This window comes from Phocoena phocoena, chromosome 6 (assembly GCF_963924675.1).
Source record: "Phocoena phocoena chromosome 6, mPhoPho1.1, whole genome shotgun sequence".
NCBI lineage: Eukaryota > Metazoa > Chordata > Mammalia > Artiodactyla > Phocoenidae > Phocoena > Phocoena phocoena.
In genome coordinates, this window is record NC_089224.1 from 65,401,730 (window position 1) to 65,690,087 (window position 288,358).

A 288,358-nucleotide genomic window follows, 5' to 3' on the forward strand; every position below is an offset into this window, starting at 1 on the left:
GAGGCACCTGCTTGCCAGTTGCACGCTTGGGTACTAGGAGGATTCTGCCCTCCCAGCGGAGCAGAGATTCCCGTGGTGACTAAGCCAGCCCTCGGGTTAACGCTCCCGCCTTCACCTATTGTCCCAGCGGGAGGAACCGGTATTTCCGGATTGGGGCCTCAGACCCTGTGATCCGGCTAAGGGCGAGGTTGGTGGAGGAGGGGAACGGAAGCTGATCTTATAAGTTAACTTTCCACCAAAATAATTAACTTGCCTTCCCATCCCACCCTCCCCACCCCCCCCCCCCGCCAATACCACCAAACACCCACAATGGTCCACAACGATCCTCCCGTAGTTTTTGAAAGGGGAACGACGCTCACCCCTTCCTTGCTCACACCCCTGGAAGGGATCGAAAAGCCGACCAGGTCACGAAGAAAGAAGGCAGCACAGCGAATTCCGCTTGCCCTTCGGGGGACAGAAAGCTCAGCGGCAGTTTTGCAGAGAAGAGGCAGGGGAGTGGGCGCGCGGGCTGGAGTGACCAAGTGGTCCCTGCGGCCGCAGCCCCTACCCCAACGCTGGGTGGCGTGTGTGAGCCACCCTCTGTCCTTCCCAGTACCCCAAAGTAGCACTGCAATAAACTACATTTCTCCTCCGGCTCGCGCGCTAGGCACCCTCGGGGGCTCGAAGTAAGCAGGTGACAGCCGCTGCCCACCCTCGTCTCCTCCAGGCCGCCGCTCTCTGGCTCACCGCCGCCCCGATCCCCCTGCCCCCACCCTGGATTTTTTTTTTTCTTTCTCCCAAACCTCCAAACAGGAAATAGCTTGAGTCACAATAAGACACAGGAGCAGCGGCCGAGGGCACTCGCGCCCGCCCATTCGCTGGGCCGCCTCCAGCACTCCGGCTCCGCGAGGCGCCGCCGGCGACGCGCGCGGGGAGCGCAGTGAACACCGGCCCAGCAGCCGGCGCCGCGTCGGAGGCTCCCAGGCGCCCGTCAGAGCCGCCTTCGCCCTGCCCCCGACTCCGCCGACTGCGGCCGCCACCCGCCTCCAGGCGAGTACCCTCCTCCCGGTCCTTCGCTGGCCACTGAGCGCCCGCAGGCGTCCCGGCGCTGCCCTCCGCGAGGCCGGAGAAAAGCCTCCACGCTCCGGCAGCCTCCACGCTCCGGCAGCGCCCGGCATATCTCCCTCCGGTCCCGACTCTGGCGGGGGAGGGCTTTGCGGGCTGCGGCGGGGCGCTTGCCCCCTGGTCCTTCATGGGGGCGGAGGTGGGGGGCAGCGTGAGTAAATGCTCTGTCACCCCATGCCCCTGTGGATTCGGGCTGGACTTTATTGGGCATTGATTATTTTCCCTTTCTGGGGATGCTTAACTGACTTTTGCCTCCCCATACCCCCCTCCGGGATGACAGTCACGGGGTTTCTCTTGGGGACCATTCTGGAAGTGGGTTTGGGCGCGCAGCTGGGGCAGCTACAGGTGACTGGGAGCCACCTTCTTTTTCCTACCTGGTCTGGAGCCTTCTCCCCCAAGGAATGGGAGCTGTTTCACTTTCTGTTGAGCTTCTCTTGAACCAGATTCAAAGGGCCTCTGAGTTTCTGTCGGCGCAGTAAGCGTTTGCAGTAGCTGGAGGGGGCAGGATCTGGTGGCTTGGATTTACGCGGGCCGAGGGAGGCGCTGGCTAGTTGAGAGCAGGTGGGCGCCACCTGGGCTGCCGGCGGAGTCTCAGCCGCGGAGCCTGGAAAGTGCGCACACCTGAGAACTCCGGAGATGCTTGTCAGCCCACGCAGCCCGGGAGCCGAGATCTGTGCTCCCAGCTCGACAGAGTTTGAGGGAACTTTTTTTTTTTTTTTTTTGCACTTTCTGACCCATTTGTAAGGAAGGGGCCGAGCTTCTCAACATGCTGGGTGTTGTCAGTCTTCAAGGGCTACATTGTGAGGTTCTTCTATAGGGAACTCAGTCAAAACTGAGTTGGACATCTTTATGTTGGATAAAGGCCACTGAATTCCAGGCATTCTTCGAGCTTGAGAAGGGTGTTTTCAAGACTGTTTTGAAGTCGTCTTGAGGGCTTTCTGCGAAACTGCCGCTGTCAATTATCCTTATCAGCTGCGGCTGCTTGCTAGTCCCGGGGTGAGTGGGTTCTCTTAGAAGGCTCCATTCAGTCAGGCCTTCGATCCAAGTTTCTCAGCGCACTTTTACAAACTGTGGTTGGGAGGTAAGTTAAGACCTTAGCCAATTCTTCTGAAACACATGATCAACCCTCCACGTTTCCCGGTGAGGGGACCGTGGTTCTAAAGGGTTAGATTGATAGGGTGACTGTCTTTACGTCAAACGCGCTGGGGCCTTGCGGCTTTGAGTGAGGTTCAAGGTCCAGCAACAGCGGTATCACCTGGGGGCCTGTTAAAAATACAGGACTTCACGCCTGACGAGGCAGGGGAAGCGGGTTCGTGCCCCGGTCCGGGAAGATCCCACATGCCGCGGAGCGGCTGGGCCCGTGAGCCATGGCCGCTGAGCCTGCGCGTCCGGAGCCTGTGCTCCGCAACGGGAGAGGCCACAACAGTGAGAGGCCCGCGTACCGCAAAAAAATAATAATAATAATTTAAAAAAATACAGGACTTCAGACCTACCCAGAACTGCTCAATCAAGGTCCCCAGGGGACCCTTTGCATATTAAGGCTTGAGACTGGCAGAGGGTTACGTTGGGGTGAAGTTTTTTGTCCAGTTTGAAGAAGTGATTTACATTTCCCTACATGTCCATCCAGTCCTACATTTGAACCTTCGTTTTGCCAGACCAGGACAAACACACTACAGCTTTATGGGTCACAGCACCTCCACCCCAGGTGACAGGCTCCTTAAGCCTTTGGGTTTTTTGTTTCTAGGTACTTTGATTCTTTCATCGTTATTATTGTGATAAAATACACACAACATAAAATTTGTCATTTTAACCATTTTTCTTCTTTTTTTTCTTTTTTTCCTGCCCCTCTAGGCGTCTTGTGGGATCTTATTTTCCCCACCAGGGATTGAACCCAGGCCCTCAGTAATAAAAGTGCAGAGTCCTAACCACCATTTTTTTTTTTTTTTTTTGTGGTATGCGCGCTTCTCACTGTTGTGGCCTCTCCCATTGCGGAGCACAGGCTCCAGATGCGCAGGCTCAGCGGCCATGGCTCACGGGCCCAGCCGCTCCGCGGCATGTGGGATCTTCCCAGACCAGGGCAGGAACCCGTGTCCCCTGCATCGGCAGGCGGACTCTCAACCACTGCGCCACCAGGGAAGCCCCCTAACCACCATTTTTAAGAGTACAATTCAGTGGCGTTAAGTACAGTCACAATGTTGTGCAACCATCACCACTATCCTTTTCCAGAACTTTTTCATCGTCCCAAACAGAAACTCTGTACCCATTAAAGAATACCCTATTCCCCGCTCTTCCCAACCCCTGAGCTTCCGGATACTGTTAATGACATTTTCTGTAGGGTACAGAAAAGGTTGAACAGGAATGTAAAGTAAAATTAAAATCATCTTCTCAGAATATGAATAAACGTTTGGAAATTCCTGGGTCACTGGCCTGGTGGACTTGGCATTTTAACTGCAGATTCTTGAAGTGCGTGTGCTTTCTTTTAATGGAGACAACCTGAAACCATGAGGGCTTCCTCTTTGGTCTGGTTGGAAAGGAATGGAACTACCCAGGGCTCAATCTGCACTGATTAACTAGGTGCACATGACTGGTAAGATCTCTGTGCTTCTTTTAACTGGCTTTATTTTAGGGGTCATGTTTACATTGAGTTTAGCATTTTGTTTTTGTTTTTTAATACTGATCCAAACTCATTGTTGAAAGTAGTTGAAAGAAAGCTTAAGAAAAAGTGTTGTTGCTGGCGTATATATAGGAGGGAGAAAGATTTGAAATAATTTTCTAAAAGACCCCAATCTATTTTGTTACTGCTTTAATGTTAAGTGAGTCTAATGGTCCAAGAACATTATTTCTGGTTGTAAAACTGTTTGTATAATTTAGAAAAGCTTTGTTGTTGTTGTTTCAGTTGAAGTATAGTTGATTTACAATGATTAATTTCAGGTGTACAGCAAAGTGATTCACTTACACACATATGTATATCCTTAAGATTCTTTCCCATTATAGGTTATTACAAGACATTGAATACAGTTCACTGTGCCATACAGTAGGTCTTTGTTGTTTATTTATTTTGTAGATAGTAGTGTGTATCTGTTAATCCCAAACTCCTAATTTATAGAAAGCTTTGCAATACTGAAAGTAATCTGCTTGCATCTGCTCAAAATTATCCAGGTTGTGGTTTGAGGACATGCTTTTCAGTGAGAACAGAAATGTGAATTGGCAAGCTAATAAAAATGGTTTCATTCATGATCTAACAAAGGCATTGTTATAGATCAAGAATGTGGTTCAGAATACATAAGTCATCAGAGATATTGGGAAGATTTCATAAGTAGCTGAATAGTGCCAGATCCTTAAAATTCTTCCCAAATTCTTTTTTCTCTAAGACCCTTGACTTTTCTTGTCTTATGACTTTCATCAGAATGAGGCTGTCACCTTGTAGGAAGGAACTTAGAGCTCCCTTTGATTGAAAAGTCCCTTTGAAATGATGAATGAAGATGATTCAGATAGGCAAGATTTGGCAGAAAATTCTCCTTTTTTCACGAGATTCTTGCATTCACAAAATTTCAGAATTTTTTTTTTTTAATTATGCTAAGGCAAAGAGAAAATGTTTCCCCTCCTCCACTGTGTTCTCTTCGAAATAGCAATATAGTTCAGTGTTTTGTTTGGTGAAAAAATGCTATTTTGTAGTCCACACAGGAGAAAACATTCCTAGAAAGTGTTCGGTGAATGGATTTATCAGTAATTCAGTGATGCCTGGAGAATCACTTGGGGAGTTTAGTAAAAATGGAACCTCTCTAACTACGCCAGACCTTCTCTGAGTGAGACTCCGTGCATTGGAATCTGTAGGTTTAATAACACCTTGGGTGATTCCGATATATAATTAGGTTTGGGAGTCACACACACACATGCAAACTGAGATATTGAGAAATTAATCTGAAAGTGCAAGAGAACACAATTTTATATTAAACATGAAATAAAATTAATGATGAATTCTTCCTTAAAATTAGGTAGTCATTGTTTCAGTTTGGCAAATCGGATAAACACTTTTTGATGTTGGTCTTCATTCTTGAGATCTGAGGTTCAGAATCCTGAATGTGCAGAAAAACCCACTGGTCTCCCTAAGGTATCAAGGTATTAGACTATTTGATCCGTCAATGAACTTTTGTCGAGTGCCCGTTTTGAATTGGGCATTTTCATATATATTCTCAATAAATCTTTACAATGACTTTGAGAGAGGTGTTTCTTTTTTTATAATATTACAGATGAGAAGACTGAAGCCAACCTGGGCCTTCCTACTGTAGAATATGGTCTTTTCCATGGTCCTTCCATGTAGAATAATAAATCCCTGCCTACTAACTCCCTTTCACCTCCAAGAAACTATGTATTCATTAATTCTTTTTTTTAAATTAATTAATTAATTTATTTATGGCTGTGTTGGGTCCTCAGTGTTGTGCGCGGGCTTTCTCTAGATACGGTGAGTGGGCTCTGCTCTTCATTGCGGTGCGCTGGCTTCTCATTGTGGCTTCTCTTGTTGCGGAGCCCCGGGCTCTAGGCGCGCAGACTTCAGTAGTTGTGGCACGTGGGCTCAGTAGTTGTGGCTTGCGGGCTCTAGAGTGCAGGCTCAGTAGTTGTGGTACATGGGCTTAATTGCCCCGCAGCATGTGGGAATCTTCCCAGACCAGGGATTGAACCCGTGTCACCTACATTGGCATGCGGATTCTTAACCACTGCGCCACCAGGGAAGCCCTCATTAATTCTTCATTCAAATATTTTGGAACATCAGGTACTAGCTGCTCTAGGCTTTGAAGCAAATAAAAAATGAGCCCAAACTGAAATAAATTCCAAAAGAGCAAAGGAGTCAACAGCAAAGTGTTCTTTCCGTGGTACCACAAGACCTCTGATGAGTGATCAATTAGACTATACGTGGCTTGAATGTAGCATTAGAATAGCTAGTCCAGCTCCCAGAAAAAGCAAGTCATGGGCATTCTCCTTACTGAGTCCGGTCAGCAGTACCGTCTCTGCATATCAACCTGATGGTATTTACGAGGCACCCCAAGATGCTACACAGTGCGGAAGAAAGGGCACAGAATTCAGGTGCAAAAGAACTGATACTTACCCTGACCCGCTGACTGAGCGGGAATAAACCTCATAAACTTGGAGCCACCGTGTTCCTAAATGTAAAATTAGGGAAATAATTATCTCCCCCTAAGATTATAGTAAGGACTCAGAAAGACCTTTTTTATAAAAATGCTTGTAAACTGTAAAATGATAATAAAAATGTCTTACCTTCATTTGGGAGAAATTTATAATGCAAAGGAGACAGAAGAAGCCACATATCTGAGGTACCTCACACATTTTGCTTAACTGAGTTTGTTTGTAATTCTCTTCTAGCTTCTAGGTCATTCTTTAAAAAACAGTTTTATTGAGATGTAATTCACGTGCTACACAATTCACCTATAAAGTGTGGAATTCATTGATTTTGAGTATATTCACAGAGTTGTGCAACCATCACCAGACTCAATTTCAGGACCTTTTTGTTGCCCTAAAAAGAACACCACCCCTTCGTGAAGCCCTTCCACCCCTTAGCTGGCACCTTCTAATGCCCTATTTCCCCCACCTTAAGCAACCACTAATCTACTTTCTGTCTATAGATTTGCCTATTCTGGACATTTGATATAAATGGAATTATACAATATGTGGTCCTATATTTCTGGCTTCTTTCATTTAGCATAATGTTTTCAAGGTTTATCTACATTGCAGCATGTATCAGAGCTTTCTTCTTTTTATTGCCAAATAATGTTCCATTGTGTTTATCACATTTTGTTTATCCATTCATCTGTTGATGGACATTTGGGTTGTTTCTACTTTTTGCCTATTAGGAATAATACTGCTGTGAACATTCATGTTTTTATGTGGGCATATTTTTTCATGTCTTTGGGGTACATACCTACAAGTGAAAAACATATCTAACTCTATATTTAACATTTTCAGGAACTGCCAGACTTTTCCAGAGTAGGTGCACTAGTTTACTATCTCATCAGCAATGTGTGAGAGTTTCAATTTCTACACATCCAAATCAGTCTTTTTTATTTTAGCCATCCTAGTTGGTGGGAAGTAGGGTTTTTTTTGTTGTTTTTTTTTTTTTTGCGTTACGTGGGCCTCTCACCGCTGTGGCCTCCCCCGTTGCGGAGCACAGGCTCCGGACGCACAGGCTCAGCAGCCATGGCTCACGGACCTAGCCGCTCCGCGGCATGTGGGATCTTCCCGGACCGGGGCATGAACCCGTGTCCCCTGCATCGGCAGGCGGACTCTCAACCACTGCGCCACCAGGGAAGCCCGTGAAGTAATTTTAATTCACACTCCTCTGTTGCCTTATGATGTTAAACATTTTTTCAGGAGCTTATTTATTAAGCCATTCTTTCCTGACCTTTTTATAAATCCTCTTCTAGGGGAACACTAGGTAGAGGAAGAGGAAAATCAATTTTGAATAAATTCCCTAGTTTCAATGGTTTAGAAAAATACTAAAAATGTAAATTGAGCCCTTTGCTCTTTTAAAATTTATTTTGGTTTTGGCTCATCTTTTTATTTGCCTTGGGGACTAGTACATGTAGTACCTGATGTTCCAAAGGGTTTGAGTGAAGAATTAATACATAGATTCTTGGAGGTGAAGGGGAGTAAGTAGGCAGGGACTTTTCTTCTATATGCTAATTTAATGCACACCAAAAAATCGTGCACCTCTCAAATGTTGATACACCAAAAAATATGCTTATGCTGATGGTGGACATTTTATTATTTATTTAGGGGACCCTGCACAGGGTCTTAGTTGCGGCACACAGGATCTTCATTGCTTCGTGCGGGATCTTTTAGTTGTGGCATGCGAACACTTAGTTGCGGCATGTGGGACCTAGTTCCCTGACCAGGGATCGAACCCGGGTCCCCTGCATTGGGAACGCAGAGTCTTAGCCACCTGACCACCAGGGAAGTTCCGATGATGGATATTTTAAACACTTGAACGAAAATATCGTTTGATATTTTGTTGGTTAACATCTGTCCATTCTACTTATTAAAATATGTAAGAATATACTTTACAAATCATATTAATAAATTGTTGATATCTTTTATTAGGGTACTCTTTTTTTTATTTTTTTTTTTGCGGTACGCGAGCCTCTCACTGTTGTTGCCTCTCCCGTTGTGGAGCACAGGCTCCGGACGCGCAGGCTCAGCAGCCATGGCTCACGGGCCCAGCCGCTCCGTGGCATGTGGGATCCTCCCAGACCGGGGCACGAACCCATGTCCCCTGCATTGGCAGGCGGACTGTCAACCACTGCGCCACCAGGGAAGCCCTATTAGGGCACTCTTGATTTTATTTTCAAGTACCCCCAACAGGAGGGTAGGCTGATGGACATTTTGATGTGAGTTGGTACATTTTTGTTCTTCCCCAAGCTGCATGGGAGTGTTTTTTCTCTATAGCCGTATGGAGAATCACCTTCATGTTCTACAGTTACAAATCAGTCCTGAATTTTTAAAATACCTATTGGCATTTTTAGAGGCCCACTCTATTGAACTTGGGTTGTGCTGTTTGGCTCTTGTATTACTGGCAACTGTAGGGAGCAGTAAGAGAAACAGGGAAATCATCTGGATTTAGAAAACGAAAATCACTTCCATTTGAAAATTAAGACAGCCTTAGAATAAGCAAATGGAAATGTGTGGTTCAGTGGTCCTAACACACTGGGCTGTGTCTGAATCACCTAGAAGCTTGTTAAGACACACATTACTGACCCCCTGCGTTTGGTTTCTGAGTCAGTCAGTCTGTGGTGGGGGCCCGAGAATCTGCATCTCTAGCAAGTACCCAGGTGATGCTGATGCTGCTGGTCTGGGGGCCTCACTTAGAGAACCAGTGGATTGGAGGCATTTGGAAGTGTAGGACCGGAGCAAGAGTGAGGGAGGGGATGAGGCTCACGCATCCTGTGTGTACAGGAGCTAAGTAGAGCTGAGGAAGTAGATATGACCCAGGCTGGGCTGGGAACTGGGACATAGGGATTCTGTGGGGAGGGGTGGCTGGAAGAGAAGCCTCTGAGATGGGGGAGAGGTGGGAAGAGAATTCTGAGGAGACAAAGGCCAGTGAGGCCCCCCAGCTCCATGTAAACAGGGGACTGAGGACACGCCTCTTCACCACTTCTAGGAAGGCCAGCGTTACCAGGTAGTGGGATAGGCTGCTTGGGGACAGGGCCAAGTGTGGACTTACTTTCATAAGATAAGGCGTTCTTAGGCCACAGTCCTGGAGTCGTGACTGGCCCTCTCCCTCTTGCCTGTTACCATGAATCATAGTCAACCTAGAACCCGAGGAGCTTTGTAAGCCAGAGCAGGAGTCCTTTGTGCAAGTAGTGGCCATCGAGTTTTAGTTTTCTTCCTTTCACACCTTTGCCTGCTCAGCTTAATGGCTTAAAAAATCTGTGCTACCAGGTGTCTAGTCTCCTTAGCATAACTTGGCATAAGCCTATTCTGAGGGTGGGTGCTGACAGTCAATGCTGTGAAGGTCAGAAGGTTTGCTACAGAAAAGAAATCCAGGAAGGGCGGCGGCCCACTGCTATTGGGTCCTGTGAGGTTGAGCTGTGTCCCACCCTCCCTGCAGTTTCACAGACGTGAGACAAACATCTCCTAATTTTATTTCATATTTTTCTGAAAGGAATCCTCATTGTACCTGAGGATATAAAGCACTTCTCTTGGGTTTCGGAACAAGGCCAAAACCTGCCCCACAGTGTTCTGTGTTACCATCGGGGGGCACCTGCCGTCAGCAGAGGGAGAGGGCTTAGCATCAGTGGGTGTTATCCCTGCCCAGCTCTGCCTGTGACTTGCTGCTGAGCTCAGGAGCTGAGTAACCACCGCCTACTTTAGACTCACCTTTGTTTCCTCCATCCCACTCAGCCAGTTGCACAATTTTACATGCCTGGGGGCCCAGGGTGTGCAATTCCTCTGGTAATGGTCAGAACTGGACAGGAGGTATTTCTCAGTCCTGCTTCTGGGAGAGATTGTATCTTGGGATACTTAAGGTCACCTCCAGTTTCAGTGATTCACTAGGAAGACTCACAGGCTTAGCATATAGTCATAGCCACCTCTATGATTATTACAGGGAAATAGCACAAAGGAAAATCAGCAAATGGCAAAAGTACACGATCACAATCTGAGAACACCGGGCGCAAGCTTCCAAGTATCTTCTCCCAGTAGAGCTACGCAGGACATGCTTAATTCCACTAGACCACATGTGTGAAATGTTGCCAGCCAGGGAAGTTCATTAAAGACTCAGTACCCAGGGTATTTTTTCTGGGGACTTACTATGTTGGCATCCTCTGCAGAGCATGTACCAAAAGTTCAGACGCCCAGAAGGAAAGCAGATGTTTAGCCTAAACCGCATTATTTATGTACAGAGTTTAGGGACAGTGGACAACTCTAATCAGTCCTGAGAATGGTGGGAGATGCCTCAGACCCAAGTTCCCTGACACCGTTCAAGGGCCAGTCTTGGAAGCAGGCCTCTCAAAGGATGTTAAGGCTTTTGTGCTCAGATGGGGACGAGGATGGAAAGCAAGGACGGTGGCAGAAGCCCTTGCACTTGGAGGAGGGGTCCGTCCATGCAGCTTCAGAGGCTGGTTCTGTAGGAGTTTTTCTCCCTTTGACCAAAGCGGCAGAGGGTAGAAGTGAACTTGGGTTTTGCACTTAGATCTTGGCTTTAGGAGGGTAATAGGGACTCCTTCACTTCAGGGACAGAGAAGGGTGAGAGGGCACATTGGCAAAGAGTTCAAAGCCCTGTTCATTCATGTGTTCATTCATTCTCAGCATGCCCCATTGGTGCCATACCCTGCCAGGCCCTGTGGCAGCTGCTAAGGGTACAGTGGTCAACAAAGCAAAGTCTCTGCTGTCATGGGATCCTAGAGGGAGACAAATCAGTAAAGAGGCAATTCCATTTCATTATGATGGGGACATACCAAGGGCCCCAGGGCACCTACCCAGGCTTAGTGGGTGTCAGAAAGTATGAATTTTGTCATCAGACCAACCTGGGTAGGAATCCCACCTCCACTACTTCTTACCAGTGTGGCCCCGGGAAAGTTAACCTAGGCATTTGGTGCCTGAGTTTCTTCATCTGAAAACAGGGAGAATTTCCATCCACCTCTTAAGGACCTTGTGAGAATTAAACAAGGTAATGCCTGTGGGGAGCCCTTATCTCGGTGGCTGGTACAGAGGACATGTTCACTATGTAATGGTTCAGCTACATTTAGGCAAGGGGAAGGGTGTGTTAGCAGGAGGGGGTGGCATCTGCCATACCTGCTGTGTGCAGAGCCTAAGGTCAGAAGGCATCTCTAGCCCTGAGTTCACAGGTGCACCTCAGGCTTCCTTCCTGCCAGCTCATCCTACTAACCGATCTGAGAACATTCTTCGCTGTTTTGCTTTTCTGACTCTTGGGGATATTTTTTCCTCTGCCTGGGATGCCTCAGCTCCTTTTGTCCGCCTCGGGAATGCCTACTCATATTATTAAGACCTAACTCAAGTACATTTTCTGTGAAGACTTTCCCAAGCCAAGCCCCTTGGGCAGGATGGTCCCCTCTCTCCTTTGTCCCACCCCTGTTCCATGGTCGCTCGCCTCCCTACTGCAGTGTGCTGGGTTGCAGTTACTTGTTGCTCCATTCGACTGGATGGCTCTGGAGGGCGGGGACAGTTTCGTATTTTTCGTAGGTACAACATCCATGAGAGTGTTGGATAGGGAGCAGTTCAGTGGTTGTCCCAGGAGTGAATGAATGAATGGAGTATCGGGTTGGACTTAGAAAACCCAACAGGAGATGGATGCAATGTCAGCCAAATAGGTATCTGCCTTCAGAGCAGAGCTTACAGTCTAGTGAGGGAGATAGATAGTACACAGGTATAATGAGAGAAGCGACACAAGGGAAACAGAGTCTGGCCCAGCAGCAGGTGCAAGGGGAGCGGGAACAGAGAGAAAGGGGCGGTCCAAATGTTGATGCCCTGGGCAGTGTGAGGTTATCTTCTGGATATCTTCTGGAGCGTGGGTGGCGTTGGAGGCTGGAAGGACTGCTCAGCAGGGAGCCACTCCAGGAGAGCCAAGAGTCCTCCCGTTGGGGATGGAGAGGTGGATCAAAGGATACCAGCACCTCAGCTGCCACAGGGCAGGAGATCTAAGTGGACACTTGGAAGGTTGAAGTGGTCCACTTGGGAGCATGGAAAACTGGGGTTGAGGAACACAGGGTTGATTGAGGAAGCGGCACCCGGTGAGCTGAATACCCTGTGGGCTGGCTCTCCAGCCTTATTCTGCTCAGGCTTCCATAACAAATTACTGCAGCCTGGCGGCCTTAAACAACAGACATTTGTTTCTCACATTTCTGGCGGCTGGAAGTCCAAGATCGGGGTGCCGGCATGGTCCGGTTCTGGGTGAGGGTTGTCTTCCTAGCTTGAAAAAGGCAACCTTGTCACTGTGTGCTCACACGGCCTTTCTTAAGTGCATGCGTGTGGAGAGAGAGCCATCTCTCTCCATCTTCTTATGAGGGCGCTTATCCCATCATGAGGATCCTACCTTCACGACATAACCTAAACCTAATTTACCTCCCAACACCCCAGCTCCGATTACCGTCATGCTACAGGTTAGGGCTTCGATTGATGCATTTTGAGAGGACACAGACATTTAGTCCATAATAACCTGGGCCAATAATATTTGCTGAGTAAATAATAATCATGGCTAGCACTTAGATAGCACCTCAGATGGTTAAGGCCCTAAGTGTTTTGCATATACTTATTCAATTTAACTTTCACACAACTTTAATAGGTAGGTGCCATTTTTATCCCCTATATACAGATGAGGAAACTGAGGCCCTGGAGAGGTATAGAGGCTTGACCAGGTCACACAGCTAATTAAATGTGAAACTGGTATTCAAACCCAGGCAGTCTGGTTCTAGAGAGCAGGGTTTTAACCATTACACCCTATTGCCTCTTAGGAAGTAAACCCTAATATTATTGGGTATCTATCATACGCTGATCCCTGAGAGAGGAGAGATGCTGCAGATACAAGGTTGAGTACGACTTCATATCTACCTTCTAGGCCATCATAGAATGCTGAGAGAGACAGAGCTGTGATTTTTGAAGACAACTGAAATATATTGAGGCCAACAAGGAACTTCGTTTCACCTTTCTTTTGTAACTGTAGTACATAGCACCATTGGCAGAGGCAAGTGTTTTGCTATTTCAGATGTATCTGGTGGCTGAAGTGCTCACAAAATTATATATATATTGTTTAGGGAATAGTGGGCTGACTCATCAAATTAAAACTGAGTATTTTTACTAGAGTTTCTAAAGTAGTGATAATAATTAAATGATGGTAACACATATCCTAAAATTTATAACACTATCAAGATACAATTTGAGAAAAAGTAGAACCACTTATATGAAAAAGTTTTTTTAACTAAAAATAAATATAGATAATTTAGAAATATTTTACAGGAAAATTTAAAACAAAATGACTTTAAAAACCTTGTAGTGTTTCAGCATCTTGACTATTAGGGAAGCTCATGTATATGTGGAAGCTCAGTAAACCCAGGAGGTAACTAACTCACTTTTATTGTCTGGATAGGGGTGTCCAGGGGAAAGCCCAGTCCATGAGGAGGAGAAGGACAGTGACCCCCTAGGTGGGAAGCCAGCTTGGTGATGGTTGTGGAGAGGCAGAGCTTCCTGGAGAACGAGAAGGAAGAGGATGTCTACTTGCCACAAACTCCACATTCGGATCCACTGGAAATAGCAGATTTGGGAAAGAGGAGGTGAGGGAAGAGGAAAGCCTGCAGTCAAGAGGGGGTTAGAGGGTAGCGGTGAGATATCCTTCTGTCTCAGAGGAAGCAGCACTTCTAGGGATCAGGAAGCAGATGTTCTGTCTGAATCCTCAGCTGCGTGGAGGTCCACTCAAGAAGGCACTAGAACAGAGTAGGAAAGGGTCAGACCTGGGCTTGAATATCGGCTCTGCCACTTAGGAGCCGTGTGATCTAGGGCAGGTTTCTCAACTCTAAGCCTTAGTTTTCTCTTTGTAAAAGGGAGTTAATAATATTGCCTTCTCCCTGAATTGCTGTGGTTCAAGTTTCATTGCTCTTACGGTTATTTTTTTGTCTCAAGTCTGCACCCTTCTGTCTTGAGGGGAGGGGGTTTTGTCTAGCCTCCCACACTCAGCCAATGATCATAAGCTCCTTTTGAAGGAATAGAATTTGGCTTGAGAAGAACACGGGGTCACTGCAGCTTTTCTTCCAGGTCTCCAGCTACTCACCGTCACAGCTCAGCCTGTTGTTTGCTTCAGACCTTTCCTCCTCTGGCTCTGCCTCAACAGGCAATATCCCAGCAGGCTGCATTTCTTTCTTGTGAAGGAGTCACATCATCTCATTTCCTCTCTCCTGAAGGTTTGGGGCTGCACTTTCACTCGAGGCTTGTTCAATCTGACATCACTAAGATGACCTGTTGAGTCTGCTTTTCTGTTCTCTTCTTCTGCGACATTGGTGTAAATTGATTTTTCTCTCCATCTTGGGTGGTGAGATGCATGCTTGGTTTTGGAACATTAGTCAGTTTCCTCCTGGATCTTCATGCCCAGTCATCAACATTATTGCCATCCCCTGATTCCAATTTATTACCCCGTTTTCTTCTCCAAGAGAAGCTAATTTTTTTTTGAAAAATTTATTGAGATATAGTTGATTTACAATGTTGTGTTATTTATATATACATGTATGTATGTATGTATACTTTTATTTTTTTTATTTTATTTTTTATTTTTTTTATTTTTTTTCGACAATTTAATTCCACTGCTGCTTTCGAATTTTTTTTTTTTTTTTTTTAAACATCTTTATTGGGGTATAATTGCTTTACAATGGTGTGTTAGTTTCTGCTTTATAACAAAGTGAATCAGCTATACATATACATATGTTCCCATATGTCTTCCCTCTTGCGTCTCCCTCCCTCCCACTCTCCCCATCCCACCCTTCCAGGCTGTATATGTATACTTTTAAAGATTCTTTTCCATTATAGGTTATTATAAGATACTGAGTATAGTTCCCTGTGCTATACAGTAGGTCCTTGTTTTTTATCTATTTTATATACTTTATAGTAGTGTAAATATGTTAATCCCAAACTCCTAACTTATCCCTCTCCTCCCCCCACTCCCAATTCCCCTTTGGTAACCATAAGTTTGTTTTCTGTGTCTGTGAGGGGAAGCTGATCTTCAGTCGTCAGTCTCACCAGACACTTGATCTAAATCCCCACACAAGCCCTAGAGTGCCGTCTGGAGATCCCAAGTCTTTCTCAGTTGCTCGTAATAGTTTTATATGGGATTTAACTTCTTCCTCTTTTATTTTATTGGATTCAGCTTCCAGAGAACAGATCCTTCTCACAGTATCAGACATTGGCTCATCTTGAACATGATGCACTTTCTTTTCCCAGTTGATTTGCTATAAAGCACATAGGCTGGACCAAATCACAGGCTGGACATGTCCAGGCAACTAGCTTCTTCTGGGCTTTTATCTTTTTCATCTCAGTTGATGAGGACTTTCCTTTTTTTTTTTTTTCCAAGTTTAGGTAGCATTATGGATTGAATTGTATCCCCCCCCACCCAAATTCACATGGTGAGGTCCTAACCCCAGTACTTTAGAATGTGACCTTATTTGGAGATGAGGTCTTAACAGAAGTAATCAAGTAAAACTGAGTTCATTAGGGTGGGCCCTAATCTAGTATCACTTGTGTCCTTATAAGAAGAGGAAATTTGGACACAGACACGTACAGTGTGAAGATGATGTAAAGACATAGGGAGAAGGTGGCCATCTATAAGCCAAGTAGAGAGCCCTGCCTCATGGGCCTCAGAACTTTGATCTTGGACTTCCAGCCTCCAGAACTGTGAGATAATAGATTTCTGTTATCTATGGTACCAGTCTGTGGTACTTTGTTACGTCAGCCCTCTCAAACTAATATAGTCAGAATAAGAAATTCTGCCTGGAACCAAGAGAGATGTTAACACAGCAGCTGTCATGCACACTCCACCATCTCCCACTGATGTCCCAGGAGAGCGAGACAGGGGCTCACATCATCAGGTTCTTCTGCCTTGAACTCTGAAGTGTCTCCTGGGTTTGCCAAAAGTACAGCTTTGGGGCAGGTTGAGGCTCCTCCAGGGGGGCCCCGCGCTGAGGCTCTGTGGTCAGCTCGGCCACAACACTGTGATCACTAAACAGGCTCTGCCTGGAACCAAACCTGTGTCTAACACCCAGGCAGACCACCGCTGAGGTGGATTGGGGTGGAAGCCAAACCCACCAACACTGCCCCAGACTCCTTCTTAACCTTTAATCAATCTTCTCTTTCCATGGCCCAGAGGACCCACGCTATCCTCTGCACATGCCTAAACACATAATTTAAATTCATTGTGCTTCTACTTTTTTTTCCTTTTTTTAAAATTAATTAATTTATTTATTTTTGGCTGTGTTGGGTCTTCGTTGCAGCGCACGGGCTTTCTCTAGTTGCAGCGAGTGGGGGTTACTCTTCATTGCGGTGCGTGGGCTTCTCACTGCGGTGGCTGCAGAGCATGGGCTCTAGGCGTGCGGGCTTCAGTAGTTGTGGCTTGCAGGCTCTAGAGCTCAGCCTCAGTAGTTGTGGTGCACGGGCTTAGTTGCTCTGCGGTGGCATGTGGGATCTTCCCGGACCAGGGCTCGAACCCGCGTCTCCTGCATTGGCAGGCAGATTCGTAACCACTGCACCACCAGGGAAGCCCTGTGGTTCCACTGTTGAGAGATTAAACAGAAAGTATTTGAGAGAGAGCAGAAGTAACCTAGCCAGGTCTAGGTGGTTCAACCAAGAAGAGCTTTCTGGAAAAAATGAAGACGTAACTAATTAGCAAGTAAAAGAAAATAACACACACACATGACATATATTTTATGCTGGACATTACATGTGCTAAGTGCTTTACTAGTAAAAATTGATTTCCTTTTTTTTTAAATTTTCCCTGTTTATTTCTTTTTTTTCCCCTCCAGTTTTATTGAGGTATAATTGACATACAGCACTGTATAAGTTTAATGTATACAGCATAATGATTTGACTTACATACATCATGAAATGATTATCACAAGTTTAATGAACATCTGTCATTTCATATAGATACAAAATTAAAGAAATAGAAAAAAAATCTTTTGTGATGAGCGCTTTTAGAATATACTCTCTTAATGACTTTCATATGTAACATACAGCAGTGTTAATTATATTTATCATGTTGTACATTACATCCCTAGTACTTATTTATCTTATAACTGGAAGTTTGACCTTTTGACCACCTTCATCCATTTCCCCCTCCCTCTACCCCCACCTCTGGTAACCACATATCTGATTTCTTTTCCTATGAGTTTGTTTGTTTGTTTGTTTTTGAAGTATAACTGACCTACAGTGCTATGCTAGCTCCTGGTATACAACATAGTGATTTGGTATTTCTGTACATTTCAAACTGAACACCACAATATGTCTAATTATGATATGTCACCATACAAAGATATTACACAGTTATTAACTATATTCCCCATACTGTACATTTCATACCCATGACTCATTTATTTTGCAACCTAAAGTGTGTGCGCCTGATTTAGTTTTTAAAGCAGCCCTGTGAGGTCAGTGTTATTATTAGCCCCACTTTACAGATGATGAAATTGAGGCAAAGAAACATTAAGTGACTTGTCCAAGGTCACACAGCTAGTTAGTGGTAGAGCTGGACTTCAGTCCTGGGCAGTGTCATGCCACAGTTCATGCTAAGGAGGTTGGGGGTGGGTGTCGGCAGGTGGGATGTGGGGCAGGTGGGATGTGGGATTATGTGAACTACTTCTCTCTAGCCACTGGCCACAGACTGCTGGATCTCAACACTTCACACCTTGTGTAGTCCCTACCAAGTTCCAGAGACTCTGTCCCTTTCCCAAAGTTGCAGAGCAGAGGTGACTGATATCCCCTAACCCAATGAATGGCCAAGCCCTTTGTGACTTAAACCAGCTCCTGTCAGTGTTCTAAATTCTGTGCAATGCCACTGCTCCCAGGCAAGAGACCTGCCAGAATCCTACAACTCTACATTCAGAGTAGTAATGTAACATGAACACAGTTTCTACCAACAGTAATAAGGAGTGAATTTCCCTCACATAAGGAGTTGAAAGTTTTTTATTTCTTAGGAATGAGGGTACTTATAGAATTACTATGTATTCAAGTTATTTGGGAGGTACAGTCAAGTGATTTTAATTTTGGCTTTTAATTATTCAGTAGCAGAGATTAAAAATTTGTGAAATATGGTAAGGGAGAACTTCCCCAGTTGGTGAGTACCACCTGAGCTGGGCCCCTTTCCTCTGCTCCCTATAGCAGGCCCTTTTTGATGGTTTCCATCATTCACTTCAGCCCTTAGGTTCCTGTACCCTTCAGTCAGTCTCCCTATTTTCCCCACAAAATCACTCATCCTTGGGCTTTTCTGTAGCTGCAGGGGAGGGTCAGAAGTTTGTAAGTACTCCTTGTGCTTGCCTGCAAAGAAATGAGGAGTAAGGAAGGTTTCTTACAGAGGTATTAGGAATGGAAAAAGGAGGACAGACGGGAGAGATGGAAGGAAGGGAGGGAGATGATATCCACTGACTACAAATACATCATCTCATTTATTATTTAAAGCCACCTCTGCACTGTGGTCTTCTTGCAGCTTTACAGATAGAGAAATAGGTTCAGAAGGGTCAAGTAACTTGTTCAAGGTCACATGGTGTTAAACAGCAGAGGTGGGATTCAAATCAAGTCTTCCCATTTAAACTCAGCTCTCTTTCCCTGTGTCACGGGTTTGGTATGACTGGGCACCCCAGGAATGGGTGAGGATGGCTTCAAGGTCTCATGCCAGGAGAGCCAGGAAAAGGCAAGAAGCAACTGCTGCTGGGGGCTGGGCAGTGGGTTCCTTCAGGTAGATATTGGGTTGGATGGGAGGACAGGGTTGAAAGGACAGATTTGGTGACATCCAGTTGAAGGTAATAGTATAAACCCAGTAGTGAGTGCATTTTGAGACTGGCGATGAAGAGAGAAAACTAGTATGAGGTGACCGGGGGTTGGCGGGGGTGGGGGGGAGAAATCGGGGGGTGTTAAATCTAGGAGATCCGCAACTAATCTTGAACTCTTTGTAATTCTCTTACACCACGTAGTCTGTTTTTCTTACAGTGTTCTAGTGGCTCATCTGAGTAGCAAACATGTAAAGATGTATTCTATATGAAGCTACTGGGGACGGGGTGTGGGGATGAAATTATGCCTAAAGTCATATAATTTATCTTATGTGCAGTCGAGTTAAAAAAAAAAGGACTGTGTCCCCGACTCTTGTACTTTTAGTTAAGGCTTTTTTCAGCTCTCTGAAAAGCAGACCACACCCTGTATAACAGCCTGTTTGGGACATTAGTTCATTTCCATTTTTATACTTCTAAACACAGGAACAGTTAGAATACCCCGTGAAGAAGGATGTCCACTGTTTTCCTCCCGCAGAAATAAGTAGAAATAATCAGTTCAAAGGGAAGGTCAGTCTTATCTGTGAATTTTTATATTCAATTTTGATTATTCAGAAAGAGAACTTGAGCATCCTGACTTAAAAGTTTTTTGGATCGTGTATGTTTAACAATTTGTAAAAAATAAATAAGTGATTTTTAAATCAGTTGTAGTTACAAAGAATTTCTAGAACTCTAGAAATTGGAATTAACCAAGTAAATGAATATTTCCGAAGACGTTATAGAATTACAAAGAAAATAGCCTTATAATTACATATCTGGATGGAGTGTTTTGGTTAGATTTATTTTTTTCTGTATTATTGTCCTCATGTACTAGTATGAGGGAGTTCATACAAAGATGACAGTTTTTAAAAATGAATAAATAAATTAGAAAACTGAACAATCTTATTTGTGGAAGAAAAGCAAATTCTTTCTAATTACTTGCTAAAGCAGAATTTTTTTCCTAGTGAAAGACCCAATTTTAATCTTGTGTGACATCATCATAGATAAGAATCACTTTGTAAGAGTTATTACGTTAAATGCGTCAGAAATTCCTACAGAAAATGAAACTCTAATATATGACGTTTATAAAGTATTGTCACTTTCACACAGCTTCCAACGGATAACAAGTTTGGCTTGATTTTTGTTGTTGGTAACTCAGACTTCATTTCTTGTGTGAGAGGGTTGTGTCATTTCTTGTTTGAGAGGGTTGTGTAGTAATTTTTATCACACGTCATTAGAAATACTATTTGTTAGAACAAAGACTGTTGTGTAAGTATAATCACATCGTCCTGTATGATTAAATGAGGGCTGTATTGGAGCTTTTTTTGGCTGTGGCAGCTGTAGCCAACCAAGTTCAGCCTATAAAAGAATTCCTGTGACTAACTGGTACTAATTGTTTGTAGAACAACCAGTGGGAGTAGTATCACGAATGCTATGGAAATGGAATATTCCAAGATCAAATGGTTTGTCCCTTGTTTTCACCACTTACTTGTGGTCAGATTATATTACAGTATCCATGGGAGATTCATTCCAGGACCCCCAAGGATACCAAAACCCAGAGATGCTCAAGTCCCTTATATAAAATGGATAGTATTTGCTTACAACCTACACACATTCTCCTGTATACTTTAAATCATCTCTAAATTACTTATAATATCTAATATAGTGTAAATGCTACATAAATAGCTGTAAATACAATGTAGTTGCTATGTAACTAGTTGTGAGTACTATGTAAATAAACAGTTGCCATAGCTAGGCAAACTCAAGTTTTGCTTTTTGAAACTTTCTGGAATCCTCCCCCCCAACGCTGGTTTTATCTGTAGATAGTAATCCTCAAACGTGGAGGGCCGACTGTAATTATATAATCGGGCCAAGTGAAGCGGGGGCTTTAGTCTGTTGCTGGTTTTGGAAGATAGCTTGGTGGTCATCTGTTCAGGCCTCTAATAAAGAGGGAAATTGAGGCTTAGAGAGCAGTTGAAGTGTTAAGTTACCGACCTTGAAACTTTTTTTGCTCACACACACACACACACACACACACACACACCATCAGATTTTTAAGCATACTCTATAATATATATGAGTATATTACTTTATAAATTATATACTTTGGGGACTTCAGGAACTAAGATCCTGCATACCTCGAGGCGCAACCAAAAAAAAAAGATATACTTTTATGTAATTTAAAATATACAGGGCTTCCCTGGTGGCACAGTGGTTGAGAGTCCGCCTGCCGATGCAGGGGATGGGGGCTCGTGCCCCGGTCCGGGAAGATCCCACATGCCGCGGAGCGGCTGGGCCCGTGAACCATGGCCGCTGAGCCTGCGCGTCCGGAGCCTGTGCTCCGCAACGGGAGAGGCCACAACAGTGAGAGGCCCGCGTACCGAAAAATTAAAAAAAAAAATTAAAAAAAAAAAAAAAAAAAAAAAAATATACAGTAAGTTCCCTACATATGAACCTTCACATTGTGAACTTTCAAAGATGCGAATGTTCATTCCCATGCCCAGTCAGGTAAGTTCGTTCCCATGTCTAGTGTACATTGTCACATGCAGCTTGCCCTCCGCCTCCTATCGCTGACGATCCCTCAGCTCTACCATCTCCCACCTCCTCTCCCTCCTCCTGTCAGTAACTCTTCTTGCCTGTTCACTTGATGCCAGCTCCTGTATGCCAGCTGTTGTGTTGTACTGCTGTACTTTTCAAGGTACTGTACTGTAAGATTAAAAATGTTTTCTTTATTTTTGTTTGTTTTTTATGTATTAGTTGTGTGAAAAATATTATAAACCTATTACAGTACAGTACTATATAGTCGATTATGTTAGTTGGGTACCTAGGCTAACTCTGCTGGACTTATGAAGAAATTGGACTTACAAATGCGCTCTTGGAACGGAACTCGTTCATATGTAGGGGACTTAACTGTATTAGTCCCTAAAGTAAACATTACAAATATTTAATAACATAAATGCTTAAACTAAAATTTTAATAGACAAGAGACAAAAAAGAAATAGATGGTTTAATATTTTCTTCCCAAACCCCAAAGATTGTTGGTATATGCACCCTACTTTGGAGACCACTGATTTAGGTCCCTTACGTTAAAAAAAAAAGAAAAAAGAAACTTACTGTTAAGGAAAGAGAGAGACTGTGGAAGAAGAGTTCAAGATTTGGGGGGATGTGGAAGGGTTTGCGACACTTATTCACTGTGAATATCTAGGTTAGTCAGAAGTATTACAGGACGACTCTCTTTGATTTTACTTCCCTTCTGTATATGAGTTTGTTTAGACAAGGAGCACTACAACTCGTATTGCAGTAAAAAGAAAAGAAGAGAAAATAGCTTGAAGAAGTGGTCAGGGAGGCGTATAAATCAGAACCCTTTCAGAGTGACAAAAACTCAACTAAAACTAAATTTCACAAAAATCAATTTATTATCTTAATAAAAGTGTACCTAGGATCTCCTAGGATGACAGTTATCTTAGGCATAGCTGGATCGAGAAACTCAAATGATGTCATCACATTTCCCCGGTACTGTTTCTCAGCAGCTAGTGGAGAGCCCTTTCCACCTGGTGGGCAACATGATTGCTAGCAGCCCTAACCTCCTATCAGCCCTGGTTACCAACTCCAGTGGAGAGAGGGCATTTCTCTCTGAATGTCTTGTTTTCAGCCCAAGGAGGGCTACCCAGGCTGGGTCATGTGGACTCTGACCCATTAGGTGGGCCATATGATGGACCATCCACCTTTACCCCATGAAAAGAGGGTAAGAAAAGTCCTTACAGCTGAGAGGAGACATTTATAAAAAAGGGAGAGGGGTTTGATTCTGAATATCTCCAAATAGTTATTATTTCCATGCTAGCAGAGCTCACCTCTGTTGGGTTTTAGAGGTATTTAAAAAGATATTTAAAAAAAACACAGAATTGTTTCTCTATTAATTAATCTTTGCTTTGCAATTGACTCAAGCAAAAAGTTTATAGCATTTAGAAATGCATTGCCGGGCTTCCCTGGTGCCGCAGCGGTTGAGAGTCCGCCTGCCGATGCAGGGGAGACGGGTTCGTGCCCCGGTCCGGGAGGATCCCACATGCTGCGGAGCGGCTGGGCCCGTGAGCCATGGCCGCTGAGCCTGCGCATCCGGAGCCCACTTAGCTTCATGACTGATTTGCAAGAGGTGACAGAAAGGAAAATGTGCTCCACAGGTCCCCTTGTTTCTGCTCTTGCCACTTTCAAATCTGCTTATTCCTCACCTGGCAGCCTTTGCAAAACGGAGCTTTGCAAAAAAAAAAAAAAAAAAAAAAAAGAAATGCATTGCCATAAATGACAACTGGAACTCCTTTTTCAGTGTCAAGAGCAGCCTTGAGAGAGGTATTTATAGAAGGAGCAGATCTGCTTCTGATTTTAGTTCACCCAGAGGCATGCAGGCTTTTTGGACCAATTATTATTTTATTACTAGACCTTGAGATAAATCACGTCCTGTGCCGTTAGTACTTGAAGGATTAGTGGCTTCAAGGATTTATGTGTGGATTAATTGGGGATTGTACGTTAGATTGCCGTGTTTAAAACCACCGTCATCCTGCAAATCATTTTCATTAGTGCTTTATTCAAAATTGTCTAGCCTTATATAATACTGACGTTGCAGGGAAGTTTATTTATTCGTGGTTTGGCCACGGCCTCTCCCCCACGCCTTACCCCCTACAGTGGAGTGTAATAGCTCTGCCTAGGGGTATGCTGAGCATCTAAAAGCAGAGCAGCTTCTGGTATTGCAAAGATTACTTCATCTGCCTCAGCGGAACAGTGCCCAAAATTTACTTGACCCTGTACTGAAAGAGACAAGATGAGGTACAAGAAATATATGGCTATTCTGGAAGCAGCAGTTGGTATCACCCCACTTAACAAAAGAGAACTTCTACCTGAGAGCAGAAGACACGTGAACCTTTGGCAGCACCCCGGGTAAGCAGTGGAGACCGGAAGATGCTTTGTGTGTTTCCGGGGCCTAGATGGAAGAAAGTGTCATCCCTGTCATAAGGGTAATAGATGTTGAGTTCTTCGTTGAGAACTTGTTTCTTTCTTTGCTTTTCTTTTTGTGTAGTTAGCCTCCCATTTATTTGTTTAGTTCTTATCAGCATTTTAAATAACATTGCTCCCCAAAGCAATTTATACACTTTATCTCATTTATCATATTCATTTTCTAAGCACACTACCTTTTTATGGCTAAAGTTAAATTCCATTTCAAGTTCCATCTGAGCTGATTGCAAATTTGTGTCATCTCAGCAAATGAGAACTTGTTTCTTCCTGGTAGATATGGCCTTCCCAGACTGAATTAAAATAGTCAGTAATGAAATTCATGGAAATAATACTCTAAGAAAATTCCTGGTGTAGCAGTCAAGAAGATGAAGTAATGGGTGTGTCTAGAGCCCATTTTTACATTCAGATATTTTAATTTCATGATTTTGAAAATTTTTTTACACGGTCTATAAATGTAGAAGTTCTTAAAGATGCAGTAAATTGTGACTTATTTTTTTTTTTCCTACAATGCAAGTATTTTTCTGACTGAAATGTACATGCAGACTATGTTTCAGGTAAACACTTCTCTTGAAACAGCAGTCTTTGCTTCACATCTCTTTTTACAGCCCCACTGATTTACCATGTTGAAGAAGCGTTTCTGAATGGTTAAGAGGCCTCAATCCTGACTTTATTCTCTGAAGTCCTTCATCCATGTCTTTTATATGTTGAGAAGTGTAACTGAAGGTGTCTGTATGGTACACAGTATTTTTTTTTTTTAAGAAGATGTTGGGGGTAGGAGTTTATTACTTAGTTTATTTTTGCTGTGTTGCGGCTTCGTTTCTGTGCGAGGGCTTTCTCTAGTTGTGGCAAGCAGGGGCCACTCTTCATCGAGGTGCGCGTGCCTCTCACTATGGCGGCCTCTCTTGTTGCGGAGCACAGGCTCCAGACGCACAGGCTCAGTAGTTGTGGCTCACGGGCCTAGTTGCTCCGCAGCATGTGGGATCCTTCCAGACCAGGGCTCGAACCCATGTCCCCTGCATTAGCAGGCAGACTCCCAACCACTGCTCCACCAGGGAAGCCCCGGTACACAGTATTTTTAAAGACCAAATTCAATTTTTAAACTGAACAAGCCACACATTGGCACTCAAGGACCAGCTTGAGGTATCTGTATAGCTAATGATATTTCTTTTAAAAAATAGAAAGTCACTAGCTCATTTTATCATATAAACAACAGATATTCAGAAAAATAAGGAGGAAAAAAATCATCCATAGTCCCATCTTCCTGAAAGGATTACTCTAATCATTTAGGTCAGTAGTTCTCAAGGGAGGGGGTGCAGTGGCAGGAATTGTCCCCTAAAGGATATTTGGCAATGTCTGGTCACAGTTCTGGTTGTTCCAGCCCTTGGGGGTTGGGTGTGGAATTGGTATCTAGTGGGTAGAGGCCAGGGATGCTGCCCAACATCTTATAATGGGCAGGACGGCCCCCGCCCCCCACAATAAAGAATTATCCAGTAAAAAATGTCCATGCTACTGCTGTTGAGACACTTGATTTAGGTAGATTCTCTTCGAATCTAAAAGGTAGTTTTTATTGGAAATAAATTAGGTATTTCTTTGGGAAGTTTCAGAGATGCTTTAGAATGGAATCCCGAGGCAGCATGATGACAAGGATGACTTTGCTGTTGTCTTGAAAGTCAAAGGAAGTGAGTATATGTGTAGAGGGTGCAAGAGGTATAGAGTGACCCTAGGAGAGGCATTGTGGGTCAGTGTTTAGTGATGACTATGGAAAACATGTTGTAATGACCAAATTGTGATTCCTCAAGTAGCCCCTAGAGATTGGGCATACCTTAGCCCAGCCCTTTGTCCCAGAATGACAGAAATTTAGAGCTGGGAGGACCTTTTGTAAGGGGTGGCAAACAAGTTTCATTAAGTCAGGCCAAAGCCTGCTGATGGGTGGACGACTTAGAGGGTCAAGTCGGGGAGGATCCCCAGGCCAAGTATGGAATATTGTGAATAATGAGTGATGTTTGTTCTGGACATATAATTTGGAGAATTGGGAAGCTGCAATACACATGGCTTATATCCTTACCATTCCTTAATTCTAATTTGGTCTTCGAATTTTACAAGTGTGAAACAGCCTCATTTGAAGTCATCATGATCAAGGGCTTGGCCCTCACAGACAGCAGCTGGATGTTCTTAGTTTCTGGCTCAGGACCATTCATTAAGGGATTAACCCTAAACAAACACACATGATTCAGATGTGTAAATTGATTGCCACATTCTTTATTTCTTTTTGGAGATAACCTTTTCCAGCCCTCAGGATGAGTAAGTACCCTAGGTAGAACCACCTCTGGTTCTCCTCAATTCCCAAGTCTAGCCAAACAGAAGTCAAATTATTCATTCCAAAGTGATCCTTAATAAGGAAGTTGAGTGTTCCTTTTATTTTTTTTCTTAAGAGAACATTCCTTTAAGCCTGATGAAACAGCACTGCATCACAGGTCAAGATCTTCCCTATATCTGTAAAACTTTGAGTTCCTTGAATATATACATGGACAAAACAGTATTTTGCTGACCCTCATGTTTTGTTTGCTGACTCTTATCACCTCACACAGCCTTCCTGTGGACATATAAATATCCCTTGCTGACCTTGTAGTAAACTCTCCTTTCCTGGTATCCTAGGACGGATTATCTCCTACTGATTAATTTACTTAATGAGTTCTAAATCCTTCAGAGGCACCTTGATATCTCATTTCTCACCCTTTAGTGTGCATATGAATCACTCTGTTAAACGCAGATTCTAATTCTGCAGATGTGTTGGGGCCTGAGAGTCTGCATTTTAATATGCTTCCAGGTGATACTGTCAGTTCAGGTGATGCCCACCCAGTGGATGGTCCAGAGGATGCTGATGCTTCAGTCATGAACCACACTTGGAGGAACAAGCATCTAGAGAGGCACTTTCCATGATATCCTACTTGTTCTCTCTTGACCTCAGAGTTCTCTGATCTTCCTGAAAACTTTTTGTCCCAATACCTTCCCTCCCTGCTGCTGTTAGACATCTCAGTGGTAAGAAGGTAGGTGGTTGGCTGTGCTTCTACAGAGGGAAATCTGCCCACCAGCATTCATACTGGAGATTTCTGTTGAGCTGGTTGACTGAATAGTGGGGCCAGTATTTCTTCCAAGAATTCTATCCCTTTCACTCTTTTCAAGAAATATTCCAATAGCTTCAACTTACATATAATACTGCATAGTATTTAAGAGCAGCTCCTTTTGTGTTTTAAAACATAACTGGAAGTCAGGTCACGATTGAGTTTTCAAAACCTCGAGGAATTCTTTCATCACCAACCCCCTCCTCCTTTTCGTACTTTGTCTTGCTGTCTGTAAGCAGGCCTGTGCTGGGCCTTCTACTCTGCAAATGTAATCACATGATAGGCCAAAACTGGCTGAACCAACCAATTGACTGTATGTTGCAAGTTTATTGAAGCACAGATTGGATGTCTTACACATGTGTCTATTGACCCTAATGCCCGGCAAATGACAGGTGCACAGCAAATATTTTGCCAGTGCTTGGTTTTAGCATAGCCACAAATGAAAAAAGATTTTTGTTTTAAAGAATTGACATCCATTTACAAAAATACTGAGCCACTTATGGATTTCCCTTTTATTTTTTTATTTTTTTTACTTTTTTTTTTGTGGTACTCGGGCCTCTCAGTGTTGTGGCCTCTCCCGTTGCGGAGCACAGGCTCCGGACGCGCAGGCTCCAGACGCGCAGGCCCAGCGGCCATGGCTCACGGACCTAGCCGCTCCGCGGCATGTGGGATCCTCCCAGACCGGGTCACGAACCCGTGTCCCCTGCATCGGCAGGCGGACTCTCAACCACTGCGCCACCAGGGAAGCCCTGGATTTCCCTTTTAAATTTTTGTAAAGTTTTCCAGCACTAGCTCCTGTTACCTGACAAAAAATTTGCATATTGAACACCAAGAGTATTATTTAGGTTTTTCTTCCAAGCTTATTATTGACAAGGTAGCCCTAGTCAATAATAGTGTATTTCAGAAATGGCTGATTGTTATTGGTGGTTCCTGTACATGTCAAAAACCTCAGGCAATATCATAAAAGAAAGTTAAAATCAGGATGTTATCAAAATTCAGAAAACTGATTTAATTCAAAAGCAAGCCATTTCAATAAAAGCAGCAAACTCTCTTTGGAACTGACACCTGTAGGAAAATTTCATATTAAGGCCAAAAGCATAACCAAGCCCATCTTGATCTGCTGGGCATTTATTTATCGTGGGAAGTAATAATAGAAACCATATATGGGCTGGGCTGTAATCCTGTTGCCTGCTTTGTAGGATATCCAGATGGCTCTGCTTTAGCCTGTGCCCACATTTCCTGCTGATCCTTGGAGAAGGGAAATGTGTCCCCTGCCTGTACAAATAGAATGGACACTATCTCTTATTTCTGTTTCATTGTGTAGGGAGTGTTTTGCACAGATGCCACAATATCACTTTGTCTAGCAAACAGAAGAGTATGTCCAGAACTGGTGAGAAGCCACATTCCTCCTCCCACTGTTAGGGCTCTCTGCGATGCCCCACGTGAGGCTGCCGGGGCCCAGGCCCAGCCCAGGAATGAACTTGCCTCCTTGTGTTGTGTGAAAGGCACATGCAGGATTCAGAAAAATGTCCAGAAAGGGTTTTCTTGGGTTTCCCTGGGATGAAGGGTAAAAAGAAAAATGTATTTGCCATCTTTTCTGATTCGTGGCAACCCACACATAAATATATAGAGATGAGCCGGTATTGTAATTATCTTTTAGTTGAAAATGTTTTTTCTATTGTATATTTTAAAATGGTAAATTTTATATTAAGTGTATTTTAACACAATTTAAAAAACGTTTTCTCTAGATGTTTTCTCACCTGCTAAGTACTTTTTTTTTAACCTGAAAAGTAAATTCTTATAAGAGCTTGGTCCTCAGGTGGATTCATGGTGCCAAACTTCACATGATTACTCATTTTTTTTCCATTTTTTGAAGACTGGAAACATTAGGGGCAGCAATTTCACTCAGATATATTTCCAAGAGAAATAAAAACTAGGTCCATATACACATTTGTGCATAATAGCTAAAAAGTAGAAACAACAAGCCAAATGTCCATCAGCTGTAAAGTAGATAAGTATGATATATCCATACAGTGGAGTGAAGCTCCGACACAGGCTACAATGCAGATGCAACTTGGAAGCATGAATGCTAAGTGAAAGAAGCCAGTCACAAAAGGTCACGTATTGTATGAGTTCATTTGTATGGAATCTCCAGAAGGTGTAACTATATAGAAACCCAAATTAGATTGGTGGTTGCCTAGGGCTAGGGTGGGGGGTGGGGGAGGGGAGGGAATTGGAGGATTAGGGAGTGATATCTAAGGGGTCCTGGGTTTCTTTCTTGAAGTAATGAAAATATTCTAACATGGATTGTGGTTATGGTTGCACAAGTCTGGGAATATATTAAAAGCCATACTATAAATGGGTAAGTTGTACAGAATGTGAACTTCAGTGCATTTCGAAGATCTTGCCAAGCTGGGCATGACTCTGCCGGATTTTTAACAGCACTGTCTTTTTCAGGGTGCGAAGTACCGCATTATTATCATCTCCCTGTGAGTGGGACTGGCACCCCAGCTGCACCTCCGGGCACAAGTGCTCCAGGAAACACAGACTAGTGCCGGTTGAGAGCCTGCTTTACCAGGTACTTGCTTTTTTTGTCTCTCATCAGCCTAGTTACTGGCTTTCCTCCACCAAAAGTGTGATGTAAACTATGTCACATCCTGGAAGTCAAGGCCACCATTTTCGATGTTGCTGATAGTGAAACTGTTTAATATCCAGGAAAATTTAATTGTAATGGCCTATTTCCCAAAGAACAGAAAGATCTTACCCGCATTTATGATCTGAATTGATAGGTAATTTTGGGCGAATGCCAACTGAGGGGCTTCCTGCTAAAGCATGTAAGTCCAAGCCCCATAGTTCAGAATAAATGCCTAGCAAGGTATTTTGATGTCTAGGGTTATAGGTCATTTTGGTAGGTCACGTTTGTTCTATTAGCTTTGAGGTAGCAGAATTATATAACAGTGGTAAGCACTTTGCTGAAAATAAAAAAGACATCAGTCACACTGGCTTCTGAAGATTAATTATGTACAGGCTTTTAGCAAAATAGGTGAGTATTACCTATTTACTGATTCAATTTTAAGTACGAATTAAATGGGATTTACAAGGTATTAAGTTTTATTTTGACAGATGCTGGGATGTATTTGTTCTTAGTTACACTTACCACTGATTATAGGCCTGACCATGGATGGCTGGAATGGGGTTAGAATTTTTTCCGTGTGCTTGTTTCATAATTCCTGTCTGTTTAAGCTCGAGGACCCTGCTGGGGTGGATTCCAACTGCATGTCAGCATTGGAGTTTAGTGGAGTGTGAATAGCAGCTGTTCAAATCCTAGGGTTCCTGCCTTCCGACTCTGTGATCTTGGCACATCTTAATGTCTGAGAGCCCCAGATCTGTAAAAAGGGAGTGTTAGGGAATTCCCTGGTGGTCCAGTGGGTAGGACGCTGCGCTTTCACTGCTGAGGGCATGGGTTCAATCCCTGGTCAGGGAACTAAGATCCCCCAAGCCGTGCAGAGCAGCCAAAAAAAAAAGGGAGCGTTAACATGAAGCTGAATGAGTTAACATACAGCAAGCACTGGGCACAAACCGAGGCCTTTCTTGGAGTCTAGTTGTCCAAATGGGGACACTTGCGTGGGGAAGTCCTTAGTGTCCACTGAACTGACAGGGCTGGGAGTGGATTTTGTTTACTGAGATGTTCTCTATGGAGCTCGTAAAGGTTCCAAACATAAGACAGATGCTTGGGCTTCCCTGGTGGCGCAGTGGTTGAGAGTCTGCCTGCTGATGCAGGGGACGCGGGTTCGTGCCCCGGCCCGGGAGGATCCCACATGCCACGGAGCGGCTGGGCCCGTGAGCCATGGCCGCTGAGCCTATGTGTCCGGAGCCTGTGCTCCGCAACGGGAGAGGCCACAACAGTGAGAGACCCATGTACCGCAAAAAAAAAAAAAAAAAAAAAAAAAAGACAGATGCTTGCCCAGACCCCGGAAGTGGTTTTCCTGAAAGTAGATTTCTTGGTAGGATCTGTTGCTTTAGTCAAATGACTTAGAGGGGCGGCATGGAGTATGGCAAAGGAGGGGTTGGAGCCGGCATTGTCTTTGGAGGGAAGGATCTTTCTGACTCAGGCAAGCCCTTTCTGATAAATATCTCCCTGGTCTGATTCCCCTACACTAGTGACCACATTCCCTTCAACATCAGTTTGGTTTCCCAAGTCAGCGTCTTATTCCAAAGCTCTTCCATGTGTAAACACTGAAGCTTGGGTTTCTGGGTAAATTAGCCTCAGGTGACCTTGGGTGGTGAGGTTTTTCCCCACATGGCTATAGTTTCAAATCCAGCAAACATTTATTTTATTTGCCAGGCACTGGGCAAGGTGTTTTCACCCATCTTGTTTATCCTCAGAACATTCCTGAGGAGCTATTGCCAGCTCCCTCTTGCAATAAGGAAACTGAGATTCAAAGATTTTAAATGGTTTCCCCAAGATTGCATAGCCTCTGATTCCTAAGTTCAGTGAGATTCCTATAGTAGCAGCTGTTTTCTATACTAACTTTACAGAGCTTGAAGACTTAACTCCTAAACTAGGATAGTAACAGGTTTTTCTCAAGGGCCAACAGTTCCGATCGATTGATAGTGGCTGCCTGGAGCTAAGGATTCCTAGATGCTGTCCATGTTTGTTGAGTAAAAATGTTGTGATCCATAAGCCATGTCTGGTATGGGTGGAGGAGGGTCCCTATAGAGCACACTCTTGACCTGAGGTTTCTGATCATCAGCTTCTACCTGCGGCTGTCCTCCTTTACAATCTTGGAGTCGCTGGAGAGCACTATTTGCCTGGCACTTGTTTGTTGCTACTTTAAGGGGCTTTGGTGTTCACTTTTCTGAAGTGGCAAAATCACCTTTGCGTCTTTGCTCTCAGGAAGGATGCTAAGAGTCTGGGCAGAGACTCACTTCCTAGATATGGATTCTCACTGTTAGGTAATTTAGATACTTTAGAGTTATTACCAGCTCATCCCATAATATGGGCATAGAAAAGTGAGTTGAAGGTAAAAATTAAAAACTTCTGTGCCCCTGGGAGCCCCTCTGCAGTGCCCTCTCCCCTGGGGGCACCTCATCAGTAGGGGTACCTGGGGAGCTCACACCAGCAGCCCAAGCTCTTCATATGGAATTGGAGACACTCATCACAGTAGCTCTCAAACTTTAACTGCATCAAAATCACCTGGAGGGCTTGTTAAACCACAGATTCCGGGGTCCACCACCCAGAATTGCAGCTTCAGTCAGTCTGGGGTGAGGCTCAGGAATCTGCATTTCTAACAAGTTCCCATTCAGGCTCATACTTCTGGTTTCCCAACCATGCTTTAAGAACCACTAACTTGGACAGTACTTTTTTTTTTTTTTAATTAATTTTATGGCTGCATTGGGTCTTCATTGCTACGCACGGGCTTTCTCCGGTTGCGGCAAGCGGGGGCTACTCTTTGTTGCGGTGCGCAGGCTTCTCATTGTGGTGGCTTCTCTTGCTACGGAGCATGGGCTCTAGGCATGTGGGCTTCAGTTGTGGCTCACGGGCTGTAGAGCACAGGCTCAGTAGTTGTGGTGCACGGGCTTAGCTGCTCCACGGCATGTAGGATCTTCCCAGACCAGGGATCGAACCCGCGTCCCCTGCATTGGCAGGTGGATTCTTAACCACTGCACCACCAGGAAAGTCCCTGGACTGTACTTTCAACAGCTGCTGTAGAGCATGGTTTGTTTATAGGTGGTGTGTGGCCAGTTTCCCTACCTGTGGTGAAGGGTTTCTTTCCACAAACATTTAATGAGCACCTCACACAGCACTGCCTGAGGAAGATTTAGAGGAATGTAAAGGCTTGTCCATCTGGGACTCTAATTTGGGATCATTAATTACATTGCTGTGTGAAAAGGGCTGCTCTCACCCTGTACTGTAAGCAGAAGGCCTGAGGCAGTGATTATGTGACAGGAGGCCTCCTGGGGGAGGTGATATTGGAGAGGAACCTGAGGAGGGAAAGTCGTTGGCCAGGTAGGCAAAGAGGGGAAAAGAAACGCGGGGAGCGGGACTGTGCATCAGAGGCCTGGAGGTGCTGCACTGAGTGAGAAGAAAAGTTGTTTGTGGTGAGAATTCCATTGTAATTCTGATAGGAAGTGAAGTATCAACCTACAGTCATAAAGGTGGAAGCTTTTTGTTTATTGGGGTGCTTGTTACAGTGTACTTGGTACTGCGCTGAGTGTTTTACCTGCATGTCTTCATTTAATTCTCATACCCACCCTATGAGGTGTAGGTCCAACTGTAATCTTGATTTGTATTAGTTTCCTAGGACTGCAGTAAAAATAAAATACCGCAGACTGGGTGGTGTAAACAACAGAAAGTATTGTTTCGCAGTTTGGGAGGCTAGAGGTCTGAAATCAAGTTGTTGGCAGGGTTGGTTCCTTCTGAGAGTTATGAGGGAAGGATCTGTTCCAGGCCTCTCTCCTTAGCTTGTCGGAGGTCGTCTTCCCTCTCTGTGTGTCTGTCTCTGTGTCCAAATTTAACCTTTTTATAAGGATACCAGTCATACTTGATTAGGGCCCACCGTAAAGACCTCACTTCAACTTGATCACCTCTGTACAGACCCTGTCTCCAAATAATATCATATTCTGAGGTAATGAGGGCTAGAAGTTCAACATGTGAATTTGAGGAAACACAATACAACTCATTACACCGTTTTACAGATGCAGAAATGGAAGCTTAGAGGGTTTAGATAAGCTGACCAAATCACACAACCATTGGGTCCAACCATGTAAACTTGCCATTTTTATAGCTCAGAAACAGTTGAATAGTGGCAATGTCATACTTTAAACCTAAGAAGTAGCAGAACTGGGGCTTGTCGAAACCCAGGTCTGATTCACCTGGTGCTCTTTCACCCAGTGCTTCAATTTGTTTACTAGCTTTTCCTTTTTTTCTGCTGTTTCCTCATGGTTCACTGGGAAAAACAGTGGTGTGGAGATTAGGATACCAAGCCGCTAGGCTATTTGTTTCTGGTTCTTGAGTTTCTGGATGAGATACTCTTATATTACAGTTTCCTATATTGCCTGTTTAAGGAGAGTGGTCGGAAATTGAGTATGTGAAATTTAAAATTCATTGCTAGTAAAATGTTAAATACCTATACATACACAGGTTATCTGAGTATAGATGTTCTATTCTTTTTTTCTGTAAGAAGGTAATTACACCCCACCTTTTTTTTTTTTAACATCTTTCTTGGTGTAAAATTGCTTTACAATGGTGTGTTAGTTTCTGCTGTATAACAAAGTGAATCACCTATACATAAACATATATCCCCATATCTCATCCCTCTTGCGTCTGCCTCCCACCTTCCCTATCCCACCCCTCTAGGTGGTAAAAAAGCACTGAGCTGATCTCCCTGTGCTATGTGGCTGCTTCCCACTAGCTATCTGTTTTACATTTGGTAGTGTATATATGTCCACGCCACTCTCTCACTTTGGCTCAGCTTACCCTTCCCCCTCCCCGTGTCCTCAAATCCATTCTCTACGTCTGCGTCTTTATTCCTGTGCTGCCCCTAGGTTGATTAGAACCACCTTTTTTTTAGATTCCATATATGTGTGTTAGCATACGGTATTTGTTTTTCTCTTTCTGACTTACTTCACTCTGTATGACAGTCCCTAGGTCCATCCACCTCACTACAAATAACTCAATTTCGTTTCTTTTTATGGCTGAGTAATATTCCGTTGTATATATGTGCCACATCTTCTTTATCCATTCATCTGTCAATGGAAATTTAGGTTGCTTCCATGGCCTGGCTATTGTAAATAGAGCTGCAATGAACATTTTGGTACATGACTCCTTTTGAATTATGGTTTTCTCAGGGTATATGCCCAGTAGTGGCATTGCTGGGTCGTATGGTAGTTCTATTTTTAGTTTTTTAAGGAACCTCCAAACTGTTCTCCATAGTGGTTGTATCAATTTACATTCCCATCAACAGTGCAAGAGGGTTCCCTTTTCTCCACACGCTCTCCAGCATTTATTGTTTGTAGATTTTTTGATGATGGCCATTCTGACCAGTGTGACGTGATACCTCATTGTAGTTTTGATTTGCATTTCTCTAATGATTAGTGATGTTGAGCATCCTTTCATGTGTTTGTTGGCAATCTGTATATCTTCTTTGGAGAAATGTCTATTAGGTCTTCTGCCCATTTTTGGATTGGGTTGTTTGTTTTTTTTGATATTGAGCTGCATGAGCTGCCTGTATATTTTGGAGATTAATCCTTTGTCAGTTGCTTCGTTTGCAAAAATTTTCTCCCATTCTGAGGGTTGTCTTTTCGTCTTGTTTATTGTTTCCTTTGCCATGCAAAATCTTTTAAGCTTCATTAGGTCCCATTTGTTTATTTTTATTTTCACTACTCTAAGCGGTAGGTCAAAAAGGATGTTGCTGTGATTTATGTCATAGAGTGTTCTGCCTTTGTTTTTCTCTAAGAGTTTTATAGTGTCTGGCCTTACATTTTGAGTTTATTTTTGTGTATAGTGTTAACAAGTGTTCTAATTTCATTCTTTTACATATAGCTGTCCAGTTTTCCCAGCATCACTTATTGAAGAGGCTGTCTTTTCTCCATTGTATATTCTTGCCTCCTTTATCAAAGATAAGGTGACCATATGTGTGTGAGTTTATCTCTGGGCTTTCTATCCTGTTCCAATGATCTATATTTCTGTTTCTTTGCCAGTACCATACTGTCTTGATTACTGTAGCTTTGTAGTATAGTCTGAAGTCATTGAAACCGATCCCTCCAGCTCTGTTTTTCTTTCTCAAGATTGCTTTGGCTATTCAGGGTCGTTTGTGTTTCCATACAAATTGTGAAATTTTTTGTTCTAGTTCTGTGAAAAATGCCAGTGGTAGTTTGATAGGGATTGCATTGAATCTGTAGATTGCTTTGGGTAGTATAGTCATTTTCATGATGTTGATTCTTCCAATCCAAGAACATGGTATATCTCTCCATCTGTTGATATCATCTTTAATTTCTTTCAGCAGTGTCTTATAGTTTTCTGCATACAGGTCTTTTGTCTCCTTAGGTAGGTTTATTCCTAGGTATTTTATTCTTTTTGTTGCAATGGTAAATGGCAGTGTTTCCTTAATTTCTCTTTCAGATTTTTCATCATTAGTGTATAGGAATGCAAGAGATTTCTGTGCATTAATTTTGTATCCTGCTACTTTACGAAATCCATTGATTAGCTCTAGTAGTTTTCCAGTGGCATCTTTAGGATTCTCTATGTATAGTGTCATGTCATCTGCAAACAGTGACAGCTTTACTTCTTCTTTTCCAATTTGGATTCCTTTTATTTCTTTTTCTTCTCTGATTGCTGTGGCTAAAACTTCCAAAACTGGGCTTCCCTGGTGGCGCAGTGGTTGAGAGTCCACCTGCCGATGCAGGGGACACGGGTTCGTGCCCCGGTCCGGGAAGATCCCACATGCCGCGGAGCGGCTGGGCCCGTGAGCCATGGCTGCTGAGCCTGCGCATCCGGAGCCTGTGCTCCGCAACGGGAGAGGCCACACCAGTCAGAGGCCCACGTACCACAAAAAAAAAAAAAAACTTCCAAAACTATGTTGAATAATAGTGGTGAGAGTGGACAACCTTTTCTTGTTCCTGATCTTAGTGGAAATGGTCAGTTTTTCACCACTGAGAACAATGTTGGCTGTGGGTTTGTCATATATGGCCTTTATTATGTTGAGGTAAGTTCCCTTTATGCCTACTTTCTGGAGAGTTTTTATCATAAATTTGTCAAAAGCTTTTTCTGCATGTATTGAGTTGATCATATGGTTTTTCTTCTTCAATTTGTTAATATGGTGTATCACATTGATTGGTTTGCGTATATTGAAGAATCCTTGCATTCCTGGGATAAACCCCACTTGATCATGGTGTATGATCCTTTTAATGTGCTGTTGGATTTTTTTTGTTAATGTTTTGTTGAGGATTTTTGCATCTGTGTTCATCTGTGATATTGGTCTGTAGTTTTTTCGTGACATCTTTGTCTGGTTTTGGTATCAGGGTGATGATGGCCTCATAGAATAAGTTTGGGAGTGTTCCTCCCTCTGCTATATTTTGGAAGAGTTTGAGAAGGATAGGTGTTAGCTCCTCTCTAAATGTTTGATAGAATTCGCCTGTGAAGCCATCTGGTCCTGGGCTTTTGTTTGTTGGAAGATTTTTAATCACAGTTTCAACTTCAGTGCTTGTGATTGGTCTGTTTATATTTTCTATTTCTTCCTGGTTCAGTCTCTGGAGGTTGTGCTTTTCTAAGAATTTGTCCATTTCTTCCAGATTGTCCATTTTATTGGCCCTTAGTTGCTTGTAGTAATCTCTTACGATCCTTTGTATTTCTGCAGTGTCAGTTGTTACTTCTCCTTTTTCATTTCTAATTCTATTGATTTGAGTCTTCTCCCTTTTTTTCTTGATGATTCTGGCTAGTGGTTTATCAATTTTATCTTCTCAAAGAACCAGCTTTTAGTTTTATTGATCTTAGGTATTGTTTCCTTCATTTCTTTTTCATTTATTTCTGATCTGATATTTATGATTTCTTTCCTTCTACTAACTTTGTGGGGTTTTTTTGTCCTTCTTTCTCTAATTGCTTTAGGTATATGGTTAGGTTGTTTATTTGAGATGTTTCTTGTTTCTTGAGGTAGGATTATATTGCTTTAAACTTCCCTCTTAGAACTGCTTTTGCTGCATCCCATAGGTTTTGGGTTGTCATTGTCATTTGTTTCTAGGTATTTTTTGATTTCCTCTTTGATTTCTTCAGTGATCTCTTGGTTATTTAGTATTGTATTGTTTAGCCTCCATGTGTTTTTATTTTTCACAGATTTTTTCCTGTAATTGATATCTAGTCTGATAGCATTGCAGTCAGAAAAGATACTTGATATGATTTCAGTTTTCTTAAATTTACCAAGGCTTGATTTGTGACCCAAGATATGATCTTTCCTGGAGAATGTTCCATGAGCACTTGAGAAGAACGTGTATTCTGTTGTTTTTGGATGGAACGTCCTATAAATATCAATTAAGTCCATCTTGTTTAATGTATCATTTATAGCTTGTGCTTCCTTATTTATTTTCATTTTGGATGATCTGTCCATTGGTGAAAGTGGGGTGTTAAAGTCCTTCACTATGATTGTGTTACTGTCCATTTCCCCTTTTATGGCTGTTAGTATTTGCTTTATGTATTGAGGTGCTCCTATGTTGGGTGCATAAATATTTACAATTGTTATATCTTCTTCTTGGATTGATCCCTTGATCATTATGTAGTGTCCTTCTTTGTCTCTTGTAATAGTCTTTGTTTTAAAGTCTCTTTTGTCTGATATGAGAATTGCTACTCCAGCTTTCTTTTGATTTCCATTTCCATGGAATATCTTTTTCCATCCCCTCACTTTCAGTCTGTACGTGTCCCTAGATCTGAAGTGGGTTTCTTGTAGAGAGCATATATACAAGTCTTGTTTTTGTATCCATTCAGCCAGTCTGTGTTTTGGTTGAAGCATTTAATTCATTTCCATTTAAGGTAGTTATTGATATGTGTGTTCCTATTACCTTTTTCTTAATTGTTTTGGGTTTGTTATTGTAGGTCTTTTCCTCCTCTTGTGCTTCCTGCCTAGAGAAGTTCCTTAATCATTTGTTGTAGAGCTGGTTTGGTGGTGCTGAATTCTCTCAGCTTTTGCTTGCCTGTAAATGTTTTAATTTCTCTGTCGAATCTGAATGAGATCCTTGCTGGGTAGAGTAATCTTAGTTGTAGGTTTTTCTCTTTCATCACTTTAAATATGTCCTTTCACTCCCTTCTGGCTTGCAGAGTTTCTGCTGAAAGATCAGCTGTTAACCTTATGGGGATTCCCTTGTATGTTATTTGTTGTTTTTCCCTTGCTGCTTTTAATATGTTTTCCTTGTATTTAATTTTTGATAGTTTGATTAATATGTGTCTTGGTGTGTTTCTCCTTGGATTTATCCTCTATGGGACTTTCTGTGCTTCCTGGACTTGATTGACTATTTCCTTAACCATATTAGGGAAGTTTTCAACTATAATCTCTTCAAATATTTTTTCAGTCCCTTTCTTTTTCTCTTCTTCTTCTGGGACCACTATAATTCTAATGTTGGTGCCTTTAACGTTGTCCCGGAGGTCTGTGAGACTGTCCTAAATTCTTTTCATTCTTTTTTCTTTATTCTGCTCTGTGCTAGTTATTTCCACTATTTTATCTTCCAGGTCACTTATCCGTTCTTCTGCCTCAGTTATTCTGCTATTGATTCCTTCTAGAGAATTTTTAATTTCCTTTATTGTGTTGTTCATCACTGTTTGTTTCCTCTTTAGTTCTTCTAAGTCCTTGTTAAACATTTCTTATATTTTCTCCATTCTGTTTCCAAGATTTTGGATATCTTTACTATCATTGCTCTGAATTCATTTTCAGGTAGACTGCCTATTTCTTCTTCATTTGTTTGGTCTGGTGGGTTTTTACCTTGCTCCTGCATATGCTGTGTATTTCTCTGTCTTCTCACTTTGCTTTACTTACTGTGTTTGGGGTCTCCTTTTCACAGGCTGCAGTTTCGTAGTTCCTGTTGTTTTTGGTGTCTGCCCTCAGTGAGTAGGATTGGTTCAGTGGGTTGTGTAGGCTTCCTGGTAGAGGGTACTGATGCCTGTGTTCTGGTGGATGAGGTTGGATCTTGTCTTTCTGGTGGGCAGGACCACACCCGGTGGTGTGTTTTGGGGTGTCTGTGAACTTATTATGATTTTAGGCAGCCTCTCTGCTAATGAGTGGGGTTGTGTTCCTGTCTTGCTAGTTGTTTGGCATAGGGTGTCCAGCACTGTAGCTTGCTGGTCATTGAGTGGAGCTGGGTCTTAGCGTTGAGATGGAGATCTCTGGGAGAGCTTTCACCACTTGATATTACATGGGGTCGGGAGGTCTCTGGTGGACCAATGTCCTGAACTGGGCTCTCCCACTTCAGAGGCTCAGGCCTGACACCTGGCTCAAGCACAAAAACTGTCAGCCACCCGCCTGGTTGATGGGAGGAGTCTTGGTCAAAAGCAGATTCTGGGGAATTCCCTGGTCCAGTGGTTAAGACTCTGTGCTTTCACTGCAGGGGACATGAGTTCAATACCTGATTGAGCAACTGTGGCAGGCACCTGACACTTGAGAGAGCAAAATGGTTTAAAGTCAGAAGAAGTCGATGAAGTGATGTCTCAGTCACGCTCTGGTTGTGGAACCCAGGCACAGCCCAAATCTCCCTCAGCCTGTTTCTCGCATTAATGGAAGTTTGGAAGAAGTTGATTCCTGTCCTCTTGGATGAGTTTGAGGGGTTCAGGACTTCAGTGGAGGAAGTACCTCCACTCAGCCCAAGGGCTCTTCCAACGTTGTCAGGCTCCGCCTGTCATTTGTGGCTGGTGCACCTCCTTCCTGGCCCTCAGCTGAGCTGGAAACAAACATGAGATGTTCTATTCTTAATTTCCAACTCAAACCAGCCTAAATGTTTTAAGCAACGTGCACTTGTATTATAAATACATTTTCTTGGAATTATTTCAGCATTCAGGGATTGAAGCAACTTAATTGTCTAGCTACAGAGATTTCAGACAAATAGTTTTGTCAGTACCCAAAGAATAATTCCGTATTTTCTTCTCTAAGTGTTTAAAATGAAAGAGCATTGCTCCAAATATGTAGATAGAAAGACTTTGTCATTTTTGGAATTTAAGCAAACTTTCATTGTGAGAAACTGGTGTACCATTGAAGTGGAAGAAAAATAAAAATATGAAGTGTTTAATTTTGAATGTGTTAGTTATATTCTACCATGTTTTCCACACAAAAATTCGAGTGCATGGTTCACTTATGAAATCAGCAAGACAGAGAGGTGGCCATTGGCCTATCACTGGAATCTGAGATGTCTGGACCTTTTAAGTATAGCACACAGATGAGTAATAGTCCATCTAGGTTCTGAAACATAAATTTAATTATACTCCTGCATGTTTTAGAGAGCCCAGAACCCAAGAATTCAAAGATGACTAGAGGCTTGTGAACCCAGAGCCCCACCTCTCTCTTACTTTTCACAGCCACATTTCTTAAAAGGAATCTCTGTACTTATCAGCCTTTTTCCTCCCCACCACCTGCCTCTCTCTTCAGCACTTCATCCTCCACCTATTCCAGACACTCAGGGATCCAGTAACTGGCTTCAGGTACCCTCTAGGCTAAGCACAGCACTGCCTAAGAAAATTTTCATGGACAAGGGCTCTTCCGTGGCTGAGATATGCACTTGAATTTTCAATCAGCAGTTACATTGTGTGTGTGTGTGCTGCCTTTATTGGGCTCCTGGTGCTGTGGCTGTGTGGGGAAGGCTGGAGTAAGCTTATTTTATGATTCCCATTATAATAAAATAATGCAATTAGCTTCTGGTTGGGAGGAGTGTCATCACTGGAGCCCTGATTTTGGTACTTCACGTTTTCATTAGTTCAGTGGTTGGTGACAGTGATTTTCAGTTCAGCCAAAAGTTTGATTCATTTAGAGGTAATGTGATTGTAGGGCGAGATTAGACAAAATACCCTGGACAGGAATTCCCTGTTGCTTGTTTCTCTCCATTACTCTAAGAATGTGGGAAATTACCTTGATGCAGTCTTAGCCTCCAAGGACACTGCCAGGCAAGCTCTCCCAGAGATTATGAGACAGAAAGGCTCAGACACCAAAGTGGGGTGTTGCAGTCACACGATTTATTCAATTTGAAAACATGCAGTGAGAAGCAAGGGGAAAAGATTCAAACACTTTAACATAGTTAGGTTAGGATATTAATAGGGTGAAAGATCCATACCCTGGAACCTGTGCTTGCAATCTTTATATGTCCTGTCTCTGTGCGGTGTCAGCTTTCCCCAGTGATGGTGTGGTCACAAAGACCAGACCTGTGGTTGAACAAGGGGTCTTAGCAGATAAAAGGTGTCTGAAGCCAGCATAGGCTTGCTCCATCAGAGGGACGCAGGGCAAGTATACCTGGCCAATAGCTATAGCTCACTAGTAATTTGTCTGCATTTTGGGACAGAGTATACATGGGGCCAGAATTGGACATAATGGGTGTCACCAATGGGTGATCAATTTGGGATGATTTAGCTGTCAATATGGAGGCAACATGAGCTGGGCTTTATTATGTATCATTAATATTTTATTAGATAGGGAATATTTATTATTAACAATAATATAGTTATAAAAATGTATTATTACATTATATTATATCTAAATAAATACAACTGTAAATTAGATATTATTACGTTTATTAATATTTTATTCAATATGAATATTTACGATTTACTTTGTCCTTCCATCAGAACCCTTCTATTTATAAGTAACATTCTTATTTGTTTCATTCTTTTCATCTATATTTAACATAGAAAACACTCCATTTATTTTGTTTTTTAACATATCTTACACGTTACTAACATACTATGTACACTATAAACATCTTTTTTTTAAAAAAAATATTTATTTATTTAGGCTGCACCATGTCTTAGTTGCACGCGGACTTCTTAGTTGTAGCATGCGAACTCTTAGTTGTGGCATGCATGTGGGATCTACTTCCCTGACCAGGGATCAAACCTGGGCCCCCTGCATTGGGAGCGCAGAGTCTTACCCACTGGACCAGCAGGGAAGTCCTGTACACTATACACATCTTATGAATTGTGCCTGAGTCTTACAAACTACTTGTTTTCTCATTGTCTATGGAAAATCTTAAGAGTTTCATCCATCTGATTTTTACTTTGTCCTCTATACCAGTTTTTAAAAGAACTTTTAAGTATTTATTCAGCAAATTATGGTATATTCATACAAATGGAATATTATGCAGCTAGAAAAATGATAATATAGATCTATATTGCCATGAAAAAATTAGTCAAACGATATTCCTATGTAGAAATAACGGGTAGCAAAAGAGCTTGTCTAGTATAGTCCCAGGTATATAACGTTATGTATGATATCTACATGCTTACCTGTGCATGGAGGTACCTGGAAGGACGCTCATCGAATTATTAACAGTAGTTTGCTCTGGATGATGACACTTTAGTTGCATTTTACTGTTTTTTGTGTGATCTGCTGTATGGCTTGTGTAAATAAACAAGTATCATTTATTTAAAAATAACTGAAATCCAAACATATGTGTATATGTAAATACGTATGCAAATCAGCATACCAAGGGGATTATAAGATCAGACCCTTTCGTTTGTAAACCAAAGACGTTTTGCAAGTAGAGAATTATTTTCTGACCTTGGAAATGTTTTACCTCCCTTCAAAATGGTAACCTTCCTGTCTTGGGTCAGAGAATTGTAACCAAGTCCCTTTAGCAGAATGTCCTAAACCTCCCTGATGATAAGACTCACCCTGGTGGGTACCTGCTAAAAATGTAAATTTCCCCAGGGCCCTTCTCAGATCCACTGAATCAGTATCTCAGGGGGGGACCTGGGATGCCTCAGCTGATTCTTATCATCAGGAAAATTTAGGAAGCTGTTCTTATAGAAACAAATGCTACGAGCCATGTTTCAAGCTTTAGAGCCATGTTTCACGCTTTATCGAATGCCTCTTGGAAGTGCCTTTCCCAGGCCCAGCTTCCTTTGTTTTAAGAGGCCTGCACTGTTTTGCGTGGCTGCCCTGGAAAACTGTCTGTTTGCAGCTTTTTTCTAAAGCCACTTTCAGGTCTTAGGATCCTTTGACAGTCAAGGAGACACTTCAACAATTTCAATCTGTGTCTATCAGGGTACTGAGATCTTAGGGCTAGAGGATTCTGTTGATAATATTTTTAAAAGAAATTCAGGTGTTGCCAGGGACCCCTCCGGTCTTCCTGGAGGACTTGTGTATCACGTGGACAGTCCCCTGGGCCTCTCTCACCTTGGATTCCCTCCCTTGCATGGGAGATGAGGGCATTTTTCCTTAAAAAGGAAAATGATTACCTTATTAAAGTGTTTTTCTTAAGGAACTTATTCTAGGAGAGGGACCGCTGGAATTCTTAGCACCAGAATCATATTTGAATTGAGAATTCTAATTCCTGGCTCACTAGCTGGAGTCAAATGACATTTGCGGCATTTACCTTTCTAATATTGTAGAGGAAGATTTTCACAAATATTCCTCAGCATTGTTTGTTCGGTTGTTGTGTCAGCCAAAAGGAAAACAACAATAATAACAACCAAAGACTTACCTCTACCCCAACTGTGTGCAATTGTTTTATTGCTGTAGAGGCGAGGGGCCAGAGAGCAGTGATGAGAATGGGCTTTGAGTCCAGTAGGTCTGGAGTCTTACCCACCATCTACTCCGTGATGACCTTGGGCAAGCTGTTTTCCTCCGGGAAGTTTGGTTTCCTCATCTTAAAGTAGGGCAATAATGCCAAATATACAGGGGCGATGCGAGGATTTACATTAAATCAGTTAAAGTAGTGTTTGAAAGATTTTGCGGCACACAATGTGCATTTAATCAATTACTTTCTATCCAGGTTTTTTTTGGTTTTTTTGTTTTTAATGGAGGGTTAACAAGCGGCACCTGTCCCTGAAGAGTGTGGATTTTATATACTCTGCAATGTAAATAGTAGTGAAATAATAAAATAATATATCAAAACGCAGAGCACAGTGCCTCTAGGACCCAGGGCACCTTGCCAGGAGGGGAGGGTTCCCCCACAGGCAGAGTGCTCTCTCTAGCAGGGTCTGTCCAGATGAGACCATACCCCAGAAAGTGCTTTTAGGATCTCCAGGTTTGGAGTTGGCTTATGCTTTATCTCAACTCCCTGTTAATCAGGCTGAGTACAGACCAGCCCCATAAGTCTCCTAGAAGCCTGCCCATTGACAGCCTTGCACCCCTAGGTCAGCCCAGACCACAGCCACCTCCTTCCAGCCAGAACTGCCCCCCGTAACGCCAGTCTGGGGCCTCCTCAGACGTATAATCCATGCAGCTGACTCTGAGTTGCACAGCTAATTCTTTTGACAACTTTGTGGCCAGGTGAACCCATTGCTGAGTTCTTACACAGGGCGGGGCGGGTATGGGGGATGCTGGGGTTTGGAGTTTGTGCCACTGGCAGGGAGAGGAGAGGCGAATAGAAGGCAGCATCCATTTAGAACTGAGAACTTTCTCTCCCCGTTAAGTCTGATTCCTGATGTGTTCATCCTTTTTGCACTTACTCTAACCCTTTTCATTGTAGTGATGATAGCAGCAATGCCAACATGTTACCAATGGTGGTAATAATGATGATGATGTTTAAAAAGAGGGGGCCCTTTCTTGGGCTGTTCTCCCTTCCTGCTGTTGTTCCTCTCTGGTCTTCACTTCCCCTAAACAAACCTGCTACCGCCCCCCCACCCCTTTCATACCCCTGCACTGGGCTCTATGAAACCCTTGATTCACAGTAAATGAAACACTCAGCTGGACTCCACCTCCTTGCTTTAATTTAGACTTGGCTTTCTCCTGAGGGCATTGCTTCCTGATAACTACCTCAAGGGATGCTTCCTACTTTAGATGGAAAGAGAAATCTAAGCAGGAGCTGGGTCTGTGGTCCAGGCAGAGAAGCTCCAACAAAGGCTCTGGGGCAGAAATGAGCTTGGCAGGGTCTCAAGAGCAACAACTACAAAGAAAGGCCAGTGTAGCTCCAGGAAGTGAGGTTGGGAGTCTGCAGCCTGAGCTGTGCTTGGAGAACGCAGCAGGGTCCACTCATATAGGACGTGGAGGCTGCCTTAGCTCAGGCTGCTATAACAGAACACCACGGAAAGGGTGACTTAAACAACAGACATTTACTTCTCACAGTTCTGGTGGCTGAGAAGTCCAAGATCAAGGTGCTGGCAGACTTGGTTCTCAGCGAGGACCTTCTTGCTGGCTTGTGGACGGCCACCTTGTCGCTGTGTGCTTACAGGGCCATTCCTAGGTGCACGCACGTGGAGTTAGCAAACTTTGAAAGTGAGCAAGGATAACATTAAATAACGAAAGGTGAAGGCATGAGGGGCAGAGCAAAACTTTGAATGCCTCTCTCCTGGATGTTCTTTTAGGGGCTGTGGGTGGCTGCTTGTGGAAGAAGGAGTCCTTTAAGTGAATATGCACAGTTACTGGTATGGTCCTTTGATTTGGAAAGTTAAGGGGATGCCGGGCCTTGTCTCCTGAAAAGTGCCCTTTCCTCAGGCAGAGTTTTAACTGTCAGCACTTCAGTCGTACATGTACTTGAGCACTTCTTGTGCCTTGTCATCGTTTGTTTACATGTCTTTCTCTTCATGCTGTGAGCAAGCCCCCTGTTTTATATTGCCTTTATCTTCTGTATACCTACCCCAGGGTACATGCTAGGCATTCAAGAAACACTTATTCACCAGCTCGGTGCTTTGTGATCGCCTGGAGGGGTGGGATAGGGAGGGTGGGAGGGAGGGAGACGCAAGAGGGAAGAGATATGGGAACATATGTAAAAAATAAAAAATTTAAAAAAAAAGAAACACTTATTGAAGAAGAGTGTCTTTATAATTCTAATCTGCCATCCAGTGTGCAGGCCAGTTAAATTGCTCAGTTAGCCTGGAACTTTTCATGTCAGGTTCCTTTGCTCCCATTTAATCATACTTTATAATCATGTTGCAAATGTGTATGTAAGCGCGCGCGCGCGTGTGTGTGTGTGTGTGTGTGTGTGTATCCCCAAATCTTAACATTCTTGAGGAAATCTAATTAAAAGTGTTTAGTTTATTACATTTATTTGAGGTCTTCTGACTATAATTTAAGGATCTTACACTGTAATACATAATGACAAGTGTTGAAAAATTATCTATTGCACAAACAATAAGTAAAATTTAAAAAGAAAAATACACACAATCCTATCCATTCATCAAACCATGTTCTCATATAGTTTCCAATTCTTTTCTTTTGTAATTTCTTGGTTATTGCCATCAGGATAGATACTTTTTTTTTTTTTTTTTTGGCTACACTGCATGGCTTGTGGGATCTTAGTTCCCCAACCAAGGATCAAACCCGTGCCCCTTGTAATGAAAGCGTGGAGTCTTAACCACTGGACTGCCAGGAAAGTCCCAGACTTCTTTATATAATTTTAAATGATGGCTTGCTATGCCAATTAAGTTGATTTGCTGTAATTTAATAGCCCTCCATCCTTGGACATTGATGGTTTCCACCTTGTGTTATTATAAATAGGCATACAATGAAGTGCTGTCCCACCTCCCATCTAACTTCCAGTCCCATCTTGCCATTGAAACAGCGCTGGCCAGGATGAGCAGTGGTCCTCTTCCTGGTGAATGTCTTCTGTTGTTATCTTAGTTGAACTCCTCGAAGTTCCACGTTGGCTATTCTTCCCTTCTTGAAATTCATTTTTCTCTTGACTTTTTGGACACCTTGCACCAGAGGATTTTTTCCTTCCCCTTCTGGCAGTTCCTCTTTTATCTCTACTCTGAGGACTTAAGCTTGCCGCTTCAATATTGGCATTCCCAGGGATGGGTTCTATCCTTATTCTTCTTCTGCCTCAGTCTTCATCACTTCTCTGAAAAGTCTCTTTATGTCCCATGACTTCAGCTTTCTTGATACACTGGCGATTTCCAAATCTCTTCCTCCACCTCAAATCTCTCTACGCAAACACTCATCAATACCTGGCATATAGTAGATACTTGAGCATCTCCACCTGGAGAACGCGTAGTCCTCAAAACCCAATCAGTCCTTGATCGAATTCACCATCCTTCCTCAAGCCCCTCTCAACATCTGCTCCCACTCCTGTGTTTCCTATTTTGGCAAAAGGCACCGTCATCGACTTAGTTAAGCCAGAAACCTAAGAGTCACCGTAGACTTACTTCCCTCTTCCTTACCTCGCATCTGGTCAGGCAGGCACTCAGTCTGCTGATTATACTTCCTTAATTTCTCTTGAAGTGGCTCCTTTTGTCTAACTTCATAGCTGCATCATCTCTCACCTGCATTGCCACAAAAATCCTTTTTTTTTTGCTGGTCTTGTCATTCTTACTGATGCCCCTCCCCACAACTGCCACCCAACTCATCAATCTTCCAAGAAGCTGACAGAGTGATCTTCATAAAATGCCAGTCTAATCCCTCTTCTATTGTGTCACAGTAGAACACTGCCCCTGCTTGTCTGGACAGCCTTACTTCCTGGCACCTCAAGAGCAAGCCCATGGTCTTCCTTCCTTGTTTCTCTACTTGTTATTTATTGCCTTCGTCTGGAAAGTTCTTGCCCCTCTTTTTGTCTCACAAACTCATTCCTACCTGTCCTTTAGAATGTGTAAGCTACCTCATTTCTGGAAAGCCTTCCCTAAACTCCATACCCCTAGTCTGGTGAGGAACACCTCTCCTGAAAGCCCCCAGACTACCCTGAGTCTGCCAGGAATGTCAACACTCACGTGGTTTCTTATAATTTACTGATTGTCTACTACAATAAACTGACTCTGAGGATAGAGCCTAAGTCTTTTATGAGGGGGTTCAGACTTGACAGAAGGTGTTTGGTAATTACTTGTTGGATAGAAGGTCTTCAGAGAAAAAAATTCTAGGAGTGGGGTTCACATGTGCACGCCCACATGTGAAAAATATGTACTACTATAACTTGTTTTTCCAAAGAGTTGTATTGATTTATACTGCCACCAGCAATGCTACTGTATCAATTGAATCACTTTTTTCAACATCTGAGTCAGAACTATGTATTGTGCCAAAATATTTGTATTTCTACTGTAAAAGTATGTCATCATTTGGAGTAGTGTGGTGCAATAGAACTGCCTGCAATGATGGAAATATTCTATATCTACACTGTCCAATGTAACCACTAGCCACATGTGGCTACTGACTGAGCACTGGAAATGTGACTAATGTGACTAAGAAACTGAATTTTTTGTTTCCTTTAATTTCAGTTAATTTTTAAAAATAAATTTATCTATTTTATTTATTTATTTTTGGTTGCATTGGGTCTTCGTTGCTGTGCGCGGGCTTTCTCTACTTGCGGCGAGTGGGGGCTACTCTTTCTTGCGGTGCACGGGCTTCTCATTGCAGTAGCTTCTCTAGTTGTGTAGCTCAGGCTCTAGGCGGTGGGCCTCAGCATTTGTGGCACACGGGTTCAGTAGTTGTGGCTCACGGGCTCTAGAGCGCAGGCTCAGTAGCTATGGCGCACGGGGCTTAGTTGCTCTGCGGCACGTGGGATCTTCCCAGACCAGGGCTCAAACCCATGTCCCCTGCGTTGGCAGGCGGATTCTTAACCCCTGCACCACCAGGGAAGCCCTAATTTTAGTTAATTTAAATTTAAATGTATTCAATACTCACATGTGGCAAGTGGTTATCATATTGGACTGTAGAACTCTAGAGAGAAAAAGGAAATCATTCAGCAGATATAATTGCTACATTCTGGGTTCCTTTGTTCCTCTTTAAATGCTTAGTGGTGTAAGCTCATGTCACTAAGGTGTGACCAGTTCACAAATGCTGCCATTGTTATTATTTGTCCGAACCGCCTAATTTGGGAAACATTTTTTTTAAATGGCTCTTTCATCAGGAGAGTAACACCTTACATCAGGAATACAGCCAAAACGTCTAATTCTGGAGACTTGAAGGAAAATGGGAAATGTTACTCACAGTGCTTTTTATTCAGAGGCAGGCACTTAGCCATTCCAGAGGAGGCCAGAAGCCTCACACTTTCAGAGAGGCATCTGCTGTACTTGTTTTTCCACATACACTGCCAAACTTGTTTTGATTAGGCAGGAAGTGAAGCAACTTTTCAGGGAGAGAGCCCGGCATCTGTATCTTGTCAGCTGGTCAGATCAGACCTTTTACCTTTTACCTTCTTGTGAGTGTAGGCCGAGTTTCGCTTTTCAACTTAAGAGCAGGATGGGCCATACTTTTTTCTCTTACAACATGGTTTCCTTAAGATTTCAAATCCACCATTATATTTTTAATCAGTGTACCTGTTTTGATTCTCCAAATAATTTACATGCTCTTAAAATAAGGAAACATTTATCGTGCACAATTCTTTATACATAGAGGACTCTAAAACGAATAAATGTACTGAGTTGAATTCGATGAATCCTGCCTGATAAGCATTTGTGACCTACTTTTTTAAAGAAAGCCTTTGAAAAGCTGGTGATGGGAGAGGAGTTTTAATCGCTTTACTGGAGTTATTGGAAATGTGCCAAAGAGATAACCTGGAGTGTATTTTTCTCAAAAGTCGTGTTTTAAACGTAGGGGTACAGTGTGTGTGTGTGTGTGTGTGTGTGTGTGTGTGTGTGTGTGTGTGTGTGTCTCCTCTAGGCAGGACAGAAAAAACTTTTCGGTTTCTGCAAACCTCTCCAGAAAGGGTTCGTACAGGATGCGCACGCGACTTTGAGGGAAGAACCCGTGGACAAACAGGCCGCCCAGGGCTCGCTACTACACGCAAACTTGCAGCGCTCCCCCGGCGGGCGCCCGGAGCCGGACCTGCTGCTCGCAGAGCTCGCCCCGGAGCGAACCATCAGGTCCGCCGGTGGGGGGGGTTGGGTGTCGGGGCCGCGGGACGCTCTGTCCTCAGGATCCCCCTGCTGCTGCCGCCCTCCTTCGTCCCCGGCCGGGAGTCGCGCGTGACACGGCCCTCTGCGGGCCCCTCGAGGGTGCGGCGCCGGCGAACCCTCCCCCGGGTCGCGCGGGGGTGGTAGCGGCCCGTTTGAGAGTTTCCCGGGCCAGGCGGCGGGCACTGAGGCGCTGCCTCGGGCCGGGGGCGGGCCGACGCCGCGCCGAGGGGGGAGGGACAAAGGGGTGGGTTCCCGCGGGCCGGCACCTGGCTAAAACCCGGCTGCGGGTCGGAGGACCGACCTGCCGCCCAAGAGGAGAAGAAGGAGGAGGTGGAGCCGGGTCCTGGACCTGCGCGCCTACGCGGAACCCGCGCCTGAAGATGCCGGTGCGAGGAGATCGCGGGTTTCCACCCCGGCGGGAGATGTCAGGTTGGCTCCAAGTAAGTGCCCTCTTGCATCCCGCTTGGTTGGGAGAAGGGTCGCGAGGACGGGGCATGGGAGCGCGTGGTGGGCTTCCCAGATGCGCATTAGGTGGCTGGGATTCTCCCATCCGGAGGTGGGGTTGAGGGCAGGGACTAGGTTTCACCGGACAGGGGTGGTGGCTCGTGGCCTCCAGGGCTCCTGGACCCTTTTCTCTGTTCTCTAAAGTCACTTGGATTTCAGGTTAAGTCGGAAGTAGGGAAGACTGTCTTGAACGCTGTCTTGGATCGGTGCTACTTCGGAGGCATCTCGTTGTTCCTGTTGTGTCGCCTGCCCTATGCCTTTGTGTTTTCCTTCTCGGTTTCAAACCGCACTCTCTACTTGATGCAAAATTACAGGCGTGTGTGCGTGAGACAAACTGACAACTCTCTGGAGACCAGAATCCTCTCTTTCCCTTTTAATCAGTTGCCTCTGCAATATAAGTAAAAGTTATTTGCAATAGGGAATAGATATGTACTCTGGTATTATCTTACCTGTCACCAGTTCCTTTTCTTTTGTGTCTTCATTTGTAAAGTTTCTCCTTTACACAGTAGTTTATTTTAAGTTATAAATAATCAGCGTTTTGACTGCAGGGTTTTAACATTCTTGAAATGTGGATGAACTTGGGAGTGAATACTCCAGGGCTTAGTAATGGAAAGGAATACAGCCTCCCACCTCTATTTTAGCTTCAGTTCTTAGGCAGCGCTGCTTCCTTGGCAGCTGTCTGGCCTGAGTAATGGTTGTGGTTTCCCTGCAGTTCCCAGTGTAGACTCATCCCATCCTAGAAATTGCCCTCCCTCCCTCCCTCCTCCCTCCCTCCCTCCCTCCCTCCCTCAGCTAGGGGAATCGCAGCAGAGAAGAGGCCCTTTTCCTCAGATCTTTAGGTGGTCTGTGCTGGGTGCGCTGACAGTCACCTTGGGAGAACAGGTCCACCTGTGTCAGGATTATTCCTGGGAGAGACAGTCTACATGCAAACCTTGGAAGTGGACCATTTTCATTTTAAGTGAGGAGTTACTAGTAGTGATTGCATTTGTGGCAAAGTGCCATTTAATATCTTGCCTGAGAGAATGAAATATGGTTATTCAATAAATTTTCATGAACAACTTCACTTCAGTGTGGGGAATACAAATGTTAAGAGTGTGCCTCTACCACACTGTCTTGTTGGGGAAGAATGCAAATAATTAAGACTGATGCATTCCAATTAGAAGCATGAACAGGATGCTGTAGTTTCCCCTCTCTAGGGAGACTAGAGAAGGAGGGTGCTTTAGTAAGGCAACAGTGGCTTTTGAGGTGTTTCTTGAGCTTTTTCAGAGCTGCTGCCAGAGATTGATGAAGGGAGATTGTTTTCCCCCTGAGTTGCTGCTGCAGCTTTTTCAGGACCACGCAGCTGATAACTTAATGAGCACCCACTTGTGCCGGTCCGCTGTGAGCAGGTGGGGTACAAGATAAGCAGGACTCAACTTCTGCTGTCAAGAGTCTGTTCGATCTGAAAAGTTTAGATGTTTTTTAAGACTCTGCAAACTCTCTCTGCTGGGATACCTGCGGCTTACGGAGGGAGTATGCGATACAGATACACACGCTGCAATACAGAAATGCAACAAAGCGTGGGTTTGTTCCGTGCACACTCCGTTCAGGGTTTCTTTTTGGGACGAAAGTTTGCCTTTGAACAGATACCTTACAGGGTAAGCCAGTCTAGAAAATGGGGCTAATAACACGTCTCATAAGACGAGGACTGAGTGAAATGACATAGGGTGCCTGGCTAGTGGATGCTAAGTAGACAGTAGCTAGTAGTCATCCCTCAGTCTCCTGGGATGGGGGAGAGAATGGTTCTGGGACCCCCCCTCGGATACCAAAATCCAAGGATGCTCAAAACCCTTTATATAAAATGGTGTAGTATTTTCCTATAACCTAAGGGCATCCTCCTGTACACTTTAAATCCTCTCTAGGTTACTTACAGTACCGGATACAATGGAAATATTATAGAAATAGTTGTAAATACAATGTAAATGCTGTGTAAATAGTTGCCGGTGTGTGGCAAATTCAAGTTTTGCTTTTTGGAACCTTCTGGAATTTTTTTCCCCCGCTGTATATTTTTGATCCACAGTTGGTTGAATCCTTGCATATGGAGGGCCAACTGTAATAAGAACCAAAACAGGTGCTGAAAACTCTTAAGTGCTGGGCTCTGGGTTACTAAGCACAAAAAGGAGGTACCAGGTATGTTAGGGCAGTTGCTGAAGGAAAGAGCAAGAGATGTGCACACTCTCTTGGAAGGCTTTAAATGCCAGGAAGAGAACTCTGAGAAAAAGAAAAAGTCCCAGAAATCCCTAATGTATTAATGACTTGACTTTTCCTATAAAGAAGTGAACCAGTTTCCCAGTAAACAGGGCTACCCCCCACACCCTACACAGGGAATATTTCATATGCATAAGACCCAAAATTTTTTAGCATCACTCCCTGGGGAATTCCATTTGCAAGGGTTTCTGCCTACATTTGTTTAACTTTTAATCTGATTCTTTGTACATTGACAAAAGGTCACAGCCAGACATTGCTCTTATGCTGGAGAAGTGCCTGGGAATTTGAGGTAAATGATAAAATCCCTACGGTGACTTTTTTTTTTTTTTTGCGGTACGTGGGCCTCTCACTGTTGTGGCCTCTCCCATTGCGGAGCACAGGCTCCGGATGCTCAGGCCCAGTGGCCATGGCTCACGGGCCCAGCCACTCCGCGGCATGTGGGATCCTCCCGGACCAGGGCATGAACCCGTGTCCTCTGCATCGGCTGGCAGACTCCCAACCACTGCACCACCAGGGAATCCCCCTACAGTGACTTTTGAGCTTAGCAAGGTTTTCTCTTCTGAAGGCTTTCTTTTTAGGAGACAGAAAAGTTTTTGAAACTAGGCGAGGCCACTGTAGTCCTGTGTACTGTCATATGTTCCGTAGTTAAAAGTTATGCAGATTTGGCTGGGGTGTGGCATGAGGTGTGGGAGGGGCTGGTGGGGTGAAGATTCAGGAAGGGTTAGTAATCACGCTGAAACTTTTAACATACCTCTACCAAGAATATGAGCCATCCGGGAATTCCTTGCCTAATCCCTAAAACAAACCCCATTGAGCAGCTGTGGCTGCAGATTAGTTTATCGAGGTTGAGAGCTGACACCCTATCAAATGCCTCATTGGTCAGACTCTAAGCAGTAATGGGGGCCAACAAGTGCTGGCTGGAATGGCCTTGGACCAGCCAGCCTTGGTATTGAGAGGCATTTTCCATTGAAAATTGGGTGGGTGCGGCAGAATGATTATCTCATGTGTTTTACTGAGTTGTTTCTTCATCCTAAATCCAAGGGGCAGGGTCAGAAACATACAGTCAGACAGAAGTTAGATTCAACACCTATTTAGTGGGTTAAAAACTTCGATGTTTTACATGGGCTTTTTTTTTTTTTATTATTCATTTATTTATTTTTGGCTGTGTTGGATCTTTGTTGCTACGTATGGGCTTTCTCTAGTTGTAGTGAGCGGGGGCTATTCTTCACTGGGCTGCATGGACTTCTCATTGCGGTGGCTTCTCTTGTTGCAGAGCACAGGCTCTAGGCGCGTGGACTTCAGTAGTTGTGGTGCGCAGGCTCAGTAGTTGCGGCATGTGGGCTCTAGAGCAGAGGCTCAATAGTTGTGGTGCACGGGCTTACTTGCTTCGCGGCATGTGGGATCCTCCCGGACAAAGGCTCGAACCTGGGTCCCCTGCATTGGCAGGTGGATTCTTAACCACTGTGCCACCAGGGAAGTCCCTACATGGGCTTTTTTAAGGTTAAAAAAGAAATGTTCCCTAAAACGATTTAGAACCTACTTCGTCCCCACAAGAATTTTTATGACGACCCTTGTAAGAGAAAGCTCATATAGCTGGCAAATTTATGAGGGTCTGAGGTGGCATTCCCATTAAAAATTTTGCAAAACCTGTATAACAGTAATGGAGAAAAGTTATCAGGCACTCAGTCCTAACATCCGGTATTGGCAGTAGCTAGTTCCAGGTTTGAAGGTTACCTAGGAAAGCAGTCGATTAACTTTGTACGCTGCCTATGGCACCGTGTGAGGAAGAGAGTTCTGAGTTGGAAAGTACCTGCTTCCGCTTTTGCAGCTTGATTAGAAAATGCCCTTCTTGGAACTTAGCATCTGACTGCTAGAGCCTGGGCAGGCCTGCATGGGCCTTCCCATGACGGTGACTGTTTCATTCGGGTTTTTTAAGGGGGCTCGCGCCTCCATCACCCAAAGCTGTGTCAGTCTCGATAACCTGTGAACTCAAAAGGGAGACTCAGGACTGTCATATTGAAAAAATGGCTATTAAATTAAACATTTTCTCTGCCTTTTTTTGCTGTCTTCAAAACAGTGTTGTTTCCAAAGTGTGCTGTGCAGACAGATTTACAGGTGGCACAGGGAGGGACATAGCCCATTCTTTAATTACTGTGCATGACCCTTGTAGTTCAGGACTAAAAAACATAAAGCCGGTCACCAAACTCATTTATTTCATGGATAGATTGCTTAGAATGAGGCAAAAATAAGTATGAAATAAAACGGTGAGTTCGACTTAAGAAAAATAGTAAATTATCAGGATGAGTGGTATGAGAATAAGGCCAAAACTGTGAAGACAGCCCTTGAAATCTGAGATTTGGAAAATACTCTTAAAATACGAGTGTGACGCTTAGGTATGGAGAGCTAGGTGTACCTCAACCACACCTTAAGGAAAGTCGGACACAGAATGGCCCAGAAAAGCCAGGAAAGTTGAATTTGACGGACTTTGTGTCTTAATATGCGCATCTTGCTCTTGTCCACCCAGTTCTCTTTTCTGTTGCTGCAGACAGTGTATTCGTGAAGCTATTTAATGTCTTCCCTAAGTCTCATTCCTTTCTTTGCTTCCCGCAAGCCATTCTGCAATTTTAAGGTCTGTTGGTGTGACATTTGTGGTAGGATAGAGTGAAAAGGGGGAAATGCTTTGGCACTCCTGGGGGACATCACTCTGTTACCAAGTGTATCTCAGTCACCATCCATCAGCGCCTAAGAATACAGAGACCCAGGCAGCCTCACATGTAATGCATCTAACTCTTTAAAAATGGAGCTTTTATTGGGTCTGCAGAATAGGCTTTAACAAGGATTGTTGTAGGAATTGGAAGTCTTGAGGTAGGAAAAAAGAAACCCTGCCGTGACCTGGAGAAATGAGCAATTGAAGTTCATGTTCATAATAGGTGAATAAAACCACAATAGAAAACACTTCGCTTCAGTCAGCAGAATCCCTAATTGTATGTCTGTGCATACTCTTTATGAGAAGTCCTAGGCTTTCAATTAGTAACTTTAGTCATTTAAAATCAGTACAGATTTGTTTAGTGCCTCTGCCAGATGGTTAAAGTTAAATCAGGTCTTTAACCTTAAAAACATAATGCAGCTTTTCTTAGTCACTTATACACCATTGTGTGTTGCAAACCATAGCAGTATAAATTTCTGTAATAATGAATGTTTATTTTTACTTTCAAACTAAATATTTAGCCTGATTAGAATATTCATAGATTATAGGTTCTATTTGTGTTTCTCTTTCCCCATCATTGTGTGTGAATGTTGAGGGGTTGGAGAGTTTGGAGGGTGGCAGGAACGGTAGTAGTGGTGAAAGACTCTTGATAGATCCTTTGAGAGTAAAATATTTGTTGGGTGTTACATAGGAAGCTCTACTGACCCCAGAATTTCAAATTATACCATTAATTATGGCAAAGACTTCATGTCACATCCTTGAATACAAATGTTTACTGAATTTTACCCATATGCATATGTAAACATGGATTTCAGAGTTAATATGATAATTATTATTTGTATTGTAGACTTTACTCAGCCATATGAAATATATACATTATGTTCACAAGAGAAAATGACATCATCTTTGAAAACTAATTATAGTATGCTTCATCTGACACCCTATATAAGCAAGGAACTAAATGTATAGCTATATATTTATAGTTAGTGACAATATAGTTAGTGACAAGTCAGAGGCATTTAGAGAGAATATATGTAATACATTGTGAGAGAGAATTATTGGGATAGTTTGCTGGTCGGTAAGAGTTATTAGGCTGTAATTAATAGATAATGATTAGAATCCAGTTGTATCTTTTTTTTTTTCTTTTTTTGGGGGGAGAGCGGTGCCATGCCACGCAGCTTGCGGGATCTTTGGACCCTGGCCCCCCTGCATTGGAAGCCTGGAGTCCTAACCACTGGACAGCCAGGGAATCCCAGAATCCAGTTGTATCTTTGCCATTGTATGTGTTAGAAAAACCTTTGATAGAGATGAGAGGACACTGCAGATACTCTAGACTTTGTCGCTTAGTTGAAGGTGAACCGGGGAAATAATGCATTCTAGTCATCAGTAGGACTTACTGACCTTCTCTTCTAAGACTTGTAGCTTCTTGGAGCTTTGTTCTTCGGAGGAGGAAATAATGTTCCAAGTGTAGCTGTTTGTTTCCATCCGCTGAGAGCCATTTCTTATAAGGGAAGTTTCCAAGTCCTAGGCTGTGGGGTTCCTTCTCTGCCTCCTCTTGCCCGGAGCACCTGAGAGCCTGGGTGGCGGGGAGAAGGGGTGATGTACCTGTGTGAGGCAAGTAGCCCGTTCTCAATCCTAGGAAGGCTGTTGCCAAACATATCTAGCAAAGCAGAATGAAATTCTTTGAAGGAGTTAGTATTAGCAAAGCTCGTCCGGACTTCCCTGGTGGCGCAGTGGTTAAGAATCCACCCGCCAATGCAGGGGACACGGGTTCAAGCCCTGATCCGGGAAGATCCCACATGCCGTGGAGCAACTAGGCATGTGCGCCGTAACTACTGAGCCTGCACTGTAGAGCCCACGAGCCATAACTACTGAAGCCCACACGTCTAGAGCCCGTGCTCCGCAACAAGAGAAGCCACCGCAATGAGAAGCTCACGCACTGCAATGAAGAGTAGCCCCCGCTCCCCGCAGCTAGAGAAAGCCCGCGCACAGCAATGAAGACCCAACGCAGCCAGAAATAAATAAAAGTAACAATTTAAAAAACCCGATCTTTAAAAAAAACAAAAAACTCATCATTTCTGCTTTTGAAAAGAATGAATAGTTTAGAAGAAACTTCCTGGTGAGCTCATTTTTAGAAGTCCAGTTTCTCCCTTACCCTTCTTCACTCGGGCTGAATCATTTGCCTCCTGGCCTGTGACAGGTTAGCGTGCACATGCCAGTGTTTATTCGAGCCCTTATCACATCTGCCACCTGCCAGTCATTTCCCGTCAGCGTCAGCCGTGAGCCCCTCCCTGGTCTGAGTCATCTTGGTCACCCCAGAAGCTGACAGGGCACCAAGCACATGCACTAAGTGTTGACCACATTGTACTGACTTGATCAGAAGGCTTGTTGCATAAACTAGTAAGAATTGAAGACATCGAGAACTTAGAAAAGTGGATTCCTGACATTGATATAGTGAGTGGATGATAGTTTGTCCATAAGAAAAAAAAAGGTGTAGAATTTTATACAGACCGTTTCTTTAATGGTGTATAAGCTATTCTACGAATTAGCTTGGTGACTTGAGCTAAGGCGTGTAATTCTAGTTCTGTTTCTTTATAGGGAAATCAATAATTATATTTGATCAACTCTGAAGTCTTTTACAGTGCTTAAGATTCTGAGTGTTTGGTATAAAGCCTAGAGAATATTCTAGGTAATTTCTGTTGGTTCGTGCCATCTTTAAGTGTTTCCACACTCCTTAAACAACTTGTGTGTGTGTTTTCTTTCTCTCTGTTTTCTCTTTTAAGAAGAGAGCCAATGCATTCTCTCTGCAAAGCAACTTCCAAAGAGTGGCTGTCTTGTTTAGCTCATGAAGTGATGGAAAGATCTATTATTCAGTTGCAGCTTAAATAATGTACCAGCTCAGTGGGTGCTGAATTCTCTTCCTCACTCTGCAGCCCCAAGCCAGCAACTGCAGCCATCTCCCAGGGCTTCCTGAGAATCGTTCTTTCTCCTTCCTCTTTCCCTCCATCCTTCCTAGTAAAAGCTGCATCCTGGGAGCCTCCAGCACCCCTCCTTTCCCCATGGACTTCTCTCCCAGGGACCGCATTGCCTGTAACACGAGCATGGAAGGTAAGGCAGGCCTGCCACTGGGAAGCCTTTCTGATTTGTTCTTCACAAATGCGCTGAAGACGGGCCTCCTGGTGACTGTCGCAAGACCTCATTCACTGTTACTGACTGATGTGAAGTCACTCGCCAGCAGCCATGTTTCAGGGTTACCTCAGGCACATCAAAGTTTTTCTGCCTAAGTTCAGGGAGAGCACTTCGCCTGCCTTGGCCCGGTCTGTTTAGTGTCTGGGTGAGTTTTGAGACGGGAGAGAGATTTGTGGCATCTCAGACACCCATTGAAATTTTCCAGAAATGGAACTGGAAACATTCGTGCTTTTCCTTCTGGCGTTATTGTTAAGTGTCTAAAAACAGTCAGGTGGCGACACATTGCAATGAAGAGGCAACGAGTTCATTTTGAACATCGGTGGCCTTCTTTCTAGCAGAACCTAATTTGGATTTTAATCAAAGGTCTGGGGGAAGTATTTGGTCTGCTTATACTGCTTAAGCACACAGTTTGCAGATGTCTTTACTCAAGAGTCAGGAAGAGGCAGGAAAGGTAGACTCAATTTACCAAAGAACTGAGGTGAAAAACATTTACCTGAAACTGAGAAAAATTTTCCTGTGGGAACAGTGGTATCTTGGGTCTGTCCTCCAAAGCCTGCTTACTCACAATGGAGCTTTTTCTATATTATTAGTTTTAATTTTTAAATTGAAGTATAATTTACAGACAGTAAAATGTACAACTCTCAAGTGGAGAGCTTGATTTTTTTTATTGTAGTAAAACACAATAAGATCCACTATTTTAACCATTTTTTTTTCTTTTAACGTCTTTATTGGAGTATAATTGCTTTACAATGGTGTGTTGGTTTCTGCTGTATAACAAAGTGAATCAGCTATACGCGGACGTATATCCCCCATCCCCTCCCTCCCAACCTTATTGCAGCCACCACCACTATCCAGTTGCAGAGCCAGATGAACTTTTACGTGAATGTATTCACCTGTGTGATTACCACCTGGATCAAAAAATAGCACTTTCCATCACTCCAGAAGGTTCTCTCGTCACTTTTCCGACTGTTTACCACCCCACCCACAAGAGAACCTCTCTCCTGACATCTCTCACCATCCTATAGTCTTGCTTCACCTTGAGAGGATCTGTATAAATGCAATCAGCATTTGGGGTCTGGTTTCTTTCCTCAGAGTAACCTTTGTGTTGTTATACAATTCAGTAGTTCTTTTCTTTTATTGCTGAGTAGTAAATACTCCATTTGTATGAATTTACCAGTTTGTTTATCCATTCTTTTGTTGACGGATATTCGGGTTGTTGTCAGGTTTTTGTTTTGTTTCTATTATGGATGAAGCTGCTATGAAAATCACCTATAGCTTGTTCTGTGGGCTTACGCACCCATTTCTTTTGTGTAAATTCCTAGGAGTAGAATTGCTGGATCATGGGTTGGAGATAGGCTTACCTTTCACTCTGTGTGTTTAACTTTCATTTTGTGATGTTGAAGTCAGGCAGACCTGGGTGTGAATTCTTCTTGTCCTGCCACTTACTTGCTTGCCCTTAGGTAATTTACTTTTCTCAGGTTCGGTTTTCTCAGCTGTGAAATGGACATTACAGACCCTCTGGGTCAGGGTTCAGTGAAGAAAACAGACATCATTCTAGCTAGTTCAAGGAGAATGAAATTTAATGGAGAGAATTAGGTGCCTACAGAGCAGGAGGGCCCATTGCTAGTCTCTGATTTGCCCCCTAGAAAGTTAGAAAGCTGCTGCTGCCCTGAGCCACGACCTCCAAAAAACCCTTTTACCGTCTCAGCCTCTGTAGCCCAGAGGAGGCTGATATGATAGGGAGCTTGGAGGTAGCTGCAAAGCTCAGGTCTGGGAAATCAGTTTTTGCCTATGACTGCTGCTACAGGAAAATGAAAACAAATGGCATCTGCTTCCCTTCATCCTTTTAGATCTTAAATAAATACTTGCACCTCATTGGTACCCTGTTGGCAAGGGGATTGAGGGCTTCTGGTCTCTGGGACTAGAGGAAGCTGAGTGCCAGCAAACAAAAGGCATAGATGCCTCCTGGGGTTGCAGTGGCAATCTAATGGCAGTGGTTATAATTTACTTGTATCATCATTATTACTGAGGACTGCTTTCTATAATTCGTGTTCAGAATTATAGAAATCAGTCCTTTGACTTTATAATCACCTGCTGGAGTGTGGATGCTACCATAAGTCCTACCTGTCACATAAGGTATTGTTTCTCTGAAGGGCTTCAGATTCTCAACTGCTCTGTGATTCTTGGTACTTTTCTATATGAGTAAGCTTGAGAAATTATAGTTTGCTAGCCTACAAGTTAATACAGACTGAGAAGTGACTTGATTCTAAGAGCTGCTGCTTTTACGTATAACTTTATGAAACGTAATGAGTATTTTCTTTTTGAAGTCATTTTGATTTATTTGTTTTAATTTTTTTAAAATTTTATTGAGGGCTTCCCTGGTGGCGCAGTGGTTGAGAGTCCGCCTGATGATGCAGGGGACACGGGTTCGTGCCCCGGTCCGGGAGGGTCCCACATGCCACAGAGCGTCTGGGCCCGTGAGCCATGGCCGCTGAGCCTGCGCGTCAAGAGCCTGTGCTCCGCAACGGGAGAGGCCACAACAGTGAGAGGCCCGTGTACCGCCAAAAAAAAAAAAAAAGTTGATTTATAATGTTGTGTGAGTTTCAGGTGTACAGCAAGGTGATTCTGTTATACATATATATAAATATATATACTCTTTTTTAATATTCTCTTCCTTATAGGTTATTACAAGATATTGACTATCCCTGTGCTATACAGTAGGTCCTTGTTGGTTATCTGTTTTATATATAGTAGTGTGTATGTTTTAATCCCAAACTCCTAATTTATCCCTCCCCTGATTTGTTAGTTTTTAATAAAGTAAAAGGTGATATATAAATCTGGTTTATAGATGGGCTGAAGAGAATGTCCCCTTTTCCTCCCTCTGTCTTCTTTATCTTTTGACAAGTTAGATGGTAAGAGATTCAATCTTTATGCTATTTTGTGCCTCAGATCTCATGCTGACAGCACATTCTAGTCTACCAAAACATTGGCAATAGTGTCTGTCCTACTTCTACTTATTTGTGAAGTACGAGCCATAATGTATTGTTCTTGAAACATTTAAAAATATAGCCTCAATTTTGGCAAAATCCTCCCTATAATGATGTCTCATGTGGAAAGAACTGAGTTTTTCTTATTTTAGAATGTCTGTGAATCTTCCCTCTCATTCGAATAATTTTCCCTGTGACCCTGACTGATTAGGGACCTTACTATTATTGCTTTCAGGAAAGTAGCTAGAAGCAGACTGGCCAAGCAATTTATTGATCAATATTTTATTTTAGGCTTCTATCTACAGTGCTACTTCTGAAGGCTCCTTTCAGAGAAATTTGAAGCGATAAGGAAAGCATATATTCTGAGGGCCAAGATAAGCATGAACAGTAACTTCATTTCAGCCACTTGTTTAGCGGTTAGAGTGAGCTGGTTCTGTGCGAAGCTTGCTTAAATTTGAATGTGCTAGAAATATATTGACAGAATCTCCTGTTTTATCTCTTTTTCGCCAGACTTATCCAGTCGGCCAGGACTAACAATGGATGTCCAAACAGTTTACAGTGGCTAATACAATGCACAAAGGTTTTCTTTGTTTGGAGAGTGGAAAATAGAGCTGAAAGGGAGCTTCTTAAGGGCACTGACCTAATTCACTCCTTCACCAAAAATGATTGGTTAGAAACATGTAGGTATTTCTGATCCAGGTGCCTATAAATATTTCAGCTAGTAGTGTTACAGCCTGAGGAAGGGCCGTGTGGTGCTGCTTTGTGTATTTTTGTAAAATAGCTTTATTTTTATTTGACAATATCCTTTAAAATTAAGGAAAAAAAAAAAGTCAGGTTCTGGCATGAGCTGATATTCCACAGAAGCTAGGGGATTAAGAAAGGCTGCTGGCATTGCGTCATCACCCTCCTCAGTCCTTGAAACCTCGTATTTGGGGACTGGTTAGTCATCTGCTTTTTAAAGATAAAGTTCTCTGTGGGCCATTCCTCTATAAAATGTGGGGAAACAGAGCTTGGTTAAAAATAAAATTAGTTCGGGCATTGCTAAACTTTCTGAATTTCTTAAATTTCGTGGTTGTGATTTACTTTGTCCAGAAATCGTGCATCGGTGATGGTTTTGCTGTTTATTACCACAGAATATTTGCAGGCAGTATGCACTGTCTTAAAGAATCTCTCTCACTTATTAATACAACAGGAGCCAAGGAGAGTACACATGTCACTGGGCGGGGGTGGGGCGAGGAAGCTCACTTGGCTTTAGCGTAGTAATAAGCTCCAAGGAACAATGGCATTGTTGTTCTCAGTTGTCTTTGAGTGTGATTGGATAATCACATATAAATGTTGGCCTGATTGGATTATATCCCAGTAATGAACTGTCCTGAGAAAACAGCAGTCATATATCACTCCAGTCACCAGATTTGTCCTTTTGGCTTTATATACGGGATAGTGATTTATGCAGCCAAGTGCCCTGGCAACTGGGGTGCTGTCATGTCCGTCTGTCTGTCTCTTTCATCTCTTCCAACTTGGGTATGTTGGCTCTATTTGTGTAGTCTGCTACATTGGATAGGTTATTATCTTCCTGAGAAGCCACATAAGCTTTTTGATTGGGTTGAGCTTAGTCAAAACGAATGCTTGGAAAACAGTGAACTGCCAAAAAAAAAAAAAAAAAAGTCCTCAATTAGATGTAAACTTCAGTGCGTGTGTTTATCCTTTCGGAAGAGCAGTGTGTTTTCCACGAGGCCTGGATTCTGCCTAGTGTTGGGAGGAGGGTCACTTTTAATGTGGGGGGTTGATTGTGAGTTCTCAAGGGCGGTTCTGATTCTTGGCATTACCAGTCCAGGCATAGAATAGTTGCTCATTAAATGAAGGAAGGTGAGAGGAAGAGAATGGAGACGGTAAGTCCTAAAAAACTGAAATGAGATTGGCCTGGGTATGTTTTCTCTTGCCTTGCTGTGTTCCCCCTCCCACCTGCCCCTCCCCCAAAAAAGCACTTTATAGGTAGCTTGGAGACTGTTTGAAGCTGCAACATCCATTCCATTATTGGACCAACAAATGTAAAATATGCATTAATGGAGTTTGTAGAAGGGCTCTGAAGCTGTGTCCTTGATTTTTGCAAATAGGGGTGTGTTGGGGGTTGGCTCACTCAGCTCAGTTCCCAAGTGTCCATCAGAACTCCTGATGTCTCTGTAAAATGCCTAATTGTGAGGGGGCCCAGGACACAAAGTAAGATGCAGTCAGACCTTTCTGTAGTGAAGTGGTTGATGCAGTGTTAGACCCTTGGTACAGATCTCACTGAATCCTCCCAACCAATTGGGGGTAGGTGTTAAAACCTGATTTTTTATTTATTTATTTATTTTTTGCGTGGACCTCTCGCTGTGTGGCCTCTTCCGTTGCGGAGCACAGGCTCCAGACGCGCAGGCTCAGCGGCCATGGCTCACGGGCCCAGCTGCTCCGCGGCATGTGGGATCTTCCCGGACCGGGGCACAAACCCACGTTCCCTGCATCGGCAGGCGGACTCTCAACCACTGCGCCACCAGGGAAGCCCCTAAAACCCGATTTTATAGGTGAGGACACCGAGGCTCAGAAATGTTAAGTAACTCGTCCAGCATCACATAGCTTGTACGACAGGGAGGGAATTTGAGCCAAGGTCCCTTTAATTTGAAACCTATAGGTGCTTTCAACTCCCAGCCTCTGCTTTTCAGAATCATATGAGCAGAGAAATAAGAGGGAGAAGCTAACGGCCCTCTGTTGATTTGAAGGATTTTACACATTATCACTGAAAGTATATAGAAATTTTTCCTTCAGGGAATCATGAGTCACAATGAAATATCAGTGTTTTTAAGAGATGTTTTCATTCTTCAGTGACCCATGTGTGTCCATTACTGTAGGATGCCCCAGAGACGCTAAGGTGTGTAAGACACAGCTTTATGGGGAAGTAGATTTCATAGACAACTAGTTAAAATCATAATTTTGTTATAGAAATATTAAGACTGTCTTGTCAAGTGAGAGGGAGTCCACTGTCTTCAAGTCCACAGCCTCTAGTTAGAAATGACTGTGTAATCCCATCCCACAGAAAACAATTGTAATTAATGTCAAGAAAAACTGGTTGTGGCTGCAAAGCGTCTGGATTGTGGAATTCGAAAGAATGTTCATCTTTGATGTGCTGTGTTTGTGAACTTGCCTGTTAAGGATCGGAATTCCATCACGAGTTTCATCAGGGTCAAAGTACATCTTTTAAAAAAACACCGAGAGGTGTAGGTTACCAGGCACTCACACTTAGTGGGAAGTAGGTCATCTTTTTCTGATATCTAGCTGAGACTGCAAGCATTGATACAGTGAGCGTTTGGGTTGGGGATAAAGGTAGAGAGGGAATTTGGGAGCCAGAACATTTTGCTGATGGAGCAGACATTGTGTGTTGGGAGTTCACCTTTGAATGCTTTGGGGTAGGAGGACCTTGAAAGCCAGAGCAACCAGCAAGGGGTAGAAAGAGCTAGAAAGGCTCCAGATATAAACTTTGGTTCTTCCTGTTCCCCCTGGAGTCTTATTAAGGGTGCTTTTGTCTTTTCCTCATTGCCTCACTGCATGGCTTCCTTCTCCCAGGATCCAGAATTGATGAGTTCGATGAGCTTCCATGGACAGTCTAATAAGGTTGACACAATTAGAAATGCTAATTATTGGTTCTAAGTTCAGCCCTGACACAAGCTGGATATATAGAATTCTGACCAGATTCTAATTCTGACCAGATTCTAAGTCAGACTTCATGGTGGGCAATGGAAACTTCTAGTGTTTTCACGTTCTCTTTAAATTTGTCTTGGGTTGTGGGTGCCGCACCCTTACTGTCTTTTTGTGAGGGTACACAGACAGCAGCCCAGCTTGAGGTCGGGAGCAAAGGTTTTTACTTCTCTGTGTCCAACACATCTCCTCATTCTTGCCCAATAAGCGTGTTGATAATGCGCCTACCTGTAGTTAATCATCCACTTGGAGGATTATCTGAAGCAAGATTCTGATCTCAGGCCAGTTTCCCCTGTGGTATGTGATTGGAAATTGTGAACAAGTTCAGATTTTTTAGGTAAAATATAACCAGAGAAGTTAAGTTGCTACCAAAACCAAGTGTACTTCACTTTGTTTTGTTTTGCTTTTTAAAACATTTTTGGCTGCATTGGGTCTTAATTGCGGCACGCGGGATCTTTCTTTGTTGAGGCATGCGTGGGATCTTTCGTTGCAGCGCTTGTGCTTCTCTCTAGTTGTGGCGTACGGGTTTTCTCTCTCTAGTTGTGGTGCACAGGCTTCAGGGCGCGTGGGCTCCGTAGTTTGTGGCACGCGGGCTCTCTCTTTGAGGCGCTCGAGCTCAGTAGTTGTGGTGCGTGGGCTTAGCTGCCCCCGCGGCACATGGGATCTTAGTCCCCGACCAGGATGGAACACGCGTCCCCTGCACTGGAAGGTGGATTCTTTACCACTGGACCACCAGGGAAGTCCCGAGTTCACTTTGAATTGACCTAACTTTTGTATTATGTACCCACTAAAAACTTATGCCTTATTAATTAAAAAAAGAAAAGAGGGCTTCCCTGGTAGCGCAGTGGTTGAGAGTCCGCCTGCCGATGCAGGGGACACGGGTTCGTGCCCCGGTCCAGGAGGATCCCACGTGCCGAGGAGCGGCTGGGCCCATGAGCCATGGCCGCTGAGCCTGCGCGTCCGGAGCCTGTGCTCCGCAACGGGAGAGGCCACGACAGTGAGAGGCCCACGTACCGCAAAAATAAATAAAAAAAGAAGAAGAAAAGAAAGAAAGAAGCAAACAAAACAGGATTATCCCCAAATAGTGACTGGGTGCTGAGTATAATTCTAAGGCTTATTGAGGATAGAAGTGAAAACCAAGGTGAAGGAAAGCAGGAATCAAGAAGTGTGTGCACCTCTCTGTGTGCTGGTTGTGAGCACCTCGCTGGCTAAACGTGGTGCCTTGCTTGGTGAACAGACACCTGCCCATCTATTACTAGTCAGTTATTAAATTTTGCATAAGTGTGGACTAGGGGTTGGCACACTATAGCCGGCTGCCTGGTTGGGCAGTTTTTTGGGTTTTTTCCTGCTGGTAGCTAAGAATTATTCTTACCTTTTTTTAATGGTCACATTTTAAGTTGCTATTTAAGTATCTATTTAATATCCTCTACTTGCAAAGCCTAAAATATATACTATGTGGCCCTTTAAATAAATGTTTGCTGGGCACTAGTTTAGAACTTCCAGAAGCAGGATGCTTGGTTTCTAGGCAGTTTTTCTGCCGTCTGGGTATAGGTATGTCAGATGCTGACTTATGAAAGGTTCTGGCTTTATGAGGACACTCTTGTCCAAGGTCCCCCTTGGCTATGGGAAAGCCAGATGCAGAAGAGTATGGATCTTAGCACTGAAGGGCTGGTTTGCTTCTGGTTTCAGTCTCGGAAGGTGACTGGTAACAGGCCAGTCGAGAAATTATGAGTGTAGACTTCCTCTGGTTAAGCAGTAACTTAAGTACAAGAAAGTGTGGAGAAAGTATATGTCAAAGCTCATTTTGGTTTTAAGATGTTGAAAGGCCATATAACTGAGATGTCCCTCTACGATAAAACATGTGTCTGTGTTTTGGATTTTCTTATTTATGCTCTGCATTTCCAGCTTTGGAACAGATAATGTTTGTCGCATTTCTAAGTTGTTGGCTATTTCATTTCCAAACAATTCATTCTTTCCTGTGGCGGGGGCGGGGCGGGGGGAACTTCAAAGATATGATAAACCACCATCATGGTCAAAGTCGTGAAGAAATGTAACGCAGAAGAGGAATTAATGGATTTGGAAAGGCTTGAGGCTGATAGATCAGTGACTGATACCCCAGTTCAGTACACATTCACTGCCATTGTTCTCTAGACTATTCCAGGCCTTTCTGTATCCTAAAAAAGGCAACCTTTGAGAGTGGGGACTGTGTTCTAAGTCGATAGGCCTTTGTTTTCAAAGCCTGAGTCATAGTAGATACTTAAATGCTGAATGACTAAATGCTATCTATTTCCAAAATCTTTTATTAAATGTGTATCATACTGCCTTTTTTTAGAGTGAGATTTATTTAATATAGGAAGTACTCTTCATTTGTGTGAAACTTTCTGGTTTGTAAAAACTTCCACATAGGGCTTCCCTGGTGGCTCAGTGATTGAGAGTCCACCTGCCCATGCAGGGGACACGGGTTCGTGCCCCGGTCCGGGAGGATCCCACATGCCGCAGAGCGGCTGGGCCCATGAGCCATAGCCACTGAGCCTGCGCGTCCGGAGCCTGTGCTCCGCAACGGGAGAGGCCACAACAGAGAGGCCCGCGTACAGCAAAAAAAAAAAAAAACTTCCACATAAAATTCCACTTGATCTTCTCAAGAACCCTGTGAGGTGGGTATTAACACCTGAGATGTTCAGCAAACTTAGAGGTTTTACAGCTGCTTAATGACAAACCGAGAACTCATCCACTGGCAAACTAGAACAGCTGGAGAGTGTTGTGTTGTTGTCTGGACCCTGGCCCCAGCCCTCCGGGGAAGCAGAAGCCTGAGTCTTCTGGCAAATGCAGTAGAAGTCCTTACCTGAATTTTCTTTCAATAGACAGGTTTTGGTTGTTGCCTTTCTTCAGATGAGCACTCTTTTTTTTTTTGGCCGTGTCTCGGGTCTTGTGGGATCTTAGTTCCCTGACCAGGGATTGAAACCTGGGCCCTCAGCAGTGAAAGCACTGAGTCTTAACCACTGGACCTCCAGGGAATTCCTCCTGATGAGCACTCTTGATGGTGCAGTTTGTTCCCTTGGTCCTTTGGCTTATTTTGGTGTCTGCATCCATTTCTCAGAATGCCTGGTAAACATTCCTGTTTCCTGCCCTGATAGCAGTTTCTTGCCCACTCCTAAATTATGTACTTGCAGAGGTGGCTTTGGAACTTGGCTTAGAAATTATGGTTTGCTTTATTCTTTCCTCACAGTATAAGGGGATCTTGACTGGGGCTTAAACCCTTGGGTGGGCCCTGGGGTTCAGCTGCCCTGAGAAAGCCGTTACTGCCCTGGGAATTCAGTGCACCTCTCCCTTACTTCCTTCTTCCCACCTCTTGTACCCAGTAATCTACTGGGGCTATTGACCTAGGCTTAGATTTCTTCCCTGCTTCTCAGTAAAATGAGGACTTTGGACTCAAATATATAAAACTACAAATCCACTTGTGCCATTGATCTGCCTCAGACTTTTACTTACTTTACTCATAAATGAGACCAAGATCTTTACTGAGACCCAGGCTCCCCCATCTGCCTCCCTCTTTGTGCCTCAGCCGTGGTGGTGGTCTCTCATCTTGTCCTCCATCAGTGGGTTGCATTCCCTATTTCCACGGGGTCACTAAGAAGGAAAGCCTTCCCTGATGTCCTTGGAGAGGCCAGTTCTTCCTATTCTAGACCTTTCTGTACTTGCCCTTTAAAGCACGTGTCACAGTTTTAGTTCTACAGTTGCTGACAGGCTCCTTGATTTACAGCTGGGCCCCCATTAGCCTGTAAGCTCCATGAAGGCAGGACCTTGTTTATTTTCCTCACTGTTTAATCTCTAGTGCTCAGTACAATGCCTGGCATGAAAAAGGTGTTTAATAAATATTTATTGAATGAACCAGTGAATGGACTCCACATTCTACGTGAAACTCTAAATCCTGTAACTTTTTCTCCTGGAATATGTACCACCATACCAATTAGGTCCTGCGATTAACAGTTAGAAAATGCTGTCTTCTACCTTCCAGATGGTTTAAATTGCCTTGACTATCCCACAACCAGAGCAGGGTCAAAAACCTCATAGGATGTTAATTGATTGTAATATCTAGTAGCTTTTTAAAAAATATTAATGGGTGACAAATAAAAGTGTAATTTTTCCTCTTTTAGTTTTCTCCTTCGAGTTGCAAATGTACCTTGCCTCTTATAAAAGCTATAATGGTGGGGTTTTATTGTAATTTTTAAAGTTTGTTTCTAATCTCCCCGAATTACGTTTTGAAGTTTTAAATTTGAAACAGCAGTCTTTTTTATTTCTGCATCATTGCGCCACCTAGTGGGTTATATGTCTGTTACTATGCGGTGGCCTTTGCTGATTTCCTAATAACCACAAATTCCACAAAAGGGAAATGTTGGGTGCCTTTTTATGCTTTAAGATCACATACAATTTCTGCCAACAATTTATGTTACTTGGCATAGGCAGGTTTTTTGAGAGGAGCTCAACATTGTTTAATTCAGAATTTAAAAAATAATATTGACTTATATCTGAAATTTCCCATGTCACCAATAAAGGAAAACAGTGGCAAAGAGTGGGGACAGGAGGGTGTCCTACACATTTTTTTATGGACTGTCCATTCAACTCACTTTATATAATAACGCCATACAAGATACTAGATCAAAGAATGTGGTCTCTTTCTAAGTTTAGCAATAAGGCTGTTTCAAACATCTGAACTTTTTCTTTCAATTTTGTCATGAGAAGAAAAAATTAGAAGCCTAACTATTTAGGTACAACTTGCTTCCATTTCATCTGCTCTGTTTTCTTATTAAGTCAAAATCATTAGTAAAGCTTGCTGATGTGCATTTTCATTATTTTTAATAACTTGCTTGGGCTCCCACCTTTCATTGGTGTGGGAGCTGGATGTAGGAAACCTCACCTTTCCCCTTCCTGTCTCTAGTCTTTGCTGTCCCCTCCCCTGAATGGAGTGTATTCTTGAATAACCAAGTGGGTCTTCGTTTTCCTCCGTTGATTCCCTGAGATACAGTACACACTCATTATTCTGAATGTACCGTGCAGGTACACATTCCATTGTCAAGTTTATGATATTTAAAATGTACAACAAATATACAACTCAACAACAACAAACCCAATCAAAAAATGGCAGAAGACCTAAATAGACATTTCTCCAAAGAGGAAATACAGAAGGCCAATAGGCACGTGAAAAGATTCTCAACATCGCTAATTATTAGAGAAATGCAAATCAAAACTACAATGAGGTATCACCTCACAACAGTCAGAATGGCCATCATTAAAATGTCTACAAATAGCAGATGCTGGAGGGGGTGTGGAGAAAGGGAACCCTCCTACACTGTTGGTGGGAATGTAGGTTGGTGCAGCCATTGTGGAAAACAGTATGGAGGTTCCTCAGAAAACTAAAAATATATAGAATTACCGTATGATCCAGCAATCCCACTCCTGGGCATATATCCAGACAAAACTATAATTCAAAAAGATACATGCACCCCTACGTTCATAGCAGCAGTATTCACAATAGCCAAGACACGGAAACAACCGAAACGTCCATGGACAGATGAATGGATAAAGAAGATGTGGTACATATGTACAGTAGAATACTACTCAGCCATTAAAAGAACAAATGCCATTTGCAGCAACATGGATGCAACTAGAGATTATCATGCTAAGTGAAGTCAGTCAGAAAGAGAAAGACAAATACCCTATGATATCACTTACATGCAGAATCTAAAATATGACACAAACGAACCTATCTATGAAACAGAAACAGAATCACAGACATAAAGAACAGACGGGTGGTTGCACAGGGAGAGGGGGTTGAGGGAGGGATGGAGTGAGAGGGTGGGGTTAGCAGATGTAAGCTATTATATATAGAATGGATAAACAGCAGGGTCTGACTGTATAGCACAGAGAACTTATATTCAGTATCCTATGATAGACCATAATGGGAAAGTAAATTTTAAAAAGTATATATATATGTATAACTGAATCACTTTGCGGTACAGCAGTAATTAACACAACACTGTAGACCAACTACTTCAATTAAAAAATTAAAAATAATAAAATGTATAACAAATACTTAGGCAGTTAAAGCCATAAATTGTAAACTTCTAAATCTCATCTATAGATTAACGATTTAATAGAAAATTATTGTGTCTCTTACTGAGAGCTAGTTAAATTAGTGTTTTCAAAGGGTCATTTGCTAAGTTATATCGATGTGCCTACAGGAGTTCAAAATATTCTTTTCCCCACAATCTCTTCCTTTTCTTGCAGGAAAAGTTTTAAAAGAATACCAGAAGGATCTTTAAAGTATGGAAACAAGCACTGCTTCTGTAAATAAGTAGTATTTTGTTCTCAAAATGACATTTGACTCATCTTGATACAGCACTGTAAATTGCTAGAACTTGTTCTAAAAGTAATAAGTCAGTACACATGAAAAGGCTTAGAAATGAGTATGCTCTTTAATTCAGAAATACTGCAAATTATGGGGGGGAGTGGCTACATGCACAACAGTGGCTGCCATAGTATTTGTTATGTAGCAAAAATATTGGAAACAGGGCTTCCCTGGTGGCGCAGTGGTTGGGAGTCCGCCTGCCGATGCAGGGGACACGGGTTCGTGCCCTGGTCTGGGAGAATCCCACATGCCGCAGAGCGGCTGGGCCCGTGAGCCATGGCCGCTGAGCCTGCGCTCCGCGGTGGGAGAGGCCGCGGCAGTGAGAGGCCCGCGTACCGCTAAAAAAAAAAAAAAAAAAAAAAAAAAAAAATATTGGAAACAGCATTAAAGGATTGCTAGGGACATGGCTAATTATTTACTAAATGTGGCTGTTTGTTTACAGTTAATTTAAATTAAAAGTTAGACATTCAGTTCTTTAATTGCAGTAGCCACATTTCAAGTGCTCAGTAGCCGCAAGTGGCTAGTGGTTACCGTATTGGACAGCACAGCTACAGAAAGAACACTGTCATCATGTGCAAAGTTCTGTTGGGGACCCGTGCTTCTCCACCTTTAATGTGCACATTAATCACAGGGGGGCTCTTGTTAAAATGCATATTATAATCCACAGGTCCAAGGAAGGGCTTGAGATTCTGCATTTCTATGAGGCTCTCAGGTGTTGGCAATACAGTATCTAAAGGTGAGGTTCTTTATGTTCCTGCATTTATTCCCCAATTCTCACAGGAAAGGCATGTCTTTGAGGCTCAGGACTCTGTCTATAGGCTTCCTAACTTTCTGGGGATTAACCAGGCACACTGAAATATGGCAGAAGCGTCATGTTGCTCCTTTTTTAAAAAAAAAAATTATTTTATTTATTTATTTTTGGCTGCATTGGGTCTTTGCTGCTGCACACAGGCTTTCTCTAGTTGACGCGAGCGGGGGGCTACTCTTGGTTGCGGTGCGTGGGCTTCTCATTGCAGTGGCTTCTCTTGTTGCAGAGCACGGGCTCTAGGCACGCAGGCTTCAGTAGTTGTAGCACGCAGGCTCAGTAGTCGTGGCTCATGGGCTCTAGAGCACAGGCTCAGCAGTTGTGGCGCACGGGCTTAGTTGCTCCGCGGCATGTGGGATCTTTCCCGACCAGGGCTGGAAACCATGTCCCCTGCATTGGCAGGCGAATGCTTAAACCACTGCGCCACCAGGGAAGCCCCATGTTGCTCCTTTCTGTGTGAGCCATCCTCTGATGGTGCCTTGGGTCTGGGAGGGACAGTTGACCTTGGGTATTTAATACAGGGCCAGTCCTGCTGGCAGGATTTAGCTGACCACACTAATTGGTTTTCTAACCTGCCTTTTGACAAAGCAGTTTATATACCTTGGTACCAGCATGGGTGGTGGTTTGTACATGTTTGTTTTTTTAAGTAAAGCTATGTTTTAAAGTTTATGGGCTTAGATTTAAAATCATAGAGTAGACAGGGCTGTGTCTGTGTTGCCAAATTAGCTCCTTTTTTGGCTTATTAATGGCTTCTTTGTGATTACAAATAAGAATGGCCTGTTAAATTATAATTATACTTTGTAACGTAGTGTAGCAGAACTGTGAACATAGAGGTCTTAAATGTAATTATCTGTTGATGGTGTGTTTTTGTTTTTGCCTCGTATCTTACTAAAATTGAACTTATGCAGATCCGGATTCAGATCATGACCATCCACTTACTAGCTGTGGAGTTGTGTGCGAGTCCCTTAATATCTCAGGATATGTACATATATGTATGTATATATATATATAAACATATATATGTATATATATGTATATAAAAATGGGTTCCAGGACCCAAGGTGGATACCAAATTTCAGGGATGCTCAAGTAAGTCCCTTATATAAAATGCCATAGTATTTGCACGTAACCCAGGCAGTTCCTCCTGTATACTTTCAGTTATCACTAGATTACTTATAATATCTAATAATATAATGTAAATGCTATGTAAATAGTTGCTTGCATGTGGCAAATTGAAGTTTTTTTAGTTTTGTTTTTGTTTTTTTATTACAGTATTCATATTTTATTTTTCTTTAGTTGAAAGATACTGGAAGTACGGAAATATAGCATCACTGTGAAGAAATCCTTTTTTTTAATTTTTATTTTATATTGGGGTATAGTTAATTTACAATGTTGTGTTAGTTTCAGGTGTACAGCAAAGTGGTTGTACATATACACATACATATATCCATTCTTTTTCAGATTCTTTTCCCAGGTAGGTTATTACAGAATATTGAGTAGAGTTCCCTGTGCTATAGAGTAGGTCCTTGTTGATTATCTGTTTTATATATAGTCATGTTTATATGTTAATCCTAAACTCCTAATTTATCCCTCCCCCCCCCAAAGTTTTGCTTTTTGGAACTTTCTGAAATTTTTTTTTTTTTAATATATTTTCAATCCATGGTTGGCTGAATCTGCAGAACCTGCAGATACAGAGGCCAACTGTAATATGCATTAAGGTTCCTCCATGTCTTTTCATGGCTCCATAGCTCATTTCTTTTTAGCACTGAATAATATTTCCTTTGTCTGGAAGTGCCACAGTTTATTTATCCATTCACCTACAAGAGGGACGTCTTGGTTGCTTCCAAGTTTGGGCAGTTATGAATAAAGCTGCTAAAAACCACATGCAGATTTTCGTGTGAACATAAACTTTCATCTCCTTTGGTTAAATACCAAGGAACATGATTGCTAGATCGTATGGTAAGAGGATGTTTAGTTTTTTTAAGAGCCTACCAAACTGTCTTTCACAGTGGCTGCACCATTTTGCATTCTCACAAACAGTGAACGAGAGGTCCCATTGGTCCACATTCTCACCAGCATTTGGTGTTGTCATTGTTCAGATTGGGATCATTCTAATATGTACGTAGTGGTGTCTCATTGTTACTTAAATTTGCATTTCCTCGACGACTTGGAGCATCTTTTCATATGATTATTTGGCATGTGTATATCTTCTTGGTGAGGTATCTGTTGAAGTCTTTGGCTCATTTTTTAATCCAATAGTTTGTTTCCTTATTGCTGAGTTTTAAGAGTTCTTTTGTATATTTTGGATAACAGTCCTTTATCAGATGTGTGTTTTGCAAATATTTTCTCCCAGTCAGTGGTTTGTCTTCTCATTCTCTTGACATTGTCTTTCACAGAGAAGAAGTTTTTAATTTTAATTGAAGCTTCTTAATTCCTTGTTTTGTGGATCATCAGGCCTTTATGTTTTCATATGTAAAAAGGGAGGAATTTTATAGTTTTTGGAAGGATCAGTGGTCAAGAGCCATAAAGCATTTAGCACAGTGTCTGGCACATTGTGACGTTCGGTTAATAATGGTGTACGTCATGCCCCCTCATTTAAACGTGTTTTCACAGGGGCACAGCCGTTAGGGAACTTATACCTAACTGGTTATTGAAAGAGCCAGAAATGAAATAAAATAAAGTCCAACCCTATTCCCTTCCTGTACTCTCTTCTTACCAAGTCACTGAGGAAGAGTTACTGAGCTGGATTGACTGAACCCAGGCCAACTGCTTGAAAGTGACCATCATGCTTTTTAAGATGTTCTGAGTTGTCAGAGTGATTGGATCCGTTGCAGGTCTGGTGCCCAAGCACCAACAACCATGGCTTTTGTTTTTTTTTTTTTTTTGGTTGGTTGGTTGGTTGGTTGGTTTCAAGGCCAGGGACCAGTCATCACTCATGGGTAGGTTCTGAAAGGCACAATCGCTGTATAGTGAAAGAGGCAACGTACTTCAGTCGAAAGGATACAGGCTTTGTAGCCACGCTGACAAGGGTTAGAATCTATCCTCTGCCACCTTTAACTTGTTTTATTGTAGTTAATCATACTCTGGGAGAGTATGATTTCTTCTGGGAGAAAGAAAACAGTTTCTTACTTGGGAGTGGTCCCCTTACATTGCTGCTGCAGAACTAATGGTGGAGACCTTTACGGAGAGTGGTGATTGTGTGATGGCAATGGGCAAGGCTCTTTACAAGCATTACTCCATTCAGTCCTCACAACAATTATAATAGGGTAGGGATTTTGAGCCCATTTTATAGATGAGGCAACTGAGCCTCAAGCAAACTGCTCAAGGTCACAGAGCTTGTAGAGTGTGTGAGAGATGAACGTGGACCCAGGCATGTGCAGTGACCTACAGGGCTATTCCCACCATGTTATGTGGCTGCCATTGTCAGGGGTATTTATGACAACCCCACCTCCCCATTGAAGGTTTACTGGCCTGGATTTTACAGTGTTTTTGTGGGAGTTTGCTTCATTTCACCCTGTGAAACAGATGATGATATACTTGTTTTCACCAAGTGGCAATGGAATTGAGTGGGTGCCCAAGGTCATGGATCAGTTGGGAGGGGCAGAGGCTTGGCTGGAAGTGCCTTCCTGGGAGTCTGGGTTCATTGCTTTGTGCCTTTCAGCACAACTGCTTTCAAAACTGCAGATTGCACCCCTAGGAATACTGTCATCCTCTCCCAGTTCTCTATTATTTCCTTAAATACGCACTGAAATTTTACCTTAGGTAGGTACTCTGGTACCCATCAGCAATAACTCTAGAATCTAATCCTGTGAATTCTGTTGAGCTATCAAGAATCCCTCTTTAAACTTCTGTGTGTAGCTTTTTTCTTTAACCCTGGTCACACCCAGGCTGTGTCCGCTGTGAGTTGTGTGCTATGAGCACACCGTGCGCACTAGTTGTTCCCCGTCAGTGCTTACCTTCGTGAGTTGTGAAGGGAGGGTAAGGAGCTAGTGGTGACATTGAAGTCGCATTTGAACATGAAATACTTATGGAATAAACTATGAAAGATTTTTTTTTTTGAAACCAAGAATTACATAAGGAGTTGTTTAACTCACTGCTTACTAGTTTACTGCTACCGGGAAGGGTTTGGCTTTGAAGAGACACGGGCAAGTGCCTTGAAGCCAAAGACTTGGTTTATAATTTTAAAAACTACTCATTTTAGGAAGAGCAATTTTTCGCCTTTTCTAGGGAAAAGGGGCTCCTGTGTACTTATTTGACCGGTGTTTCAAAACTGGGTCTGGTGAAGAGAATTTTCACTAATTCACAGCCATTAAAATAAGGCCAATTTCCTGGGGGAAGGGTGGGGGGAGGGTGAAACACAAAAGCCCTGTGATCAGCTAGAGGTAGGTGGGCTCTGGTTTGCCCACCCATCCTGAGGCTGGCTGGCTGTTTGTTTATACTCTCTCTTGAGATGCCTTCTAAAATGACATACTGGACACAGCATAAAAACACCATAGGGGGCTTCCCTGGTGGTGCAGTGGTTGAGAGTCCGCCTGCCGATGCAGGAGACACGGGTTCGTGCCCCGGTCCGGGAAGATCCCACATGCCGCGGAGCAGCTGGGCCCGTGAGCCATGGCCGCTGAGCCTGTGCGTCCGGAGCCTGTGCTCCGCAACGGGAGAGGCCACACAGTGAGAGGCCCGCGTACCGCAAAAAAACAAACAAAAAAAAACCGCCATAGGAATCCTGGTGCAGGTAACCATTAGCCCAGTTTATACTGGTGGTGGTCTCCCAAGATTTCTTATCTGCTGTATGGAGCCTCCTGGGAACCTTGATGATTTCACTTTGTGCTCCTTCTGTCTTACTTGCTTTCTTCCTCTCTCCTTTTATTTCCTTCTTTATGAGGTGTCCACATAATATTTATTAAGGGCTTAGTGTGTGCAAAGCACACATCACATTCTACACATAGAAAAGGAATCAAATCTGGGGTGGGGCTCCAGCCTCACATCCGTATCTGACAGCGTTAACTGTGTGAATTACGGCTTCAGCTTTCCTGTTTGTAGAATGGAGACAGTCGTAGCTAACTCACAGGGTTGTGGGCATCAGTGAAAAACTGAGAGCCATGGGCAAGGTGCCTGCTGAGTGTTAATGGCTTCCTTCCGTTCCAGTTCCCATAGCCGTCTGGTCTCCTGTTTGCAGGATGGCTGTGTGTTTTAAGACTCCCAAGCTGTAATTAAGTTATTTAGCACATCTGTCCGTGCTGAGGACGTAGCATCCCATGTGTGTTATTAAACAGCTTACTTCCCAGCCACACCGAGTACTTGCAGTGACTTGCACACACCTTACAGATTATCCCTCCTGCTCTGCGGTTCCCTCCCCAGGTCATCCACCCACCCGACAAGTTAGTCATCTTTCAGCACTGAGCTCGCGTAGAACGCAGGAGGGCCTCCCCTGCCACACTTCCATCCACTGCAGACCTCCCATCCCGGTTATTAATAACACGCATTCATGCCATCAATTTCACATTGTATATACCTGCCATTACTTCAGGGGTCGCCTTGCTCCAGCTCCATGTAGCCTTTTTTCTTTCATGATTATAAGCTTGTTTCTCACCTCATGGCCTTTGCATCTGCTGTTCCCTCTCCTTGGAGAGAGGTCGAGGTTTTCTTATGATTCATTCTTTCCACTGTCGCATCCCATGGCATTTACTGCTACTGGAGATTATAATATATGTTTACTTGTCTGTTATCTCCGTTAAAATCCTCCCTGTGAGGGGAGGACACTGGGTTGTACTCCCCCCGGCATCTACAGCAGTGTCTGACACCTGCTGGGTTCTTGGGGAATATTCGTTGAACGAATGAGCCTTGTATATTCGTCTGCTGTTGTAGTTGCATTGACTTGTGGTTACTGTTTACGTGTCCCAGTTCCCCGCTGCACTGTGACTGCCTGAGGGTGGTGATGTAGGGTAATTTTTCTTTTATCCACAGGGCGGGTGTCTAGTTGCTCGGTAGATGTTTCTCGAATATGTGGCTATGGAAGTTAGGGATCTTGGAAAAGGTAAATCCCTAAACTATTGAGATTTTCTCATGGAGGCAGCTGTCCACCACAAAGTGTCCTTTTGATGCCACTGGTAGAATAGCTGCTCATCAGAACAGGCTGCAGGGGTTCTGATGGCCTTTTCACTAGCGGCCCCTCCTGCCTTTCTTTTTTCAGGGTCTTTGCCCTGTGCTGTTCTCTGGGTCCTGCACAACCCCACCCACTCCCCAATTGTATTCACTCTACAGACCTCATCTCAATGTCCCTTGCTCATGAGAAACACCTCCCACTCCCCACTCAGCCAGGTAGGTCAGGTGCTAGCTGCTGTCAGACTTCCTGAAGGCAGCGCTTTGTATGATCTGATCTTCATTTGATCCTCAAGGTCTGGCATACTGTACTTGGTAAACATTTGTTGAATGAATGAGTAAAGAATTAGTATATGTGCACACCTCCATTCATAGCAGCATTATTCACAATAGCCAAGAGGTGAGAGGAACCCAAGTGTCCATTGGTGGATGAATAAATAAAATATGGCATATGTATGCAGTGGAATATTATTCAGCCTTAAAAAGGAAGGAAAGCCTGACACATGTTACAAGGATGAACCTTGAGGACATTATGCTAAATGAAATAAACCAGACCAAAAAAGTCAAATACTGTATGATTTCACTTACATGAGATATTCAGAGTAAATTCATGGGAACAGAAAGTAGAATAGTGGTTGCCAGGGGCTGAGAGGAGAAGGAATGAGGAGTTGTTCAATGGGTATAGAGTTTCAGTTTTGCCAGATGAAAAAGTTCTGGAGATTGGCAACAAAAAAGTTCTGGAGATTCACAACAACGTGAACGGACCTGACACTACTGAGCTGAACACTTAGAAATGGTTAAGATGATACATTTTATGTTATGCAGTTTTTTTTAGCACAATTTTTAAAAAGAGTGAGCGATGGTAGAGACTGTGACTTTTGGAAATCATTGAAGAAGAATCTTGAATTTTTAACTTGTGGGATGCCTATGAGTTCTGGGCAATATGCATAAATGTAAGGGAAAGAAGTGTTTATTTCCTCATCAGAGAAGCAGGAGTGTTTACTAAGGACAGTCACAGTAAAGGAGTGAGCTGCTTTGTGCCCTCTGTCCTTGCTTCTCTGCGCCTGGGGCCCTGGGCTGGTCCTGTCTGGTCAGCCGGGGTCGCGTCCTGAGCATCCCCTCGGCTTCTAAGGGTCCTGCTTCAGTGGGACTCCTTTGTCCTCCCTGCCCTGCCCAGTGTAAGATTTGAAACAAACTTTCATTCATTTCCTATCCTATTTTGCTGTCCCAACACTTCTGAAGGACTTACTCTTGTAGGGTCCAAGGGAAGGACGTGAACATGTTCGAGTGCCCGTTCAGCAGTGCACTTTGTAGGGAAAGGTTGCCTCATCCCAGGCTGACATTCGCCCTCCAAGGTGTAGGTGTGTTATCCCCATTTCGTGAAGGAGACAGATTATCCCAGGCCCACAGCTAAGTGACGGAACAGAGATTGCCCCCAGATCGTCTGCCTTTAAAACTCACGTCCTTGCGTCTGCTTCAAGTTGCTTCCTATATGGTCTGCATCTCGTGGTCCACGTTTATTTCACATCTCAACCTTAAATAAGTCAGGGGGCTCACTCTCACTCGCTCTGGCCCATTGATGTCACATACACTGTGGTAGTGAAAAGGACCCCCAGCTCCCTGAGACCATGCTTCCAAAATCCCAAGCCCAACTTTCAAACCCCCGGTATCCCATACAGTCTTTCTTAGCTGTTCAGAAACCCAAAATGTGCTTTTCCACCCCACCCCCACAAGTGGTAAAGACAGAGAGAGAAATGGATAGCAGGGCGCTTTATTATTCTTTTATCTTCGAAATTTACAGAAAGGGGAGAGAGAGGAAGAAGCTCTGCTTCGTGAGCATTCTGTCCCTGCGGTGGCTCTGAGCTGTACCAGCAGCCCAAGTACAGATTTACGTATCTCCAAGGATGAGCAACTTCTTATCTTCATGCCTTTTAATTTTCTAGGTAACAGTAGCAATTCCATTCTTCTGAAACATTACCAGTAGCTGTTCAGCCGGTTTATGCTTTTCTTGTGTGTGTGTGTGTGTGTGTGTGTGTGTGTTCGTATGTGTGTGTATGGGAGCATCTATGTAAATAAAACTTCTCTACGTGTCTCTAGAATGCCCTACTTACTTAATAATTTCTACTTGGATATTGAATCATTCTTCATATCTAAAAGGAATATTTACTCCAGTTCTCTGGTTCCCTGGCACAGGAGAGAGGGAGGAAAAGAAAGCTAAAAGAGCGGTGCAAATCCAGACTGCTTTCTTTTCTCCTCACAAGTGGTGCTTTTCAAAGCGTTTGGCGTCCCTGCTGTATGGATGTGTCACTGAGAGATGACAACAGGATTTGCTGGCAATGTGGGCCACTATTGTATCTGCCTTACGTAACCACGTGGAGTGATGGCAATGGGTGAGCAGCCTGGGATGTAGGCAGTGGTCTGGTTGCTTAACCTCCAGGGGCCATGAAGACCACTCAGGTCCTCCAGAGGATGTGGATCCAGGCTGTTAAAAAGTTGGGGAGATTGAAAGTCCATGTGAGTCCCTCTATAAGCTCTCCCCTTTTTCTTTCCTGACCTTTCTTTTGCGGGAAGTTGGGTGGGGGGAGCCTTCTCACAGTGGTTCCTTTTTCCTTTGCTTTATTTGTGCTTCTGGCAGCTTTCAGTAACAAATTGTGAGATGCAGGTTGTAGTCATTGGTGGGTTTTTAAAATACTTGTATTATTTTTAGCAGACGTATGCAAAACTGATAACCTCTTATGGGGTTTCTGAATCAAAGGCTGCTGTTTTCCATGTGTTGGGGATCTGCAAGTACGGTGTTGCTTCCTGGGGATAACTTAATAGTTTGCCTATTAGATGTTTGTTTGTATTTGGGTAATTGTAATTTCTTGTTTGGGGAAAAAACTTTTTGCTTCCTTATCCTGCAGAAATGTATATTCTTATTCTTTTTAAAAATACTCTTCTATCTCAGATTCTAAATGATAGAAAAAAAGCTTTTCCCTTGTTTTTTTTTTCCTTTTATAGTTTGAACATCTGTAGCACTATAACATGTGTGTTTACTTTTATGGTGGGTGGGATTTTTATCAAACATGTACCTTATGGGCAGATGTTGATCAATCTTTAGCTTTGGCTCTGACCCTCCATCACTGGGAAGCAACAATTTGTAGACAAAAAGCTTAAAGATTTCCTGTTGGGGCAGTGAAGACTTTTGGTGTTTGCCTTCTGGTTGGTTTTTAACACGTTTCCATATTCTTTATGTAAAATATGGGATTTACCTGTTTGGCCAAGATTTTTCAAAGGAAAGAAACTTTATAACAACTAGAGAATATTTTTTAAAAGATCGAATAACCGTTTGTGTTTGGCCCTTTCTCATTCTGCATGTAAATACCTTACTGCTAACACAGTGTTTTATTTATGGTAAAAAAAAAAAAATTGGCCCCCTTTTATCTTCCTGTGTTGTCTAGGAATGAGTCATTACAATTTTGTGGGGGTGATTATTCACACTACTTACAGGAAAAGTGAAAGTGAGGCGGGGAAGCGGAGGTCCTCCTGCTGCTGGAATGTTGACTCTTGGGGTGAAAAGGAGACTTGGCATCTTCTGCAGCCTGCTGCTCCCTCAGAGCTAGCCTCTCCTCCACCTCGCCTGCCTTCATGCACCTCTCAAATTACTGCTACGATCCCACCCTGCCCTCCTCCAGTCCAAACGGTCACACTTTCTTCTGCTCTTTGGCTTTGCAAAGTCTGTACTGCATTAACAAATATTTGGTATGAGGTCCTTGGGCCAGGAATCATTGAGTACCCTTTGTTCACTCATGAACCCGTCCCCCTTTCCCCTCTGTTTTGTTTTGTTTTTGTTTTTGTTTTTTTTGTTTTTTTTTTTGCAGTATGCGGGCCTCTCACTGTTGTGGCCTCTCCCGTTGCGGAGCACAGGCTCCAGACGCGCAGGGTCAGCGGCCATGGCTCACGGGCCCAGCCGCTCCATGGCATGTGGGATCTTCCCGGACCGGGCCACGAACCCGTGTCCCCTGCATCGGCAGGCGGACTCTCAACCACTGCACCACCAGGGAAGCCCTCCCCTGTGTTCTTTAACTTACAAAATGTTTGGTACATATCAGAGAATTACGTGTCTAAATCATAAAGCATAATTATAAAATATACCCATGAGCCCATCGCACATACCCATGGACCCTCCACCAAAATGGACCCAAGGTCCCTTCTCACTCCTCTGCCTCACCCCAGGTCATGTACACATACATACACACAAACATCTCTAAACAAAAGATCGGTTTTGTTTGATTTTTTTTCCATTGTAATAGAAAACGCGTAACATAAAACTTATCGTTTTAGTCATCTTAAGTGTACAAGAATATATTAAGAATATTCGCATTTTTATGAAACAGTGTTTGCTCTTTGAATTATATAAAACTGATAGCACACTCTATAAATTCTTCTGGGATGTTTTTCACTCCATATTATGTTTGAGATGCATCTATGTTGTGGATGTGTGGCTCTAGTTTATTTTCATTGCAGTATAACATTGCATGTTAATAGTATATCACAATTTATTTGTCAGTTTTGCTCTTGAGAGATCGTTTGGGTTGTCTCCAGGTTTGGGCTGTTGAAACATTGCTGCTGTGAATACTCTCTATGTGGATCTGTGTGCACATACTGGCACGTTGTTCTCGGGCCTCTGCGCAGGAGAGGAATCACTGCGTTGTGAATACGAGTACCTTTACTCTGATATATGTGTGCTTGTAAAGCTCTCCAAAGGCTAAGAAGCTCCCTGCCGGCATTCATGCAGTCTAAATATTGACAGCAATTCTCTGATCTCTGCACAGCCCAGCACAGATTGGGTGGGGCCCAAGCCCGTTGGCCCAGTTCGAAAGGCCTGATCTCAGCTGTCAGCTGAGTTGCTGCATGCCAGTAGGCTGTCCCCGGCCATGTACCCGGAGCTGATTTTCTGGGGAATATGTGTGATTGTGTGGGGTGTCTGTGTTTCTGGAAAGATAGTATATAGTTGAGGCAGACTTTCAGTGATTGGCTTTTCGTGGCACACCTGTGGTTGGTAAGCTCTACATGGGCTTTGGCTGGTTTTTTTTTTAACCAGTGTAGTCCAGGTGCCACAAATCACATGCTTGGCACATAATGGATACTCAGTAAATATTTTTGAGTGAGTGAGTGTGTGAATAAGTGAATGAATGAATGAATGAAGGGTTTTCTCTGAGACTTTGTAAAAAGTCACAGCTTTGTGGGCTAAATACAGCATGGTGTACTTTTAATTCTCAAAGGCACTATTAAAATTTATTTTAATCTAATTGCCTCACCTTTAAAATTAAGATTTAAACTTTATTACTTAATAAATTCTTTTAATATTATATTTAAGTAGTCAGTGGTTTGTGTCAAAACCCAATAACCCTAGATAAGAAGAAGTCACTTATAATCTGAGCAGTTTCATGACAAGTTGGTGAAGTCTTTGGCACCTGGCAAGGTCTGATTGATTGAAAATTTGATTCAGTCCTGTTGGCATGGTGGTGGTGAGGGATTCATCCTTTCTCTGCCAAATCGAATTTAAATTACTACTGCAGGCAGCACAGGAATGCTTAAGGACAGTATAATCTTATTAAGGAAGAACAGTGAATTTCAAAAGCCAGGTGCTTGGACAACATTTTGAAAATAAATTTTGTAGTAATGCATTTATTTTGCTAAATGATAAGAAAATTTTAAATGCAAAACTTTTAATGGAGAGTTTGCTGTTTTTATTTTTGACATTTATTCTAAAAGCACTGAACTCATAAAAATATTCTCTGCCATACCACAACTCCTGGGGAGGTTTAATATTTTTTGGTATTTACTCTTCCAGTCTTTTCCCTGTATGCTTATGAAAATAAATATATCAGGGAAATAAAAAACAGAAACAAAATGATGTTTTGTGTCTTGATTTTTCCCCTCAATAGACATTTAAGTATAGATATGTATATATGTAACCAATCTGTTGTTGGACATTTCATTGATTATCTGTTAAAAATTATAAGCAGATGTAAACAAATTTATATGTATATCTTTGTGCACTTGTGCAAATATTTCTGTAGAATAAATTCCTAGAAGTGGAATTGATTGATCAAACGGTATGTAGATTTTACATTTTGAGACATATTAATAATTTGGCCCCTGGAGGGTTTATACCAATTTATATTCCCACTGCTTCTACCAATAGCAGGCAGACCTGAAAATATAAAACGAATTCTCGGGTTTCCCCGGTGGCGCAGTGGTTGAGAGTCCGCCTGCCGATGCAGGGGACGGGGGTTCATGCCCCGGTCTGGGAGCGGCTGGGCCCGTGAGCCATGGCCACTGGGCCTGCGCGTCCGGAGCCTGTGCTCCGCAACGGGAGAGGCCACAACAGTGAGAGGCCCGCGTACCGCAAAACAAAAACAAAAACAAAAACAAAAAAAAAACAACGAATTCTCTTTCTAATTGAAAACACAGGCATCATAAAGAAAAAACTTTAAAAATGGACAGAAGTTAAATGATTATTTCAGTGCCTGTGTATTTCATTGTGTTGATTCATTTAACCTAGATATCACTCTCTTTTTGGACATTGTGCTCCCCTCCACCCTATAGCGCTGCCCAATCCTAGGGGTCATTGTCATGGTACTGGTTCTTTTCTGATGACTTTTAAATACATTTTTGGGGCAGGGTACTGTGCTGTTTTTCTTAATATACAGGAGTATAATTATATTCAAAGAGGAGTTGGCAACTGTATTTATTTTACCACAACTTACAGAGTAATTCACTTTGTTGAAATTTGTCAGCTTTAAGGTATAGTAAAGAGCAGAGAAGAAACTTGGAAAATATACATGCTAGTAAGGTCACTTCCGGGTGATAGTGGATTGGTTGTACAAAAGCCACTTTGAAAACCGAAGGTGCCAAGAAGTTAGGAGGTGTTCTCTGGAAATGGAAAGAGATGCTCAGTTCTGATCAGCTGGGTTTCTGCTTACTATTTCCCTTTAAGAAAAAATTCTTTTTTTGTTGTTTTAAATTTATTTATGTATGTATTTTTTTAAGTCACAATTTTTTTAAAAATAAATTTTATTTATTTATTTATTTTTGGCTGTGTTGGGTCCTCGCGGCTGCGCGTGGTCCTTCTCTAGTTGTGGAGAGCGGGGGCCACTCCCCATTGTGGTGCGCAGGCTTCTCATTGCGGTGGCCTCTCTTGTGGTGGAGCACGGGCTCCAGGCTTGTGGGCCTCAGCAGCTGTGGCACCCGGGCCCAGCTGCTCCGCGGCACGTGGGAATACTCCCCGACCAGGGCCCGAACCCGCGACCCCTGCATTGGCAGGCGGACTCCCAACCACTGCACTACCAGGGAAGCCCTATTTATGTTTTTTGTTTTTTGTTTATTTGGCTGAGTTGGGTCTTCATATGGGCTTTCTCTAGTTGCAGTGAGCGGGGGCCACCCTTCCTTGCGGTGCGCGGGCGTCTCATTGTGGTGGCTTCTATTGTTGCGGAGCACGGGTTCTAGGCGCGCGGGCTCAGTAGTTGTGGTTCACGGGCTCTAGAACGCAGGCTCAGTAGCTGTAGCGCACGGGCTTAGTTGCTCCATAGCATGTGGGATCTTCCTCGACCAGGGATTGAACCCGTGTCCCCTGCATTGGCAGGCAGACTCTCAACCACTGCACCACCAGGGAAGCCCTGAATTCTATTTTTAAATCTCTCAGAGTTCTTGGAGCCAGATGGTATTAACCAGGGAAATGTCCCTAAAGTGAGTACATAGAGGGAGGAGGGAACTAAAAGACTATAAACTCCTCTCAATTTGAGTAATCAGTTATAGCTACTCAAGATGGCTGGCTCATCTTTCTTCTCTACATACAAGCAAAACTGCCTTTTCCTAATCCTGTTCTATCAAAGGATAAATTATCTGCTCCAATATATCAGTTGTTAGAATTGCCTTTTGTGCTAAACGTCTTTCCCCCCCAAGCCTAAGAGTTTGTTAACTGGGTAAAACAGGAGCACATTATCTGGACGTGTTTTGATTCTTTTCTCTGTCATTAGTAGCAGTGCAGGGATGGCCCAGGTGATTTTTTTAAAAATTTAATGTAAAGGAACTAGATAGTTTTTCTTAAACTATTTGTATATAATAAGTACAGCAAGGCTTTTTATTCATATAATTAGATTCCTTTCCTTTGTGTCCTTATGTTTTAGATATTCTCTGTTTAAAAAAAATGTAGCTGGATCTACTTGTTTTTAGTCCATCTTGACCATCTGTCTTTACATTTATTGTGATTACTCTTCTATATTCTTCTATATTCATTTCTGCAGTCACAGTTTGTTTTGTATTTGCCCTGCTTTTTCTAAATTTCCCATTTTGTCTCTTCTGCCTGCTTTTGGATTGACTTTTGTTTTGCTTTGTTTTCATTTTATTTTCCTCTCTGCTATCTTGGAAATTATATATGCCAGAAAATTTAACCTGTGGGTTTTACCCAGTGAAATTCAAAATTAATCTACAGTTTAACTCTACTGTTGAATAAAATATTTAGAATAATTAAATCGTGTTTAAGTCTTCTGGATTTACCTGCTATGTTGCCCAGTGTTCTACTTCTGTCTTATTTGTTTAACTCTCACAAATCATGTTATTATATTGATTAGTTGCATACAGCCAATATATGTCCAGGCTTACATTCCTTCTTGCGTCTTAGGTCTTCCTGCTGGGATTATTCCTTTCTTAAATTTATCCTTTGGAAGTTCTTTTATTGCTTGTGATAAACTTTCCCAATTTTTGTTTTTAAAAAATATGTCTTTCTGCCCCCTAAATCAACAGATACTGTTTTAAAGATACTGTTCTACCGAGTACAGCCTTTCATTATTGCTGTTTCAAAGTCAGCTCTTATTCTCTTTGCTCTTTTGTAACCTCTTCTACCTACATGCTCTCATCTCTGTATCTTTTTCTGCAGTAAGATTACCATGAATTTCAAAGTGGTTTTCTTTCTTTTTGAATTTACCCTGCTTGTGATGTATAAGCCTTCTTGAACCTGAAAAATCATCAAGTCCTGAAGAGCTGTTGTGACTTTGAGTATTGCCTCTCTCCCACACTCTCTTATCATCTCCTTCAGGAAATCTTAGAAACATTGTACGACTTTCTCACTCTTAATTTCTTTCAGGTGTCCCACTTTTTTTAATGCTTTGTGCTGTATTCTGGGTAATTTCTTCACATCTTTCTTCTAATTCATTATTGCCTTCAACCATGTGTCATATGTGGTTTAATCCATTTTTTAAATTTAATACATTATTGACTGGGGGATTTTTGCAGAAACTAACTCCTGTGGCCATAATATGTCTCCCGTCAAAAATGTGTTAATTTTATTATATTTTTTTATTTCTAGAATTTTTTCTTCAGATTTGCTTGGTCATTTTTTTAAAAAATAAATTTATTTATTTATTTTTGGCTGTGTTGGGTCTTCATTGCTGCATGCAGACTTTCTCTAGTTGTGGCGAGTAGGGGCTACTCTTCGTTGCGGTGTGCGGGCTTCTCATTGTGGTGGCTTCTCTTGTTGTGGAGCATGGGCTCTAGGCGCACGGGCTTCAGTAGTTGTGGCACACGGGCTTAGTTGCTCCATGGCATGTGGGATCTTCCCGTACCAGGGCTGGAACCCGTGTCCCCTGCATTGGCAGGCGGATTCTTAACCACTGCGCCACCAGGGAAGTCCAGCTTGTTTATTTTTGATGTTCTCTTGTGCTTTCATTATACTTTTAATTTCCCCTTTTAACTCCTTATGATAAACAAACATATGAAACATTATACATCCTTTTTTTGGTCTATGGTTATATTTCCATGAAACACTATACATCCTTTTTTTGGTCTGTGGTTATATTTCCAATATTTATAGTCTTTGATTCTGCAGTTTTTTGTTTCTTTTAACTCTCACTTGCTTTGTGTGTGTGTTTAAATTGTGAACTCATATTCCTCAAATGCTTATCTGAGGGATTCTCTGAAGCCTGTGTTTTAATGTGTTTCTAGGGGAGAATTTCATTCTCCTCCATGTACCTGGGTGGGTGGTGCTACCAATGCAGTACCACTTTGAGTGTGAGGGTTTTGGAGCGGGGAGGGTGTGGTCACATCTGTAATATGAATTTCAGCCTCAAACCTGAGTGAGTACAGGTCTACTGATACAGGAATTCTCCATGGAGATATTTTTAGTTATTTCCACTCTACCCAGAGCCAAGAATAAGGTAGGCAGGCGACTCTCCCTGCTGTCTCCATTGCCTGGTAGTGTTTTTGCCCCACATACATTCACTCTGATCTGATCTCCACTCTGTTTGGATCCTACAGTTTCTCTTTTCCCGGCCTCCTGTTGAAATGCCTGCTTCAGTGCTGCCTTATTTCTCTGGCTTTGAGCTTTCTTGGCATTTCTTGCCTTTAAGGATTTCCCCTCGAAGGCAGCCTGCATTTAATGAATTATTATTATTATTATTGAATGATATCCACTGTTTTCAGATTTATCTAGACATCTATTTTATTTTATTTTTTTATTTTTTATATTTTTGCGGTACGCGGGCCTCTCACTGTTGTGGCCTCTCCCGTTGCGGAGCACAGGCTCCGGACGCGCAGGCTCAGCGGCCGTGGCTCACAGGCCCAGCCGCTCCACGGCATGTGGGATCCTCCCGGACTGGGGCACGAACCCGTGTCCCCAGCATCGTCAGGCGGACTCTCAACCACTGTGCCACCAGGGAAGCCCTAGACATCTATTTTAGAATACTGTCAGAAACTGAAGCCCAGTGGTCTTTATGCTGGCATCATCATCTTTCACACCCACAATACTGGTGGAGAAAAGGCCAAGGGGTCCCACAGATTACAGAATTTGGCAGTCTCTGTGATAAGGCCAAGGATTCCTTTAGACATAAAAATCCATAAAACTTGAGTTCCCTGGTGGTGCAGTGGTTAGGACTCAGCACTTTGACTGGCATGGCCCCAGGTTCAATCCCTGGTCAGGGAACTAAGATCCCACAAGCTGCACAGCATGGGCATCCGCCCGCCCGCCCCCCACACACAAAAATGCATGAAACTTGCCTAGGAGGTCACCTTTGACTGGAGGAAGGGAGATTTTTTTTTTTTTTTTTTTAAAGAATGAAAGTATATCTGTTTGCAACTCTAGATAAGGGCTTTTATCATGACAGTGTTTTGGAGTGGTGATAGTAAAAAAGCTTAACACTTAGTATTCCAGTCGCTCTTTTTTTTTTCTTTTTGGCCGTGCTGCGCGGCATGTGGGATCTTAGTTCCCTGAGGAGTGATCGAACCCGCGGTCCCTGCATTTGATGTGCAGAGTCTTAACCACTGGACTGCCAGAGAAGTCCCTAATATTTCATTCTTTTTAGGGTACATCTCTCCCTATGTATTTCTCTAATTTTCTAGTATTGTTAAGTTTGCCATTTCATTCAAGGAGAGTATATTTGAAAATATAACAGGTAGTATAGTGTTCCTAAAAAATACCCACTCTTTGGTGTATAGAATGTGTGAGCTGGCCTTTCTATGGAGACATTTTGAATTATAGTTTTATTTCTAACATTGAAATGTTTGTGTTTTTAATCAACTTGGTTTTGATTGTTCTAAAACAGGCCCCAGGCATGGAGGAGTTGATATGGGAACAGTACACTGTGACCCTACAGAAGGTGAGTACTACACATGTCATATCTGCTACAGTCTGTTCTTGAGTTTACAGATCATGGATCTTTTTTTTTTAATTGAAGTATAGTTGATTTACAATGTTTCAGGTATACAGCAAAGTGATTCATTAAACACACACACACACACAAACACTTTTTCAGATTCCTTTCCATTATAGGTTACTACAAGATATTGAATATAGTTCCCTGTGCTGTTCAGTAGGACCTTTATCTGTTTTATATATAGTTGTGTGTATCTGTTAATTCCAAATTCTTAATTTATCCCTCCTTCCTCTTTTCCCTTTGGTAACCATAAGTTTATTTTCTATGTCTGTGTATCTGTTTCAAGTTTGTAAATAAGTTCATTTGTATCATTTTTAGATTCCACATACAAGTGCTATCATATGATATTTGTCTTTCTCTGTCTGACTTACTTCATTTAGTGTGATAATCTCTAGGTCCATCCATGTAGCTGCAAATGGCATTATTTCATTCTTTTTTATGGCTGAGTAATATTCCATTGTATATGTATACCACAACAGATCATGGATCTTATTTATTTTTACACAAACACAGTTATTGCATTAACAAGGATTTGCATGTTGTTATTGTTTGGCTAAGGTCTGTATAGTATAGAAAATTATAGAGGTTAATTAATGTATTGAGGTTAATTAATGTATTCACCTGTCTCCAGATAGAATAGTTTATGAAAAAAGAGGGGAAAGGAAGGGAGGAATGGAAATAATCTGTTCTGTTTAAGGACGTTGAGGTAGCTTCTACAACTTTTGTAATTTTAATTATAGCATTTATAACTTATTCCCTCAGTGAGTTTTAAGTCCAAACTAAAAAAACATTTTTTTTAATTAAAAAAAAATGTTTTTTGGCTGCGCCACACGCATGAGGGGTCTTAGTTCCCTGACCAGGGAATGAACCCGTGCCCCTGCAGTGGAAGCTTGGAGTCCTAACCACTGGACCGCCGGGGAGTTCCCCAAACTAATTTTAAAACGTTAGTTTAGCACTCAGGAGATATGGGTTGTAGTCTTTGTCTCACTCCTGATTATATTAATAGGTTCCGAATTAATCAGATTTTAAACAACAGCCCCCTCCCCACAGTGGGGTTGAAAGTAGAAGTCAGATCACATGGAAGTGTATTTTACTTAATTTTTAAAGGTATTTCACAGGTATTGCCCCTCTTGATTAAATTAATTAGGTAATACAAAGAGCTTCTTCTAGTACTTGGAATCCAGCACATAATCACTGCTTAATGAATGTTAGCTCTGTTCCTTTTTATTCTGACAGCAGAGTTTGAGGTGGGCACGATAGGTGCTAGCCCCACTCGAAACAAGCGCAGCCACCAAGAGTTTGTAAGTGACTTGCGTGCGGCTGAGTCAAGCTAGACATGCACTCGTGATCCCAAAGGCTTATTCCATCAAGCTGCCTTGGTCAGCATCTCACTTTTCCTGGGCCCTGCATGGCTCTTTCTCCACTCTGAGTCTCTCCAGTCTCTGTCACCTCTTAGATGGATTGTAAGTTCGTCAAAGGGAGAGTTTTCCTTTGACCGTCACAACCATGAACTTCAACTCTTGACTTCAGTGCAAATTTGGTTCTTGAATAAATGTGTATTAAATCGATCCAGGTAGAAAAACACAGATTGGTGCTCAAGTGCTGAAACTTCTGGAGCAGTAATCATGATTTCTCCAGTTGAGAGGCTTCCCCTTTTAGGTCTTATTTTTCACCTCTTGTCATCTTCTGACTCTTCTCTCTGCCCTTCCACCACATACCATTTGAGTTTGGACCCCGAACTGGCAAAGGTGAGAAACATTTTTGGCCTGGTATAGAGGATGGAGCTCTCCCTATGTAAAACCAGGTACCAGGGGATAGCACTGCCAAATTCAAAGCCGTGTGATTAATGAACAACAAGCCAGCTTGTCTGTGTTGCTATTTGTTATCGATTGCCACAGTGGGCCCCACGTGGGAACTTATCTTGAGGTGAGGGTTCTTTCATTCTCTGAGAAGATTTTTATGTAATGAAACCCGTATTTAGTGTGATAGTCACGTACATGCCCCTGTGATCTGGATGAAATCCGGGAGCTTAGCTTTTTTAAACACCGAAATGAGTTGGGATTCTCTATTGTTTGGGTTCACTGTGATACATTTCTCTATTAATCTTGAATCTAATTAATCTGTATTTCCATCTTATATGCATGTAGAAAAGAATTTAATGCTTTGCTCTCTCATGAGATCTCAAAACTAAGTTCATCTTCGGATTTTATCTTTAAAATCCATTTCCTTCTTTTTGACCCTATATGGAAGTGAAACCACTAGCTCCCCTAACTTGGAAGTTAAAGGTATTCTTTAAAAATATGGTTTTAGCATAGATTCAGTTGTGACCAGCCCATCTGGCTCAGGCCTGGATATGAGAACAGGTATGATTGATGAATCCAATAACACATCCTTATTTGGACAGAAGATGTAATTTCCCATCCCCTGCCAGCTTCTAGTGATAACTCCAGTCTGTGCTATCAATCTTGTCCAGCTTTCCCAAGGCTGTTTCTTGTAGATAAGGAATTTCCCTTTATAAACCTGTCAGCTAACCATGATGACGCTGTACTCTGTTTCTCACTTGTTTCTCTAAGCCTTCTGTTCCTGAGCTGTCTCCGGTTATTGGTTTAACCTTTATTTTATCGAATGCTTGTAATAAATCCTGAAAACCACTTATAGAAGGATTTTATTTTAATTTTTCTCTTAACCCCAATGAACAGGATTCCAAGAGAGGATTTGGAATTGCAGTGTCTGGAGGCAGAGACAACCCACACTTTGAAAATGGGGAGACATCAATCGTCATTTCTGACGTGCTCCCGGGTGGGCCCGCCGATGGACTGCTTCAGTGAGTGTCCTTACTCCCTGCTCCCAACCCCTGCCAGCCCACTGGTTGGCCCTAGACAGGGGGCTTTAAGTGGTATGCACTTTTAAAATTCAAAAAGAAAAGAAAATTTTACATATGTATATTGAAAAGTCTTCAGGCAGTAATGGAGACCATAATACACCATGTTTTAACAATCCCCAAACCTTTGGGAATATCCAGGCTTTGAATAGAGGAAAGCAATAATTTCCACAGGAAGATGGTTATAACTATCTATCGTAACTATCATTCCTGGGTTTAGGAATCATTTATGAACATCGAGTGTAAAATTGGCATGCTCTTTTTTTCCCCTGATGCCTACCCACACTGTCTATATTTATTTTCATTTTTATTCATTAAGAATGCGGATAGTCTGCTTAATGATTATCTAATTTGTAAGAGGGAGGTAGAAATTGGAAACATTTACCAGATGAAAACCCAAGTTTTCCAACTGCCAGGCTTCTGGTCTGAAGAGCAAATGCCATTGGAAAAGGTGCATGTCTGAGTCCCCTTAGGATAATTTCTCAGGGCAGAATCTAAAGTCAGTTACACAGCTGCCTTGGCCACATGGCTCCAAAATTTAGCTTCTGTTGGCATTTCATCTCAATGGTCCTCTCCAAGTTAGTATTCTTTCATACAGAGAGCGTGGTAGAATTTTTACATGATTTTTTTTGATGAGACAAATAAGAGCTAGGGTTCTGTGACCTCAAAATTTCTTTAAGAATCTGAGGCGAGCTCTTGATTTCATCCCCTCCAAAACACAAGTGAATATCAACCGCCTTTGGGGAGATCTGTAGACTTGCTGAAGCGTACCGTGTACCATAGGTAAGGAGGCCCTGACACACACGTCCCATTTGTGCTCAAACCTTGCTGCTATCCAGTGCCTCCTGGAGGGACCCCGTGGGTTTGGGTCCTTCTCCCCAGGTGGTTTCCAGGAGACACTGTCCACAGTGGGCTGAGTGGCTCCTGGGTTCCTTCCTCAGAAGAGCTCAGACCAAGTTGATGGATTAAGCCTCAGGAGTCATTCATTAGACACTGAGCCCTTTAAGAAGCATTTTGGTTCAATCTGCCACTTTTATTTGTTCCTAAATAAATGATTCAGAGGGATGAGATGGGAGTTTTTCACATTCCGTTTTTCTGTTTTATTTGCAGAGAAAATGACAGGGTGGTCATGGTTAACGGCACCCCCATGGAAGGCGTGCTCCATTCATTTGCTGTTCAACAGCTGAGGAAAAGTGGGAAGATTGCTGCCATTGTACGTTCTGGGTTTGTTTTCAGCTCGCCTCGGTAGGACTTTGTTTTTATGCCCAGAAGAAAATGACTACTTGCTCTTCAGCCCTATCTAGGGACCACTATTTCCATATCCTCAGTACTTTGGGAGAGTGATGTTAAGGGTGATGTAAAGATGTAGGTGAGGGATCCCTCCCTGCCGTCTCCTTATCCTACTCCTGACTTAAGATCAGTGCTTCTCTTGTCTGAGTGAATTTGCCTTGAGCCAGGTTAAACAATTATTCCCTAAGAGAATTAACTAGATTGAGAACAATGGTAAAACAGCATTCATTTGGAGACTAGATTATGAGCTCAGAAACTCATTTGTAAAGGCCCTCACAGGATCTGTTCTATCTTCATAAACTCCTGTTTCTTAGGAGATACTGGCAATCTGTACCATTCACTCATTTATTAGCTCACTCAGTCATTCAGCAAACATTGGTTGCAAATGACCTGAAGCAGGTCTGAGCTGCAAGGAGTGTTCGCTCCAGTGGGTCAAGTGGACACACTAAGCGAGAATTGGAACACAGTGTGTTAGGGGCAGTGCTGGGGGGGGCGGGGATGCATTGGGTCTGTGGTATTTAACTTTTTTTTTTCAACTTTATATTATGAAAATTTTCAAACAAAAAGAAAAGTTCAAAGATTAGTATAATCAACACATATATCTTCTACAGTGTTAATATTCTGCCATATTCGCTTGATTTTTCTTTTTTTTTTTTTTGATTTTTCTTTATGTATGTATATAAAGACATACATACTTTTAGTGAACCATTTGAGGGGAAGTTGCAGACACGACAGTTTAATCCTTCTTACTTCTCAAGTCTCCTAAATAAGGATATTTAACTGCATAATTACACTACTATTATCCTGTTTAGGAAAAGTAGCTACAGGATCTATGGCAGGGCTAATGGCGGTTTCTGGGAGGGCTCACGAAAATGAGTACTTCCCAGAACTGCTGCTGCCAGTGCCCTCGTCCCCATGGTGAGCCTCAGCTGCCTGCCACCTCTGCAGGAGACCCTCCAACATTAGCAGGCAAATGAAGATAAGACATTGTCAGCCAATCTAAAATACCTTTCCTTGGGAATTTTGGTCTTTCAGGCTACCAGTTTGGTTCTAACAATGTGTTATTCTAGGACTTTAAAAGAGGAGGGGCCTCGTTATCTATCATCTACAGCTGTGGCTGTTGCTGAACTTTTGAAAACAATGGCCTGCATTTTATTAGTCTACAAAGACAGCAAATATAGTCTAAGAGCACTGAATTGAATACTACATGGTGAAATTCTTAACAAACCTATGGAAACGCTTAAACTTGCTATTCCATCAGGGATATATACTCTTCAGAATTATTTACTCTCTGTGGCACTGTCAAATGTAGATGCAGCTACTTATCAGGTCACATGTCAGTTGAAAATTCTTAGGACTGCATTATTTTCTGTGTCGATGCTTAGTTAAAAAATTAGGTGTGTACCAGTGGCTCTCCCTAGTAATTTTGATGACAGGAGTTGCTTTTGTACAGTGGCCCTCAGATTCTCAAGCGCTTAATTCTTTTTCTTTTAATTTTTTATAAATTTATTTATTTAGTTTTGGCTGCGTTGGGTCTTCGTTGCTGCGCGCAGGCTTTCTCTAGTTGCAGCGTGCGGGCTTTCTCTAGTTGCAGCGGGCGGGGACTTCTCTTCGTTGTGGCGTGCAGGCTTCTCATCGCGGTGGCTTCTCTTGTTGTGGAGCACGGGCTCTAGGCACACGGGCTTCCATAGTGGTGGCACGCGAGCTCAGTAGTTGTGGCTCGCGGGTTCTAGAGCGCAGGCTCAGTAGTTGTGGCGCACGGGCTTAGTTGCTCTGCGGCATGTGGGATCTTCCCGGACCAGGGCTTGAACCCGTGTCCCCTGCATTGGCAGGTGGATTCTTAACCACTGAGCCGCCATCGAAGCCCCGCAAGCGCTTAATTCTAAGGAACTTTCACCTGGCTCACAATTCGTAGGCCTCATGGCAGTTCGCACAGCATGTTTTTCAAGTGGCTTTGCTGGGTTTTAGTTTGAGAAAATCTTAAAAGAAACCAAACAATCAGTGTGGGTAAGAAACATTCAACTTGGTTTTTTGGGGAGTATATTTGGATTAATGGGTGTATATGTTTATGAAGGAGAACTGGAATCAAAGAATGGATTTTTTTCAGGGGTATAACCAGCTGACATGGATAGTTGTTGTTGTTCAGGCACTGGGAGGCCTTGTAATAGCTGCTGTGATTAAGTATGCGGATAACATTTTAAAAGGATTTGCAGCCTCTTTGTGAATAGTATTATCAACACTGATATCTTATTTTTGACAAGATTTCGTACCAACCAGTGTCTTTTCCCTTGGAGCCATCCTTGTAATAAGAGCTACTTTCCTATATGGTTATGATCCTAAACCTGCAGGAAATCCCACTAAAGCATAGTGGTAATACTATCTTTACCTGGTTTTTCACATTGGCGCACTGGGAATCTCTTCATTAATCCTGAACAGAGGACTTCTACAGATTCTAAGAAAAAATCACCATGCTGAGTCTGATTATAATGTTCAAATGGTTTGAAAATATACAAGTTTAGGGATAAAATACATGTATATGTAACAAAATGCCCATTGCATCTAGAAATCAAAACTTGAAAGTAGGGGCTTCCCTGGTGGCGCAGCGGTTGGGAGTCCGCCTGCCAATGCAGAGGACACGGGTTCGTGCCCCGGCCCGGGAGGATCCCATATGCCGCGGAGCGGCTGGGCCCGTGAGCCGTGGCCGCTGAGCCTGCGCGTCCGGAGCTTGTGCTCCGCAACGGGAGAGGCCACAACAGTGAGAGGCCCGTGTACCGCAAAAATAAATAAATAAATAAATAAATCCAACATTTAAAAAAAAAAAAAAAAAAAACTTGAAAGTATTTCCAGGGAGTAGAATAATGATTAGAGGAAACTTGAAATCTTGAGTTTAAAAAGATTTTGTTTTTGATTGCTGCAGAAATAACCTATGCACTCTTTGTTGCACGAGCACACAACAAATGTCAGACATCAATTTTGCAAATTAGATATATTTAATTTTATTAAATGTTTTTTATCTTACTCTTTCTGTACAGATATATCAAATAACATGGATATTCAAAGTTTGAAAATTATAATTACGTATAATTTTGCACATATAAAGCTGTGAAGAAATAGAAGTATGATTTGAAAAACATTCTCATGTATCTCAGATTTTTATATTTATACTGAAGATTACTAAACAAAGGATTGCTATATGTTGCAGATGTTCAAATGCATAAAAATTGATAAAGTAACATTCTGGGTCTGACTTGTCAGAATAAAATTCATATTTAAATTTAATGTAAAGAAATGTACACATCTATTGCTCCATCCACATTTTAAGATCTTTTAGTGCTTCAAAACTGCTGGAAGCAATCCAGTTGTTCCTGTGCTAGATAGTAGCCAGTGACTTTTACACTAATGGAGTTTTGTCCTTAATCTCTTAATTGTATTTCTTTTCTGTAAATCAGATAAATCCTTGTTATTACTTTAAAATTAAAAAAAGAAAAGTAATAATAACTCTACAATATCATTTAATATACAGTCCATACCCTAAGATGACTTTGGTAGATTATTTTTCTTCCCCATCCAGGATCCAATCAAAGTTCACTCATCACATTTGGTCCTAATCACTTTAGTCCATTTTAATCTTTTTTTTTTAAAGAGACAGCCTTTATTTTTAGGATTTTTACATTGAAGACTTCAAAAAGTGGTAGGTTTTTAGAACTTATTGACCTGTATTTAAATGGAACTGTTGACAAAGATTCACCAGAAATAATCTGAACAAGCGGGAAAATACAGTTAATGCTCCTGAAATCGACTAAAGTAATTCCAGGACATATGGTTTATCCAACATAACAATACCTCTAAATGCTGTCACCGATATGAAACTGACTGCTTCTTTTCTAAACACACAGTGGTGTAATTAACAATATTCAATCACTTCTGTTCTTTCCTGAATATATAAAAATTAAAATATCAATTAAAAAACTAATATATTCTTGTCTTTAAATGTTTCTTACAGATACAGTTTCATTCAATAGTGGTGTGGTTTAAGAGACTTTTCATTCACAAGTCAAACAACAATCCACCCAAAGGGAACTGACAGCCTATAGGCTCATAGTGCAAATAAAGAGTTCGGGAATTCGGCAACTAAAATACAAAACAGATAAAATTCTTAGAAGATACATGCAGTAAGCTCTGCTAAGCAGCTGGCCACAGAACTAGAACATTTGGTCATTTTCCTGGTGATTTCGATGGGACTCCAGATGTTTCCAAACTCGAACTCTCAGGCTTTGTATTTTGCTTTCCCAGTTTCGCTAATGACACAAACATGATTCAGATCCCTGAAGTATTCATTGTAGTCAAGGGCATATCCTACAACAAACTTGTCTGGAATTTCAAATCCAACAAAGTTTGGTCTATATCCAATACTTTGAGGGGTCCTTTCACCAGCAAGCTTGCAGCCTTGACCATCTTTGGATTTTGCCGCTTGACCAAGGAAAGCAAGGTTTGCCTTGTTTTGCCAGTGTCAGTTATATCTTCAACAGTCAAGACATTCTTTCCAGTTAAAGTTGAGAGATCATCTCCACCAATTACTTTTTTTTTTAACATCCTTATTGGAGTATAATTACTTTACGATGGTGTGTTAGTTTCTGCTGTATAACAAAGTGAATCAGCTATACGTATACATATATCCCCATATCTCCTCCCTCTTGCGTCTCCCTCCCTCCCACCCTCCCTATCCCACCCCTCTGGGTGGTCACAAAGCAGCGAGCTGATCTCCCTGTGCTATGCGGCTGCTTCCCACTAGCTATCGGTTTTACATTTTCCACCAATTACTTTTACGCCACCTGTTGACTGGTCATTACAGTAGCTCTTCAGTCTGATAAAATCTAGGCATAGGTATAGATCTATCACTATTTCTGTTCAGTGCTTGGGTGTAATCCAGCAGGTCAGCAAAGAATTTATAGCCCCCCCTGAGCACACAGAGGGCCACAATGTGATGGCCTCCCATCTCCATCACATTCTCGAGCCAGCCGTTCGGTGCTGTCCATATTTAGTCCATGAAGAATAAACACCTTTTCCAAATCCTCAGCATAATGATTAGGTCTACAGAATAAATCTAGGTCATAACCTGGTGCATCATCACTAATCACGACTCTGGGGCTGCGGGTCGCCATAGCGGAGCCGACTGGTGTGCGGGCTGAGGGCAGTCTCTGGAGGAGAAGCCGGCGGCGGGTCCGAACAGGAGGCAGAGGGCGGGAGGCTGCGCGGCGCGGGAAAGCGGAGTGGTCCGCCCCAGCGCTCTTCGCTGCCTCCACTCAGCGCCCTCGCTGGTCCATTTTAATCTTAAAGGACCCCTCTTTTACCTCCTCTCTCCCCTTACCTGCCCCCCCCCCACCTCTTTTGAATGACATTGACTTTTGGATGAACCTACACACTTGTATACAGAATGTCTCACTTTCTGGGTTTTCATTTTTGTAACTTAGTGATTTAAATCCCTTTGGTGCTTTTCACACTTTGAGTAGAAGCAGATTTTGGAGGCACTGTGCTCAGAGTTTTATACTTATTGTCTTATTTTATCCTTGATCCCCTGAGGGGGTCCTCATTTTCCAGATGAGGACCCCGAGGCTTAGCAACTGGGTGGGGACACAAGAGTTTTACTGGAAGGAGAACCCGGCCTCTTAACCACTGCATTCTCTATGTTTGGTTGTGATTGTCTTGCGTCCCCACTGTTTGTTTTGTGACAGGTGGTCAAGAGGCCCCGGAAGGTCCAGCTGGCCCCGCCGCAGGGCAGCCCTCCCGTCCACGAGCATGACCGGGCTTTCGAGCTGATGGACGAATTTGATGGCAGAAGCGCGCGCAGCGGGTACAGCGAGAGGAGCCGGCCCAGCAGCCGCGGAGAGTGCAGCCGCAGCTGGGAGGACAGCCTGGAGAGGGGTCGTCCCCACGACCGGGCGCGCAGCCGGGAGCGGGACCGGAGCCGCGGCCGGAGCCTGGAGCGGGGCCTGGACCACGACCCCGACGACTACTACTACCAGCGAGCCCGAGAGCGCAGCCGTGGCCGCAGCCTCGAGCGGGGCCTGGACCACGACGACGATGACTACCGGCGAGCCCGGGAGAGGAGCCGCGGCCGGAGCTTTGACCCGACCTACGATCGCGCCTACAGCCCGGAGCGGGAGTATGGCCGCAGGGCCCAGGCGGATGCCCGGTACGGGGCGTCCTGGAGCCGCAGCCGCGAGCACCTCCACTCCCGCAGCCCCAGCCCCGAGCCGCGGGTACAGCTGGACTCAGACAGGCCCATCGGGATCCTTCTGATGAAAAGCAAAGCAAATGAAGGTAGTCATGCTTGATGAAGAAAAGCACTATAATAGCTAACTCTTACGTGGAACCTGCTGTGTGCCAAGCACTGACCTAATAAATGCTTTGCACAGATTAGCTCATTTTGTCCTCACCACCACCCCCTGTGGGAGTTAGTCATATCTTCATTTTATAGACAACGAAACTAGTGGCACAGAAAAGTTCATTGACTTGCACAAAGTTGTATCATCAGTGGCTAAGCCAGGTGGTGGAAATCTGGCTTTAAACTAATAGGCCAGTGGTTCTCAGAGCAGCATAAATATCACCTGGACGCTTATTAGAAATGTAGATTCTCAGGGCCCAGACCAGCCCCCACTGAATCAGAAGCACTGGGGTGGCCCCTGGGGTCTCTGTGTTAACAGGCTCTCTTGGTGAACCCAGTGCAGCTTAAACTGTTGAAAGCACGGTAGGGGACAATACTCCAGCTAATCTTGATTGAGTTTTTGCTCTATGCCAGGGCCCTCTGTGGAATAAATACTTTCTAATTTAATCCTCACCAGAAGCCTTTGTGGTAGGTAGGAGACTTCATTCCTCTTTTACAGGTGGGTATAGCAAGGTGCAGAGAGGTTTTTGGTGTGTCCACAGATGAGGCGGGCTCTGGCCCAGGCTGCCCGTCCCATGTTGCGTGCCTGGAGCAGTTGCATACGCTTAAGCACATCCAGATTCACTAAACCCCTTTGTGGCAGCTGGACAAGCCAGTAGCACTTGCAGTGAGGTGAGGCTTCTGCGACTCAGAGGTGGGAGGTGACATGCCCACATCTTGAAGCTGGTAAGTAAGTGGTGGAGTTGGAGCTCAAACTTCATCTCTTGGAAATAGATGATAGGAAACAAGTAGGTGAATGAACAGGGATTTAGAGCCCCATGTTGAGCTATTCCCTGCATTGATTTTTAGCTTCCAACTTTTTGAATTCCTGGTAACATCTTTTATCTCTGCTTGTTCTCTAATTGTCCTCCTTCAAAGAGGAAAAAAGATAAGAGTACCCAAGAGTGCAAAGTGAAAGACCTCTTGCTTTTTAGGTTGGGAATTTGCATCTTAAAGAGCCTATCAGATGAGAGGGTTTGTTTTCTTTAGTTCTTCTAGAGGAGCTTAAAGAGTTGAGTTATACAATTGGGTACCTATTGAAAGGATATTGAGGTAACTGCAAGGATGCGAATAATGGGATACCAGAGCCCAGGTCCAGAAAACAAAGGTGAAAGTTGAGATGGTACTATCTCTGAGGAATGTGAATCTTGGGAGATTTAAGAATTCTAGAAAATCTTTATAACCATGGATAATGACGTATTAATTCATCAACCCCCAAGAATTGCAGAGTAAAAACCATTCTGCTTCCAGTTTGTGGACCGTAGAGAAGTTTTGAGAAAGATAACTTGACACAAGGCCTCCTTCACAGAAGGCTGATGCATGTCCGGTAGGACTTGCACCCAGATTCTTGAGTTCCCCGTTGCAGTGCTTTTCAGTATTTTCCTCCCCCTCTCTCTCCTCTTCCCCTTCTTCCTCTTTCTCCTTCTCTTCCCCCTCCTCCTCCTGCCACAGAAAGAACCACATCTTGCAAATAATCGTGGAGGCGCCAATATGTGAAAAACTTGGCCAAGTGTTTCACGGAACGGTACTTAACTCTGTGATGATTTTTGAGAGGTTCTATTACATTAAATTAAAAGATACTGGTCACAACTCACTAAATTGATTTCAAGACTCACTCATGAGTTGTGACCCACAATCGAAAAGATGTTTGTCCTAAGAAACTGCCCACATCATGCCTGGTTTTAGTAATACTATTTTTTTTTTTTTTTTTTTTAGTAATACTATTAAGGAACAGAGAGGGCTCATGCCCCTTTGCTGATACGACATTTTACTGCTTATGGGCCATTTTGCTTTTTAAACTTAGAATTCAGTGTTTGCTTGTTTGTTTTTTCCAAAGTTCTACTTTTTAAAAGATTTTTTAAGCCACCTTTTGCTAAGATGACACAGTAGTTTAGCTATCACTGGCTAGAGTCGCATAAGAATTAATCTTTACAAATATCTGGCTGCAGGCAAAACCTACATTTGATTAAGAAAAATAGGATCCATTCACATGGCCAGCTTTTACATGTTTCATGGACATCAGATAGCCTTGCTGGTAAAAGTCTTAGAAGCTGGCCAACTGACTTTTTTTTCCTCATTTGAGAGGTGCCCACAAACATACCAATAGCAACCTATTTGTAATTTTACAATAAGAGTGCAGTTTTTAAGAGGATGGAGGAATTGTTGACACGTGAGAAAGAAGTCATTGCTCAAGTTTGTCTCAACCTTCTGTCCTGGGCTGTGAGGCTGTTTAACCTGTAAGGAATTGCCATCCCTGAAGAAAATGCTGTCTGTCTTACCTTTATTCTTTCTTGAGTATCAGCTCCCTAAAGGGCGGGGGTGGACCTTAACAGCTTTAATCCTTGCGGTAAGATCTGAATCTAACTTACTATAAGTCACTTAAAACTTACCTTTAAATCTACTTCTAAGTGGCAGAAAGTTACTTTATTTTGAATTGATAAGATTTTTTTTATTGGAGTATAATTGCTTTACAATGTTGTGTTAGTTTCTGCCGCACAGTGCGGTGAATCAGCCATATGCATACACACATCCCTTCCCTCTTGGACCTCCCTCCCCCCCCAATCCCACCCAACTAGGCCATCACAGAGCACCAAGCTGAGCTCCCTGTGCTATACAGCTGGTTCCTACTAGCTATCTGTTTTATACATTGTAGTGTATATATGTCAAACCTGATCTCCCAATTCATCCCACCCTCCCCTTCCCCACCGTGTCCACACATCCGTTCTCGAGTCTACCTTTCTATTCCTGCCCTGCAAATAGGTTCATCCGTACCATTTTTCTAGATTCCACAAATATGTGTTAATATACGATACTTATTTTTCTGTTTCTGACTTCACTGAGTCCATAACAATAATAATAAAATTTGAGTGTGCCTCTTTTCAAACCTGCTAGGTTTAGGTAGCTTCCTAAAATTACCAAAATTCATCCTTAAAGTGTGTATTTTTACATGTTTAATAAGTAAAATCAGAATAGTCTGAATAGTATTTAAAATATTTTAAAATATACATACTTAGTAAATACAGTGGTTTTTCTTGAGAACAATGCAAAGTCCATAAATCCCCAGAGCTGTGCCAGTTTTAGTTGAATACTTTATTTGTTGCTTTGCTGGCTTATCTACCCCTTTTCTTCACACAGTGACATTTTTTCAGTGCCAAATCCCACACAATCTAAATTGTTACAGATAGAGGGTTTGCTATTTGTGGTACTTTCCTGTAGGCAACTGTATTGTCAGTAGAACACGCCTGTTAAGATGTACTGAATTGTTTTTTTTCCTCCCCAACATTTTGTTTTGAAAAGTGTTAATTTTGTGGCAAATAACTCAAATAGCCTTCACCTAGTTTTACCAATTGTTAACATTTTGCCACATTTGTTTTATTTCTCCTTTTTTTCCCTTTCTCCCTCCCCCATCTTCCTCCCCTACCGCATCTCTCTGTCTCTAAATGGTGTTTTGGAACCACTTGAAGGTAAGTTGCAGGCAAAATGACCCTTTACCCCTAAATATTTCAGCAGGTATCTCCCAAGGATAGAAACATTGCCCTTCATAACCATAATGCCATTATTACTCTTAAGAAAGTTAGCATTAATATGCCTTTTAATATATTATAGTGCAATTTATTTTGAAGTTGCTCCAAAATAATGTAATCCACCCCTACCCCCCACCTCTACCCCATATTGGATTGAGGATCTAGTGAAGTTTCATGCAGTGCATTTGGTTTTTATGTCTCTTTTAATCTAGAACAGTCCCTCTGCCTCTTTTTCTTTTTTTTTTTTAAATGACATCGACTGTTTTGACAAGTGAAGGCCAGTGGGCTTACAGAGTGTCTCACGTGCAAAATTAATTTTGCATACATATTTTTAAATCATCCTAAAAGCCAGCCTTAGTTTTCTGAACACGTTGATGAAATATGTGTTTTTTTGTGTGTTTGTCTTCTAGAGTATGGTCTCCGGCTCGGCAGTCAGATCTTCATAAAGGAAATGACCGGAACAGGTCTAGCATCTAAAGATGGCAACCTGCATGAAGGAGACATAATTCTCAAGGTGGGTGGAAAAGGGCAGAGAACAGCTGGGTTCACGCTCAGCTTCCTAGTCTGTATTTCCGCATTCAAGTGCCAAGTCAGTGAAACTTTGTTGAGATAGGAGTCAATAATAAGACAAAGCCAGGAAGGGCAGCAGAGAGATCATTTTTATCAGGAAAACCAGACTTGGAGATTTGTAATAGTTTAGTGTCAGTTAAAAACAAAAATCTTGGGGGTTCCCTGGTGCAGTGGTAAAGAAGCCGCCCACCAATGCAGGGGACACAGGTTCGAGCCCTGGTCTGGGATGATCCCACATGCCGCAGAGCAACTAAGCCTGTGTGCCACAACTACTGAGTCTGCGCTCTAGAGCCCACGAGCCACAACTACTGAAGCCCGCGTGCCTAGAGCCCATGCTCCGCAACAAGAGAAGCCACCTCAATGAGAAGCCCGTGCACCACAACAAAGACCCAACACAGCCAAAAATAAAATAAATTAAAATAAATTTTTAAAAAATCTCAACAAAGTCTTTCTTCTTCCCTGTTTATTAAAAGTTTAAGCTCCTGTTCTCTAAACGAAGGAAAGATGAGAGGGCAAGTTGGTGGTATATGAATGCTGAATATTTAATCGTTTTTGTAAACCTCTCTAGTCAGGAAACATGTTCCAGTAGTAAACCAAACCATCGTCTTGAGCTTGGAAGTTAAATAAATTAGCAGAGTAACTTAAGTACACTACAGCTTTCTCAGGCCTGTGTTTGGGTTCCAGGCATGTGGGGTTATATTTAATTTAAAGGATAATTCATTTTTATTCAGTCAGTCATCCTAAAGCCCACGTCTGTTTGAGTAACTGAGCAAAGCCCTTAACTTTTTAGAAGAGGAAAATAAGAATTTTCTATTTTGCTCTGGGTAGTTGTATTGCATGGAACATTACTGTTCTTCATAAACACAGATAAATGGAACCGTAACTGAGAACATGTCTTTAACGGATGCTCGAAAACTGATAGAAAAGTCAAGAGGAAAACTCCAGCTCGTGGTGTTGAGGGACAGCAAGCAGACGCTCATCAACATCCCCTCGTTAAATGACAGCGACTCAGAAATAGAAGGTAAAGAAAGGGGAGGCTGTGAGCTGAGCTGGAGGAGAGTAAGACTGTTGCTTCTGCATTTTCATCTCTATTTAGCATAGCCATTCACCTGGAAGTTAAATTGCTAACAGAAGCCTCTCTTTTAAACTTTAATTCCAGGTTTGGTTGTTATTTTCTTATTAAAGGGTCTGTTGAAATTAGGATTCCAGTATGAAATTCTGGTGTACTTGTGAATCCCTATGGACTCTGATTTAGACCATTGAAAACAAAACTTGTTAGTAAAAAAATGTATGTGGGAGTGGTTCACAGAACTAACCACATACATTTGTAAATTGCTCATTCTTGTGCTTTATCATGTGATTTTTTTTGAAGTGACTTAATATTTCCAACAAAGAGAAGACATTATAGAGGATAGTTAAAACTGGTAGACACTATAATAGACTCAGTCAGAATGGCTGAATATTCTGGTATTCATTGATTAGCAATCTGTGTCACCTCTTCTCTTATGAAGCTATAGTCGTTTCTTTTTTTTTAATTTGAATATGGATTTTACATAAGATAACATTTATTTATTTGGTCTCTCTTCATTTATTTTCACAGCCAAATCCAACTTCTTGTCCTTCAAAATGGTCTTGTGTCTTCTTAGCCCTTTACTTTTTGGCGGGGCGGGGGGCTCTTGGGCATGTCTTTATTATTTATTTTTATTTTTTTAATTGAAGTATAGTTGACATACAGTACATACGATAACATTTTAACCATGTAAAAATTACCAATAAAAATAAAGAGGCATGCTATTTCCTACTTAATCATCTAGTATTGGCTTTGTGCAGAAAAGTTTAGAAAATATTAAGTTCTCAAGTTTAGAAATGGACTTGTTGATCTTTAAAAGAATTACTTTATAAAACCTTAAAACTTGGTTTAATTTCTATTATATACAATGTCTAATCAGGTGGTTACTGCTCTGAATACAGGAAAACACGTAGAGCACAGGAAGTAATGCCAGGGTGCTAGGAGCTTACGGGTTATTTCCTTGTTACTCCAAGTGTGCTCCTTAGCCCACTAGCAGCATCGTGTCATCCAGGAGCTTGATGGAATTGCAGAATCTCGGGCCCGGCCCAGAAGAGTTGCATTCTAACAAGATCCCAGGTGATATGTATGCACATTAAAGTTTCAGAAGCACTGGTCTATGTGCACACTCAAAATGAGTGTGTGTGTGTGTGTGTGTGTGTACCTGTATATATACACTAATATAGATTCACACATACACACACACATATATATATTCCCATCATTGGATTTTGTCTCTTCAGTGTCAGCTTTGATGGAAAGTATGATGAAAGAGGAACATAAAATTCTGGATTTAGAGCCCTCTTTGTTAATTAATGCCTTTCCTTTCAAACGATCAGATTCTTTTTTTTTTTTTTCAACGAAAGACTATCAGACTAATAGCACATTTACTGCCTGCCCTCTCTTCCATTTCCCCTGTTTCCTTGCCCAGAGAATAGAATAATTTCTGGCACAGGTCTCAAATGTTTTATTAAGAAGTCTTTTCTTATTTTTGAAATCAGATATCTCAGAAATAGAGTCAAACCAGTCATTTTCTCCGGAGGACAGACGACAGCAGTATTCCGATTATGATTATCATTCCTCGAATGAAAAGCTGAAGGAAAGACCAAAGTAAGATGATGAGTATTTTCCCTCGCCCACATCCCTGGGAGTGTACGCACATACGTATTTGCAAATCTGTCACATGATGAGACATTAACATGACGTGTGCTTAAGTTCAAGAGAGGACACGCATAGCAGATGGTCCAGGATGGGCGCCACACCCACTCCCTTTAAGTCCACTGGGGATGTTGCAGCTGCAGTGAGCGCAGAGCCCAGCAAGGAACCCACATACCAAGAGGAATCCCCAGGTGAGGCTCATTTTAAACCGTCATGTTCAGGTGTCAGTGCTTGGTAATTCCAGAAGGTGGCTGGAAAGAGAGAGAGAAATTATTTTAAAATCATTTTTATATATGGAAGAGGCACTCCTATCTCATTTAATATTGAGAAAAATACAAAGAATAACAGCTCTTTCTGTGTGCCAACAGATTGGTCACCTTTTGTTATGTTTCATTAGTCATGGTCCTTTTGTCTCCCATCCCTGATCCCAACCTGAACTGTTATCTGCTCACAACACTTCTGACACCAACTGTGTGGGTTTTGTCCTCTGCCCAACTACCAGTTCTCGAATTCTCCAGACACCGACAAAGTGTCCTACAGTTCAATTCAGTTCTGGCACTGACTACCCAAGTTCGTGCAGACCCCGCAGGTTAAGGGCTCAGTCTCATAAGATGCCCCCACTACAGGCGCCAGTCACGAGTCCCAGGTTGCCGCCTTCACTTCCGACCAACCAGCTTTAAACTTGGGGTTCCCATGACCCTCTCCTCAAGTTTGATAATTTGCTAGAATGACTCACAGAACTCAGGAAAGCACTTTATTTACTATTACTTTTTTTTTTTTTAATACAAGATACAATTTAGGAACAGCCAAATGGAAGAGATGCATAGGGCAATGTCTGGGGAGAAGGTGGAGAGCTTTCCTGCCCTCTCCAGGCACGTCACCCTCCCAGCACCTCAGTATTTTCACCCACCCTGAAGCATTCTGAATCCCCTTGTTTATGGAGGCTTTGTCATGTGCATGGCTTTCTCTTCCTGGTGACCAGCCCCATCCTGAGGCTATCCAGGAGTCATCTCTTTAGAACAAAGGATGCTCCCATCACCCAGGAAATTGCAAGGGATGTAGGACCTCTGTGTCAGGAACTGGGCTCAAAGATGGAACATTAGAGCAAAAGATACTCCTGGCACCCCTTTCACTCCAGAGATTAAAGGGACTTTAGGATCTCTGAGGGTGGGGAAGAGACCAAATACATACTTCTAATTATGTCACAGTCACATTTTGTCAAATTTGATTAGTTGAAGTCCTTTTATGTCCCATTTCTGATCTCAACTCCATTCCCTACCCCTGCCCCCAACCCCATAAAATTATCATGATTTAAATGCATAAATATTTATCCATGGAAAAAAACAGCATTATTGCATGGCTTTTAAGTTACTTTAAAAATGCTACCTGCTTGTAAATGTGATTATGCACCTTGCATTTTAAAGGTTCATTTTCTTCTCACTTCTTCTGAGAAATCATTGACACCTACTAATGCCTCAAAATTAAACTTGACATTTTTGTTTGACGTGATAACATATATGTAGCATAGAGTACAGACTTGAATTTTTTGTGGATTTTGTGATCTTTATATTTAGAGACAAGACAAAGCCTGTTAGTCCAGGTCGGTAATGATGTCTTTTAATCCACAGTTCCTCCACCAAAACCAGCCCCAAGAACTGTTCTTCGTCCGAGTCCTGAAGATTTAGCAATATATGGGTATGTATTTCAGTCTTTCTTGCTTTCCCCCTTTCTTCCTCCACACAGCTCTATCTCCTTAATGGAAATTTGGAAGAATGGTTTTCTTAAACTATAGATGGTGATTTTGCATATAATCAGCTGCCCTTTAACCAACCCCTATTGCTACTGTTTATGAGAAAGAGAAATCATTTGTAGGACGAGTAAAATGTGGAAGAGAGTGAATGTTAACTTTGTCTGCTTGTCTGCTTACCTGGCTAGTTTTCCAGATGTTATTTTGAATACTTGAGTTTGCCAGGTCAAGAACGCCCAGATGGATGAAGTATTGCTTAAGTATGGTGCCTCTGTAGGGGCTATAGTGACAGGTGATCCTGGCACGTGGAGGGAGGGGAGAAGTGATACAGTGCTCTGCACTTGACAGTGAGAACCCCTGCTTCCAAGCAGTGGCCTCTGGATTAGGATCCTGCTTCCCTGGACCCAGGCTGTGTCTCCATTTGACAGGATCCCTATGGGGTCAGCAGGCTTTCCTTTGAAAGAATCCTGAAGTAGGAATCAGATGGCCTTGATTTTTGCTCTAATCCTGCCCATTATTTGCTTTTAATCTTGAATGAGTTTACTTAAACATTCTCTATTTCTGTTCTTCACTGGTAAAGTGGCCTACTGATATTCATCTCACAGCCCCAGGGAAGATAAAATTGTAGATTATGTGAGAAAAATGAGAGAGAGCTGTTTTTTTTTTTTTTTTTTTGGTGGTATGCGGGCCTCCCACTGCTATGGCCTCTTCCGTTGCGGAGCACAGGCTCCGGACACGCAGGCTCAGCGGCCATGGCTCACGGGCCCAGCCGCTCCGCGGGCATGTGGGATCTTCCCGGACCAGGGCACGAACCCGTGTCCCCTGCATCGGCAGGCGGACCCCCAACCACTGCACTACCAGGGAAGCCCCGAGAGAGATATTTTAAAAGGGTAAATCACTCTATAGATGGAATAAATTAAATTGCTCACTGCTAATGTTGGTTTTCCTTTACCCCGCCCCCAACCCCCCCCCCAAAATCTCCCATCTTTCTTTCCTGAAACGGAACTCATTGCAGCCCCAATACCAAAATGGTGAGGTTCAAGAAGGGAGACAGTGTGGGCCTCCGGTTGGCCGGTGGCAATGATGTTGGGATATTTGTGGCCGGCATTCAAGAGGGTACCTCAGCGGAGCAAGAAGGTCTTCAAGAAGGGGACCAGATTCTGAAGGTAGGAAATCCCAGCCCTGTTTCTAAATGTTACTGGGAAAGAGTGGGGTTTTCTGGAGGGTCTTACATAAGGGACAGGAAAGTGGTCCAGCTTGTGAAAATAGACCAGCTGCAGGTTTGTTGCTGCCAAGCATCAGGTCTCTGTTTCCTTCTAATGGGTCCTGTCTCCTAGTCCTGGAACCCAAAACTCATCCCTATGTCTGTGGGACTTTATAGTGTTCAAGACCCTCACAAAGATTTTTATTAATTTGATTAACAAAAAAATGGAGACTTCAGCTAAGGGCCTAGGTGGAAGAGCTTTCAAAAGATCTTGCTAATGGTTGGTTTTTAGTTGATTCCCCTGCTTGGTTGTCACTCTTCAGGCCGTGTGCTGTAACTGAACAAAGGTGGGTATTGGCATCAGATCATCTGATTTGAATACTGTCCCAGCTTCATATTGGTCTGTGGCCTTGGCTTCGGCTCTGAGACTCGGGTTTCTATATCTGTTCAATGGGGATAAGCATACCTGCCTTGCAGGCACCCTGGGAACATTAGAACAGATGATACTCGCAAGGCGCCCAGCAGAGTTCTTGGCACAGAGTAGGAAAGTCAGTGTCTGTTCTTTATCCTGCTGGAAACTAACGAGTTGCTGCCATTCAGTGTGTTACTTACATCTGAAATTGTCCAGGAAGGAGAATCCCTGGTTAATCAAATATTGGTACTTTTCAATTTACTATATATATGTTTGTATAATCTATTGGTTTAAAAAAAGGATAACCAACTCATCTTTGACATTTTATCATGTATTTTCCACTGACTTCAGTATTAACTTCAAGAACACTGAGTACCTTGTGACTATAAAAATACAGAATGCTGGGGAATTTCTGCTTCTGTAAACTTGCATTTCTTATGCGTACTAGGTGGTCTGGTAAGAGCGTCTAGCCTCAGAGGAGAGGGGAGAAAAGCAGAATTCCCAAAGGAAGCAGGCAGAGCACAAAAAGAGGTGGTCCTTTTCCTTCTTGGACCTTGGCCTCATGGTGGTAGTTCAGATTTCATTTCTGGAGCCGATGAAGAGCAAACCTTGACCTTGAGCTTTGCTGAAGCTTTCCAGTGACATTCTAGACCCTCTTCGGCTCTGGACAGGATCCTAGAAGACTAAGTGTACCTGAGTGAACCTCAGGGTACCACATGATCCTAGGAAATAGCACTTACCAAGTGCTACCGATAAGAGCCCCGTTTGAGTGCCAGCTTATACCAATTTACTCGTGGGCTGATGCCAAAGAAGAAAAAGCGTGTTTCCTAACTGATGTGGGACCGTAGGAAGTCAGGTAGGAATTTGGAAACTTTTGCTCACGAAGGTTCAAGGATGACATATTTTTGTACCCTGTGGGGAAAAGGATTTTCAGAATTTTCATGAAAAAAAATAGTAAATTCACTTAGGGGCTTGACAGACCTAAGTCGTTAAAATGAGAGTCACTTCCATGTGTAAAAGTCGTGATACACAATGTTTTCTACTTGAGAAAGTGTCTTGTTTCCTGTTACCACCTTGGCGACAAGCAAGAAACTGTGGGAACCAGCTTCTTTTTTTTTCCCCGGTACGCCGGCCTCTCACTGTTGTAGCCTCTCCCGTTGTGGAGCACAGGCTCCAGACGCGCAGGCTCAGCGGCCATGGCTCACGGGCTCAGCCGCTCTGCGGCATGTGGGATCTTCCCGGACCAGGGCACGATCCCGTGTCCCCTGCATTGGCAGGCGGACTCTTAACCACTGCGCCACCAGGGAAGCCCAGGAACCAGCTTCTTTTGCAGTAGTCTCATCTGGAGGTCAGGCAGTAGGTGGTCCTCATTCTTGGGTGTGTGGAAATTTTCTGTTGACTACAAAAGGAGCCCTCAATTCTTCAAAGGGGTGAAAAAGATTGAGCTCACCTACTGGGGCAGATAAATTGCGACACAGCCTTAGCGTCGCTGACACAGAATCCTCTTCAGGCTCACAGCAGACACAGCTAGACCGTGTAGACTACTAAATAGATAATGGAAGAGGATATTTATTGGGGAGGGCTGTACAACCTAACCAAAGTGCTGTCCTGGCCTTTTTTCCTTTAATTTGTTTCAGCACTCCTTTCCATGGTCAAATTGAATATATCAGGGTACAATGTACATGCAGTAAGCACTTTACTCTGCTGTGGGTTTTTTAAGTGCAGCTCTTCCTTTTGTAAAGGTGACAGCTTGACATGTGGAACGAAAAAGTGAGTGTGCTGTGGCGAAATATGTGCCTTGTAACTAACAGAAGTGCACATGCTTTAGTGCTTGGCTTACCTATCTCTTTGCTTATTTTTTTACCTGGTATGATTGTCATTTCTCTTTCAGAAACTATTAGAGGAAGGGAAAGAGGAAAAAAAAACTCCTAAGTTTGGTTATTAACCATGTGGATTTTAGCTACCATATGTTGCTTTACTTTTGACCATTATAGTTTTTGGCTTGACAGAAGGGGCAGTCTCTGAATAGAGAAGGACAGAGGGACCTCCAAGGTCTTCCCCCATGCCCTGTGGCCCTATCTTATTTAAATAAACAAATACAAGCATGTACGGTGCATATAAAAACATACATGTGGCCACATATAGACACAGATGTAGATCTGCAGATGGTGCACAAGAAAGGATTAATTACCAAAGCGTGAATATCCCTAATTCAGGGACAGCGAGATGGGAATGAGCTGTCTTAAATGCTATAAATATCGTTTCAATGGAAAAGTTAACGTGATTCGTTTAGTAAATCACTCTATTTTAAAAGCACCAAGTAAATTTTAATCTCATGCCTATTTTCACTTAATGGTAAATTCCAACCTTAATTAAATTAGACTCAATTAATGATGTTTTTTCAGTAGTAAGGCATTACTCTTTGATTAAAGGATTCTACAAGTCCTCAGTGACTGAAGAAAATATTTCAGAGGAATTCTGTATCTTCACTTCTGTAATACATTATCAAAATATTAGGTACTTTAAAATCATTTTTACATTTTACTTATGTGTAATTATTCTGTTTTAGAGTGGTTTTCAAGGTACAAGACAAAGATGTCAAAATGTCTTTTTCTTTGTCCCACTTTTCAATTTTACCTGCTTTCTAACTTGTCTTCTGAGAGCTATTTACAGTGTACCCTACTCAGTGGGGAATAAATGTGAGCTTCTTGCCCGTTATGTATCAGAAGCTTAAACTAAAAGCCTATAGATTAGGCTAATGGTCTGCCACCTAAGACTAATGGTCTTCAATTTCAGGTGCTAGAAGCTGTAAGAGAAAGGTGGATTTGGTCAGAATCCTTATTTGCAGGCTTTTATTTGAATCAATTTGAAAAGTATTAATGCCTTAAGCTGGGCCAGCACGCTCATTTACCATAGATCCCACCACTCCTTATTGCATTACAGTAATTGGATTTTTACCTTCCTGGCCACCTCTACAGGAGATTCAAAGGAGGGAAGCGGACACAGCTACAAGAAATTCTAACCTGATCCAGTGATGAGTCCTTGGTGGAATGGCGTAGTCCTAAGGGGTGGGCAGCGTGGGGAGGCAGGAGGGTATGGTGGTGCCCACAGCCCAGGCCGGGTGCTAAGAGTCCCTGGGTAGGGCACTAAGGACTTCTTTACATCTGAGGTTTGCTGTGGGCAGGCCCTGATGAGAACAAACAGATCAAAAGCAGGTGGCACCTTTTTGAAAACAACTTACTTCTTGTTTTGTTTTTTTCTGTTTGCCCCTCCTATCAGGTGAACACACAGGATTTCAGAGGGCTCGTTCGGGAGGATGCCGTTCTCTACCTGTTAGAAATCCCCAAAGGCGAAATGGTGACCATTTTAGCCCAGAGCCGAGCTGATGGTGAGCAAGTTTGGTTATGAGTTTAGTGGGCGGTAGGAGAGGGAGGTAGCTTGGGAGCACAATAGGAAAATCTGGGTATTAAAATATCGAAGTGGATCCTGACACCTGATCTCTAGGTCATAGGTATGTGGAAAGAATTCGGGTACCATTTAACTTTCTATACACATGTTTTCTGTGCACCTACTGAAAGAATTTCACTAGTTGTGTGATTTTGGAGTAAAACTGCTTTTCTGGACAGAGATCCATCCTTAATTACTGCCTGAAGTTATTATTGAGTTTTCCCATGACAGATGGAAAGGGCCACACCTGCTGGTCAGCTCTCATATTAACCCATATCAGTCTGACAAGTTGCTTCACCTTTCTAAGCTTTATTGTTCTCATCTGTAAAATGGGGGTTAATAGAATCTTCTTGTCTGCTTCAGCTAGTACAGTTGATTGGCAACTGTATTAAGGTTCTCCAGAGAAATGGAACCAATAGGATGTGTATGTGTGTGTGTGTGTGTGTGTGTATATAAATATCTTTCTATACATAGAAAGAGAGAGACAGAGACAGAGACAGGCAGACAGAGAAAGGGAGAAAGTGAGCTATTTATTGATACTGTGAGGAATTGGCTTACATGATTATGGAGGCTGGCAGGTTCCAAGATCTTCAGGGTGAGTTGGTGAGCTGGAGACCCAAAGAGAGCCAATGGTTTAGTTCCAGTCCAAGTCCAAAGACCTGAGAACCAATGGTGTAGTTGCTGTCCAAAGGCGGACTGGCTTAAGATCCAGGAAGAGCCAGTGTATCTGTTTGAGTCTGAAGGCAGGAGAAAAGCTGACGTGCCACTTTGAAAGGAAGAAGAGTTCATTTTTCTCTTACGCGGGGGACGGTTTACCTTTTTGTTGTGTTCAAGCCTTCAATGGACTGGCTGAAGCCCACCCAAATCAGGGAGGGCAATTGGCTTTACTCAGTCTGCCCGAGTTAAATGTTAATCTCATCCAGAAACACCCTCATAGACACACCTAGAATAATATTTGACCAAATATCTGGGCACCCCATGGCCCAGTCAAGTCGATGCATAAAATTAACCATCACAGTAACTCGTGAACTTAGTTACTTGTCCTTCTTCCTGTTTGAACTATGGTTCCTGTGGGGCCTGTGTGCTGAGGTCACTAAATGCAAAGAAAGTAAAGAGGGTGATCAGAGTTCAGAGAGCTGATAACTCTTCCAGAAAAGACCTCTGGCCAAGCTGAGTACCACATGCAATGATGCTTTTGTCTTTCAGTGTATAGAGACATACTGGCTTGTGGCAGAGGGGATTCGTTTTTTATAAGAAGCCACTTTGAATGTGAGAAAGAAACTCCACAGAGCCTGGCTTTCACCAGAGGGGAGGTCTTCCGTGTGGTAGATACGCTGTACGATGGGAAACTGGGCCACTGGCTGGCCGTGAGGATTGGAAATGAATTGGAGAAAGGCTTAATCCCCAACAGAAGCAGGTATCTTGAGACTGCATACACCCACGCAACCCCTTTAAGCCTTCCTCCCACGAGTAAACAACACCTCCCCCCGCCAAAGGAAGCCCCATATAACTCCATCATTTGTCATCACGACCTCTCCCATCATCCATTTCTTGTGTATGAGGAGACCTTGGAGATACTGCGGGTTTGGTTACAGACCACCGCAATGAAACGAATATCGCAGTGAAGCAAGTCACACAAATTTTTTGGTTTACCAGTGCATACAGAAGTTATGTTAATATTTTACTGCAGTCTATTAAGTGTGCAATAGCATTATGTGTAAAAAGAAAATGTACATACCGTAATTAAAAATTCTTTATTGCCAAAAAATGCTGACCATCATCTGAACCTTCAGTTAGCCATAGTGTTTTTGCTGGTGGAGGGTTTGAAATTTTGAGAGAATTCCCAAACTATGACACAGAGGCACAAAGCGAGCAAATGCTGTTGGGAAAATGGTACTGATAGACTTGCTCGATGCAGGGTTGCCACAAATGTTTAATTTGTAAAAAAAAAAAAAAAAAACAATATCTGCAAAGCACAATAAAGCGAAGTACAGTAAGACAGGGTGTGTCTTATATCAGCCTAAACAGAACAAGCCATGTCATCATGTTTATTACTGAGCTATTTCTGCTGGATTTTATGTGCACCTAGCCTTTCTCTGCCTCCGTCCAGAAGAGGAAGGCCCTGTGTTTCTCACCCCATGCAACTTGCTCATTGTCAAGCTGCACCTCTAATCTAAGTCCATGAGTGACATTGACTGAATTTGATTAGTGACCCACACATTTGCACATTTCCTGGCTTTAGACCTTTACTTCCCCTGGTTTCTTCTCTCAGAGCAGAACAGATGGCCAGCGTTCAGACTGCCCAGAGAGACAGCAGTGGGGACAGGGCAGACTTCTGGAGGATGCGCGGCCAGAGGTCGGGCGTGAAGAAGAACCTACGGAAGAGTCGGGAAGACCTGACAGCCGTTGTGTCAGTCAGCACCAAGTTCCCGGCTTACGAGAGGGTTTTGCTTCGAGAAGGTGTGGAAGCCAAGTGGGCCAGGAAATAATCCGACTGGGCCCAGAGCCTGTTTTTCTTTGTTTTTTAACTTTAATGATCACATTCCAACTTACCTGTATCACTTAGGCCAAGCCAGCTTACAGAATGGAATCATGTTCAGACATGAAATAAGACTTACAAAAAAGTGAGCTGTGCCAACTCGTAGTTCTACAATCTGTTATTTTTTTTTTTAATACTACCATTCAGAAGTTTTTATATATTCTGTAGAGCAAAACTTATCTTTAGTAATAGTGGGAGGAGTGAACTATAATAAAAGAGGGAGCTCTTTTATTTTTCAGAAAAGAGCTAGTCTGAATTGGAGGTGGGAGAACGCACAATTTCTTTCATTTAGTTGTGTTATCAATATATAAAATACTTTCGCTTCTTAACAGCTAAGGACATGTAGGTGTCTTCGTGGCTTTTTTTTTTTAATTGAAGTATAGTTGCTGTACAATATTATATGTTACAGGTGTACCGTATAGTGATTCATAATTTTTAAAGGTTATACTTCATTTGTAGTTACTATAAGATATTGGCTATATTCCCCATGTTGTACAATATATCCGTCTAGCTTATTTTATACCTAATTTCATGGCTTTTCTTATCTCATTTCAGCTGGTTTCAAGAGACCTGTGGTCTTATTTGGCCCCATAGCAGATATAGCCCTGGAGAAGTTGGCAAATGAGTTGCCTGACCTGTTCCAAACTGCTAGTAAGTCTGTCAGTGATATTTTTTCCTCCACCAATTTTTATTTTGAAAGATATCTAACATACAGAAAGAATAATTAGCACCCACATGCCCTTCATCTGGGGTCACTGTCAACAGGTAACGTTTTGCCATCTGCACTCCTTCCCCCATAGGCACACACAGGCACACACACAAATTTTTATAATTTCCGCTGCACTGTTTGAAAGTTTAAGTTGCAGGCATTATCACAGTTCCTACCTCTGTGAATCTCCTAATTCTCCTCCTGTACAACCACAATACCATTATCACAGCCAAGAATTTTAACATTGATACAATAATTTTACTTAGTATATAGTCCTTTATTCAAATTTTCTTCATTTATCCCAATTATGTCTTTCATAGCTTGTTGCTACTGTTTTTTTTAAATTCAGAACACAACCAAGGAGCATGCAGTACATTTGATTTTTATGTCTTTCTGGTCTCCTCCTTTTTCTAAATTAGTTTGTAATGTGATATTTTGAACAGTCCAAGCCATTTGTCTCCTAGGATGTTCCCTGTTGGCCTGGCCTGTTTCCCCTGGTTAGATTTTGGTTAAACAGGTAGTGTGGGTCCTTCCCATTGCCTCTCATTAGGAGACACCGAATGTTAGCTGTCCCATCCTTGCTGATGCTAGGTTGGTGTACTTGGTTGTTACTGGTTTCTAAAATTTTACTCCGTCCCTCCCCCGCCCCCCTTTTTTTTTTTTGCTTTTGCAGAAACGGAACCAAGAGACGCGGGATCTGAGAAATCCTCCGGGGTGGTGCGGTTAAATACCGTGAGGCAAATTATTGAACAGGTGAGGAAATTCACCAGAAGGCCATGCTGTCAGAAAGAATTGGGTCATGGATTGCTGCAGTCTTTTCAAGAATAGAATCTATATATTTTTTTTTTTAATTATTTATTTTAATTTATATATTTTTGGCTGTGTTGGGTCTTCGTTGCTCTGCGTGGACTTTCTCTAGTTGTTGGCGAGCGGGGGTTACTCTTCGTTGTGGTGTGTGGAGTTCTCATTGCGGTGGCTTCTCTTGTTGTGGAGCATGGGCTCTAGGCGCGCGGGCTCTAGAGCGTAGGCTCAGTAGTTGTGGCGCACGGGCTTAGTTGCTCCGCGGCATGCGGGATCCTCCCAGACCGGGACTGGAACCCATGTCCCCTGCATTGGCAGGCGGACTCCCAACCACTGCACCACCAGGTAAGTCCCTATATTTTTAATAATTATTAACCGTTAATGATAAAAGCTGACTATAAACATAAGCTGTTTCAGTGTGGAAACCAGCTGATGTTCTGTGGCACTGATATGTTGGTTCTCTCTGAGTTCTAAGCATTATACCAAATAACCTGTTAATTCGTTTTCTCAGAAGTTCTCATAGATTGGTAATATTAAAGTGGAGGGAAACATTTTCTGCTTTTTGATTTAAACTGGTACATTTTATCTGATGCAGCCTTTACTTATCAATACAAACTCGTTGATGCTACGTGGCTTTACATATTCACTCACATACCCATTTATGTAACTTTTTCCCATTTCTAACAGGAAAAGCATGCGCTCCTGGATGTGACTCCTAAAGCCGTGGACCTGTTGAATTATACTCAGTGGTTCCCGATTGTGATTTTTTTCAACCCAGACTCTAGACAAGGTGTCAAAACCATGAGACAGAGGTTGAATCCGTCATCCAACAAAAGTTCTCGGAAGTTATTCGACCAAGCCAACAAGCTTAAAAAAACTTGTGCACATCTTTTCACAGGTAAGTGAAATGCAGAATGTAGTCTCTTTGCTCAAAAGTGAGAAATAGAGAGTTGTAGAATGGAAGGAATAGGAAAATAATCAGAATGGAGAATAGTAACCTGAAATTCTATTCATGACTCCTTGAAAAGTCGCTAATCCTATAAAGTGAGTATAGTAGACTCATGGCGTTTGTACATTTAGCTTTGTAATTTTGACTGTTTGAAAATGATCATAAAGATCCATAATACACAGTACCTGGTCATTTTGATGAGGCTCAAATTTTGGGGTGAGACTACGAAGCTAGTGATTAGGCCTGGTGTAGCACCAAGTACCCATATCTGTTAAGGATTGTGTCATTGTTCTCTGCTTACCATCCATGCATGTGCTGACTTACAAGGTGATCAGAGCGTGGTTTTGTTATTTTAAAATGTCCTTGAAATAGAAACGTGAACACTCTGGATATTAGATGATATTAAGGATTTATTACTCCTATTTTTAAGGTGAAAATGATATTGTGATTATGGGTTTTTTTAAGAGTTCTTATTTTTTAGGCATATATGCTAAATAAAATATTTATGGGTGACCTAATATCATGTCTGGGATTTGCTTAAATAATCTTAAGTGGGACTATAGGCCAGACTGGCCAAGAGTTGATAGTTGTTGGGTGATGTGTACATGGGAGTTTGTTAAACTGTTCTCTCCACTTTTGTGTATGTCTACAATTTTCCATAATAGAATTGTTAAAAATATTATTTATTTGGTTGCACTGGGTCTTAGTTGCGGCTCATGGGCTCCTTAGTTGCAGCTTCAAGCCTCCTTAGTTGCGGCACATGGGCTCTTTGGTTGCAGCAGGTGGACTCCTTAGTTGTGGCCCATGGGCTCCTTAGTTGTGGCATGCATGTGGGATCTAGTTCCCTGAAGAGGGATCAAAACCAGGCCCCCTGCATTGGGAGTACGGAGTCTTATCCACTGTGCCACCAGGGAAGTCTCATAGAATATTTTTTAAAGTTCCTGAAATGAAGACCTACTGCCTACTGCTACTGTTATTCATGAAAATAAAATGATTTAAGAATGTGACCTGTTTTAGTAACTGAATACATGCACTATCTATGAAAATGACTAGTTCTGTGAATGTGGTATAATTAAGGGTCTAACAGGGTGGCATGAAGTTTTTGGTCATGCAGTTTTGTGGGAGCAACATGAGGAGACTGTGTGGTTGTAATTAATATCCTTAGGATAATGATAGCTCTTTTGAGTTCAGTGCCAGTCATCACCAACCTGTGTCATTTTTAGCTTATCTGACACTGGGAAGGGAAGGGAAGGGGGTGAATGACTGATGAATGTCCACATTAGACCCTATTTTACTCTTACTGGCTTTTCTTGTTAAAGAGTGAGATGCACTACTTACCACTATGGTGAAGTGCTCAAACTAAGGGGTAGGTAATCTAGCCAAATGCAAAGAAGGGAATGGGGTGTCATAAACTGGGTTTTTGTGAATGTAGCATCTTAAGAGCTTGTGCTTTTGGTATGTTCATATCTAATCTTTCCTCTGTTGTTTTTACTACTACTACTACTATAATTATTATTATCATCATTACTGTTTTTATTATAGCAATGGCTAACAGTGGTACAGACTTATTAGGCCATAGGAAAGGCCAGGTGATTTCCACAAGGTCACACATTAGTGTATGGCTAAGCCCAGACTAACACTGTAGTGTCTCTGACTGTGGGTCCAATATCGTATATACTTTACAGCACAGACGTGTTATCCTAATGCTGAAAGGGGTCATATAGTGCTGTTTCTCCATTTAATAGATAATTTGCCCATTGAACTGAGGTCCATATGATTGCAACTAAGCTAATCAGGAAGTTGAAGGTTTGGGGATAACTAAAGTTGGAGGCTGTGACTCTGTGAGTGTCCAATTTCATCTAGAACTTTGAGGTGATCCACTGTCAGCATAGGTTGCCAACCTTCAGTATGGAATTATTTGGTCATCAGGATGGATGGAGCAGGGTGCCAGGTAACTTATCAAAAGGCCCCAGTTGTCTGTGAGATGGCCTTTCGCAGCAGTCTTCCAGACTTCTAAGTTTAACTCTTGAGAGCTGTGTGAATGGCCCCACTGAGTGCTTTCTATGCCTCGTGTCTCACTCAGCCTGGCCAGGCTGTGATTTGATCGTGTGCACCATGGCCAAAATCCAAGGTTTTTTTATTATTTTAAATTTATGTCATTTTAATGAATTAATAATTGGGAAAGATAGAGCTACTATGATGAACAGTAATTCAAAATCAAGGCTTATGTTGCAGGTGGTCTCACCGGGCTCAATATCCTTCTTTTTTCCTTGTTGCACAGTAACAAGAAAATCTTGTTTCCCGCAGGTGATTATTTAATTATGACGGTATGAAAATGGCTCTTCTTGAAGTTACTGTGTAGTAAACGTGATTGAGTAGAAGAACTGAAGATTTGTAAACTGTTAGTGTGTTGGTAAATTGTTAGTATTTCAGATATAGGACAAATCAGGGCTTAGTATGATAATAATAGTGAGTGGTTACAGGAAAAGCTAACATTGCTAGTGCTTGTTGATTTACATTCTTTGTACTGTTATACTTATTGTTATGTCTTGGTCATTTTTGAAAGGTATAATTTATTTTATAAATTATTTGGTCTTTTGTTTTTTTACATATGTCCATTACTATTTTTACAATATAATAAATGCCTTTTACCTAAAACCTAAAAAAATTAAAATGGCTCTTCTTGCAAACTCAAGATACTTCTTAATTAAGTGGAGATGACCAGGGAAACTTCATTCTGAGATTTGCCCCAAAGCAAATTAACTTGTCAATGTAAATTACAATAGTAGGCTGCCCAACCCTCCCCCCTCATTTAAAAAAATTTATTTTAGAATACATTTGCATGCATATGTTGCAAAAATTATTTTTTAAAACCTGAAGTTTAAGTTACATGCTTTCTTGGAATTCCTGCAGCACTCAGTTCATGGTTTAAATACCACGGAAATGGAATTATGGACTTAGAGACCCACACAGGGCCACCCTTTATATGAAACTGTGGGATTTTTAAAGTACCAAAGGATAGCACTTTTATCAGTTTTCTAAGATTTCATTAATGTGAAATTTGTATAATTCAGTCCTGAGATTTTGGAAATGCTAAACAAATGCTATTAGTGATACTATTTTACGCTTTTTAAAAATCTTTATAGGGCTTCCCTGGTGGCACAGTGGCTGAGAGTCTGCCTGCCGATGCAGGGGACGCGGGTTCGTGCCCCAGTCCGGAAAGATCCCACATGCCGCGGAGTGGCTGGGCCCGTGAGCCATGGCCACTGAGCCTGCGCGTCTGGAGCCTGTGCTCCGCAACGGGAGAGGCCACAAGAGTGAGAGGCCTACGTACTGCAAAAAAAAAAAAAAAGTCTTTATAAACGTTACATATTATAAAAGAAATTTTCTATGCCATAATATAGTGTTTGAGAAAGCCTGGGGAGAGAAGTGAATCATGTACTAGTCTAAAGTACCCAAACCACAGGAGGCAGTTCTTGGTTTCCCAAGGACACGTAGGGACTCTGAGGGCCACAGGAAGCAGATGGAAGTTGCCACACTCCCTGGCCGGGCACTTCAGTTGATGCTTGTCCATTTAGAGAGGGTCCCTGCCACATGAATAGCTTTACTGAAATTTAATTTATGTATGCTATAATTCACCCACTTAAACTGTACAATTTAGTAATTTTTAGTATATTCAGAGATGTATAGCCCTCAGCACCATCAATTTTAGAACTTTTCCATCACCCAGAAGAGAAACTTCATACCCATTACAGTCACTCCCAGTTTCTCCCCAGCCCTCCAGCCTCACGTGTCACCTTTTGCTGTTGTTCTCGGTGCTCCCCAACCTCCTTGGGTAGAGAAGAAGAAGCACCGAGTGCACTTGTGCGGGGGCTGGGAAGGGATGCTGACTTGCAGCTGAGATGGAGGCTGAGTGAAACTCCTTTCAATATTTCACTTTCTGGCATTCTATCCAAGGGAACATGGGTCTAGTCCAGAGGTTGGGAACAACAGGAATTAACCAGTATTGCTTGTAGTCAAAGAATCTGAAAAAGTTAAGGAGCAGAAGCCAATAGTAAACCAAAGGAACTTGATTTCAAGTGAAGGGAAGCATCATAGCTGTGCACCCACCTGTTAAAGAGAGGTCAAGTGCATGAGTTGGATGTTACCAACTTAGTTGGAAATTACATTTTTATGGGGCTTAGGAAATTAGTTACTGTAAAGCTCTTTTTTTTTTTTTCATATACTTGACTCAATGTGGGTTCAATAAGAGGTTTCTGACTTTTTTCATTTTATCAGGGGGCATGAACATATTTTCTGCATTTCGCAAATGCCCCTTTTTTTTTTTCTTTTTGTGGTACACGGGCCTCTCACCGTTGCGGCCTCTCCCGTTGCAGAGCACAGGCTCCGGACGCGCAGGCTCAGCGGCCATGGCTTACGGGCCCAGCCGCTCCGCGGCATGTGGGATCTTCCCAGACCAGGGCACGAACCCATGTCCCCTGCATCAGCAGGCAGACTCTCAACCACTGCGCCACCAGGGAAGCCCCACAAATGCCCCTTTTAACTTTAGGTTTTCCTCATGATAAATACAAACTGTACTCATCTCAGGTAGCTCCAACATAAAGCTTTAAAAGGCAGCTGAATGTTCTCACTTAGTGCAAATCACTCATTTTGTCTATATGCCCGATCTCACTTCTGTTACCAAGAGGACAATAATATTTTTAAAATACCATGATAAGGATACAGAAGTCCAAGGAATCAAGGTTAATTTTCCTTGAGTTGTCCAAGGTATCGGTTTATTCTAATGCTGTAAATAATTAATAACCAAGGAAACCGTAAGCTCATTCAGGATTTTCCAAGGTCGGTGTTAGGACTCTTAAATGAAAGAATGCTATACGTTACTAGGAAGAAAACCTGAAGCGTAATTGCTTACGAAATTTGCTTACTGGTTCTTTGTGGCTCTTTACAAAGAATTATGCAGACTTCAGGATAGGTGGGACAGGCTGCCGAACAACTTTTATCAACAAGTTCCAATTTTCTTTTGGGTGCCACAAAATGCAATACCCCTTAATAACAGGCCATGGTGACATGGTTTTTAAAAATCCTAGTTTACCTTCAGTTTGTTCATTTTAGGCCCTTTTTTTTTTTTTTTTTTTGCGGTACGCGGGCCTCTCGCTGCTGTGGCCTCTCCCGTTGCGGAGCACAGGCTCCGGACGCGCAGGCTCAGCGGCCACGGCTCACGGGCCCAGCCGCTCCGCGGCATGTGGGATCTTCCCGGACCGGGGCACGAACCCGTGTCCCCTGCATCGGCAGGTGGACTCTCAACCACTGCGCCACCTGGGAAGCCCTAGGCCCAATTTTGATTATCTGGTTTATCCCCATTAGGTCCATGAATACGTATTGCTGAAGAACAATCACATGTGTTTTACTTGGTTGGTATTTTATACCCGTGCTCTAAATTCATGTTTGTCATGCCATGGCCAAGACCATAGACTCTAAAAGCAAACTTCTGAGTTTGCATCCAGGCTTTTCCACTGGCTTGGTGCGAGGCCTTGGGCTAGTTACTTTCACTACTGTGCTTCAGTTTCTCACCTGTAAAACAGGGATAATAGCAATACCCACCTTGTGAGATTTGTTTAAGCATGAAATGAGCTGATCCATGTAAGGTATTGGGAGAACTACTTGGTCAATCATAGTGCCATTACATAAGATATACTTTGTTCTGAATAGAAAATGTATGTTCTGTAAATACACACCTGTACAGTTTGGTTAATCTATGTCTATATTCTAAAATGTTTAATCCTATCAAAATGGTATTCATTTAAATGTTATCTTTAGTTTTTTATTGGAGATAACATGTACCTTGGTATATGTTTTTCTCACTTATAATGTTCCTGTCTATGTATTGATCTTTAAAACACAGCATATTTATATTTGGTTCAGATGTGTTATCTTTGCCCCTGAAAACACACTGTTTAAAAACATATTTGGGAGTTTCCTGGTAGTCTAGTGGTTAGTATTTGGTGCTTTCACTGCCGTGGCCTGGCTTCAGTCCCTGGTTGGGGAACTGAGATCCCACAAGCCGTATGGCGAGGTCAAAATGAAAACAACAAATTTTTTTAAGGTAGCTTTTCTGAAAAATAGACATTCTTTAAAGAAATTAATCCATTTTTAGCTTTATAACATCCACCTATAATGTAAACTCCAACAGCCAGATGGTAATAGGTTTTTTTTTTAATATAAATTTGTTTATTTATTTTTATTTTTGGCTATGTTGTGTCTTCGTTGCTGTGCACAGGCTTTCTCTAGTTGTGGTGCGCGGGCTTCTCATTGCGGTGGCTTCTCTTGTTGTGGAGCATGGGCTCTAGGTGCGCGGTCTCAGCAGCTGTGGCATGTGGGCTCAGTAGTTGTGGCTCGCAGGCTCTAGAGCGCAGGCTCAGTAGTTGTGGCGCAAGGGCTTAGCTGCTCCGCGGCCTGTGGTATCTTCCTGGGCCAGGGCTCAAACCCGTGTCCCCCTGCATTGGCAGGACGATTCTTAACCACTGCGCCACCAGGGAAGCCCCAAGATGGTAATGGTTTTAATTACATTCGACTAAAGGGATTTAGTGTTCAAATATTTGTAAACACTTTCTCTTTCATCTGCCAAAGTTTTAACTTAAATATGAAAGTTAGGATAAATTATGTCCAATGGGATTTCTAATAAAAATTTCTCTGGAAATTGAGGCACACCTTTTGGTTTGCATTTCTGTAGCTACAATCAACCTAAATTCAGCCAACGATAGCTGGTTTGGCAGCCTGAAGGACACGATTCAGCATCAGCAAGGAGAAGCAGTTTGGGTCTCCGAAGGAAAGGTATGTGGCACAGATACTCTGCTATGAGGTGAGAGTCCGCGTTCTGAGTTTTTTCTCCAGAGGGTAGTGAATGTAGTAAAACCATGCCCATTTCAAGTGATCCCAACATGTGCATCAGTAGTTCGAAAATTTATAAATTCTCTGAAAAAGTAATAAAATGAAGGGACTTTTACAAGAAAAGCAGAATGGGATATATGCAGCCCTACATTCACTTCCCTTTTGCTTTTAACGTAGTAACTAGTGTTTTGTTCCAAGCACACTAATCAGAGCTTACAAGACCTTGTGTTGAGCTCCACAGCTTATTATGAAGGACTTGGGAAACGCAGAGTGGAGAGGTGAGGTTGAGCTATGTGGAGAACACGGTTAAAAATCAATAGAAAGAAGAAAAGCTAATGGAGTTTGAATCATTGGCTTAGAAAGAAGTCTGGCAGAGAATGTGTCCTAGAGATTTGAGTAGGTGATGGGAGAGCATTGGGTACTTGTATAGGCGCCTAACCTTGGCTCGCGTCTCATCTGTGGAGGCAGTTTACACGCAGCCCTACTTCAGGGAGGAAGCAAAGAAACTATAGAATTCCCTGTGGTTCTAGGAGCCTTTGGTGCTGGTATTCTGTGGTCCAGCTGAACTGAGGTAGTTTGTGAGACATTAGAGGTACGATTTTTGTTGCGGAAGTGCCTCCATTACCGATTACATGGTTGAGCCTAGTCTTGCCCTTTAGGAACCGCGTGTTTAGTCAGAGTATCTAGTAGCATCTACTGAGTGCTTATACCCACTATGGCTTTGTGCTAGCCTCTGTGGTGAGAACACGTTGAACAGGACATAGCTTCTGCCCTCAAGGATTTGAGAATCTCATGGATGAGCGGCGGGGTATGCAGCTCAAGGCAGCGTGCACTATTGGTAGGAGACAAATACAACAGAGACAGCTGGAGGAGAGCCAAATTCTGGAAGAAAGTGCAACAGTCTGAGGAAGCCTGGCTCGGTAGTGGTATATAGGACGGATGGTGGCAAGGAGAGATAGGGCGGAGGGTTTCTAGTCTGAGTTTCTGCACAAAAATTAACATAGTAATTTAAAGCCAAGTGATTCCAGGAGGATAAAGGTGACTTCCCTTTCTAGAACAAGTCAAGGTTTCAGGCACTTGGCTGTGCCCTTGGGAATTTTCTTGAGTCCTCACTCCCAGGAGCCATGTCAGATCCCACTGACCCTCCAAAACAAATTCCTCTAGATGGAAGGGATGGATGATGACCCCGAAGACCGCATGTCCTACTTAACCGCCATGGGCGCGGACTATCTGAGTTGCGACAGCCGTCTCATCAGTGACTTTGAAGACACCGACGGCGAAGGAGGCGCCTACACTGACAATGAGCTGGATGAGCCAGCTGAGGAGCCGCTGGTGTCTTCCATCACCCGCTCCTCGGAGCCGGTGCAGCACGAGGAGGTGAGGCGAGGAGGCCACGGGCTGCCCGGCCCTGGGCAGGAAAAGGAGGTTCTGGCGTTTCACTTGAATTCCTCCGGCCAGCTGTTTATTCAGGGTGCTGTGGCAGGTATTCCTAAGGGTTGGAGTGGACGATGTCTAGGGAGCCTCTCATTCCAAGCCAGTGCCTGTATGATTGTGGATGTGGTCCATGGGGGAGTGGGACAGGAACTAAGCGCTGGGAGAGGTTGAGTGATCAGCATTCATCACACAGATGCTGTCGGGCATGACGTCATGATATCGGGCCAGCTGTCCAAATTACAAGTGGGACATTATTTTTAAATACAGTATTGTTATATTTACTTGTAACCTTTGATTAGGTCTCTCTCTGTACTCTTAGGTATCCGTGCTTTTTCTTCTCCACCCTACCTTTAACCTTTCTAATCTTGCAAAAACTCCTGTTTCCCCATCAGTTTCCTTCTCTCTTGTATTTCAATTTTTTAATTGAGTTCGCTGATTAATTATATGTCTGATCTCATGTACTATGCATCCACTGACCAGCGAATAGACAGCTTCTGTGATCCTAGGAATCACATTGCCAGCACTAAGGATCAGAGCGATTATTAGTTACACCTCAAGAGAACATTGGGATAATTATCTTTGTAGACAAGACGCTCCATATATTTGGATAATTATTACTGTGGACTTCTCTTTAGCAGTTTAGCTCATTTCAATGAATGGTTTTTATCTTTACGAAGTATAAGTACCAAAAATACAAGTTGAAAGGAGGAGCAACTCACCATGACAAATTAGTATATACTGCTGGACAAGTGGTAAAGAATAAATTAATTCATGAATGTCTGCAGATACAGCTGAGCTAATGCTTTAAAATGTTAACAGCTGTTAGTGACAAAAGAGATTTTAGACTTTAGGAAGACCTTTTGTTTTCGTACTTTAAAGGGAGAGATGCAGCTAGTTTTGGAAAAATGTATCTTAAGCACTTGCTAATGGGAGAATATGCCTGGTACCTGCCTTTTCAGTAAAGAAGCACTGGGTCAGTAGCTCAACTTATGCAAGTTATGAACCTTAACGTCTGAATTCCCACAAGTTTGAAGAACTCCAGCAAAGCAGACCAGTGCTCTCTTCTTTCTGCTGGGATGTTCTTGTTATGAATGAACCTTTATGTCTTGTAGAGCATAAGGAAACCTAGCCCAGAGCCAGGAGCTCAGATGAGGAGGGCTGCTAGCAGAGATCAACTTAGGGACAATAGCCCGCCCCCGGCGTTCAAGCCAGAGCCGCCCCAGGTACGTGGCTGGGAAGCCCAGGATGGGAAGGAGAAGGAAGCATATGCCCCTGGAGCTCCTCGCATAGCCAGGGAGGAGCACACACAGTAATATGGTATTGGATTATGTTTTTGACTTACCAGGTTCTCTATTAGAGCCTATCTTTTGGCCTTTTGGGTGAAACCAAAAATTAGGAAAAGGTGAAATAGTAGAGTGGGAAGGCAGTTTTAGAAGAACATATAATTTTAGGACTATTAGTGTTTGATTCCTTTTGTTTTGGTTTATTTGTTTATTTATGTAGAAAGAATAAAAGTTTGATAAATACTGCATGCCCAGAATCACCTGTCTTAGAATCTGTTTTTCTTCTTCTGTCCAATTAAATTTTTCTGCCCACGATCTGATTTAGATGCACCTGAAAAATCCTTCCTGGTGACTTGCTAAAGAGAACAATCACCACCATTGTTGACAATGCGTCTCATTATGAGGACCATTTAATTTATTTTTTAAATAAACCATTGTCCAGAACAGAATCAGTGCGAGGACACATGGGCGTATGTCATACGATGGTTTACCCCTCTCTGAATCAAAGCTATGACTCTAGGCTTTTCCTTATAACCCAATAAAATTTCTCTCTCTAACTCAATACTTTAGATAAGAAGAAAGTAATAATTGATTGGGCTTTCAGAAGTAATTGGTGACCTCCTAAAATAGAACAGTGAAAATTGACAAGCAGGCCTAGGATGGAAGTATGAAGAAAAAGTGGCTATCAGCGTGATAGGCTCCCTCCCCACCCCAGTCTCCTGCACCTCTGGCTGGACCTCCGGGCCGGGGCACGCACCCTCCACGTGGTGTGAACTCGGGAGCCACTATTGCATCCTGAAGCCTGACTTGTTCTGAGGTCTTCTCCAAAATTCTGATCTCCTCTAGTACAAAGTGAGGTCTGATCCACCTCTAGCACTTGCGGGCCTCCTAGCACGTCCCCAGCACCCCCTTGCTTTCCTGAGCACTTAATTCTCTTCTGTAGGGAGTGAGGTAGGGCTCCGGATGCCAGATCAGTGGCCGTGTGCCTTGCCGTATTTGATTCCTTGTCGGAATGGAATTTGTTGACCACCTTTGGAAACTGATCAGGAAATGGAGTGTATTAAATCACTAATAGAGATTTGAAAATAAACCGAAAGCTCACAGTTAAAACTATGTCATTGCTCTCTGCAGGCCAAAACCCAAAACAAAGAAGAATCCTTTGACTTCTCTAGATCCTATGAATACAAGTCAAACCCCTCAGCTGTTGCCGGTAATGAAATTCCCGGGACATCTACCAAAGGATGTCCACCTCCTATTGCAGCAAAACCCGCCTTTGGACGGCCTATACTGAAGCCGTCCACTCCCGTCCCTCCCCCAGAGAGTGAGGAGGTGGGAGAAAGCAGTGAGGAGCAGGACAGCGCCCCCAAGTCTGTCCTGGGCAAAGTAAAAATATTTGAGAAGATGGATCACAAGGCGAGATTACAGAGAATGCAAGAGCTCCAAGAAGCACAGAATGCAAGGGTAATTTCTTTTTCAACCACTAGGTCATCTTAGTGTGTCATCAGTAAGAATTTTAAAGAAGTTTCATTGCAGTATAATGATTTGCAGTCCTTTTGCCCCTGCCACAAACATGAAAGGATGTTCACACGCGTGATACAAAGGCACATCCTGTATGTGTGTCATTTCCAGGTGGCCAGCTATCAGCGCATCCCTTTTTCTTCCAGTCAAGAAAACCTAACATTGTAGGCGAATAGGATTCTGCCCTTCATACTTCAGAACTTTTTATCAGGTTCTAGAATGGGGAAGTGTGACAAGAGAGAATTAATGGCCTCTTTGAAATTGTTTTTTGTTAAAACAGTTGGTAACTGAGTTTTAATTTGCTCCCAGATTTGCCATAGAAACTCTGCACACCTTGGGTGCTAAAATTGAAAGGCCCGTAGATTGTCCTTTTTGATACTGTTTGAATTTTTGTGCCATGTGCACAAAAGCCTTTCAGAAGCCAGAGAAGAATTTAAGCATATTCTGCCCAGTGGTTATGGGAGTTTTTTTCATTTAAGTTTGTCACAACAATGGCAGTGCTTCTGAGCCTTTTTCTGATTTTCTTTTTTGTTTTTTTGGTGGCGGAGGCAGGAGAAGGAAGCATTTATTACTCACCGTAAGTAAGGAGAACACTGGGGATCTTTTCCCAAAGTAGCGTCTCCCAAACTGCAAAACTGGGGAGGTTTTAAACGAAGGGTACGTGCATATTCATCAGGGGGCTTGAGTAGAGAATTCAGCATAGAATTGGGGCAGAGCTTGACAGAGTCCAAGCTTTAGCCGATTGAAGTCAGGAGGGTCAACGTCATCGTTCCATCCTCCACCTGGCTGGGGGCCTTAGTTCCTGATGTCAGGACTTACTGAAGCTCATTTTTTTTTAAAACATCTTTATTGGAGTATAATTGCTTTACAATGGTGTGTTAGTATCTGCTGTATGACAAAGTGAATCAGGTATACATATACATACATCCCCGTATCTCCTCCCTCTTGCATCTCCCTCCCACCCTCCCTATCCCACCCCTCGAGGTGGTCACAAAGCACCGAGCAAAGCTCAGGTTCTTTGTGTCTCATCTCAGAAAGAATTCAGTGAGAGATAAAGTGATAGATAAGAAGTGGATTTATTTAGAGGTACACATTCCATAGACAGGACACTGTTCGTCTCAACAGGCAAGAGTGGCCCTGGGAGAAACACACTCCACAAAGTGTGGGCCATCTCAGAAGGCAAGAGACCTCTTTTTTCTTTTCTTTCTTTTTTTTTTTGGTGGTAAAGTATACATAAAACTTACCATTTTAACCGTTTGTAAGTGTTCAGGGGCTTTCAGTGTACTCACATTGCTGTGAACTACCTCCACCATTCATCTCCAGAATTTTGTCATCCTCCCCAGCCGAAGCTCTGTATATGTCAATATTAATGACCCCCACCACCTCCTTCCCCAGTCCCTTAACCAGCCTTCTACTGTCTGTCTCCATGAATTTGACAGCTTAGGAGCTTCATATAAGTGGAATCATACAGTATCTGTCTTTTTGTGACTGGCCTATTTCCCATAGCATAGTGTCCTGAAGGTTTAACCATATTGTAGCATGCGGCAGAATTTCATTAGTTTTAAACATTTTTCCTATTTGACATATACCACTAGGCATCACGTACAACCCTAGAAGCTAGAGATTTGCTTCTCTTTTTCCTCTTCTCCTTGAAATGGGATTGGAAAATGGAACCAGCAGGGAATGAGCGAGCTGACTGTCTAGTCATTCGTCCCTTCCCTCTTTTTTTTCTTAATCACCACAGATTGAAATTGCTCAGAAGCATCCTGATATCTATGCAGTTCCAATCAAAACACCCAAGCCGGAGCCCGGCCCACCCCAGTACACAAGGTAAGAGCTGCTCGGAAGGTATAGGTCTAAAAAAGGGGCTTGTCTAGGACTCGGATGCCTAAGAATGAATTTCTTTCACCTACATTTCAAAGTAACAAGAAGGTTGTTTTTTTTTCCTGGTCAACTGTTGGCTTATTCAGTCAAATTAATTGTAAAGATCATAGAGTCAAAATTTTATGGTAGTGTTGATTGTGTGCTAGAACTGACACAGTGTAATCATTGACATTCCAAGTCAGTCCCATTAGACCCATTGGAGCCCAGGTGTGTTAAATTATGTTCGGATAGCACATGAGCAAACTTCCCGGGGCTTAGATGCCAGTTGTTTCATTGCTAATATTTTCGAGCTCTTAGCCAAGCTCCTTAATTCCTTTGCATCACCTAGCAAAGTCAGGCCACTTGTTCTGAGCTGTGGTCTGAAGGGAAGGTGACATCAATCGACCGGTGTTGGTAAGATGCTTTATGTTGAAAGTGCTACGTAAGCACTAGTAATTATCACAGTGTCTTCCTGTTGAGGTTTTAAGCTGGATCATTTCCTGCTTCTGAGAATAGGAAACAAAAGAAAAAAAATCACATTTTCTTGCAGCCATTCTGACTGGAAACTGGAGTCTAGTTTTAACGCGCAACAGAAAACTAGAGACAGATTTCTTCTTTGCCAGTTGAACTGTGGCACAGCCTACCAAGTGGCCCCTGGAAACAGAGGGGATTTGGTATAACTGACTGAAACTGGCAAAGAACTTGCTCTGCTTGTGAGCTTTTAGCCAGTGAGCTTAAGAAGGCGCCCACATCCGGCTGGAGAGTTCTTAGGTCAGGGAGCACGTGACCAGCTTCCCCACTCGCTGCTCAAGTGGGCATTGGCCTTGTTATTCCCGTCCTCACTCCTACCACTCTGGGAACCTGGAGCCAGGCCAGGAGTGCCCTGGCTTGTCAGCAGAGTGTAACTCAGGTGAGCCAGCCATCCTGGGCAGTTGACCACTGCATGCATCACGGGCGGGGAGGCCCGAGATTTCGGCTTCATGTAACCCTTTCACTTTGTTAGTTCCAGGCCCCCCGAGCCACAGAAAGGTCCTGCCAGACTTTATCAGGATCCCAGAGGAAGTTATGGCAGTGACGCCGAGGAGGAAGAATACCGACAGCAGCTGTCGGAACACTCAAAACGCAATTATTACGGCCAGCCTTCCCGATACCGGGACACGGAATTATAGATGCCCAAGGATTGACTCTTGTGTGCCCCGCTGCCGCCCCCTCAGAGCAGCATTCCCACCAGCCGTGGGAGGATGGTTCTTTGCAGTTTTCATGTACTATGGAGATGTAGGGGCACTTCCTGGGGAGCCCAGGGGACTGAGCCTGGGGAGCTTATGGCTTTTGGCTCAGAATTAAGAGAAGCACTACCATCTGATACTGTTACCTGCTTCAGTGGACCAAAATCTGTATTAATTCTGTTTGCGTATTTTTAACATACATATTAAGAAATGATAACTATTTTTCCTCATTAATAGCTGCCTTCCAGGACCGTTTCAATGAGAGACAGAATGTGAAAAAAATAAATAAAAATACTATGTGACTCAAACTGAATTCAAAGAAGTAGTTTATTACAACTGTGTAAGTGCCTTTGATGAGAAGTGTCTTAAATTTTCTTCTTTTGAAGCTTTATGCAAAGCCATAATGGACTAAAACATTTTGATTAAATTTTTATACCAGTTTAAGAGCTATGGTTTTCTCTGCACCGTGTCATCTTTTCAAGACATTTGTCTTTGTGATATTTTCCGTAAATTCTGACTGTATATATAATAGCTATACTTGGTAGTGCTAAATAGCTTGAAGTCCAAGAAGTTGGTATAGAAGTATTTTTGTCTGTCTGTTTAAAACCATGTGTTCCACGAAAGCAGATACTTGAGAAAAACACATTCCCAAAATTGTGTGTATTGACTGCAGTCAGTTTTATAATTTAATAAAAAGGAGGACATTGTAATCAAGGTGCTTTGTGGTGGATTTCTACACTACTTCCTACTTTGGAGGGCAGCTTTTATTTCAATTACTGATCATAAAAGTGAGGACATGCTCATCGCTGAACATCGGAAAATAGAGACATATGAAAAAGAAAATAAAAATTACTTATAGCCCCATCCCTCAGATAATTTTGGTGCATTTCCTCCAATTATATATTTGTGGATGTCCACGTGTGTAATAGCTGGGTGTACACTGTGCAGTTCTCTTTCCTCCTTTTTCGTTTGAACGTTTCAGGTAGGTAAAACTCACGCAACACCATTGCTAATAACTGCAGAATAATAATACATGCCGTGACCACTGCTGCATAAGTAGATCTCCTAGTGTTGGCCGTTTCGATTATTTCCTATTTTTTGCTTCTTTTTACAGGAGATGCACCATTTTATATATAATCCATTTTTGTATATCAATGATCAGCATTCCAGTCCTCTTCTTTAGGTAGGTGCTCAGAAATGGAATTACTGAGTAAAAGCAGAGGAACATTTTTAAGACTCTTGATATTTACTGCCGAATTGCTTCCTAGAAAAGTTGCATCCGTTTATACTCCCGCATTCACTCTTAAAGGCTAAAATATGTTTAGCATTTTAAAAAAACAGACAAGGAATTGAGGTTTGTGTGAATCAAAAGTACCCTGAATTTAGGAAAGGAGAAGAGTCTTGGTTCCATTAAGGGCTTTTTGTAATAAGAATTCACACAAAGATGATAAGCGTGTGTTTAGCAGAGTTGGTAATTCAGCTTATTCATAACTGAGTTACATTACAACTTTATCCTTGGTTGTATTGTCAGTTTGGTGCTGTAATTTATATACCATTCAGTGCAGTACCTTGAATTGAGCAGACTTCAAGGCACTGACTCAGATCTGCATATTTCATAAATAAAAGCCACCTTTTGTGGGTGGAAAAAAAAAAGCAGGTTAAATATATGATGGTTTAGTTTGCTTGTGTTCTTCAAATACAGGAATGAGCCTTTTTGCAAACTCAAGGAAGGGAGGAGAGGAGGCTTTTGATCAGGAGCTGGGCTGTCATCTGGCTCCAGCACTTTTTTGTGATGCGTTAGGTGGTGCAGGCAGGAAGGAAGGACCTCTGTTCCCTAGAATGTCCCAGTGGTGCCCAGTGGACCACCAGTGTCTGCCCCACACCTTTTTAGTTCATTTTCAGCTTTGTCCTAGGGAGGATTTAAGGCTGCCTACAATATATGTGGAGTATAAGGAAGAAAAAATGGTGCCAGGCAAATGAGGAAAGGGAAGAATGTCAGAATAGGAAGGACAAGCAGGAGGAGGGGGCACAGTGTTCACTCTGCATGCAGGAAGGGGGGGAGTTGTCCCAGAATTCTCTCGCCTCCCCCATTCTTTTTATTCTGTGGGGTCTCATTTTGCCTCATGCAATCATGACCACACTTGCAAGGAGGATTTTGGAGGTCCATTTCTTACTGTGTTTTTCTTTGTAGGGCCGTAGCGTGATTCTGAGGGCCATTCGGTAAATGTTCTGGAGAAAGCACCTAAAACTGCGGTGTAGAAGCATCACTCTGACTTCTGATCTAATCCAGAGAGCAATTCTAGAGCATTCAGGGCCATTCCCTCTCAAATAGCAGCATGACATGCATGAAGCCCCAAGGAAAATGCGTTATCCATCTTTCTGCAAAATCCATTGTACTCAGAGTGGGTGGTGGGTGTTTAAAACACAGGGTAGATGGTGCGGCAGAGTGCAAACCTCACACGAATTTGTAGGATAAAACGGGGGACTTACGTAAAGTTTTGTACCCTCAGCAGGTCTCTTTGGGGCACCTTCTACCCTCCAACCTGAGACTTCCCGAGTCTGCATGGTAGTCCTGCTTCATGAGCAGCGTGTTCAGCCTCTGCTGGTTAGAGAAGTGAAGCATAACCTTCTATCCATCCCTCAGTTTACTGCTTCTGTCAACCGTGCTTTTGTCTGGTGTAGGAAACAGCAGTAGTTGCGGGGTGGAGGCTGGGGGAGATGGTAATTTGGGAAGCAGACCCCAAGATCAGGTTTTGAGTTCAAGTAGTTGGTTTGGGAAATACAAGGAAACTCTACAATGGGAGACCAGAACTCAATACCCCCAAGAAATGCTAGTCAATGGTATGAAACACGTGCCTCAGAGTTTTCCCACCCAAGTTGGGGGCAGGGGCTGTGCTGTTTGTTCACCAGCTGGCTTCAGACTTTGACTGAGAGCAGCTTAGTGCAAGTATGCTTGCTTTTTTTTTTTTTTTTAACATCTTTACTGGAGTATAATTGCTTTACAATGGTGTGTTTCTGCTTTATAACAAAGTGAATCAGTTATACATACACATATATTCCCATATCTCTTCCCTGTTGCATCTCCCTCCCTCCCACCCTCCCTATCCCACCCCTCTAGGTGGTCACAAAGCACCGAGCTGATCTCCCTGTGCTATGCGGCTGCTTCCCGCTAGCTATTGGTTTTACATTTGGTAGTGTATATATGTCCATGCCACTCTCTCACTTCGTCCCAGTTTACCCTTCCCCCTCCCCATGTCCTCAAGTCCATTCTCTAGTAGGTCTGCGTCTTTATTCCCGTCTTGCCTCTAGGTTCTTTGTAACCTTTTTTTTTTTTTCAGATTCCATATATATGTGTTAGCACACGGTATTTGTTTTTCTCTTTCTGACTTACTTCACTCTGTATGACAGACTCTAGGTCCATCCACCTCGCTACAAATAACTCTATTTCGTTTCTTTTTATAGCCGAGTAGTATTCCATTGTATATATGTGCCACATCTTCTTTATCCATTCGTCTGTCGATGGACACTTAGGTTGCTTCCATGCCCTGGCTACTGTAAATATTGATGAGGGAGAGGGTGTCCTGACCCTGCTCCTTCTCCTTACCCCTCCCCCCATCTTCAGGCAAAGAAATGCGGAGAAATGCAGAGGCAGGCGGTTGACAGGCTGGAGCATGCAGCGGTACAAATCCTGAGGAGCCCTGACTGCTTGTAAGGTGATGATGACTGGGCTGTGAATCTACTGAGCCCTCCAAGGCGAGGGATTTTTTCTGTCTAGTGTCTTAGAATGGGCTTGGAGAACATGAGTAGAACAAGGGAACTATCCGCTAGGGAGAGTGGAGCGGGAAAGCCTGTGTACCTGTATTAGGGTTCTCCAGAGAAACACAACCAGCAGGATGTGTGTGTTCAAATAGAGATTTATTTTAAGGAATTGGCTTATACCACTAGGGAGGCTTGGTAAATCCTAGATCTGCAGGCTAGAGGCCCAGGGAAGACTTGTAGTCTGAGTGCAAAGGCGATGGCCTACTGGCAGAATTCTTCTTGCTCGGGGAAGGAAGATCGGTCGTTCTATATTCAGGACTTTAACTGACTGGATGAGGCCTGCCCACATTAAGAAGGACAGTCTGCTTTACTCAAAATCCACTGATTTGAATGTTAATCTCATTCACCCAAACACACTCACAGAAACATCCGGAATAACCTTTGACCAAATAATCTGGCCACCATAGCTCAGCCAAGTAGACACAAAATTAATCATCTCGGTCGGTATCCTTATAGGCCATCCCTGCAGCTGTACTTCTTGTCCAGTGTTAAAGCATGAGTGAATGAATGAACAAATGAATGAATGACTGAATGGATCAAAAGAAGGAAAATTACCTATATTTACACATCTTTATAGATTTTATATGATATTTATATAATCACAAATGCATATATTATATGTGTACTTGTATTTTGTTTTAAATAAAGAAGAGTTAATTTAATTTTAATGAGTAGAAAAGCTCTAAAAATTAAGAGAAAACGGAATTCCCTGGCAGTCCAGTAGTTAGGACTCAGCACTTTCACTGCCATGGCCTGGGTGCAATCCCTGGCTGGGGAACTAAGATCCTGCAAGTTGTGTGGCACGGCCAAAAAAAAAAAAAAAAAAAAATTATGAGAAACAAAATGAATAAAAAGGATTCAAATAATAGAGTCTGCTTGCCAATGCAGGGGACACAGGTTCTAGCCCTGGTCTGGGAAGATCCCACATGCCACAGAGCAACTAAGCCCGTGCGCCACAGCTACTGAGCCTGCACTCCAGAGCCCACGAGCCACAACTACTGAGCCCGCGAGCCACAGCTACTGAGCCCACATGCCACAACTACTGAGCCTGCGCACCTAGAGCCCGTGCTCAACAAGAGAAGCCACTGCAATGAGAAGCCCGTGCACCACAACTAGAGTAGCCCCCGCCCGCCGCAACTAGAGAAAACCCGTGTGCAGCAACGAAGACCCAACTCAGCCAAAAATAAGTAAATAAATAAATTTATTTTAAAAATTAAATAAATAATAAGTAGTGAAATGAGATTTAAAATAAAAGGCTCAATGGCAATTAAAATATACGTGAGTAAATAGGGAGATAAATACAACCCATTGCCATCCTACCTTGTATTTTACTATTTTACTTTAATTTTTTTTTATTATTTTTTTTGGCCATGTCACGTGACATGTGGGATCTTGGCTCCCCAACCAGGGGTGGAACCCGCGCCCCCTGCAGTGGAAGTGTGGAGTCTTAACCACTGGACTACCAGGGAAGGCCCCCTGCCTTTTATTTAAATCATGCCTATATGTACATAGGTATAAAATTGGCACAGTCTACATTCCCCAAACTATTGGTTGCAACGACAATATAGTATTTTGGTATTTATCTTGTGCAGTAAAAAGTGAGATGTGATTTCATTGCTTCTACATTGTCCTCAGATGCTATTCCACCTCAGAGAGGGCCAGAGTCCAGGTTCCTCTGTCCTTCTGAGCTTAAGTCTCTCCAGGAAGGATGGTTGGGGAAAAGATATTGACTGATATAAATCATCCTGGGAGAGATGTGTTGAGTTAATGAGAGTAGATCTGTCTCTGAGGACGATAGAAGAGAGGAGTAGAAAAAATGAGGGGGGGCTGGAGCTGGACTAGAAACTTCCCAAACCCCCTTTCTCCTCCTTCCCAAATCCCCCACTGAATGCTCTCTTTGCTTTCCACAACCCTCTCCTCCCCCTCTCCGCTCCCCCCATTCTAAAATAACTCCATTACAGACTACTGTAAGTATAGATGGAGCAAAGGATCTGTGAGAAACAAATGGTGAATACACATAAACCTCATTAGAAGCCCAGGAAGAGGGAATTATAGCAAGATACTTTGGAAGGGTTTGAAAGAGCGGAGGGATGGATTCTGAATCTTTCCAAATGAGTGCACCTTTGAGCCAAAATGTAAATGACTCAAACTTCAGGCATTTTAAAATATCAAAATGACGTTTTATACCAATAAATAAACTGGCATTTTATTACTCAAAAATACTATGATGGCCAGGATATAAAGTCAATAATCCAGTCCCTTCCCCAAATCAAATGTTAGTTCCCCCCAGAGCTGGTTCCCTCATTATCCCTATCCTGATGAGGCAGCCCATAGAGGTTATGAACTCAGATTCTGGAATCAAAATGGTTTTATGTTTAAACCCCAGTTTTGTCAGGTATTAGCTTAGAACCTTGGGCAAGTTACTCAACTATCTTAAGGCTCAGTTTTTGCATTTATAGAATAGGGATAGAAAATTATAACACTGTGTCGTGGGTTTTATGTGGCACTTAAATGATCTGCATAAAATGTTTGCAGTAGTAGCTGGCACAAAATAAATGCTCAATAAAAGTAGCTAGTGGTCTAATTCCCAGTGGTTTTCCCATATCAATTTAGAAATCTGAGTGGTGTCTGATTTTCTTACTCTTCATCCAAATGATGACCTACTTCATTCTACGTAAGAACTATTTTTAATTTGTCTCTCTGTCCCTTTTCCCACAGCCACTACCCTAGTTCAGCTAGTTGTAAATTCTCTAATCCTCCACTAGCCAACAGGCATGATCATCTTTCTAACATAGATCTGAGAATGTCTCCCTGCTACTTAAAAAAACAGTGATGACTTCTCCTTGCCTAGAACGAAGTTTACTTCTTTCATTTTTTTATTGAGATATAGTTGGCATACAACACTGCACGAGTTTATGGTGTATAACTTGTTGATTCGATACACTTACATATTGCAATATAATTACCATCTGGGTGTTAGCTAACACCTCTATCATATAATTATCATTTCTTTTTTGAGGTGAGAACAATTAAGATCTAGTCTCTTAGCAACAAAGTTTAATCGTTAATCATGGCATTCGGGTTTTCCTACTATTTGTCCCTGTCGAGTCTGTTCTTCACCCTTCTCTGTATCTATGTTCTTTGCCTTGTGACTTTACCATTCCTTCCTCTAAAGACTCAGAATGTATGTCCCCACCCCTTGGCTTTGGATTGACCATATGACTTGCTGTCCTGCGCCTCTGCCATCCTCCAGGGAACTCCTCAGACGACCGACCTGCTGTGGCCCAGGCAGGGTGGGAGGGATATGGAATAGAAACATGCTAACTGACCCCAGCTTAGATCAGCAGATATATGAGAAATATTACACAAGCTTTGTGTTTAGCCACTGAGTTTGGGTTAGTTTGCTTTGTAACAATAGACCCGCAAATCCTTTTTCAGGAAACTTTCTCCTGCAAAGTCATGTATGTTCCAACTTCATAGAAGGACTTGTCCTCACTGCATTTCTTGAATTCTCTGCTGTTTGTTCTGCTGGGAATACCTTTCCCTTTTCTTCACTGATTTTCAAAATCCTAGGCATTTTTCCAGGATTTTTCCAATCAGCTAATATATCCCATTCTCTGGCAGGCCTTCTCTGATGCCCCCAATCCAATTTAACACTGACTCCTTCAATAAGTTTCCATAGCCCTTCATCTATATTCTCTGATATTCTAGTTATCAATGTACAGAACTGCTCACCACTCACTTCTAAACTCCCTTAAAAGGAGTGTGTGTGTGTGTGTGTGTGTATGTTATTCATCTATGTATACTTTTCAGTGTCTTGCATATATTACAGAAATGTTTGTTGGAAACTGGAATGAATGAATGAAGGGAGAAATAAATGCAGTGTCTGTGTTTTGTCACAAAAGCATGTCAGTGACATAAGATTTTCTAACATTGTGGCCCAGTTTAAACTTCAACACTGATAGCTCTGATATAAACTGGAGAACTTTAGTAAAACAAGTTGAGGAAAATTATTAAGAACTTAAGAATTATAATTAAGTTCTTAAATTATTAAGAACTTAGTTTGGCTAGCAAAAGACAGGCTAATATCGATGTGTAGTTTTCAAAAGGATAAAATTATGATTCTCATGCAAATATAAAATGAATCCTTGTCGAAGATTTTTTTCAGCCCATTACTTAATGAGGGAACCATTAAGATATTAAGACTGGTTTAAAGAACATCTGAGGAACTAGTTATAGATAAACAATTAATTAAGCAATATTAGAATAAGAATTCAGAGTTAAATAAAAACTGGTTAATATCCTACAGGATAGGAAATGATAACCTTTGTCTTTGTCTTTCCCACCAGGCAGAAATTATTTGCATCTCTACCAGACAAAAATCTACACATTAGCGTGTAATTTGACCCTGTCTGGGAACTTTCAATAGTTTTAGCCATCATCAGTCACTATGTGAATTATTATGCTTCATAGTCACACAAAAATATTTTGTAGATCCTTAGAAAGATTAGCTCTCTAAATTTGGATTATAGCAGGAATTTCGGTAAGCTAAGTCAATGAAAAATATTTATTGAGCGTCTCTGTGTGCAGATAAACACAGGCACTGTGTACTGAATATGAACTATGCTCTGCCTTTCAGAGGTTTACATTGCAAATTACTTTATTTGCCTGAGAAATGCCTAAATGGATAATCTGATCTGTTCTCTGCAACAGCCCTGCATAGTAAGAGTGGCAGGTGTGGCTATGCCAGTTTTATAAGTAATCTATAACTTAGTTGTGTAACTTGTTCAGAATCCTTCAGCTGATAAGAAACATGTATAGTTTGGGTTCAAAACAAAGTTTTCTGCTTGTGAATCCAGTCTTCCTGTCTGTCTTTCTAGAGTCCGCTTCTATAGGATGTCTCAAAATAGTTTGTTGATCATGCATTGTTTTCTATTTACAATTGAAATAAAAAAAGCACTTTGAAGCCAATTCTGCAAATTGCCAGAAGCTATGGAACTAATCTAGTTCATAAACGTGTTTTGTTTGGCCTGCACAGGGTGATGAAATTTTTTTTTTTAATTTAAAAATCAGCAGATTTTACGGGTACAAGTCCAGATTGGGGGCTTTCCTTTTAAAAATGGTAGGTGTGGCAGTTCTGGGCGCACATCTTTGCATGGCAACCATAGGCTGGGGGCTGGGTGTTTGCTGCCCCATATAGAACCCACCCAGGCTCATTTACTAATATGACCTTCATGACAAGTGAGAGGGCATTGAGTCTGCAACCCTCCCTTACCTCTTCCCGGCATCCCTTCCCCACCATCCCTTCCTCAGCATCCATGCAACTGCAAGGGATGCCAGCGTTCTGAACGTGCAGAAGGAACTCTGCTGCTCCCTGGCATGGTTCGTAACTTACTCTACAAGACGGGCCAGAAATTTCACCTGGCTCTAGAAAGAACTCATGCGTATAGCTCTTAAGGTCCTGTTCTCTGTGTCTACTATAGTTGAAATGTGTTGGAATAAGAAATAGAGATTTGGGAGAAGGTGACAAATATATTTTTGTTGCTTAGAAAATTAGCTCCCAAAGCTCTGCTGAATAAGGACCAAATGGGATTTCAGAGGGATGGCTGTCCACCTTTGTTAGCAGGATGATTGCAGAGGTCACATTTGTGGAGCTGGTCTGGGGAATGCATTCTGAAAACTTCTCTGTAGAAATAGAATGTAGTTCAGGGCATTACAGGAGATTAGATAATGGTTTTAGGCCCAGCTGCTGGACTTGTCCCTGGGCCTGTATTCCTCTTCAGGCCTAGATGAATTAACATTTCCTAACTTAGTCAATACTTACCTGTTAATAGATATGGATGTGACAGAGGGGAATGGGAACCAGCTCTCCAGCCTTGTGCATTTGTACTAACTGGACAGAAGGATGGTAACGTTCTTTCTGTGGGATAGGGAGCAGAGGCAGTGCCTTCTCCCTGTTTGTCACTTTCTTATCTGCTGCACAGATGATTGAGCTGAAAGAGGAAAAGGGTCCTGTGAGAGAGAACCTCAGAGGCTGGGCTGGAGCTAGTCGCATCCATCCTCAGTTCAGAGCAAGGGCTGGTGTCTCAGCTGATCTGGCTGTGGTGCCTCACTGGTCCTGGGACCTGGGGTAAGTTGCCTGAGCCTCAGGCTCCTCATGTACAAAATAAGGGTTGAAGTAGTTCCTTCTGCAAAGTGTGGTGGTGAGAATTAATTGAGGAGTCTACCTAAGTGACTGGCCCAGGGTAGGCACTACAAGAATATTAGCCCAAACCTACCACCAATGTATGTCAACTTCCTTGCTTTTTTGACAAAGCCTAGGGAGTAGAATTCCTCTGAAGGCAATGAATTCACAAAGCACAGTGGTTGAGGATGTTGGCCCCTGAGCAGACTACCTGTGTTTGAATCCCTCTCTGAAAGCTATTGATTAGTTTTATAACCTCTTTGTTACAGCCTCAGTTTCCTCATCTGTAAACTAAGCATAAAAATTGCACCTATCTCAAGAGGTTGATTGTGAGGGTTACATGCTATAATACAGCTAATTTCTTAGCACAGGGCCTGGCACATGGTAGGTGCTCAACAGATGTAAGCCTTAAAAAACAAAAACAAAGAAACCTAGATGCAAAAGTTCTTCTTTTTAAACTGAGGTAAAATTCACATAATATGAAATTAACCATTTACTATTTTAAAGTGTACAATTCAGTGGCATTTAGTACATTCACAGTGTTGGGCAAGCATCACTCCTATCTAGTTCCAAGGCATTTTCGTCACCCCAGAAGGAAACCCTGTACCATTAAGCAGTTACTTCCCATACATCCTGCCTCCGAGCCCCTGGCAAACATGAGTCTGCTTTCTGTCTCTATAGAGTTGGCTATTCTGAATGTTTCATATAAATGGAATCATACAATATGTGACCTTTTGTTTCTGGCTTCTTTCACTTAGCATAATATTTTGGAGGCTCGTATGTGAATGGAAATTGACTGAGGGGCCATGCCTCTTCATTGTGATTCATGCAAGTCTCTTCCCAAACCTAAAGTTTTTCAGCTTATACAAATCAAATAAGACTTTTGAAGCCTAGCCATCTACATCACCATGATCAGCTAGCCCACGTCAAGATCTCTGCAGATCGGATTGCTGACTACTGATCCACTCTGCTCCCTGTTACCATAGGCATGCCCACCATGTCTTTGAGACTTACCCTGGGATCCCATCATTTCCCTCCCTGAGAAGCTCACCAACAAGGAAAGGACCAGAAAGTGCACTTTCTAACCTCAAAAGAATGTCTGAAGGCTCAGATATAGATGTCTGGATATTGATAGAATATAAATGTGTGGGTTAGTGCTCTCAATCTATTTTATTTATTTATTTGTTTGTTTTTGGCTACATTGGGTCTTTGTTGCTGTGCACGGGCTTTCTCTAGTTGTGGCAAGCCGGGGCTACTCTTCTTTGCAGTGCACGGGCTTCTCATTGTGGTGGCTTCTCTTATTGTGGAGCACGGGCTCTAAGCACACTGGCTTCAGTAGTTGCAGCACACGGTCTCAGTAGTTGCGACACGCGGGCCCTAGAGCACGTGGGCTTCAGTAGTTGTGGCGTGTGGGCTCAGTAGTTGTGGCTATAGTAGTTGTGGTGCATGGGCTTGGTTGCTCCGTGACATGTGGGATAGTCCCAGACCAGGGATCAACCCCGTGTCCCCTGCATTGGCAGGCAGATTCTTAACCGCTGCGCTGCCTGTGGAGTCCCTATTTTTTTTAAAAACCTTCCTTCAAGTCAGTAAGGAAAGCTGAAAGCCCAATAGAAAAATGGGCAAAAGATAAAGTTTCCTTAAAAAGCAATACGTATAGCTAATAAAGATATGAAAAAATATTCAACTCCACTAATAACGGCATGAAAAATAATACAACAAAGAGTTACTATTTTTCATCTGTGGGGAAGGAAGTGGAGCCTTAGAGTCTCGTGTTTTAAAATCGGAGTATAAATTGGTACACATTTTTTTTGCAGGTCGACATAGCAATATACATAAGACCCTTCAACATGTTTGCTTTTGCTCAGCAGTTCTACTTCAAGAATTTATACTAAGAAAATAATAAATGTATGAAGAATAGCTGTTTTATGAGCAGAAACTTGGAAACAACCTCAATATTCAACATAGGAACTTGCTTTAAATAAATTATGTTATATACATGAAGTATTATTCAGGCATTCAGTCATTTATTCAATAAGCACCCATTGAGCACATACACTGTGAGAATATCATTGTAAAATCTAGGGATACAGATATGCCTTTTTTTATGGACCTTACATTTTAAGGGTTGGTGACCTGGAATAAATAGATAAAGAGTTTTTTTGTTTTGTTTTTTTTTTTTGCAGTACGCGGGCCTCTCACTGTTGTGGCCTCTCCCGCTGCGGAGCACAGGCTCCGGACGCACAGGCTCAGCAGCCATGGCTGACGGGCGCAGCCGCTCCGCGGCATGTGGGATCTTCCCGGACCGGGGCACGAACCCGTATCCCCTACATCGGCAGGCGGACTCTCAACCACTGCGCCACCAGGGAAGCCCGATAAAGAGTTTTTTAAGCTGGGGTGTGTAAGTGCTATGATAAAAATGAAAAGGGTGTTGTGATAAAAAGTGATTAGGGATGGGGCTACTTTAAGTAGGTCAGAGGAAGCCTGACTGAGATGACATTTAAGTAGAGCTTTACATGGCAAGAAGGACATTAGAAATCACTATTATGTAGGCCTATATTTCTTGACCTGAAAAGGTAGTCGAATCCCTGTTTTTTCCATAAAGCCATATGTGTGGGAGTAGGGTCAGTGTGTATGCCAGAAAGAAGTCCAAAGAAACTGACATTGATTAGGATCCTTTCCCAGCTGCTAGTAACTGAAAACCCAACTCAAAGCTGATTTAATAATGAAGTCAGTTGATTCCTGTAACTGAAAAGGCAGGGTTGCCAGGGGCTCAGTGACATCCCAGAGAGCCTGGTTTCTTTCTGTCTCTCTCTTCTGCATTCTGTGGAGTTGCTTCTTCTCTTATGATCCCAGGATAGCTGCCAACGGTCCCTGGGGCTACGTTTCCTCATTCACTTCCAGTAGAACATAGAATCTTTGTTTGAGTGTCCTAGAAGACGCACACTTCACTGGGGTTGGTCTGGTTTGGGTCACATAACCACTGCTGAACCAAATTCTCTGGCCACGGAAATGGGCTACAGTGGTGAGCTGAAGCCATTAAGGACTGGACAATGGAACCGAGAGTGAGGCAATCCCTAACCACCGGGCTGAGAACTAGAGGGAGAGAACAGGTGCCAAAGGAATTTGGGCGGATTTTGCCCAGAGAAAGAGGGTAGCAAATACCAGTTGTTTACGTACAACAAAAACAACAGCAAAACTCACCATAAAGTGAATAGTGTTTGTATTTCTGAGCTTTGGATAATGGAATTACTGCTGATTTTTACTTTCCTTTTTTTTATTTTTACTTTTTTTGCCCAGGTCTTAGTTGCGGCACGTGGGATCTTGGTTGCTCTGTGCGGGATCCCTTAGCTGTGCATGAGGGACCTAGTTCCCTGACCAGGGATTGAACCCGGGCCCGGTGCATTGGGAGCGTGGAGTCTTAACCACTGGACCACCAGGGAAGTCCCTACTTTCATTTTTATACTTTACTGTATGTCTGTGTTTTTGTTTTGTTTTTTACAATGAAAATATATTGATTTTATAACTGCAAGACAACAAAGTTAATTCCACATTTTAAATCTGGCAAAATGAAGAAAAGACATTAAATGAATGAAGACTTTTTTTTGGCCTTTGTGTACTAGCTCTCTACTTTGAATTTACTTCTTCTCCCCTAAAGCATTGTTTCTGCAACAAAACCGGCTATTCCGGCCTTTTCCCTGAGTGAAAAGAAAGGCCCTTTGACCTGGCTCTCAGTGTCCACAGAACCTCCCTCCTCCCCACCCAGTTTCACTTAACAATGTAGCAGCGTGCCTGCTGGCTCGCTCTTCCCGGCTTCAGATGTGCTATTCTGAGCCACTGGAATTATTCAGCCAGTTGAGAGTTCTCTTCGGTGACCACTGAGATACCTCAAACTAAGAATAGCACTGTGACTGATGAAGAAGGGCGACAGCGATGGGGCCACGAGGAGCTCTGCTTGCTTCCTGCCAGGGATTCCGTAAGACCTAAAACTCAGCTTTGTTCTTTGCTCCTAGGTTTTCCTAGGTCTGTGGTTTGCTGTCCACATGTTTCTGTGAAATCTTATCAGCTGCACCATCACAAAAATAACATGGGCTGGAGAGGCTTATCAGAGTTCTCAGAGAATGTTCCTTCTCAGGTCGCCTTGCAGCTGGGAGCCCTGGGTGTAAGTGTGCCAGACAATTCCTGTTGTACACTTGGGGACCTTTTCCTCAGAGGCCTTTTGATTTGAGGCCAAAAAAGATAATTTTGCATTTTCTAAGAGCTTCTGAGAGAGACCAGTGAAACTGTCTGCCCTCTTTGCACAGTAGAAGCGGTTCTAAAGAGGCAAAAGATTTTAGAGTTAGAGGGTGGGGCTCCACCTCTGCCTAGCTCTGTGGCCTTGGGCAGTTTTAAGATTTTTAAGCCTCAGCTTTGTCATCCATAAAATGGGGATTATTAAAACCCACCTCACGGTGTTGTTGTGGTGATTAAACTGTGTTTGGAAATACGTAGCATAATCAGTGCCCAGCAAATATTAGCTGATATTATCCTGCAGTGGAGAAATTCCATATGCTTCTCAGGAAGTCTCATGGAATCACGCTCCACGATCTAGAGTAGCAACTTCAAAGGTGTCTGCTTTTATTGGTTTTTCCTCCTTGCAGGTCTATTCTCCCCTCTCTTTCACTCTGGCTCCCTGGGATCTCCTACCACATAGACCACCTGCACATAGGTCCTTGTCTTGGGTTCTGCTTGGGGGACCCAGGGTGAGATAGCTACAGATGAGTAAAAAACAGCAGAATATACTCAAGTGGTTTGGAGTTATACTTTTCATAAGATTAAGCATTATTTGGTCATAACAAAGATCATGATGGCAATGATTATGATGATTGGGGATTATTGGGGGGAGGATTGCTGATGGTGCCACCACTATTGGGTATTCAGCTCATTAAATTCCACAAATTCTGTTTTTAGCAAACTAAGCAATAATGAGTAGATGCGTGTGAATGGGAGAGAGGGTTTGGAGGAAGCCAAAAAGCTGGAGGTGGGGCTTCCCTGGTGGCGCAGTGGTTGGGAGTCCACCTGCCGATGCAGGGGACACGGGTTCCTGCCCCGGTCCGGGAAGATCCCACATGCCGTGGAGCGGCTGGGCCCGTGAGCCATGGCCACTGAGCCTGCGCGTCCGGAGCCTGTGCTCCGCAACGGGAGAGACCACAGCAGTGAGAGGCTCGCGTACCGAAAAAAAAAAAAAAAAAAAAAGCTGGAGGTAATAAGGCCCAGGGGAATAAAATGATTCAAAGCCCCACTGCCCATATATCTTTTCTTCTTTCTTAAAAAAAGTGGGGTAGGGGTGACTATAGAATGCCACTGCCAAAAATAGAGTTCTAGCAGACACAGCATCAGGGTTAGAAATGGTCAGTGTTGGGTAAATTACATTCTATACAGTGTACAGTCAATTCTCAATGATTCTTTTTGTTTTTTTAATAAATTTATTTTTGGCTGTGTTGGGTCTTCGTTGCTGTGCGCGGGATTTCTCTAGTTGCAGCGAGCGGGGTCTACTCTTCGGTGCGGTGCGCGGGCTTCTCATTGCGGTGGCTTCTCTTGTTGCGCAGCATGGGCTCTAGGCACGCAGGCTTGCTTCAGTAGTCGCAGTCTCAGTAGTTGTGGCTCGCGGGCTCTAGAGTGCAGGCTCAGTAGTTGTGGCTCACGGGCTTAGTTGCCCCGCGGCATGTGGGATCTTCCCGGACCAGGGCTGAAACCCGTGTCCCCTGCATTGGCAGGCGGATTCTCAACCACTGCGCCACCAGGGAAGCCCCCCCAGTTATTCTTATGCTTCTGCAGGTCTCTTCCCATTTTTCATGTCTTTGCCTCCCTCGTGGCCGAGCTGTCTGTGGCAGCAGAACCCTCCCTGTGGTTACCCCTCCAGTCTCGGTGCATTGCTACTGTGACATAGGACGAGTAGGAGCCTGCAGATGCCAAGGTAAGGACCTTAGAAGGTTTCACATTTTATGCTTGGTTTGCTGTCCTAGTTACTCTGGCTGTCTAATAAATTACCTTAAAAGTAAGTGGTGGAGGGCTTCCCTGGTGGCGCAGTGGTTGGGGGTCCGCCTGCCGATGTAGGGGACACGGGTTCGTGCCCCGGTCCGGGAGGATCCCACGTGCCGCGGAGCGGCTGGGCCCGTGAGCCGTGGCCGCTGGGCCTGCGCGTCCGGAGCCTGTGCTCCGCAGCGGGAGAGGCCACAGCAGTGAGAGCCCCGCGTACCGCAGAAAAAAAAGTGAGTGGTGGAAATAGCCACTTATCATGCTCATGGATTCCGTGGGTTAGGAGTTTGGACAGGGTGCAGCAGGGACAGCCTGACTCTGCTCCACAATGTCTGGGACCTCAGGTGGAGCCCTTGAAGGCTGGAGGCTGGAATCATCTGAGGGCTCATTCACACACACATCTGCCAGTTGATGTCGGCTGTTGGCTGGAGCCTCAGTTCTTCTCCACTTCAAATTTCCCACGTGGTTCCTCTGTGAGAGTTGGCTTGGACTTCCTCACAGCATGGCGGCAGAGTTCTGAAGGCAAGTGCTCCAAGAGAGGGAGCCAGGAGGAAGTTATATCTCTTTTTCTGACCTAGCCTCACAAGTCATGAATAATTTCTACCACATCCTCTTCACTGAAGCAGTCACAAATCCCATTCAGGTTCAAGGGGAGACTAAATAGAATCTGCCTCTTCTTGGAGAGAGGCAAGGTCCTGGAAGAATGTGGGACTGGAAATTTTGCTGTGACCTTTTTGGGAAAATAGAGTCTGCCATACTTACATACAGGTTGCTAAGGGAGCTTACACCAAGGTGCTTCCAAGACTGGATGATTGCATTTTGAAATATGGAAAGGTGACGGTGTTGGGAAGGAGTAAATGGCTAGCTCTTCTGGGACAAACAAGGATAGACTTCTTTTTTTATTTTTTTTAAATTAATTTTTATTGGAGTAGAGTTGATTTACAATCTTGTGTTAGTTTCAGGTGTACAGCAAAGTGAATCCGTTATACATATATATGTATAAGGATAGATGTTTGATCTGCTTTTCCTGAGAGACCCCTGAGAGCAAATCCAAGAAAAAGGAGGGCCAAAGCAAAGAGCCTAGGTAAATAGTGGTTACCAGATTGGTTGAAACACACTGCCTGCCCCATGACAGTGACCTTAAGTTTAAACAGTTGAATCTTCTGACAAACCTGAAGGACAAAGCTCTGTGAAGGCAGAGACTAAGTCGGCCTCGTTCTAAGATGTGTTCAAAGAGCCTCACACATACAGCTCTGGCAACGTGTGTGGACAAGGGGGCCCTGGGGAGGGCTGGGTGTTGGCGAAGATCTGGGAATAAAGATTATGTCCCTAGCTTGACCAGTAGGGTTACGTTCTGAATGTCCTAAGGGGGCACTCGTGCTGTCAATGTACTGATCTTCCAAAGGTGGCAAAAGGATTGCAAACCTCTGAGGTGCTCTATGAAGAGGACCCTCAAGCCTTGCATGTACTTTGGGGCCCAATTCTTCATTCATGCCCATTTCCTCAGGAAGGTACCTGAAAGTTGCAGAGGATTTCATGAGATATTCAGTCCTTGCTGAGAGGGGGCAGGACCAGTTGCCTCTATTTGCATACTCTGAGTGGATTCATTGGGTGACTCTTAGGCACCAGATGTTGGATACAGGTAAGATTGTGTTTTACTGACTCCGTAGCTCCAGCAATGCTCTAGAGTCTGATGGGGAAATGCTAAACAAAAGAAGGAAGAACGAGAGACAAGCAGGATGGGGGAGAGGTGGCCCGAAGGAGAGGGAGGAGAGGAGACTGAGGTTGAAGCTTCTGCCCCCTTCCTTTTACTAGCACTTCTGGGCTACCCCTTGGTGAAGGGCCCACATGGAAGGACCCTTCTGGGATCCCAGCACTGTGACTCTCAGGTAACTACCTGCTGATAACAGCCAAGACCTAAACGTAGATGAGAGTGGATGGCTGGGGAAAGGGTGCTTCTCTCTTGGAGACCCAGGCTTTGCAGACTTTTTCTTCCCTTCCTTTAACAAGCATATCCTCCTCTAGAAGGTCAGCTGGCACCTGCCCTTTGCTCCCTCTTCATTCCTTCCTTCATTCCTAGAATATGAACCTGATGTCTGGATCTGAAGCTGCAATATTATACCATGAGGCAAGAGTCATGTACAGAAAATAGCAGAGCAGCAAAATCAAACAAACCCACATCCCTGATGACTTTGTGATGCTATCTACCCATCCTGTACAGGCTGCGCCTGGAATTCTTTTATATCTCAGAGATAAAAACTTACGGTTCGTTGAGCCAATGGTATTTTGGACTTTCTGTCAGTCATCAAGAGCACTGAAGATGTAGTACTTCTTAAAGGAGTGCTGAACTATTGTTTGCAGGAATTTTTGGCCAAGTTTCTGACACCCATTTTGAGAAGTTTCTTAGTATGTGATGGGCAATTCTTTTGCATGCATTTTAGTCACAAAATATAACACAGTGTCATCTAGTCCTTTCTTAGGTCTTATAAAGCACAGACCTGCAAGGGCATATCTATCTAATCAAGGTCATTTCTCCAACAATGAAAATTTCTTTAACTAATATCAATTTTCTATGCAACTGATCTGTTTCAGCACCTTTCTCTGTACACAATAGCGTTTCATTTCCATGCTGAATTTTAGTGCAGTCTTTTTGAAGATCGCTTAACTCAACACATGCATACAATAATGCATTCTATTCAAATGAGGTGATGATAATGTGAACAGCCATGACCAAGTTCAGTCTTCGTGAAGGTAGCAACAAATATGTCCTGACTGCTGCCTGGTGAAGAGTAATTCCACAGTGTCATAGATTGTTAGATCCATGCAGCCTAATTTCAAAGATAATAAAGTGTGTCTTAGAATCAATGACATACAGTAAGTTTTGATGTCTAACAAAGAAAAATCCTTCCATCTTGATGGCTGTTGTTTTAAGTTACAAAATTTTGGGGGTGATTGTTAGGCAACAAAAGCTTAGTGATACAATCATTCATAAGAATAACCAGGAAATGCATCTGTCTCTAAAATTATACAAATTCCTCATTAAATAAAAGTTAGACATGTGTACAGCTTCAATTCTCGACACACATTTTCTGTGCTTATGATAAAAGGAGAAATGACTTCTTAGCCATTGCCTTTATTTACATGGCAACTTGTTCTTTCTGTAAATAACCATCTACATTGGAAAAATCTGAAAGTCGCCCAGATTTAGGCCAAGGAGGAAAGACAAGTGAGTTCAGATAAACCACGAATCACACTCTGCCTGAGAACTCAGGCTGATATCTTTGAGCATTTATAGCCAAGATTCAGTCATTTAAAAATATGTACTTAAAAAAAAAAAAAAAAATGTGCTTAAGTGATGAGTAATAAACCTTCCGAGAATTAAAAGGGTTCTTCTGGCTGTCAAGTCCATTCCGATTCCTGTTCTCTCCTCCAGAGGAATACAGAGTCAGATTATCATTGGAGCGACCTTATGCGTACATTTTTAAAAGGAGCACCATTTTGCTATTGACAGTCAGTGAAGCTGGGTGATGGGCACATGGGGGCGCCTTGTTCAACTTTCTCCAGTTTGTAGTATGTTTCAAATTTTTTATCGTAAAACATTTCTTTTAAAAGGCTGCCGCTTTAAACAAAGTTCCAAACAATGGTTAATATTCAGTAAGTATTTACCCATATTGGTATTTGTAGTTAGGTGCTCACAATGTATATTACTCCCTTAAAAATATCTAGATCATTTCTGCTAGAAGTAGACTCTGAAGTATTTATAAATGTAATGACAGGTGTCTGGGGTTTGCTTTAAAATAATTCAGTGATAAAGGGAATAGAGAGCATGGATGCAACAAGATTGGCCATGGGCCAGTAGTGGTTGAAACTGGGTGATGGGTACATGGGGCTGCTTATAATGTCCTCTCCACTTTTGTGAACGTTAGAAATTTTCTATAATAAAAATAATTTAAAACGATATGTCTAGGGACTTCCCTGGTGGTCCAGTGGGTTAGACTCCGTGCTCCCAATGCAGGGGGCCCGGGTTCCATCCCTGGTCGGGGAACTAGATCCCGCATGCACGCTGCAACTAAGAAGTCCGCATGCTGCAACTAAGAGTTTGCATGCCGCAACCAAGACCCGGTGCAGCCTAAATAAATAAATAATATATGTTTATGATCTGGCAATCCTGCTTCTAGGCATATACTCCCAAAGAATTGAAAGCAGAGACTTGAACAGATATTTGTACACCTATGTTTGTAGCAGCATTATTCACAGTAGTCAAAAGGAGGAAGCAACCCAAAAGTCCACTGATGAATGAATGGATAAGCAAAATGAATTATATACATATAATGGAACATTATTCAGCTTTAAAAAGGAAGGAAATTCTGACATATTGTACAACATGGATGAACCTTGAAGACATTATGCTCAGTGAAATAAGCCAGACACAAAAGGACAAACTGTCTGATTCTACTTATATGAAATATCTAGAGTATTCAAATTCACAGAGACCGAAAGTAGAATTGTGGTTGCCAGGGGCTGGGGGAGGGGAGAATGGGGGTTGTTATTTAAAGGGTATAGAGTTCAGTTTGGGAAGATGGGAAAAACTGGGGAGATGGGTGGCAGTAATGGTCGTACAACAATGTGAATGTGCTTAGTGCCACTGAACTGTACACTTAAGAATGGTTAAAATGGTAAAGTTTAACCATTTTTCATATATATGAAACATATATATTGCACCACATGAAAAGACATGCCTAGTTTTAAAAAGTGTTCCTAGGGAGAGAGAAGTAGACAGGGAAAAACAGAAAGTGTATGTGAACGTCATAAGCATTGCTTGATCTCTAAAAGCAACGGTAGGGACTTCCCTGGTGGTCCAGTGGTTGAGACTCCTCGCTTCCTCCACAGGGGCGCAGGTTCCATTCCTGGTCGGAGAACTAAGATCCCACGTGCCACTCAGCCAAAATAATAATAGTAATAATAATAATAAAATAAAAGTAGTAACCCTTTCCATTCTCATCCATACCCATCCATCCGTTCCTTGTACAGATGCTCTGGGTTACTCTCCTGCTCTGCCCTTTTCCCCCAAAGTCCCGGTGCTTCAGAATCAGGAGATGAGGTGTCACACAGCGTCAGTCACAGACAAAACTGTGCAAGGGTGCTCTCCTCCGCCTGCCTCTCATCCATGCTTCCCCTGTCCTCTCAGAGGGTGTTCTGACCTGTTCCTGCCTTTCTCTCTTCCTCACCAGACCGAACCACTAGGCCACTCTCCTCATTTCTCTGAGGAGAAACCTGAGTCCTGGAGGAGGAAGGTGGCTCATTCACTGTGGCCAGAGGAAGGAGGCTGTGGGGAGGGACAGACCAGTGTGACCTTGTCCTACTTTTTGCACATCACACACGTGACGTCAGACCTCTGGGTTCTTCCCCCTGGCTGTGCTGACTTTCCCACTGCCCAGGTTTGCTGGTGCTTCCTGAATAGCTAGAAGTCTGTTTTGTCGTGGAAAATACTCCCAGAATGCTCTAGCAGAACTCAGTAGAAGCTCCTTATGGCACATCATTTGGAAGAAGACCCATCATGGGAATAAATTCTTCAAAAGTTAAAAATATCAAGGTCATTTAAAAACACATGCTACACCTCGGGATGGAAAATGTTGTTTTGTAAATAGTGCTGTTGAAAGACAGGCAAGGCAAGATTACCCAAAAAAAGGGAGGTGAACTTATTTTCAAACAAGTTGTTTCTGCCAGTTACCCATCTGATTTGTCTTTTCACTTGTTCATATCTTCTCTCTCCCCTACAGGGTGTTTCAAGTGGCTTGCAGAGATGTCACAGTAAAATAGGATTAAAAAAAAAAGTTAACACCATCACGCTGAAGAAAGCCTGGTATAGGAAAAAAAAAAGATGTTCCCAGGGATGACTTGGGTATACACGTTTCATGCCATGGGATCCTACACTCTCTGCTAGTGGTACAATACCAACTGGATTCTGAACTACTAGGCAGCCAAAACAAAGTGGGCAGTGCCATCGATGACAAGAATCACAATTGCTAAAACAAAAATAAATCAGCTATTCGGGGGAGGCAGAACTTTTCCTGGAACTTCCCTTCCTACAACTGCCAGGAAGCCCTGCGTGATGTAAGGGACAGTATCCTCATGATATCCCCACAGCAGAAACAGTAGGCAGTGTCAGTGTGCCATTGAAACACGTCCTGTGTTTCTGTATGTGTATTCCATGTGAGAAAGGAGTGGCACAGAAGCAAAGGTTAAGGAACCTCCAGAAGTGGGCAGAAGGGTGCAGACCAGGTGTTTAGCTCTCAGATGACCAGACACAGTTGAAAGTCAAGGTTAACTTGGAGCTATCAAGTGGACTGCAGATAGGGTAACATTCCTATTATTCCCCATAATAATACCCTTGGCAAAATCTGGACGACAGGGAGACCCATCTGACTGACTCAGGGACTTGTCTATGGAACTCGCATCTGATCCTTGTCTGGACCCGCCCTCTGGGTGTGGAAAACCTTGCATACAGCTTCTATGACCTGGTTCTCTCTCTTGCACACTGTACTGTCCCAGGCTCCCCCACACCCTGTGGGGTGAACCCTCATGAACCCGAAGTCCTGTCCCTGTAGTGGTCCTGGCGCTGGTAGTTCTTGCATTGGCCTGATCCTCTGTTGACTAGATATTCAAAGACACTTCCCAAAGAACGCTCAGCCTCTATAGCTCTTGATTTGACAAAAAGGTTTGTGCCAAGGTCGAATCTACTTCCTCCACTAGGCTCTAAATTGCTTTGTTATCTTCCCGGCAGTGGAAGTGATAAAAGAAAAGCCTTCTGATTGGGAACTAGAGCAGATATGTTTATGGCAGTGATAAACTGTAGAGGTTTTTTTCTCCTACCACCTTCATCAATTTAGACAAAAATGTTTACGTGCAAAATCCAGAACAGAAATAATAGTTTGTTTTCAATTTTGTTTTCACTGGTGGTTTATAGATTAGTAGTCGTTAACAAGCTCAACACAGGGCCACACTTGGGCATTTTGTTCAGCCCTGCACACTTGCTATTTTTATGGGCCTGATCCTGTGTGTCCCACGTGGGCTCTGAGTGGTGGGGAGAGAATGACCAGATACCACCCATCACCAGGAGGCGCTTGAAGCAACAGGCTCTCTGGGTGCCAGGCACAACGTAGGAGGAACATCTTCCCTAAAGAATCCTGATCCTGGATCCTAAACAGACCAGACCAGAGAAGCCTCATGAACAGGCATTGCCTCGTCTTTGGGATTTCCAAGAGTTGAAGGGAAGGTCTCAAAGGGGAGCTTTGCCTCCCCTACAGCAGATATTGGGTCTAATCAAAGAACACATAACTGGCTTCTGGCACATGCAATGGGCTTACGGAGTCCCTCACAAGGACTGTGGGAACCACACTATTGGTCCCCTCTCAGCCCCTTCCCAAAGCTCTTGGATATAGGGACCTGCCCCTCGTTCTTTGGAAGGGAGGATTGGGGGTGGCCAGGAGGGAGTTGTACAGATGAGTCTGTACACAATGTTGACTTAAAAAAAAACATGCACAACGTGAGAGTTGCAAGTTCAGTTTTATTTGGGGCAAAATGAGGACTGCAGCCCGGGAGACTGTTTCACATAACTCTGAGAAACTGCTCCCAGGAGGCGAGGGGAGGAACCAGGATGTATAGGAGTTTTGCAACAAAGAGCAGGTAATTGGGAACATCAAAAGATTATTGTTAAATAAAGAAAACCAGATATCTCAAGTTAAGGAATTTAGCGCTTTTCTATGTATGGGAAGGTGCAAGGCTCACTGAAATCATTCCTTTGATATGCACCTCAGCTATCTGGGGCCTGTATTTTCACATCCTGAGTTTCCTAGGGCTCACCGCAGGGAGTGGCTGCAGTCTGATGGCTGCTAGATGGCAGGTGTTCTTTTCAGCCCTGAATTTCCTCACGGCTCACCAGCTCACGCTGGAGGGCTGCAATCATTGGTGACTGTGACATCCTTTGTTTATTGATGTGGCAGGAAATATTCCATTTATAAATATTCCATTCCATTTATAAATATTCCATTTATCAACAACTTACCTCAGTTCTGTGCATGTATGCATCACTTCAACGTTTCATTGTGGTAACTTAACAAAACCACCAGTTTTCAAGAAAAACCATTTATTTGAACATGAAAATTTTGGTATATTTACTTTAAAAATCTGTAGTCACAACCTTCAATATATTTAAAAAGGTACAACTCTGATTAACTTGCTTAATAAAAAAAGTTGACTTTTTTTTTTTTTTTTTTTTTTTTTTGCGGTACGCAGGCCTCTCACTGTTGTGGCCTCTCCCGTTGCAGAGCACAGGCTCCAAAAGCGCAGGCTGAGCGGCCATGGCTCACGGGCCCAGCCGCTCCGCGGCATGTGGGATCTTCCCGGACCGGGGCATGAACCCGTGTCCCCTGCATCAGCAGGCGGACTCTCAACCACTGCGCCACCAGGGAAGCCCAAAAGTTGACTTTTGATATACAACCTTATTATTTTTCCATCTTTATTGAGGTACAATTGACAAATGTAAATGTACATATGTAGGTGTACAACTTGATGTTTTGATATATGTGTACACTATGAAATAATCACAGTCATCCATCACCTCACATACTTACCATTTTCTTTTTTTTTAACTTCCTCTTTCCCCTTTTTTGTTTGGTGTGTGTGTGGTGAGAACACTGACGATCTATCCTCTTAGCAAATTTCAAGTATACAATGAAGTGTTATTAACTATAGTCACATTGCTATACGTTACGTCTCCAGAAGTTAATCATTTTGCACAACTGACTGTACCTTTTGACCAATTTCCCCATTTCCCCTCTTACCAGCCCCTGGAAACCACTATTCTACTCTCTGCCTCTATGAGTTTGACTACTTTAGGTTCCACATATAAGTGAGATCATGCAGTATTTGTCTTTCTGTATCTGGCTTATTTCACTTAGCCTCCAGGTTCATCCATGGTTAATGTCCTCCAGGTTTGTACATGTTGTCTCAAATAGCATAATTTCCTTCTTTTTTAAGGCTGAATAATATTCCATTGTGTATATATTGATATATATGTGTGTGTGTATATATATAATCTGCATACTGTGTATCAAAATGCCCATTGTGAGTATATGTACACACATATTCATATACAAAAATATATACAATGTGTCCATCGGTCAGTGGACACTTAGGTTGCCTCCATATCTTGGCTATTGTGAGTAATGTTGCAATGAACATGGGAGTGCAGATGCCTCCTCAAGATTCTTACTTCATTTTCTTTGGATATATACCTAGAAGTGGGATTGCTGAATCGTAAGATTGTTTTACTTTAATATTTTGAGGAAATTCCATACTGTTTTCCATTATGGCTGTAACTATTTGCATTCCCTTCAACATTATGCAAGGGTTCCTTTTTCTCCACATTCTCGTTAATATGTGTTATCTTCATATTGTTGTCAGTTTCTCCCTTCAGATCTGTCAATATTTGCTTTATATATTTAGGTGCTCTAATGTTCGGTGAGTATATATTTATAATTCTTATGTCTTCTTGTTGAATTGACCCTTTTATCATTATATAATAGCCTTTTTTGTCTCTAGAGAGCTTTTGATTTAAAGTCTGTTTTGTCGAAGTGTAGCCACTTCTCCCTTTTTTTGTTTTTTGTTTGGTTACCATTTGCAAAGAATATTTTTTTCATCTTTTCACTTTCAGCCAGTGTGTGTCCTTAAATGTAAAGTGAGTCTCTTGTACACAGCACATCACTGGATCTTTTTTTTTTAGTCCATTCATCCATTCTCTTGATGGGGTGTGTAATCTATTTATGTTTAAAGTAATTATTAATAGATGAGGACTTACTATTATCATCTTGTTAGCTGTTTTCTATCTTTTTTGCAGTTGTTTTGCCCCTCTTCTTCTTTTGTTGTCTTCCTTTGTTATTTCTTTTGTTTTGTTCTTCCTAGTGATTTGCTTTGATTCTTTTCTCTTTGTCTTTTGTGTATCTGTTTATAGGTTTTTTCTTTGTAGTTATCCTGAGGCTTGCATTAAAATATCTTGTAGTTATACCCATCTATTTTAAGTTGATAACAACTGAACTTCAATCACATACAAAAACTGTTAAATCTTGGTTTTTCTGGGGAAATGAGGTCTGGGACCTCCTAGTCTACCATCTTGCTGATGTTACCTCTTTGATATGTGACTTTAATTTCCTAAAGTATTTTGACACTTTCTGTCCAATCCTTCCCCTCCCGTGCTGCAAAACACCTTGTGGTAATTTATATTGTGGTCAGTTTGTCTGTCCTTCTCATGTGTTTATTGGTCATGTATATATCCTCTTCTGTGAAACATCACATCATGTCTTCTGCTCATTTTCTAACTGGATTGTTTGTCTTTTCATTGTTGAGTTTTGAGAGTTCTTTATGTATTCTAGATACCAGTCCTCTGTCAGATACACAACTGCAAATTTTCTTCTCAATTCATAGCTTATCTTCATGTCCTCTTAACAGCTTTTTGCAAAAGTTTTTAATTTTGATGAGGTCCAATTTTCAAATTTTCTTTTCATATATTGTATGATTGGTGTCAGAACTAGTAAGTCTTTACCTAGATCTAGATTCCAAAGATTTCATCCTATTTTTTCTGAAAGATTTATAACTCTAATATTACATATAAACCTGTGATCTATTTTGGATTAATTTTTGTATAAGGTGTGAGGTTTAGGTCAATGCTCTTTCTTTCTTTCTTTCTTTCTTTCCTTCCTTCCTCCCTCCCTACCTCCCTCCCTCCCTCCCTCCCTCCCTCCCTCCCTCCCTTCCTTCCTTCCTTCCTTCCTCCCTCCCTCCCTCCCTCCCTTCCCCAGGGATTTCCAGTTGATCCAGCACCATTTGCTTAAAGGATCCTTACTTTTATTTATTTCTCATTCACAAACAGGAGAGGAGACCAACAGACGGAGAAACAGATCTTAATGACATAATTGGATCTAGGCTGTGGCAGGTATAGGAACACTGGATACAGATAATAATTAGGTAAGAGGGAAGGATTGCCCAGGGAGTAATTAGCGTAGTTACGCACTGTTAAAAACTAAGGAAAATAGGGAGACATTTGATCTATGTGTTTTCCATTTTTAAGGGGGGAGGAAGATTTGTGGGAAAGAGAATGGAAAAAGTCCATCTGCATCTTTGTCCCTAGGTGAAGTAGCAAAGTTCAGCTGTCTTGTAATTCTATGGAGAAGGAGGGTGAGGAGTAAAACAGGATAGCATCCAGGTGGGTGTTTCAGGAGATTGTATGCAGCTGATTAGAACCTGGAGAAGACGCTGTTTCCCTCCAGGTAGCCTCCAGGACTATAGCGGTGGCACACCTCTTGCAGAGCACCCTAACGTCTCTACATGACCAAACTTGGTATCTCCCTGGAGAGGAATGCCAGGGCTGCCTCTAACCCTCTCCTCACTGCATTTGTCCTCTTCAGCTTCCTTGTGATGTTGGAATGTAACTACTTAAGGACTCAAGAGCCTTCCACAAGAGACAGGAAGGTTTTGCTTTCCAGTGCTTGGTTCCCTGCTATGTAACCTGCTCCAAAATTTTCCGTTATTTTTTGGAATGAAAAAACCAAACGCGGTATGGTTTCTTTGGAAAAGCAAGGTGATTGCTCTTCAGCTTGTTTTCAGAAAATAGACACTCTGGAGGGCTCTTTTCAATAGAGATTTAAAATTCAAGAAGAGTGAGCCTGTAAGGAAAAAACTATTTTGAAATAGTTAATTCTGTTTGTGCACTTTGTTAGTGGTTGTAGTGAAATTTGGAGCAGAACATAACCAAACATTTTGGTACTTATATGGAGGGAGCAAACAATAGGAAGGGTGATATAACTCACTTAAAATTTTTTGTTTAAAAAAAAAAGAGAAAGAGCCACCTGGCTAACTGATTAGCTCTGGGATTCTTCCAGCAGGAGCTATTAACATAAAAGAGGGGAGGATAGGACTATGTAAGTAGTAATGGCTTATTTTCTGTCTTCATTATACAACAAACTGGGTTGCACCTGTAACAGACATTCATGCCATATGATTCTTTCACAGCTTTTCTTATTGTAATTTCTTCACATTATCTCCAACACTTGTTATTGCCTGTCTTTTCTATTCTAGCCATTCTGGTAGGTGTGAAGTAGTATCTCATTATGATTTTTCCCCAATGTTGAGCATGTTTTCATGTGCTTATTGGCCGTTTGTATATCCTCTTTGGAGTAATGTTTATTCTGATCATTGCCTATTTTAAAATTGAGTTCCTTGTCTTTTTATTATTGAGTTGTAAGAGTTATTATTGAGTTATTTAGCATACCAGTCAGATGTATAATTTGTGAACATTTTCTCCCAATCTGCAGAATGTTTTTTCATTTTCTTCATGGTGTCCTTTGAAGCACAAATTTTTAAAATTTTGATGGAGTCCAATTCATCTATTTTTTCTTTTGTTGCTTGTCCTTTCGGTGTCATATCTAAGAAATCACTGCCTAACTCCAGGTCAGGAAAATTTACTCCTATGTTTTCTTTTAGGGATTTTATGGTTGTATCTCTTACACTTAGGTTTATGAGGTAATTTTTGTGTATTGTGCAAGTTTAATATTCTGTACACGACAAGCAGCTTAAATACAAGTTTCCTTATTGCAGCATTTCCCAAGGCTCTTCATTGTTAACAACTTGGTGATATTGACTATGACACAACTCTCCCTCTGTGAGCTGGGTTTCTCCTGCTATACAGCTCTTACCTGAAATTGTCAAGGTCCCTGGGAATATTGAAACGTTTTGTGTTGCCAGAGGGAGAAATCTAAATCAAAGTAGCCAGAAAAGGCGATTTTGTTGGAAAGATATCAAGGTACCTCATGTAAGGGAAGGAAGAGTTGAAGACCCTGAATGCAGGACGTCTGAGGTGCGGCTGGTCCTGAGGAATGGCTGGAACTAGGACTTGAATGCCACTAGGACAATTCTCTCTCTTGCTCTCTCCCTTCCTCTCTACCCTTCCCCCCCAGCTTCTCTCTCTCACTCTTGCTCTTTCTCTGGGTCTTACTTCCATTTCTCTGCCCGTCATCTCCACTCTCCATGCAGGCTGGGTTGCTCCACGAAGCCCACAACAAGACTATGGGCAGGGCTTCCCTGGTGACGCAGTGGTTGAGAGTCCGCCTGCCGATGCAGGGGACACGGGTTCGTGCCCCGGTCCGGGAGGATCCCACATGCCGCGGAGCGGCTGGGTCCGTGAGCCATAGCCACTGAGCCTGCGCATCCGGAGCCTGTGCTCCGCAACGGGAGAGGCCACAGCAGTGAGAGGCCCGCGTACAGCAAAAAAAAGACTATGGGCAGCTCACAAGACCCTGGACTCCAAGCTCACACCAGAGACTCTTCTTTTTCCCCAGTTCCAGTTTGAAAAACTTCTAGGTAAGATCTCTGGCTACTTGGGGTCATGTGCCCCTCTGGACAGTCAGCACAAGCTTTCTGGTAACACTGAGGGTGGGTTTTATTTGTAAAAAATACTCTTCAGAAGTTTACTTTGGGTTTAAACAAGTTGTTCTCAATGTATTATAGCTCTAGTTCTTGCAGAACTTTTAATTCTACTTATCATCTTTCAGTTGTTAATCACTTTTTAAGTGCTTTAAATATCATTTGGTCTGTTTGAAAACTCAGTTAATGAAACTGTTTCAACGTTTCAAGCATCCTTTATCAATTTAATGTATTTGATTTTCTTTTAAAGTATTTTAATTGCTTGACCAAACAAGCCAATCTTCCTGAAGAGTTAAATAACTCTTAGAAATGCAGTAAATTAGCCTTATAAATAAGGGAAACCTAAAATTCTCATAAGTGTTCCAGTTCTGTGCCTGAACTTGGTAGGATTTCAACATAATATCTTAAGTCTAACTTATTCAATTGAATGTTTTATACTGGGGTTACAAGGCTGTCACTCTAATGGAACAAATTCTCTTCAATATTACAAACATATAGGATATCAAATCTATTCAGAGACTTTCTAAACACCGAAGTATTAATACCATGGTTTTGATCCCCTTAAAAGAAATTTTTTAAACTAAATTAATTTATTTATTTTTGGCTGCATTGGGTCTTTGTTGCTGTGCACGGGCTTTCTCTAGTTGCGGCGAGTGGGAGCTACTCTTCGATGTGGTGCAAGGGCTTCTCGTTGTGGTGGCTTCTCTTGTTGCGGAGCACGGGCTCTAGGCATGCAGACTTCAGCAGTAGTGTCACGTGGGCTTCAGTAGTTGCGGCTCACGGGCTCTAGAGCACAGGCTCTAGTAGTTGTGGTGCAGAGGCTTAGTTGCTCCGCGGCATGTGGGATCTTCCTGGACCAGGGCTCGAACCCGTGTCCCCTGCATTGGCAGGCAGATTCTCAACCACTGTGCCACAAGGGAAGCCCTAATATATGGTTTTCTGTGACTGGCTTCTTTCACTTGGAGAAATAGATGCTGAACTTGATCAAACATCTTTTTAGGAAATATTAGAGGGATAGCTTACTTTTTTATTTGGACATTTCATATGGATTTGTCTGACTTGCAGTCACAATGATGAGGTGGTTCTATTGAAATGGACCAACCAATTGTGGTCCTGAGGGGCGGTGCTGGGAGGGTCCCCTCAGATCAGGTGCCTGCCCCAGACCCAATCTGCAGATGGGGGTGGAGTCAGGCAAGAACAAGGCAGCCCTGACTGGGAATGCATGGTTGTGGTAAAGCAAAGAACAGTCCCCGGAAATGAGGACAGAGAGAATTGAAGATGGCTTCCTTAATTCAGCTCTCTGTGGGCCCTCTCCCATGTTTTCTGAATCATCAGTAATGTGGTGCACAAAATATTGCTGTGGTATACTGGGAAAGAGACTGAATTAAAAGTCAGAGGCCTGGGTTTTTCCTTTGACTTTGCAGTATGACTTGAAGGAAATCCCTCTATATCTCTGAACCTCAAGTTCTTCATCTATTTAAAGAGTGAAAATTTACTACCCAGCATGGTTGTTGGTGTATTATGAGATGATGTGACTGAAAGATCTGCACACACATGAGATGTATGAGTGTCCAGTGTCTGTCTTCTCACTCTTTCTGATTCTTGGTATCCTGCAAGGTTGCTCCATAGCCCACTGCTTCCTGGAGCTATTTCAGGTTTAACTCTGGTTAAGTGCAGCGTCTACCCCCTCAGTGCATGTTGCCATTGGGGGTCTCTGTTCATAAGGCCCATTATCAGTGACCTCTGGGGTCCTCAGAGGTTTGCCCCAGGCTGCATCCATCCACACTTCCAAGAACACTGAAAACCAGGCACCACTGCCTCCCACCCCACTCCCACTTTAGGTCTCCACTCACCCACTCCATCCCAGCAAAGATGGTTTGGTTGTTAGTTACGTCAGTCCCCTCAAAGGTCTGTCACAGCCAAGCTCATCCTTAGTCATATTCTAAGCTGCAAAGGCTATGAGTTGAAGAGGGGCACAGCTCCTGCTCTCTGAGCTAAGTTCTGAGGCTGACACATAACGTAGCTACCACAAGTGGGACACCTGATATGCGGGTGGCAGGTAGCCTGACACCAGGGCTGTGGGGCCCTGGCCTGTCTTTCAGCTTCATTTACACACACACACACACACACACACACACACACACACACACCCCTTTCTTTGTAGTTTCCCATTGAGATGATTCATAATCAGGATATTCCTCTTCAAAGGAGACCAAGGCACCTGGAGAAGAGAGAAATTCTGTTTGCTTGAATTTAGAATTATATGTCAGAGCTGGAAAGAACCTTGTACATGATCCAGTCTAAATCCCGCCCCATCTCTCTCCCATCCCTCGTTAATGGAAAAGACTGAAGCTCATTGAGGTGATGTGACTTGTCTAAGATCACACAGCAAGTGAGAGAAAAAGCAAAGATTACTCATTCATTCATTCAATAAAAGTTTATTGATTCCTATTTACCAGGCACTGCTCTAGGAGATGAGAATATAGGTTTATTCCACACAAAGTCCCTCGTGGAGCTTACATTTGTCATATCTCCATGGAGATAATAAGCAATGTAATGCCAGATGGTGTTAAGTACCAGGAATAAATCCAGAATATGAAGATAGGGAGTGAAGGAGGAGGGGAAGTGCCACATTTGATAAGAAGGTCAGGGATGGTTTCCCTAAAAAGTGAATACAATAAGGGAACAAGACACTTCTGGGAGAAGAGCATTCCAGATAGGACAGCAAGTGCAAAGGCCCTGGTGCAGTAAGGAGGCCAATAAGACCAAGATGTCTAGATTTGCCATGCTGAGCTCCTTCATCAAACCACACTGCCACTGAGTCATCAGGGGTGTCCCAAGGGACTTCATGCCACATAATGTGTCCACGTTTGAGGATGACTATATAAACCCAGAGTCACCATGCTGCCTGGGTTGGAACAGAACTTGTGTCCCCCATGTGTACAACATTGACCCAGTACCTCAGTGTAACATAATAGAAACAGCTCTGAGCTGGGGATCAGGAGACCTGTTCTATTGAGTGAGTCATCTAGGTCAAGCCCTCTTGGAAGATCAGATTGTTGCTTAAAAACATTTTTTTTTAAATTTATTTTTGGCTGTGTTGGGTCTTCGTTGCTGCATGCGGGCTTTCTCTAGTTGCGGCGAGCAGGGGCTACTCTTTGCTGCAGTGCGCGGGCCTCTCATTGCAGTGGCTTCTCTCGTTACGGAGCACGGGCTCTAGGTGCGTGGGCTTCAGTAGTTGCGGCATGTGGGCTCAGTAGTTGTGGCTCGCGGGCTCTAGAGCGCAAGCTCAGTAGTTGTGGTACACGGGCCCAGTTGTTCCGTGGCATGTGGGATCTTCCCGGACCAGGACTCGAACCCATGTCCCCTGCATTGGCAGGTGGATTCTCAACCACTGTGCCACCAGGGAAGCCCTGCTTTTAAAATTTTAATTAAAATTTAATATTTAGTTTTAGAATGAGTGAGTACCCAATTTTCATGTATCCTGACCTTTTCTTGTTGTGGTTGTTATAACTAAGTACAGAGATATACACGAATCTTAAATGCACAGCTTTATGAATTTTTATGTATGTATATATCTGAGACTATCACCCATATCAAGGTGTAGAGCATTCCAATGTCTCTGAAGCTTCCTTTATTACGTATCTTCCCCCATTCCCCTCCACCCCCTATACACCACCCTCCCCTCTGGCAAAGATCACCATCTGACCTCTGTCAGCATATATTAAGCTTGTCTGCTCTTAAACTTCATGTAGAAGGACTCATACAGGATGTACCTTTTTTTTTTTTTTTTTTATGGGCCTCGGCGTGTGGCTTGCGGGATCCTAGTTCCCCAACCAGGGATCGAACCTGAGCCCCCTGCAGTGAAAGTGTGGAGTCCCACACACTGGACCTCCAGGGAATTCCCAGGATGCACTTTTTTTGTGCCCGTCTTCTTTCGCTCAGCATTGTGTCTTTGAGATTCGTTCATGGTATTGAGAGTAGCAGGAGCTATTTTTTTCATTGCAGTGTAGTGTTCCATTAGATGAATATAACATTTTGTTTCTGCAGTTAATGGCCATTTGGATTGTTTCCAGTTTGGGGCTCTTATGAAAAAACTGCCATGAACATGCTTGTGCACGTCTTTTGTTTGGACAATAAGAACTCATTTCTCTTTTACTTAGTGTTTATACCTAGAAGTTGAATTGTCTGAGCTTTTTTTTAAAGTTCAAGTATTTCTCAGAAAATCATATGACAGTAGCTATTTTTAGTATCTGTTAACCCTAGATCCTGGAGTCATTATGCTTTTAATGACTTTATTTTATTAATTATGAACATACCTGTGTACATTTGGAAAAATATCCATATGAAACATTATTCATTCAGTCTTCAGATAAGGCATGGTGTCCAAGTGGTTCTTGGGCTACAGGTGGGGAATCATGGCCTTAGAGAATGACTAAAGTGTCCTTGAGACATAATCCTCTATGATTCTAAAAGGCAGTGTTCCTAAAGGTACACATATATTTTAATTCTCAATAGAGCTTTCTCCTCTTGAGCTGTATGCTGGTGCTTAGAAATGGGGCTCCAGGACTTCCCTGGTGGTGCAGTGGTTAAGAATCCGCCTGCCAATGCAGGGGACACGGGTTCGAGCCCTGGTCCGGGAAGATCCCACCTACCGCGGAGCAAATAAGCCCTTGCGCCACAACTACTGAAGCCCGCGCGCCTAGAGCCCGTGCTCAGCAACAAGAGAAGCCACCGCAATGAGAAGCCCACGCACTGCAAAGAAGAGTAGCGCCTGCTTGCCTCAGCTAGAGAAATCCCGTGTGCAGCAACGAAGATCCAACACAGCCAAAAAGAAAAAGAAAAAAAAAAAAAGAAAAGAAATGGGGCTCCATACTGAAATTGTGTGGCTGTTAGACTCACAATATTATTCTAGCATTGAGTGATGAATATATGCAGTATCAAGTATTTTCTTTTCCTTTCATCAGGGACCCACCATCCCCCAAATTAGAGTCTAGAGTGCCATGGAAGGGTCCAGCAAATACAGTATGCTAGTTTATTCTTGGGGATCAGCAGGGAGTAGGGGTCCCTAAGACATCCTCTGACCAGGGTGACGGCTCGTCAAGGGGTGATGTGAAGGTTTTGCTGCAGGAAGGACGGATGGCAAACCAAAATGACAGCTAGATGGGTTGTGGCCAGGTTTGGTATGGCAGTATGTTCTGTCTGTCTAGTGCAGTCTGTCTGTCTAGTGCAGTCCCTCCTCTCTCCATTCCTAGCACAGACCCTACTTCCTAAACTAAAGTAGGAATGTGACCCAAGATGGCCCGTTATGGTGCTCTATTTTCCTGGCCTCAGGGATTGCTCAAAGAATGGGCAGAGAAGCGGGGCTGCACCAATCATGATCCTTCTAAGGACTTTGCTCGCTAGAGAGATGGGAGGATTCTTCTTTTCTTGGATGTAAACTGGAAAGATGAGATGCCAGAGTTCCTGTAGCCATGTCTGCTGTCATGGACACAAGCCTGGTAGAATGACAAGAGGTAGAGAGATGGTCCTGGCAGGTTGCATCCCTGTTTCTTGTCTCTGATGGCCACAATACACCCCCTTTCTTTTTTTTTAATAAATTTAATTAATTCATTAATTAATTAATTTATTGGCTGTGTTAGGTCTTTGTTGCTGCACGCAGGCTTTGTCTAGTTGGGGCGAGCGGGGGCTACTCTTCGTTGTGCGCAGGCTTCTCATTGGGGTGGCTTCTCTTGTTGTGGAGCACGGGCTCCAGGCACGCGGGCTTCAGTAGTTGTAGCACACAGGCTCAGTAGTTGTGGCTCATGGGCTCTAGAGTGCAGGTTCAGTAGTTGTGGCACACGGGCTTAGTTGCTCTGCGGCATGTGGGATCTTCCCGCACCAGGGCTCGAACCCATGTCCCCTGCATTGGCAGGCGGATTCTTAACCACTGTTCCACCAGGGAAGTCCTTACATCCCCTTTCTAGTCAAACTGGTATGGATTAGCCTGTTGAGCTTTGGTGGAAAGAATCTGAACAGATACACAGCCAACTCCTTCATAGCCAAACCTACTACTTAGCAGATGGTCTGGGTGGACTTAGTCTTGAGAGCTGGCAAGAAGGGCACACATGGCTGGCTCTTCATTTGGTAATCACTGCCAGTGCTGAGCAGAAACCGAAGTCCTCCCGTGTTTCAAAAATGATCCTGTCTTGACGATGCCACAAAAATATGAGCTACCTTTCTGGAGTGTCTCCCACGTGCAGAGTCTAGACAGGAATCTAGACAAGATGTCAGGCAATCACAATATGGTGTGGCGAAGACCATGCTGGGAAATAGAGAGTGAAAGAAAGCACCAAGCAGGCTCACCTTACCTGGCCTCTGGGGGGCCTCATGGGGGTGTCGAGGACAACTTTCCAGAGCACAGGAGCTCCAGTCTGTAACTGGGGGTGAGTAGGATTGTCCTGGGAAAACATTAGGTAGGTTGGGCACCAAGGAGGTAAGCATGCAACAGTATTTTTGGCAGAGGGAACAGCACATTTAAAAACCCCAAAGTAAAAATGAGCCTGGGATAAGAGACTGATGTATGTCAAGATACCAATTTATAAAATCAGAGCAAGGTGTGCAAGCAAGCATGTGAAAGGCTTTTAAATGCACAGAACTCACATCTGCTATCAAGGGCAGCCTGTTTCTCAAATCAGAAGAGGAGCGAGAGTGATTTAGTATCATACCATTTCATGGAGAGCAACTTTATTTTCGTGCTATGGACTGTTGCGAGACAAACAGTGACTACGAGCACAAGGGGCCCAAAGATGAATAGTTTTCCTTTCGTTTCTTCCTCTTCTTTTTTGGCTCAATTCAGCCAAGGAGCTACCTCATAGTGATGTGAGTATTCCAAATAACGCACGCAAAGCCTGGTCATAGCAGACTGCCAAGACCAGTAGCTAGTGTTATGAGGAGGTTCAGAGAAAGCACAAGGTTGCTCCTTTTCCTGCATCTTAAGCTCCACGTTCCTCATTCTCAGTTCCTGTCCCAGGTACATCCTCTCACAGGATGACTGACAGCAGTTGTGCCCTCTCCATGCAGGGGAGATCCCACCTCTTTCTCCCTGGATGACCAAGTGGTCTTCAGTAGGTCAATGGCTAACGCATTTTAAATCCAGTGAATCTGTACATTTCCCATAGGTAGTCAGTCTTGAAAAACCCAATATGTGGGGACATCCACAGCTCCGTCTACATGGGCCGTACCAAGCCCAGGCCAAATCCCTCTCGTCCTCTCTCCTCTGGTTTGATAGGCAGGAATGCCCATCCTCTGACTCTCTTTGGGGGCCCGAGGTTTTGTCTTCTGTGAATAGTTGCTAGAAAGAAGAAAACATGCACATACACACGCACACAGATGTAAAGGTATATTGGTCTCTGAGACATAGCTTTTGAGGGCATCTCCAACCTCTGGGGAACTTTTACTAAATAAATATGCTTGGGCCTCACCCCAACACACACCTCATAAATCAGTATCTCAGCAACTGGGGGCTCAGAAATTATATATATATAATTAATTATTTCTTTTTTGTTTTTATTGAAGTACAATTGACTCATAATATTATATTAGTTTCAAGTGTACAGCATAGTGATTCAATTTTTTTTTTTTTTTGGCGGTACGCGGGCCTCTCACTGTTGTGGCCTCTCCCATCGCGGAGCACAGGTTCCAGACGCACAGGCTCAATGGCCACGGCTCACAGACCTAGCCACTCCGAGGCATGTGGGATCTTCCCGGACTGGGGCACGAACCCGTGTCCCCTGCATCGGCAGGCGGACTCTCAACCACTGCGCCACCAGGGAAGCCCAGTGATTCAATATTTTTATACATTACAAAATGATCACCATGATAAGTCTAGTTATCATCTGTCACCATACAAAGTTATCACAATATTATTGACTCTATTGCCTGTGCTGTACATTAGAGTCCCTGTGATTTATTTATTTTATAACTGGAAGTGTGTACCTCTTTTTTTTTTGGCCATGCTGTGTGGCATGTGGGATCTTATTTCCTCGACTAGGGATCGAACCCATCCCCCTGGCATTGGGAACATGGAGTCTTAACCACTGGATCGCCAGGGAAATCCCAGGAATTATGTACCTCTTTAACTCCTCATCTATACAGAGGTGGTTCCAGGGGGGAAGGGGGGACGTGGGATGAGTGGAATAGGTGAGGGAGAAATTGGATATATTTTTTAAGCTCCCCTGGTGAGTCTGACAATCACCCCAGACCAAGAGCCCCTTAGTGGAGGATATGAAGTCTGCTCACATCTGGCAAACACAGCCTACCTGGTTATCCTACAGCATTTTCCTAAACATCTTTGTTTCTAAAAGTTCTAGGCTTCACATTTGCATAACTAAAAGTCTTGTTCAAGAGATTTCTTTAAAACAAAGGAATGGTCTCCACTCAAAGATGAATTAATTACAGCTTTGACTTATACAGAAACTTGAACCTGCAGGAAGCTCTGGTATTACAAGGTTTCACACCCACACACCCACACAAATACACAAGTTCTCTCTCACACACACTTATAAAACACATTTTATTACATATATTTGTGTAGCTTATCTTCCTTAGAAAGTTATAAGCCATAAATAAGTTTTACGACAGTTGACTTGAATTGTATTTTGTGAGATTTGCATTATAAGAAGCTCTTCAGTATTTAATTTCAACAATGTGAAAAGTATGGCTGCAGCCCTTCCGTTTAACAAATAAGTCCGTCTTGGGGCCAGTGGCGTTAGAAATCCTTACAACCAGTCTGCACCATTATTTCAGAAAAATGGGGTGCCTGGTTTGCCCAGCTCTGCTCAGGGTTACTTTCTTTTCTTCCTTTCTCTCTCTCTCAATTAAAAAAAAAAAAATTCCATAGCTCTTTCCTTGCGAAGTGAATTGTTATTATGGAAGTTGCCATTCCATTTCCCGGACACAATCCTTGTACAAAATTGTACCTCGTGGAAAAACAGGAGACCATGGAACTGGAGGCCTTAAAGTTTAGAATGAAGGACTTTTCATTTTGCCTGGGTATTTTGGGTCTGAAAGTTTACCATTCTGCACCCCAATTCACCTGCTTTGCTTGGTCTCTGCTCTCTTACTGGTGACCTGACAAATCATGGTGATGAGAATGGCTTGATTTCAAAATGCAGGCCTTGGGGACTCCATGTGATTACATGGTCCAGCCTCAGGCCGATGAAGCATCACAAACTTGCACTTGACAGATGAAGCAGTTGAGGCTAGAGAAGCTTGATGCTGCTAAAGTTCACAGAGTGGAGGAGGGGCTAGGGCTCCGGACGTCTGGCTCCTAATATGGTCCCCTTTCCATTAGAACCCAGTGGTCTAAGCCCTTCCTGTGCATTAGAATCACCTGAGCAGCAGTGTCTGCCTGGGGACCAGCCAAACTCCTCCCTCCAACATATTTACATCTCAGTTTGTCTTCAAGCCAAATCCTCTGTCTTCCCCTTCCAGCTAATTTGCTACTTCTTAGTCCCTTCCCATATAAAAATCCCCATGTAAAGATTCTCGAGTCTGGCTACTACCATCCATTAACATTTTTTAAAAATTTGTTAAAATGTAGGCTCCCCATCCTCTCCAGAGTGTCAGATTCCGTGCAGGAGGAGGAAGCCCATGAACCTGCATTTTGACCTGCTTCCGGAGTGGTTATTTAGTCCTTGGACCAAACTCTGCGAAGCTGCTCCAGAGTAGCCATATTAAATGAGGACTTCTAGATTCCATTCTGCCTTACTCAGAGAAGCTCTTCTCCTCCTAAAATGCAAGCACTGGAGGCAGGTTGCCAGGGAACAAGTTTTGAGGAGTTTCTGCAACAGCTCTCACTCTAACGGGGAACAACCTCCTGTAATTAGCTGACACGTTGGGGCTTCTGAGAAATGGTGGGAAGAACTGAAGAGTTTGTGTTAAAGTGCCCGGCGTAACCTGAGTGAGAGAACCTGAATTCCTGGGAGGTAAAAGTCTTTGAGTTTGGGGAGTGGAAAATGAGGTAGAGGGAAGGGAAGAGTTGATGGAAATTTCTCCTCTTCGGATTTGGCTTTGATATTGAGAAAAGCTGGCAGCTGGGTTCCACCCAACAATACACTACAATCGTTGTTTCCTTGAACTTTCACCTACATAATGAAATGCCTGGTCAAATTTTCCATGTGTTCTTCTTTAATTATTTTTAATATTTTTTGGTAAGGGCTTTATTGAGTCATATAGATTCACATGTAATCTTTATTGAGATACAATTCACCCATTTAAAGTGTTCGATTCAATGGTTTTTATTATATGCACAAAGTTATGCAATCATCACCATAATAGATTTTAGATTTTTTTCACCTGAAAAAGTAAACTGACCCTTTAGCTATAACCCTCCCCCAATTCAATCCTCTAACACACCCCCTCTGCCCCCATCCCTAAGCAACCATTAATCTACTTTCTTTCTCTATGGATTTGTCTGCTCTGGAGATTTCATATAAACAGAATCATATAATATATAGTCTTTTGTGACGAGCTTCTTTCACTTAGCATGATGTTTTCAAGGTTCGTTCACGTAGTAGCATGTTCCACTACTTCACCCTTTTTTATTGCTGAAAATACTCCATTGCATGGCTATCCTGCATTTTGTTTATGCAGGAATTCATAAACAAATTCATAAACAATTCATCCATAATACCACATTTTGTTTATTCATTCATCCACATTTGGGTTGCTTCCACCTTTTGGGCTATTGTGAATAAAGCTAATTGTGTCCAAGCTTTTATGTGGATATGTTTTCACTTCTCTTGGGTATACACCTAGGAGTGGAATTACTGGGTCAAATGATAATTCTATGTTTAACTTTTTGAGGAACTGCCAGTCTGTTTTCCAAAATCCTCACTTAATTTTTTAAAGCCAACCTGAAATCAATGGCTCTGAATCATCATATAAGAACTTAGTTACATACAACTCAGCTTGCTCACGTATAAATAAGGACTTATTGTAAGCAACTGCTTGGCAGATGCGAAGAGTCAAGCTTGGGTTATAAAAGTCAAAGCTCAAATACTCAAGAGTGCTATTTGGTATAATCTTAAAGGTTGGAGCAATTTTTTATGGATTTGTGTTTATGAAAAAGAATCTTCACAGCTATAAATGTGGCCAATAACAACAACGTAAAATAAAATTACTGCACAACAACTCTTAATTTGCAGCTTTGAAAAACGTTTAGTGGCCTGAAAAAAGTAAAGCTATTGGATAAAACTATCTAGGGATTTAAGTTACCCTCGGCTATCATCGTTTCTGTATAGGGAAATAGACAAAAAATTTAAGAATAAAGGACTTAGAAATACTTTAAAGTGTTTAAATATAAAATGCAGAGAACTGCACAAAATGTAACTCCATAAATTTCCTCACAGTGAGTCTCACTCATGTAACTGTCGCCCACAGCAAGAAGCAGATGGTTATCAGCTCCCCTGGAGCTCTCCCTTTCCAGCGATTAATCATCCAAAGGAAGAGGATATCTGACTTCTAGCACCAACTTACCCAGACCCAAAGAATACATTTTTTTTTTTTTTTGCGGTACTCGGGCCTCTCACTGTTGTGGCCTCTCCCATTGCGGAGCAACAGGCTCCGGACGTGCAGGCTCAGCAGCCATAGCTCACGGGCCTAGCCGCTCCACAGCATGTGGGATATTCCCGGACCGGGGCATGAACCCGTGTCCCCTGCATCGGCAGGCGGACTCTCAACCACTGCGCCACCAGGGAAGCCCAATAATACATTTTTGACAGTATATTTCAGGTGTCAGGGACTGCCACAGGAATAGATATGTTAAGCTGACAGAATTTCCCAAGACTCACTCAGACTTTTTTATATTTCACAATATAGTAGAATCTTAAAAATTAAATACCTTTAAGCTTGTGCATAAAATAAAATGTACAAACTAGCAAACAAGAAGCTTTCAGTTTAACATCACCTGCCATTTAAGAATATGTACTGTAAAATGTTTTAAAGTGCATGAAACAACATACTTTAAATGTTTATTTTAAAAGACAGGTCCATTTTTTTCTCCAGGATTTGAAGTTTATTTTCAAGAGGAGTTTGTAAAAGAGATCCTTGGTACTATTAATCACAGGTGCTTTATTTATTTTATTTTTTAACATTTTTATTGGAGTATAATTGCTTTACAATGTTGTGTTGGTTTCTGCTGTATAACAAAGTGAATCAGCTATATGTATACATATATCCCCATATCCCCTTCCTCTTGCATCTCCCTCCCACCCTCCCTATCTCACCCCTCTAGGTGGTCACAAAGCACCGAAATGATCTCCCTGTCACAGGTGCTTTAATTATTCCAAAAGTGTACATGTAAACACACATGCACATTGGCAGTGCATCACACTGCGGGCTGAAGTAATGACCAAAATAAATATAGCCTTTGCAAGCAGAGCATAAAAACGGATACACATTTCCTTTGGTTTATTGGACAGGAGGATATAAAATACCCTCACCTTACTGATAAAATGAGAAGCCTAATACAAAGGCTGTCTTACTGCAAAAGCGACACTGCTCTGGTTCTTAACCTGGAAAAAAAAAAAACTATTATGATCATTTTATGTATACGAACACTTTCAACACATAAGAATTCTTCCGAGGGAAGGGTAGACTATTAGGTAAAATCATTTTACAAAGGCGAGTCAGTTTTTTAAGCTCTAAAGTTATCTTATAAATTACCAAAACCAGATTTTTATTAGGCTGTTTCTTTGAAGTTTGGGATTCTACATTCTACCAGGTGATGCCTAATACAGCTCATGAGTCAAGTTGAGTCGGCCACAGAGTGTAACCCTTGCCACGCGCTCCGTGCCGCCCCCGCTTCTTTCTTTCTGGAGGCGGGATACTTCCAAGGTAACCTTGGGCTCCTGCTCGCTCCTACTCTGGTGCAGGGAAAGCACTACCCCCCCCCCCCCACCGCCACGCCCCAACTTCCAGGCGGAGGGGCCGCAGCACAATGTCAGCGCCCGGAAGCCCCACGCGAACAGTGACTTAGCTCTGCGTTGTCCTTCCCCGAAGCCCTGAGCCTTACACTTTTCCCATCAAGTCACCCACAGCTCCTCTTCCTGCCACCCTCTCTCCCCGGGGGAAAAAGTTTAAAGCCAGGCTCCCTTCGTATTAAAGGTTGCCAGAGTTGCTCTCTGGGCTGGACCTGAAGGGGCCGAGGGTCCACAGCGCTTCGGCGGCGCTCCTGTCCCGCCCCAGCTTGGCGGGTGGGGACAGTCTCAGACCGTCGGCTGCCTGTACCTCCGCGCCCAGACTGCCGTTCCTTCCTAGCCCGAGGGACCAATTTTAAATATTGGGGCAGGGCACCTTTCCTGGAGACCGGGGAGCGAGCGTGGGTTCGGCAGGACCCCAAAGGGTGGCGGCACTGCGCGGCGTGAGCGAAAGGCGCGCGTGGGTGTGCCCGGGTGGGAGTGGGGCGCACCCGGGAGGCCGGAGGCGGACCCGCCGGCTGGCAGGTGGGTGCGGCCGGCGGGAGTCGGGGCGGCGGCAGCGGCGGCGGCGGCGGCAGCAGCAGCAAGTGGTTGGGCCGTGCGCATTTCCTTCCCTCCCCCTGGGCCTCAGAGCCCGCCCTCTTGCCCAGTGCGCGGCGCCCGCGGCTCCGCTCCGCGTCCTCTTACCGCCGCCACCGGCCGCTCCTTCCCAGCCCGTCCATGTCCCTGCCCGTGGTGCTCCCGGGCTCCTGCTGCCCTGTGGCTGGGCTCTCGGGCGGGCCGCAGGCCGGGGGCCCGGGCGCCGCGGCGGCCGCCGCCCAGGAGCCGCCGCTGCCCCCGCTACGGCCGCGCTGGCCCCGGGCCGCGCTGCAGCCCCCGGCGCGGCCTCGCTGCGCGGCCACCGCCGCCGCCGCCGGGGTGCTGGCCCCGCCGCCCGCGCTCTCCTCCCGCCGGGCCGCCGCCGCCGCCGCCGCGGCCCCCGGCTCGGCGCTGCTGCCCGCTCGCCCGCTGTTGTCGCTCGGTCTGCTGCAGCTGATCCTGGGCTGCTGTATGGTGGCACTCAGCTTCGGGGCGCTGTCGCTGAGCAGCTCCCCGCAGGTGAAGAACTCGTGCCCGTTCTGGGCCGGCTCTTCGGTGAGTGCCGCGCGTGCCCCGCTCAGTTCGGCAGGGCCCACCCGGGGAGCAGGGGGGCTCAGGCCGTTCGCCTCCACTGCCCCGTGATTGATCGCCCCAGGGCTGCCCTTCGGGAGCACAGCCTCTCAGGCCAGTTGAAGTTTTTGGAGGCGTTGAGGCTGGGGAAAAATAAAGGGGTAAGAGAGAGAGGAATTCTGGGGTGAATTGGGTTGCACCTGGACAGTGTCTATTCCTTGTAGGCTAAAGGGTTTTGTTGTTCCTGTCAAACTAATAGAATAAACCCGATTTCCGGCTCTTTGGGAGATTGGAAGGATGGGGGTGGGTGACAAAAAAGCGGGAAGAAAATGAATAAACTTCTTTCAGCTATTGAGTATTTACTTCGCTGACAACGTCGGCACGGGGAGGGCAAGGATCTTGATCTGTTTTGTTCACTGATGTATCAACAGTGCCTGGCACATAGTAGGAGTATTTGTGGGATGGATGAAGTGACAGGTTGGCGCACGTCACTTGTTTTTATTCCGGACTAAGGCACAAGTAAATGTGAAGTGTCTGGTGTAGGCTAGCTCCACTGTATCTGGGGACGAGTTCAGGAGGTAATAACAGGGTGTGTGAACGCACCCACGTACTTGGTCATTAAAGGAGGGCCCTAAGCCCGCACTAGGTTCCTCGAGCCACGCAGACTGATGGGCAGAATTTAATTCTCCAGAACCCGAACCCATCGTGGATGAGCTTGCCGAAGTCCCAACTAGCTGGAGATGTCTGCCCCGCTCCGGTACAGGCCCTACCGGCCCTGCCTCCTCGGACAGGAAGGCTGTTCTGGGGCAAAAGGCTGCTGCCCTCGAGCGTTTATGGAAACGGGTGGCTGCTCGTCCCTGCCTCCTAACGATTTCACAGCTTCCAAGGCATCCTGCGTCTTGAGGTTTGCTGAGGATTGAGAGACCTGGAAATAGGTTTTCGTGGAATGATTGTGGAAGATGAATATTTAAAGTAAACGGCCTTTCTCTAAACTAAATCTAAAAGCCTGGCAATGCCTATAGTTTTTACTAAGATCTGTAATGAATGTATATTTTGAACGGCTGAAAATTGTCCTTGCAGGTCCACACAAACCCAGATTCAAGACCAAATTTTAAGAATATAGGGAGAAATAGTTGAACCCAAAGTAATTGTTTGAATAAGACCTGTAAGAACATTAGGTACCTAGAGCCTGGCCTGGCATTTTATACTTAAACTGATGCCAGTTTGTTCTTTTTGAAATACTTTAATGCTGGATGATCTTACTGTGGTGGGTGGAATTCACAATCTGTGCATCGTGTAAAAGGAATCCCACCCTCCTGGCCCTACCCTTGGGCTCTCCCACTGGCCTCTGGGAGTCCTTTAAAACTTCAGAAAGAGGAGTATTCCCAACATGGTAGGGATTAGATCCGTTATGCTCCTTAGTCCACTTGTCAGACTAAATTCAGCCAAATGGTGGCTGCATTTTATTTCTCTAAATATCATGGGGCAGAAGTGACTCTTGCATACATTTTTAGGGATTTGCTCTTTGTAAAATCGTAATCTCTTGTCTTCTCAAAGATAGCTAGTAAAAAAAAAAAAAAAAAAGATAGCTAGTTTAGGATTATTGAAAACTATTTTTTTCTCTCCTAAAATTAAACCCCTAAATCAGTGTACTATTGTGAATTATTTCAGAGGTAAATACACTTTAGATGTCAGTCAAGCCATAGTTAGATTTGATGAACTATTAAAAAAGAAAAAAAAAAGAGGAATCAACCAGAAGATAAAGGCTGCTAGCTTGGGCCTGCTGGCTGGGCACACCCTTGTCTCTGGGACCCAGCAAACCAGAGCAGGGAAAGAATGAGTGATTTGGAACTAAGTCTCTTCCACAGGGTCCTTTTCCCACACTGTGCCCCCAACTCTATACGCAAACTTGCAACTGTTTGTTATTCTTATTTGTTGTGGCCTGTTTCTGAGGTTGTCCTCAGAATTTGCAAAGTGACAACAGAACCAACAGATAGTACATGTCCGGAACAACTGAATAGGGTTTGAGAATGGCATTAAGCCTCATGACTCTCCTGGTGTTGCAGGAAAAAAATCTCAGCAGTAGCATACCTTTTGAATTTATGTGTGTGAGAGAGATGTTTTTTTTTTAAACTCTGCTTTATGGAAAATTTTAAATTTATTCAAACACTGTACAATGAATCTTCATATACCCCTCACCCAGCTCTAACAGTTGTTTTATCTCCTGTACCTCTTTCTGGCTCTGCTGCCGGCTCTGTGTGTTCTTTTTTTTTGGGTGCACCGGGCAGCTTGTGGGATCTTAGTTCCCCGGGCTCTCGGCAGTGAAAGCGCAGAGTCCTAACCACTGCACCACCAAGGAATTCCCTTTATGTGTTCTGATGACTCCAGAAGGATGGGTGTTCTAAGCAGGGTAGAAATTAGCTTCAGCATGCCCTCTCATCCATTTGTCAGATTCACTTCCCACGTTATTTTGAAACAAATCTCAGACATCACATCATTACACCTGTAAATATTTCAATACATGTATGTTTTTAAAAAGAAAATATAAGTGGACTAGAGAGACAGCAGAGAAGTGACCAGGAAGTCTTAAGAACCCCACTCTACCTTTAAAATTTTATTTTGAAAATTTAAAATCTCAACACATATAGAAAGAACCCCCATTGACCCGTCACCCAGCTTCAGTAGTTATCAACGTTTACATGGTCACTGTATACTCACACCCACTCCCCCTTGGTAACACCCACTGGATTATTTTAAGGCAAATTATTTTAAGGTAAATATTCAGCATTAAATATTTCAGAATGTATTTCTAAAAGAAAGGGGCTTAATAGTTAAAAGGAAGGGGCTTGATAGCACGTTGTAACTAATTTAAAGACAGCTAAACTGAAGTTTTTATGAGAAAAGCTTAAGAATTATGACTTGAGGACTGCAGATTTTTTTTTAAATGACAGCTTTATTGAGATATAATTCACATTCCATTTAAATCTACTTATATTACCCATTTAAAGTATGCAGTTCAATGATTTTTATTAAATTCACAGTTTTGCAACCATCTCCACAATCAATTTTAGAAAATTTTCATCACCCCCCAAGAGAAACCCTGTAGCCATTAACAGTCATACCCCATTTCTTCCTTACTCCATTATCCCTAAGCAACCGCTGATCAATTTACTTTATGTCTCTATGGATTTGTTATTCTGGCCATTCCATATAAATGGGGTCATACAACAAATGGTCCTTTGTGACTGGCTTCTTGCACTTGGCATAACGTTTTCAAGGCACATCCATGTTGTGACATGTATCACAACTTCATTCCTGTTTATGGACAAACGAGATCCCATTGTGTTGTTATACCATGTTTTATTTATCGCTCAGAAGTTTGACTGGCATATGAAAGTAGGTAGTTGAGTGGCAGTGCCAGCTTAAGTCTAAGGTTACTTCAAACCCACGTAGGAACACAGTAGAAGGATATCCTCATATTTCAAGCTTTGAATGACCATTATATGCCTGAGTCTGCTGTATCAACTAAGTCAGCAAATCTTTTGGCTGCAGTAAAAATTTTGCTCATAAGGGACAAATATATTCATTTGAAAGGACTATTTTGTTAAACACACTATAGTTCAAGAATATTTTTCCCTATATACTGCTGTAAGTGTTATTCTCACCTTGAGCCCGAGATTTGGAGTCTTCCTTCACTTGTCTGAACCTTGAAGGTGTATTTTATCTATTGTAATATATGTTTGAGAATTAACAAGTCCTATAAAGACTCTTTTCCCTTTACATACTTACTTTCAACAACTTGAAGGGAGTGGGGTTTTTTTTGTTTTTTTTGTTTTTTTTTTTTGTTATTTTGCAGTACGCGGGCCTCTCACTGTTGTGGGCTCTCCCATGGCTCCGGACGCGCAGGCTCAGCGGCCATGGCTCACGGGCGCAGCCGCTCCGCGGCATGTGGGATCTTCCCAGACTGGGGCACGAACCCGTGTTCCCTGTATCGGCAGGCGGACTCTCAACCACTGCGCCGCCAGGGAATCCCGAAGGGAGTGTTTTTAATGTGCTCATTGTTTTTGAGCACTCTGTGATCATTTATTTTCTTGCTGGTGTCCTTGGTTAATGACTCAATCTATTATTATTCCCAAAGTTCATGAGACTAAGCGAGTAGACACTTTACAAACATGCTGAAGTTTGACCCAGGTGAGGGCAGAGGGAGGATCTCCATGTTCGTGTTCAGGCCACGCTATCCTGGCTCCTGATTTGGAGGCATAGTTAGCTAATAGTAGTTAGATTCCCCTGGGACTACGGGAGACCAGCCTACCACATTGTTTTAGATTAATGGAAGAGTAGAGAGAGTTGCATTGGTTCGTGTCTCCCTCAAAAAACAAAATTCCTGACTCTGATGATGTATATGATCCTTGGGAGATATTTCAGGCAAGTGGTAGAGAATTAGTTATTGTTTTTTGTTTTTCTCTGGGGGCCCTAATAGCCTTTATCATCTACATACATTCATGTCTCTCTGTTGAAGTCACTGACCTGAACTCATGGTCCCCCCTCCCTTGAGTCTGTGATTCTTTGGCAAGATTCCAGTTCCTTATAAAGAGACAGACATTGGTGAACCTTAAGGTAAACCTATTAAAAAAATTTACAATGACAATGTAAAAAAAAAGAATGAATGGTCCAGAGTGGAAACTAACACAAAAATTCTAGTCTCTACCAGTTAAACAACATTAAGTACATTTTTTTTCTATCATAATCATCAAATACTACTTTAATATTGAAGGAGTATTTTTAAGTATAACTTTTGAGATGAATTTAATTTTCTTTGGTCCTTTATTTTACACAACAGCAGAGTCACATGATAAGTTCTTTTTCTAATTGGAGTATAATTGCTTTACAATATTGTGTTAGTTTATACTGTACAGCAAAGTGAATCAGCTATACGTATACATATATCCCCTCCTTTTTGGACTTCCTTCCCATTTAGGCCCCCACAGAGCACTGAGTGGAGTTCCCTGTGCTATACAGTAGGTTCTCATTAGTTATCTGTTTTATACATAGTAGTGTATATATGTCAATCCCAATCTCCCAATTCCTCCCACCCCACCCCCTTTCCCCCTTGGTATCCATATGTTTGTTCTTCTCTACGTCTGTGTCTCTATTTCTGCTTTGTAAATAAGATCGTCTGTACCCATTTCTTCAGATTTCACATATATGCGTTAATATATGATATTTGTTTTTCTCTTTCTGACTTACTTCACTCTGTATGGCAGTCTCTAGGTCCATCCATGATGATAAGTTCTTGAGCAAGTCATTGAGCCTCTCAACCTCAGTTACTCATCTGTAAAATGAGTGGGATGATTCTTGCCTCAGAATTGATTTTGTGAGAGTGTAATTAGAGAACATTTAGGAAAATGCTTCGTTGCTGAGTCCTAGCCCCAGGCCTGGCACATACTAGAACTTCTATCAATGTTTTTTAAACATCAAGGCAATATTTAATTAAGATAAGGTGAACAGGCTAATTCTGTTTGTTTGTTTGTTTGTTTTTTGGTGGGACATTGTGGTAACCAACAAGCATACATGAGAAATACCCAGTTGTCCACTTTGTCAGATCTTTTACTGAGTTACCCTGGGCAGATAAAGAATGATACATGCACACATACATTTAAAAAATATATCCAGTGTAAAAGCTATAGGGCAAGATTGGTTATTAAGAAGTGGGACACCTATAACATGGCTCTTTTTAACTCTATGTTTAGATATGGCAACTTTTGACAAACAATTCAGAACATTTTTGCCCTAAGGTATGTTAATGGATTAACACAGAAAAATAAGGTAGTAGAATTACATGCTTTTGACTTTAATGATTTGATTTTTAAGCTGGAAAGTTAAGGCACATTCACCACTTATGGTGGGTAACAGTGATTCTTGCCTGGAGTATCGTAGAATCCTTCTTTGCAACATCAGAAAAAAAGAAAGGCCTCTGCTTTTCCCCATAAGCTACAAAGAATGGGTCACAAGTGAGTGAAACCAAAATTGTAATAAATCTCATTATAGTGATATAGAGATAATTTGGTGTTAGAAAATAGGTTCTTGCCTGTTTATTCCGAGCAAGTTGCATCTTGCACTGGGTGGAAAGAATGCTGATGGAGTTGCTTTTTGCTGTTGATGTACTCTTTCAAGAAGCACGGGAGTGAAAAATATGTTTAGGCTTACATAGTCATCTTTGAGCAAGTTCATCTCCTGTTTTTGACCTTCATTCATTCATTTATTCATCATCCATTCAGTTGTTCGTTGACTCTTGCCATAACTAATTGAGTGCCTCTAGCAGCCTTTAGTGGTACTTGAGTGAATATTCAGAGATCCAAGCCCTCATGAGATTGCAAGTGAGTGTAGAACACAATTGAAGAAGGAATAGCGTTACTGGGTAACGGAAGGCCAGTGTTAAGGGATCTTGAGTCCCTTCTGATGGAGCTCCAGCTGCTGCTGCTGTTGATGGAAGCGGAGACATTGAATACGCTGCCTCTTCCTCTTTCACTTCCCCATCCTCTCTCCCCAGTCATGAATTGCACACCCCTCCCCGAAATGTGAACCTCCATTCCCTTCAGTCTTGAGCTCTTAAACGATTCATCCCCAGCTGCAGCACTTTTATTCCACATTCCAGAGGCTTCCTACTTCCTCTGCTTCCCCTTCTCTATCTCACCACTCACGCGGTTCCCCAAGTGTGTTGGGCTTACTTAATCTTGAAGAATGGGAGGGCAGGGCTCAGGACTGAGGTGGATGTAACTACAACTCCCACCTACAACTAGAATGTAGTTTCTTGAAGCATCCTGTAAAGAAGGGTGGTTTACAAAAATCCTGTTGAAATTTAACATTTGTGTGTGCTGAGTCTACAAAACAGTTCAAATGGAAGTGATATCTTTAAGTATTTTGTCTTCCAACCCATGAATGTGGTATATGTCTTGATTTATTTGGATCTTTAATATTGATCAATAAGCTTTATATTTCTTCCTACTGAGGTCTTAAGTTTCTTTGTCACATATATTTTGAGATTGTTGATATTTCTTTTTTTTTAAATTTATCTTATTTTTTATTTATTTAGTTTTGGCTGTGTTGGGTCTTCGTTGCTGTACGCAGGCTTTCTCTAGTTGCAGTGAGTGGAGGCTACTCTTCTTTGCGGTGCGTGGGCTTCGCATTGCGGTGGCTTCTCTTGTTGCGGAGCACGGGCTCTAGGTGCATGGGCTTCAGTAGTTGTGGCACGCGGGCTCAGTAGTTGTGGCTCACGGGCTCTAGAGTGCAGGCTCAGTAGTTGTGGCACATGGGCTTAGCTGCTCGGCAGCATGTGGGATCTTCCCGGACCAGGGCTCGAACCCTTGTCTCCTGCTTTGGCAGGCGGATTCTTAACCGCTGCACCATCAAGGAAGTCCCAACAATTATGTTTTAAATTTAGTTTGCTCATATATGCAAAGTCCTCTCTAAAGAGAAAGGGAGGGAGGGAGGGAGGGAGGGAGGGAGGAAGAAAACTATCTAGCTTAGGGGACTTCTCTGGCGGTCCAGTGATTAAGACTTCTCCTTCCAATGCAGGGGGTGCGGGTTCGATCCCTTGTCGGGAGCTAAGATCCCACATGCCTTGGGGCCAAAAAACCAAAGCATAAAGCAGAAGCAATATGGTAACAAATTCAACAAAGACTTTTAAAATGTTCCACATCGAAAAAATCTTTAAAGAAAAAAAGACTCTGTGCTCCCAATGCAGAGGGCCCTGCTTTGATCCTTGCTCAGGGAACTAGATCCCGCATGCCACAACTAAAGATTCCACATGCCACAACTAAAGATTCCGCATGCCACAACTAAAGATAATGCATTCCAGAACTAAAGATTCCGCATGCTGCAACTAAAGATCCCGCATGTGGCAACAAAGATCCTGCATGCCGCAACTAAGACCCGGCGCAGCCAAAGATAAATAAATAAATAAAAATAATAAATAATAAATAAATAAATAAAATTCTTGAGTTTAAAAAGAAAGAAAGAAAGCTTAGTTCTTTTGTCCTAGAGACCCTTCATTTGAAATGATAATTGTATCTGTCATGATCTATTAAAAACATTTTATTTATTTATGTACTTATTATACACATGCCCCTTTCAACCTAGCAACGCTACTCCTGGGACTTTATTCAGCAGAGATAAAAAGCACTTGTTTGTAAGGATATATGACCATGATGTTTACTGCAACATTGTTTGGGGGCAAAAAACTGGAAAAAGAGTGAATATCCATGAATATGGAAATGATTGAATACATTAGGTAGTGGTTGTACAAAGGAATATTATGTAACCATTAAATGGAAATGAATGAGAGCTAGTTCAGTAAACATGAAGTGATTTCCAGTGAAGTATTTGTTGAGAGAGAAAAAGAAGAGGAGGAAGAGTATCTTTTATGATTTGTTTTTTTTTTTGTAAATGTCATACCCCTGTGCATGTGTGTGTATAATTCAAAGCCAAGTAAGGAACCTGGACCCCAAGATGTCATGGATTCCAAGTTCCAATTTGTAAGTAGATGTCACCCATACCCTCTAGACAAGCCCCACCAAGTGTGTTTCCAGGAAGAAATCGTTTAGAGGAAGGAAATACCCTACTGAATTTAAGAAGATGAAAGGATATAGTGCCCAGTGAGCAGGCAGCTGATAGTATGTTTAAACATAGATGTGATACAAAGAAATTGTCTCCTGTCTGCCCATATATGTTTTGTGTGTGTGTGTGTGTGTGTGTGTGTGTGTGTTTTTTTTTTTTTGCGGTACGTGGGCCTCTCACTGCTGTGGCCTCTCCTGTTGCAGAGCACAGTCTCCGGACACGCAGGCACAGTGGCCATGGCTCACGGGCCCAGCCGCTCCGCGGCATGTGGGATCCTCCCAGACCGGGGCACGAACCCATATCCCCTGCATTGGCAGGAGGACTCTCAACCACTGCGCCACCAGGGAAGCCCCATGTATATTTTTTGGTCCTCGATATAAATGGGTAGACTTGTCCTCTACTGGTTTGTTGTGAAATGATTACCCTCGGTCAATAAATGGAGAAGAGAGAGTATGGCAGGTAGGCCTGTGAGCTTTGGGTTTCAAGTAGCACTGTCCTTACTGATTTGTAGTTAAATAAATAGTTATTGTGAAATGGTGCATTTGAATGATTTTGGTGAAAAGTGCACTTGAAAGAAAATCCTCATAACTGCTTTCAGCAGATACACTTTATTACGTACACAAAGGTCATCAGAGTGACCCTGGGCTGAATAATTACTTTGCTTATCCTTTCCTAACTGCTTAGTGAACTGTGTTATTCAAAAGGCTGATGTTGTCCTCCAGATTACGTTTTGGCAAAATGCTGGTTCTTCTTTACTGAGGATTTTAGGTTATTGTTTATTGATGTGTCGTTTTGCAACATGAGATATTTCTCACTGTAGTCTCTCCGCCTTTGAGGAATAAAGGTTCAGGAACATTTACTAATTGCCAATCATGTGACAAGCACTTTGCTAGGAGCTGGGGATTCAGAGAGACAGGACAGGCATTCATAGTCAGTGGGCAAGACAAAAATGCGATGAGTTTTTTTTTGGGAAAAAGTTATATGTAGAGGGCTTACAGGAGTGTGGAGTGTTAAGATTAATATGGCTTATCAGAGATGATGACTGTGTGTTGGGGCCTTGCAGAATGCATAGGAGTTCTCAGGCAGCTAGGAGGGGAGTTGGGAAGAGAGGACTCTGTGGCAAAGAGAAGCACAAAGTCCTGGAATGTCTAGAGCCTGGCCAGTCTGAGGAAGGACAAGTTTGCCTGGAAGGAGGGTGGGTCAGGAGTACATGGAAACCAGGCTTGAGAAGTAGGCAGGGGAAGATCCTGGAAGGCCTTGTTTACCATTTTGAGGAATTGACTTGTCCCGTGAAGTATGGGTACCTACCAAATGAAGGGAGGGTTGCAGCCAGACATTCTTTTTATGCGGCTGACTCTGGTGACAGATTAGGTGCTACTGGGGGCAGGAAACCTGGATAGGAAATACTGATTCCTTAACTCAGAGGATAGGCTAGTTTCTGTTTGTATGTTCTTAACTGACCTTAAGAAAAAACATACGCAGTCAGTGAAAAAGTTTCCGGAACTTGGACAAGAAAGATAGTCTAAAACCATATACCAGGGCTCATGTAATCAACAGGAATATTAAATGTTTGAGTTAGAAGCCTTTGAAATTTCAGTATTTTAAAAAAATATATACTTCAGAGACTGGGGATTAGTTTATTGGAATTGGTCCCTTTTCTAGATTTATGATCCTGTTTATCCTTGTAGGTGATACTCTCTGGAATCATAGGATTAACAACTTGGAAACGGCCTATGATACTCCTGGTATGTACTGATCTTATAAATTTTTACCCTTTGTAAAATGTGCTGTTTATGAAGTCAGTTGAAATAAATTGTTGAGGAAGTGCTAAAGCTTCCTTGTTCATTAAAAAAAGAAGTTAACAGTGAACAATATTAGAAGCCAGATGTTCTCATGACAGTAAAGTAGGATGATAATTTTGCTGCTTTTCTGATTCACTTTAAGCTTCTTATATACCCAATTCTATACATGTTTTTCAAGTTCCAGGGTTAGATCTATTGTAAAGATATAACAAAAGCAAAGCAAAACAAAACTAAATGGCTGGGACTTCCCTGGTGGTTCAGTGGTTAAGAATCTACCTTCCGGGACTTCCCTGGTGGCACAGTGGTTAAGAATCCACCTGCCAGTGCAGTGGACACAGGTTTGAACCCTGGTCCGGGAAAATCCCACATGCTGCGGAGCAACGAAGCCCATGTGCCACTACTGAGTCTACTCTCTAGAGCCCGCAAGCCACAACTACTGAGCCCGTGTGCTGCAACTACTGAAGCCCGCATGCCTAGAGCCCGTGCTCTGCAACAAGAGAAGCCACCACAATGAGAAGCCTGCGCACTGCAACGAAGAGCAGCCCCTGCTCACTGCAACTAGAGAAAGCCCACACGCAGCAATGAAGACCCAACGCAGCCAAAAATAAATAAATTAAAAAAAAAAAAAAAAAGAATCCATCTTCCAATGCAGGGGACGTGGGTTTGATCCCTGGTCAGGGAACTAATATCCCACATGCTGTGGAGAAACAGCCCATGTGCTGCAACTACTGAGCCTGTACACTCTGGAGCCTGCGTGCCACAACTAGAGAGAAGCCTGTGCGGCGCAACGAAGAGCCCGCGTGCTGCAAGTAATAACCCAAAGCAGCCAAATTAATTAATTAATTAATTTAAGAAATAGTCTTAAAAAAAACCCCACTAAACAGCTTACTCTGGGCATTTTGAACATACACAAAAGTAAAGGGAATGATATAATGAACTCCCTGTACCAATCATCCAGCTTCAACAATTATCAATCCTTAGCCAATCTTGTTCAGTTAGACCCTTACCCATTCCCCACCCCTTCCACGTTCTTTTAAAGCAAATCTCAGCTTAAATCATAAATACATTGTTTTTTATTGTTACAGTACTTTGGTTGGGCAATCTCAGAATTTCCTTGCTTAGATTTCCTATATTCTCTCTTTATCACACCTATATTATATGTTCATCGTAATAGAGACATATATTGTTGACTTTATCCTTTTTTTAGTTATTCAGATAAAATTCACGTACTATAAAATTAACCATTTTAAAGTGTACAATTCGATGGCATTTAGTAAATTCCCATCCTTTATTTTTATTTATGTCCTTTTGATTCAGGGAATACTATAAAAAAATAGACAAATGCCAATGGAGAGGCCAACTTACAAGGATGAGGTAGAGGATCTAGGAAATTTAATTTGAAGTATGTTTAAAAATTTTATTTTTCTGTATAGCATCTCTTATGTTTCTCCCATCCATTTTGAAATAGGGTTAAATAATTTTCTGAATTCATTCCATTTATATACATAACGCAGCCAGGCTGTCCTTCAGACCACTGTTTGCTAAGTGATGGGTAACAAATATAAAACTAGTTAAATTCTTAAATACAAGGAGATGAAGCCCATTTCAGGATACAGTGAGAATAATGGAGCCCAATACTGTGTTGATGATCTTGAAAAACTGAACTGAAGAGTTTTCAGACCCACAAGACAATGCAGGCAACATTTTACAGGTCCATCAATTATTGCATTTGGTGAAACTTTGTTAATATTTCCAGAAGGAGTAAATGATTGATATAGCGTTTTAATATATTAGACATGAGGATATGAGAAAATGAGGCTTTGGATGAGTCTTACGGCATGTGTTATGAGTGCTTGGGGTTTGTTTTACAGCTCTCTAGGTTTACAGTCACTGCAGAAAAATTTTTGATGGTGTTTGATGTTTACACTAATATTTGGTTATAGGCATCATCTTTGCACTGTCCTTTTTCATTGGGTCAATATTGAAATACTCAGTAATACGAACCTCAGGTATTTAAAATCAGAAAACTATATAATCTAATGCTATTTGTACTTTTAAAATTCCAAATGGTGAAGAGAATATGAGTGCTTGTTCTAGATAGATATTAAGAAAGTCCACCTTTTAACATATTTCTTTCTTTAACATTGTTTTCTTTTGGAAAGGTGCCCTTGTAAATTTATTATGTGAGCTCAAGCAACTTTAAATGAAAATGACCTTAATAAAAATGTATTTCTCATCCTTGTTAAGTATATGTACTTTGTCACAAAGTTGTAACCAGTCTGTACATACCATGTTGTACTCTGCTTTTTCTGTTTAATATGAAATTAAGTTCACATTAGTAGCTGTTGTTTCCGTGTACGAGGAGTCCACATGCCTATCGCTTAGAATTGCTATGCAGCATTTTGTCATATTTCTGTATTACCATCAGTCATAAGCCTGTTGGACATCTGAGCTTCGAAGTTTTGACTGTTATGAATTATGTATTTAGAAGGTCATTTAGTGATCATTTTGAAATGTTAACTAACATCAGTTTATAAAGAAGATAAATTAATTGGCAGGAATTGTGCAAAGGAAAACTTTCTGAGTATATCAGTAGGTCATCTGAGCCTTAGTCAGTATCATAGAGGAAAAAACAGTCCATGGGAATCTTAGTCGTATATTATTATAACCTCTGCCAAATGTTTTTGTTATGTTAAAAAGCCAGATGAAAGAAACTGACGCACCAGTCAGACACTCCTAGTTTGAGTCCTAGTTCATTTACGGAAGAGCTATGTCACTGTGCAAGCCACTTAGCTTCTCTGAGTCTAGTTTTCTTTTCTGAACAGAGGATAATCTAGTGACCCTCAATGGATACTTTACCTTTTTTTTTTGGTTCCCCACGCATCCCCCTTTCTGCTTTTAGGGAATCTGCCATCAGACGATTTGAGTGGGAGGCTGTGTTCATTAGAGAAGCCAGAAGTGCCCGTGTGTTTTTGCAGACCCGGGCTGGGCTGGTCAGAGTCACAGCCCTACCGCCATTCACGTCCCACACTCTACCTACAGGGGCGCCTTCTGACTCTGACACAGCCAGGCTGTCCTTCACAAACCTAGGACTTCCTTTCCCTAGCTGTTTGCTTGGCTGCCTTCTTCTCTTCTGGGTCTCAGCTCAGCAGTCATCTCAAGAGAGAGACCTTCCTTGACCACCTGATTGCGGTGACCCCTCCTCTGTGCCCCTCACCGGGTCCCAGCACTGAATACTGGCTTCTTCTTGGTCTGTAAGTAGCCTGAGTGTGCCTCACCTGTCTCCCCCAGTAGATGGTCAGTCAGTTCTGTGAGGACAGAGGTCTCTCCCCAGGACCACTGTGCTCAGGGCACACATAGGTTTGAACGGTGACAGTAATTTGGCAACCAATAAGAAATTCAGATCCTGGGTTAGTTCTCCAAGTTTCTTTTTTACATTTGTCTTAAATTTTTCTCACTCGTTTTTGTTCACTTGAAATTTGTATTTACCACCTTTTAACTTCAGGGTGGTTAGAGAGTATTTTGGTAGTGGAGTTTGGGAGGGGGCTGGTTGGTCTCTTTAGGGGCTTTCAAGAGGCAAGCTGTTCTCATTTTGAGTTGTTGGGTGTCTAGAACATTTGAACACTTCCTTTTGAGAGCGTTTATGTTTGTGCTCCCTCTTTGTGTTTGTTTCAGTGATTACATCAGGTTTATACTGGTTTGAACAAAGAAGGTCAGTTTGACCTAGTTCCTTCAAACTCAAGTTTTCATGGAAACTCAGAGTTGGAAGATTTCATTCACTGGGTCCTCTTCTTTCTACTGAGAGAATACTCAGGTGTCCAGAACAAAATAATAATTTTGGGAGACACTCTGAGAATGTTTGTAGCTATTTTGGGCTGTGACTGGGATTAAGGTTGGGGGTGTGTGCATGTGTGTGTATGGTATTCTATCAAGAATACTTGTGTATTTTCCATCAAGAGCAAACATTTTCCTTTTTTTTGCGGTACGCAGGCCTCTCACTGTTGTGGCCTCTCCCGTTGCAGAGCACAGGCTCCGGACGCGCAGGCTCAGCGGCCATGGCTCACGGGCCCAGCCGCTCCGCGGCATGTGGGGTCTTCCCGGACTGGGGCACGAACCCGCGGCCCCTGCGTCGGCAGGCAGACTCTCAACCACTGCGCCACCAGGGGAGCCCAAACATTTTCCATTTTAAAAGAATGTTCCTTATATTTTCTAGATATCATTCAGTTTTCATTGTAATGAAATGTTTTAGACTTGTTTAGAAATCACAGACTCAGTGCTGGGAATGACCTCAAAGACTGCCTTACTTAGGCACCTCAGTTGGAAAACAGAATTGTCTTGATAAGATAGTTACTGAATTGGTGGACAGGACCCGGGCTGGTGTCCTAACCAGGGTGGAGACCCCCTGTCTCTGCCAGGAAGGTTCTTTCTCCTATTGGATTTGCACAGCCAGTAACAAAACTGATGCTGAGACTGGAACAGCACAAGCTTTTCTTTTTTTGTTTTTTTTAACTATAAAGATGTTTTTATTTTATTTTTTTTCACATCCTTATTAGAGTATAATTGCTTTACAATGTTGTGTTAGTTTCTGCTGTATCACAAAGTGAATCAGCTATATGTATACATATATCCCCATATTCCCTCCCTCTTGAGCCTCCCTCCCACCCTGGAACAGCACAAGCTTTATGGGATGGCCAAAGGATGGAGAAGAGGAAACCTAGTTCTCAAATCCACTTCTCAACCCAATTTGGGGGAGAGACACCGAATATATAGGAGGGTCAAGGTAAAAGGAGGGAGGGAATTAGAAAGAGTGGGAAGAACACTCATGAGTTGTTCGAGAATCAGAGTGTGATTTGGACCTGGAACTGATGCAGCTCTCCTTTCAGTCGTTATGTGGGCTTTTCCAGTTGTCATGGCAATCGTCAACTGTCATGGTGCTGGTGGGTGTGTCATAACCTGCTAATGTATTACAATGAACGTATAATGAGGCTCAAGATCTACTAGAAGTCAGGCTTCCCAGGTGGCGCAGTTGGTTGAGAGTCCATCTGCCGATGCAGGGGACGCGGGTTCGTGCTGTGGAGCGGCTGGGCCCGTGAGCCATGGCCGCTGAGCCTGCGCGTCCGGAGCCCGCAACGGGAGAGGCCACAGCAGTGAGAAGACCTACTAGAAGTCAAATATTCCGTCATCTTGGGCCTATTTGGTTCTAACCAGTTCTTTTTTTTTTTTTTCTTTGTAGCTTCCTCCTGAAGCTTAGATTAAGACTAACTGGTTTCTATTTGAGGGAGGGGCAGGGGTCTGATTCTGGGGCAACAGTCTCAGTAACAAGATGTTTTCCTTTGGTGGTACATTTGATAAGAATTGCCACTGTGAAAGCCCAGCCAGGCATTCTGCCTACAGTTTTGGTTGCTTATGAAGTGGTAATTTGAGCTATAGTTATTTTTATTTTTCTTGTCAGTTAGGAACAGAGGGGATGAATATGACCTTCAAGCTGATAAAAGACAGCTTTATCCTTTAGCACAAAGAATGAAGGTTCTTCCCTGGTGATGTTCTTGGGTCACATATGTGGTTTATTCTCAACTGCGGGTCCTGTTGATTTGAACCCTAGACTAAGAACAGAAGAGGTAGATGAATTGGCTGTTTTTAGAAAATGATCCATCAGTTTCTCTTCTAACTTCAAGATTATAGTATTTAGGGTAAAGCCTCCCTCATTCCCCAAAGAGATTGAAAAATGGCATCAGTATGACACACGAATATCTTATTACCCCTCGGCTAACAGTTCAAGTAGGCTAGGCTGGTAAGATGGTCCCACTCCATTTGGGGATCCAGGTTCTTTCCATCTTATTGTGCCTCAAAGGGAGGGTCATGAAATGTCCAGACACTTTGTCAAAAGAGATTGAGGAACTAGTCTCACCAGATAGTCAGAAAATACTTACAGATGGGTTATGCCTTGGGACAGATGGTGGCCCTTTCATTCCTGATGATAAAAGAACAGGAGGGAGCAGAATACCTAGGCACAGTTTAGGAATCTGTACATTGATAAAAGGAACTCTGAAGCTCTGGCTTGTGCAGTCTGGTTCTTTCAGGAATATTTCATGGTTGTCAGTCATTTGGAATGAGCTCCCTGGTTTGAGAGTTCAAGAAACCTGCATTTTAATGCTGACACGTTACCACTAATTATTGGATGATCTCAGGGAAATCTCTTGATTTCTGCAGGTATAAAATAAGGGTTTTTTTAACCTGTAGTAATTGTTGCATCCCCTTGTCTTGAATACCACTGTTGATTCCCTGAAATCCCGTTGATCAAGCAAAGCTAGGTTTATTGGACCTGCTGAAGTAAGGGAGAACACCTTACCCGTAGTTCTCAGAAGGAGTGAGTCTAAGAGAGGATATTTGTAGAGTTTTAGGACCCCAGCTGAGTGATTTTAAGGTGAGTCTTGCAAGATAGGCAATTGACTGGACTTGGGCAGAACCTATGAGATAGTAGCTTTGGATTGGTGGGCAAATGGAGGGGAGGGCCTTGAAGCAAATTTGATGAGTAAGTTGTTAGTTTTGATAACTATTTTAGTTGGTTCACAATCTTACCTTTGAGGAGCAAGTATTTCTTGGAGCAAGTAGCTCAGTTATCTTTGCTTGTTCCCAGTATTGTTTATTATAGGGTCAGAAGAGTATGGCCAGTCCCAGAATTAGCACAGGGACTGGAAATTATGTTGGTTTTAGTTCTCATCATAAATTTCATGGAGGACCCATTCTTTTTTTTTTTAACATCGTTATTGGAGTATAATTGCTTTACAATGTTGTGTTAGTTTCTACTGTATAACAAAGTGAATCAGCTGTATGTATACATATATCCCCATATCCCCTCCCTCTTTCGTCTCCCTCCCACCCTCCCTATCCCACCCCTCTAGGTGGTCACAAAGCACTGACCTGATCTCCCTGTGCTATGCGGCTGCTTCCCACTAGCTAACTATTTTACATTTGGTAGTGTATATACGTCCATGCCACTCTCTCACTTCGTCCCAGCTTACCCTTCCCCCTCCTTGTGTCCTCAGGTCTATTCTCTTTTTTTTTTTTTTTGCAGTATGCAGGCCTCTCACTGTTGTGGCCTCTCCCATTGCGGAGCACAGGCTCCGGACGCGCAGGCTCAGCAGCCATGGCTCATGGGCCCAGCCGCTCCGCGGCATGTGGGATCTTCCCAGACCGGGGCACGAACCCATGTCCCCTGCATTGGCAGGCGGACTCTCAACCACTGCGCCATCAGGGAAGCCCCTCAGGTCTATTTTCTACGTCTGCTTCTTTATTCTTGTCCTGCCCCTAGGTTCGTCAGAACCATTTTTTTTTGGATTGGAGGACCCTTTTTTTTTTTTCATGTTGAGCCTTTTTAAAATTAATTTATTTTTTTTTGATTTTTGGCTGTGTTGGGTCTTCGTTTCTGTGCAAGGGCTTTCTCTAGTTGTGGCAAGCAGGGGCCACTCTTCATCGCGGCACGCGGGCCTCTCACTGTCGTGGCCTCTCTTGTTGCAGAGCACAGGCTCCAGACGCGCAGGCTCAGCGGCCATGGCTCACAGGCCTAGTTGCTCCGCAGCATGTGGGATCTTCCCAGACCAGGGCTCGAACCCGTGTCCCCTGCATTAGAAGGCAGATTCTCAACCACTGCGCCACCAGGGAAGCCCCGGAGGGCCCATTCTTAACATCCATTATGCTAATTAAGCAAACAAATAATTTCATCAATCGGACAACTTATTTCTATTGTCACTCTGCTAATTTAGCAAAGCTGCTTGGATGTTGTTGGGAGATAAAGATAAAAGCAGCAGCTTCAGGAGTATGGCTTTTTTCATAAATGCTGAGTATCCTGGAATTTGGATTCTTAATCGTCCTGAGGGTGTAGCTTGGACCAGTCAATATGTACATGATATCACACTGTCTGTGCTGAAGTTTTTGGAGGTGTATTTCAGACATACTGTAGTATGTGTATGTCTGGGTTGCCGAAGGGCCTTCTAACCATCCTGCATTCTGAGCCCAACAGGCCATAGTGATCAATTTCTGAATATGCCTCTGAGACAACTACATGGACTGTGAATGATTTGGGGCAAGGGAGGAGACCATTTTGAATCAGGGAGCATCTTAAAATAGATGTCGTGTGAAAAGTTGCAGAATAACGTGTATGGTACCCCTTGTGTTTTTTAAAAACATTGGGGGGATCATACGTGTGTTTGTAGTTACATGAAAAATTCTTGAAAAGACATACAAGAAACTGTTCACAGTAGGCACCTCTGTTGAGTGCAGTGGGAATGGGAAGGAAGGAGACTGACTTTCCACTTTATGTCTGGAGAGGACATGTGTTGTGTGAAGTGGAGGATGTTTTAGTTTCCCTGTTTTGTTTGGGTTCTGGCTGTCGGTACCTACATATCTGAACTCTCTTTCTCCGGGGTTTGTTTATCTGCCCTTGTGTGTCCTGATGAGAGGCAGGATCCTGTCTCTGGCTGGAAGCTTCTGAGGCTAGATGCTTACACTCCTGCATGCCGGCAGCCAGGGTGTGAGCCATGACCTCCTCCCCACTGAAGCTCCGGCCCAGGACTTGGAAGCTGGAGCCCTTGATGCAGAATAGCCGGGGCAGCTTAGAATTCATTCGGCAAAAGAGGCAGCCTGTGTCCAAGGCTGGCATCCAGTGACCTGGCTTTCCTGTGGCATGACCTTGGTAGAGGTCCCAGCACACAGCTTCCCTGGGCTCCTTCCCAGATTTGTGAGCCTGGTTCCTGTGGATTCTGTGAACTACTCGATAGCCTGCTTATTTAGTCTGAGTTGGTTTCTGTTGTTCATAACATAATCGGGAACTCCGACTGCTGTGGGACCATGATTTTTTTTTCTTCTGCCAATGTTACTTTTACAAGAATTTTTTAAAAACTAGTTCAAAAATAAAGAGATTCATTTTAAACATTTGCTCATTTATGGTAGCTCAGTTGAAGAACAAGAAATCCAGTGGGTGCTCAAGTTAGATTGATTGATGGTTTGTGCTTGACTTGGGTGGAAAGTGTTAGGTAGATGAGCTGGTGGGGGCAGTTGTCAGGGATGGTGGTGGTGGAATTGGGTCTGACTAGCTGTCACTTCTCAACGAGGATACAAAGGATTGCCTTGTAGAGCTCTTTAGTGAACAGAAAAGAATAATTTATAAACGGACATTGTGTATTAGCAGGTATTCTGCATGTTGATGGAGTGTAGATTTGAGTCAGACCTGGATCTGATTGGGGTCCCATAATTAGATGTATAGTTTAGGGCATAATAAATAAATCACCTCTCTGAGACTTTTCCCTATTTATTTCTATATCTATAAGATACTTATTTATATATGATATACATACATGACACAGTATATGTATATGTATCAAACGTGTATATATGATATATACACACACATATATAGATACCATAGATATATATTTCAGACATACCACTGTGACATTGTGACATTTTATAATTTACTAAGTGCCTTTTAAGAGGAAAAGAATCTTTTTTATTTAAAAAAGGGGGAGCTTGGGCTTCCCTGGTGGCGCAGTGGTTGAGAGTCCGCCTGCCGATGCAGGGGACGTGGGTTCGTGCCCCGGTCTGGGAAGATCCCACATGCCGCGGAGCGGCTGGGCCCGTGAGCCATGGCCGCTGAGCCTGCGCGTCCGGAGCCTGTGCTCCGCAACGGGAGAGGCCACAACAGTGAGAGGCCGCGAACCCAAAAAAAAAAAAAAAAAAGGGGGGGGGAGCTCATTAGCCTTCTTACTCTTACTGAAAGTAATAATTAGACCTCTGTGCATTTTCCCAGCATCCAAACCTGACCACACTCCCCCAAATTAACCATTTTAATTTCTCTCTGCTTTTAGTTCCCCTGGCAGTTGTCTCCATCTCACTAAAAGGGAGGCATGGGTGACACATTCTCTCCTATTGAAGTTATTTTTATTTGAAAATAATCTTTATTTCTCCTATTGATGGCTTTATAATTTTAAATAATATTATAAAGTTCTGTTTCTTAATTCATTAACTTTGGACAGTATCTTTTGATTCTCTCTTTTATAAGATGAAGAAATTAGCAGTTAGCTCTGCTTCTTTCCCCCTTTTACCTCCTGTTGATGGTAACATTTCCTTTATATGGTCAGTGATTTAACATTAACATTTTACTCTTAAACTATGTCATACCATTCAGATTTTGTCTGTAAATTGTTTCTAAAAGAGTGAAAACCGATAATAGCATTTACAGTATTTTCATTATATGAATGTGATTGAAATAGGAGGTTAGAATTGGATTCTTGCTTTCCAGATTCACCTGAAGCCAAAATACAATCCATGCCAACAGCTCCCATGTTCCAGTGTGGGTTAGACTATCTAAGCAGGACTTGTTAAGCTTCTGGGTGAAACCAGCTTTGCAGCCCTTAGCTGATCTCCATCCCCCAGGCTGTAAAAGGATTAGGGGTTAAAGAGACAAATGTTTGGAGAAAGTTACTGAATTGCTGTGGCATTTTAAGTTCCACCTCTGCATGGGGGAGGGGAGCAGTGCTTAAAGATAAGCATGGGAGAACCTGAGACAGGTCTCACAGTGGTTGACTGGACTGGTGTCAGACTCCTGCCTGGGGAATTTAAAGGGCTGGCTGGAGTCCTTGTGACCTGAGAGTTAACGACTGCAGTTGGGAAATAATTGTACTTTCACAGACCAAGCCCAAGAAGTGTACTTCCAGCTGACCAGATGGGTGGGCTCTGTGAGAGAGAGTAGGCCTGGGATGAGCTTATATTCCTGCCCCAGGGAGCCCCTTAGAGGAGTGAGGGGACCAGAGCAGAGAGAGGCCGGGCCTGCCCTGACAGATGCCCACATTAAGGGAACTGCAAGTTCAAGAATGGGTATCTCAGAGGAGCCAGTGGAAGCCTCATTCAGGAGAGTCTCCTGTAAACACTTGCCAAGGCTGGTTGTGAACAATCAAGGGAACTCTTCCTGCCCCCCACCTTGTTTACGCACTTGGCCTGGCCTCCCCCTTGCTCCCTCCTCTCCAGAGTGGCAGGGCTGTGGCCGGCAGGCTCATGAGAAGTGGACACAAAAAGCAAGGAAGTAGAGGAGATTATGTCTTTTCATTGCCTTTCCCACTGCAGACGTGTTTGCTCCCTACAAGAAGAAGCCTGATGAGAAGGAAAGAAGGTGCAATTTAAATGCAGTTTCAAGTTTTGACTGGGACACAGGTCTGGACATTTTAATTACCAAAATGGGACTTTTTGTGACTTGAAGTTACTGGAGGACTTTTTGTATCTGATGTTGACCAGAGGAGTCATGGGCCCAGCCTCAGATTTCATCTAAGGGTTCGGGAAGAGCTAGCCCTACAAAGTGGGTGTGAACAACATCGCTGGGGTGAGGGTGGAAGCAAAGTGGTTTTCTGTTGATGCCCATGAGTCCTGCTTGTTCAAAGGATCAGCTGCACTATTTTCTGTAGCACCAGGAAGAATGACTGGATCTGGAGAGAGAACAGTTTCAAGCAGCCAAGTCGAATCTATTATTCTTTCTTATTCTCTACCATTTGCTCAGCATCATGTCATATTTTAGTTTGCTTCAGCTTTGGACCATGACTGATATATACAGTGACGTTTTTCTTAGAGTTTCTAAATGACTCTTCTTTTTCTTGTTGGCAAAAAAGGTACCTAATCTCAGAAATCATGTAGCTTCTTCTTTTTTTTTTTTTTTTTGCGGTACGCGGGCCTCTCACTCTTGTGGCCTCTCCCGTCGCGGAGCACAGGCTCCGGACGCGCAGGCTCAGCGGCCATGGCCCACGGGCCCAGCCGCTTTGCGGCATGTGCGATCTTCCCGGACCGGGGCACGAACCCGTGTCCCCTGCATCGGCAGGCGGACTCTCAACCACTGCGCCACCAGGGAAGCCCTTCTTATATTTTTAAACAGCTTTATGGAGATGTAATTGGCATATCACAACATTCACACATTTAAACTGTACAGTTCAATGGCATGTTCACAGATATGCACAAACATCACCACCATCAATTGTAGAACATTTTCACATCACCCCAAAAAGAAACCCTGTACCCGTTAGAAGTCACTCCTCATTTCCTCTCAATATTCCCACCCTAGGAAACCACTAATGCACTGTCGCTGTCTCTATAAATTTGTGTAGTCTGGGTATTTCAAACAAACAGAATCATATAATATGTGATCCTTTGTAACTGGCTTCTTTCACTTAGCATTTTTTTTTAGCACAATATTTTTAAGGTTTTAAGGATACATTGTAGCATGTATCAGTACTTTTCCCCCTTTTTATTGTTGAATACTAGTCCATTGATGGATATACCACAGTTTATCTATTTATCAGTTGATAGACATTCCCACTTTCTGTCTACTATGAATAATGGTGCTGTGAACATTAGTTTTTTTGTGGACATGTTTTCATTTCTCTTGGCTATATGCCTTGGGGTGGAATTGCTGAGTCATATAGTAACTCCATGTTTAACATTTTGAAGAACAGTTTCCCAAAGCAACTGTGTCATTTTACATTCCCATCAGCAGTGTATGCGGGTTCCAGTTTCTCTGAATCTTTGCCAATACTTATTATTGTATTTTTAATTATAGCCATCTTTATGGGTGTGAAGTGGTATCTCATTGTGTTTTTGATTTGATGTTGAGAATTTTCATGTGTTTACTGGTCATTTGCATGTCTTCTTTGGAGAAATGTCTATTCAGATCCTTTGCCTCACCATACCTCACCATAGTAACATTATCACAACTAACAAAATTACCCAATTTCCCTTTTCAAGTCCCTTATCAGATATATGATGTGCAAATATTTTCTCTCATCCTGTGGGTTGTCTTTCAACTTCTTCTATGGCGTCGTTTGAAGCACAAAAGTTCTTAATTTTCATGAAGTTCTTTTGTTGCTGTACTGTCATATCTAAGAAGGCTGGTCTAATCTAAGGTCATGGAGATTTACTCCTATTTTTTCTTCTAGGAGTTTGATTGTTTTAGCTTATACTTAGGTCTATTTTGAGTTAATTTTTGCATACGGTGTGTCAGTGGTCCGAGTTCATTCTTTTGCAGGTGGATATCCAGTTGTCCCAGCACCACTTGTTGAAGAGCCTGTTTTTTCCTCATTGAATTATCTTGGAACCCTTGTTGAAAATCAGCTGACTCTAAGTGTGAGTTTTACTTATCTAGCTTCTTAATCATACTTTTTGCTAGTTGTTTCACTTTCTCCTTTGGACATTTCTAAGACTATTAACTTCCTATTCCAGTTTGGACTTAATTGTTTTCTAGGTCTCCTATACAGATGTCATCTAAATATTTCTTTTCTTGGTATTCTTGGATTAGAGCCATTGTTTCTTAGATCTCAAGCCTCATGCATTATTTTTTCTTGAATTCCTTTTTCATTTTGCCAGAGAATATTCTCAAATAAAAGTTTTCACGGGCTTCCCTGGTGGCGCAGTGGTTGAGAGTCCGCCTGCCGATGCAGGGGACACGGGTTCGTGCCCCGGTCTGGGAAGATCCCACATGCCGCGGAGCGGCTGGGCCCGTGAGCCATGGCCGCTGAGCCTGCGCGTCCGGAGCCTGTCCTCCGCAACGGGAGAGGCCACAACAGTGAGAGGCCCGCGTAACGCATTAAAAAAAAAAAAAAAAAAAGTTTTCACGAAGAATGTAAGGGAAACGAGCTCTCTAAGGGTTTGAAAGTCTTGATGTGTCTTTGTTTTGCCCTCCCACTTGAATGATAGTTTGGCTACGTATAGAATTTGGGGTTCAGAATGATTTTCCTTCCAAAATTTGAAGGCAGTGCTTGATGACTTCTGTCACTGATGCTGACCTGATTCTTGTTCCTTAGTGGGCAGCCCCTTTCTTTCTATCTGGAAGCTTTTAGGATCTTTATCTTCGTATTGATAAAGTTTAATTTTCGAAAAGATAAAATCATGACTCTTAGGCAAATATAAAATGAACATGTGTCAGTAATGAGGGAAAACTGGTTCAAAGCACATTTGAGGAGCTAAGTATTTATAGGTGATGTTAGGAGGAGATTGCTGGGATAGATACAAAACTGGTTGATGTCCAGCAGAGCCATAAACAGTAACTTTTGAGGTTTTCTGTTCCATTGGATAGAATTTATTTCCATCTTTACTGAAAAAAAAATCTGCAACTTAAACTCTGCCTCTACACAGTTATAAAATAGCTGATCAAATAACTAAATAAGTAAATGGAATACCCAGTAATCTCTTTTGCCCATTTGCAAGTTTCAGATAATTTTTCTGACAGTCTTCTGAAATTACATGAAGGTATATTTAGGTGTGGGTCTTTCTTCCTTCATAATTTTTGACTATTTTTAACATTGAATATTTGAGTTTTTTAAAATTTGAAGACATTTGTCTTTCTTCAACACCAAGCAATTTTCTTTGCTGTTTCTTTGATTATTTCCTTCCCTCCATTTGCTCTGCTCTATTTTTCTAGAACATCTAATAGTCAGATGTTGGACCTCTTGAATTGATCATCTTTGTTTCTTAACTTTTCAAAGTCTTATACTTTTTATTTCTTTGTCTTTTTCTTTTCTATTCTCTGAGTAATCAATGTTTTCTCCATGGGAGTCAGTAGTTCTGGTTGACATCTTGGTCCTTCTTGTTTGGTGCTGTTAGATTTTTGAATGTCTGTTGTTCCTTGATTATTCATAAATTCTAGTTGTGACTGAAGAACTAGGTTGGTAATATTTTTAATGTTTGTAATAATTTGTAATAATAAGAAGAATAGTAATAATAGTAAACACATAAGTAAGATGCATGTATTAACCCACTAATCCTATAAGATGTTATTAGTATCCTCATTCTGGGGAAACCAAGGCACAGAGAGGTTAAGTAATCTGCCCAAGGTCACACAGCTAAAAGTGACAGAGTTGGGTTGCAATTTCAGATGGCTTCTATCTAGAGTCCATGTTCTTAGTCACTACCCTTGTTTTTGTGGGTCTGTTTCCACAGCAGGCTTGTCTGTTAAGGGATGGGAGGGTTGCTGGGAGCTCTGTTCAGCTGAGCGGGCCTTTGTGATGGATAGGCTTCATTTTAAGGTGTGCTTGAGAGAGGTAGATGACTGTTATACCAAAAAGAAGACTTGACTTGGAGGGACTATTCCACCAAGACCTCTGTATCCCCAGGCACGTTACTAGCTCTTTTCTAAAGAAGTTCATTAGTAATAGCTGGTGGGCACATGCTTCTGCTTCTTGTTACTTTTGCACCTGCAAAAGCCTCTTCAATATTTTTTTAATGTTTTATTATGAAAATTCTCAAACTTACAGAAAAGTTGAGTAAATAATGAATTCTCATATACCTTCCACTTGGATTCAATAGCTTTTAATGTTTTGCCTTACTTGCTATGTTTATATATAAATATTTTACATTGAAGTGTTTCAAAGTTTCAGACTTCATGGTACTTCACCCCTGTATGCTCTAGGAGGCATCTCCTAAAAATAAGACATTCTTCTACCTCACCGTAATAACATTATCATAAGTAAGAAAATTACTTGTAATTTCCTAATGTCATCTAATATTCAGCCCATATTTAAACTTTCCCAATTATTCCAAAATGTTATATAATTTTTTATTCATCAAAAAGCTTTTCAACTGAAGTATGATTTGTGCATATTTGTGTATGTATATGTGTACAGCTTGACAGATCATTCAGAAGTGAATACTCCTATGTGACCCTGTTCTGTTCTTCAAAATCCAGGACCCAGTCAAGGTTCAGTCATTTTATTTGACTATTCTGTCTCTTTAGTCTTCTGTATTCTAGAATACTCTTCCTGCCCCCTTTTTTTTTCTTTTTCCAGGAATTGACTTTGTGAAGAGATGAGTCCAGTTGGTTTCTTTATCTTCTCCCCCCCTGCATCTCCTTTCCACCTCCTCCTTTTCTTCCTTTGATATGGGAAATTTCAAATATACTCTTAATGTGAGAGAAACACAGCAACCCCCCACCTTGTACTCATTGCCCAGCTACACATGTTAAAGCTTGTCTCCCCTACACCCCTAACCATCCATTTCTCTTCTCCCTTACCACTGTGTTGTTTTCACATAAATCCCAGCCTTCACATTTCCTCCTTCAATATTTCAGTACATATATATAAAAGACATGGCTGGGAGCCCAGCAAGGGCTGTTAACTAGAGCATGGACATGTGACCTCCTCCTGTAACAGCCACCCAGCATGGAGACTGGGTTCTGAGAGGGACTGTCTGTAATGAGTGTTCCAAGAGGCCCAGGTGGCCCAGGCGTCATCTTACCGTCTAGCCTGGATGTACCAGAATGTCACTTCTGCTGCATTCTCTTGGTCAAGCAAGTTCCCAAGACCACCTTAGAATCAAGGGGAGGGGAATTGGAAATTGGACTCTACCTCTTTTCCTCTTTTTTTTTTTTCTTTTGTGAGTAAAATCTACATATTTAAAATTTTTTTTTTTTTTTTTTTTTTTTTTTGCAGTACGCGGGCCTCTCACTGTTGTGGCCTCTCCCGTTGCGGAGCACAGGCTCCGGGTGCGCAGCCTCAGCGGCCGTGGCTCATGGGCCCAGCCGCTCCGCGGCATGTGCGATCCTCCCGGACCGGGGCACGAACCCGCGTCCCCCGCATCGGCAGGCGGGCTCTCAGCCACTGCGCCACCAGGGAAGCCCCATATTTTTAATTTTACAATTTTAACATTTAAAAGTATACAGTTCAGTGACATTAAGTACATTCACAGCACTGTGCCACCATCACTACTATCCATTTCCAGAACTTTTTCATCCTCCCCAACAGAAACTCTGCACCCATTCAACCATAACTCCCCATTCTTCCCTGGTAATTACCATTCTGCTTTCTGTCTCCATGAATTTGATGACTCTACATATAACTGCAGTCATACAATATGTGTCCTTTTGTATCTGGCTTATTTCACTTAGCATACTGTTTTCAAGGTTCATTTGTGCTGTAGCATGTGTCAGTACTTCCTTTTGAAGGCTGGATAATATTCCATTGTATATATTAGTCTTCACCTCTTGACGTGAGGAACAGCCTGACGTGAGGAACAGCCTGTAAAGTACAGAGGGAAGGACTTGACGGCAGCTGTCTTTGAGGACTGTTGGCTCTGGAAAGTTTCTCAAGAGCCTCGATCTTCATTGTGGGAAGTCGTTAAGATCTGACCCTCTAATTTGCTGAACCTTGAGAAGCTAAGAGCACTGGAGAAGGGGCTAGAAGCAGGGAAAGAACGAAGAGTCGAGATGCACAGATGAAAGAGAAGAATAACTTAGAAGGAAAGTGAACTCTTAAGAATCATAGCTCTGCAATTTTCCTTAAAACTTTCTGCTGCGTTTCTTATCTTCAAATCCAAATATACTTCTGCCACCTTATTCCCCAGGGGCAGAGCAGACCACGTTCCTGACCCTCTCACCTTGTTCGAAGAGTACATCCCGTGTGTCGTGTCATCCTCTGATTATTTCTCTTGAGGCTCTCATTAGGATATTTTCCTCCTGGTCCTCTGCCACATTCCTGATGAGAATATATTAATTTAGAGTGGCAGAGCTGCCTAAGTTGTACCAGGGAATTATGGAGCCAGACAGATGATGAGGTCGCCTCCTTCTCTGCTACTCCTGATTGCTTGGGTCATGAGAAGAGTCACTTTCCTGAGAAATGAGGGGTGCAATGTGCTGAAAGGCAGCCCTGGGGGATGGGGCATCTGCAAGAGAACAGGGCAGGGGAGGACCCCAGGTAAGGCAGAAGTTCCTCTCACAAGCTGAAGCCTTGAAAATACCCTGAGATTTGTATATTTTCCTCAGGAATTTGCACCTCTCAGTTATAAGTGCTTTTAGCTCACCTCGAAGCTGTGTCCCAAACTAGTGAAAATTTGTGTCTCACTCTGGTGGGGAGAGGAAGAAGCCCTTCACAACTGTTGAAAAAGGAATTCAAAATAAATGTTATTACACTTGAAATATTTTATAAAAAGAAAATCTGGGCTAGCCATAACATGAGTAAATCTGACACTTAAACATCTCTGAGAGGAAAGAGAGACAGCTGGTTCTGTTCACAGCCACGGGCCTGTGTTTGGCTTGTTGGCAGGGAGAACCAGTCTGGACATTGGTAATATATCTGCCAAGCTTCTGGAAGAAGTTTAAAAGATGTCAAGGGAGTGAAGCCCAGGAGCAGGTTCTCTTGGGATCTGAAGATTAAAGGCGCCCTGGCAAACCGAGTCAGCGCATGTGTGAGCTCCTGAAACAGCTTTAGAGCAGCAGGAGGCTGGGCTTTGTGAGTTGCTGTGATTTACTATGTTTTGTTGGTTGCCGTGGTGCTGAGCGGTCTATCAGAAGATTCATTTTGCTGAACTAGTTCAGAAAGGTTTTAGTTTGGTGTCTTGTCTTGGATTTTTTTTCCTGGTGTCATTGGTGTTGTATTCAGATAACTTTGCTCATGTTTCTGCACCTTTGTATTAACGTGCTTCTCCAAACTGAATTAAAATTGTAAATGTTAAGAGTCAAATAAGTGGTTATGTTCATTGTCATGGGTCCTCTGACATTCGTCTTATTAACCGGTGACTGATCAGTGGTTTGGAGCTTGGACTTCTTGTCTCTGAGAACATAAATGTTAGAATGTTGGTCACATTCCCAGCCAGATCACAGAATGTTCTTGTTTCAACGGGAAAATGTAACCTGAATTCTAAGGACTGGGTGCTTTGTTCTTCCACCCAGTCACTCACCACCCCAACTCCTTCCTACAAAGGTTTGGGACAGAAGTCCCATCTTCCAGCCCCAGGAAGGGGTGAGTTCCCACCAGGAGCAGTAGCCATTTTCATGCAAGCAGTGATAGTTAATCTGGTGTTTGCCTTTCAGGGCCTGTCTGTATATGTTGCAGAATACTAGTAAGGATGCATGATACCTCCATATAGTGCTTATAATAAGAATCAATTTTCTTTCATTTGCTCATTGATTGATTGATTCATTCATTCATTCGGTAATATTTAAGACCACCTATGTTTTTGTGCCCCACTGGAGAAAAGTGTATTCTGTTTTTCATTTATTTTTGAGCAGTGTCAAAAGAGTGCCTGTGGGGGAAAAAAGGCATAGTGACTAAATGGGTAGCAGTGATATTTTCTTGGGAAATTAAAAGAAGAAAGAAAGTGTGAAAGAAAAGGATTCTGAGGCAGTAGTAGTATTTTTTTTTTTTTTTTTTTTTTTTAGTAGTAGTATTTTTTGAATTAAAAGTTTTTTTGTGTGTGTGTGTGTTTTTTTTTGTTTTTTTTTAAACATCTTTATTGGGGTATAATTGCTTTACAATGGTGTGTTAGTTTCTGCTTTATAACAAAGTGAATCAGCTGAATTAAAAGTTTTTGAGACGTTTCTAAAGGAAAGAATTTGGCGAGCTTTTGATATTTAAATAGAAAAAAATACACACACCCAAGTTCACTAATCCCATTCATGAGGAATAAATTCCGTTGTTTTGCCTTTCCTCATTGCTATTGTAGGATTCAGTTTTCTCAGGACCACTGAGTCAATTTATGCTTGCCCATTGACTCTGCCCTCGTGACCTAATAACCTCCCCAAGGCCCCAGCTCCTAATGCCATCGCTTTGGGATTAGGATTTCAATTTACGAATTTTGGGGGACACAAACATTCAAACCATAGCAGTGGGTTTTATTTCATTTATGAGTGGACTGCAATTTGTTCATCTGTTTTCCTATTCTTAGACGTTTGGATTGTTTCTAGCTTTTGGCTGTTATGAACCAGTTGCTCTGAACATTCTTGTACATGTCTTTTTCTAGGCATATACACTAATGTATATACCTAAAAATGAACTGCTGAGTCATAGGGTGGTAGATATTTAACTTTATTAGAAACTGCCAATAGTTTCCCATAGTGGTTGTGCCATTTTCTGATTGTTTCTGAGACTCACAACCAGTCCTTTTCTAGCCTCACTTTCATATCCAGAGGTATCTGCTGCCACCCATTTCTGAACATTTGGAGATTCTGAGGAATAAATTCTGCTGTTTTGGCTTTCCTCATTGCTATTGTAGGAGATTGAGTTTTCTCAGGACCACTGAGTCAATTTATGCTTGCCCGCTGCTTTTCTAACTTCTAAAATTTTACTGCCGTTTTTCTGTTCTCTCTGTCCTTATGGATTTCTGCATTTAAAATATTTCCTTTATTGCCATATTAATGGGTTTTCAGGAATTAGTAGAACTAAATGCTTAAGTTCACTTCACTAAACTCATTCATTTTTAAGCTACTCTACCTTCGCACAATTACTGGAACTGTTTATTTATTTAAACATACATAGTTGACTTTTCAGATGCATCTTGAGCTTGGAGCAGTAGGGAAGTAAAAAGCAAAGTGGAAGTCCTTAAGCAGCAGGGAAAGGTCAGTCTATTTAGAGAATGAAATCTTGTATCAAAAAAGACACTCATCAATACCAAGCTGTGATAGGCATAATTATTTAATGATGTTATGTGATGGGGATTATGAGGAACTTTCTTAGCAGGTAGGAATGGGCAAACTGAAGGCGATGCTTCTTCTTGGATAGCTTCAGGTTCCCCAGACATTCTTTTATTGGGTCAGTTAATTGAGACCTGGAATGAACTCGGGGCACAGTTGCAAGAGATCAGTGTCAAGGTGAATTCCAAATACTCAATTGAAAAACATACCTTTTGTGTCAAGCTACCTGGTATATAAGTATCAGAAGATACTCATGATTCAAGTTAGTAACAATAAAACCAAAAACATAAAAGGCTTAACTCATGTTGCCTGTCCTTGTGAGAGGACCAGCTCTTTGGATCCTGGATTTTGCATTTTATCCTAAAAAGCCACAGGATGCAGTGAGGCAAGCTCTCTGCTTTCTGAGTCCCACTGTCTTTCATGTGTAAAGTACAAGTTCTAGAAAGACATTTCTCCATCAACTCTGGGCTTTTCTTTTTCTTGATGGTAAAACCCAGTGATGAATTGGCTTCAGTAGAATTCAGGGACTGTAACCCATGGGGTTCACTTCATTGAACAAGTAATGTTGAATTTGAAGTGAGAACAATAGGAGCTAGGCTTAAAGAGCAGAAAAAAATTAGGTTAAATGTAAGGAAAAATATAGAGAAGTTGTTGTTAGTCAAGGTCTTGGTAAAACACAGATGACTATAAAACTATAACTTGACAAGCAGTTAATTACGGGCCTGTTCACAAAGGTCTGTGCAGGGTGTAGGGGACAGTGAAGCTGTTACCATCCCTAGTCCTGACGGGAGAACGGTGGTCAGAATCCGGAAGTCGGGATCATGTACAGAGGGACCCATTGAGACCTTGAGAGGACCTGTGGCTTTTCTTTTTTTTTTTTTGTGGTACGCGGGCCTCTCACTGTTGTGGCCTCTCCCGTTGCGAAGCACAGGCTCCGGACGCGTAGGCTCAGCGACCATGGCTCACGGGCCCAACCGCTCCCGGGCATGTGGGATCCTCCCGGACCGGGGCACGAACCCGCGTCCCCCGCATCGGCAGGCGGACTCTCAACCACTGAGCCACCAGGGAAGCCCGACCTGTGGCTTTTCATGAGGGACACAGCCATCCTGAGGCTGCAGAGAGGGAACCAGGAGAAAAACACCCCAGCCTCACTCTCCTCCCTCCCTTGGATCTTCTGCCAGGCTTCCCCATTGGCTGAACCAAACCAGACACCAGAGGGCAAAGGAGCCCCAGTGATATGGTCTGCGGGTCAGTCTCCGTGGGAGGAGGGGATGGAGTGAAGAGTAGAGAGAGGATCTGGAGGGGCCAACAGGAGACACCCCGTACACGTGACAGTGGTCAGCGTGGTGGAGTGAGTTCCTAAAGCAGGTCGCAGAAAGAATTATGGAGAAGTTTTGGAAACAATATACCTACAGATCATTCTTACAGTTTGTATATATCCTTTCCAGCTGCCACAAATTCAGGTGCATCACAAGTGTAAGATACAAGGTGCTGGTATTAGATGGAGTGAAATTCATTTTATAATAAAAAGCTGCTCCCCTAAAGAGGAAATGCCTATTATTAGTAATAGTAAAACTGGTTGCCTAGCATTTTGCGAGATACAGAAGATTTTCATATACATCATTTTGTGTGAGTCTCTCATTAATCTTGGGAGGTACCTAGGATGATAGACCTTTTTTTTTTAACCTATTTTGTTGAAGCATAGTTGATTTACAATGTTGTGTTAATTTCTGCTGTACAGCAAAATGATTCAGTTATACATATATACACATTCTTTTTTATATTCTTTTCCATTATGGTTTATGATACGATATTGAATATAGTTCCCTGTGCTGTACAGTAGGGCCTTGTTGTTTATCCATTCTATGTATAATATTGAGTTTATGTCTGCTAATCCCAAATTCCCAATCCATCTCTCCCTCCCCCTCGCTCCCCCTGGGAAACCACAATTCTGTTCTCTATGTCTGTGAGTCTCTTTCTGTTTCGTAGGTAAGTTCATTTGTGTCATATTTTATTTCACTTTATTTTATTTTTTAAAATAAATTTATTTATTTATCTTTGACTGCGTTGGGTCTTTGTTGCTGCTGCAGGCTTTCTCTAGTTGCGGGGAGTGGGGACTACTCTTCATTGCGGTGCCCGGGCTTCTCACTGCGGTGGCTTCTCTTGTTGCGGAGCACGGGCTCTAGGCGTGCAGGCTTCAGTAACTGTGGCACGTGGGCTTAGTACTCATGGCTCATGGGCTCTAGAGCGCAGGCTCAGTAGTTGTGGTGTGTGGGTTTAGTTGCTCCGTGGCATGTGGGATCTTCCTGGACCAGGGCTCAAACCTGTGCCCCCTGCATTGGCAGGTGGATTCTTAACCACTGAGCCACCAGGGAAGCCCTGTGTCATATTTTAGATTCTACAGATAAGTGATATCATATGGTATTTGTCTTTCTCTTTCTGACTTATGGTAATCTCTAGGTTATCCATGTTGCTGCAAATGGCACTATTTCATTCTTCTTTACGGCTGAGTAATATTCCATTGTATATATGTACCACATCTTCTTTATCTACTCATCTGTCCATGGACATTTAGATTGCTTCCATGTCTTGGCTATTGTAAATAGTGATGCTCTGAACATAGGGATGCGTGTATCTTTTTGATTTATAGTTTTGTCCAGAATATGCCCAGGAGTGGCATTGCTGGATCATATGGCAACTCTGTTTTTAGTGTTTTGAAGAACCTCCATGCTGTTTTCCATAGTGGCTGCACCAATTTACATTCCCACTGACAATGTAGGAGGATTCCCTTTTCTCCACACCCTCTCTAGCATTTATTGTTTGTAGACTTTTTGATGATGGCCATTCTGACTGGTGTGAGGTGGTACCTCATTGTAGTTTTGATTTGCATTTCTCTAATAATTAGCAATGTTGAGCATCTTTTCATGCGAATGTTGGCCATCTGTATGTGTTCTTTGAAGAAATGTCAATTTAGGTCTTCTGCCCATTTTTCAACTGGGTTATTTTGTTGTTGTTGTTGAGTTGTATGAGCTATTTTGTTTATTTTGGAAATTAAGCCCTTGTCAGTTGCATCATTTGCAAATATTTTCTCCCAGTAGGACAGTAGACCTTTTTAACAGATGAGAAAAGTGAGTCTCATGGAAGTTGTCTAAGATATCACAGCAAGCAAGGGGAAAGCCTGATCCCAAATTCTGGTGTCTTTCACAAAGAGAAACTCAAATCACCTGCAATGATTTTTTTAAAGGCAAGAATGATGACAATAGAAGAAAATACAAGAAATTCTTCCCTTTTCCAGGTATAGCTGTGTGGGCTTTGTGACTATGATGTTCTTCACTAGTAGCTGATTTTTCAGTCTTCTGTTTAAGGGGATGCCATCTGGTGATGGTTCGGATGGATATTTGAGTCCTGGATGTTATACCATTATAACTAGGTGAAAGCCAGAGGGGTCCCTTCTGAAGGTCCCTGTATATCCTGAATCCCTTATAACTCCAATATTTTGTACGGTTGAGCCTGATCCAACCTCTGAATGTGATATGCTTGGTATCCTAATATCTGCCACGTCTGATATATACCACAGTGGTCTATACTAGAGTACGGTAAGTCCCCTAGAGTACGGTATGTCCCCTACCTACAAACCTTCAAGTTGAGAACTTTCAAAGATGTGAACATGCATTCAGGCATGAGTGAAATGGCAGCTTGCCCTCCGTCTCCTATTTGCTGACGATCCTTCAGCTCTACCGTCTCCCACCTCCTCTCCCTCCTCCAGTCAGTAGTAACTCTTCTTGCCTGTTCACTTGATGCCAGCCCCTGTATGCCACTGTTGTACTGTACTTTTCAAGGTACTGTACTGTAAGATTAAAAATGTTTTCTTTATTTTTTGTGTTGGTTTTTTATGTATTATTTGTGTGAAAAGTATTATAAACCTATTACAGTACAGTACTATATAGCCGATTGTGTTAGTTGGGTACCTAGGCTAACTCTGCTGGACTTATGAAGAAATTAGACTTACCAACACGCTCTCTGAACGGAACTCATTTGTATGTAGGGGACTTACTGTAATTAGATGACCATTTGGCCAATGTTTGGCCAGAGTTTTAATAATAGTAATAAAAAAGCCAAATTTAGGGATAAATTTGGGGAACAGTGCACGGCTATTTTGTACACAGCCTCTGTGCCTTGGCCCGTGTCCTCATTCTGGGGTTCGCAGGGCGGCATTCTGGTGATGTGGCTTTAACTTCTCATTAGCAGCCCCTCCAGTGTAGGAGAGAAGCCAAGCCCACCAGGCAGTGAATCCCTGGGGCCTTCTCTCATCTTGTTTTTGTTGTTCTGACATTTTAGAAGTAGATCGTATTCACTATATGATCTCACACTCCTGTCTTGGCAGCTGTACTCAGGATTTTCTTCCTTATTTAAAAAATATATATTAAATATAATTTATATAAATCCCAGATCATAAGTGTTCAGTTAGCTAAGTTTTAGCAGTTGGATACACCCATGTAGCCAATACCCAAAACAAGATATAGAACATTTTTATCACTCCAGAAAATTCCCTTATCTCTTCCCAGTCAGCCCCTCATTCCACGCCTCCTCCCCAAAACAGGCAACTACCCTTTTTTTTAAAAAAAGCTCATATATATATATATATATATATTTATTTATTTATTTATTTATTTATATATTTATTTTATTTTTGGCTGCGTTGGGTCTTCGCTGCTGTGCATGGGCTTTCTCTAGTTGCAGCGAGCAGGGGCTACTCTTTGTTGCAGCACGCGGGCTTCTCATTGTGGTGGCTTCTCTTGTTGCAGAGCACAGGCTCTAAGCGCGTGGGCTTCAGTAGTTGTGGCAAGTGGGCTCTAGAGCACAGGCTCAGTAGTTGAGGCGCACAGCTTAGTTGCTCCGCGGCATGTGGGATCTTCCCGGACCAGGGCTCGAACCTGTGTTCCCTGCATTGGCAGGTGGACTCTTAACCACTGCACCACCAGGGAAATCCTGTATTGATTTCTTAATGGTGTCTTTTGATGAGCTGGATTTAAGATTTTAATGGAGAGATTTGGGGTCCAGTGTTGGGTAATGGACTCTCACCCACTCCATATCTGATGCTGCTAAGTTTCAGTTATGAAGATTAGTGGTGGGCTGGTAGGAATAAGGATTATAACCATGTTTTCTTTTTAAGGCATCTGATATTGCATTAAAAAAGTATTTCTAAAGGCAAGTTCAAGACTTCCCCGTAGTAACAATTATTGTGTTGCTGGGTGTGAAGATTCCAGATGTATTAGGTCTCTTTGAATAGGAACTGCCAGGGCATAAAAGAAGCCCATGTTAGAAGACCATGTCCTGTCTTTTGCCAATTATGCATTCTCATTTTCCGAAAAGGTTTGGCAGTGCAAGAGGGGGCTCTTGCAAGGGGGCACAGTGCAAGTCAAGTACTATAGACCTGGAAGAATCTAGCCTGAGAATCAGTAACACAGTAGCCACTTCCAGCTTTTTCCTCAAGATTTGATGACAGGGCACACAGTCCTTTTACAAATTAACAAAGAAGGAGAGAAGCAGAAGCCAGATTCCTCAGTGAAAAACGAGTCACCTTGTTCATTGGTCAGGAAAGAGTCTTCAGTCACGTCCAGCAAGGGTCTGGATTCCTGGAGTCACTCGGTATTTATAATTCATAAGCTCCTCTTGGAGAGGAAGGAAGAATTCCTCTTAAGAAAAGTGGCATCATGTGATACTAAATACTGACTCATAACCTGAGTCTGGGGAGATACTTTCAAGCTTCTTGGAATACCAGCAATAAAGGATGAGCTTTCTGTAGTAGAGTTCACGTGTGAACTCATTTGCCAGCCAGTTTTGACAGATCAGCTACCTGAAATGTTGCTTGGTTCTAACACTGGTAATCATTAGCTCCAATCTTTTATATTTACATTAAGGTTTGATTTTGACAGTAATCAGAGTTCTCAGGTTGAAAAGCCTTTGTAGTCTCTAATTTGCGCTAAGTAAATACTGGCTTCTTGGTTGATTTCTGTCAATTCTTAATCATTTAGGGTAATAGTTGTAATATTTAACTTTGGATACAAGTACATGGAAGATCACTGCACACCTTTTCTTTAGTACCAACACTGTTTGGAACTGAAGAAAGACTCATCTTTATTTTCACACATACTGTGATTTCTGGCTGGTGATGGCTCTGAGCTCCTTGATTTTCCTGAGTTCCACTTATATTCTAGAATTCTCCATTTGTCTAGTTACCATGATCCTGTAAAAGTCAGAAAAAAATAACAATGGCTCAAGGAGGAAATAGCCATGGCTTAAGGTAGTGTACAGCTAACAGAACTCCCTCATTTGCAAAGAGCAAGAAAAGTAGGGACTGGAAACTGAGAAGACTTGAGGGTCAGGGACATTCCTCAGCACAATTTAAAACATTCTAAAAAATGTTTTAGAAACATTAAAACATTAAAAAAAGTTTGTACATTAAAAACATCGTTCTGACTTTTTTTTAATGTTTCCTCTAGGGAAAGAATATGAGTTTTTTTACTCAGACAAAACTATCTCTGAATTTAGCCACGGTCTTTTTTCTAACTGCCTCTGTTTCTTGCTGTTTCAGGTGAACCTTTTTGTGCTGCTCTCTGTGGTGTGTGTCCTCCTGAATTTAGCCGGATTTATCCTAGGCTGCCAAGGGGCCCAGTTCGTGTCCAGCGTGCCCAGGTGTGATCTGGTAAGCAGTTCTGAATCATCACTGTGCACCTGGGCCGACCCTGGCCTGCTGGCAACACCCAGGACCAGGCAGCATCTTAAAGTGAAACCTGAAGTTGGTAAAAGGAAGCAGGAAAACAAAACAAAGAGCTTCCTGCTAAGTATTTTACTCAGGTTGTCAATTTTTTTTTTTCCAAAGCAGGGACCAGCCAGGAGAAACCACATGCATCATTAGTTAGTGAATAGATGGATCAGTTGTCCACAATCAATATCTATCTGCTCTCATCTAAAGAGGAAAAATGGATATTATCAGAATTTAGGTCAGCAGTCCTTTATCTGAAACCTTTGGAGGCCAGGTGTGTTTCAGCATTCAGAGTTTTTCCAATTTTTAGAAGGTAAATGTGACGCATATACTGTTTATTCTGTAGCATCCCAGTGGAGTCTGGACAACAGAATGTAATCCAGAATTTTTGGTTTCCAGAGCTTTTTGGATTTCAGAATTGTGGATAAGAGGTTATGGACCTGTACTATGTACATTTCTATTTTCCTGATTTTTAATTGTTATAGTAAAATGCCCGTAGCAAAAAAATTTAGCATCTTAACCATTCAGTAGTGTTAATTAAGTACATTCACATTGTTATACAACTGATCTCTAAAACTCTTCTATCCCCTCCTCCCGCTGGCCTCCGGCAACCACTCTTTCTTGTTTTTTGTTTTTCTTTTTTTTTTTTTGCGGTACGGGGGCCTCTCACTGTTGTGGCCTCTCCAGTTGCGGAGCACAGGCTCCGGATGCGCAGGCCCAGCGGCCATGGCTCACAGGCCCAGCTGCTCCGCGGCATGTGGGATCTTCCCGGACCGGAGCACGAACCCGTGTCCCCCGCATTGGCAGGCGGACTCTCAACCACTGCGCCACCAGGGAAGCCCAACAACCACTCTTTCTGACGCTGTGGATTTGACTGCTCTTGTTGCCAGATATAAGTGGAATCATACAGTATTTGTCTTTTAGTAATTGCTTATTTCACTTAGCATAACATGCTCAATATGTACGCATGTTGTAGTAGGTATCAGAATTTCCTTCCTTTTTAAAGCTGGATAATATTCCACTGTATATAGAGGACACATTTTGTTTACCCTTCATCCATCGGAGGACACTTGGGTTCTTTCCACCTTTTGGCTATTGTGAACAATGCTGCCACGGAAATGGGTCAGTTCTCTGGAATATATGCCTGGAAGGTGGAATTGTTGGCCATCTCTGAACTTTTTAAGAGGACTCTTCTGTAACAAATATCTCCCTGTGGCACAAAGCAAAAGAAGTGGACTCTTTACAGGTTGTAGTAAACCTCATCTATTTGGAACTTGGTTCCATGGCAATCTCGCCCTTTCAAAACCAGCAGGATGCAAGTGAAGAAGGCTGCCACATTTCTCAAAACACGGTGACCAGGTCCTTGCAGTGAAACTCATGGCCTTCCCAGATAGGACAGCTCCTCCTGGACTCACTAAAAACCTATTGCTCTTATTTAACAACCCTTCACAAATTTCTTTGATTTTTGTCATTCCCTCACTTAATAAGTAAGTGTAAGTTTTGGAAGCACAGGCTCACAATGTTTTCTGGTTTTTAAGGCCCTGTATCATTTGCCCTCATCCTGCTCTCCTGCTGCAGCAACTCACACTCCCTGTAATGGAACCCGAGCCCGCATGTCAGCTCCTGCCCTACTTTCCTGTTTCTGACAATGCTGTCTCTCCCCCGACCATTCCCTGTCCCTTACATCCCTGTTCATCCAAATGGTGTCAGCCTTTTAAAGCCTCATTCAACAATGATCTTCTTAAGGAAATAGTCCCTGATCCCCAGGGAAGGTAATCTTCCAGAATTCCTATCTGTACATCTCTGAAGCATTTCTCTTTCCTTTTTTGGACTAAAGGTATTCATATACCTTTCTTCTCTCTTCTACTGGTCTGGAATCTTCCTAAGAACAGTGTCTGGCTCTGTATTTTCTTGGGAGTTTTCAACAGCACCTCCCACAGACTTCTTTACATACATAGAGTTCCCAGAAAATAAATTTTAAACAAGGCTTGTTCTTCCTGTTACTAATTACACAGAAAATTGGAAGGGGCAAAGAGAACAGACAGGCTAGAAGTAAAAAGTCATAATATTTTAAAAGACAGTTCGATAAAAGAGTAGCATCTATTATATGCGAGACCCCATGCTAGAAACTGCAGAGAGTAGAAAGAAAAGTCAGACATCGTTTCTGACCTAGACGTTTATCACGTAGCAAGAGGAGTGGGATAACCATGGCAGGTGCTTGGTCAGTGTTTGTGGAGGGAATGAATAAATGCCCAACTGCAAAGCAAGGGAGTCTGTGATCAGCCATCAGAGTGAGACACAGTGCTCTGGGGGTGCAAAAGAAGAAGGACTTCTACTCTTGGGAAGACGGGAAAAGGATACCTGGAACGTAGGTATTTGAGATGGGCCTTGAACAATAAATAAATAAAGGGAGTGGGTCGAAGCCAGGAGAGGAGAGGATTCCAAGGACAGTGGTTAGTTAGTAGTTAGCCTGAGTGGTTAGATCACTGTTGGCTCTGGAACAAACAGAAGCCAAATTACAAGGCATAAGGGTCTATATGGTTGACTTTTCTGAGAAATTCTGTGCTTCTCTACCCTGACTCCCTGTTAGAATCACCTAGGGGAACTTTTTAAAGAATACCCAGACTTGGGCCCCATACTCAGAGATTCTCAACTGCCCTGGTGTGGGGGTCTTAGCATCAGTATTTTTTTAAGTTTTAAAGCGTATTTTTAATTAAAAAAAATTTCCCACCACAAAACCAACTCTGGGATTGTTTCTGATTATATAATTGGACAAGCCATAAAAGTGTAGGATGGAACTTAAAAATCATTTGAAATCTCACTGTTTGGGGACATCATAGTTAACCATTTGACCGGTTTTTTGCATGTCTTTATGGATAAAAACACACCTAATTTTTCATCAACAGGACCATATTGTAATTGTTTTTCATTAGGGAACGTATTTGGCAAGTGGAGTCTTTCTGAGGAAGGGATTCTCTCCTTCCCTCTTTGCCTCACCATCTACACCAGTCACCCTGAATCCACGGTAACAAGCTGGGGGATTTCCTTTCATGTTTCATGCTCATGTCACCTTATGTAGATGTGTATGGGGTGGGGTTGTTCACTACTTACTCTTCAGAAATGGGAGCTTTTGTATCCACTTCCCTGCATATTGTTTTTCTCACTTAAAGATATATTAGGTACAGCTCTAACACCCTTTTTTCCTTTGAACAAGTCAGTTCTCTATTTTCTTGTTGTCCGTTGTGGTTTGGGTTTTGACAGATAGAAGCAGTGCTGCTATGAATACTGTTCTGCGGATCTCCATCGGGGCTGTGACCTAAGCGGAGTAGGCTCCCAGGACAAGGATTGTTCTTCTGTTTGTCTCATTTTTTTTTTTATAGCACATTCAACCATTTGATGATTCTATCCATTTTTTTAAAAACTGAGATAAAATCTATAGCGAAATGACCAGATCTCAAGTGTGCACTTAATTAAGTTTTGACCAAAGTATACATTCATCGTGACAAACACACTCATGTATACACCCCAGACCAAATCTAGAGCGTTTGTATCACTTTAGAAAGTTATTTGCTGTCTTCTTTCAGGGAGTCTCAACTCTCTCATAGGCAGCCACTGTTCCAGTTTCTTTCACCACAGATTAGTTTTATCTGTTCTTGAACTTCATGCAGGTGGAGTCATGTACCTTTTTGTGTCTGACTTATTTAGCTCAGCGTGTTTTTGAGATTCATCCATGTTTTTGGGTCATACCAGTTGTTTGCTCTTCCCTTCTCACTCTCTTTTCTTAATCAGGGCAATATTTCATTGTATAAAAATAGCACAGTTTGTTTTATCAGTTCTCCTGTTGATGGGCATTTGGGTTGTTTCCAGTTTAGGGGTGTTATGAACAAAGCTGTTCTGAACATTTTTGTATAGTGTTTTTTGGGGGCTTGTTTGCATTTCTCTTGAGTAAATACATAAGTATGGAATTGCTGGGTCATGTGGTAAACGTATGTCTAACTTTAAAAGAAACTGCTCAACGGTTTTCCGAAGCGGTTGGGAATAAGTATATTTAATTTAAAATGTATGGACAGTTCCTTTATTAAAGAGCTTTAACTTACGTTTCTACCAGTGACCCTCTACCTACAACAAGTGTTACCCTCTAATTTTTTGCCAGTCTGATGGGGCTAAGTCGAGATCTCATCGTTACTTTAATTTGCAGTTCCCTGGTTGCTAAAGATGGCATCGTCATTTTTGGGAAAACTTCCCAGAAGATTCTAATGTACAGCTAGGATAGAGAGCCATAATAGTGATTGATGATGGGAGGAAGGAGAGGATCTGACAGCTTCAGGCAATAGTATCAAGTATGAAAGAGGGATGTTTTTCATTTAAGAATGGGGAGTTTCGAACAGGGTTGTTTGCAGACGGTTAAAGACATTGAAGAGAAGTTAGAATAAGTTTTCAGAAATATTGGGCAGATGGGATTAAGAAGGCAGGTGAAGGGTCAGAAACAGGAAGAATGAGGAACACAAAAGGCACGGTTGCCTAGAATCACTTTGCACGAAGCCTCAGGGCTTTCCTGTATCAGCTGGGCACAGTGATAGCTATTCATTATTGTTTGCATAGTGATTAACTTTCAAATAAGATCCTTTGTTTAAAGGGATTAATTATCACTTACCTGGAAAATCTTGCCATCCAAAGTCCAGAGAGCTGAGGTTTCTGTATGTGTAGCCCACACAGGATTGGTTTCTGTCTTAAAATAATGCCTTGGATTAAGAATGGACTCATGTGGGAAGGGAGTACTTTGTAAGATGACACCCAGTCTTACCTAGGGGAGGTGAAGTCCTCAGGTAAGATCTTGAGGCTTATACAATGTAAGAAATGGAAATTGCACTGTGTCGCGTTGAAAAACGTGAGCTTGGTTCCTGCTTGGTGAGAGAGGGCCTTGTGTACATGAACAGAATGGAGACATGAGAAGAATGAATCATCTCTATTAGGTGCTTTTTTGTTATACTAAATAATGCTGTTAGTATTAAAACAGGAAGTTCTCAGCAGGAGACTTTCAAGGAGGAAGCCCATTGGGAGTAATATTTACCTTATGAATTTAGCCTGGTGTAAGGATATGATTAACTATGGAAGAGCAGCGAAGAGAAAGTCAGCGATCCCTGAGGGGAAAGAATAGTTCCCACCTGCTTAGGGAAGTCCTGTCTGAATGTCCACAGTAGTTTTCCTTTAGAAGCCAAGAATCTAGATATTAGCAGCAGGATGTACCTTCAAAAATGTGAGACAGTGCAAGAAAAATTCAAATAGAAACAGCCTTGTGCCTTTGTTGTGGAGTCGTGGATCTAGGTGTGGGGACGTTGCTGAGATAACAGTCTCTGTGGACAAACCAGGAAAAGACGGTAAACCAAAGTGGTTGTGAATTGGTAGATTATGGAGGCCATCGAGGTAACTCTAGTTGTAATTCTTTGTATCAGAGGCAAAATTTATATAAAATCTGGGCATCAGTGTTTATTTTAGTAATGCGTCCCTTTCAATATGATTTAAGGACAAGGAATAAAAAATGTTGTAGGATTCATGGAACTCTGGAAGAGGCAAAACTAATCTATATGGAAAAAATATCCAAACAGTGGTTGTCTCTTTGGAGGGTGTGGGCAGGGATCCATAGGAAGGGACATGAAGGAATTTTCTCTGGTGATGGTATGTTCTGTATGTTGATAAGGGTTTGGGTTACAGAGGTATATGCATGGCTCTAAATTCCTTGAATGGTAAGCTTATGATTTGCGTGTGTAAATTGCAGTTCAAAAGAAAAAGAAAACCAAACCAAAAATTGTGTAATCCAGTGGTACAAATTTTTCCCTTTGGCTTCCTAGTCAACTTATATTAGAAGGAACTAAGTTTCCTCCTAATATGGAAACTACCATGAAGTTTTCCACTGTGACTAGAGGATAAGAATCTTAATTCAATGAGAAAAAAGGCTTTTCTTTTTTCTGTTAAGCAACCAAAGCAACGAAAGCATTGTAAATGTTCAGTCATTCTTAAAGATTCCTGAAGGATTTTGCAGCTAGTGGAGTCAAAGCCGCCTATTTAATTGAACAAGTATGAAAGAGGTGTGGCCTTTCTTTTTAGCCAAAATAGAATAGCCAACTTTAACAGCTCAAGCTGCAGAGCAAGTAAGAATGAACCTCTGCTCCCAAATTATGGGTCTTATTAGCCCAAATCAGCTAGTTCATATGTTCCCAACCCGACTCAATGGAAACTTGGAAAAGTGACCCAAAGTTTGCAAAGCATCTCACTAAAAATATATGAGATTACTCATCAGTAATTGTATCACTTCAAATAAAGAAAACTTCTACTAGAATCTGTGAACACACTGAAGATGTGAACTAAGAGATCTCTTTAAGCCTACATGGTTTAGGGCTACTGTTCACCAAATAGACCTTGTGCTTCTTCCAGGCACATGGTAGATTGAACTTCCTTGTCCTCTTGGATTAAGTGGAGCCATATGATTTACTTTGGAACTGAAACTGAGCTCATGTGAGGAGTGTCATTTCCAAGAGGAAGATTTAAGCTAGGGTGACCAGATTTAGCAAGTGAAAACACAGGACACCAAATTAAATTTGAATTTCAAATAAAGAGTAATAGTTTTTTACTATAAACATATCTCATGCAATATTTGGGACATACTGACCCTAAGGAATGACCTGTTTATCTGAATTCAAATTTAACTGAGTGTCCTACCTTTTACCTTGTAAACCTGCTTTAAGTGCCAATGTACAATTCATCATGTGCTCTCCATGTCTCTAGCATAGTGACCCTCAATCCTCAGATAGTAGATGCTCCATCAACTTCGGTCCCTAAGGGAATATGATGAGCAGAGCCCTCTGCTGACCGGCAGTGGCCATGTAGCAAAGCCAAGAAATAACCTTGGTTGATTAAGCCGCTGAAATTTGGGGGCTGGTTGTTACCCAGCTTACCCTAGGCTGTCCTGACTGATGTAGACGTTGCCTGACACTGAACCCTGCCATATCTCATTCTGTAGGATTGGTGTTCCATGGTGTGGCCTGTGTATTCTTACTTAACAATTAAATTGTTGTTCTGCCTTTTCCCCTTAAGGTGGACTTAGGTGAAGGCAAGATTTGCTTCTGTTGTGAAGAATTTCAACCAGCCAAATGCACAGACAAAGAAAATGCCTTGAAACTCTTCCCAGTTCAGCCTTGTAGTGCTGTTCACCTTCTACTCAAGGTATCTGGAATAGATTCCATCCCCCACCAGTAACTACACCACAGAGACCCCAAGGAAGGCAAAGCTCCCTGAAATATTCCTCCTTTTTTACCTCCTTCAAATAATCCTATTGAAAGCAGATATGAGAGACTCCTTATCAGTGACCTAGAGACAGAATTGAGAACCCACAGATTATTGTGTTTCTCTTAAGTTGCGAATGGATAGCTTCTTTGTGCTCAAGAATTATAAGCCAGTAAAAAATGTAAAGGAGCCTAAATGCATACACATGTATATGTGTACGTATGTGAATTTACATATACATGCACACGTCCACACCCATGATGTAGCTACACATATAAGATGTAGTTTTAGCAGAGCCTCTAAAGTCCATGCCCATTTGTTATTGTTCTAATGCTCCTTTGTTGGCTTAAATGAATCCTGTAGGCTGTTGAGTGCTGCCGTTCTAAAACACATAGACTAAGGAGATGTATCGGCCAGAAAGTACAAGAGAAATTCAAGACACTACCTCTTGTTTAATAGGCCGCAACTATACTAAGCGAAAGAGATGAAAAGCAAATGATACCAGCTGAAGAGAAACACAAAATTAACCTTTATTAGGGAATTGGATAAAAATCACGTCCTGACTTAAGGTCTGTTAGCCAGTGAGTGACAAGCTCAGTTGGTGAACCCCGAGATACTAGCTTTTGGATGGTCCGTCACTGATGGCTTTCTTTAGATCTTTGTTTTGGGTTTATTTTCTTGTGGGGAAGAGGAGTCTCTAAGCAAAGAGAGAGAAGCTGTCAGCTCTCTGAGTTTTGGAGGATGTGAAAATGGCCTTCTTTCTTTGGCTTCTGGATTTTCGGTAGCTGAGTCACTCCCAAGCTTTCTGAGCCAGGACTTTGCTTGGGGAAAGCCCCGCTAAGCAGCCAGGACTGTGGCAACAGAAACTTTTGGAATTGGCTTTGCTGCTATTTTGAGACATGTGTTTAGAAGAGACAAGCCCTGTTGACACTCGGGCCAGCCTGCCCCCTGTGTTGTCTTCCTTGGGTGCCCGGGGCAGCTCTGCCAGTGGCTCCTGAAATAGAATCAGTGGCCACGAATTAAGCAGCGTGCTGTCCTGGTGGGAGTCTGTGGGAGGGGGGAGGTTGGGATTTGCTATCCCTGGGTACACTGACTTCAGAAGAGAAATTCAGTACTTTCCTGGAAGGGATATTTCCAGACAGGATTCTTATGCAAAAAGAAATATGGTAATACCAGGTCTGCCCGGGACAGGAATCTTCTAAGATAAGTTTTTAAAATTAAGAAGGACACACTATTGCATGACAGTGTTAATAATAACCAGTGTTTGTTTGGCACCCAGCATGAGCCAAACACCATCTAAGTCCTTTACATGCATTTTCTCATGGGAATTGTCTTCCTTGGGGCAGTATTATTATTATTTTTTAAAGTTTTTATGTTGCGTTCTGGTCCTCAGTTTTGAGGTACTCAGGTGCGTCATTGTTTCCTGGTTCCAGAAAGTCCTTTTCGCCCTGTGTGCCTTGAATGCCCTGACCACCACCGTCTGCTTGGTGGCAGCCGCCCTTCGCTACCTTCAGATCTTTGCAGCCAGAAGATCCTGCATCGTAAGTCCATGCAAGGCGGCAGGGTGTCTGTGACTCCACTGATCCCACCCTCGGACCTTTTTGTGTCATCCGTTGCTTTTCTCCCCGAGCTGTTGACTAACCGAGCTGCTGTTTAATTAGGATGAATCCCAGATTTCTGCGGAAGAAGTGGAGGAACACAGACGCATCCCAGACCCTGACGACTTTGTGCCGCCAGTGCCTCCCCCTTCCTATTTCGCCACGTTTTACTCATGCACACCCCGGACGAACCGCAGGTATCCTCCCTACATACCCCCGCCCACGCCTCTGGGCTGCTCTCAGTTTTGAGGCCGAAGGGTCTCCAGAACTCACAGCATGGGCTCTGACTTCTCTCCAAAATCTAGACATTGTATTACTTTCCAGGATCGTCCGGTTTTTCTCTCTCTTTTTTGGTCTGACAAATTGCATGAAACCAAAGAAAAGTCAAACCTTGACCTAAGGATATAGTTTTTCAATTTCAATTAGCTTCTTAGGAAAACTGACACCCAGTGAGATAACTGCTGTAATTTGACGTGATTGAAAACTGCTGTTGCCGTGGAAACGCTCTCAGTCGGGCCAAATCGATATTCATTGTAAACCATCAGCAGGTCCTCAAATCATGAACTTCTTCCCAGCCATTAAAAAAAGGTTAATTATTAATTACATCTCCTTGGTCTAGAGAAAAAATAGATACCGTGTTTATTCTCCTTTTCAAATTCTAGCTCGAAATTTGATCGTCTGTTTCTTAAATCTCAGAAATCATTATTTGTAGAATGAAGTGCCACATGCATTCATTTGGTTGTTAGCCACTTCTAGAATTGTACCAATCTAAAGAATGACTTCATTTATTCATTCAACAAACATTTAATCCATCCTCTGCTGCTTACTAGTTACTGTGCTGGGTTATTGGAATTCAAAATGAGTTATACCAACTTCCTCCCCCTATCAAGGAGCTCACAGTCTAGGTCATTATAAATGAGTGTTGAAAGGATCACAGTAGTGCTCAAAAGGGAGATTCTGAGTGCAAGAGGAGGACTTCCTAACCTAGACTGGTGAGTGGGCTGCAGAGAGCTTGAAGGAAGAGTCAGCTGGTCAGGGTTGGCTTCCAGGATGAAGTGATGATCTTACTCCGAATTTAAAGGCTAAAGCAACCCTACATTTAAACTATAACCCTACATTTAAACTTCTAAAAAACAAATCTCTGAATTCTAGAAAAAAGACTAGTGTCTTTCCCTTGCTATTGAGAGAGCTTGGAATTTCTACTTTTTAACCCTGAGGTACACGTGGAGAGTTGTCAGACAAATTTGGTGTCAGGCTTGGGGTTTTTGGAAATCCATTTTCTAGTGCTCAGGGCAGCCACATGTCATTTTGAAAGAGGTCACCAGTGGGAGCTCCCACCCAGACACTGTTACTGTTCTTTTCAATGGGTTATCTTCCTGACTTGTCTCTCAGACTCGTATCTAAACCCCACTCTAGCCCCTCCCCTGCCCACCCACCTCGGCGGAAATAAGAGATGACCGCAAAGCTGGAAGGGACATCAGCTGGCTGGACAGATGGCCTGGGGGACAGCTCAGCCTCCCTGTTGTACAGGGACTGGTGGGCTGGAATTTCGAAGCTTCAGGGGCCAGGATGGCTTCGCTAGTCTTTTAGGAAATGAGCCAAGAATTACAGAGGCCAGAGGGACATAGCAACAAAACACATATTCTTTGTGTACCATAGGACACGTTTGCTAAAAACGTAGCCCAATCTCAGGCTGTCTGCAGAGTGCACATTGAAGGACAGTAAAAGTGCCTGTTACTTCATGGTTGGGGAGAGAAATGCCCTCTTGAAGAAGAGTTCCTTGGCTCTCTGAGGTTGTGGGTGAGCACTCGGTTGACCTAAGAGGAGGCAGCAGACATTTAATTTCATGCTGTGGCAGAAAGGGAAAGTAACTCATGTGGGATTAGAAGTAGTGCTGACCTGTGGGATCCCCTGGCCTTCTTCCCTCTTTCCTTTCTCTTCTCTGCACCTCCATAGTCATGCTTATCACTGTGGGTCTTTGAGGATCTGGGTGCATCCCTGGAGTTGCCCCTCTGAGCTCTGAGCCAGGCCCTGGCCAAGTCTGAGTTGGAAGAAGACAGACAAGCTTGTCATCAAGGGCTCTACCAACCAGAACTTCCCAGAGGAACATAGGGCAGGGGATTATGCAGAGCACCCTTGAGAGAACAAGAATGCTTGGCCTAAAGTATATACCTGGAGCACTAGCTCATACCTCCAATGGGCAAATAGCCTCATTTTCTAAAATTCTACCAATATCTGAATGCAGCCCACTTTCTTTGGTTTTTCTAACATTTTATGTATATTTTAAAAATTGTAGTTGATTTACAATATTGTATTAGTTTCAGGTGTACAACATAGTGATTCAATATTTTTATAGTCATATTCCACTTAAAGTTATTACAAAACAATGGCTGTATTTCCCTGTGCTGTACAATATTTTGTGTTGCTTATCTATTTTATACATAGTGGTTTGTGTCTCTTAATCCCATGCCCCTGTCTCCCCCACTGCCCCTTGCCCACTCTCCTTTTTTAAATGGCTAAATTTATTCACCTTTAGATACATATTCTATCAGAGATATTTTTAAATTTGACTGACTTTGCTAGATTCTCAGTATAAATCAACATCATAGACACTAGCTGTTTAACCCCAACTGATAATTTTCTTTCTTATAAGCAGGCAGGCAAGAATATTAACAGATGTTTATCATTAATATTTCCACAATCAGTTATGTTAAGAGTTTTCACGTAATACAGGCTCCCCTTTTCCTGTAAGGTATTAAGACCTCTCAGAAGAGCTTTATTTATTTAACTTCTATAAATACAACCATTTCATGCATTGGTATCTCCTTGAAAAAGGGCTTCTCAAGTTACTGTCATAAGTAGAAGCCTGATTGCAGTCAAGGCTTCTATCCAAAGATGGTTATCTACTTTGTGAATCAATTTGTAAGTACTGGAGGGGGCTGTGTACCCCATCTCCTCTACTCCAGGGAGTCCCACAGTCTCAGAAATTGGCTTGAGCCAGGAGTCAAAAAGGAAAGTCTCCAACCTAATTCGTGAATGTGGACCTGGTTATACTGTGGGGATGTTACCTGCTAGAGAAAACTGAAGATGAGCGCATGGGAGCCAGGTTGACCTGGGCATTTCTTAAAGGTGAAAGCAACAAGGCCCACCCATTTCCTTTCCAAATGAACTTCAAAACCCAAACTCAAGTGGAGCTGGGCTGTGCCTAGGCTTGACTCTGTGCTCAGCTTTGGGCTGGGCGACCCTGCCTCACTCCCCACTCCCACACCCCTACCAACATGTGCCCCGTGGAAGGGCCAAGCTCTCTCAGCACACAGAGGAGGATCGTTCTTTGGTCAAGGTCATATTAGTTGCTCCATCAGCCTTGGATAAGTTCTCAGGGCCTATTTGTAGCATCGAAGCAGAACGTATTTTGCATGATCTGTTTGGGTTTCCTGTTCATCTTGAGGTCTCATGAGCATGAACCAGCGAAGGTTTCCTGGAGACTTCGGGATGAATTTGAATAAGCCCAGGCTCTGGAGTCTCCTAAAAGGGTCACCTTGGGTGGATCTCTTACCATTTCTGAGCCTCAGTTTCCTCATTCACCTGCCTTGTCATGTGACTCCTGAGAGGATTGTTATGACATAATGGGCTAAAAAAATCTTTCTACAGGCAAAAGCTTTGGACCGTGCTCTACCATTGTTAGTTGCATGGTTTCAGATGTTCTTGGCATGTTTCTTACTCTTAAGAAACATTTAGCCCTTAATCTTACCGCTACCTTATCAGGCAACAGTTTTCTAAAGACACTCATTTTCAGTAAAAGTTTGATCACCTTTCCCAGATATAACAGGGTTTTGATTTCAACCACCATAATCCATTTTGCTTAGCAGTGGTCTCAGTCCTGGCTGTGCCTTGGAACCACCTGGGAACACTGACAGCATACAGATTCCTGGGCCCCAGCGCAGGCAACTAGGGCAGAGTTTCTAGAGGTAAGGCCTGGGCCATGCCCAGTTTAGGAACCCTCCTGGGTGATTCTGCTCTATAGCTGGGTTGAGTACCATAAGGGATCACGAACAAAACCTGTAGCAAACAGACCTATTTCCCTCCATGGATCCTTATTTACCCAAAAGTGGTACAAATAAGGAAAAGTTGCTTAGTAGGAAAGGAACTTTCCTGCTACATCAACTCTAGCAGCATCTTCCATCTAAATGAGGCTTTGCTGGTTATTGTAATAACCACCATAGAAGCCATTCATTTTTCAGCCAATTTAGATAAAGTGTACCCCCCTTCTCCCCCCAGTTTTCCTTCTTGAAGAGATTCTGTAGTAGTTCAGGATCTAAAGTGAAGCCCGTTCCTCCCACTTCTTGGTCCTAAGCAAGCCCTCTGTCTTCTATAGGAACATATAGGTAGCCACTGGGTTGGGAATATGAAATATACAGCACCACCAGAGCTAACAAGCAAAGCTGGGGGATGAACTTTTCAGGCAAGGACACCACAGTGAAGAAACGCGTGGGGAGTTGGCTGAGGGGGGACTGTAAGTGCCGGAAAGATGCTCACAGGATTATGCTAATTAAGGATTAAAGATTGGCCCTCTGGAGCCCAAGGAAGGAGTGCATAGGTCTCAGTGAGTAAAACAAGTTGCCTTGTTCATTGGTCAGGAAAGTCTTCAAAGTCAGGTCCACGAAGGGTCTGTATTCCTGGAGTCACTTGGTGTTTATAGTTCTTAAACAGCTTCAGCTGGAATGGAGAGTTGGCGTGAAACCCGTGGGCAAGTCCTCCTCTAAGGGAGAAGAATATCCCTTTCTTGATGACTTTACCAGGACCCCTCCCAGCCAGGCTAGGGAGGGACCATTCCTGCAGGTGCCTCTCCTCAGATGTGCTGAGCCTGCACACATCCCTGCCTGGGGTGTCAGCACGTGACCTTCTCCTTTCCTCTCAGGTCAAGCACGAGCTGAGAGTCTTGTTTTTGAATAAAGATGCAGGAAAAAAGGGGAGCACTTTCTCACTTTTTCATTCAGGCTGTAGGAGTCTCATCCTTCTAAATCCCAGAACTCCAGAAGTTTTATTGTTAGGAAGACAGAATATCACATCTTTTTCAATTTTTTTCTTCCACCAATTGCATTTTTGTAAATGGGCACAAATGAAACAACCATAAATGCAGAGAGCACCTTTCGAAACAAAACAAAACAAAAGCAGTCCCTTGTAGGCAGCTGGCCCCATTTGTCTTTTCATCAATCTCCTTTAGTTTATGTCCATTTTTGCATTTCAAGAACAAACGTTAAACTTTTGCTATTATATTTTTTTCTTTCTCCAACACTTCATGGCCTGAGTACAGTTTTTTTTTGTCTTCTGTGTATTTTTCAAGTTGTGATATAATTGACATATAATATTGTATTAGTTACAGGTAAACAAGTAATGATTTAACACTTGTATATATTATAAAATGATCACCACAATAAATCTAGTTAACCCATCACTACATATAGTTACAAGTTTTTTTTTTTCTTGTGCTGAGAACTTTTACGACCTACTCTCTCAACAACTTTCAAATACGCCATGCAGTATTATTAACCATAGTCACCATGCCGTGTATTACATCCCCAGGACTTATCTGCACGTATTTTATAACTGAAAGTTTTGTCCTAAGGTACAAACTTTCATGTATTTTTAGCTGTCGTTTACAAATTTAGGTTCTTTGTTATCTAGATAATTTGCGTGTGTGTGTAACCTTCTGGGAATGCTGGCGGAAAATCTTGTGGGTTTTTTGTTTTTATTTTTTGCTATCAAAGGTCTCTCACCCACAGGCCAACAGCCACAGCTACAGCAAGCGCTCCATCAGTGTTTGTTGAATGACCACCTTTAGGAAGAGGCACTCTAATTCCTCCTGCAGCATTGCTGCTTTGTCTCTGAGCTGTGATGTTGTTCACTTTTTTTTTGAAAAATGTATTCATTATTTCAAACATTTATTTAACAAATAGTGAGTTTCTACCATGAATCAGACGTGAGGGAAACCCGGGCAAGAAACTTTTGTCATGTACTAATGTAACAAATAATTGAGTTTCCCTGAATCCTTAGTTTGTTTGTTTTTTATTGAGGTAAAATTCACATAACATGAAATTAATCTTTTGAAAGTGTATAATTCAGTGGCATTTAGTACATCCACAGTATGGTGCAACCATCACTTCCGTCTAGTTCTAAAGCATTTTCCTCACCTCCAAGGAGACCCCATACCCATTAAGCAGTCACTCCCCATCCCCCCCTTTCCCCAAGCCCCTGTGCAACCACTAATTCGCTTTCTGTCTCTTATGGATTGTTGTTTGCTCTTTGACTAGTAAATTTAAAATGAATGATGGTATTGCATTTTCTATGTGGTCACTTGCCTAAGAATTCTGGGCACTCCATCCGAGAGCAGCTTAGGGTATTCCCCTGCTCCTGGACCAGGAGGTTGTAGCGTGGAGCGGCGAGTGATTTTCCCCATTGTCAGTGGATAACCCTCTAGAGGTGAAGGCCAGTATGCTGGAGCCACTACCATCAGATGGCCAGAACATGCTTCCTGATGCCAGGATGCTCTTCCTAGGATGGTTGGTCCTGACGTTATACCACTGCCACATATCTACGGAGCGCGAATCAAAGGCGTGGAAGTGTTCTGTCCTCTGGACCCCCCGCCTCCCTATGAAGCTGTGGTGAGCCAGACGGACCAGCAGCAGGTACTGTCCATAGAGTTTCTCTTTGGTACATTGATGGCAAGTAGGAAAAGCAGCCACACAGAGAGCGGGGTGGGGAAGGGACCATGCCCTGTAGATCTTTTCAAGTTCACTCCAGTCCAGATGATGGTTGAGCTGAATATCAACAGACAGCCCTCTTTTTTCCTGTGTTGCAGGGATCTTCATTCCAAATGCCAGAAGGATCAGAAGCTGCCACCAGCCCTTTGGAACCGATCTGCATGCCAGTGATTCAAGGTAATAAATACATTATTGCTGCCCAAACTCATGATTCAATAGACTAAAAATGGTAAAATAATCATCTGTACGATATTTTGTTGGAGGTCAAATATTCTTGGAGCAAATGGTTCAAGCTATATCCTTTTTTCTGGGTATAAAAATATTATCAACTCTTAGGGCTTACAAGTAGGAAATAATATGTGAACAGAAATAAAGATATCTTTAGAATCTTTTATGAATAACCAGACTTTTCAGAAATGGATTACAGAGTTTAATTTGGTTTTCCTGTGTTTTCTGATCTAAGATTTTTTTTCTCCTGTTAAAATAAGATAAGCTCTTGTAAAGAGACAAAAAGAGTTTTACCTATTGCAGAGTGATTTGCTCATTTATAACCAAGGACCCAGGTCATACTGCCTTCACATGTACTGAATGCTGATTTGCAATCCCGCATTAAATACTAGAGTCCATTTACAGTTACCCTTGTAACTTAAGGGAACATTGTTACCGCTTTCTCTCTTTGGAGAGGTTTTAAATGGCCCAGAGAACTGTCCACAGGACAAAATTGCAAATGGTGATAAATAATGGATCAACTTTCAGCTATTTTAGGTGGAGGTAATTTTTCAGCAGCGCCATTTAGAATGGATTTCTGCTCTGTTCACCTTCCATCTTAAGTAGAATTATGCAGCAGTGTTCTGTTTCCTAAGTATGTTTTTAATTCTTCCATTTCTTAAAAAAGTTTCCCAAACCACGAGTCAGGCTCACAAGCGATGGGACTTTATTTTCCTGAACAGCAGTCATCCAGTTCCAGAGTGCTTTGATTCATTTAGTGGCCACTGGCTCTTTAACTTGGCTTTCCGGGAGTTTCCCAGCCTAGCCCGTAGACACACCCTCTGCTTGCATTTGGCCTGCAGCCCCAGGACAGCCACCCCGCCTGTACCCCCATCACCTTCCACCTAATCAAGGTCAACCTGAGTTGTCAGAAAGGGTAAAACGGCTAGGACCTTTCCAGCGCTTCATGAGGCTGCTCCACTGGAGAAGACGCCAAGCACCTTTAGGCATTTTTAGCATGGCTTCTTTTTCTGCTCCTGGATTTAGAGCTTTTTGTTTGTTTGTTTTAGGTGTGGAGGGGTAGTTTGAGGAGGCAGCATTTCCCACGGTGCTGTAAGATAAAAACTTACTGGGCCCACAGCCTAAGCAAATATTATGAACTGTATTACCCTTGTCCCAGAAGGTTTGGGCTCACAGGTGTTTCCTGCCCAGCATGTTGAAGGTGCCAGCTGAACAGAAATGATTTCTGTTTCTCCTCTTTAAAAAAAAAAAAAATCAGGTGGGGACATTCCTAACACACCTGGAGAAGAAAGCGCATCCATTTCAACTCCCAGCTCCAACCAGCTATGTCCGGCGAGGAACCGGAGAGCTCTCCAGCCCCCGAGGACAAGATCCAAGAGTGACCCTGTGCTTCATCACTCTGCAGAGAGAGGTGATGTCATTTCCCAAGTTCTTCGCGGGGCGCTGTGCTTGTTCGCCTATAGGTGCCCAGTGGCTCTGGCCACCCAAGGCCCTGGGGTTCAAGAGAGAGCTTGGAGGGGGGCTGATAGGTCTTGGGAAAATCAGGTATTCTGCATGCACGTTAAGGATAGACATCTACCATGTCTTTTAAGGCTGGTGAGAATTTTTCTTGTCAAGTCATTGTCATCAGAAGCGTTTGGTTGCACGTGATACTGTGCTGGGTACCACACGAAGAAGACCGTGCAAACCTAGTTCTGATTCCTAGATGCTCCCAGTCCTGTGGGAATGAACATTCTCTCTCCAGGAAAAACTCAAAGGGGTGTATTTTTTACCGCCCTCTTCTGAAATTCAACACTAGTTATCTTTTTACTGTGTATGAGTAGGTTGAATTATTTAAGTCTGACCTTGCTTTAAGAACTTTGGGTAGAGCGAAGCTCTCACACTCCATCTCTCTCCCTTTCTGTTTTGAGTTTGTTTGTGGATAGATGTTATTTGAATAATTTAAAAATTTAATAGTTACAATTTTTTTAATTAAAAAGAATTTTAAACTGAAAATGACATTGAATCTTCTTTTCTGAATATATGACTGCCTGATCTTCAAATACCTCTTCTTTGTAGAGAATTGTAAAAAAATAGAGGAAATAAAGGAAGAAAATGAAAGTCTGTAATCCCACCGGCAACAGGCTTCTTTCGGTGACTTGTCCTAACAAGTTGCCTATGCTGTCTTCAAGCTCTGTGCAAATACAGCTTTGCAGACCCTCTGGTCCTGCTCTGTCCCGGGCCCCACGTCACCTCCTAGTTGTATTTTGCCCCCCTGACAGCCTGTGTTGTTTGCTACAGCTCTGGACTGACCGTGTGGGAGCCAGAGGGAACACTCCTCTTGTCTCTCCAGCGGCTTCTGAGCGGGGAGGAGTCCTGCCCCGGGACTGAGCGCCCTCTGGCCCCTCAGCTCCCCGGACCTGTCTTCACCGTGGGGTTCTCTGCCCCACCTGGCAAGCTGAGGACTCGGGATGGCCACCTGCAGCTTCCACAGGAACTTGGCTATCTACACAGCTTAACGAGATCTTTCCAGAACCCGCTCCCCTTCTGCAGCGCTGCAGGGGCAAGGATGACACGTGTTTCCCCGTTGGAGTCCTCTGCTGTGGAAGGGACCAGGTCGCCTTCAAGCGACAGTGGAGTCCCTGACTCTGTCCTCACACATGAGTGTCTGTAGTGAGTGTTCCGCGAAGAGTCAGGTTCTCTGTGATGTGCACGTGGCAGCCGAGGAAGACGGCTGCCAACCCCTGTTTAGAACTCCTCATGCCTGCCTTTCTCCAGAGGAAAAGGAATGCTCCCCTTCCTCCACCTGTTTTCCCACCCGCTGCCTCCCTTCTTCCTTGAATATCTCAATTCCTGCTTGTCAGACCTTCACAGACTGAAATCTCCAGTGTCGTGTACACTGAAGGCTGCTGGCTGGCTTATGAACATGTGGAGACCAGGCCTGATTTCACTTCACCCATCTGCCAGTGCAGTAACGTTCTGCCCGTCCTTATACCCTTGCTGAAGTAGTAGTTGTGGAAATTAGCCTGTGGTGGATTTCCCAGGCCCTCTGTTGACTTCCAGAATGACGTGTACCTTTTCTGCACTAGATTTCTCTTTCTGTAATAGTCAGCCCTAGCGCCACCTCCCAGCCATGGTGTGACGTCGATCCTATAAGTCAGTACAGTACCCCTGAGGATGTTTAGGACAAAGGTACAGTCAATGTGAGCAGAGCATTCCATTCACCCCACAAGTCTCGTCTCTCCTCAGTTCCTCTCTTCCCGTGGCTTCTTCATCCTCTCCCCAGAACATTCTTCCATCAGTCAACTGTGTTTTTTCTGCCTGCCCAAACCATCCCTATATATTGGTGATCACCCCCATGAAACCATTGCTCCATCATGATTTGCATTCTGGATGCTCTTCTCTGTCATCTCTCTTTACCTTGATGGTTGCGTTTTATGTGGCACAATAAAATATTTGGGGGACGTGTCCTATTGAAATTACACTTCAAGGAGTAAGCTCGTGTCATAGGTGTTGGGGTTTTTTTTTCTTTTGTTTCCTCCTGCAAGAGGAAAAGCAAGATGTGCATGGCCGTCAGCATTTGTCACATGTTTTCCACATGGAATTTAGTGGTTTATGCTGTTTCAAGTACAGATGTATGTTCACGGGGCTTGGCCAAAAGGTGCGTGTTGTTTGTCTCTGCCCACAGCTGTCCCCGTGCTCAGCTGTGAAGCCGCGACTCAGACTGAGGGAAGACCAGACCTGGCTGCGGTGACCTTGAGAAGAGGGTTGAGATCCCGGGCTTCGAGATGCAGACCGAGGTCTTTAATAGATTACAAATCTTACATGGACACCAAGTTGCTGGTGGCGAGGTTCCTGGAGCAGTCCTCCTGCAGCATGACCCCGGACATCCATGAACTTGTAGAAAACATTAAATCTGTTTTGAAGTCCGATGAGGAATACATGGAGGAAGCCATCACAAGTGCCAGTTTTCTAGAACAGGTAGTTTTATTATTAATATCAGGCATGAATCCGATGACTTGTTTCCATAGCAGCTGAAGCGGCTTCTCTGGTTTCCTGTCGAAGGCACAGAAAGTCCATGGTCACTGTATCAAGGGGAATGGGGTTAGGAGGTGTGGGGAAGGAGAGGAGGAAGTTGCGTGCTTTCTTTTCACATGTGACATTGCCACAGCCTTCTTGGCTCAAAAGAAGAGAAACCGATTTTTCCGAGATATGGAAGCATGCTTGGAAAAAGAAAAGGGAGCAGCTCAGGGATGAAAGCAAGGGCTATGGGCAGTGTGGAGTACATTTAACATTCCATTTCCTAAGCTGAACGTTTCCCTTGATCTGGCATGTTTTTTCAGCCTTTTGACAATGATGGACATATGTGAATTTTAATACTGGCAAGATTCTGGGAGCCGTTCACGTTCCCATGAAATGTTTGGCAAGATTACCTAAGCTGATAGACTTAAAGGAACGAACATCTTTTCCCTTCCATTTATTAAAAAAAACACACGGCAATCCCCAAACAAGTAGCCTGTGAAAAGATAAAACCGGGCACGTAAATATTCCGCTTGCGTGTCAGGTTTCTCGTCTTTAAAGTGAAGTGTTGGACTAGGTGGTCTCTACACCCGTATCTCTGAGTGAATGGAATTTCCCTCTGATGAGAAGTGGGAATGGGTTGCAGCTTTCCTCACCCACCTCTTTCAAAAGCAGCGTTTACCTTTTGGGTGTTTGCTCTGTAGCTCCATGTCTGTGGGGTGGCCGTTGGAGACCTCAGTGCACAGTGGCTCACGGGTGTTACTTGGCTGTGCCTGTGGGTATTACGTGCCCATCAAATACTTCTTGAGTGGAGTTGGCCTGATTCTCAGGGTCATTGCCAGATACTGGATCCTAGGTACGTTTTTCAGGCAGATTGAACAAATCCCCACCTCACTTTCCTTTCTGTTCCCCTTCCCACCTGCTGGCCTCTTCTTACAGAAGCCAGAAGCCAGATTCTGTCCCATCCCTCAGGGGACCGCGGGGAGCAGAACAGTCTGATTACTCGTGTGAAGAGGTACATGAACCGTGGGCCCTTTTGTTGTTTGCTTTCTAAAGAAGTGGTCAACCAGTAGTCCTAGGTCAGGCTCCAGTTGGTAGCCTGTGTAGGAGAGAGATTTACACGCACATGTCCCTGGTCTCCTCCAGATGTCATTCCCTGCCTCCTTCCCTCTGTTCACCCCAATTGCCTGAAAAACAGAAGCAAGTATTTGGAGCTGCCAAGTTCTGGTGAGGTAAGAGCTGGGACATCTGCAGAGCTGTTGGTCTGGACCTTCTGCAAAGTCTTGCTTGACGGAAAGTAGCTTTGGGGAAAAAGAACAAGCACTTATAGTTCAACAGATGCTATCACTATAAATGTTTGCGAGGTCTTTGTGCACAGACTGGATCAAAGTTCACGTACAGGGACTGTTGCAGTAGACTCTGGGCCATCTGCCGGGGCTTCCAGAACTGGATCCCAGTGGTGAGGTATCATAATGCCACACCATCCCCCAGACAGAAGGAGGCAGGGACAAGGGCAAGGGAGCTTTTATTTCTGACTCTACCCAGCTTTGCACATTTTCACCTTCTCTAGTATTACTGGGATGTGTTTTTATATCCATTTTAATTTTTTACCAATATCCAAACCACTTGTCTTAACTTACCATGTAATAACAGTAGACATCTATGAATGTTGGAATTTTCTTCTTACTCAGGAAACAAAGACAGCCTTAAAGACAAATATAATAACAGAGTGTTAGAAAAATTGGATGTCCCATCTTTTGGGGGGATTAACCTTTTAATGACCTTAAAATCTCAGAATGGTGGAAACTAAACAAAAAGACATCCCAATGATCGTTCTGTGATGTTAGATGGTAGTAAAGCACTTGAGTTTTTCCCAACATGCTAACAGCAATATAGGTCATACAGACATGACTGTGTAATTTTAAAAACTGTATGTACACAGCAGTTCTCCTCTTATCAATCTCAGTTGGATCGGGGATTGCCCGATTTTTGCTGTTATGTGATATATTTAAAGTTATGTATGTGCTGCATTGCAAAATAGATCTAGCAGTAGAAACATTCTTAACAGCTTTTACAAATAAATTGGCCTAGTTTTTATGTTGTTTATCATGTTTTTTCTTAATTGAAGAGTTATCAGATCAATTAGAAGCATCATTAGTTTTAGCTGACATTTTATAAACTTAAGCAGACCGGTGGTTTTACAATTTTCAAGTATATCGGGATCACCTGAGTTCTTGTTAAAAATACAGATGCCCAAGCCCTGTTCCAGATTCCCATGTCAGAATTGCTAGGGGGGAGCAGGGAATCTACTTTTCTGACAGGCTCCCCTCCCCTCTCGTGATGTGCAGACCCAGTGAGAATCAGTGGCTTAGACCACAGGGAAGTTGGGAAAAAAGTGATGAGAAGAATGTTAAATATAAAGCAGGAGATTGCAATAGACACATAGTTAAGCATGGTAGGTCTACAGCTGAAACAATGGAAAATTTGGGGTATTTCTTAGGAACTTCAGGAAAGAGGCAACATGTTAAGAGACTCTCTGGAATTCCAAGTGGTTTCCACCTTGGGAAAACACCCTTTTTTCCTTCCCAAGGCGACTAAACTAAATATTACATGGATAAATGTAGGAGGCAGGTCTGAGGACCACATCTGGTGAAGCTTAACCTCTTTGTCACCCTGTTTATTCTCCCAAAGATCATGGGCCCGATGCAGCCCAGCACTTCCAGGGCCCTCGTGCTGCCCTCGAGGAGACAGCCTGGCCTGCTGCACCTGCGGAGTTGCGGAGACCTGAGCACCTTTGTCCCCGCGGGGAGGCCGAGAGCCGAGAGGAGGGCCCGGCGAGCGGAGGCTGAGAGGCCACACAGCCTCATTGGCGTCATCCGAGAGACTGTCCTGTGAAGCTGCGGGGCCCGGGCTTCTGAGGAGCAGGAAGAAAGATGGGCCCTGGAAGGCACCCAGGGCCTCTGAGGGGATGGATCCCCTTCCTAACCCTGTAGTTTCTTGGCTGGGAATAGGGGTCCCCCTCTGGGTACTCCTCAGAAAGGAGGACACTCTGGAGAACATTTATTCCCGTTCTTTGGCTCCCCTTTCTGCCAGCCAAGGGCACTCGAGGGGGAATGATAAGTTATTCCGGACCCATTTGGCTTTTGGATGCGCCGAGCTGGAGGCCGTGAATGAAGCCGCATCTCCTCCTCTGCCCGGGTCTGCCCTGCTGTGGGCGGAAACGGCTCAGGATTCTGTGCCCGCCGCACCCCTCGCGGTTCCCTTCCTCACTGAGTTCTTTACCTGCTGGAAGGGCAGATCTGCTGGGCGGCTATTTATTTGCTGCCAAGTGAGAGTGGAACTGGCACGGAAGCAGGATGATTAACCCTGATATACTGCGATGGTCAAGCCTCATGTTAGGTCACTTTCAAATCACACTCTCTTTAGGAAAAACAGGAAACTTGTTTGGTGACAAATTTTATTGAAAGACATTTAGGGAGAGGATTCTTGTTGATTCCATTTATTCATGCTTGCAAAACTAGAGACAGCTAAGGCAGAACTGAGAATAAAAGTGTTTACCTTGGACTTCCAGGCTCACTGTGCAACATTTGTTTATGCTTAGGTGGCCAGGCCTTACCTTACAATGGGTTTGGAACTTGCAACAGTGGTGGCCAGGGGGTCAGGTCCAGGCAGGCCACCAAAGCAGCTTAATCTCAAAAGCACCCAAGCCCCGTGGATAACAATGCATCCTTCATCCATTCAGTCAGTGCTTGGCTTCCCTGAGCTGCCTTCTCGTGGGGTCATGAGCAATAAATCAGTAAAGTGATTACAGATTGAGGATTAGTGCTAAGGAGGATGGGGCCATGAGAGAGGGCTTCTTTGAGGAAATGACATTTGAACTGGACTTGACTTTGAGGGTCAGGGAAGAGTGTTCCAGGCAGAGGGAACGGCCAGTGCAAGGACCACGGTAACTGCAGCCCCGAGCGAGGGGAGAGGTGAGAGGAGCCTCAGGCTAGATTTTTCTGCTAACAGTGAGATATGATGGAAGAGTTTGCAACAGAAGAGTGCAGATTTAATTATACTTCAGATGATCACCATGCCACGTGGGGACTAGTTTAGGTCAGGATATGGGATAAAGTCGCAGTGAGGAGCTAAACAAAGAGGCTGTACACTGTGAGGCTGGCTGTCCTTGTCGGGTACCGCCTGGGCTGCGGGTACTGTGCTGGGGGCTTGACAGTCTCATGTCACCCTCGCGACAGCCTAAGAGGTGGAAGCTGTGATTGTCCCCATTTTAAAGATGAGGAAAATGAGGTTCAGTACCTTGCCCAAGATCACTCACAAGTTAAGCGCTAGAGGTGCCATTCTCACCCAAGCCGCCCGTCTCCAGAAAGCACTCCATTCCTTGACCTCCCAAATAGTAGCAGTTTGCCATTTCATGTTTCCGTGAGAAAGTGGTTACTGAGACTTCTGGCTTGGTTCGTGGAAGCACAGACTACCCCAGCTCCAAGACAACAAGCAAGGCCAGAGTGGGAATTGGGGTGAGGTCAGGGCACTGAGTAAGGAAGAGGGGAAAGACCGGAGGCACGGAGCTGGGGTGCCTCTGTGTTCTGGGGGAACACAGAAACTGAGGGCATCACCTGATGCCCGTCAGCAGGAAGTGAAGACCTATCTCAGCTTTGAAGAATTGACCCTCAGCCTGGGGATACTCCCATGTGTTTCCATGGTCTGAAGGTATTGGTGAACTCAGAAAACTGACTTTTGTCTTCAAGGAATATTAAAGTAAAAAATATATATTATATATTACAATATATATTTGCCCTGGGAGGGAACGTAGAGGCCATGCAATTCATCTCTCTATTTGCTGGGTGTAATATACTTTAAAAAATTATTTATTTTATTTTTATTCTTATTTTTAATTTAAAAAAATTTTTTAATTTTACTTTTTTATTGAAGTATAGTTGATTTACAATGTTGTGTTAATTTCAAGTGTATAGAAAAACGATTGTTATAGATTTTTTTTTAAAGATTTTTTTCTGTTGTGGACCATTTTTAAAGCCTTTGTTGAATCTGTTACAATATTGCTTCTGTTTTATGTTTCGGTTTTTTGGCCGTGAGGCCTGTGGGATCTTAGCTCCCCGACCAGGAATTGAACCCACACCTCCTGCATTGGAAGATGAAGTCTTAACCACTGGACCGCCAGGGAAGTCCCCTTTATTTATTTATTTATTCTTTTTTAGATTCTTTTCCCTTTTAGGTTATTATAAAATAGTGAGTATAGTTCCCTGTAATATACTGTAAAATACGTAGGCATTAATAATGTGCTATTTATGTGTACGTATAACTGAATGTACCACGGAGGGCAGCTCTTTCGCACTTAGAGCATCTTAAGAATCCAGTCCAGACGTGGTAACAAAACATCTCAAAGGTACTTATCAAAATTACACCAGAGGGCTTCCGTGGTGGCGCAGTGGTTGAGAGTCTGCCTGCCGATGCAGGGGACAGGGGTTCGTGCCCCGGTCCGGGAGGATCCCACATGCCGCGGAGCGGCTGGGCCCGTGGGCCGTGGCCGCTGAGCCTGCGCGTCTGGAGCCTGTGCTCCGCAATGGGAGAGGCCACAGCAGTGAGAGGCCCACATACTGCAAATATAAATAAATAAATAAAATTACACCAGAAGGGCTTCCCTGGTGGTGCAGTGGTTGAGAGTCCACCTGCCGATGCAGGGGACTTGGGTTCGTGCCCAGGTCTGGGAGGATCCCACATGCCGCGGAGTGGCTGGGCCCGTGAGCCATGGCTGCTGAGCCTGCGCGTCTGGAGCCTGTGCTCCGCAATGGGAGAGGCCACAACAGTGAGAGGCTTGCGTACCGCAAAAAAAAAAAAAAAAAAAAAAAAAAAAAATTACACCAGAAGGTTGACTAATTGGCATGAGAGGTGTTTGGAATATGTTTTCACTGGGGAAGTAAGTGATGTTCAAGATCTTGCTAGCTAGAAGCACTGGACAGTCAGTGTTACCTCTGCACCGGTGCGGAGTGAGAGGCTGGTCCCCACTTCAGGAGACTGTCATGGCATGGAGCAGGACACAGGCTGCTCCTCCAGAATACTGTTGCCTCTGCCTCAACCTTTCACGCAAGTTGTGTGTCCCAGTGTCCTCAGACAGAGCAAGTCTTGCCCAAGCTTACAACCTATTTCGTGCACACTTGCCAGTGAGGTTTTGTGTCTGGCTGGCAGAATTTCCCCAAGACTTGCTTTCTCTGGAATGTCCCAACAAACGGTGAGGGGTAGGGAAGGGGTCCATGGCCCCTAACTGCCTGAGGTAGCCCATATTTACTGAAAGAACCAGCATTTGCTGAACAGCCACATTTGCTAGGTCTGGTCACTCTACCCCTTCAGTTTGCAGATGGGGAAACTGAGGCAGAGAGCTAAATACAGAGCAGCAGCAGGAGACCAGTGCTTCCGGCTCCTGGACTAGGGCTGTTGGTGCAGGTCAGAGCTTCTCACTATTTGCGATGAAGAATCAGTTTTTTTCCCTCCAATCTGTCACAGACCAAAAACTTTTGTAAACTATAACAAACTGACCAAAAGCTATCTTAGCTCAAGCTGCTGTAACAGCATACTGTAGACTGGGTGCCTTTAACAACAGAATTATTTATTTCTCACAGTACTGGAAGCTGGGAAGTTCAAGATCAAAGTGCTGGAAGATTCAGCATCTGGTGAGAACAGCCACCTTCCTGGCTGGCAGACAGCCACCTTCTTGCTGTGTCCTCATGTGGTAGAGAGAGAGGGCTCTGATCTCTTCATCTTCTTAAAGGGCACTAATCCCATCATGGGAGCTTCACCGTCATGACCTCATCTAAACCCAGTCATTTGCCAAAGGTTCCACATTCAAAAACCATCACACTGGGGATTAGGGCTTCAACATACAGATTTTGAGGGGACATAAACATTCAGTCCATAGCACTGATTTGCCAGGAAAAAGAAATGACCGTAATATAAAAAAAGACATACAAAATACAACCCACCCCAACCTTGTATTAAATAAACTTTATTTTTAAGAGCAGTTTTAGGTTCACAGCCAAACTGAGTGTTCTCACAGACCTCCTGCCCCCCCACAAGCACAGTCTCCTCCACAGTCAACATCCCTCACCAGAGTGGTACATGCGTCATAATCCAGCCTACATTGATGCATCATTATCACCCCAAATCCATAGTTTACACAAGGGTTCACTCTCGGTGTTGTATATTCTGTGGGTTTTAATAAATGAATAATGACATGTATCTACCATTAAAATATTATACAGAATAGTTTCTCTGCCCTAAACATCCTCAGTGCTCCCCCAATTCATCCCTCCCTCCCTGGAACCCCTGGCAACCACTCGTCCTTCTACTGCCTCCATAGTTTTGCCTTTTCCAAAATGTCATATATTTGGAGCACGCAGCAGAGAGCTTCTTCCGATTGGCTTCTTGCATTTCGTCTATATGCATTTGTTTCCTCCATATCTTTCGGTGGCTCAGTGGCTCATTCAACCCCCTTATTAAATTATTAGATTCAATAGTCATAATAGAACTCAACCCAGTTAACATTTCAAAACACCCTCAATCTGAAATTGCTCTTGTCAGGGACCAGGAACAAAGAGTTCTTGGCTCACGGGCAGCCCACAGTTTAGGTGGTTCTGGTTGGGGTTCTCATTCTAGCCTGAGTTTCCCAGTTCTGTGTGATTCTGTGTGGACATTGATGGATGGGGAGGGATTAATGGACTGGGAAGGGGAGGGCAGGAAGACACCCTTCCCTCTGCACCCATGTGTCTCCAAGGGTGGCTGACAGTTAAGGCTCCCCTCTCAGAGAAGCCCACACCGAGAAGGCCTCAAGCTTTGGTGAATCCCTCACGATTAGGAAGAACTGGCAGAGGAAAGGGGTAGCTGTTGCCTCCACCCAGCAGGAGAGGAACTGGGGAAGCAGAATAAAGGAATGCATCTCCACCTCCCCCCGGGCTCGGCTGGATGCAGAAGAGAACAAAAAAGGGTGGGCGAGGCTAGGGGCCTGGACAAGGGCATCTTTGTTTACATGGTTTTCATCTCTGGGGTTCTGCAAGGGAAGCCAAGTCTGGAGCCAGAATGTACCACATTTCTTCCATTTCTCTCTCTCTGCAGGAGCTTTCATCCTCTCATTCATTCAGCTGGTATTTATTGAGCTACGGAGTAGCAAGCAGTGAGCCAGGTGCTGAGGAGAGAATGCTGAGTGGTGAGAGGGGGACAGACCAACAATAATGATAATAAATGCAAAGTTACATTTCTCTTGCCTGCTTCTCATAGCTCTGAGGGACTGTTCCGAAGAGGTAAGGTAGGGGCCAGGGTATATACGAGTTTTTGTTGAAAAAAACATGTAGTACAACATCAAAAGATTACTACTGACTGATCACAAAAAACAGACATCTCAAGGTAATGATTTCAGTGTTTTTCTATGTGTGAGAAGATGCAAAGTTCTGGGCTCCATCGACAGTGTTCCTTAGATATGCATCTTAACCATCTAGAGCTAGTCTCCTGTTTTCCTCCACCCTGAATTCTCCTCAGTGCTCACAATTAGGGGCAGCTGCAGTGACTGATGGCTTGATGGCGGGCAACATTCTTTGTTCACTGAAATGGCAGGCAACATTTTTTTTTGTCTGCAGAACTATGGGAAGGTAAAGGAAACACCACTGGAACCCACGGGAATTGAAACATTAACACCAGTGTATGACTGCAAAATAGTAATCATGACTAACATTTATTATGAGCTATCTTACTAGCAGGCAGTCTTCACAATACCCTTCATAATTCACCAGTGTATGGTCAGGCCACCCAAGATGACTGTTCTCTTGATCTCTGTATAACCCCTGCTTGCCCAATGCCTGCTTCACCTATACTCTACTTACCTGACTGATCTTTTTACATACTCGCCCCAGGCCCCAGCTGGGGATTGTTCTTATCAAGGGGGCAGTGAGGGGCGTGCCCTCTGCCGGTTTCCCTGGTAACCAATGAGCGCACCTGCAGTCAGTCCCCCTATAACCAGCGTCTTCCTCCCCACCCGGAAGCGCAGCCTGCTTCCGTCCTGCTCAGTGTTGGCCGCACGCGGTGTGGTGTCGCTCCAGGACCTTGCTCCAGACAAGTAAGCTCCCCCATCGGTTAAACCGTTATATCTTTGTCGCTGACCCCGGGCTCTTTCTTCGGTCTTGAAGCTGGGCGAGTACAGGCCTTGTAGGCCCGCGGGGAGCAGCCCATTAATTGGAGGAGCAGCCAGGAGACCGAGGAAGCTCCTGTGAGCGCTGAGATGTCGGGAAATACAGGACGGGGAATGGAATGTTGCAAGGGCCGTCCACTAACTCCTGTGGCCCAGAAGTTCCAGGGGTGCTCCTGAAAGTTGCGGGGGAAGTCCCAGGGTGGCCGTCCACCAGTATGTGGGGCTTGTGGTGGCTATCCTTGCGGAATGGGGGCTGCCAAGAGATCTGGAGAACAGTGGCCCCTAATGGCTCTGCTGTTGCATCCAAGTGAGCCTTTTGTAATTGGTTTAAGTAATTTGTTCCACTCTAGAAGAAACTGGTATTTCTCTTCTTGTGCCTTTGAGATGTAAATGACTTACCTGGGCTCTCAGGAACTTTAATCATGTGTGATCTCTAAGAGTGAAAGGGAAAAAAAGAGCTTTTAGGTAAACGCTACAGGAATAATTATGTTTTGGGAATGTCCATCTAAAATCTCTCCAGATTTTGGAAACTTGAAACTAAGTTTTTGGTTTTTTAAAAAAAATTGACTTATAGCTGATTTACAATGTTGTGTTAGTTTCAGGTGTACAGCAAAGTGATTCGGTTATACGTATATACATTTTTTTTAGATTCTTATGTAGGTTATCACAGAATTTTGAGTAGAGTTCCCTGAGCTATACAGTAGGTCCTTGTTGGTTATCCATCTTATACATAGTAGTGCCTGTGTGTTCATCCCAAGCTCCTCCTGAATTATCCCTCCCCTCCACATTTCGGCTTTGGTAACCATAAGTTTGTTCCCAATATCTGTGAGTCTGTTTCTGTTTTATAAATAAGTTCATTTGTTATCATTTTTAAAAAAATATTTAATTTTATTTATTTATTGCTTTGTTGGGTTTTCGTTGCTGCACGCAGGCTTTCTCTAGTTGTGGCGAGTGGGGGCTACTCTTCTTTGTGGTGCTCAGGCTTCTCCTTGCGGTGGCTTCTCTTTTTGCGGAGCCCGGGCTCTAGGTGCTTGGGCTTCAGTAGCTGTGTTGCCCCGCGGCATGTGGGATCTTCGTTCCCTGACTAGGGCTCGAACCCATGTCCCCGGCATTGGCAAGCGGATTCTTAATCACTGCGCCACAGGGAAGCCCTGTATCATTTTTTTTTAGATTTCACATATGAGTGATATCATATGATATTTGTCTTTCTCTGCCTGACTTACTTCACTTACTGTGATGATCTCTAGGTCCATCCATGTTGCTGCCGATGGCATTATTTCATTTTTTTATGGCTGAGTAATATTCCATTGTATATATGTACCACATCTTCTTTATCCATTTCTCTGTCAATGAACATTTAGGTTGCTTCCATATATTGGCTATTGTAAATAGTGCTGCAATGAACATTGGGGTGCATGTATCCTTTCGGATTATGGTTTTCTCTGGATATGCCCAGGAATGGGATTGCTGGGTCATATGGTAGTTCCATTTTTAGTTTTTTAAGGAACCTCCATCCTGTTCTCCATAGTGGCTGCACCAGTTTACATTCCCACCAACAGTGTAGGAGGGTTCCCTTTTCTTCACACCCTCTCCAGCATTTATTATTTGTAGAGTTTTTGATGGACATTCTGACTGGTGTGAGGTGATACCTCATTGTAGTTTTGATTTGTATTTCTCTGATAATTAGTGATGTTGAGTATCTTTTTTATGTGCTTTTTAACCATCTGTATTTCTTCTTTGGAGAAATGTCTATTTAGATCTGCCCATTTTTGATTGGGTTGCTTTTTTGGCATAGAGCTACATGAGCTTTTTGTAAATTTTGGAGATTAATCCCTTGTTGGTCGCATCATTTGCAAATATTTTCTCCCATTCTGTGGGTTGTCTTTTCATTTTGTTGATGGTTCCCGTTGCTGTGCAGAGGCTTTTAAGTTTAACTAGGTCCCATTTGTTTATTTTTGTTTTTATTTTCAGTACTCTAGGAGGTGAATCCAAAAAGATATTGCTGCAATTTATATCAAAGAGTGTTCTGCCTATGTTTTCCTCTAAGAGTTTCATCGTGTCCGATCTTATATTTAAGTCTTTGATCCATTTTGAGTTTATTTTTTTGTGTGATGTTAGAGAATGTTATAATTTCATTCTTTTACATGTAGCTGTCCAGTTTTCCCAGCACCACTTATTGAAGAGGCTGTCTTTTCACCACTCTATATTCTTGCCTCCTTTATCAAAGATAAGGTGACCATATGTCTGTGGGTTTATCGCTGGGCTTTCTATCCTGTTCCATTGATCTATATTTCTGTTTTTGTGCCAGTACCATACTGTCTTGATTACTGTACCTTTGTGGTAGAGTCTGAAGTCAGGGAGCCTGATTCCTCCAGCTCCGTTTATCTTTCTCAGGGTTGCTTTGGCTATTCGGGGTCTTTTGTGTTTCCACACAAATTTAAAATTTTTTTGTTCTAGTTCTGTGAAAAATGCCATTGGTAATTTTTTTTTGGCGGTACATGGCCCTCTCACTGTTGTGGCCTCTCCCGTTGCGGAGCACAGGCTCCGGACGCACAGGCCCGTGCGGGCCCAGCTGCTCCGCGGCATGTGGGATCTTCCCGGACCAGGGCACAAACCCGCGTCCCCTGCATTGGCAGGTGGACTCTCAACCACTGTGCCACCAGGGAAGCCTGCCATTGGTAATTTGATAGTAATTGTATTGAATCTGTAGATTGCCTTCGGTAGTATAGTCATTTTCAGAATATTGCTTCTTCCAATCCAAGAACATGGTATATCTCTCCATCTGTTTCTGTCATCTTCAATTTCTTCTATCTGCATATTATAGTTTTCAGAGTACAGGTCTTTTGCCTCCTTAGCTAGGTTTATTCCTTGGTATTTCATTCTTCTTGATGAGATGGTAAATGGGATTGTTTCCTTAATTTCTCTTTCTGATCTTTTGTTGTTAGTGTACAGAAATGCAGCAGATTTCTGTGTATTAATTTTGTATCCTGCAACTTTACCACATTGATTGATGAGCTCTAGTAGTTTTCTGGTAGCATCTTTAGGATTTTCTGTGTATAGTATCATGTCATCTGCAAACAGTGACAGTTTTACTTTTTCTTTTCGAATTTAGATTCCTTTTATTTCTTCTTCTTCTCTGATTGCCATGACTAGGGCTTCCAAAACTATGTTGAATAAAAGTGGTGAGAGTGGACATCCTTGCCTTGTTCCTGATCTTAGAGGGAATGCTTTCAGCTTTTCACTGTTTAGAATGATGTTAACTGTGGGTTTGTCGTCTATGGCCTTTATTATGTTGAGGTAAGTTCCCTCTATTCCCACTTTCTAGAGACCCATCATAAATGGGTCTTGAATTTTGTCAAAAGCTTTTTCTGCATCTATTGAGATGATCATACAGTTTTTATTCTTCAGGTTGTTCATGTGGTGTACCACATTGACTGATCTGCGGCTATTGAAGAATCCTTGCATCACTAGGATAAATCCCACTTGATCATAGTGTATGATCCTTTTAATGTATTGTTGGATTTGGTTTGCTAGTATTTTGTTGAGGATTTGAGGATTTTTGCATCTATGTTCATCAGTGATATTGGCCTGTAATTTTCTTTTTTTGTGGTATCTTTGTCTGATTTTGTTTCAGGGTGATGGTGGCCTCAAAGAATGAACTTGGGAGTGTTCCTTCCTCAGCAATTTTTTGGAAGAGTCTCAGAAGGATAGGTGTTAACTCTTCTCTAAATGTTTGATAGAATTCTCCTGTGAGGCCATGTGGTCCTGGACTTTTGTTTGTTGGAAAATTTTTAATCACTGTTTCAATTTCAATACTTGTGATTCACTTGTTCATATTTTCTGTTTTTTCCTGGTTCAGTCTTAGATGGTTGTACCTTCCTAAGAATTTGTCTATTTCTTCTAGTTTGTCCAGTTTATTGTCATATAGTTGTTTTATAGTAGTCTCTTATGATCCTTTGTATTTCTGTGGTGTCAGTTGTAACTACTTTTTAATTTCTAATTTTATTGATTTGAGTCCTCTCTCTTTCGTTTCTTGGTGAGTCTGGCTAAAGGTTTATCAATTTTGTTTATCTTCTCAAAGAACGAGCTTTTAGTTTCATTGATCTTTGCTATTGTTTTCTTCCTCTCTATTTCATTTATTCCTGCTCTGATCTTTATGATATCTTTCCTTCTACTAACTTTGGGTTTTGTTTGTTCTTCTTTCTCTAGTTGCTTTAGGTGTAATGTTATGTTGTTTATTTGAGATTTTTCTTTTTTCGTGAGGTAAGATTGTATTGCTATAAACTTCCCTCTTACAACTGCTTTTGCTGCAACTCAAAGGTTTTGGACTGTCGTGTTTTCATTGTCATTTATCTCTAGGTATATTTTGATTTCCTCTTTGATTTCTTCAGCGATCCATTGGTTGTTTAGTAACATATTGTTTAGCCTCCATGTGTTTGTGTTTTTTACAGTGTTTTTTTCCTATAATTGATTTCTAATCTCATAGCATTGTGATCAGAAAAGATGCTTGATATGACTTCAGTTTTCTTAAATTTACTGAGGCTTGATTTGTGGCCCAAGATGTGATCTATCCTGAAGAATCTTCCATGTGCACTTGATAAGAAAGCATATTCTGCTGCTTTTGGATGGAATGTACTACAAATATCAATTAAGGCCATCTGGCCTAATGTGTCATTTAAGGCCTGTGTTTCCTTATTGATTTTCTGTTTGGATGATCTGTCCATTGATGAGAATGTGGTATTACTATTATTGTGTTACTATCAATTTATCCTTTTATGGCTGTTAGCATTTGTCTTATATATTGAGGTGCTTCTATGTTGGGTACGTATATATTTACAATTGTTATATCTTCTTCTTGGATTGATCCTTGATCATTATGTGGTGGTCTTTTTTTTTTTTTTCCTGCGGTACGCGGGCCTCTCACTGTTGTGGCCTCTCCCGTTGCGGAGCACAGGCTTCTGACGCGCAGGCTCAGCGGCCATGGCTCACGGGCCCAGCTGCTCTGCGGCATGTGGGATCTTCCTGGACTGGGGCACGAACCCGTGTCCCCTGCATCAGCAGGCGGACTCTCAACCACTGCGCCACCAGGGAAGCCCCTATAGTGTTCATTTTTGTCTCTTGTTACAGTCTTTATTTTAAAGTTTATTTTGTCTGATATGAGTATTATTACTCCAGCTTTCTTTTGATTTCCATTTGCATGGAATAACTTTTTCCATCCCCTCACTTGCAGTCTGTATGTGTCCCTAGATCTGAAGTGGGTTTCTTATAGACAGCATATATAGAGGTCTTGTTTTTTTATTCATTCAGCCAGTCTGTGTCTTTTGGTTGGAATATTTAATCCATTTACGTTTAAGTTAATTATAGATATGAATGTTCTTATTGCCATTCTGTTAATTGTTTTGGATTTGTTTTTGAAGGTCTTTTTTCTTCCCTTCATCTTTTGTTTTCTTCTCTTGTGATTTGATATCAATTTTTAGTGATGTGTTTAGATTGCTTGTGTGTGTGTGTGTGTGTGTGTGTGTGTGTGTATCGTAGATTTTTGGTTTGTGGTTCCTATGAGGTTTTGATATAGCAGTCTATATGTGTACAAGATTGTTTTAAGTTGGTGATCTCTTAATTTCAAATAAATTTCCAATATTCTGCATTTGTACTCTTGTCTTCTCTTGATTGCTGTTTTTTATTTGTTTTTTGTGTTTTTTTTGCTGTACACGGGCCTCTCACTGTTGTGGCCTCTCCCGTTGCAGAGCACAGGCTCCGGACGTGCAGGCTCAGCGGCCATGGCTCACAGGCCCAGCTGCTCCGTGGCATGTGGGATCCTCCCGGACCGGGGCACGAACCCGTGTCCCCTGCATTGGCAGGTGGACTCTCAACCACTGCGCCACCAGGGAAGCTCTGATTTCTGGTTTTGATACCATATTTGTGAGTGGATGATTTCCTACCTTTACTTTATGCTTGCCTTTACTGGTGAGCCTCCTCATGCAAAATTTTCTTGATTCTAGTTGTGGCCTTTTCTATTCCACCTAGAGAAATTCCTTTAGCATTTGTTGTAATGCTGGTTTTGTGGTGCTGAATTCTCTTAGCTTTTGCTTGTCTGGAAAACTTTTGATTTCTATGTTGAATCTGAATGAGAGCCTTGCTGGGTAGTGTATTCTTGGTTGTAGGTTTTTCCCTTTCATCACTTTAAATATATCATGCCACTCCCTTCTGGCCTGTAGAGTTTCTGCTGAAAAATCAGCTGATAACCTTATGGGGATTCCCTTGTATATTATTTGTTGCTTTTCCCTTGTTGCTTTTAATATTTGTCTTTAATTTTTGTCAGTTTGATTAATATGTATCTTGGCGTGTTCCTCCTTGTTTTTATCTTGTATGGGACTCTCTGCACTTCCTGGAGTTGAGTGAGTATTTCCTTTCTCATGTTAGGGAAGTTTTCAACTGTAATCTCTTCAAATTTTTCTCAGGTCCTTTCTCTCTCTTCTTCTGGTACCTGTATATTGTGAATGTTGCTGCATTTAATGTTTCCCAGAAATCTCTGAGACTGTCCTCATTTCTTTTCTTGTTTGTTTTTCTTTATTCTATTCCGGGGCAATGATTTTCACCATTCTGTCTTCCAGCTCACTTATTCGTTCTTCTGCCTCAGTTATTCTGCTATTGATTCTTTCTAGTATATTTTTCATTCCAGTTATTGTATTGTTCATATCCATTTGTTTGTTCTTTAAATATTCTAGCTCTTTGATAAACATCTCTTGTAACTTCTCTGTCTGTGCCTCTTTTTCCGAGATCTTGGATCATCTTTACTATCATTATCCTATCTCCTCATTTAGTTGTTCTTATGGGTTTTTATCTTGTTCCTTCATCTAAAACGTATTTCTCTGCCACCTCATTTTGTCTAACTTTCTGTGTTTGTGGTCTCCTTTCCACTGGCTGGGGAATTGTAGCTCCTCTTTCTTCTGGTGTCTGCCCTCTGGTGGGTGAAATTGGTCCTGAGGCTTGTGCAGGCTTCTTGGTGGGAGGGACTGGTGCCTGCCTACTGGTGGGTGGAGCTGGGTCTCGTCCCTCTGGTGGGCAGAGTTATGTCAAGAGGTGTGTTTATAGGTGACTGTGAGCTCAGTATGGCTTTAGGCACCCTGTCTGCTGATGGGTGGGTCTGTGTTTCTGTCCTGCTGGTTGTTTGTCCTGAGGCATTACAGCGCTGGAGCCTGTAGGCTGTTGGGTAGGGCCAGGTCTTGATGCCAAAATGGCAACCTCTGGGAGAGTTCATACTGTGACCTCTGCCACAAGTGTCCTTGCCCCCCACAGTGAGCCCTAGCCGACCCCCCCGCTCCCCAGGAGACCCTCCAAGACTCATAGGTAGTTCCAGCCCCGACTCCTATGGAGTTACTGCTTTATGCTGGGTCCCAGTGTATGTGAAACCTTGTGTGCACCCCCTAAGAGTGGAGTCTCTCTTTCCCCCAGTTTTGTGGTGCTCCTGAACTCAAGAACGTGGCTGTTCTTTTGCTCTCTGTACATCCCCTACTCAACCAGTGCTTGCTTCACCTATACCCTACTCACAGGTCTGACCTTCTTACATACTAGCTTCAGGACACAGCTAGTGACTGTTCTTATCAAGGGGGCAGTGAAGGGTATGACTCTCTGCTAGTTTCCCTGGTAATCAACAAGTCAACCTGAGGTCAGTTTCCTCTACAAATGGCAATCTACCCTTCTCCCCAGTAGTGAAGCCTGCCCCCATGCCCTGCCTGCCATCCACCACCCATGGTGAAGTGTCACTGCAGGACCTTGCTTCAGGCATGTAAGCTCCCCCTATCCATTAAACCTTGATGTTTGTTGCTGACTCTTTCTTTGGTCTTGAAGCTGACTGAGTACAGGCCTTGTAGGCCTACAACCAGTTTTTATAGCTTGGTGCAGCCCAACAACCAGTTCTTATAACTTGACTTGATTTCTCTTGTCTAATTGCATTAGCTGATATCTCTAGTACAGTGTTGGAGAGTAGTAGAGATCATTGACATCCTTGCTTTGTTCCTGATCTTAGAGGAAATGCCTCTGATGCTTCCTCATTAAATAAGAGATTTAGGATGAAAGTATATACATTCTATCATGTCGAGGTATACTTACACCTCGGTTCCTAAGTTCTTGTCTGTTTTTCTTGTTTGTTTTTGTGATTTTCATGAAGGGTGTTAAATTTTTCTCAGACTTGATAGGGATAATCATGATTTTTCCCTTTAGATTGTTTTTTAATGTGGACTATGATGTTAATGGATTTCTAATAGTGAGTCACCTTGCATTATTGAATAAATCCCTCTTATTCATGGTGTACTATTTTCTGAATGTGGTTTTAGATTCATTGTGTTTGCTAATATTTTATTCAGAAAGTTAGCAATGATATTTATGAACAGTACTTGTCTGTATATTTCTTTATATCTGGTTTAGGTATCAGTGTTACATTTGCTTCCTAAAACAAATTATATTTGAGTGAAAGGAGCCAGATTAAAAAAAATTAAAATAACAGCAATGATAGTAAGGACTATTAAGAAAAATAAAGCATGATAAAGGGTTAGGAGGTGATGAGCATTGCTGCTTCAGACAGAGTGACCAGGTTAGGCCCTGCTGCACTAGAGGAAGTGCTCAGGGAAATCCTCTTTGTTGAGGTGACATTTCAGCAGGAATCTGGATGAAATGAGAATGAGCCACATGGGAGCAGGTAGAGGAAGGGCAAAGGCCCTGAGGTAGGAGTGCTTTTGGTGTGTGTTCAAGGAGTACTGTGAATGGAATGGAATTAGCAAAAAAAAAAAAAAAAGATAGGAAATGAGATCAGAGAGGTAGCCAGGGACCAGGTCATATTGGCTGTTGTAAGGCTCTTGGGTTTATTTTATTTATTTTCTATTGAGTATAGTTGATGTACAGTATTATATAAATTACTGGTGTACGATATAGTGATTCACAATTTTTAAAGGTTATACTCCATTTATAATTATTATAAAATATTGGTTATATTCCCTGTGTTGTACAATGTATGTTTGTAGTTTATACATAATAGTTTGTACCTCTTAATCCTCTACCCCTATTTTGCCCCTCCCCCCTTCCCTCTCCCCTCTGGTAACCACTAGTTTGTTCTCTATATCTATGAGTGAGCTTTTTTGTTATATTCACTAGTTTGTTTTATTTTTTAGATTCCACATGTGATACCATATATTATTTGTCTTTCTCGTTCTTATTTCACTTAGTATAATGCCTTCCAAGTCATCCATATTGCTGCAAATGCAAAATTTTGTTCTTTTTTTAGGGCTGAGTAGCATTCCATTGTGTGTGTGTGTGTGTGTGTGTATACAAATATATACATATTCATTAACAGATAAATGAATAAAGAAGATATGGTATATATGGTGTGTGTGTGTGTGTATGTATATACACACACACACACACACGCACACAATATCTTCTTCATTCATCTGTTAATGGACACTTAGGTTGCCTTCTTATCTTGGCTATTGTAAATAATGCTGCTATGAACATTAGGGGTACATGTATCTTTTTGAATTAGTGTTTTTGTTTTCTTCAGCTATATACTCAGAAGTGGACTTGCTGGCTCATATGGTAGTTCTATTTTTAGTTTTTTGAGAAGCCTCCATACTCTTTTCCACAGTGGCTTCACCAGTTTACATTCCCACCAACAGTGTAGGAGGGATCTAAGGCCCTTGGTTTTAGCCTACGTGTGATGAGACCCAGTTGGAAGGATTTGAGCAGAGGGGGTAACATGCTTTCGCCATGTTAACGGGTTCGTTCTGCCTACTGTTGGAGGGGGAGGTGGACAGAAGAGAGAAAATGGGAGACCAGTTAGGAGGCTCCTGCATTAATCCAGGTAATGATGGCAGTGGCTTGCTCTAAGGAGGGCGCTGTAGAGGTCATGAGTAACATGGTCGGATTCAGATGTGGCTCCTGCCACAGCCGTTTACGTCCAGGAGGTGGTGCTACTGACATAAGACAATGAAGTTTCTGCCACTTTGGTAAACTCCTAGCCAATTGGTGACCATTCTTTGAACAAATACCTGTGCTCTATACCATGTGCCAGGCACTCTGCTAGGTGTAATGGGTAAAGAAGTGAGCAAGACAGACACAGTCCCCACCCACAAGGCACTCGTAGAGGAGCAGGGAAGCGCGGTGGATTAAAGATACATTACAGCACAGTGTAATAAATGCTGTAAAAAGTACTCAAGGCATCACACAACAGCGAGCAAGTTGTCCTGGAAGGGGCCACGGAAGATTAAAGAGGGTTTCCACAGGCAGCAAGGGTGTTACAGGCAGAGAATGAAGTGGCAATGGGAAAAGCTGTATGTGCAGAAAAGGTAGTATCCAGAAGCAGTGAGGAGTTGCAGAAGAGGCAGGATGAAGAGTTAGAACCAGGCTTGTAAAGGCCCAGGAATGCCTTTCTAAGGCGATTGGACTTTATCCTGGAGGCATATGGGAGCCCCTAACAGAGCCCAGAGGCAGCAGGGAGCATAGGTTAGAGTGGAAAAAACTGGAAATATGAAACCCTGTTGAAATGTTATTGCTAATACCGTTAGGAAAGGTTTAGGATTTCAGAACAAAGAGAATGATTGCGGCGGTTTGAAATACCAAGAAAATCAATTGAAATAGGAAATTGAAATAGGCCTTCTGTCCAGCAAGAAGACTAGTTAAAATATTCTGCATTAAAATTTTAAAAAATTATACATGTGATAGAACAGTATATTGCCATTAAATATGGTTTCAAGGAATTCTTACTGGCCTGGGGAATAGTTTATGATAGAATGTTAAACGAAAGAAGTAAGATCTAGGAACATAGCACAACACACAATACACAGTCTGAAAGGAAGCATACCAAAAAGTTCCTAATGATTCTCTCTGGGTACTGACACTGCATATGATTGCCATTTTCTTCTCAGTTTTCTAAATTTTTGAAAAATTTTAGATGAATATGCATGTTTTGTAATCAGAAAAATTGGTTATAAATAAAAATTAAAAAATAAAATAGGGACTTAAATTGAAAAGCCTGGCCTTAGGAACCTGATTTAGAGGACTACATACTTTGGAAGCAGAATTGGGAAAACTTGCTAGCAGATAGGGTGTGAGAGGAAGAGTATACAAGGACTAAAGCATCACCTCTTTCGATCCCTTCTCCACGAAGGAGCCAGAGCAGTCCTGTTAAAACATTCCTCTGGTCAGAACCCTCCAATGACTCCCACCTGGCTCAGAATAAAAGCCAGAACCCTGGAGTCACTTACAAGGCCCCACGTAAAGCTCCCACCCTACCCTGGGATTATCTCTGGCTTGGTCTTCTCTTACCCTCTCTCTCTGCTCAGCCTGCTCCGACTTCCTCCCTATTTCTAAACATGTCCACGTGTTCCTACCTCAGGGCCTTTGTACTTGCCCTCTCCCTGCCTGGAATGCTTTCTGATCACTTGCTCCCTCACCTCCATCGGTCTTAACTCAAATGTCCCCTTATCAGTGAAGGCTTTTCTACCTCCCCCTACCCCCCAGCCTCCAAAACTAGAGCCCTCTGGCACTCCTATGGTTTCCCTGCTTAATTTTACTCCCTAGCCCATGTCACGACTTCAAATAACTATATATTTTACTTACATTTTATTTTTTATTTTATTTTATTTATTTTATTTTTTTGTGGTATGCGGGCCTCTCACTGTTGTGGCCTCTCCCGTTGCGGAGCACAGGCTCCGGACGCGCAGGCTCAGCGGCCATGGCTCACGGGCCCAGCCGCTCCGCAGCATGTGGGATCTTCCCGGACTGGGGCACGAACCCGTGTCCCCTGCATCGGCAGGTGGACTCTCAACCACTGCGCCACCAGGGAAGCCCCTTACTTTTTATTTTTTGTCTCTTCCACTAGAACACAAATTGCAGGAGAGCAGGGATTTTGTCTGTATTGTTCACTGTGGTGTCCCCAGTTCCTGGCACAGAATTAACCCTAAATAAATGCTAATTGGCTGAATGAATGACCATAATCTGAATAAAGAACCCAAACGTTTCATTCACCACCAAAAGACCGTCAGATTTACCATTGTTTAGTAAATGCCATTAGATGGCTAGACTTCTTGGTGCATTTAGAATCCACTTTAAAGTATTCTATTCCCACGCGATTTGTTGGTTTCTGCGTTTGCAGGAATAACATGACTCTATTTGTGGCTTAGAGGTTGGGGGTGGAGGTGGGTAACTGAGGCGGGGACCCTGGCAGAAGGGAGGCTGGGGTTTGCGGGGGCTGATCCTTCCAAGAGTGTGTGAAAGTGCCATCCTTGATGTGCTGGATCCAGCACGGTGCCCTGGACGCTCTGGTAGCAGTTGCGGGACTGGTTCTGGTTGGGGAAGCACAAGTCCAAGGGTGGTGTCGGTGGTTTCCGCTTGGGGGGTTTCTGGGCATCCCATATCCAACATCCACTGAGAAGGCAACTCCAGGCGGTGTCAACACATCCACGGGATGAGCTGTGCTTGTGGCTCCCTAGATGTCCCCTGCTTCTGGTGTCCAAAGCTGCAGAGTGCCCCCACCCCCTGCTGGATTGGCTGGGACCCCTGGAACCCTGGCCAATGAGAGCCACTGAGCTGGATGGAAGGTTCTGGAACTCAGGGTGGGGTTGGTGGAGACCCTTCCCCTGCCTCCTGGTTCCAGCCAGATGTTTCCTCTCCACCTAATCTATTTTTGCATGGCAGTAACTTGAGCAAAGCAGTAGAACAGGAAGGGTTTATTCCGTGCCCTGTCTTCACCCACTATGGATAAGCCAAGAGAATAGCAGCTGACTAGTTTCTCTTTTACTAAAGAGAAATGAGGATAACATAGGTCCTGAGCAATGCATGGGGAGTGAAATCTAGACCATGCCAGCCCTCAGACTTAGTTCCCTCTAGAATCAGAATCATGGAGTTTATTGAATTAGTTGCTATACTCCCATAAGGCCCACCAGGGGGCTGTAGAATACCACAGATCAGCCCAGCAATTGCAGGAGGCCAGGAGAGCCAGGCACACCACAGAGATGCCTGGCTCACCTCCAGATGGGGTGATTCTGAGTATCTTAATGGGGACCCCAGATGAAGACGCCAGCCACTGAGACTCTGCTGGGACAATCACTGCTGACAGCCACGGAGTGCTTACTACAGCCAGGCACCATCCCAAGTCCCTCATCTGTTTGTCTCATTTACACTTCAGAGACACCCTCAGTGGTGAGCACTGCTAGCAAGTCCCGTTTCTCAGATGAGGACACTGCCCCACAGTGAGATGAATTTGCCAAAGGCCTCCGTGCTGGTGAGGGCCCAGGCAGTAAGGGAACCAGAACTCACCACGTACTTACCCACCCTCCAGCCACACAGCTGACGCTGGGCCCTTGCTGTGAGCCCCCGGGCACAGACGGTGCCTCTGGTCCAGCTCTGCATCCTCAGTTCCCAGCACAGTGGTGGGCACCAAGCTCAGAAGTTGAAGAAATGGACTAAGGAAGTCTCAGGTGTGAGAATGGAAGCTGGCAGATAACGGCACAGGTAGAATTTGCGTGTGCCCTCCCCCAGAGCTACTCTTTAGTGAAGAGTGAAATAAATGAAATACCATGAAGCTGCATATGGACTTGCTCCTGTCTGGACTGCATGGGCCTCAAAACCTAAGTGTAGCCAACCTTTCCTGACACACTGTGGCTTGACTGTGCTCCCCTGTGGCCCCAAACATCCTGTTCTTACCCCCTATTCTAAGGTGGCTGCATATCTATCTCCCTGGCCCTCTGCCCTTACCCCACATCCAATCCCCCTGCCACGAAGCCCCCTGTAGGTGACATCTTGTGATGAGCATCGTGCTTGGCAGTCCAGGTACCTGTGTACCTGCAGGCCATGCCTCTGACCACACGCTCCTGCAGGAAGAGTGAGCGGTACTACATAACCAGGATTGAGTTGAAATCATCACTCTGGTACTTTGGGCAACTTACCTACTACATCTGAGTTCAGATTCTTCATCAGTATCTGCTTTGTGATATTGCTGTGCGATGAAATGTTGTAACATACATGCAACTCATCTGCCTGGCATCTTAGAGGTGGTCAAAGAATGCAAGTTCTCATTGTGACTGTTAGTGGGGCTGGTTAGAATTTATTAAACCCTGGTGAGTGGCAAGCATTTTGTTTTGCTCTGAGGCCACTGCACCCAAGGGACCCTCAGATGTCACCCAGAATGCATCTCTTTTCTCACCTTGCCAAGGCAGGCCCTGGGGACCCCACAGAGCCTGCCCACCTAGTGCTGTGACCAAGACTCACCAAGATTTTGTTGATACTTTGCTCTCAAATGGGCCATAAAAAGATTATTGTTTATTTTATGAATAAAGATTTGCGGGCTAAATCCCCACGAGTAAGCTTGGAGATGGTCCAAGAGAAGCTGGAGAAGCTGGACTGGAGAAGCTGGACTGGAGCAGGTGTGCTGGTAAGGGTTTAACAACCAGCTCTCTGGAGGGGAATATGTGTGTGTGTGCGCACATATATACACACGTATATGTACATATGTATTGTAAATACACACCTGGCCCAGGACTCAGAGAGGCTAGAAGAGGACCTGCAGGAGCCGCTGGATGGTCTTCGCCCTGAGCCAACTGCGGGACCAGCAGCCCGGGGACACTGTGTGTGCTGTAGCAGCATCCAGCTCTCTGCCACATTTTCAGTGCATTGTGGCTGACGCTTCCTATCTGCCATCCAAATCTCCCTCGTTCTCTTGTGGACAACCCTAATTTGGAATCACATAGGGAAGAGAAGTCTGGAAAACCAAGTTCCAGCTTAGCTCAGTTGACATGGTGGAAAGTCACCATGCCACGCTTTCATAGTACCAAGTGCTTTTGTATCCTCTTACCACATTCTTCCAGGCCTCTATGCCTCTGCATGGAGTGTTCTCCCCAGCCATGGCACCTGGAAAGTTCCTACAGCACCTTCAAAACCCTGCAGAGATATCACCACCTTAGAAAAGAGTTCCCTGACACTTTCCCTCCAGGACCAGTTCTGTGCTTTGTACATAATGCCTGCCTCTATTGCACATGTTAAGGCTTCAAGGACAGAATCTCTAATCTTAAGAACTGAGCCAAGCTGTGCCTATTTTACAGATGAAGACATAGTTGCTCAGAGTAGTTAATTAACTTGCCCAGGGTAACAGAGTGAGAATATAATTAATATAAAAGCTGAGCTATAATTCAAATCCTTGTCTATGACTTTTCTAATTATAACCCACCATGACTACAAAGTTGAGAAAAATTTGGTCCCTACCCATAAGAAACTATTTAGTGGAGGGGAAAGAGAGCTGTCATATAGTTAAGCAAGGTGGCCAATAGGAGCAGAGTGTGGAGTGGGCTCTGGGGAAGGGGGTGCAGAGTAGCGATGAGGCTGTGATTCCCACCTTCTGCCTCTCACACTGTCACCCTCAGCCCTCCTGGAGTGGCTTCTCCCAGCCTAGCAGAAGTGATGGGGTACCAGCAGTTTTCTGTGCTTTTCTGCCCAGCTCTCACAAAGACCCTGGAGGTGGCCCAAGGCTGAGGTCACGGCAGTGTGCTCAGCCTGCCCTAGGCAGCTGTCAGCCTGGCCAATAGGAAGATGAGCCTGCCCCCACCCCATTGGTCAGCGGCTGGGATTACACAAAGGAGCAGTAGCGTGGGAGCCAGGGAGTGGGGTTCTAGCTGACTACTCACTGTGTGGCTTTGGATGAGTCCTGTTCCTAGTTAGGACTTCTGTTTCCGTGTTGTGGCATGCGGGATGTTAGCTCCCTGACCAGGGACCGAACGCGCGCTCTCGGCCGTGAAAGTACAGAGTCCTAACTGCTGGACCGCCAGGGAATTCCCAGGGACTTTTGTTTCCTTATTTGGAAGCAAGGGGCCTGCAATGGGTGGCTAAGATTCCTCATTAACTCAGTCACCATCTGGGATCCAGTTAGTCATCTGGATTTGGCATTTCCAATGTTACATCACCGGAGGGTGCCAATTCCTAGCTCCTGCTACTGATGGGAGCACAGAAGAGGCGATGAGGAGAGCTGAGTGTGATGGAGTGAGGGGGTTTGTGTGGAAATGATTAGGGGAGTGTGTGTGTGTGTGTGTATGTATGTTTGTACACGTGTGCTCGCGCGGCACCGAAGATCTTACCCTCACCTACATTCACCACTATGGCACTTTACCCCACTGGAGTGAGTTCATCTCCATCCACTTGCTGCCTCCCTCTCTCTGCTCCAGCTACACTGCCCTACAGCCCTCCCTGCAAGAGGGGGCCTCAGGGCCTTTGTGTGTGCTGTCCCTTCTTTGGAACTCTCATCCCCTAGACATCTACAGGGCCCCACCTTACTTCTTCTCAGTGAGGCCTTCTCTAGCCATTCCATATAAAATACTACCTCCAAACTCATTCCATCTTTGTGTATTTTTATCTTAAAAATTTTGGTAAAATATATATAATATAAAATTTACCATTTTAACCATTTTTAATTAGATTAATTTTTAATTTCTTAATTTTTTAACATCTTTATTGGAGTATAATTGCTTTACAATGGTGTGTTAGTTTCTGCTGTATAACAAAGTGAATCAGCTACACGTATACATGTATCACCATATCTCCTCCCTCTTGCGTCTCCCTCCCACCCTCCCTATCCCACCTCTCTAGGTGGTCACAAAATACCGAGCTGATCTCCCTGTGCTATGCGGCTGCTTCCCACTAGCTATCAGTTTTACATTTGGTAGTGTATATACGTCCATGCAACTCTCTCACTTTATCCCAGCTTACCCTTCCCCCTCCCCGTGTCCTCAAGTCCGTTCTCTAGTAGGTCTGCGTCTTTATTCCCATCTTGCCCCTAGGTTCTTCATGACCATTTTTTTTTCTAAATTCCACATATATATGTTAATATATGATATTTGTTTTTCTCTTTCTGACGTACTTCACTCTGTATGACAGACTCCAGATCCATCCACCTCACTACAAATAACTCAATTTTGTTTCTTTTTAGGGCTGAGTAATATTCCATTGTATATATGTGCCACATCTTTTTTTTTTTTTTTTTTTCAGTACGCGGGCCTCTCACTGCTGTGGCCTCTCCCATTGAGGAGTACAGGCTCCAGACGCACAGGCCCAGCCGCTCCGCGGCATGTGGGATCCTCCCGGACCGGGGTACAAACCCGCGTCCCCTGCATCGGCAGGCGGACTCTCAACCACTGCGCCACCAGGGAAGCCTGCCACATCTTTTTGTTTAACATCTTTATTAGACTATAATTGCTTTACAATGGTGTGTCAGTTTCTGCTTTAAAACATAGTGAATCAGTTATACATATACATATGTCCCCATACCTCTTCCCTCTTGCATCTCCCTTCCTCCGACCCTCCCTATCCTACCCCTCTAGGTGGTCACAAACCACGGAGCTGATCTCCGTGTGCTATGTGGCTGCTTCCCACTAGGTATCTGTTTCACGTTTGGTAGTGTATATATGTCCATGCCACCCTCTCACTTTGTCCCACCTTACCCTTCCCCCTCCCTGTATCTTCAAGTCCATGCTCTAGTAGGTCTGTGTCTTTATTCCTGTCTTGCCCCTAGGTTTTTCTGACCATTTTCTTTTTCTTTTTAAAATTCCATATATATGTGTTACAATATGGTATTTGTTTTTCTCTTTCTGACATACTTCACTCTGTATGACAGTCTCTAGGCCCATCCAGCTCACTACAAATAACTCAGTTTCGTTCCTTTTTATGGCTGAGTAATATTCCATTGTGTATATATGCCACATCTTCTTTATCCATTCATCCGATGATGGACACTTAGGTTGCTTCCATGTCCTGGCTATTGTAAGTAGAGCTGCAATGAACATTTTGGTACATGACTCTTATTGAATTATGGTTTTCTCAGGGTATATGCCCAGTAGTGGGATTGCTGGGTCGTATGGTAGTTCTGTTTTTAGTTTTTTAAGGAACCTCCATACTGTTCTCCATAGTGGCTGTTTCAATTTACATTCCCACCAGCAGTGCAAGAGTGTTCCCTTTTCTCCACACCCTCTCCAGCATTTATTGCTTGTAGATTTTTTGATGATGGCCATTCTGACCGGAGTGAGATGATATCTCATTGTAGTTTTGATTTGCATTTCTCTAATGATTAATGATGTTGAGCATTCTTTCATATGTTTGTTGGCAATCTGTATATCTTCTTTGGAGAAATGTCTGTTTAGGTCTCCTGCCCATATTTGGACTGGGTTGTTTGTTTTTTTGATATTGAGCTGCATGTGTTGCTTGTATGTTTTTGAGATTAATCCTTTGTCAGTTGCTTCATTTGCAAATATTTTCTCCCGTTCTGAGGGTTGTTTTTTGGTCTTGTTTATGGTTTCCTTTGCTGTGCAAAAGCTTTTAAGTTTCATTAGGTGCCATTTGTTTATTTTTGTTTTTATATCCATTTCTCTAGGAGGTGGGTCAAAAAGGATCTTACTGTGATTTATGTCATAGAGTTTTCTGCCTATGTTTTCCTCTAAGAGTTTGAAGGTGTCTGGCCTTACATTTAGGTCTTGAATCCATTTTGAGTTTATTTTTGTGTATGGTGTTAGGGAGTGTTCTAATTTCATTCTTTTACATGTACCTGTCCAGTTTTCACAGCACCACGTATTGAAGAGGCTGTCTTATCTCCACTCTATATTCTTGCCTCCTTTATCAAAGATAAGGTGACCATATGTGCGTGGGTTTATCTCTGGGCTTTCTATCCTGTTCCATTGATCTATATTTCTGTTTTTGTGCCAGCACTATACTGTCTTGATTACTGTAGCTTTGTAGTAGAGTCTGAAGTCAGGGAGCCTGATTCCTCCAGCTCCATTTTTCTTTCTCAAGATTGCTTTGGCTATTCGGTGTCTTTTGTGTTTCCATACAAATTGTGAAATTTTTTGTTCTAGTTCTGTGAAAAATGCCAGTGGTAGTTTGATAGGGATTGCATTGAATCTGTAGATTGCTTTGGGTAGTAGAATCATTTTCACAATGTTGACTCTTCCAGTCCAAGAACATGGTATATCTCTCCATCTATTTGTATCATCTTTAATTTCTTTCATCAGTGTCTTATAATTTTCTGCATACAGGTCTTCTATCTCCTTAGGTAGGTTTATTCCTAGATATTTTATTCTTTTTGTTGCAGTGGTAAATGGGAGTGTTTTCTTAATTTCACTTTCAGATTTTTCATCATTAGTGTATATGAATGCCAGAGATTTCTGTGCATTAATTTTGTATCCTGCTACTTTACCAAATTCATTGATTAGCTCTAGTAGTTTTCTGGTAGCACCTTTAGGATTCTCTATGTATATTATGATGTGATCTGCAAACAGTGACAGTATTACTTCTTCTCTTCCAATTTGGATTCCTTTTATTTCCTTTTCTTCTCTGATTGCTGTGGCTAAAACTTCCAAAACTATGTTGAATAAGAGTGGTGAGAGTGGGCAACCTTGTCTTGTTTCTGATCTTAGTGGAAATGGTTTCAGTTTTTCATCATTGAGGACGATGTTGGCTGTGGGTTTGTCATTTATGGCCTTTATTATGTTGAGGAGAGTTCCCTCTATGCCTACTTTCTGGAGGGTTTTTATCATCAATGGGTGTTGAATTATGTCAAAAGCTTTCTCTGCATCTATTGAAATGATCATATGGTTTTTTTCCTTCAGTTTGTTAATATGGTGTATCACGTTGATTGATTTGCATATATTGAAGAATCCTTGCATTCCTGGGATAATCCCCACTTGATCATGCTGTATGATCCTTTTAATGTGCTCTTGGATTCTGTTTGTTGGTATTTTGTTGAGGATTTTTGCATCTATGTTCATCAGTGATACTGGCCTGTAGTTTTCTTTCTTTGTGACATCCTTGTCTGGTTTTGGTATCAGAGTGATGGTGGCCTCGTAGAATGAGTTTGGGAGTGTTCCTTCCTCTGCTATATTTTGGAAGAGTTTGAGAAGGATAGGTGTTAGCTCTTCTCTAAATGTTTGATAGAATTCACCTGTGAAGCCATCTGGTCTTGGGCTTTTGTTTGTTGGAAGATTTTAAATCACAGTTTCAATTGCAGTGCTTGTGATTGGTCTGTTCATATTTTCTGTTTCTTCCTGCTTCAGTCTCAGAAGGTTGTGCATTTCTAAGAATTTGTCCATTTCTTCCAGGTTGTCCATTTTATTGGCGTAGAGTTGCTTGTAGTAATCTCTCATGATGCTTTGTATTTCTGCAGTGTCAGTTGTTACTTCTCCTTTTTCATTTCTAATTCTGTTAATTTGAGTCTTCTCCCTTTTTTTCTTGATGAGTCTGGCTAATAGCTTATCAATTTTGTTTATCTTCTTAAAGAACCAGCTTTTAGTTTTATTGATCTTCTCTATCACTTCCTTCATTTCTTTTTCATTTATTTCTGATCTGATCTTTATGATTTTTTTCCTTCTGCCAACTCTGGGGTTTTTTTGTTCTTCTTTCTCTAATTGCTTTAGGTGTAAGGTTAGGTTGATTATTTGAGGTGTTTCTCGTTTCTTGAGGTAGGATTGTATAGCTATATACTTCCCTCTTAGAACTGCTTTTGCTGCATCCCATAGGTTTTGGGTCGTTGTGTTTTCATTGTCATTTGTTTCTAGGTATTTTTTGATTTCCTCTTTGATTTCTTCAGTGATCTCTTGGTTATTAAGTAGTGTGTTGTTTAGCCTCCATGTGTTTGTACTTCTTACAGATTTTTTCCTGTAATTGATATCCAGTCTCAGAGCGTTGTGGTCAGAAAAGATACTTGATACGATTTCAATTTTCTTAAATTTACTAAGGCTTGATTTGTGACCCAAGATATGATCTATCCTGGAGAATGTTCCATGAGCACTTGAGAAAAATGTGTATTCTGTTGCTTTTGCATGGAATGTCCTAGAAATATCAATTAAGTCCGTCTTGTTTAATGTGTCATTTAAAGCTTGTGTTTCCTTATTTATTTTCATTGTGGATGATCTGTCCATTGGTGAAAGTGGGGTGTTAAAGTCCCCTACTATGATTGTGTTACTGTCCATTTCCCCTTTTATGGCTGTTAGTATTTGCCTTATGTATTGAGGTGCTCCTATGTTGGGTGCATAAATATTTACAGTTGTTATATCTTCTTGGATTGATCCCTTGATCATTATGTAGTGTCCTTCTTTGTCTCTTGTAATAGTCTTTGTTTTAAAGTCTATTTTGTCTGATATGAGAGTTGCTACTCCAGCTTTCTTTTGATTTCCATTTGCATGGACTATCTTTTTCCATCCCCTCGCTTTCAGTCTGTATGTGTCCCTAGGTCTGAAGTGGGTCTCTTGTAGACAGCATATATACGGGTCTTGTTTTTGTATCCATTCAGCTAGTCTATGTCTTTTGGTTGGAGCATTTAATCCATTTACCTTTAAGGTATTTATCGATATGTATGTTCCTAATACCATTTTCTTAATTGTTTTGGGTTTATTATTGTAGGTCTTTTCCTTCTCTTGTGTTTCCTGCCTAGATAAGTTCCTTAAGCATTTGTTGTAAAGCTGGTTTGGTGGTGCTGAATTCTCTTAGCTTTTGCTTGTCTGTAAAGCTTTTAATTTCTCCGTCAAATCTGAATGAGGTCCTGGCTGGGTAGAGTAATCTTGGTTGTAGGATTTTCCTCTTTCATCACTTTAAATATGTCCTACCACTCCCTTCTGGCTTCCAGAGTTTCTGCTGAAATATCAGCTGTTAACCTTATGGGGATTCCCTTATGTGTTACTTGTTGTTTTTCCCTTGCTGCTTTTAATATTTGTTCTTTGTATTTAATTTTTGATAGTTTGATTAATATGTGTCTTGGCGTGTTTCTCCTTGGATATATCCTGTATGGGACTCTCTGTGCTTCCTGGACTTGATTAACTATTTCCTTTTCCATATTAGGGAAGTTTTCACTATAATCTCTTCAAATATTTTCTCAGTCCCTTTCTTTTTCTCTTCTTCTTCTTGGATGCCCATAATTCGAATGTTGGTGCATTTAATGTTGTCCCAGAGGTCTCTGAGACAGTCCTCAATTCTTTTCATTCTTTTTTCTTTATTCTGCTCTGCAGTAGTTATTTCCACTATTTTATCTTCCAGGTCACTTATCTGTTCTTCTGCCTCAGTTATTCTGCTATTGATCCCTTCTAGAACATTTTTGTGTGTGTGTGTGGTACGCGGGCCTTTCACTGTTGTGGCCTCTCCCGTTGCGGAGCACATGCTCTGGACATGCAGGCCCAGCGACCATGGCTCACAGGCCTAGCTGCTTTGCGGCATGTTGGATCTTCCCGGACCGGGGCATGAACCCATGTCTCCTGCATCGGCCGGCAGACTCTCAACCACTGCACCACTAAGGAAGCCCTCTAGAGCATTTTTAATTTCATTTATTGTGTTGTTCATCTCTGTCTGTTTGCTCTTTAGTTCTTCTGGGTCCTTGTTAAACGTTCCTTGTATTTTCTCCATTCTATTTCCAAGATTTTGGATCATCTTTACTATCATTACTCTGAATTCTTTTTCAGGTAGACTGCCTATTTCCTCTTCATTTGTTTGTTCTGGTGGGTTTTTACCTTGCTCCTTCATCTGCTGTGTGTTTCTCTGTCTTCTCATTTTGCTTAACTTACTGTGTTTGGGGTCTCCTTTTCACAGGCTGCAGGTTCATAGTTTCCATTGTTTTTGGTGTCTGTCCCCAGTGGCTAAGGTTGGCTCAGTGGGTTGTGTAGGCTAAATCTCCCTGATGCATGGGGCTGGGTTCCCTCCCTGTTGGTTGTTTGGCCTGAGGCGACCCAGCACTGGAGCCAACCTTGCTCTTGGTGGGGCTAATGGCGGACTCTGGGAGGGCTGACGCCAAGGAGTATTTCCCAGAACTTCTGCTGGCAGTGTCGTTGTCCCCATGGTGAGCCACAGCCACTCCCCGCCTCTGCCGGAGACCCTCTAAAACTAGCAGGTAGGTATGGTCATTCGCCTATGGGGTGACTGCTCCTTCCCCTGGGTCCTGATGTGCACACTACTTTGTGTGTGCCCTCCAAGAGTGGAGTCTCTGTTGAGACTCTGAGTCTCTGAGTGCAGTTGAGACTCTGAGACTCGAAGTGGAGTCGCACAGACTCTGGGTCCTGTGAAGCTTCGATGCTTTGTGGTTCTAGAAATCCTATAGGAGACGGTCCACAGCACGTGAAGCTAATGCTGTCAGTAGAGGTGGTGAAGCCAAAGATCTGCAGCTCCAACTAGAGGTGCTGATGTACATACAGGACAAAATCATCTTGTGTGAATGTAATTCAGGCACGTTGAAGATGAATGCAGTCATGTTAATGCCTAACATCTTCTATCTTGTGCCTCTCCTCATGGACCCCCTCCTCAGTTCCTGAGGCTCCTGTAAGTCATGTACAGGGGAATGGAGAGTGGGCTCTGTCCATTCTGAGCCCTGAGTTACCGTGTGTGTATCTTAGGATACTTTGTATTTCTGTGGTGGCTGTTGTAACATCATCTGTTTCATTTCTGATTTATTTGGGCCCTCTCTTTTTTAAAAAAACATACTACTGTTATCTTTTATTATTTACAGAAGTTTAATAAGTGTTTGATCTACTACCCTTACTCTGTGTATACTTTTTGCAGTAAGATTTTTACTTTTGTTTGTTTTCTTGTTACTATCAATAATTAGTGAAACTTCTTTTAAGTTACCGTCAACATTGCTTATAAAGCTGCTTTATTAGTGATGACAGAGCTTTAATGGAAGTCGTGTTCTTGTTGTAAATTAGAACGCAATGTGCCAGCAAAAAGCCCCTTAAGTTTATGTCTCATTACTTCGTGTTCTTTTTTAAATTTAATTTTTAATCAGAGAAAATTTGATTAAAATGTTTTGTTTGTTCTAGGTGTGCAAGATGTGGTTCTTTTACACATATACATGTATCTATACTTCTTCAGATCGTTTTCTCATGTAGGTTATGACACAATGTTGAGTAGTCTTCTCTTGGTATTCCATAGGTCTTTGGTGATTATATATTTCACATGTGTTTGTATATCTATGTTAACCCCAATATCCTAATGTATCCAACCCTCACACCTTTCCATTTGATGAACCATAAGTTTGTTTAATGAATCTGTGATTGCCTTTCTCTGTGGAAGTATCTTCATTGGTATCAATTTTTAGCTAACACCTATAAGTGATATTATAGGATATGTGTCTTTTGCTGTCTGACTTAGTACAATTTGCCTGATCACCTCTAGAATCATCTATGGTACTGCAAATGGCATTGTGTCATTTTTTTCCTTGGCTAATATTCCATCTGTACATGTACCAGTTCTTATTTGTCCACTCACCTCTTGATGGACTTTTTGGTTGCCTCCATGTCTTGGCTATTGTAATACTGCTGCAATGCACATTTGCCTGCCTGTGTCTTTCCAATTCTGTCTTCTTATGTTATAGGCCCAGGAGTGGGCCTCCTGTATTATACGGTATCTCAGGATTTACCTTTTAAATGCACCACGATTCTGTTCTCATTAGTGGCTCTTTCCAGGTTACATCCCACTTAAAGTTGAGGGTATGCATTTCTCCACAACACCTTCAGCATTTATTGTTTGTAGTTTTCTTGCTGATGGATATTCTGACTGGTGTGAGCTGATACCTCTTTGTGGTTGAATTTGCATGTGACTCATAATCCGTTGAAATTGAGCTTTAAGACATGTCCTTTTTATTTTTCAAACTGTGATTACAGCTTAGTTCTTCTAAGTGTTTTCTTAAAGTATGTGTCACATTTTGAAATTTATTGGCCATTACCTCCCTCAAGACATTTTGAGGGCAGGCTTCATTTACAGCCCTGCAGTACTTGTTCACATGAAGTGACCATTAGCACAGGCTTTAAAGCTGCTTTTGCAGGTAACGGCCAGAGTGCGGCAGCCTTTCTTCATTCCCCATTCTGGTACTAGGGAAACAGACCTTCCGGCCAGTGGTCTTCCTCGGTTATAAATTAGAGTGGAATGTGCCCGGATAAACCCCGAAAAGCTGATGTCTCCTTACTTTTGTTTGTTTTTTAAATTTAATTTATATTTTTATTGGAGTAATATTCCATTGTGTATATGGACCACTTCTTGGTGCATTCCTCTGTTGATGGACATTTTCATTGCTTCCAAGTGTTGGCTATATTAAATATTGCTGGAGTGCAAGATTGCCAGCCTGTGACTTTTTTGCGGGCCTCTCACCGTTGTGGCCTCTCCCGTTGCAGAGCATAGGCTCCGGACACGCAGGCTCAGCGGCCGTGGCTCACGGGCCCAGCCGCTCCGTGGCATGTGGGATCTTCCCGGCCCGGGGCACGAACCCGTGTTCCCTGCATCAGCAGGCAGACTCTCAACCACTGGGCCACCAGGGAAGCCCCGCCTGTGACTTTTTGATTCTCATTTTCTCAGGTGATAGGCCCAGCAGTGGGTGTGACTGATTGACTAGTAGCTCAATGTTTACCTTTTCAAAGCACCTCCATTGTGTTTTCATTAATGGCTTTTACCCCGTCCCCCTTAGAACTGAGGGTATGAATTTCTCCACAATCCCTTCAGCATTTATTGTTTGCAGCACTTTTGCTAATGGCCGGTCTGACTGCTGTGACCTGATAGGTTTTTGTAATTTCGGTTTCCATGTCTTTAAAAATTCCTAAAATTCACCATTTTTCCACGCCCTTTTATTTCCTGTTAAAAAAAAAAGTGTGAGTACAATATATCTCTTGAAATTGTCTTCTTGGAAGGTTGCCCTCTTTTGAATTTTTTGTCGATATTCGAGCCCAGGATTGTTTTGGAGGGTAGATGTCATTACAGACTGCAAGTTTGGTGAATATTTAGTGACCATTAGCACTGGGTTTAAAGCTGCTATTGTGGGAAACGGACACAAGGAGGCAGCATTTCTCCATTCCCAAATCTGGGTTCTAGGGCCGCAGAGCCTTTCTTGAAGTCGTGTTCCTAAGTTGTAAGTTAGAATGGAATGTACCAGGAGAAACGCCTGTAAGTTTGTCTCATTACTTCTTCTTGGTTTTTAAAATTTATTTAATCGGGGTAATGATTAGATATTGTTTGTCCAGGTGTACACGATCTGATTCATTTGTACAATATCTATGTCTATTCATGTTCAGATCCTCTTCCCATGTAAAATATTACAGAGTGTTCCGTAGACCTCCCTTGCTATATGGTCCGTCTTTTTGATATATGTTTATAATCTGTATTTGTATACATATGGTAACGCTAATCTTAATTTATCCATTCCGCCCACCTTTCCTTTTAGATAAGCATACTTAATTTCTAAGTCTGTGAGTGTCTTTCTCTGTGGAAATATGTTCATTTGTGTTAGTTATTAGATAACGCCTATAAGTGATATCATAGGATATAGGTCTTTTGCTTTCTGACTTACCTCATATTCTGTGATTATCTCTAAGCTCATCTATGGTGCCTCAAATAGCAGTGTTTCATTGTTTTCCATGGCTAATATTCTATTGTGTACGTGGACCACTTCTTCTTTATGCGTTCATCTGTTGATGGACATTTTGGTTGCTTCACTGTCTTGGCTATTGTGAATAAGGCTGCAGTGCAGCTTTTGCAGCCCGGGCCTTCTCGATTCTGGTCTTCTCAGGTGAGAGGCCCAGTGGTGTGACTGCTGGATTGAATGGTACCTTAATTTTTACTTTTAGTCGTAGCTCCTTTCTGTTCTCATTATTGGCTGTTACCACTTTACATCTCACCAGCAGCTAGAGGGTACACAGTTCTCTAAAACCCCTTCAGAATTTATTGTTTGTAGACTTTTTGCTGATGGTCAGTCGACTGATGTGAGTTGAAACCTTTTTGTAGATTAGATTTACATGAGTCTAATAATTCCTGAGGTTGAGCTTTTACCCATTTTCCTTTTTTTTTTTTTTTTTTTGCGGTACACGGGCCTCTCCCATTGCGGAGCACAGGCTCCGGACGTGCAGGCTCAGCGGCCATGGCTCACGGGCCCAGCCGCTCCGCGGCATGTGGGATCTTCCCGGACCGGGGCACGAACCCACATCCCCTGATTCAGCAGGCGGACTCTCAACCACTGCACCACCAGGGAAGCCCCATTTTCCTTTCTTTTTTAAAAGAGAGTGAGTCAAACTTACCTCTTCATACTATCTTCTTGAAAATTTTGCCAGTTTTGAATTTTATTGTCCATTCCCTACCTCAGCACAATTTTTTAGGGCAGGTGTCCTTTACAGACCTAAATCCTTGTGAATGTTGAGATCATTAGCTGTGGGCTTAAAGCCGCTCTTGCGGGAAACGGCCAGAAGGCGGCAGAATTTCTACATTTCCAACTCTGGGTTTTTGGGCAGCAGAGTCTTCCTGGAAATCGTGTTCGTAGGCTGCAAATTAGAGTGGAATGTGCCAGGGCACATCCCCAAGAGCTTATATCTCCTTACTTCTTGTTTGTTTTTTAAATTTAATTTTTATTAATTATCAGAGCAAATTTGATAAAAATATTTTGTTTCTCCTAGGTGTACAGAATCTGGTTCATTATATCAATGTATCTTTCTATTTATCTTTGGATCCTTTACCGTGTAGGTTATTACAGAGTGTTGAGTAGACCTCTCTTTGTATTCCATAGGTATTTTTGATTATATATTTCATATGTATTAGTACATGTCTGTTAACCCACATATCCTAATTCATACATTCCTTACACTTTTCCATTTGGTTAAACATATTTTTTTTTCTTAATCCATGCTTTTCCTTCTCTTGGAAATAAGTTAAAGAGTATCAACTTTTAGGTAACACCTATAAGTGATGTCATAGGATATCTGTCTTTCACTTTCTTACTTCAAGTTGGGTGATTATCTCTAGGTCCTTATATGGTGGTGCAAACGGGACTGTTTCATTGTTTTCCATGGGTAATATTCCATTGTTTACATGGACCACTTCCTCTTTGTGCATTTTTCTGTTGATGGACTTTTTGGTTTCTTCCAAGTCTTGGCTATGTTAAATGTTCCTGCAGTGCAGGATTGCCAGCCTGTGTCTTTTCCATTCTGCTCTGCTCAGGTGATAGGCGGATCAGAGGACCTACCGGATCACATGGTAGCTCAGTTTTTACCCTTAAACGCACCTCCATTATGCTCTCACTACTGGCTGTTACCAGTTTACATCCCCCCAGCAGCTAGAGGGTACAGAGTTCTCTGAAACCCCTTCAGCATTTATTCTTTGTAGACTTTTGCTGAAGAACATTCTGACGGCTGTGAGGTGAACATTTCTGTAATTGGATTTGCATGGCTTTATTCATTGCTGATGTTGCGCATTTTTCAATTCCCTTTTATTTTATTTTTTATTTTATTATTATTTTTTGAGGTACGCGAGCCTCTCGCTGTTGCCTCTTCCGTTGCGGAGCACAGGCTCCAGACGCGCAGGCTCATCGGCCATGGCTCACGGGCCTAGCCGCTCCGCGGCATGTGGGATCTTCCTGGACCAGTGCACAAACCCGTGTCCCCTGCATTGGCAGGCAGACTCTCAACCACTGCGCCACCAGGGAAGCCCTCCCTTTTATTTTAAAGAATAAAAAAAGAAAAGAATATGTGAGTAAAATATGCCTCTTGAAATTGTTTTGAAATATGCATGTCTTTTGAGATTCTTGCTCGATTTACGACCCAAGGATTTGTTTAGAGGGCAGGTGTCATTTATAAGCCTGCAATTATTTTGAATATCAAGTAACCATTAGCGCTGGGTTTAGATCTGCTGTTGTGTGAAATGGCCACAAGGCGGCAGCAGTTCTCCTTTACCAAATCTGGTTACTAGGGCAACAGAGCCTCAATGGAAGTCGTGTTCTAGGTTGTAAATTAGAACGGAATGTGCCAGGAAAAGTCCCTTAAGATTATGTCTCATTACTTCTTGCTCGTTTCTTTAATTTTTATTCTTTATCACAGAAAATTAGATTACAATGCTTTGTTTGTTCTAGGTGTGCAAGATGTGGTTCTTTCACACATATACATATATCTGTTCTTCTTCAGATCCTTTTCCCATGTAGGTTATGACACAATGTTGAGTAGTCTTCTCTTGGTATGTCGTAGGTTTTTGGGGATTATATATTTCACATGTGTTTGTATATCTCTGTTAACCCCAATATCGTAATGTATCCAATCCTCACACCTTTCCATTTGGTGAACCATAAGTTGGTTTAATGAATCTGTGATTGCCTTTCTCTGTGGAAATATCTTCACTGGTATCAATTTTTAGGTAACACCCATAAGTGATATCATTGGATATGTGTCTTTCGCTTTCTGACTTACTACAAGTTGCGTGATTACTTCTAGACTCATCTATGGTGTTTCAAATGGCATTGTTTCATTTTTTTCCTTGGCTAATATTCCATCTGTACATGTACCAGTTCTTCTTTATCCACCCATCTGTTGATGGACTTTTGGTTGCTTCCATGTCTTGGCTATTGTAATACTGCTGCAATGCAGATTTGCCTGCCTCTGTCTTTCCAATTCTGTCTTCCTCGGTTATAGGCCCAAGATTGGGCCTGCTGGATCATATAGTAGCTCAAGGTTTACCTTTTAAAGGCACCTCCATTCTGTTCCCATTAGTGGCTATTACCAGGTTATGTCCCACTTCAAATTGAGGGTATGCATTTCTCCACAACCTCTTCAGCATTGATCGTTTATAGTTTCTTTTCTGATGGTTATTCTGAATGGTGTGAGCTGATACCTCTGTGTGGTTGGATTTGCATGTGTCTCATACTCCCTTGAAATTGAGCTTTCAGGCATGTCCTTTTATTTTTCAAACTGTTATTACAGCTGACTTCTTCAAATTGTTTTATTGAAGTATGTGCCACATTTTGAAATTTTTTGGCCTTTACCTGCATCAAGACATTTTAAGGGCAGGTTTCATTTGCAGCCCCGCAGTACTTGTGCATATGAAGTGCCCATTAACACAGATTTCAAAGCTGCTGTTGCAGGTGTCGGCTAGAGGACGGCAGCATTTCTACGTTCCCCACTCTGGTACCAAGGGAAACAGACCTTCCTGCCAGTGGTGTTCCTCAGTTATAAATTAGAATGGAATGTGCCTGGATAAACCCACCAAAGCTGATGTCTCCTTATTTTGTTTGTTTTTTAAATTTAATTTATATTTTTTAGTGGAGTAATAGTCCATTCTGTACATGGACCACTTCTTCTTTGTGTATTCCTCCGTTGATGGACCTTTTCGTTGCTTCCGAGTGTTGCCTATGGTAAATATTGCTGGAGGGCAGTATTGCCAGCCTGTGACTCTTGATTCTCATTTTCTCAGGTGATAGGCCCAACAGTGGGTACGATTCATTGACTGGTAGCTCAGTGTTTACCTTTTCAAAGCACCTGCATTGTGTTTTCATTAGTGTCTCTTACCACGTCCCAATTAACACCGAGGGTATGCATTTTTCCACAACCCCTTCAGCATTTATTGTTTTTAGAATGTTTGCTCATGGCCATTCTGACTGGTGCGAGCTGATAGGTTTTTGTAATTTATATTTGCATGTCTTTAATAATTCCTAATATTCAGCATTTTCCCACACCTTTCTCTTTTATTTAGAAAAAGAAGTGTGAGTACAATATACCTCTTGAAATTGTCTTCTTGGAAGGTTGCCCTCTTTTGAATTTTGTGGTCGATTTTCGACCCCAGGATTTTTTTTGAGGGTAGGTGTCATTTACAAAAAAAAAAGAAAAGACAAAATGTGAGTAATGAGTGTGAATATTTAGTGACCATTAATGAGTGTGAATACTTAGTGACCATTAGCACTGGGTTTAAAGCGGCTGTGTGGGAAACGGCCACAAGGCGGCAGCATTTCTCCATTCCCAAATCTGGTTACTAGGGCAGCACAGCCATTCTGGAAGTCGTGTTCCCAGGTTGTAAATTAGAATGGAATGTGCCAGGAAAAAGCCCCTGAAGTTTATTTCTCATTACTTCTTGTTCGTTGTTTTAATTGGGGTAATGATTAGAATATAGTTTGTCCTAGGTGTACACAATCTCCTTCATTCGTACATCATATATATCTATTCATGTAAAGATCCTTTTCCCATGTAAAGGATTACAGAGTGTTCTGTACACCTCCCTTGCTATGTGCTCGGGCTTTTTGATATATGTACTTAATCTGTATTTGTATAGGTATGGTAAACCTAATCTTAATTTATCCATTGCCACCACCTTTCCTTTTAGATAAGCATAGTTTGTTTTCTAAGTCTGTGTGTGTCTTTCTCTGTGGAAATATGTCCATTTTTGTCAGTTGTTAGGTAACACCTATAAGTGATATCATAGGATATAGGTCTTTTGCTTTCCCACTTACCTCATGTTCTGTGATTATCTCTAGGCTTATCTATGGTACCTCAAAGAGCAGTGTTTCATTGTTTTCCATGGCTAATATTCCATTGTGTACATGGGCCACTTCTTTATCCATTCATCTGTTAATGGACATTTAGGTTGCTTCCATGTCTTGGCTGTTGTGAATAAGGCTGAAGTTCAGCTTTTGCAGGCTCTGTCTTCTGGATTCTGGTCTTCTCAGGTGAGAGGCCCAGCGGTGGGCCTGCTGCATCGAATGGTAGCTCAATTTTTACATTTAAACGCAGCTCCTTTCTATTCTCATTATTGGCTGTTACCACTTTACATCTCACCAGCAGCTAGAGGGTATACAGTTCTCAAAAAATACTTCAGAATTTATTATTTGTAGACTTTTTGTTGATGGTCAGTCGACCTGTGTGAGTTGAAACCTTTTTGCAGATTACATTTGCATGAGTGTAATAATTCGTGAGGTTGAGCTTTTATCCATTTTCCTCTTTTTTAAAAGATAGTGAGTAAAACTTACGTCTTCATACTATCTTCTTGAAAAATTTTCCTGTTTTGAATTTTGTTGGCCATTCCCTACCTTAGGACAGTTTTTGAGGGCAGGTGTCCTTTACCGCCCTGAGTCCTTGTGAATGTTAAGTGACCATTAGCTGTGGGTTTAAAGCCGCTCTTGCGGGAAACGGCCACAAGGCGGCAGCATTTCTACATTTCCAACTCTGGGTTTTTGGACAACAGAACCTTCCTGGAAATTGTGTTCGTAGGCTGCAAATTAGAGTGGAATGTGCCAGCGTAAACCTGCAAGAGCTTATATCTCCTTACTTGTTGTTTGTTTTTTTAATTTAATTTTTATTAGGTATCAGAGCACATTTGATAAAAATGTTGTTTCTCTTAGGTGTACAGAATCTGGATCATCATATCAATGTATCTGTCTATTCATCTTTGGGTCCTTTCCCGTGTAGGTTATTACAGAGTGTTGAGTAGACCTCTCTTGGTATTTCATACGTATTTAGTAATTATATATTTCATATGTCTTAGTACATGTCTGTTAACCCCCATATCCTAATTCACACATTCCTTACACCTTTCCATTTGGTTAAACGTAATTTTTTTTTCTTAATCCATGCTTTTCGTTCTCTTGGAAATAAGTTCATGGGTATCAATTTTTAGGTAACACCTATAAGTGATGTCTTAGGATATCTGTCTTTCAGTTTCCTTCTTACTTCAAGTTGGGTGATTATCTCTAGGTCTTTATATGGTGGTGCAAACGGCCCTGTTTCATTGTTTTCCATGGCTAATATTCCATTGTGTACATGGACCACTTCTTCTTTGTGCATTTTTCTGTTGATGGACATTTTGGTTTCTTCCAAGTCTTGGCTATGTTAAATGTTCCCGTAGTGCAGGTTTGCCAGCCTGTGTCTTTTTCATTCTTGTCTGCTCAGGAGATAGGCACATCAAAGGACCTACCAGATCACATGGTAGCTCAATTTTTACCTTTAAACGCACCTCTATTATGTTCTCACTACTGACTGTTACCAGTTTACACCCACCCAGCAGCTAGAGGGTACACAGTTCTCTCAAACCACATCAGCATTTATTCTTTGTCGACTTTTTTCTGATGGTCAGTCGACTGGTGTGAGTTGAAACCTTTTTGTAGATTAGATTTGCAAGAGTCTAATAATTCCTGAGGTTGAGCTTCTATCCATTTTCCTTTTTTTAACAAGAGAGTAAGTCAAACTTACTGCTTCATACTACCTTCTTGAAAATTTTGACTTTTTGGAATTTTCTTTGGCCATTCCTCACCTCAGGACATTTTTTGAGGGCAGGTGTCCTTTACCGGCCTGTGTCCTTATGAATGTTAAGTGACCATTAGCTGTGGGTTTAAAGCCGCTCTTGCGGGAAACGGCCACAAGGCGGCAGCATTTCTACATTTCCAGCTCTGGGTTTCTGGGCAACAGAGCCTTCCTGGAAATCGTGTTCGTAGGCTGCAAATTAGAGTGGAATGTGCCAGGGCACACCCCCAAGAGCTTATATCTCCTTATCTCTTGTTTGTTTTTAAATTATTTTTATTATCAGAGAAAATTTGATTAAAATGTTGTGTTTGTTCTAGGTGTACAGAATCTGTTTCATTATATCTATGTATCTGTCTCTTCATCTTTGGTTCCTTTTCTGTGTAGGTTATTACAGAGTGATGAGCTCAACTTTTAACTTTAAACGCACCACCATTCTCTTCTCATTACTGGCTGTTACCAGTTTACGTCCCAGCAGCAGCTAGAGGGTACACAGTTCTCTAAAACCCTTTCATCATTCATGTTTTGTAGCCTATTTTGCTGATGATCATTCTGACGGTGGTAAGGTGAATGTTTTTGTAGATTGCATTTCATGGCTTTATTAGTTCCTGATATTGAGATTATTCCATGTATTTTTTTTAAACCAAAAGAAAAACAAAGAAAAGACAAAATGTGTGCAAAATATGCCTCTTGACATTGTCTTTTTGAAATGTTGACGTCTTTTGAATTTTCTGGTCGATTTACGACCCCAGGAATTTTTGGAGGCCTGGTGTCCTTTATAGTCCTGCACATATTTTGAATATTAAGTGACCGTTAGCTCTTGGTTTAAAGCTGCTGTTGTGGGAAGCAGCCACAAGGCGGCAGCATTTCTCCTTTACCAAATCTGGTTACCAGGGCAACAGAGACTTAATGGCAGTCCTGTTCTAGGTTGAAAATTAGAATGGAATGTGCCAGGAAAAATTCCTTTAAGTTTATGTCTCATTATTTCTTGTGCCTATTTTTAATTTAATTTTTATCACAGCAGATTTGATTACAATGTTTTTTTTGTTCTAGGTGTGCAAGATGTGGTTCTTTCACACATATACATATATCTATTCTTCTTCGGATCCTTTTCCCATGTAGGTTATGACATAATGTTGAGTAGTCTTCTCTTGGTATTCTGTAGGTCTTTGGTGATTATATACTTCACCTGTGTTTGTATATCTCTGTTAACCCTGACCTCCTAATGTATCCAATCCTCACAGGTTTCGATTGGTGAACCATAAGTTTGTTTAATGAATCTCTGATTGCCATTCTCTGTGGAAATATCTTCACTGGTATCAATTTTTAGGTAACACCCATAAGTGATATCATCGGATATGTGTCTTTCACTTTCTGACTTACTACAAGTTGCGTGATTACTTCTAGACTCATCTATGGTGCTGCAAATGGCGTTATGTCATTTTTTTCCTTGGCTAATATTCCATCTGTACATGTACCAGTTCTTCTTTATCCACCCATCTGTTGATGGACTTTTGGTTGCTTCCATGTCTTGGCTATTGTAATACTGCTGCAATGCAGATTTGCCTGCCTCTGTCTTTCCAATTCTGTCTTCTTAGGTTATAGGCCCAGGATTGGGCTTGCTGGATCATATAGTAGCTCAAGGTTTACCTTTTAAAGGCACCTCCATTCTGTTCCCATTAGTGGCTATTACCAGGTTACGTCCCACTTCAAATTAAGGGTATGCATTTCTCCACAACCTCTTCAGCATTGATCGTTTATAGTTTCTTTTCTGATGGTTATTCTGAATGGTGTGAGCTGATACCTCTGTGTGGTTGGATTTGCATGTGTCCCATAATCCCTTGAAATTGAGCTTTCAGGCATGTCCTTTTATTTTTCAAGCTGTTATTACAGCTTAGTTCTTCAAATGGTTTTCTTGAAATATGTGCCACATTTTGAAATATTTTGGCCTTTACCTCCCTCAAGGCATGATGAGGGCAGGTTTCATATGAAGTGACCATTAACATAGGTTTTAAAGCTGCTTTTGCAGGTAACGGCCACAGGGCAGCAGCATTTCATAATTCTATGAAATGTAATTGAACAGACAAGTTTTTTAAAATTTCCATTGTTACTTTTTTAAAGTACAATTATAATTCAAGTTATTTGTAACAAGTGAAATTTAAAAAGATTAAAGGAAAAGATAATATTTTACCACTTGCCCTCCTTTCCCATTTACTGAAACGACCAGCATAATGTGTAGATTTCTCATTTTATCCAGGTGTTCTATACATCTGGAATACCATGTTTCTCACTGTAGAAAAACTGATTTAGCTCTCACACTTTTCATAGGCTACATAACAGTCCGTAGAACAGAAGTACCAACAACTTCAGACTTAGCTTTTTGAGGGACACTCAGGTTACTTTTTTATTTTGTTATTCTGCTAATTTGTTTTAACCCAAGAAAATATTTTTTTAAAAACACAAAACAAAATTAAGCTAGGGGTAAGGATTAGGGATTAGGGTACGGGTTAGGGTTAGGTTACAGGTTAGGATAAGGGTACAGGTTAGGGTTAGGGTAAGGGTTAGGGAACAGTTTAGGATACGGGTTAGAGTTAGGGTTAGGGTTAGGGTACGGATTAGGGTATGGGTTAGGGTACGGCTGTGGGTTAGAGATCGGGTTAGGGTTAGGGTACGGGTGAGGGTGAGGGTTAGGGTTAGGGTATGCGTTAGGGTACAGATTAGGGTACGGCTACAGGTTAGGGTTAGGGTACGGGTTAGGATCAGGGTAAGGTTTAGGGTGTGGGTTAGGGTTAGGGTTGTGGTACAGGTTAGGGTTAGGGTACAGTTTAGGTTATGGCTACAGTTTAGGGTTAGGGTAAGGGTTAGGGTACGGGTTAGTGTTAGTGTACGGGTTAGGATTACGGTCGTGTAGGGGAAGGCTTAGGGTAAGGGTTAGGGTTAGAGTTAGAGTTTGGGTTAGGGTTAGGGAACGGGTACGATTTAGGGTGCAGGTTAGGGTACGACAACGTGTTAGGGTTAGGGTACGTGTTAGGTTATGGGTTAATTTTAATGTACGGGTTAGAATAAGGGTACGGGTTAGGGTAAGGTTTAGGGAGACGGTTAGGGTTAGGGTATGGTTTAGGGTACAGGTTGGGTACAACAACAGATTAGGGTTAGGGTACGTGTTAGGGTACGGGTTAGTGTTACTGTACAGGTTAGGATTAGGGAACGGGTTAGAGTAACGGTTAGCGTTAGGGTTAGTGAATGGGTACGGTTTAGGGTACAGGTTAGGGTACAACAATGGGTTAGGTTTAGGGTACGTGTTAGAGTACAGGTTAGTCTTAGTGTACGGGTTAGGATTAGGGTACAGGTTAGGGTAAGGGTTAGGGTTAGGGCTAGCGTTAGGATTAGGGAACGGGTATGGTTTAGGGTATAGGTTAGGGTACGACAACGGTTTAGGGTTAGGGTACGTGTTAGGGTTAGGGTTAGTGTTAGTGCACACTTTAGGATTAGGGTACGGGTTAGTATAAGTGTTAGGGTTCGGGTTAGGATTAGGGTTAGGTAACGGGTATGGCTTCGGGTACAGGTTCGGGTACGACAACGGATTAGGTTTATTGTACGTTTTAGGGTACAGGTTAGTGTAGTGTACGGGTTAGGATTAGGGTACGGGTTACGATAAGGGTTAGGGATAGAAAATGGGTATGGTTTAGGGTACAAGTTAGGGTACGACAACGGGCTATGGTTAGGGTAAGTGTTAGGGTACGGGTTAGTGTTAGTATATGGGTTAGGGTTAGGAAATGGTTTAGGGTTAGGGTTAGTGTACAGGTACAGTTTAGGGTACAGGTTAGGGTACCACACGTGTTGGGGTTAGGGTACGTGTTAGGGCATGGGTTAGTATTAGTGTACAGGTTAAGATTGCGATTCGGTTTATGGTAAGGGTTAGGTTTCGGGTTAGGGTTAGCGAGCAGGTACATTTAGGGTGCAGGTTATGGTATGTCAATGTGTTAGGGTTAGGTTACATGTTAGGTTACAGGTTAGTGTTAGTGTATGGGTTAGGTTTAGGGTACGAGTTAGGATAAGGCTTAGGGTTAGGGTTTGTGTTAGGGTTAGGGAACGGGTACAGTTTAGGGTACAGGTTAGGGTACGACAATGGGCTAGGTTTAGGGTATGTGTTAGGGTAAGGGTTTGGATTAGGGTACTGGTTAGGGTTAGGGTTAGGGTTATAGTTAGAGAACGGTTACGCTTTCGGGAACAGGTTAGGGTACGACAACGGGATCAGGTTATGGTACGTGATAGGGTACGGGTTAGTGTTAGTGTATAGTATAGGATTAGGGTATGAGTTAGGATAAGTGTTAGGATTAGGTTTAAGTTTAGGGTTAGGGTTAGAGTTAGGGAATGGGTACTGTTTAGGGTACAGTTTAGGGTATGACAGCGGGTTAGGGTTATGGTACATGGTATGACAACGGGTTAAGGTTATGGTTCATGTTAAGGTGTGTGTTAGTGTTAGTGTACGGGTTAGTATTAGGGTATGGGTTAGGGTAAGGGTTTTGGTTAGTGTTAGCGTTAGGGAGTGGGTACCGTTTAGGGTACAGGTTTGGGTACGACAAAGGGATAGGGTTAGTGTTAATGTACGGGTTAGCATTAGGTTATGGGTTAGGTTAAGATTTATGTTTTGGGAACGGGTATGGTTTTGGGTACAAGTTAGCGTACGACAAAGTGTTAGCGTTAGGGTAAATGTTAGTGTAGAAGTAGTGTTAGTGTACGGGTTAGGATTAGGATATGGGTTAGGGTAACAGGTTTAGGGTTAGGGAACGGGTACGGTTTAGGGTAATGTTTAGGGTACGACAACGGTTTAGGGTTAGGGTACAGGTTAGTGTTAGTGTATGGTTTAGAATTAGGGTACAGGTTAGGGTAAGAGTTAGGGTTACGGTTAGGGAACGGGTACGGTTTAGGGTATAAGTTAGGGTACGACAACGGGTTAGGGTTAGGGTACGCATTAGGGTACGGGTTATTGTTAGTGTACGGGTTAGGGTACGGGTTCGGGTAAGGTCTAGTGTTAGGGTTAGAGAACGTGTACAGGTTAGGCTACTGGTTAGGGTATGACAACGGTTTAGGGTTAGGGTATGTGTTAGGGTATGGGTTATTGTTAGTGTACGGGTTAGGATTAAGGTACGGGTAAGTGTAAGGTTTAGGGTTAGGGTTAGGGAACTGGTACGGTGTAGGGTACAGGTTAGGTTATGACAATGGGTTAGGGTTATGCTGCGAGTTAGGGTATGGGTTAGTGTTAGTGTATGGGTTAGGATTAGTGTACGGGTTAGGATAAGGTTTAGGCTTAGGGTTAGGTAATGTGTTAGGGTTAGGGTTAGGGAATGGGTATGGTATAGGGTACAGGTTAGGGTACAACAGCAGGTTAGGGTTAGGGTACACGTTATGGTACAGTTTAGTGTTATTGTAGGGGTTAGGAGAAGCGTACGAGTTAGTGTAAGGTTTAGGGTTAGGGTTAGGGTTGGGAACAGATATGGTTTAGGGTACAAGTTAGGGTACGACAATGAGTTAGTGTTAGGGTAGGTGTTAGGGTATGGGTTAGTGTTAGTGTAAGGGTTAGAACTAGGGTACGGGTTAGGGTAAGGTTTAGGGTTAGGTTTAGGGAATGGGTATGGTTTGAGGTACAGGTTAGTGTACCACAACAGATTAGGGTTACGATACATGTTAGGGTACAGTTTAGTGTTAGTGTACGGTTAGGATTAGAGTACGGATTAGGATAAGGGTTAGGGTTAGGTTTAGGTTTAGGGAACGGGTACGGTATAGGGTACAGGTTAGGGTATGACAACGGATTAGGTTTAGGGTACATGTTAGCGTATGGGTTAATGTTAGTGTACCGGTCAGGATTAGGGTACTAGTTAGGGTAAGGGTTAGGTTTATGGTTAGGGAACGGATACGGTTTAGGGTACAGGTTAGGGTACGACAACGGGTTAGGTTTATGGGACGTATTAGGGTACGGGTTATTGTTAGTGTACGGGTTGGGATTAGGATATGGGTTAGGGTAAGGTTTAGGTTTAGGGTAAGGTTTAGGTTTCAGGTTACGGTTGGGGTAGGAAGCAGGTACGGTTTATGGTACAGGTTAGGGTACGACAATGGATTAGGGTTAGTAGAATACGGGTTAAAGTTCGGGTTAGGATTAGAGTAAGGGTTAGGGTTAGGGTCAGCATTAGGGTTTGGGTTACGGTTAGGGATCTGCTAGGGTTTAGGGTACAGGTTAGGGTAAGACAACGGATTAGGTTTAAGGTACGAGTTAGGGTATGGTTTAGTGTTAGTGTATAGTTTAGGATTAGGGTACGGGTTTGGGTAAGGGTTAGGGTTAGGGAACGGGTACGGTTTAGGGTACATATTAAGACAACGGATTAGGTTTAGGGTACATGTTAGCATACGGGTTAGTGTTAGTGTACGGGTTAGGATTAGGGTACGGGTTAGGGTAAGGTTTATGGTTAGGGTTAGGGAATGGGTACGGATTAGGGTATGCGTTAGGGTAAGAGGGTTAGGGTTAGAGCTATGGTTAGGGTTAGGCTTAGGGTTAGGGCACATGTACGGTTTAGGGTACAGGTTAGGGTATGACAACGTGTTAGGGTTAGGGTATGTGTTAGGGTATGCATTAGTGTACAGGTTAGGTTTAGGGTATGGGTTAGGCTAAGGGTTATGTTTAGGGTTAGGGTACGGGTTAGGTTAAAGGTTAGTGTACGACAACGGATTCAGGTTAGGGTAGGTGCTAGGCTACGGGTTTTTGTTAGTGTATGGTTAGAATTAGGGTACGGGTTAGGGTAAGGGTTAGGGTTGGGGTTACGGTTAGGGATGGTTACGGTTTAGGATACAGTTTAGTATACGAGAATGGGTTATGGTTAGAGTAGGTGTTAGGGTACGCGTTAGGGTAAGGGTTAGGGTTAGGGTTAGGTTTAAGGTTAGGAAACGGGTATGGTTTAGGGTACAGCTTAGGGTAAGACAACAGATTAGGGCTAGGGTCCATGTCAGGGTACGAGTTAGTGTTAGTGTACGGGTCCGGATTAGGATACGGGTTAGTGTAACAGTTAGGTTTAGGGTTAGGGTTAGCATTAGGGAACGGATACGGTTTAGGGTATAGGTTAGGATACGACAACGGTTTAGGGTTAGGGTATGAGTTAGGGTACAGTTTAGTGTTAGGGTACGGTTTAGGATTAGGGTACGGGTTAGCATAAGGGTTAGTGTTAGGTTTAGGGAATTGGTATTGTTTAGGGTACAGGTTAGGGTACGATAATTTTGTAGTGTCAGGTTTAGCACACGGTTTAATGTTAGTCTACGGGTTAGAATTAGGGTACGGGTTAGGGTAAGTGTTAGGGTTAGTGTTATGGCTAGGTTTAGGCTTACGGTTTGGGAACGGGTACGGTTTGGGGTACAGGTTAGTGTACGACAACAGATTAGGCTTAGTGTACGTGTTAGGGTACAGGTTAGTGTTAGTGTACGGGTTAGGATTAGGGTTCGGGTTAGGGTTAGGGTTGGTACGGTTTAGGGTACAGGTTAGGGTACGACAACGGATTAGGCTTAGTGTACGTGTTAGGGTATGGTTTAGTGTTAGTGTACGTGTCATGATTAGGTTACTGGTTAGAGTAAGGGTTAGCGGTAGGGTTAGGGTTAGGGAACGGGTACAGTTTAGGGTAAAGTTTAGGGTACGACAATAGGTTAGGGTTAAGATACATGTTAGGGTACGTGTTAGTGTCAGTGTACGTTTTAGGATTAGGGTCAGGTTAGGGTAAGAGTTAAGGTTAGGGTTCGGGAACGAGTACAGTTTAGGGTACAGTTTAGGGTACGACAACGGGTTAGGGTTAGGGTACGTTTTAGGGTATGGGTTATTGTTAGTGTACGGGTTAGTATTAGGGTACGGGTTTTGGTTAGGGAACTGGTACAGTATAGGGTACAGATTAGGTTACGACAACAGATTAGGGTTATTCTACGAGTTAGGGTATGGGTTAGTGTTAGTGTATGTGTTAGGATTAGGGTATGGATTCGGCTAGGGTTAGGCTTAGGGCTAGGGTTAGGGAATGTGTATGTTTTTCGGTACTGGTTAGTGTACGACAGCGGGTTAGGATTAGGGTATGTGTTAGAGTACGGGTTAATGTTAGTGTACGGGCTAGGACTAGGGTACGAGTTAGGGTCCGATTTAGCGTATAGGTTAGGGTACGACAACAGGTTAGGTTTAGGGTACGTGTTAGGGTACTGTTTAGTGTTAGTGTACGGGTTAGGATTTGCGTACAGGTTACAGTAAGGTTTAGGTTTAAGATTAGCATTAGGGTTAGGGTTAGGGAACGGGTACCGTTTAGGGTACAGTTTAGGGTATGACAACAGATTAGGGTTTGGGTATATGTTAGGGTAGGGTTTAGAGTTAGTGTACAGGTTAGGATTAGGGTACGGGTTAGGATAAGGGTCAGGATTAGGGTTAGGATTAGTGTTCGGGTTCGGGTACAGTTTAGGGTACGACAACGTGTTAGGGTTTGTGTACAGGTTAGGGTATGGGTTAGTGTTAGTGTATGGGTTAGCATTTGGGTACGGGTTAGGGTATGACAACGGGTTAGGGTTATGGTGCATGTTAGGGTACAGGTTAGTGTTAGTGTACACGTTAGGATTAGGGTACGGGTTAGGGTAAGGGTTAGGTTTAGTCTTACGGTTAGGATTAGGGAACGGGTATGGTTTAGGGTAAAGGTTTGGGTACCACAACGGATTAGGGTTAGGGTACGTGTTACGGTATGTGTTAGTGTTAGTGTACAGGTTAGGATTAGGGTACGGGTTAGGGTTAGGGAATGGGTACGGTTTAGGGTACAGGTTAGGTTACGACAACGGTTTATGGTTAGGGTACATGTTAGGGTACAGGTTAGTAGTAGTGTACGGGTTAGGATTAGGGTACAGGTTAGGGTAAGGATTAGGGTAGGGTTAGGGAAAGGGTTCGGTTTAGAGTACAGGTTAGGGTACGAGAATGCTTTAAGGTTAGGGTACATGTTAGGGAACAGGTTAGTGTTAGTGTATGGGTTAGCATTAGGGTATGGGTTAGGGTAAGGGTTAGGGTTAGGGAACGGGTCCAGTTTAGGATACAGTTTAGGGTACGACAACGGGTTAGAGTTAGCATACGTGTTATGTTGCGGGTTAGTGTTAGTGTATGCGTTAGGATTAGGGTACAGGTTAGGGTATGGGTTAGGGTTAGGGTTAGGGAACAGGTACAGATTAGGGTATGACAACTGGTTAGGGTTTGGGTACGTGTTAGGGTATGGGTTAGTGTTAGTGCACAGGTTAGGATTATTGTACAGGTTAGGATAAGGTTTAGGGTTAGTGTTAGGATTAGGGTTAGGGAACGGGTACGGGTTCAGGTACAGGTTATGGTAGGAAAATGGGTTAGGTTTATTGTACGTTATAGGGTACAGATTAGTGTTAGTGTACAGGTTAGGATTACGGTAAGGGTTAGGGTAAGGGTTCAGCTTAGGGTTAGGGTTAGGGGTAGAAAATGGGTATGGTTTAGGGTACAAGTTAGGGTATGACAATGGGTTATGGTTAGGGTACGGGTTAGTGTTAGTGTATGGGCTAGGGTTAGGAAACGGTTTAGGGTTTGGTTTAGGGTTAGGGTTAGGGAATGGGTACAGTTTAGGGCACAGGTTAGTGTACCACAACGTGTTAGGGTTAGGGTACGTGTTAGGGTTAGTGTACGGGTTAGGATTAGGGTAAGGGTTAGGGTAAGGGTTAGGTTTAGGGTTAGGGTTAAGTATCGGGTACATTTTGGGTACAGGTATGGTACAACAACGTGTTAGGGTTAGGTTACATGTTAGGTTACAGGTTAGTGTTATTGTTTGGGTTAGGTTTAGGGTACGGGTTAGGATAAGGCTTAGGGTTAGGGTTTGTGTTAGGGTTAGGGAACGGGTACAGTTTAGGGTACAGGTTAAAGTACAACAGTGGGTTAGGTTTAGAGTATGTGTTAAGGTACGGGTTTGGATTAGGATACTGGTAAGGGTAAGGTTTAGGGTTCAGTTTATAGTTACGGAACGGTTATGGTTTCGGGTACATGTTAGGGTACGTCAACGGGTTCGGGTTACGGTTCGTAATAGGGTATGTGTTAGTGTTAGTGTACAGTATAGGATTAGGGTACGGGTTAGGGTAAGGCTTCGGGTAAGGGTTAGGGTTAGGGAACGGGGACGGTTTACGGTACAGGTTAGGGTACGACAGCGGTTTAGGGTTAGCGTACGTGTTAGGTTACGGGTTAGTGTTACTGTACGGGTTAAGATTAAGTTACGTGTTAGACTAAGGCCTAAGGTTAGGGTTAGGGAACGGGTACGGTTTAGGATACAGGTTAGCGTATGCCAACAGGTTAGGGTTAGGGTACATTTTAGGGTACGGGTTAGTGATAGTGTATGGGTTAGGATAAGGGTACGGGTTAGGGTAAGGGTTAGGTTTAGGGTTAGGGTTAGCAAACGGGTATGGTTTAGGGTTCAGTTTAGGGTACGACAGTGGGTTATGATTAGGGTACTTGTTAGGCTGTGGGTTAGTGTTAGTGTACGGTTTAGGATTAGGGTATGGTTTAGGGTAAG

The 288,358-nt window shown here is 42.8% G+C and overlaps 2 protein-coding genes and 2 pseudogenes across 9 annotated transcripts; 3 read left to right on the forward strand and 1 right to left on the reverse strand.

Moving 5' to 3' along the window:
- The first annotated feature begins 594 nt into the window (after positions 1-594).
- Positions 595-135,204, forward strand: TJP2 (tight junction protein 2). 8 transcript variants are annotated; one of them, XM_065878433.1, is made up of 23 exons: positions 595-1,029; positions 29,708-29,828; positions 90,946-90,999; positions 93,756-93,880; positions 95,048-95,150; positions 100,960-101,548; positions 105,586-105,689; positions 106,613-106,766; positions 108,314-108,422; positions 108,528-108,661; positions 110,099-110,165; positions 111,233-111,383; positions 115,113-115,221; positions 116,487-116,697; positions 117,553-117,740; positions 118,375-118,470; positions 119,202-119,281; positions 120,017-120,227; positions 127,009-127,109; positions 128,331-128,543; positions 131,015-131,344; positions 133,146-133,231; positions 134,268-135,204. In XM_065878433.1, the coding sequence occupies exons 3-23, from the start codon at positions 90,955-90,957 to the stop codon at positions 134,431-134,433; spliced, it is 3,372 nt and encodes a 1,123-aa protein (XP_065734505.1). In that variant the 5' UTR covers positions 595-1,029; positions 29,708-29,828; positions 90,946-90,954; the 3' UTR covers positions 134,434-135,204. The 8 variants fall into 8 exon arrangements, with proteins under 8 accessions (XP_065734505.1, XP_065734501.1, XP_065734504.1 ...); XM_065878429.1 differs by lacking the exons at positions 595-1,029; positions 29,708-29,828 and adding exons at positions 51,074-51,133; positions 129,713-129,823; XM_065878428.1 differs by lacking the exons at positions 595-1,029; positions 29,708-29,828 and adding exons at positions 81,806-81,877; positions 129,713-129,823.
- LOC136124465 (UDP-N-acetylglucosamine transporter-like) lies at positions 96,072-97,533 on the forward strand (annotated as a pseudogene).
- LOC136124085 (hypoxanthine-guanine phosphoribosyltransferase-like) lies at positions 99,495-100,389 on the reverse strand (annotated as a pseudogene).
- Positions 135,205-177,666: 42,462 nt separating the features above from the next.
- On the forward strand, positions 177,667-238,472 carry ENTREP1 (endosomal transmembrane epsin interactor 1). The gene is made up of 11 exons (XM_065879610.1): positions 177,667-178,080; positions 188,400-188,456; positions 215,540-215,650; positions 222,803-222,931; positions 224,425-224,532; positions 224,653-224,786; positions 231,146-231,275; positions 231,449-231,527; positions 232,837-232,989; positions 235,246-235,538; positions 238,269-238,472. Exons 1-11 carry the CDS (start codon positions 177,667-177,669, stop codon positions 238,470-238,472), a joined length of 1,812 nt encoding a protein of 603 aa, XP_065735682.1.
- The last annotated feature ends 49,886 nt before the right edge of the window (positions 238,473-288,358 follow it).

What these genes read in the sequence shown, in the direction of transcription:
- TJP2 (XM_065878428.1), top strand. Translation starts at nt 81,806, where the DNA reads ATGAAGACCACTCAGGTCCTCCAGAGGATGTGGATCCAGGCTGTTAAA. An exon ending in TGGGGAGATTGAAAGTCCAT is followed by an intron (nt 81,878 to 90,945) that starts GTGAGTCCCTCT and finishes GTTCTAAAACAG; the next exon opens with GCCCCAGGCATGGAGGAGTT. An exon ending in AAGGAGACATAATTCTCAAG is followed by an intron (nt 105,690 to 106,612) that starts GTGGGTGGAAAA and finishes TCATAAACACAG; the next exon opens with ATAAATGGAACCGTAACTGA.
- ENTREP1 (XM_065879610.1), top strand. Translation starts at nt 177,667, where the DNA reads ATGTCCCTGCCCGTGGTGCTCCCGGGCTCCTGCTGCCCTGTGGCTGGG. An exon ending in ACACCCCGGACGAACCGCAG is followed by an intron (nt 224,787 to 231,145) that starts GTATCCTCCCTA and finishes TGCTCTTCCTAG; the next exon opens with GATGGTTGGTCCTGACGTTA. An exon ending in TCATCACTCTGCAGAGAGAG is followed by an intron (nt 232,990 to 235,245) that starts GTGATGTCATTT and finishes CTCTGCCCACAG; the next exon opens with CTGTCCCCGTGCTCAGCTGT.